At 40.9% G+C, this 288,358-nt stretch overlaps 3 protein-coding genes and 2 non-coding genes across 10 annotated transcripts; 1 reads left to right on the top strand and 4 right to left on the bottom strand.

Annotated features, from left to right (window-relative positions):
* Positions 1-88,555: 88,555 nt before the first annotated feature.
* On the bottom strand, positions 88,556-132,366 carry RPS15A (ribosomal protein S15a). 2 transcript variants are annotated; one of them, XM_014482503.2, is made up of 5 exons: positions 131,802-132,366; positions 131,213-131,350; positions 130,646-130,725; positions 127,860-127,945; positions 126,606-126,745 (listed from the first exon to the last, which is right to left on the bottom strand). In XM_014482503.2, the coding sequence occupies exons 2-5, from the start codon at positions 131,343-131,345 to the stop codon at positions 126,652-126,654; spliced, it is 393 nt and encodes a 130-aa protein (XP_014337989.1). In that variant the 5' UTR covers positions 131,346-131,350; positions 131,802-132,366; the 3' UTR covers positions 126,606-126,651. The 2 variants fall into 2 exon arrangements, with proteins under 2 accessions (XP_070218867.1, XP_014337989.1); XM_070362766.1 differs by lacking the exons at positions 126,606-126,745; positions 127,860-127,945 and adding an exon at positions 88,556-88,711.
* Positions 132,367-136,513: 4,147 nt separating this feature from the next.
* ARL6IP1 (ARL6 interacting reticulophagy regulator 1) lies at positions 136,514-145,277 on the bottom strand. Its single transcript, XM_005908583.3, has 6 exons — positions 145,126-145,277; positions 142,171-142,304; positions 141,464-141,583; positions 139,122-139,239; positions 138,455-138,539; positions 136,514-138,033 (listed from the first exon to the last, which is right to left on the bottom strand). Exons 1-6 carry the CDS (start codon positions 145,159-145,161, stop codon positions 137,771-137,773), a joined length of 756 nt encoding a protein of 251 aa, XP_005908645.2. The 5' UTR covers positions 145,162-145,277; the 3' UTR covers positions 136,514-137,770.
* LOC138985656 (U6 spliceosomal RNA) lies at positions 141,641-141,747 on the bottom strand. Its single transcript, XR_011462701.1, has one exon. It is a non-coding gene; the product is annotated as a U6 spliceosomal RNA (small nuclear RNA).
* A 2,336-nt stretch (positions 145,278-147,613) lies between the features above and the next one.
* Positions 147,614-246,582, bottom strand: SMG1 (SMG1 nonsense mediated mRNA decay associated PI3K related kinase). Of its 5 annotated transcripts, XM_070362186.1 has the most exons (64): positions 246,443-246,582; positions 223,247-223,305; positions 219,680-219,843; positions 219,014-219,169; positions 216,683-216,819; positions 215,537-215,595; positions 214,109-214,322; positions 211,769-211,894; positions 211,300-211,372; positions 210,134-210,231; positions 208,706-208,879; positions 206,720-206,944; positions 203,368-203,469; positions 202,513-202,782; positions 200,562-200,692; positions 200,217-200,378; positions 199,676-199,794; positions 199,109-199,196; positions 198,915-199,016; positions 198,282-198,422; positions 197,502-197,701; positions 195,720-195,916; positions 195,388-195,549; positions 194,215-194,369; positions 192,661-192,803; positions 192,305-192,506; positions 189,748-189,857; positions 188,879-189,026; positions 188,347-188,506; positions 187,498-187,618; positions 184,444-184,692; positions 183,872-184,156; positions 182,405-182,549; positions 182,148-182,286; positions 181,050-181,280; positions 180,763-180,940; positions 179,939-180,100; positions 179,143-179,360; positions 178,687-178,841; positions 176,956-177,178; positions 173,545-173,791; positions 172,927-173,156; positions 171,828-172,076; positions 171,199-171,337; positions 171,007-171,116; positions 170,665-170,883; positions 169,777-169,967; positions 168,910-169,082; positions 168,495-168,774; positions 167,499-167,771; positions 167,030-167,264; positions 166,641-166,867; positions 164,032-164,182; positions 163,739-163,928; positions 163,090-163,559; positions 160,559-160,696; positions 159,140-159,292; positions 158,246-158,425; positions 157,236-157,463; positions 156,274-156,485; positions 156,008-156,114; positions 154,438-154,617; positions 154,244-154,350; positions 147,614-152,211 (listed from the first exon to the last, which is right to left on the bottom strand). In XM_070362186.1, the coding sequence occupies exons 2-64, from the start codon at positions 223,294-223,296 to the stop codon at positions 152,134-152,136; spliced, it is 10,941 nt and encodes a 3,646-aa protein (XP_070218287.1). In that variant the 5' UTR covers positions 223,297-223,305; positions 246,443-246,582; the 3' UTR covers positions 147,614-152,133. The 5 variants fall into 5 exon arrangements, with proteins under 5 accessions (XP_070218287.1, XP_070218286.1, XP_070218288.1 ...); XM_070362185.1 differs by lacking the exon at positions 223,247-223,305 and having other exon boundaries at positions 246,443-246,576; XM_070362187.1 differs by lacking the exons at positions 219,014-219,169; positions 223,247-223,305 and having other exon boundaries at positions 246,443-246,576.
* Positions 212,247-212,356, top strand: LOC138985670 (U6 spliceosomal RNA). The gene has a single exon (XR_011462712.1). It is a non-coding gene; the product is annotated as a U6 spliceosomal RNA (small nuclear RNA).
* Positions 246,583-288,358: the final 41,776 nt, after the last annotated feature.

Genomic DNA, 288,358 nt, shown 5'->3' with positions numbered 1-288,358 from the left:
ATAAAGAGTTGAAGGTAATGATTGTAAAAATGATCAAAGAATTCAAGAGAAAAAAAAAAAAAGAATTCAGGAGAATGGACAGAGTGAGAAGTTAGAAGTTTTAAACAAAGAGTTTGAAAATATAAAGAACAACCAAACAGAGATAAAAAATACAATACCTGGAGTGAAAAATATACATTTAGCCTGAAGGAACCAACAGACTAAATGATACAGAGGGATAGATCAGCAAGCTGGAAGACAGAGAGGTGGAAATCACCAACAAGTAACAGGGAAAAAAGAATTAAAAGAAATGAGTGCAACTGAAGAGACTTCTAGGATAACAAGCAAACTAATATTCACACAATAGGGGTCCCAGAAGGAGGAGAGAGAGATAAACGGGGCTCAAACATATTTGAAGACATAATAGCCGAAAGTTTTCCTAACCTGGAAGGAAAAAAGACATGCAAGTTCAGCAAGCACAAAGAGTCTCAAATAGGATCAACTCAAAGAGGACTGCACCAAGACACATTGTAATTAAAATGGGAATAATTAAAGCTCAAGAGAGAAATTTTAAAGCAGCAAGGGAAAAGCAACAAGTTACATACAAGGGATTCCCATAGGCCATTAGCTGACTGCAGCAGAAACTCTGCAGGTCAGAGGGAGCGGAACAATATACTTAGAATAACGATAGGGGGAAACCTTCAACCAAGAATACTCTGTCTGACAAGGTTCTCATTCAGATTTGATGGAGACATCAAAACGTTTACAGACAACAAAAGCTAAAAGAGTTTAGCACTAACAAACCAGCTTTAAAAGGAATGTTGAAGGGACTTCTCTAAGTGAAAAACAAAGGGCCACAACTAGAAACATGAAAATTACAAAAGGAAAAAATCTCTTTGGTAAAGGCAGATATATAGTAAAAGTAGTAAATCAACCACATACAAACCTAGTAGGAGGATTAAAGGATAAAAGTAGTAAAATCATGTATATCGACAATAAGCCATTAAGGGGTACATAAAACAAATGTAAAATATGATGCCAAAAACAGTAATCATAAGGGGAAGAGAGTGAAAATGCAGAGCTGTTAAAATATGTTTGAAATTAAGAGATCAGCAAATTGAAATAATCATACATAGAGAGACTGCTGCATATAAACCTTAGAGTAACCACAAACCAAAAATCTATAAAAGATACATACACACAAAAGAATGGAATCCAAACATATTAATAACACTAGAGATAGTCATCAAATCACAAGTGAGGCAAACAAAAGATGAAGAAAGGAACAAAAAATTAACTACAAAAGCAACTACAGAGATTAACAAAATGGCAGTAAGTACATACATATCAATAACTACTTAAAATGTAAATGAACTAAATGCTCCAATCAAAAGACTTAGATAGGCTGAATGGATACAAAAACAAGACCTATAAATATGCTGCCTACAAGAGACACACTTCAGATCAAAGACACGCAGAGACTGACAGTGACAGCATGGAAAACATATTTCATGCAAATGTAAATCAAAAGAAACTGGAGTACCAATACTTATATCAGATAGAATAGGCTTTAAAACAAAGACTATTATAAGGGACAAATTAGAATATTACATAATGATCAAGGGATCAATTCAAGAAGAAGATATATATATATACACACACCCAGCGTAGGATCATCTAAATACATAAAGAAAACACTAGCAGACAAAAAGGAAGAAACTGACAGTAAAACAATATTAGTAGGGGGCTTTAACAACCCACTCACATCAGTGGACAGATCATACAGACAGAAAATCAAAAAAGGAAACACTGGCCTTAAATAACAAGTTAAATAAAATGGCATAATAGATATATTAATATTATTATAATATATATAATATATAACTATATAATTATCATTTGTATATAGTTATAATATATTATTATATTATATATTAATATATGTAGAACATTCCATCCAAAAGCTGAAGAATACATATATTTTTCAAGTGCATATGGAATATTCTCCAGGACGGGTGACGTGAAAGTGAAGTCACTCAGTTGTGTCCGACTCTTTGCAACCCCATGGATTGCAGCCTAAGAGGCTCCTCTGTCCATGAGCTTTTCCAGGTGAGAATACTGGAGTGGGTTGCCATTTCCTTCTCCAGGAGATCTTCCTGACCGGGGGATCAAACCCGGGTATCCCACATTGTAGGCAGACGCTTTACCATCTAAGCCACCAGGGAAGTCACCCTAGGCCACAAAATAAGCCTTGGTAAATTAAGAAAACTGAAATCATATCGAGCATCTTTTTTGACCACAATGTTATGAGACCAGAAATCAACTACAAGGAAAAAACTGCAAAAAAACTAACACATGGAGACTAAACAATATACTATTGAACAGCAAGTGGATCACTGAAGAAATCAAAGAAGAAATCAAAATATACCTAGAGACAAATGAAAATGAAACAAAGTGATCCAAAATCTATGGAACATAGCAAGAGCACTTCTAAGAGGGAAGTTTATAGTGATACAAGCTGACTTCAGGAAACAAGAGAAACTCAAACAACCTAAACTTATACTTAAAGGAACTAGAAAAAGAAGAAAAACAAAACCCAAAATTAGCAGAAGGAAATAATCATAAAGATAAGAATAGAAATAATGAAATAGAGACTAAAAAGTAGAAAGGATGAATGAAACTAAGAGCTAATTCTTTGAAATGATAAAGAAAATTGATAAACTATTAGCCAGAATGATCAATAAAAAAGAGGAAGGACTCAAATCAGTAAAATCAGAAATGAAAAAGAAATTACAACAAACTCCACAGACATACAAAGGATCATAAGCGATTACCATGAACAACTATATGCCAATAAAACAAACAACCCAGAAAAAATGGACAGATTCTTAGAAATGTACAACCTCCTAATGCTGAACCAGGGAGAAATACAAAACTTGAACAGACCAATTACCGGTACTGAAATTGAATCAGTAAAAAAATAATTTATAAAAGCTCCCAACAAAAAAAAAGTCCAGGATCAGACGACTTCACAGGTAAAGCAAATGTTTAGAGAAGGATTAATGTCTATGTTTCTCAAACTATTCCAAAAAATTATAGAGGAAACAACACTTCTGAACTCATTCTATGAGGCCAGCATTATCCTGACATCAAAACCAAAGATATCACTATAAAAGAAAATTACAATATCACTGATTAACATAGACACAAAATCCTCAACAAAATATTAGCAAACTGAATCCAACAATATATTAAAAGAATCATATATCACAGTCAAGTGGCATTTATCCCAGGGATGCAAGGATGATGGCTCAATAACTGCAAATCAGTGAATGTGATAAACCACATTAAAAACATGAAGAATAAAAACCATATGACCACCTCAAAGATGCAAAAAAAAAAAAAAAAAAGCTTTTGACAAAATTCAACATCTATTTATGATTAAAAAATCTCTCCAGAAAGTGGGCAAAGAGGGAACATACCTCAAAATAATAAAGGCTATATATGACAAGTTTATAGTTAATATACTCAATAGTGAAAAGCTGAATGTATTTCTTCTAAGATCAAGGAGAAAACAAGGATGCCCACTCTCACCACTTTTATTTAACATAGTATTGGAAGTCCTAGCCACAGCAATCAGATAAAAAAAGAAATAAAAGGAATCCAATTTGGAAAAGAAGTAAAACTGTCACTGTTTGCAGATGACATGATACTGAAAATGCCATTAAGAAAGTCCTAGAGCTCATTGACAAATTCAGTAAAGATGCAGAATACAAAATTAATATATAGAAATCTGTTGCATTTCTATATACTAAAAACAATCAGAAAGAGGAAATAAGGAAACTTTTACCATCACATCAAAAAGAATAAAATATCTAGGAATCAACCTGCTTAAGGAGGTAAAATACCTATACTCAGAAAACTTATAAGACACTGATGAAAGAAATTGAAAATGAATCAAAGATGACACATGGCAAGATATATGATGATCATGGATTGCAAAAATTAATATTAATAAAGTAACCATACTACCCAAGGCAATCTACAGATTCAATGCAATCCCTATCAAAATACCAATAACATTTGTCAGATAACTAGAACAAATAATTTTGAAATATTTTATGGAAAATTTGTATGGAAACACAAATAGCCAAAACAATGTTGAGAAAGAATGAATCTGGAGGTATCTTGATCCCTACCTTAAGATTACACTACAAAACTACAATACTCAATGCAGCAGGGTGCTGGCACCAATACAGACACATAGATTAATGAAACAGAATAGAGAGCCCAGGAATAAACCCACACACTTATGGTCTCACAAAGGAGTTAAGAATGTACAATGGAGAAAAGACAATCTCTTTTTTAAGTGGTACTGGGAAAGCTGAACAGCTCCATGTAAATGAATGAAATTAGAACATTTTCCCACACCATGTACAAAAATAGGTTCAAAAGAGATGAAAGACCTAAATATAAACCTAGAAAGCAAAAAGCTCTCAGAAGAACATGTAGGCAGAGCATTCTTGACATAAACTGCAGCAATATTTTTGATCTGTCTTCTAAGGCAAAGGAAACAAAAGCAAAAATTGGACCTAATTAACTTAAAAGCTTTTGCACAGCAAAGCAAGCCATCGACAAAATGTAAAGAAAAACCTACAGAATGGAAGAAAATATTTGCAATAACAGGACCAATAGGGGTTAATACCCAACATACATAAGAAGTTCCTAAACTCAATATCAAAAAAACAAACAACTTCATTAAAAATTGGGTAAAGGATTTGAATAGATATTTTTCCAAGAAGACATGCAGACAGCCAAGAGGCTACATGAAAATAGGCTCCACTCTGCTAAACGTCAAAGAAATGCAAATCAAAACCACGAGACACCACTTAACACCTATCAGAATGGCTATCAGTTTAAAAAAAAGCAAATGTTCATTAAGATAGAGAAAAAGGAATCCCTTGTACATCGTTGGTGGGAATGTAAATTGGTGCAGCTACAGTGGAAAACAGCATGGAGGTTTCTCAAAAAAAATGAAAATAGAACTACCACATGATCCAGCAATTCCACACCTGGGTGTAGATCCAAAGAAAATAGAAACTAATTCAAAAATATACATGCACCCCAATGTTCATAACAGCATGTTTACAATAGTCAAGATATGCAAAGCAACTTAACTGTCCATCAACAGGTGACTGGATAGGGACTTACCTGGTGGTGCAGTGGCTAAGATTCTGGGATCCCAATGCAGGGGACCAGGTTAGAACCCTGGACATGGAACTGGATCCCACATGCTGCAACTAAAGATCGTGTATGCCGCAACAAAGACAGACAATCCCATGTGCCACAACTAAGACCGGGCACAGTCAAATAAGTAAATATTTTTTTAATTTTTTAAACCGATAAATGTTTTTAAAAGATGTGATATATATATAAATAAATAGTCCAACTCTCACATGCATACATGACTACTGGAATAACCATAGCTTTCACTATACAAACCTTTGCTGGCAAAGCGATGTCTCTGCTTTTAAATACACAGTCTAAGTTTGTCATAGCTTCCCTTCCAAGGAGCAAGCGACTTTCAATTTCATGGCAATTGAACAATGAGGAAGGCTGAGTGCCAAAGAACTGATGCTTTTGAATTGTGGTGCTGGAGAAGACTCTTGAGAATCCCTTGGATTGCAAGGAGATCAAAGCAGACTGATGCTGAAGCTCCAATACTTTGGCCTATATATACACATATATGCGTACCAAGTCTCTTCAGTCATGTCTGACTCTGTGTGACCCCACGGACTAATACATAGTCATAAAAAAGAATGAGATTTGCCATTTCAACAACACGGGTGGACCTGGATGGTATTATGCTTAGAGAAATAAGACAGTTCAGTTCAGTTCAATCACTTAGTCGTGTCCAACTCTTTGCAACCCCATGGGCTGCAGCACACCAGGCTTCCCTGTCCATTACCAACTCCCGGAGCTTGCTCAAACTCATGTCCATCAAGTTGGTGATGCCATCCAACCATCTCATCCTCTGTCGTCCCCTTCTCCTCCTGCCTTCAATCTTTCCCATAATCTGATCTTTTCAAGTGAGTCAACTCTTTGCATCAGGTGGCCAAAGTATTGGAGTTTCAGCTTCAGCATCGGTCCTTCCAATGAATATTCAGGACTGATTTCCTTTAGGATGAACTGGTTAGATCTCCTTTCAGTCCAATGGACTCTCAAGAGTCTTATCCAACACCACAGTTCAAAAGCATCAATTATTCAGTGCTCAGCTTTCTTTATAGTCCAACTCTCACGTCCATGCATGACTACTGGAAAAACCACAGCTTTGACTAGACAGACCTTTGTCAACAAAATAATGTCTCTGCTTTTTAATATGCTGTCTAGGTTGACCATAGCTTTTCTGCCAAAGAGCAAGTGTCTTTTAATTTCATGGTTGCAGTCACCATCTGCAGTGATTTTGGAGCCCAAAAAATAAAGTCTCTCACTGTTTCCATTGTTTCCCCATCTATTTGCCATGAAGTGATGGGACCAGATGCCATGATCTTTGTTTTTTGAATGTTGAGTTTTAAGTCAACTTTTTCCCTCTCCTCTTTCATCAAGAGGCTCTTTAGTTCCTCTTCACTTTCTGTCATAAGAGTGGTGTCATCTGTGTATCTGAAGTTATTGATATTTCTCCCGGCAATCTTGATCCCAGCTTGTGCTTCATCCAGCCTGGCATTTTGCATGATGTACTCTGCATATAAGTTACATAAGCAGGGTGACAATATACAGCCTTGACGTACTCCTTTCCCAATTTGGAACCAGTCTGCTGTTCCATGTCTGGTTCTAACTGCTGCTTCTTGACCTGCATACAGATTTCTCAGGAGACAGGTAAGGTGGTCTGGTATTCCTATCTCTTGGAGAATCTTCCACAGTTTGTTGTGATCTATACAGTCAAAGGCTTTGGCATAATCAATAAAGCAGAAGTAGATGTTTTTCTGGAATTCTCTTGCTTTTTCTATGATCCAACAGACGTTAGATCAACTATACTTCAATAAAAATAATCCAAAAAATTTTTTAATTACTTGAATCATATTGACAGATAAAATTTGCCCTTTTATTTAGAGCTTCTGGCAAATTGTACCAGTAATGCCATGGTAACCAACACCATTTTACAGAATTTCTCCCTTAATCTCATTTGTTAATGTAGAAAAACTGCCATCTCAATTTTCTCTCTTTAAAAAAAATTATAAATAAAAAGAAACTGAGGTGGGTGAGTTGGAAAAGTAAAACTGGTTTTTGCCTACTTATCCTACGACTTCACACACCCACTGCGCTTTCCTCTTCCCATTTCCTCAAGTTTAGCATTTGATTGACAGCTTCTGTTTCACATAGAGAAGCTTGTATTGCCCTGCTATTCCTGTCTAACATTCCAAATGGGGATGCCACAGAGCCAGAATCTACAAATCTGGGCCACAGGTCAAATCTGGGCCATCAGCTTTTGTTATACACAAAGTTTTGCTGAAGCACAGCCACATCCATTCATTTGCACACTGTCTGTGGCTGCTTTCACTCTGCAAAGCAGTTGAGTAGTTGTGACAGAGACATATGTGGTTTCCCAGGTGGCGCTAGTGGTAAAGAACCCGTCTGTCAATGTAGGAGACCTAAGAGACAGAGATTCAATCCCTAGGTTGGAAAGATACCCTGAAGGACGGCACAGCAACCCACTCCAGTATTCTTGCCTGGAGAGTCCTATGGACAGAGCCTGGTGGGCTACAGCCCAAGGGGTCACAAAGAGTCAAACAAGACTGGAGCAGCTTAGCACACACACAGCGACAACAAAGACATATGGCTCACAAAGCAGAAAACATCTACCATCAGGCTCTTCACACACAAAAATATTCCATGACCACTACCATTGAAGAAATTAGAGAAGCTTCCAAAAATGGCTGTATTTCTTCCCTTGGTTGCAGGGCAATACAGGGAGCATGAAACAGGGATCAGGAAACACGGGTTCCAGTTCCAGCCCCATGGCTGTGGACCATGCATTAATCAGTTCCTTTTTCTGAGCCTCAGTTTATTCATTATAATTTTCGTGCATGGACTAGATTAGATTTCTACCAGTTTTGAGTAACACATCAACTCAAACAACTCTGGGTATAACATTTATGCTATTTTATTTTGATGTGAAATGTAATACTTTTTTTTTCCCTTTGTTTATTGCACTAGACAATAAAAAAGTCTAAGCTTGCCTTGTTTTAGAGGGAAAGAACTAATTTCCATTTAGTTAAGGCTTGGGGCCATTAACTTTTAGTACTAAAAACCAGAATGGAAGAGGTGGTTTGTGTCATTTTGATCACCATCACTGTCAGCAGCAGCAGTATCACATACATTGTACTGACAATGTGCCAGACACTGTCCTATCCTAATGCTTTAATTACTTAAAATCTTCTTGTAAAATCCTATGAAATGAGTATTGTTACTAATCCTATTTTACCAGTGGGAAAATTGAAGTATGGAGACTAAAGGCGTCCCCAAAGTCATAAAGCTGGTAAGAAGCATAACCAGGATGTGAACCTCTACCAGTCTGGCTCCAGAATCCTTGCTATTAACTTCCATGCTATGAAAGAAAGCAGATTCCTGTCCTTGGCAAAGTAGCTTGAGCAAAAGCAAGAGGAATAGGAGAGAGTCTCCATCTCCCTCATCCCCTGTTTCGACTAGAACAATATTCCCCAGGTACATGGGTAGGAGTGACGATGGGAAGGAAGAGTTAGGAAGTATGGCCAGACCATAAGCAGACTCCCTAAGATTCATGTTTCCCGAGTGTGGTCCCCATCTGGAAGGGGCAGGTTTCAAGTACCGCAGAGCTGTGTGGCCTGTGGATGGCCCCAGTTAAGGGAGCCTACCAACTGTCCACCCAGCAATTGCACATCTATGCACAAAGCTTTGCTCAGTCTACTAATGTGAATGTGGACGTGCACTCTGGACATCTAAGGGTAGGGGTAGAGGAAGAAACCTCTGCACTGTATTTCTGGGGGGTTGAATGAAAACAATTTGGGGACATGCTCTCCCAAGATGGAACTCTGGTCCTTGCATCCCCAGGAACCTCAGCAAAAATGAAAATTTACTGAAAGGACCCTGAGGAACGTCATGAACTTGAACACCCAGAGTTGCACTACCAGGCCTGGGGACTTTAGCAACAGGAATGCCTTCTTACAACAAATACTTAGTAAGCAAGTACTGTGCACCACACTCTATGCAAATATTGGGTGGAGATAACTAAGATTCCTGCACAACTCTCTCCAGTTGGAATTTCTCTCCAGTGCTCCTTCCCCTGGCCAGATCCTTCTCAGGGTCACCATTTTGCTGGGCATTGCTTCCTCAAGGGCGTCTCCTGACCCTCTCCTGACACCAACCTGCAGTCACTTGCAGTTAACTATATTCTTTGGCAACTTCTATTTCTTTTCTGGCTCATGCTTTTCAACAGTAAACTAAGAACAATAACAGATGTCTCTCGGGTCACTTAGTGGATGGAATGAAGGAATTACGTCATGTTAAGCTCAGTACCTGGCTTTCCTGACTCGCTTCCACACTGTGTTGTGATCTTCCCTCAAGACCTGTCACAGGGCCTGACACTTAATACATATTTGACAAACTTGGAGTGAAGAAAGGGAAGGAGGGACACAATCTTTGACAAAGGTTACCAGGTGTAAAGGAAGAGAGAGATGCACAGACAAAGAACTAGAGCACAATATATAAGATGCTATAAAGGAAACACTGTCAGTGTCCCATGGAATCAAAGAAGAAAGGGCCATTGATGGCTGGTGATATTGAACATTTCACAAAGAATGTGATGGTTGGTTGAAGAGTAACAGCTTGCAAAGCAGAGCAGACAGATTATTCCAGGCAAGGAGAATAGCACAGTTGATGAATCCCAAGCACAAGGACTAAGTTCTTACAAAGAGTGGTGGGCTAAAAAAAATAAATAGAAGCAGTTGAAGTATTTAAGGAACATATGTCCTAACATGAAAATGAGATGAAGGGAGAAAGATAATGTATGGAAAAGTATGACTATTCTACCTTTAGTAAGTAACACAAAAAAAGCAGAGAACGCTGAAGAGATTATCAGTAATTTTCACATGTCTTAAATTAGCAGCAATCAGTACCATACAACTCATTTTCCATTTGCTGTCTCAAGACTGCAGGAAATTTTTCCAGGATCTTCCTCCCCTGCATCTGCAATAAGATGCTTACAAATTCGCTTTGCTTTGTTACAGATAACATGCGTGCTAAGAGGTATTTTTTTCACTCTAACTGTACATCCATCCAAATGGCCCTTTTCCAATTTTATGAGTTGAATTTGTTCATCTGCAACCTCTCAGGGTCTCTCTTCTGCCACAGAGACACAGAGCTTGTAAAACCCTATTCATTTAATGTTCTTAATAGTTGCTGATATTTATACATGCCAGGCATGATGACCCTTGCCCTAGAACTATTACATCATGTAATCCTCACAGCCTCCCTGTGGACATATAAGGAAGCCCGGAAATGCCTCTACTGTGGCTTTTATCCTCAGATGATAGCTGAAGAGAGTGAAGACCAGAAATGGGAATGCACCTGAGGTCACCCCACTAGCAAGTGGTAGAAGCAAGATTTGAACCCAGAACTGGCTGACTGCCGAGAAAGAGATTTTGACCATAAAGCTATACTGCCAACTCTCTCTGGCCCAGCAGAGTAGCTCCTTCTCCAAACCCTTTGGTACTCAGGATTCTACAACTGTGGCTATCCTCCAGGCTAGACAGTGCCCTGGGACACTTGGCACCTGTTACACACAGTTCAGAACCTCCTCGTGGAGACAGGATTTGGTGCCAGAGCACCTGAAGCACAGATTTGCTTTCCATCTGCAAGGCTCACTGAAGAATCTCTGCTCCTGCTCCAGTGCCTTATTGCCTCTCACTTCCACTCACCAGCTCCAGTTCCTTCATCTCCAATGAAATACAACAGAGGGGCTCATGTTTGCTTACCTAGAACCAAGATTTCTCTTCCTCAAAGAAGATGTTCAATATCTTTGTAGCATTAGGACATAGACATTACCACATCATCTCTTAACCAGAGATGGGACGATCTCTAAGTGGAATTACTTCTTTGACCCACATAATAACTGAGGCATTTTTAAGCACCTACTATGTCAGAACTATGCTCAGTGCTTTGTGTGTATTAGTTCACAGGACTTTCCCAGCTACCAGAGGCTAGCTTACAGCCCCATTGTACAGACGAGAAAACTAAGGTTCAACTGCTATTCTCTCCTAAAAGTTGGTGCTGAGTGAGATAGCTTCCACTTGAACTGTTCTTCCTGGGGTAGCAGACACTCGCATCCATAGCTATGGAGAACACAAAAGACCATCATCACCACGGAGGGATAATTTAGCAATATCTGTCAGAATCACAAATGCACATATAATTTGACCCAGCAATTTTACTCTGGGAAATTTACCCTAAATATATGCAACATCATGCAAGTATAAGGTAATTCACTGCAGTAGGTCTAGCCTAAGAAATAGTTGGAAACAACCCAGTGTCCATGTAGAGTAGACTGGTTAAATAAAGTATAATGCAGGAACGGGAGGAAGAAGTTTCACTGTACTTTTTAACTTTTTTAGTTTTTTTTGTTGTTGTTGTTAATGTATTTTTGGCTGTGCTGAGTTTTTGTGGCTGCACATGGGCTTTCTCTAGTTGCGGGGAGCGAGGGCTACTCTCTATTTGCACAGGCTTCTTGCGGTGGTGGCTTCTCTTGCTGCAGAGCATGGGCTCTGGGGCTTGAGGACTTCCGTAGTTTCAGCTCACAAGCTCTAGAGCAAAGGTTCCGTAGTTGTGGCACACTCGCTTAGTTGCCCCGTGGTATATGGAATCTTGCTAGACCAGGGATGGAACCCAGGTTGCCTGCATTGGCAGGCAGATTCTTAACCACTAGGGAAGTCCTACTTTTTAGTTTTTTAACCATGCAAATGTATTACTTACGTTCCAAAAAATAAGTGAAAGAAAATGTATTCACAAAAAGAAGTTGTCCTGAGTTGGGCCAATAAAGTATCTAGAGCCTATATTAAAGGTAAATTTTGGCTCTGCAAGAGCCCTAAGGCTTCAAAATATTGCTTGTGCTGACATCTTGATCTATATAGAAATATAGATATTTAGAAATATATATCTAGAATAAATATCTATATAGAAATATAGTTATTTCTATATCAGACTGGACTTTACACCTCTCTTTCCCAGTCAAAATACCCACTCCTAAATGGAAAATTTAGAGCTAAATCCTCCCAAATTTTTTTCAAAGGCACCATGGTTATATTCTTATTTTGTACATCAGATGTTTTTAACCAGCTTTACATCCCTCCCTCCAAATGCTGGAGTTACTGAAATGTAAAGGATTACATTAATAGCAGCTGCATTTTAATAATTGATTATCTGTTTGCTTAACATTCAGTTATTACTTGATATGTCTCTAGTGCAAAATAGTCCCTACTAATAGTACAAGTAAAATTGATCAAGTGAGGTAGGGTGGTTTGTTGCTGACTTTTTTATCCAAATACCATAGCATTTGCTTAGTGGGTAAGAATATTTGAGAATAGGTATTTGTAGCAATGCTTTTTGTCCACAAAACCAAAACCAACCATTACTAGGAAAATAATACTTGCATCCTTAAGTAAAATGGAAAAGCCTACTGCTCTTTGACCCATACGAGTTTCAGCTCTTAGGATTGTTCAGAAAACAATCAAATCAGAAGTGAGAAAAACACCACCCAGGTAAGAAATATGGAGAGAAATTCCCATGGACATCAAAAGAAGATGGTTGATGCTGTCCAGGTGTTAAAGCCCTGAAGCTCTTCCTCAAACCCCTCTTCCCCCATACACACCTACAGGACCACCCTCAGACCTGAGGCAATGGGGAGTGGAAGGGGAGGGTGGCAGCTTTGTCACCTGGAATCTGCACTTAACACTGTCAAAGAATGACCTATTACCCAAAACATGCACTCTGATGAGCAGCACCATTCAAGCCCTAGAGAAACATTTCTCCTAGATGTTGACCTCTGTCCTCAAAACTATTGTGTCAAACAGCCTGAAGGTTTGGATGAGGTGCCTATGCCAAAGCAGAGATGGGCACTGCTGAGGGTGCTGGGGTAGTCTGAGTGGCAGGAGCATTTGTGTGATGAGAGGACACGATACTCCCTCTCTGATAGAGTCATCAAATAGATTCTTGCACAACGTAGCACCATTTCCCCATGGTGCTGACTGCTTATTTCTTGCTTGTGTTTGTGTTCCATTTTGTGGGTCTGGAGCTTTGCAGGATTGTATGGCATTTGCAATCGCTGCATAAGGTGGCTGAGAAAAATGCTGGAATACTAAAAATTTCATATTACTCTCAATTTTGTACATGTAGAAGTCTGGGCATAACTTAGGACCCATAATATTTATCCTTGGCATTGACAAGTGAATGGACCTAGAGAATTAGAATTATAAATAGTTCTAAAATAAAAACATGCAATAAGATTTAATTAAAATGTTTAAATTTCAAATGATACAAGCGAACCTATTTACAGAACAGGAACAAACTCACAGACTTAGAGAACGAACTTATGGTTACCAGAGGGCTTGGGAGTTTGGGATGGACATGTATGCTATATTTAAAATAGATAGCCAACAAAGACCTACTGTACACTATGTTTAAAATAGATAACCAACACAGGGAACTCCACTCAACACTCTATAGTAACTTAAATGGGAAAAGAATTTGAAAAAAAAAATTCTTTTTCAAGTTGGACATGACTGAGCGACTAAGCACAGTTCCTCAAAAGATTAAACATAGAGATACCATATGATCCAGCAATTCCAGTCCTAGGTGTATATCCAACAGAAGTGAAAACACATATCCACACAAAGCCTTGTAACAAATGTTCATGATAGCCCCAAACTGGAAACAATCTAAACGTCTATCAACAGATGAATGGACGAATAAAATGTGGTATGTCCGTACATTGGACTATCATTCAGCAATAAAGAGGAACGAAACACTGATGCATGACCCAACACAGATGAACCTTGAAAATATTATGCTAAGTGAAATAAACCAGTCATGAAAGACCACATATTGTATTATTTCAATTTGATGTAATGTCCAGACTAGGCGAATCTATAGAAACAGAAAGTAGATAAAGTGGTTGCCCGGGGCTGGGAGGTTGATGAGAAATGAGGAGTGACTGCTAATGGGTATGAGGATTCTTTTTAGACATGAAACTGTTCTAAAATTGATTGTTGTGATGGTTGCACAACCCTGTGAATATACTAAAAACTATTGGATTGTACACCTTAAATGGGTAATGAATTACATCATAAAACTGTATTGAAAAAATCAGCAGGAGAAACAGGGCAATCAGATCACTTTGTCTTTGCTACAGCCTAGTTTCCTGCAGTTTTGTCCTTGGCCTGCCTCCTGGGCTGACACCCTGCCCCTGTGTCAGCAGCCCACCATCCTTTGAAAGGTGGTGGGATTCTGCTCTAACCCTTACCACAGTTGAACACAGAATTAATTAACCTGAAACACGTGTGTGAGCATTAAACTTAGCCCGGCACACCATCTCCCACAGACTAGAAAGAGCCGGTGGAAATGAAATATTGTTCTCTAAGCTAATATGTAATCTTCACAGACACCATCTTATTAAAGTCTGAGAAGCCGTGCCTCAGGACAGGGCCACCTGCCGACTGAGGGGCCTGGCTGCAGTTCCGTGTATTAGTGCTCTCATATTTGCTTCGCTTCAGGTCTCCACCCCAGCACCAGTCTGCCCCTCCTCCCCACACCCAGAGCTGGTCCTCTCTAATTCCCTAGACTTTCCTTGCCGAGATGCAGGTGGGGGTTGCCTTGCTTGCCAATTCTAGGCCTGTGTGTATTAAGGGGGGCCACGTGCTTGGATTTGATGGAAGTGGCGGCTTAAACACATAAGCTCCTCACATACGGATGAATAATCACAGATAAAAACTACTTTCAAATATGATTAGGCTCTAACAGAAACAGAGGCCAGAGGGAGCACAGCTTGCAAAGAGCGAGGAGCTAGGCTTCGGCCGCCTAGAATAGGCGATTAAGGCCTCCGCAAGGACCCCTGGGACTCACCTAGGGAAAATACTACAGTGATTCAGGCATCACAGGCACCTCCCTTTCCAGCTCCCCACCCCCCCCCCCCACCTCAGCCTTGTGCTGTTTCCTTCTGCGGTTGTCATTTTCTTCTGGGAACAAAGTGGCTCTTCCTACTGTGACTTCTCAGATCTTTAATCCAGGCTGTCTGTCACTAACAGGCGTGTGCAAATCCAGTAGGGTTTCTATTTGCCATTCTTTCTTCTGGCTGATAGTTACTTGTGTTTCCTTACTGAGGAATACATTTCTAGACTTTGTCTCCACCATATGTAAGCCCACAATAATAGCTAAAACCCAAGTGAGACTATGTACCAGCCACTTTAAACACTTCACATGTATTAGTTTATGGAAGCTTCATAATAATAATCATACGAGCTAGGAACTATTTCCCTGTTTACAGATGTGGAAACTAAGCCCCTAGCCTCCAACTCAGTCAACCATCTGGCCCAGCTTTCCAGAAAAAATGTTTGCCAAACCTTAGTCTAGAAACTTCCCAGCACCAAGTAGGACCAGGATCCTTCAGGAAATCCTTAACATAGGGTCTCACTCAAGCCATTCAGCTAGGGATCTTTCATTCATCCATTCAGCGAGTATTTCTCAAGTACCTACTATGTGCAAGGCACTGTGCGAGGTGTTTGAAGTTTATAAGGATGAACAAAACTAGACAGGTGCCCTGCCCCCGTGGAGCTTAGCTTCTGAGGGAAAGACAGAAATTAGTACAATAATCACATGAATAAAAGTGTTGCAGAAAGGGGATCCTCTTCCAGGGCCCAAGAGTGGGCTCTTGTCTAACACTCAGAAATGAACTGTCCGAGAAGACACATGTGCTGACAAAGCAAGAGACTTTATTGGGAAGGGGCGCCTGAGTGGAGGGCAGTGGGGTCAGGGAACCCAGGAGAATTGCTCTGCCACGTAGCTCGCTCTCAGGTTTTATGGTGATGAGATTCGTCTCTGGATTGTCTTCAGACAATCATTCTGACTAAGGGTCCTTCCTGGTGGCGCACGCATTGCTCAGCCAAGATGGATGCCAGGGAGAATGATTCTGGGAGGTGGTAGGACATGTGGCATCTCCTTTTGGCCTTCCCTTAACTCCTCCAGTTGGTGGTGACTTATTGCTCTGTGTTCCTTACCAGGACCTCCTGTGATAAAAAATAACTCATGCAAATGGTTATGACGGTGCCCAGCCAGGGTGGGTGGTTTCAGTCCGTGTGCTTCCTCTAACAAAAGGAATATTCCAGGTTTGATGAACACCACGCAGGAGCCTTATGCGGTACCTTAAGAACATCCAAGAGTGGCATTGTATCCAGACTGGGGTGGAGTACACAGTCCAGGAAGACATCCCTCAGGAAAGGACCCTAGTTCACCCCAGAAGGATGAGAAGGGGGTGACTGAGAGAAGGAGACCCTTGTGTTCCAGGCAAGGCTTTGGCAGAAGGGAGCATTCCAGGCACTGAACAGTGCCTGGTGTGGCTGGACTGCAACAGCGAAGGGAGGTTTGTTCACGACGAGTCCAGGAGCCAGCCAAGGCCAGAACACACAGGCCTTGCAGGCCACCTGAGAGCAGGTGCCTAATTCTCAATTAGAGAAGGTGACACTTGAGTAGAGGTCAGAATGATGAGAACAGGTCAAGCATGGGGAGGCCATGGGAGGGGTAGTGCAGATAAAGTGTGCTTAGTCACTCAGATATGTCTGACTCTTTGTGACCCCCAGGCTCTTCTTTTCATGGGGATTCTCCAGGCAAGAATACTGGAGTGGGTTGCCATGCCCTCCTCCAGGGAATCTTCCCAACCCAGGGATCGAACCCAGGTCTCCCACATTGCAGGTGGATTCTTTACTGACTGAGCCACCATGGGAACCCAAGAATACTGGAGTGGGTAGCCTATCCCTTCTCCAGGGGATCTTCCTGACCCAGGAATCAAACTGAGGTCTCCTGCATTGCTGGTGGATTCTTTACCAGCTGAGCTACAAGGGAAGCCCATAAAAGGAGCAGCCCATGTACTGTGTACCAATTCCAAAGGGTAAAATGTACCTTTGCAATGGAGAAGTCTGGGGTTACCTCTTTAACCCATGACTCAAGATTGGCCTCACCAAGAGGGGAACAAAGAGACATTTACGTGTTTCCTAGCATGATGCATGTGAAATATATGAAATCACCTTGAAGGATTCTGGCAAAATGTTTCACTTCTATCTAATCAAGTCTCTAAAGGAAATGTCCAGTTTACAGGAAATGTAGGAGAGAGAGGAACAAGTTAAACAACACCAAGAGGAAATGTGAGACAAATATTGGTGTGGGATGGTTTTTCAAAGAGTTGATGCCTTACACTTCAATTTAAGAAGAATTTTAAGCCAATGTCATTTAAAAAGGGCATCTCTGTGAGACTTTCTATATAAAGGCATCCACGGATCAGAAAAATAAAAAACACTGTCAGACCACATTCCTCCAATTTTCTTTCAGGAAATATGATCTCTGCAGGCATAGATGACCAGTCCTTGCCCTTTGCTCATCAGGCAGCCAGGATTCCAATGGGAACTAGAGGTATGATGCTGACTTCCAGATCAGGCTCTTCCCAGGAAAGTGGACATGGCTGGGAATGGGGCCATGGCTGGTGGATTCTGCTTCCCTCTGGCCTTCATCCTTGGGGCTGGGAGACTGAGATTGCTACCAACGCAGTCCTTTTAATTGGTTACTCCTTCTATATTCTTAACTAACAAAAACTTTTGAAGAAGAGATTGCTTTGGGGAAGTTTATAACAGCTGTAAAGATCTCTATTAACCATCCTTTATCCGTGAGATAAAGACCAGCTGTTTCACTAATTGCCCTTAACTGCTTGGACTTGATTATTAATGAGTGCCCTTGCCTTGAGTTCAAGCAGCTTAATTAGCTAAAGTTAAGTGTTCCCAATAAATTTACTAACCTATGATAAGCTTTTCTTTAATAGAAGGGAGCAGTTCTTAATTAAATAGGATAATTTACAACTCCACGTCTATTATAAGTAATGGTTGCCCAGCTACCATGTTACCTAATTAGATGATATTGAAACTCTTCCAGAGGGGAACTGAGGGTACAGTTGAGCATGCCCTTGGACAAACCAATTTGTTAGCAGCTCACCAGCAGTGTGCATATGGAGTCATGGACTGAATCTCCATTCTGCCACTCACAAGGCTAACCACCTGCAGAGCCTGGGGCAGGAGGGTGTAGAACAGATAGCATTTGCAATCACTTACAGTAAGAATGAAAAAACAAGTTAATGCTCTCTTTAAACTCCTAAGGGGGTCATATCTTTATAGGCAAAACTATTCCCACTGGAGATTTGTCTGGATAACATACACAAAAAACAAATCCCTCCAGTGTAATCAAGAAAAAAGCAACCAGCAAACTCAGACTGAGAAACTTTCTAGAGGAAACCTGGCCTGTAGATTCAAGACTGTCAGGTTATAAAAATAAAGAAAGAGTGAAAAAGTGTCACAGAATCTAGGTGACTGGGAATTCATGACAATTAAATGCAATATGGTACCAGGATCGGATCCTGGACCAAAAGAGGGCATTAATGGAAAATTAATAATGTACTATTATTCATGGTAGATTAATAGTAAATTAATAACGGAAACTGTGGACAGTGACTGCAGCCATGAAATTTAAAAATGCTTGCTCCTTGGAAGGAAAGCTACAACAAACCTAGACAGCTGTTAAAAAGCACAGACATCACTTTGCTAACAAACATCTGTTGGGGGAGTTTGGAATTTCCTCAGTTCTGTCTTGCCACAGCAAAAATTTGAAGCGATGAAAGGACCAGTGTTATAGCTCAGTTTTGTTGGCAAGCAAAGGAAAATACATCCTTGAGACATGAGGGCAGGCCAACTCAAAAGATGCAAAGAGAAGGGAAGCCTCAATCCTTCTAGGATTCCTCCTTTTATACATTTGTATCCTTGCCTCTGAGCCTGCCCTATGTAAATTGGGCTAGCCAGGAGGGCTGTTTGTTTTACCTGAGGTCCTCACTCCAGTCCTTGGACCTTCCTTTGTTCTATTTTCACGGGCTTTTCCCTTATTTGTCTTTTAGCTACCACCACTGTGGACTCCTTTTTCCTATTATAACTACCTAACATTTCCCCTCAAGAGATGGAAGGCCCAGTTCTTTCGGAATAAGGGCATTGAGATCTCTCTGGCTACTTCCTGCTGAACTGGGACAGTGAGGAGTATTGGGCCTCCCCCTCTTGCTAATCTCAGTCCTCAAAGTCCTTATAGCAGTGTCCACCTAAAGGTGAGTCATTTTCCATGGTTGGCTGTAGTTTTATGTATCCTTGTTGAACCGGCACTGCATATTATAGCTTGTTGACCTGGGCAGAAACAAAATGGGTTAGACAATTGGTAATACATGCAGCAATCATACACAGCATCAATATGATGATAACAGGGATTATTAGGGGCATTGCTGCTGCTGCTGCTAAGTCGCTTCAGTCGTGTCCAACTCTGTGTGACCCCAGAGACGGCAGCCCACCAGGCTCCGCCGTCCCTGGGATTCTCTGGGCAAGAACACTGGAGTGGGTTGCCATTTCCTTCTCCAATGCATGAAAGTGAAAAGTGAAAGTGAAGTCGCTCAGTTCTGTCCAACTCTAAGTGACCCCATGGACTTCAGGCTACCGGGCTCCACTGTCCATGGGATTTTCTAGGCAGAAGTACTGGAGTTCCCCCTTGCCAGGAGAAGGATCCCAAAGAGAGATTGTAGCCACCCCAAGAGCTCTCCAGTTCATTCTTTAAGGTCCTGTAGGATCTGGAATGTTTTTCTCAAGGACCATGAGACTTTCTTTAACTTAGCTGGAGGTATTTACCCAGAAACAACACGTCTCATTCAAGATGGCTCAAGTCCCTCCTTGTTCAGGGATCAGAAGATCTATCTCCTGTCTGTTTTGGAGTACAACCCCTGCCAAGCTGTGTTGGCTCTTCAGAGCTGTCCTGAGAAATCTTATCCCCAGAAATTAAATTTTGGCAGTATTCATTAGAATGGCACTCATTTGTAGTCCTGTGTAGGTATCTGAGATGTCCCAGGGGCTCATAGGTGTATTGAGTGTCCTCTTCTGTTTTCTCCCATGGCTTGACTCATGAGTAGTGAATCCAGGAGTCATGTCCTGGTACCTTGACTGCTGTGGGGGTAGAAAGTATTATAGGGTAGGGGCCCTTGCATGTGGGCTTGAGTTGAGCCTTTGGGGACCCATCTTTCCAGATTTTAATTAGGCCTTGAGTCCCTGGAGCATATAGTGGTGACTCTTTGGAATCTTTTGGATTCTAGTTGACACCCCACAAGTGTATATCCTGTTGGAATTGCCCAATGGCCATGGTATAAGACTGGAGGGTCTGAGTCTCTGGATCTAGGAAGAGGTCATTGACATAAACAAAAGGTCGGTCTCCCATATAACATCTCATAAGAGAGGGGAATACCAGACCACCTGACCGGCCTCTTGAGAAACCTATATGCAGGTCAGAAAGCAACAGTTAGAACTGGACATGGAACAGCAGACTGGTTCCAAATAGGAAAAGGAGTACTGAACTGAACTGAAGGACTAGCTGTTCCTTACGGGCAATATGGATGCAGAGGAGTTCGGTTCAGTTCAGTCACTCAGTCATGTCCGACTCTCTGCAACCCCATGAATTGCAGCACACCAGGCCTCCCTGTCCATCACCAACTCCCAGAGTTCACTGAGACTCACGTCCATTGAGTCAGTGATGCCATCCAGCCATCTCATCCTCTGTTGTCCCCTTCTCCTCCTGCCCCCAATCCCTCCCATCATCAGAGTCTTTTCCAATGAGTCAGCTCTTCGCATGAGGTGGCCAAAGTACTGGAGTTTCAGCTTTAGCATCATTCCTTCCAAAGAAATCCCAGGGCTGATCTCCTTCAGAATGGACTGGTTGGATCTCCTTGCAGTCCAAGGGACTCTCAAGAGTCTTCTCCAACACCACAGTTCAAAAGCATCAATTCTTCTTCATAGTCCAACTCTCACATCCATACGTGACCACTGGAAAAACCATAGCCTTGACTAGACGGACCTTTGTTGGCAAAGTAATGTCTCTGGATGCAGAGGAGAGCTATTGGTAAAGCCTCCTCCTATCCAGGGAGGTCTCGTGGGTTATCATTTTTATCGCTGATTTTAAGAATTAGTTGACTCTACTTTTCCTGAAGACTGAGGCCTCCAGGCACAATGGAGATAATAAGTAATGCCCAATGCTTTAGAGACCCCTTGGGTGACCTTAAAAGTAAATGATGTTCCATACTCACTTTGTAACGACCTGGGCAGACCAAATCTCAGAATGATTTCATGGAGCAGTTTTTTTTTTACCACTTCCTCAGCCTTCTCAGTCTGGGTGGGAAAGTCTTCAATCCATCCTGTGAATGTATCTATCATGAGTAATAGGTATCTAGACTCTTGAGAAACTGACATCTGGGTGAAGTCCATTCTGCCAGTTCTCTTCTGGGTAGGTCACACATCATTGGACTGGCTGGGCCAGCTGAGGTCTTAGAGTTCCTTGCGGGTTGTTTAATTGGCAAGTGAGACAAGAGACCATTTGCCTTATGTCGTTTGGAGGCCTGTTCCTCTGAAGGACCTTTCTTGTAATCTTTGGAGGGCCTTTTCCCCTAAATGAGTGGTGGCATATAAGGAGTTAACCAACTTCCATTGGAGGTTCCCAGGCAGAAAAAAGAGTCCCTCCTTTTGGAACCACCCCCATATGATCTTCTTGAAAGCCCTCACTCTTAGCTTTAAGAGTCTCACCTCCAGTATATGAAGTAGTTTCTGGCAAATTAGTCTGTGAAACTAAGGTGGCAACCCCTGTTAGGTCATTTTTCTGTAATGCTGCTCTCTTAGCTGCCTGATCAGCTGCTTGGTTCCCTGGTGCCGCTTCCGTGCTCCCTTTTTGGTGTCCTTTACAGTGGGAGACTGAAACCTCAGCGGGCAGATGGACTGCCTCTAAGAGTCTAAGGATTTGATCACCATATTTGATTGGGGACCCTCAGGTGGTCAAGTGGCCTCTTTCTTTACAAATAGCAGCATGTGCATGTAGCACCAGAAAGGTATACTTGGAGTCAGTGTAAATGACTACTCTTTTTCCTTTTCCCAGCTCTAAAGCTTGACTCAGGGCTATGATTTCAGCTAATTGGGCTGAAGTACATGGTGGTAAAGGTTTAGGCTCTATGGTCTCAAAATTGGAGACTACTGCACATCCGTCTCTTCTTTTTCCATCCAAGACAAAGCTGCTTCTACCAGTGTATCAGATTTCCTCAGGACTTGTCAGAGGATCTTCTGAGGGGGTATTGTTTCCAGTTTGGAAACCAAGTGGGATCTCAGAGGACAATGATGACTGGTTCAGTTTGGTGGGCTTGTCCAGGAGTCCCCTGTTCCCACATTTGAATGGTCCTCCCAAGGACCAGATCCCTAGGCAGGTTGACCTCCTGGGATCCCCAGAATGGAGTTGGGCACCCACAAGGTCTCTAGCGTGAGAATCCTACCAGTGCTGGGTAGGATTAAGGGGTTGTAACTCATGTCTTGTTTGTCTACCGAAGATAGGAATAGATAATCATAATGTAAAGCAATCCAAGTCTGTGCCCTGAAACTGGGAACTGGTGAAACATCCATAAGCTTTATCCTCTTATTGCTTTGAGGTAATGTAAGTCACTGATTTCCTCCCCTAGTCCTCCATAAGAGCAGTTTAAGGTGTTTCCAATGGTAAACATCCCATTGTCATAGACCCACTTTAGGTAATAGCAGAAGTAATGACAAAGGGATGGGTTATCTGGTCCTGTTAGGGGCATTAGTTAGTTAGTTAAGTTGCTCAGTCGTGTCCGACTCTTTGTGACCCCGTGGACTGTAGCCCACCAGGCTCCTCCATCCATGGGATTCTCCAGGCAAGAATACTGGAGTGGGTTGCCATTTCCTTCTCCAGGGGATCTTCCTGAGTCGGGATCAAACCCAGGTCTCCCACAATGCAGGCAGACGCTTTAACCTCTGAGCCACCAGGGAAGCCCCGTTAGGGGCATTAGGAGTATTTGAGTAGTAAACAGGGTGGAGTGATGTTGCCTACAAGTCGGCAGGGTCCTAGTCGTAGGTGTTAGTTATTGACTTAAAAACAAATTGATAAAAGGCAACAGATCAGATGCTCTATAAAAATGGAGTGGAGATTTGATCCAGGGGTACGTTTGTAACTTTAGGAAAAGGGGGTAGGGTTTGGGCCCAAACGGCCTTCCGGACTAACTCCCAATCAATCAATCAATTCAGTCACTCAGTCGTGTCCGATTCTTTGCAATCCCATGAACCACAGCACACCAGGCCTCCCTGTCCATCACCAACTCCCGGAGTCCACCTGGGAATTGAGTCCATTGAGTCAGTGATGCCATCCAACCATCTTATCCTCCGTCATCCCCTTCTCCTCCTGCCCTCAATCCTTCCCAGCATCAGGGTCTTTTCAAATGAGTCAGCTTTTAGCATCAGGTGGCCAAAGTATTGGAGTTTCAGCTTCAACATCAGTCCTTCCAATGAAAAACCAGGACTGATCTCCTTTAGAATGGACTGGTTGGATCTCCTTGCAGTCCAAGGGACTCTCAAGAGTCTTCCCAACACCACAGTTCAAAAACATCAATTCTTTGGCACTCAGCTTTCTTAATAGTCCAACTCTCACATCCATACATGACCACTGGAAAAACCATAGCCTTGACTAGATGGACCTTTGTTGACAAAGTAATGTCTCTGCTTTTTAATGTTCTGTCTAAGTTGGTCACAACTTTCCTTCCAAGGAGCAAGCGTCTTTTAATTTTATGGCTGCAATCACCATCTGCAGTGATTTTGGAGCCCCCCAAAATAAAATCAGCCACGATTTCCACTGTTTCCCCATCTATTTCCCATGAAGTGATAGCACCGGATGCCATGATCTTAGTTTTCTGAATGTTGAGCTTTAAGCCAACTTTTTCACTCTCCTCTTTCACTTTCATCAAGAGGCTCTTTGGTTCTCTTCACTTTCTGCCATAAGGGTGGTGTCATCTGCATATCTGAGTAATTGATATTTCTCCCTGCAATCTTGATTCCAGCTTGTGCTTCCTCCAGCCCAGCGTTTCTCATGATGTACTCTGCATAGAAGTTAAATAAGCAGGGTGACAATATACAGCCTTGACATACTCCTTTTCCTATTTGGAACCAGTCTGTTGTCCCATGTCCAGTTCTAACTGTTGCTTCCCAAAGTGGCAAACATTATCTCTGTAAGCCCAATTGCCCTTGAAGGGATCCCACCAACAGATGAACTTCTAGCAGGCATTGTGTGTCTGTCACCCACCCTAGCAGGTTCACTGTTGTGAAACATGTTGTAGGAAACATGGAAGATGAAGGCCTGAATATCTAGAGAGATTGGTTATTGTACAGTATTTCCCTCTCAAAGGCCAGCTATTTTCTGGTTGTCCCTCAATGAGATTTTAAAGGCAACCTTGTGGGCCCGGACAGGGCTCAGGAGAAGAGCATGAAACAGGAGGGAAGGGGGCAGGGCACAACCTTTGAAAAAATGACATAGCCCAGGGGCATAGCATAAACCAATTAAAATCAAATGGATCCAAGATGACAAGTCAAATTCAACTAAACCTTGATCCTCAACCTGCAAGCTAAAAGACACACCCAGAGGTGCCAGGGCAGTTCCAAGGCACTGTCAAAAAACCAAGGAGTGGGTGGTTCCCCAATTGTTGGAATGATCTTCCCACTCATTAGCATATGAAATCACTCAGCTCAGGGAAACTAACCACACCACATTCCATGGCCACTGCACTCACCCTCTGCAATGGCCCACACCCTGTGGAGTGTGCTTCTCTCTGAATCTGAACAAGTCCACCTCTTACCTATCGCTGTGTCTCTCACTGAATTTTTTCAATGAGACATCAAGAGCCTGAGCTTCACTAGGTCCTGAAGCCAGGCACCATGGGTTTTGGCCAGGCTCAAGTCTCAGCCAGATTCGACTGAGTGACTAAGCATAGCACAGAGTCCCCGCCACATGGGTTTGAGCCCCAATCTTAGGTAAACGGTTTCAAGCACAACTTTCAGAAATGGAAAGATGATGACATGTCCAATACCAATATGGTACTGCTTACAATATGGTATTGTAAGCAGTACCATAGATGGAGAGAGGAGCTGAAGGATGGGAGGAAAAAGCAGTGGGTAAAATCTGCCGAGGAATCCCCTACATAACCTGTGGGAAATCTGCTACATACCTGACCTGTGCTCACAGTTTTCATTGGCCTGATCCTTGGCACAAAGAAGATTAAGGACAGAAGAACCCCCACCTGCTTGGGCAACAGCTACTAAGGCACAGAGGATAGTAGAGCCTTTGGGACACCCTGGGGCACTCACTGTTGCTTGACTGTTCACAGAGGGTTTGAGGAAATAAGAAATGAGAGATTGTAAAGGAATTAAGATTTTGTTAGCCATGTGTTCCTCCAGCCACAGGACCAAGGACCTCCTACCTTAACCAGAGGTCTTCTGGAATCTGAGACTGAGCCACATAAGATTTCTGCTGAGTTTGTTTTTGCTCTCCCGGTTTCCAGCATGCTGGGCCTCTTGTCACTTCCCCTGTGCTGGATTTTCTTCGCATTCAGCTTCCACCTTGGGGGCTTTTGCCCAAGCTGGGCTTCTGTTGTGCTTGGCCTCCGCCTTGCGGGGGCCGAGCCAAGGTTGTTTCAGCCAGGTTAAATCCAAGTCATGGCACCATATATGTCGGGGGAGTGTGTAATTTCCTCAGTTCTGTCTCGCCACAGCAAAAATTTGAAGCAACGAATGGACCAGTGTTATAGCTCAGTTTTATTGGCAAGCAAAGGAAAATACTTCCTCGAGACATGAGGGTGGGCCAACCCAAAAGACTCGAAGAGAAGCCCCAATCCTTCTAGGCTTCCTCCTTTTATACATTTGTCTCCTCTCCTCTGAGCCTGCCCTATGCAAATTGGGGTAACCAGGAGGGCGGTTTGTTTTCCCTGAGGTCCTCACTCTGGTCCTTGGATCTTTCTTTGTTCTATTTTTACAGGCTTTTCCCTTCTTTGTCTTTTAGCCACTACCATTTTGGACTCCTTTTTCTATTCTAACTACCCAGCAGATCCATGCAGTCAAAGCTACAGTTTTTCCAGTAGTCATATGTGGATGTGAGAGTTAGACCATAAAGAAGGCTGAGCACTGAAGAATTAATGCTTTTGAATTGTGGTGCTGGAGAAGACTCTTGAGAGTCCCTTGGTCAGCAAAGAGATTAAACCAGTCAATCCTAAAGGAAATCAACCCTGAATATTCATTAGAAAGACTAATGCTGAAGCTGAAGCTCCAATACTTTGGCCACATGATGCAAAGAGCTGACTCATTGGAAAAGACCCTGATGCTGGGAAAGATTGAAGGCAAAAGGAGAAGTGGGCAGCAGAAGATGAGATGGTTAGACAGCATCATCAACTTAGTGGATATGAATTTGAGCAAACTCTAGGAGATAGTGAAGGACAAAGAAGCCTGGCATGCTGCACTCCATGGGGTTGCAAAGAGCTGGTCACAACTTAGCGACTGAACAACAACAATGGAAAATTGCTGAAACTGAAATAAGTTTGGAGTTTAATTAATAGCAAAATGCCAGTGTCTGTTTCTGAGTTTTAACAAATGTACTCTTGGTGATGTCAGATGTTAACAGTGGAGGAAACTGGAGGCAGGGGAGGGGATGTGCTATAATATGAGAACTGTCTGTACTGTCTATAAATTTCTGTAAATCTAAAGTTATTCCCAAATAAAAATTTATTAATAACTGTTTGGTGGTGGTGGTTTAGTCGCTAAGCCATCTGACTCTTGCAACTCCATGGAGTAGCCCACCAGGCTCCTCTGCCCATGGGATTTTCCAGGCAAGAATACAGGAGTGGGCAGCCATTTCCTCCTCCAGGGGATCATCCCAACCCACATCTTCTACATTGCAGCCAGATTCTTTATTGTTGGGCCACTGGGGATTCAAGAGAAACTTAAAAATAGGCTTTTCCACTAGAGATCATCACACTGAGTGAAGTAAGCAGAGGAGAAATATCATATTATATCCCTTATATGTGGACTTCAGTCCTCCAGGCTCTTCTGTCCATGGTATTTCCCAGGCAAGAATCCTGGAGTGGAGCTTTGCTTGTGGCTCAGTGGTGAAGAATCCACCTGCCAATGCAGGGGACATGAGTCAGATTCCTGGTCTGGAAAGATCCCACATGCCATGGAGCAATTAAACCAGTTTGCCACACCAATAGGAGAAGGCGTTGGCACCCCCACTCCAGTACTCTTGCCTGGAAAATCCCATGGACAGAGGAGCCTGGTAGGCTGCAGTCCATGGGGTCGCAAAGAGTCGGACATGACTGAGCGACTTCCCTTTCACTTTGCACTTTCATGCATTGGAGAAGGAAATGGCAACCCACTCCAGTGTTCTTGCCTGGAGAATCCCAGGGACAGGGGAGCCTGGTGGGCTGCCATCTCTGGGGTCGCACAGAGTCGGACATGACTGAAGTGACTTAGCAGCAGCAGCAGCAGCCACAACCAATGAGCCCACGTGCCACAGCTGCTGAGCTTGCACCCTAGAGCCTGTGCTCCACAACAATAGAAGCCACTGCAGTGAGAAGCCCATGCACCGCAACTATTAATAGAGAGTAGCCCCCCATTCACCCAGAACTAGAGAAAAGCCCTTGAACAACAAAGGCCCAGTGAAGCCAAAAATAAACAAATAAATAAATAAAATTGTTTAAAAAAAAAAAAAAAAAGAATACTGGAGTGTGTTGCTATTTCCTCCTCCAGGGAGGAGGGCTTCCCAACCCAGGTATCGAACCAGTGTCTCTTGTGTTGGCAGATGGATTCTTTACTGCTGAGCCACCAGGGAAGCCCGGGTAGTTTGTTACAGCAACCCTAACAAATCCACTGTGTATATCCTACATAGTCTGGCAACTTTCATTCCATTGTGATCAAAAGAACCCAAGATGGTATGGCCCTGTGAGATAACACATCTCCCATTTTGTCAGACCCGGCAGTGTTGTTTTGAACATGGTTTGGCTGAAACACGGAAAGAAGGGAATCATTCAGCAATCAGGCTAAATGGGTCATACTTTGAACCTTAACATGGTTGAGCACAGGAGTATCCAGACCTACAGGCATCCAGGCAGCGTGAGTTTACCCAGCCATTAGTTGGGTTAGTTATCACTATCCTTGCCTAAAAAATTAAACCATATTAGGCCTAGAATAATTAAGTATTGTCTCAATACCACATCATTGGGCTTCCTTAGTGGCTCCATGGTAAAGAACCTGTCTACAAATCAGGAACTGCATGAGATGTGCATTCAATCCCTGGGTCAGGAAGATGCCCTAGGGAGGACACAGCAACCCACTCCAGTATTCTTGCCTGGAGAACCCCATGGACAGAGGAGCCTGGTGGGCTACAGCCCATAGGGTCACAAAGAGTCAGACATGACTGAAGCGGCTTCCCATGGCACTGTACCACATCAATATCATAAGTATCAATTGCATGTTATAATAAATCCTACCATCACATTCGCCAGAGTCTTAAATATTTTCAGGAGAGCTTTTGCATCATTTGTGAAATCTTCACATAAGCCCTGCAATAACAACCAAAAAAAGAAGAATTTTTATCCCTGCTTCTCTGATGAAGCAACTGAGGCCCACATAAGTTTTTTTTTCCTTCTTCTTTGGCCCATCTATTCAATCTTTCTCCCCTCCCCTTCACACCAACGTGTCCCTCTCTGATAATCCTTTTGGCCAACCTAGAGTATATTCTTCCAAATTTGTCTCCATAGTCATATTCAATTCAGTTCCATTCAGCCACTCAGTCATGTCCGACTCTTTGCAACCCCATGAATCACAGCATGCCAGGCCTCCTGGTCCATCACCAACTCCTGGAGTTCACTCAAACTCACATCCATCGAGTCGGTGATGCTATCCAGCCATCTCATCCTCTGTTGTCCCCTTCTTCTGCTGTCCCCAATCCCTCCCAGCATCAGGGTCTTTTCCAATGAGTCAACTCTTCGCATGAGGTGGCCAAAGTATTGGAGTTTCAGCTTTAACATCACTCCTTCCAATGAACACCCAGGACTGATCTCCTTTAGAATGGACTGGTTGGATCTCCTTGCAGTCCAAGGGACTCTCAAGAGTCTTCTCCAACACCACAGTTCAAAAGCATCAATTCTTCGGCACTCAGCATTCTTCACAGTCCAACCCTCACATCCATATATGACCACTGGGAAAACCATAGCCTTGACTAGACGGACCTTTGTTGGCAAAGTAATGTCTCTGCTTTTGAATATGCTATCTAGGTGTAAGCATCTTTTAATTTCAGGGCTGCAGTCACCATCTGCAGTGATTTTGGAGCCCAGAAAAGTTAAGTCTGACACTCTTTCCACTGTTTCCCCATCTATTTCCCATGAAGTGATGGACCAGATGCCATGATCTTCGTTTTCTGAATGTTGAGCTTTAAGCCAACTTTTTCACTCTCCTCTTTCACTTTCATCAAGAGGCTTTTGAGTTCCTCTTCACTTTCTGCCATAAGGGTGATGTCATCTGCATAGCTGAGGTTATTGATATTTCTCCCGGCAATCTTGATTCCAGCTTGTGCTTCTTCCAGCCCAGCATTTCTCATGATGTACTCTGCATAGAAGTTAAATAAGCAGGGTGACAATATACAGCCTTGACGAACTCCTTTTCCTATTTGGAACCAGTCTGTTGTTCCATGTCTATTCTAACTGTTGTTTCCTGACCTGCATATAGGTTTCTCAAGAGGCAGGTCAGGTGGTCTGGTATTCCCATCTCTTTCAGAATTTTCCATAGTTGATTGTGATCCACACAGTCAAAGGCTTTGGCATAGTTAATACAGCAGAAATAGATGTTTTTCTGGAACTCTCTTGCTTTTTAGATGATCCAGCAGATATTGGCAATTTGATCTCTGGTTCCTCTGCCTTTTCTAAAACCGGCTTGAACATCTGGAAGTTCATACATAGCTCACATACTTCTGAAGCCTGGCTTGGAGAATTTTGAACATTACTTTACTAGCATGTGAGATGAGTACAATTGTGCGATAGTTTGAGCATTTTTTGGCATTGTCTTTCTTTGGGATTGGAATGAAAACTGACCTTTTCCGGTCCTGTGGCCACTGCTGAGTTTTCCAAATTTGCTGGCATATTGAGTGCAGCACTTTCACAGCATCATCTTTCAGGATTTGAAATAGCTCAACTGGAATTCCATCACCTCCACTAGCTTTGTTTGTAGTGATGCTTTCTAAGGCCCACTGGACTTCACATTCCAGGATGTCTGGCTCTAGGTCAGTGATCACACCACCGTGATTATCTGGGTTGTGAAGCTTTTTTTGTACAGTTCTTCTGTGTATTCTTGCCACCTCTTCTTAATATCTTCTGCTTCTGTTAGGTCCATACCATTTCTGTCCTTTATCAAGCCCATCTTTGCATGAAATGGTCCCTTGGTATCTCTAATTTTCTTGAAGTTATCTCTAGTCTTTCCCATTCTGTTGTTTTCCTCTATTTCTTTGCATTGATTGCTGAGGAAGGCTTTCTTATCTCTCCTTGCTATTCTTTGGAACTTTGCATTCAGATGCTTATATCTTTCCTTTTCTCCTTTGCTTTTCACTTCTCTTCTTTTTACAGCTATTTGTAAGGCCTTCTCAGACAGCCATTTTGCTTTTTTGCATTTCTTTTCCATGGGGATGGTCTTGATCCCTGTCTCCTATACAATATCACGAACTTTCATCCATAGTTCATCAGACACTCTGTCTATCAGTTCTAGTCCCTTAAATCTATTTCTCACTTCCACTGTATAATCATAAGGGATTTGATTTAAGTCATACCTGAATGGTCTCGTGGTTTTCCCCCACTTTCTTCAATTTAAGTCTGAATTTGGCAATGAGTTCATGATCTGAGCCACAGTCAGCTCCCGATCTTGTTTTTGCTGACTGTATAGAATATCTCCATCTTTGGCTGCAAAGAATATAATCAATCTGATTTTGGTGTTGACCATCTGGTGATGTCCATGTGTAGAATCTTCTCTTGTGTTGTTGGAAGAGAGTGTTTGTTATGACCAGTGCATTCTCTTGGCAAAACTCTATTAGCCTTTGCCCTGCTTCATTCCGTACTCAAAGGACAAATTTGCCTGTTACTCCAGGTGTTTCTTGACTTCCTAATTTTGCATTCCATAGTCATATAGTCACACACAATTAGATGTTTTTACACACCCTACACCTGGCTTTCCAGGTGGCACTAGTGGTAAAGAACACTCCTGCCAATGCAGGAGGCATAAGAGATGAGGGTTCAGTCCCTGAGTTGGGAAGATCGCCTGGAGGAGGGCATGGCAACCCACTCCAGTATTCTTGCCTGGAAAATCCTGTTGACAGAGGAGACTGGTGGACTACAGTCCAGAGGGTTGCACAGAGTTGGACACGACTGAAGCCACTTAGCAGGCAGCATGCACACTCTACACAATACATGGGCATTTGTCATTTTGCTCACATTCCTGATTCCTGTTTTCTCATTCCACAACATGCCATGGAAAGCCCTCCAAGGCATCTGGTATTACTCTAATTCATCGTTTTTTAATGGCTGCACAAAATTCCATGGTGTGGACGTCCTATAATTTATTCAATCATTAACAAGCATGCTGTTGTGTCCCCTGTCTTCCAACTAACAACAATGCTGCAATAAATTCTTTCTACAAATGTCCGTATGCAGTATGGCTTTCTATTTTCTTTGAGATAGAGTCCCAGGAGAGATTGCAGGATCAAAGAGTATATGTATTTTTTTTTTTAAGTGTTTTTAATAGAACAAAGCAAAAAAATAGGATTGTGGTTATCTGGAGAGTAGCTTGCCAGGGGATTCAACAGTAATGGTGATGATCCAATTCAGGCTCATGAATGCTTATTTTATCATTGTTCTTTATAATTTGCAAATATTTTATTTCCTTCATTATTTGATGCGTATCAAATATTGTATAACAATTCTAAGTAATCTGCATGTTTTAATTTGAATAAATGTGGCCAAAACAGCTGAAGGAACTCTTATCTTCACCAATATGAAAGAGTAACCCTTTTCCTGCTACCCCACTGGTAGGAGATGTAATTAGTCTTTTCCATTGTTTTTTCAGCCTGAGAGATGTATCTCATTGTTACCTTAATTTACAGTTCTCTGACTTGTGAGTCTGGGCATCTTTTCAGATGTTTGTCATCTATTTGAATGGACATCGGTTTGAATGGATAAAATGGCATTTTAAATGTTCTATAAACCCTTTCTAATTAAGTAAAAAGGGGAAGGCTGATACTCAGCCCTTTTAATCTCACCCCTCTGACACATAAAGCTCAGAATTTTCAAACACCACAAACAAAAATAAATTAATCAACATGAATGGCTGCTCTCTCATCTAAATTCTAGATGCCATGGTGACATGAGCAACCTACAGGGAATCCCAAACAACACCCAAGACCTCTGAAATACTAAACATGAATGTAATCTTCATATAGGAGTTGGTGGGATTAACAGATCATGGTCATCATCAAGGTACAATGCATCAAATGATTATGTTCCCCCTTCACTCCCCCAATTCATATGTTGAAATTATAACTCTCAAGCTGATGGTATTTTAAGTGTGGCCTTTGGATGATATTTTACGTATGGTCTTTGGCTTCCCTGATAGCTCAGTTGGTAAAGAATCTGCCTGCAATGCAGGAGACCCCCATTCTATTCCTGGGTCAGGAAGATCTGCTGAAGAAGGGATAGGGTACCCACTCCGGTATTGTTGGGCTTCCCTTGTGGCTCAGCTGGTAAAGAATCCACCTGCAATGCAGGAGACCTGGGTTCAATCCCTGGGTTGGGAAGATCCCCTGGAGAAGGGAAAGGGCTACCCACTCCAGTATTCTGGCCTGGAGAATTCCATGAGCTGTATAGTCCATGGGGTTGCAAAGAGTCAGACTCGACTGAGTGACTTTCACTTCACTTTAGAAGGTGATGAGGTCATGAAGGTGGAGCCCTCATGAATGGGATTAGTGCCCTTATAAAAGAGACCCCAGAGAGTTCCTCCCTGTTCTACCATATGAGGACACAGAAAGCAGACGACTATCTGTGAACCAGAAAGACAGAATCTATTGGACAGACACCAGAATCTGCTGGTGCCTTGATCCTAGATGTCCCAGCCTCCAGAACTGCAAACAATAAATTTCTGTTGTTTATAAGCTACCCAGCCTATGGTCATCTCCTACAGCAGCCTGAATGGATTAGGATAGAAAATAAGTGTGTCCTTTACTGAATGAAAAGCTACCTGGTCACCCTGTATGAGAGTTATAACCGCCCCTCCCAGATCCCCACCCATCTGGCTAGTCTCTTCCCACGTGTTTCTCCTTTCCCGTACAGACTTACTGGGGGTGAGTGTTTTTACAAGAGCTCTCTACTCATCAGTCCACTTCTACAGCACATCATGTACATCTCTCCAGGGAACAGCCAGAGATCTCAATTGTTTTATGTATAATTTATTTATTTTTGATTGCACTGGGTTTTCATTGCTGGGCATGGACGTTCTCTAGTTGCAGCAAATGGGAGCTACTCTCCAGTTGTGGTGCACAGGCTTCTCATTGCAGTGACCTCTCTTATTGCAGAGCACTGGCCCTGGAGCATGTGGGCTCAGAAGCTGCAGCTCGGGGGCTCTAGAATACAGGCTCCGTAGTTGTGGTGCATGGGCTTAGTTGCTCCTTGGCATGTGGGATCTTTCCAGATCAGGAATTGAACTCAGGTCATTTGCACTGGCAGGTGGATTCTAAGCCACTGGACCACCAGGAAAGTCTCTCACTTGTTTTTAATAGCTACACAACATCTCATACTTTAGATGTTCCAATCATCTGTTAGCGATAGACATTCAGGTGTCTCCAATTTGCTTTCCTTTACTATTTTTTTTGTTTTGTTTTACTTCACTTTTTTTACCATATATATATCCATTGTTACAAACAACACTGTAATAAATTTTCTCGTGTTTGTGTCTTTTTGTAATTCTAGGTCAGATTCATCTTGGCTTCACACACATATACTTAAATTTGTCACCATACCCACTCCAGCACCAGACGTTATTAAGTATTGTTGCTCTGCTGTTTGTTTGACAAAATCTGAGGGTTTGAGAATGAGAAGGGAAATTCATTGCAGTCTCATTCTTTAGCTCTGGCTTAAAACTCAACATTCAAAAAACAAAGATCATGGCATCCAATCCCATCACTTTATGGCAAATAGATGGGGAAACAATAGAAACAGTGACAGACTTTATTTTCTTGGGCTCCAAAATCACTGTGAACAGTGATTACAGCCATGAAATTAAAAGATGCTTGCTCCTTGGAAGAAAAGCTAGACAAATCTAGACAGTGTATTAAAAACCAGAGACATTAATATGCCAACAAAGGTCCATCTAGTCAAAGCTAAATTTTTTCCAGTAGTCATGTATGGATGTGAGAATTAGACCATAAAGAAGGCTGAGTGCTGAAGAATTGATGCTTTTGAACTGAGGCATTGGAAAAGACTCTTGAGAGTCCCTTGGACCACAAGGAGTTCAAACCAGTCAATCCTAAAGAAAATCAACCCTGAATATTCATTGGAAGAACTGATGCTGAAGCTGAAGCTCCAACACTTTGGCCACCTAACACAAAGAGCCAACTCATTGGAAGAGACCCTGATGCTGGGAAAGATTGAAGGCAGGAGGGGAAGGGGACGACAGAGGACAAGATGGTTGGATGGCATCACCAATTCAACGGACATGAGTTTGAGCAAGCTCCAGGTGTTGGTGATGGCCAGGGGAGCCTGGCATGCTGCAGTCCATGGGGTTGCAAAGAGTTGGACACCACTGAGCAACTGAACAACAACAACATAGAAATCATCTATAGTTTTATCACTAGAATTTAATTTTTATAGTTTCCCAGTCCTTTTGATTGGCTGATTCATTTGCCTTTTTTCCTCCTGGAATTTAACTATTATTACATACTAATGATAGCTAATATAGATTAAAAGTTACACTAATTTTTTTTAATTTCCAATTATTTTTGAACAATCGATTCCTTGTTACTATTTGAAAGCAAAAAGTTGAATCTGATATAGCTCCTGCCTGCAGTTAACTTATAGTCTTACTGGAGCATCAGTGGTGCAGTGGTAAAGAATCTGCCTGCCAAAGCAGGAGATGTAAGAGATGTGGGTTTGATCCCTGGGTTAGGAAGCTCCCCTGGAGTTAGAAATGGCAACCCACGCCAGTATTCTTGCCTGGAGAATCTCATGGACAGAGGAGACTGGTGGGCTACAGAGTTGCAAAGGGTCAGACACGACCGAGCAACTGAGTGTACACACACACACACAGACACATGACATATACAAATAAATACAATTAATAAAATGTAAATGCCACAGTGTAAGTATAAACACAGCACTCACTGGATTCAGAGATGGGACAGGAAGATCAGAAGGCAACACAAAGGAAATGACACTGGAGTCAAGCCTTGAGGTTCTGGTCCAATTTTTGTATTTGGAAATCGGTGGAAGGAAAAGCACTTAAGGAGAACGAGGAACAAAGTGTCTTTCCTTTCCGAGTCCTTGGCCAGGAATACAAACAAGTAACAGTGAATTGCAAATATGCATTGACTACCGGTGACTGCTGGTGAAATGCATGCATGGCAGTACACACATGATGGATGCATTATCCACGTCTGCATTATGTGAGATCTCCATCCCTTCATAATAACAGGAAGCTAAGGCACTGCACTGGAGAAGGAAATGGCAGTACTCCAGTACTCTTGCCTGGAAAATCCCATGGACAGAGGAGCCCAGTAGGCTACAGTCCACGGGGTCACAAAGAGTCAGACACAACTGAGCGACTTCACTTCCTTTCTGGTCACTTAGCTGGTAAAGAATCTGCCTGCAAAGCAGGGGACCCTGGTTCAATTCCTGGGTTGGAAAGATCCCCTGGAGGAGGGCATGGCAACACACTCCAGTATTCTTGCCTGGAGAATCCTCACGGACAGAGAAGCCTGGTGGGCTGCAGTCCATAGGATTACAAAGAGTCGGACACGACTGAGTGACTAAGCAAGCAAGCCAGGCACTGCACACCTTCTTGATCTAGCTATGTGACAGCACTATATGAAAGTAAATTTAGTGGCAATGCTGAAAGAAAAAGGAAAAAGCTAAAATGTGTTCCAATAAACCTCATTCATTCAACAAATAACTAATATTCTAGTTACAGGAGATAAAATGGTGGAAAGACAGCAAGCCGAAGGTGAGGCTTATGTCTAATGGGGAACAGGGGAAAGTTTAAAGAACAATAAAAACAGTTTGTCACCACCTGCCAGGCTTGTTTTCTCAATACCATTCATTCTCCTACAAAAGGAATCAAGGGTCCCAGGAGAAATGGCTGATTCTAGGACTGGAAAATACAAAATAAGCCTGGAGTATCTCATAGAGTAAAAAAGTAAGGAAGTGAAAGTGAAGTTGCTCAGTCGTGTCCAACTCTTTGCAACCCTGTGGACTGTAGCCCACCAGGCTCCTCCGTCCATGGGATTCTCAGTAAGGTAGTGCTCCCCCAAAAAAGGAGAGGGTATGTCAGCGGGACACAGGAGTGAATCTGAAAGAGCTCCCAGTGGTCAAAGCTGGAACAGTTTGAGCAAAGAATAAGTAGCACAGTATTGGATTCTAACACAAAGTATAAAAAAATACATATATGAGTTCATACTTGTGTGACTAAATGGTTGCATAAATAAATGTATTGGAGGAAAAGCAACAAACCCTCTGTATAGGAAAATTCCAAATAATATCTATAGATCCCCATCACCACCAATTCCACTCCCTTTGGGTGTGGGCCACTTAGTAACTTACTTCTAACAAATAGGGAAAACAGCTTGACTATAAAAAGGAAAATAGTAACCTTACTGTAGAGAGGCTTGGCAGACACGACCTTCACTTCATGATCAAAGTCAGCATCACAGTTGATGAATCATGTTGATAGCATGTACCTCTGTGCTGTGCTTCCCCCGCCTGCAAAATTCCCCTGCCTGCAAAATTCCCCGGCAGGCATTGTGAGGGAAAAAAAGCTTCCAACAAACCCAGTTGAGATACATTTGACAAAACTCCTGACCAGTCTTCCTCAAAACCATCAAGGGGGAAGTGGGGTGGGAGGTACTGGGAGGTTGGGATTGACACATATAACAATTCATACTATGTATAAAATAGATAACACAAGCGAATATACTGTATAGCCCAGGAAACTCTACTTGATTCACTATGGTGGCCTGAGTGGGAAGGAAATCCAAAAAAGGGGGGATATATGAATATGTATGGCTGATTCACTTTCCTGTACTGTAGAAACTAACACAACGTTTTAAAGCAACTGTAACCCAATAAAAATTAATTTTTAAAAACATCAAGTTCATAAAAACAAAGGAAAGACCAGCAGAAACTAAGAAGACTTGAGGACTACATACCATGTAGCAGAAATAGCCTGTGTCCATGGACAGATGAATGGATAAAGGAAACACGGCATATTTATACAATGGAAGATTATTTAGCCATAAAAGGAAGAGATCCCACCTGCCATTTTTGACCACGTGGATGGGACTTGAAGGCATTATGTTAAATGAAATGAGTCTGAGAAAGACAAATACTGTATGATTTCACTAATATGCAGATTCTAAAAACATTCAACCCCTAGACCCAGTAGAATTGTGGTCACAAGGGCTCTGGGATGGGGCAGATGAGGAGATGTTGGTCAAAGGGTACAACCAGGCACTTTTAAGAAGAGTACGTTCTAGCGATCTATGTTACCATACTTAACAATTCTGTGTTGTATACTTGAAAGTTGCTATAAGAGTAGAGTTTAGGGACTTCCCTGGTGATCCAGTGGCTAAGAAGCCGCCTGCCAATGCAGGGAACACAGGTTCAAATCCTGGTCCCGAAAGGCTCCACATGCCAAGACGCAACTAAGCCTGTGGGCTGCAACTACTGAGCCCTCAAGCTCTAGAGCCCATGCTCCACAACAAGAGACGTCTTCACCTTGTTTATATTATAGTTTCCTCATTGCTCAAAAGTTTTTAAGTTTAATTAGATGTCATTTGTTTATTTTTGTTTTTATTTCCATTATTCTAGGAGGTGGATCATAGAGGATCTTGCTGTGATTTATATCAAAGAGTGTCCTGCTTATGTTTTCCTCTAAGAGTTTTATAGTTTCTGGTCTTACATTTAGGTCTTTAATTCATTTTGAGTTTATTTTTGTGTTTGGTGTTAGGAAGGGTTCTAATTTCATTCTTTTACACATAGCTGACCAGTTTTCCCAGCACCACTTATTGAAGAGACTGTCTTTTCTCCATTGTATATTTTTGCCTCTTTTGTCAAAGATAAGGTGCCCATAGGAGGGTGGATTTATTTCCAGCCTTTCTAGCTTGTTCCATTGGTCTATATTTATGTTTTTGTGACAGTACCATACTAAGGTGAAAAAAACTACCCTCAGAATGGGAGAAAATAATAGCAAATGAAACAACTGGCAATGAATTAATCTCCAAAATACACAAGCAGTTCATGCAGTTCAATACCAGAAAAGCAAACAACCCAATCAAAAAGTGGGCAGAAGACCTAAACAGACATTTCTCCAAAGAAAACATAGAGATGGCTAACAAACACATGAAAAGATGCTCAACATTGTTCATTCTTAGAGAAATGCAAATCAAAATTACAATGAGGTATTACCTCACACTGGTAAGAATGGCCATCATCAAAAATCTATAAACAATAAATTCTGGAGAGGGTATGGAGAAAAGGGAACACTCTTACACTGTTGGTGAGAATGCAAATTGATACAGCCACAATGGAGAACAGTATAGAGATTCCTTTTTAAAAACTAGGAATAAAACTACCATATGACCCAACAATCCCATTACTTGGCATATACCCTGAAAAAAAAAAACGTAATTGAGAAGGACACATGAACCCCAATGTTCATCACAGCACTATTTACAATAGGTAAGACATGGAAGCAACCTAGATGTCCATCAACAGTTTAATGGACAAAAAGATGTGGTGCATATATAGAATGGAATAATACTCAGCCATAAAAAGGGAACACATTTGAGTCAGTTCTAATGAGGTGGATAAACCTGGAGCCTATATACAAAGTGAAGTAAGTCAGAAATAGAACGAAAAATATCATATATTAACACATATAGAGAGAATCTAGAGAGATAGTACTGACAATCCTGTGGGCAGGGCAGCAAAGGAGACACAGACATAAAGAACAGACTTTTGAACACAGTGGAGGAATGAGAGGGTGGGATGATTTGAGAGAGTAGCATAGAAACACATACACTACCATATGTAAAATAGATAGCCAGCAGGAATTTGCTGCATGATGCAGCGATCCCAAATCCAGTGCTCTGTGAAGAACTAGAGAGTTGGGAAGGGGTGGAAGGTGGGAGGGAGCTTCAAGAGGGAGGGGACATATGTATGCCTATGGTTCATTGGTATATGGCAGAGACCAACACAGGGTTGTGAAGGAATTATCCTCCAATTTAAAAAAGAGAGAGAGAATCCACCAGAACAAGAAGACTATGCACCACAGCTGGAGAGTAGCCCCTGCTCACTACAACTAGAGGAAGCTCCTGTGCAGCAGCAAAGACCCAGAGCAGCCATAAATAATCAACAACAAAAGGGTAACTGTGTGAAGCGACAGAGGGGTTAACTCAGCCAATTGTGGCCAACATTTCACAGTGCATATGTGTATCAAATCATCACATCCTACACTTCAACTTACACAATTGTTACACGGCAATTATATCCCAATGAATCTGAAAAAAATAAAAATAGATGCCACGTGGTATCCTGCATGAGATCCTGGAATAGAAAAAGAACACTGGTGATAAAAACTAGGGCAATCCAGGTAAGATCTGAAGTTTCACTTACAAAACATAAAAATAAAGTTAGTCTCTTACATCTCCTGCATTGGTAGGCAGATTCTTTACCACCAAGCCACCCAGGAAGCACCAAAATTTGGATTAAGTGCTATTGGATATTGCTAAGTTGGATAAGGGTTGAGTCTGTATTATTCACTTCCTTACCCCCAGTATCTAGAACAATGCCTGGTATACAGTAAAACAATGCCTGCCTTGAAAAATATATATCGTGAGTGAATGAATGAGCCACAGAATTAGAAATGCCATAATTTAGTCTACCATTCCCATTAATAGACTTTCAGATGGTCTCCAACTCAGATTGGTTTTCTTGCAATTGCCTTCTAGTGCTGTTATACATGGCATATTTTTAGCTACTGAAGCATATCCTTTGCTACTAATCCCTTTGTTCCCATAGTATGGATTCCTCAAGGTGAAACCTCTGTTACTGCTTAAGTGTGTATGTATGTGATTATTCACTCGGTCATGTCCAACTCTTTGCGACCCTATGGATTGTAGTCTGCCAGGCTCCTCCATCTATGGAATTTTTCCAGGAAAGAATACTGGAGTGGGTTGCCATTTCCTACTCCAGGGGATCTTTAATCAGCAGGCACTTTACCACTGGTGCCACATGGGAAGCCCGTGTCACAGTCACAGCTATGCCCCCTTTCTTAAAAATTTTAACAGGAAATCTTTCTTAAAAGATTGTGATGGTTTACTGTCATATCAGCAGTGCATAAAACTTTTTTATTTCTTTCTGCACTCTAATAATTTCAACTTCAATATATCAATAATTTCAATTTTATTAAATTTCAAATTTTAATATTTTCCAATTTGATGAATGAATTTCATCATCAAATTAAACTTTTAAATATTAAAAATATTAAAACACTGACACAGTTGCACCAGTTTTAGTCATTTTGTTGGTCACTTCCATGTCCTGCATTGTGAATTGCCTGTTGATCTCTTTTGGCCCAGTTTCCTATTGAGTTGCTTTTATTTTGAGTTCATGCTGTTCAGTCACCTTGTAGTGACTATGGGTGTTAGAGAGAGTAACTCTTTGCCATGCGTTTCAAATATGTTATTATTTATAGTTCACTCCATCTTACGTTGCAGACTTTTTATTAAAGTGTGGTCAAATCTGTCAGCTTTTTCTTTTGAGGTTTCTGAAGTTCCCATCTTGCTGACAGAAATTGCCTTTCAATTCTAAGACTAGCCTTCCTTTCTCAGGGAGTTCCCTTTAGCAAGTCCTGGAGGCCATGAGCCTGTATATTCACCATCAGTCATTTGAGAACACATCTTCCCAGTGGGTCTGTTCATTTCTCTCTCCAGATGGACTAGAAGACATATCCTTTGGACACAGTTTGTTCGTTAACCAAGGATGCCAACGCCTTTTACCACAAAAATCTGAAAAAGCGACAGCCACCAGTGCTGCTGTTAGCACAGGAAGAGATGGGTGCCAAGGAAGTCTGAAAGTGAACCCAAAGCCCTCGCTGAGACAGGAATCACACAGGTGCACCTTTCCCTCGACTTTTAATATTTTAAAATAGCGAATGTACGGAAAAGTCGTGAGAATGATACAACAAAAGACCACACATCGATGATTTAGATTTGACTGTTAACATTTTGCCACTTTTAAAAAATTGTTTTGGACTTCGCTGGGGGTACAGTGGATACGAATCTGCCTGATAGAGAGGAGGGAGAGGGGTTCGGGATAGGGAACACGTGTATACCTGTGGCGGATTCACGTTGATGTATGGCAAAACCAATACAATATTGTAAAGTAATTAACCTCCAATTAAAATAAATAAATTTATTAAAAAAAAAAAAAAAAAAAAGAATCTGCCTCACAATGAAGGAGACATGGGTTCAGTCCCTGGTCGGGGAAGATTCCACATAGGGCAAAGCAACTAAGCCGGTATGCCACCACTACTGAAGCCTGACTGTTGTAACTACTGAAGCTCAAGCGCCTACAACCTGTGCTCTGGAACAAAAGCAGCCACCACGATGAGAAGCCCACACAGAGTAGCCCCCAACCTCCACAGCTAGAGAAAGCCCGCACACAGCAATGAAGACCCAGCACAGCCATAAATAAATCAGAAAACAAAAATCACTCTCTTCACACACACATAAATAAATATACATGCATAGATCTATATTGCACTAAACCAATTGAGAGCAAGTTGCAGATACTTCAATCCTAAAAACTTGTCATGTATATCCTAAGAGCAAGAACACTGCTATAAAATTATAGTACAGTTACCACACTCTGGAGAATTACTATCAGTAAAATACAGTTAACTAACAATCAGTTCATATCCACATTTTCCCGTTATCTCTATAATGTTCTTCGAAACTGGATTATTTTCTTTTTGGTGCAGGACCCTATCAAAGGTCACGTATCACATTTCATTGTCTTTTCTTTTCATTCTTCTTTAATCTAGAACAGTTCCCAAACATGTTTGTTTGCTTTTGTGGCATGTATACTTTTTAAAAGTTCAGTTCAGTTGTTTTGCACGATGTCTCTCAATTTGGATTTCTTGGATTTTCTTCTCCTGGATATATTTTTGGCAAGAATTCTGCATAAGCATAGCTGTGACCAGCTCAGTGTCTGTATCCCAGGAGGTGAATGATGTAGGTTTGATTACTCAGCTAAGGTGGTCCCTGCACATTTCTCCATTCTAAAGGTACCTTTATCATAAATTAATAAATGATCTGTAGGTAGATGTTTTGAGGCTTATGCCACACTCTTCCCAACAATATTTCTTCTAATGGTTTCAGCCTAGCCTGTTGATTCTTTCATGAACTGAGTATTTCACTGTGGTTACAAAATGTGAGCTTCTAAGTCTAACCTTCCTTCTATCGTTATTAGTTGACATTCTTCAGCACTTTCTCTTCTCCCTGTCTTTTTTCTATCTTAATATCAGTATGGACTCATGGGCTCTCCTTTAATCCTGTAATAATTGTTTATTTCTTTTGTTTTTGTTATGCTGTGTCTTTGTTGCTGCGTGGGCTTTTCTCTAGTTGCAGCAAGCAGGGGCTGCTCTCTCATTGTGATGTATGGGCTTCTCATTGCCGTGGCAACTCTTGTTGCGGAGCATCGGCTCTAGAGTATGTGGCTTCAGTAGTTGTGGCCCCCAGGCTCTAGAGCGCAGGCTCAGTAGTTGTGGTACATGGGCTTAGTTGCTCCTGGCATGTGGGATCTCCCTGAACCAGGAATCGAACCCATGTCGCCTTCCTTGGCAGGCAGATTCTTTACCACTGAGCCACCAGGTAAGCCTCTATCATTTTTAATTTAGATGTTCAAATTATCCTGAATTTAGCCAGTGGGAGCCCTTTCAGGCTAATTTCTCTTTCATTGAAATATGTTTCCATTCTTCTGAGGCACTCCATATTTTCTGATTAAAAAGAAAAAAGAAAGATGTTTGAGGTACATACTTTGTAATTTTCCTGTCCCAGCCCTGGAATCAGCCATTTCTCCAGGGAGCCCTGGTAACTTTTAGTGGACAATGCTATTTAGAAACCAAGATCTGAGTATTAAGAGTGCTCCTTCCTCCTTGGATGTCATTCTTCAGTAGAGCAAATGCACTTTCAGCAAACATGGCATGGAAAGTCAGACCAAAAGTTATCTGGCAGCTGTGACATCAACAGATGCCAAATTCAGTGCTGGAATCAAGGATCATCCTCCAAGAACAAGAGGTATTTGTTTTCAGCTGACCAGCATCCACTCCTCATTCTTCTGATAAGAGCACCCTTTTTCCTTTTAGGAATTATCACTGCCTTCTGTGAACTGTCACAGTGGGACTGTAAGTCAAGGTGTTCTAAACCTCTCCTCATATTCGAACCCATCCTCATATCCATATTCAATCCCTAAATCAGACAGGAGCCCCTGGACCCAGGAAGTATGTTAAAGAATACTGAGACAGGTGTGAGCATAAGAGGGTTTGCCCACACATCCAGAACTGACAGTCATGTGCTCTAAGAGAGATTAAATGAACACCCCTTTCCATGGTCGGTTGGTTTCTTTCTTTGTGAAAACTTTTATCCTACACAGGTGAAAGCTACCCTGTCTTTGTAGAAAAACTCTGACACGATAGAGCCCATATTGAACTTCTTTCCCTAATTTTAGTTCTTAGGTTCATCCTTTCTACTTCATAGAATTCAGTTGTTTTGACAAATATCTAGATGGATAGTGATACATTTTTATCTCCTTCCAAATCCACACAACAGATAACCCTGCTTGTAAATCAGCGTTTTTTTGTTTTTTTGTTTTTTTCCTGAGAAAAAGCTTCTAAAACTTTGCTCATTTTATGTCCATCCCTTCAGGGTTTCTTTATTTACTTGCTTGTTTTGTGTGGAGTGAAATTAAAGGCTGAAATCTTGATAATCACAACTCCAAAATTACAATATTTGTTTACCTCCCACTTTCCTTTTTTTGAATCCTTTTCCCCTTCCTCCTTCTTGTTATTTTCTAATCTCCAACATATGAGTGTTATGCAAAATGGTAGATGTGAATGAAAAGAATGATGGAAGGGAGGGAGGGAGGGGGAAAGTGGGAGAAGGATCAAAGGAAGGAAGGTTCTTCTATTTCCCAGGGCTTCTTGATGTAAAAGCACCAAATGTTTTCTGTCTTTTGGTGCACGAGTTTTTTAGTGACCTAACACTTGGATACTAAACTCATTCATGTCTATAGGATCTGGTCATCATGAAGCACAATTGCTGTGGGGTGAATGGGGAGAAAGAGATACAAGGGTACCAACCTGATGGGGACCACTCATCATCTCTAAATGAACAACAGATTTGGATTTCAATATGAGCATCGAGACTAAAAGTTATCATCATGGCTATTCCAGGAGACACCAACTGCCAGAGAGACTGAGGCTCCTCTCCCGGCCCTGCCCTTAGAAATCTGACCTTACAGATGGGCGGAGTTTCAGTGTTGGCTGACAAGTTCAGCTATATGTGGAAAGAAAACAGCGAAGGGGAGGAAAAGGAAAAGCTATAATCCATTTTCCGAAGTTTGGAGCAATAGACAGCCTTCCAATGAATGAGGCATGCATGCTGAGTCGCTTACAGTTGTGTACAACTCTTTGAGACCCAATGGACAGTAGCCCACCAGGCTCTTCTGTCCATGGGATTCTCCAGGCAAAAATACTGAAGTGGGTTGCAATTTCCTACTCCAGGGGATCTTCCCAACCCAGGGATTAAATCTGCCTCTCTTATGTCTCCTTCATTGGCAGGTGGGTTCTTTACCACTAGCTGCACCTGGGAAATTTTTCCAGTTGGGGGGAAGGGATTGATTAATTTCCTACTCACTGAAGACACTTTTAGCTCATCAAATGTTTATTGGTGGGGAGGGGGTCAGCGCCATATGAGAAGGCAAAAATGAGCAAGTTCTCACAGTTTTGCTCATGAAGGGGAAATGGCCACCTCTGGCCTGAGCAGTGTGACAGTTTTCACTCTTGTTGTGTCACGTTGACACCAATGGTGTGCTACAAGCCCTTCACAATGCACTGCCAAGTTTTGGTCCTTGTGCAAACTTCATTCCTTTTTTCCTACAGCTGGACTACTTGCTGTTACAGTAAGTTCTGTCTGATTTCTGTTGAGCTGAATGGGCCAGCAAAACTTTAGGAGGTGGAGTTAAACTTGAAACAAGTAGATACAAGTGGAACAAAACATCAAGAAAGCACCAAGAAAAGATACAATATTTACTAGATTCTTGCTACTTAAAATGTGATCATCACACCTGCAGCATGGATATGACCTGGCCATTTAGGAGAAATACAGACTCTCCAGCCCCACCTCAGACCTATTGAATCAGAATCTGCATAGTATCAACATCCCCAGTAATTCATGTGCACATAAATATTTGAGAAGCCATAGCTTAGAGTATGGAGAAGGCAATGGCAACCCACTCCAGTACTCTTGCCTGGAAAATCCCATGGACAGAGGAGCCTGGTAGGCTGCAGTCCACGGGGTAGCTAAGAGTCAGACACGACTGAGCGACTTCACTTTCACTTTTCATTTTCATGCCTTGGAGAAGGAAATGGCAACCCACTCCAGTGTTCTTGCCTGGAGAATCCCAGGGACAGTGGAGCCTGGTGGGCTGCCGTCTATGGGGTCGCACAGAGTCGGACACGACTGAAGCGACTTAGCAGCAGCAGCAGCACTTAGAGTATATTGGGTTGGCAAAAAAGTTCGTTCAGATTTTTCTGTTATATCTTATGGGAAAAGCCAAATGAACTTTATGGCCAACCCAATAGAAGACAATTCTCCTATGAATGTGTAGTATACCTTGGCGGACTTCCCTGGTGGTACAGTAGATGGGAATCTGCCTACCGATGCAGGGAACATGGGTTCAATCCCTGGTCTAGGAAGGTTCCACATGCTGCAGAACAACTAAGCCCATGCATCACAACTATTGAAGCCCGCACAGTCTAGGGCCTGCAAGCCACAACCACAGAGCCTGAGTGCCGTAACCACTGAAGCCCTCGCACCCTAGAGCCAGCAAGGTCCAACTACTGAGCCCATGTGCTACAACTACTGAAGCCCATGCACCTACAGCCTGTGCTCCATAACGGGACAAGCCCCCTCAATGAGAAGCCCTGTGTATCGACACTAGAGCATAGCCCTATCCCGCCACAATTAGAGAAAGACTATGTGCAGTACTGAAGACACTGCAACCAAAAAAAATTTATCAATAAATATAAGACCTTGGTCAGTGCATTAAGCAGGCCAAGGGCCATTGAAGGGTCAACAAAGTGACTGTGTGCATGTTAGTCGTGTGTTAGTCGCTCAGTCATGTCCAACTGTTTGTGACCCCATGGGCTATAGCCCTCCAACCTCCTATTTCCATGGAATTCTCCAGGCAAGAATACTGGATTGGAGAATCATTCCCTTCGATCTTCCCGACCCAGGAATCAAAACCGGGTCTCCTGTATTACAGGCAGATTCTTTACCGCCTGAGCTATGAGGGGGAAAATAACCAAGTGATTAGTAGATAAAATAGAACGGTGGCAGATAAAATATAATACAGCCTGTTCTGTGTGCCACCACGGTTTCTGATGTGTGGAAGAGCAGGCACAGCTCAGGCAGCCTGAGAATTACTGTTTGCCCAGCACTTATGGTATATCATCCTCTTTGATGGTCTCCACAACCCTGCCAGGGATGTAGCACAGGCTCCAGTGCCAGCCCATTATACAGGTAGAGAGACTGAGGTTCTCAGAGGTGAAGTGACTGCCCAAAGGCACATGGCTTCAGGGTTTACCCACTGAATAGCTGGTTCTAGGAAGGGGGTCCTTCTACAGCTGCTTCCAACCAGTGTGATAAGGACCAGGCAAGTTGTGAGACTCAAATGAAATCAGTGTGACAGGCATGTAAAGAAACAGTGTTAATCAGCTATACTCTAATATGAAATTTAAAGTTTTTTTTTTAACTTTAAAAGATTTTTAAAAGAAACAGGGTTTGTCTAGTGGAGAGTTAGGGAAAGTAGGAAAGCTGACACAAGGCTAGAAGCTTCAGATATCAGATCCTGAGCTCTGGTTCCATGAAGACTCCACCTACACTTTCATATCTTTCTTAGGTACACAGGAGTGAGATGATGTCAACAGTCCAACCCACTGAGACCCAGAAACCAGCCAGGACATCATTTATCTCCCAAATCTAGGGCAGGTGCCTTCTTTGGGCAATAATGGCCTATTTTTCTCCTCAGCAGGGTAACCAAACTTTCCTTCTCTCCAAGTGAGGTTGAAAAAACCCAGATTTAGGGCTTCTTGCTGATCTGAACTAACTTGAACAGAAAACCTGTTGTTCAGCCCTATTTCCTCCACCACCTGTCTAACCTGATTATACTCACGTAGAAAGAAGTGCCCCGCAGAGAAACTGAAGAGCTTTGCTTAGAGTAATCAACAGAGACCTGGGGGCTGATGCAGACCCCCAGGAGACGTCTTCCCAACTGTGCCAGACTGCCTTTTGCTCACTCCTCGACATCGTCTATAAAGCTCTTGATCCCAATGAGCTTCAATAAAAGGATCCTTGCAGATTCTGAGAAACAGGTAAGCTGGGGCAAAGCTGGGAGGCTAAGGGCACTGGGTAGGAAGGTCGCCCCCTATACTGTGGGCAGTGTGGGTTCGCACTTGTCTTGCCTTCCTTCTAGATCCACTACCTTCATGTAGAGGGCCAGTGTAGGACAAAAAGAAGCAGAATTCCTGGAAAAAACACTCAATTAGACTTACTCAGCGTGTCATTGGTTCATTTCACATTACCTCCAGGATAAATGAGAAGTCAAAAGTCCCAAGAAGTCTTAGCCTTGATTACCTGACATCCAATCATTGACTAGCTATGTTCAATGCAGCATGATACTAAAAAAAAAAGAAGAAGAAGAAGAAGAATTAATAATATAATTTGGAAGATTTCCTAGGCCTGTAGGATTAGGGTTAGCCAATGTTTTTCTCCCACAGAGAAGTGGACCATTTCTCATCATTCCCTGCCTCCAACCACCCCCACAATCAATGCTTTCCTCTGCTCATGTTTCAGAAAACAATAGTGTCAGCAAAGCAGGCACCACTCCAGGTATTGCAAACAAATAATTGATTATAAGTGTTTTGAGATAGGTGGAAGATCAATTGGAAAAGAGGGTCTGAGAAGCAAAAAGAAGAAGAGGTGATAACCTGATATTAGAAGGTGCTGATGCCCCGAGGTTGAACCCACGAATCTGCACCTATCACTATGCATTGAATCACCTAGGTGATGCCACTGCAGTCACTTCTCTATTTATCAAATAGAGGCCGCCTCCACCAGGGCTAACACCACACAGAAGGGGCTGCCTCCACCTGGAATGCTGGAGTCTGGAATCACTCCACTTGTGCTGTTGCTACAGCGACAGAAATCTCCCTCCTTTCCCACCTTCTGATCTCCATCCAGTGCACCCTAATAGGAAGTCAGGTGGCAGAGGAACATAGGAAATGTAGTTTGCAAATTCCCAGCAGCAGCACTACAGAGCCAGTTACAGAAGGGAAAGTGTTGGCTCAGATGGTAAAGAAGCTGCCTGCAATGCAGGAGACCCAGGTTCAATCCCTGGGCCAGGAACATCCCCTGGAGAAGGGAATAGCTAACCACTCCAGTGTTCTTGCCTGGAGAATTCCATGGACAGAGGAGCCTGGTGGTCTACAGTTCATAGGGTCCGCAAAAAGCCAGACACGACTGAGCGACTAACAGCAACCAAGCTGTCTCAGGTCGACAGTGACACCTGGTGCCAGCAAAGGAAACAGCACGCCTCACCACCTTTATTCTATCTCTTCAGTAGCAGGAGAGGCAGGGGAACTGCACTTAACTCTAAGCTGCGAGTTAGGTTCAGATCCACTCCGCATGTGCTTGTGTGGAGGAGGAGCTGAAGGAGCATCAGCTACCCAGAAAATGCTTTTTTATAACGGACAATAACATTGCAAGGAGGTGAACCAAGCACACAAACACATTTGGGGAATCAGTTTGCATCATATCTGCTAATGTCCCATTGTTTCACCCAATATTTCACCATTCTCTGGGTGGTCAGAACAGGACCAGAACAGGTGTGCCACAGGACAGACTATATAACCTGATGACAGCCAAAGTTAAAAAGCAGAAGAGGGTCACACAAGGAAGAGACCATGCATGATTCAATGTCACTGAAAACAGACCACAAGCATACCAGATTCAAGTGACTCAGCAGTGACTTGGAGCAAGAGAGGAGAGGGAGTGTTCACAAGAGGCAGCCCCATGCAATGTGCCAGCTGGCCAGGATCAGGGGATCCATAGCTGATGAAGCACATACCCTATGTCATGCTGCAGCACAAGGACTCAACTCTTCCTCCTGGGGCCTGAAATACAGGGAGCTGGGGCATGCACGAGGGCCACTGATGCACGCACTTAAGCAGAACAACATTATACACATCAAGCCGGAACAGAGAGACAGTCCTTCCCAAGGCCATAAACTCACTACAGGCTGTGAGAGCTCTTTGTCTCCCAGGTAACGGACTATACCAAGCTCAAACCCATTCTTATATGGCCAAGTAAGGGTCAAAAGACTGTGCCCAGAGACTGCTTTTCCCAACACCCGACATCCTGAGTGGGGAATCCACTCCGATCATCTATTACACTGCAAAGTCATATGGCAGAAGAACTGTGATGAACAATCGAACGGACCACAGCAAGTGGGTAACAAACTATATCTCTTTCATCTCCCTTTTCCTACCATCTGGTGCCAGAACCAGCGCAGACAGACATCAGGCAGTGGTTATTGAAATTAACTGATTAACAGTGAAATGGAGCAATGTGAGACATAATACATAGGAGTGGTCAAGAGTTAGACCCTCAAGGACCTGACGAATGCTCAATGCATTCGAGCTCAATGCAAAACGAAAAAGCCACTTTAAAAACAGTTAGGTAGTTTTTTTTTTTTAATAAAGGTAGATGTAAACTTACCATTAGACCCAGCAATTCCACTTCTAGGAATCTGCCCAAGAGAAATAAAAACCTCCATATAAAGACACATGAATAATGCCCAGGAAACGAAAATAGTCCAAATGCCTATCAATTGGTAAATGAATAAACAAAATGTGATATACCCATACAATGGAATACTCTTCAGTAATAAAAATGAATGAACTACTAATACACACAACAACATAGACATACCTTTGGCTAAATAAAAGAAGCCAGAGAAAAAGACCATATATTTATGATTCCATTTACATGAAAGGACCAGAAAAAAATACATTTATAGAGATATACAGTAAATTAGTGTGTTGCCTGGAGCTAAAGATGGTAGTGGAGATTGAATTCAAATGAGCACAGAGGATTGTGGGAGCGGGTGATGGATTATAGAGATGGTTGCACAGTGTTTTAAATTTACTAAAAATCATTGCAATATAAATTGAAATGAGTGAATTGTGATAAAATGAAAGAGGATCTGGATTCAAACCTTCACTGCACTTACTATCCGTGTGACCTCGAGTGAATTATAGTGACACAACCTCTGTGAGCTTAAACTTCACTATTTGTAAAGTGGGGACCAAAGAGAGGGATGTTGAGGGGTCAGTGAGATAATGCATCTTGTACCCCAGCACAGAGCATGACAGGTGTCTGAGGAGTAGTTATGAATTCTCCAGTACTCCTATGCTTTTACAGGGAAATAACTCCCACACAAGCCCATACCAAGACCAAGGTCCAACTTCTGTTTGTATTTAAGTTGCCAGTTCACAGATACCCTTGGGAATATGTCAGTCTCTGTCTTATCGCCAAATCTCTGGTGCAGGAATTATTCAGAATATTTCTAGGCCAGAAATTACAATATGTTAACTTCACCTGCTTCACAGCTTCAGAAACTAAGGCTTTTCCAGAATGCTGTACTAAGATGCAAGAGCCTCTGAGCAAATACAAGCATTTTGTCTCCACTTTTTATTTTACATTTTTTAATTAAAAAAAAAAGAAAAAAAACTTGACTTAGCAGGTCTGGGCTGCCTGAAGCTGACAGATTCTATAAGCAAGTTGCAGAAAACATCCCAGCCTTTGCAATGAACTTGAGCAAAGGAGCAGCCACCGAGAAGGTGATTCACTTCGATGACAGCTTCCTGATGAGGGCTCAAACCAGCTGGAGGGTTGTTCAATTTACGACTTCACAAAAGACTCAATAAAAGTCATAAATTAAAGGACATGTGAGTGTTAGCGCACCTCACAGAGTCAAAAGGTCTCAGACGACAGAACACAAGGCTGGTAACTTCGATTTGGCTCAAGGTTTATCACTGACTCAGTGAAAGGCACAGCCCCTGTTTGCCAGGAATGCTTGCCATCCAGCACAAACAGATGGCACCAAAGGATTAGGGGAGCCATTTCTCAGATTCCTTGGCCGTGGATTCATAGGCAGTGGCAGTGAAGAAAGGCTGCCTTCCCTAATAAATAAATCTTTGTGCTTTCAAAGTTGACCCTGGATAAGGATTCCTCTGGGAGGTAACTGGCCATCTCCCCTTCCAAACTACCTAACTTTCCACCATTCAATTAACCCTTGGAGCTGAAGGCTTTGTCTTCTAATACAATGCAAAACAGCTTCAGAACAGGCCACATGTACCTTCATTCAATCATTTAATAACTTTTATTACTGTTATTACCAATATTAATAAAATTGATTCTGAGCTCACATTCGCTCCTGAAATAGCACAAATTTCAGGGTATTGCTGTGATGGTAAAGGCAAGGGTTAAGAAGGGCAATACCAAAGAATGTTCAAACTGCTGCACAACTGCACTTATTTCAAATGCTAGCAAAGAAAAGAAAGAAAGTGAAGTCACTCAGTTGTATCCAACTCTTTGCGACCCCATGGACTGTAGCCTACCAGGTTCCCCCATCCATGGGATTTTCCAGGCCAGAATACTGGAGTGGGTTGCCATTTCCTTCTCCAGGAAATGCTAGCAAAGTTATGCTCAAAATCCTTCAAGCTAGGCTTCAACACTTCGTGAACCCAGAACTTCCAGATGTACAAGATGGATATAGAAAAGGCAGAGGAACCAGAGATCAAATTGCCAACATTCGTTGGATCATAGAGAAAGCAAGAGAGTTCCAGAAAAACATCTACTTCTGCTTCATTGACTATGCTAAAGCCTTTGACTGTGTGTATCACAACAAACTATGGAAAATTCTTAAAGAGATGGAAATATCAGACCACCTGACCTGTTTTCTGAGAAAACTGTATGTGGCCCAAGAAACAAACAATTAGAACCAAGCATGGAACAACCGACTGGTTCAAAATTGGAAAAGGAGTATATCAAGGCTATACATTGTCATCCTGTTTATTTAACTTCTGTGCAGAGTACATCATTTGAAATGCCAGGCTGGATGAATCACAAGCTGGAATCAAGATTACTGGGAGAAATATCAACAACCTCAGATACACAGATGATATGACGCTGATGGCAGAAAGTGAAGAGAAACTAAAGAACCTCTTGGTGAGAGTGAAAGAGGACAGTGAAAAAGCTGGTTTGAAAGTTAAAAAAAAAAAAAAAAAACTAAGATCAAGGCATCTGGTCCCATCAATTCATGGCAAATAAAAGGAGAAAAAGTGGGAGAAGTGACATTTTATTTTCTTGGGCTCCAAAATCAATGCAGACAGTGACTGTAGCCATGAAACTGAAAGATGCTTGACATCCATATTCAAAAGCAGACACATCACTTTGCTGACAAAGGTCCACATAGTCAAAGCTGTGGTTTTTCCAGTAGTCATGTACAGGTGTGAGAGTTGGATCATAAAGAAGGCTGAGTGCTGAAGAATTGATGCTTTCAAATTGTGGTGCTGGAGAAGACTCTTGAGAGTCTCTCGGACAGCAAGGAGATCAAACCAGTCAATCCTAAAGGCAATCAACTCTGAATATTCATTGGAAGGACTAATGCTGCAGCTGAAGCTCCAATATTTTGGCCACCTGATGCAAAGAGCCAACTCACTGGAAAAGACCCTGATGCTGGGAAAGACTGAAGGCAAAAGGAGAAGGTAGCGTCAGAGGTTGAGGTGGTTAGATAGCATCACCAACTCAATCGACATGAGTTTGAGCAAACTCCGGGAGATAGTAGAGGACAGAGGAGCCTGACATACTGCAGTCCACGAGGTTACAAAGTCAAACATGACTTAGCAACTGAACAACGAAGGGTTAAGTGAGATGGAATTAAAAATAAATAAATGAACCTCAGTACATGCCTGGTACATAGTAATCCTCCTTAAACTGTAGCTGTATAATTTCCTGCTATCTAAACCCTTTAAAATCTTATGCAGTGGAAATTCCCTGGTGGTCCAGTGGTTAGGACCCTGTACTCTCACTGCTGAGGGCCCGGGTTCAACGTCTCATCAGGGAACTAAGATCCCACCAGGGAACTAAGATCCCACATGCACATGGCCAAAAAAAAGAAAAAGAAGATGTGGTATATATATACAATGGAATGCTACTCAGCCATAGAAAGCATTCACACAGCAGTGTCATAATAAGGAAATTAATAGTAATTAATTATGACCATTATTAATCATGGCTACTAATTACATACTGTTCTAAAAGATCTAGGTCCTTTCTCTCATTTGGAGAAGGTAGGATTCAGATTATATAAGTAGATAATATACATAGATTTTATATGCAGTGTCTTATATGTACACTCACATAGCATGTGGTAAGAGGGCAGGTGTGGTATACTATAGGGAGGTCAATAAAGTCCTGCCTGATAAAGTGACATCTGAGCAGAATCCTGAATGAAGTAAGGGAGAGGACCATGTTTCAGCGGGGAGCATCCCAGGTAATGGGAACAGCAAGAGCTAAGGGCCCAAAGTGGAATCCAGCACAGTATATCTGAGAGCTGAATGGCCCCCAGGGTGTAGGAGCAGAGTGAGCAAAGCAGGTCAGGGGAGGAGAGTAACACCAAAGTCAAATGTCAGGAGCCAGTCCCTACAGGGCCTCCTAGGCCACAGTAAAGAGTTTGGATTTTACCCTAAATGTGATAGAAAAGCCAAAGAAGGGTTTTCAGCAGAGAAGTATTTTATTTACTCCCTGAAAGATCACTCAGGCTACTGGGTGAAGGGTGATGATGAAGAGGCAAGGGAGTGGGGAGAAGGGCTCAGGGGCTACGATAGCCGCCCAGGCAGGCCGTGATGGGGGTGTGAGCGCTGGGTGGGTCTGGGCTGCGCTTTGCAGGATGAAAAGAACCAAAGAGAACCCACGGAACCAAAGGGTTGGATGGCAGGAGGTGGAGCAGGAGGAAGGGGAAGAGGAACAACAGGGATTCCTGGCACCTTTCAAGGGCCCTGGGGACGGATGGCGCTGTTCACGGAGCAGTAAGGACACAGAGAAATATTTCAAGGGAAAATGGCAAAATGTAAAATAAGTCTGGGTCATATTTTAAACCTTATCAGTCATTTACATCTGTGTGAATAACAGCATCTCTTAATAATCATGACTTTTCTATTTATAGAAACTTTCATTTCTACTATACTATTATATGCTAACATATGACATAGGGCATAGTATATATAATGGATACAATATATAACATATATATTATATAATATAAATGAAAGATGGTTATATACACAACATATAATATTGTCACAGTAGCATAGTATGTATACTATTTACATATAATATACAGCACATTATATACTATACTAGCATAATATATTACACTCAATATAGTATACAGCCTCTATTATTGTATAGTATATATGGTATGATATATATATATCATATACATTATATAATATTATATTATATGCAGTACATATTATATGTTATACAATACAAACACTATATATTTGATATATGTGATATTCATGTTATATAGTATATGTGATAAACGGAGCATGTTTCATGTATTACAGTGTTTATATGCTATATAATTAAACATTATATAACATATAATACCTAGTATACTACAATATATTTCTTGTGTTATATGACAAACAATTCAACATACTATAGCATATATTTTATATATTATAGTATTATAATACTTATAAATTATAGTTATATAAATTCCATACTTATATAAATTATAGTTATGTAAATATACTTTGTATATATGGGCTTCCCAGGTGGCACTAATGGTAAAGAGCCACCTGCCGATGCAGGAGATGAAAGAGATGTGGGTCCGATCCCTGTGTGAAGATCTCCTGGAGAATGGCGTAGAAACCCACTCCAGTGTTCTTGCCTGGAGAACCCCAGGGACAAAGGCGCCGGGCGGGCTGCAGTCCCTGGGGTCACAGAGAGTGGCACACGGCTGAGTGGCTGAGCACACACACAGGCACAGTGTGTATATAGTATGCACACACTACACAGTGTGCCACATATAGTGTAGCACAGCTTCCTGTGTATTAGTCTGGTACACAGTGTGTATAAATATATAAAATAGTATATATTATATAGTGCATGGGGGATACCTTGTGGCTCAGACAGCAAAGAATCCGCCTGCAATGCGGGATACCTGGGTTTAATCCCTGGGTAAGGAAGATCCCCTGGAGAAAGGAATGGCCACCCACTCCAGTAATCCTGCCTGGAGAATTCCATGGACAGAGGAGCCTGGTGGGCTATAGTTCATTGGATCACAAAGAGTCAGACACAACTGAGTGACTTTCACTTCACATTCACAATATAGGTTATTATTTACTATGTCTTTGGGCTTTAAAAATTCTTCAACCCCCCTCCCCTAGTTTTCTCTCTCTGCTAAATTCAGAGGTAATGGAGTCTCAGAGAGGGGACTAACTTTCCCAAAGTCTCAGAGATGGCAGGACAAGGAACTGGAGCCAAGTCTAGAAAATTCCACTTGCCCTACACTGCTGTGTGAGCTACAGATCCTTTCACAGAGAGTTTTAATAGTAGGAAAATTTTTTGCTCTTATTTACAGAATGGAAATATGCTCCACATACCATGCTAAGAATTTCTAAATTGTATCTCATTTAATCCTCCCCACTAAAACTACTGCAGAGAATGTATGTATTTTCCATAGTCATCTCTCCATAGCTAAAAAAAAAAAAATGAGGCTCTGATAGATCAGGTACTTTGGCCAGGTCACAAGGTTGATGAGGAACAAAAATGGATGATTTAATCCACCACAGGGGCTCTGGATGGAAAAGTCCAAATGCCAGTTACATCTGTTCAATTATGGAATCCAGGTGTCTATGGAAAGAAACGTACAATGTTTCTGTGACCTTTCCCTTCTGAACTGTCTTGTCTGTCATGAGAGAGATCTCCAATTTGGCTTAAGTGCATTGACACTGTTGCAGAGTTAAAGCCTCTTCCTGGGTGAGGGGGTGGTGGTGGTGGGCGGGGAAGGGAGGAAATCATTAAAACTGAGCCTGAAAAATAAAAAGACCAGCACACAGGTATCGAAGGTGAAGCCAAAGCTGTTAGAGATGGAAATTACATAAATAGCAGCCCAGATTCCTAAAGTGTGGATTTCTCCTAGGCAGGTTCTTCAAAAACTCCAGGTACTTGAAGGAAAATCCCCTACATAGACATCATTTTCTACTTATTTTTCCTGAGCAAACCCATCCTCCTAAAGCCATGCATTTCTCTTATCTTCTGTCTCAATTCTCCATCACACCAGGTGCCTAAAATCCATATTTCTCCATTTTTCTGCTCTGGAAATTTCACAGAGAGTTTTCAAAGTATTTCCCTCTGCCTTTGGTCTGTTGAGATTCATATATAGTCTGAGATACTGGCTAGGATGAGGACAGAGATGGAAGAGCGAGGCGGCAGAAGGGAGTAAGAGCTTGAGTCTTGCCCAGAGATGCAGGAAAATGAGCATTTGCTCAGGCAGGTCAATAGGACATGGATTTTAACGACAGCACAATGCCTTATTCTGGAAAAACACAGTCAGACTCCAACAGTTTCTCCCCTCCATATGTGACTAGAAAACTACCAGCTCTCCAGGGAAAAGGAGATCAGGAAACAACAGTTTGTTGAGCACCTCCTAGGCACCTAATCCCTACAGCATCTCTGAGAAAGGGATGGCATCATCTCATTTGACAGATTAAAATAATATGATACTGTAAGCATCATACTAGCAGGGAGTTTGGTTGTCTTGTGTGCCCACATCGTCAGCACAGTGCCTAACACCCAGTAGATGCTAAGTAAATATTTGGTGAATGAATGAATGAGGAAACTGAGAAGCACAGAAATACAGTGTGTAGAAGCAGAAAAGAACAAGACATTGGAGGTGGAGAGACCTGAGTGTGAGCCCACCTCTGTCATATACTGGCTGTGTAATCTCTAAGCTTTGCCTACAAAATGGATTTGATAGTGGGCCCCATCTCCTAGATCTGGGGGAGGATCAGATGAGCAAGTGCCGACACGAGTACTTGTAATCAGGACTTCCCTGGTGATCCCATAGCTAAGACTACACACTCCCAACGCATGGGGCCCAGGTTCGATCCCTGGTCAGCAAACTAGATCCCACATGCCACAACTAAAAGTTCACATGCCACAGTTACAAAATCCCACAGGCCACAGTGAAGATCAAAGATCCTGCAGGCCCTCAATACATGCTAGCTTTCTTATGGTAGAGTGGCAGTCAAGCCTACACTTGAATTAAATTAATATTTAATGATGATGATGAAAGACCACAAAGAGGAAAAAGAGGACAAGGAGAAGTAAAAGGAGAAGAGGAAAGAGAAGATCAGGGTGGTCTCAGGAGTAACAGCAGATAAAGATCCTGGCTTGAAATCTTGGGCAAATTCTTGGGTAGATGAAAATTTACCAATATATTCTTCCTGAACTGTATCTGTCTCTGTATGGGCCACTGTCTCTCTTGAACGTTCTAGGGACCCAGAATTCAAGCATCTCCTTTCCACATTCCAGCCAAATGGAGTTAGATGTAACTATTTTTTCCTTCCACTGTCCACTTTGGGAATGACTTTTCAAGTTTTGCAGTTGTCCCTTTAATAACATTCTATACAGAACATATCCAAAATGTCTGGATCACGTGTTTCTCAAATATAGTGGTTCTCAAAGTGTGCGTCCCAGGCCAGCAGCATCAGTAACACCTAGGAACTTGTTAGAAATTTAATCTCTTGGACCCACCTTAGATCTCTTGAATGAGAAAATCTGGAGGTGGGGTCCAGTGATCGAGTTTTAACATCTTCCAGATGATTCTGCGACTGAGCGACTTCACTTTCACTTTTCACTTTCATACATTGGAGAAGGAAATGGCAACCCACTCCAGTGTTCTTGCCTGGAGAATCCCAGGGATGGGGGAGCCTGATGGGCTGCGTCTATGGGGTCGCACAGAGTCTGACACGACTGAAGCGACTTAGCAGCAGCAGCAGCAGCAGGTGATTCTGATGCATAAGGAACAAAACTTAAATAGGTAAGTTTTGAGAACTGCTGCTGTAATGAAACCAAATAGGGCAGCCAAAAACTGTCCTCTCCATTAAGCTCCTGAGAGAGTTCTGATTTTCAAATTAGAAGAATGAGGCAGAAGTAAGACTCTCTGGAGAACGGGCATCTTCTCCAGCAACGTGCAAAAGGATTTGACATGAGAGGAACCAGAAAACTGTGTTGCTCAGTCAGTCAAAAAGTACTGAAGATCTACTATGTTCCAGGAGCTGGGCTAAGAGCCAGAGAAACCATGGCAAATGCAACATATGATCCCGACTCTCTAGGAGTTAACATTCCATGTGGAAGACGTGCATTTCATCCAGGTAAAGATGGAAAGTCGAACAAAACCAAATGTTGGAGAAACGGGATCTCTTGTGTACTGCTGGAAGAGTGGGAATTGTTACAACTGCTCTGCAGAGCAATTGGGTGAAATCTAGTAAAGTTGAAGATGTATAGCCCTTATCATTCCATTCCTAGGTTTGTACCCTAAGCCTGAGTACAAAGCTCCATTGGCTTTTCACAGGGAGAAATGTACATTAATGTTTACTGCAGCACTGTTCATAATAGCAGTAAAATAAAAACAACATCAATGTCTGTTTATGGGAGAATGGATAAATAAAGCATGATAGGGTTGTATGGTGAAATGCTATCAGTAACAAATTAACACTAAAGAAACTGAGTGAAACACAACTTTGATAAATTAAAAAATCATAATAATTTTAAAAAGCAAGTCATGGAATGATACGTATTTAATATAGCAGGATTCTATTGAAAATTTTAAAATACACAACCCAATACTGCATATTGATGATAGATAAGAAATATGCAATGAAAGTATTAAAATATACGTGGAATAAAAATACAACTGGAGGCTTGAGGTCACCACTGGAAAGAAGGGCGAGAGGAAGGACAAGATTAAGATGTGTTCCAGTGGGATTAGATTGCACGTGTTATGCTGTTTCTTAAGCTGCTGCTGCTGCTGCTAAGTCACTTCAGTCGTGTCCGACTCTGTGCGACCCCATAGACGGCAGCCCACCAGGCTCCCCCGTCCCTGGGATTCTCCAGGCAAGAACACTGGAGTGAGTTGCCATTTCCTTCTCCAGTGCATGAAAGTGAAAAGTGAAAGCCAAGTCGCTCAGTTGTGTCCGACTCTTCACGACCCCATGGACTGCAGCCTACCAGGCTCCTCCATCCATGGGATTTTCCAGGCAAGAGTACCAGAGTGCGGTGCCATTGCCTTCTGAGTGATGGGTAAGTGGTAGTTCACTATATTAGACTTTACAGAGGATTTTTGTACCTGAAACGTTTCAATATAAAATAAATTTATAGAAGACACTGCAAAGATAATCAATAATTATAAATGTGTACAGCAGTGCAAGAAGGACTATGGGCTGTCATAAGAGGAGATCTAACAAATTTTTTTCATTTCAGTCCTGTCTTTAACTTGCCTCCTTAAAAGTCTTACTGTCAGCTCCATCCAGTGTTAAGTTCTATTTCATTTTGGGGACTTCCCTTATGATCCAGTGGTTAAGAATCTGCTTGCCAATGCAGGGGGCCTGGGTTCCATCCCTGAATCAGGAAACTCAATCCCACATGCAGCGACTAAAAGCCCACATACCATAACTAAAGGTCCTACACAAGGCAATGAAGACTTGGCACAGCCAAATTAAAAAAAATTTTTTTTAATTTCATTTCTGTTTATCTGTACTCTGTAATTTTCCTACCAAGGAAATAGATCACTCACGTTTTGAGATATCAAATTGATTTTTTAAATAATTTTATTTATTATTTATTTTTGGTTGTGCTGAGTCTTTGTTGCTGCGTGGGCTTTTCTCCAGCTGTGGCAAGCAAGGCCTACTCTTCCTTGCAATGAGTGGGCTTCTCACTGCAGTGGCTTCTCTTGTTGCAGAGCATGGATTCTACAGCGCACTGGCTTCGGTAGTTGTGGCCTGTGGGCTCATGAGTTGCGGTTCCCCGGCTCTAGAGCACAGGCTCAACAGTTGTGGTGCATGGGCTTAGTTGCTCTCTGGCAAGTGGGATCTCCCCGGATCGGGAATCAAACCCGTGTCTCCTGTACCGGCAGGCAGATTCTTTACCACTGAGCCATCAGGGAAGCCCTCTAACTGATATCTTTGAACAAAGTAGTCAAAATCAGCTTACATAATCTGTGTAGGATATTCCAATGTTCTATATGTCTAATAAATGCTTATAAATATAGACACATAAGGGAGATAGAGGGGACTTCTGGGAGGAGCCTCACAAAGAAGTACAGAAGTCATTATTTCTGGGAGGGGGGAGTATTGGAAATTGGTGGGAAGATTTGCTTCTTATAGTGACACCCATCATTTTCATCAGTTCATCCTCTTCTCTTTCTTCTGGAACAGAACTCCTCCTTCCTCTGGTAAACTGTTTCTTATATTTCAAGTCATATATGCCTTGATTCCACCTTCCCTAGCCATTGGTTCACTAACCTGACCAATCAGAGCCCATCATTCGTAGCCACAGGGATTGGCTCAAGAACGTACATGTGATACACACCCAACCAATCAAGTTCCTCTCTGAGACTTTTTGACCTGAGCTCTGAGAAAAGTAGTAGATTTCTTTCTAGTAGATTGTTCAATTGACAGGGATTAATGTGGGATTAATAAGGTCCACCTTTCTCACATCTGGGGAAAGCTTATTAGAGAAATGGAGAGAGAGAAAGAGAGAGCACAAGGTGGTATCCCATCAGCTTTTGAGCTTTGGACATGCCTGATTCATGCCTAGAACATCCTGACGTCTGATTCTTACAGCTGAACAAGTCCTGACTGCTATACTTCTATTTTGTTCCCCCACATTTTCTGTTTTCTGTAATGAGCATGTAGAACATGTTTCAGATTCAAGAAAAGGAAGAGAGGAAACACAGATCACATTTGTTTGCAGAAGCTGGCTCCTGGACACTCTTGCTAAGGCATAGATTGAGCCTGCCTGATTTAGGGAAGGTCATGGTTTGCCTCGGGCTCCATGATTCCACTGGTCCCTCTGAGGTCTCCAGGCCTGACTCACTGCTTCCAGACTAAAGACTTTACTCCCCTAAATCAAGGGAAAGGGAAGTCGCTCAGTCGTGTCTGACTCTTAGCGACCCCATGGACTGCAGCCCACCAGGCTCCTCCATCCATGGGATTTTCCAGGCAAGAGTACTGGAGTGGGGTGCCATTGCCTTCTCCGCATATAGTATGTTGCTGCTGCTGCTAAGTCACCTCAGTCGTGTCCGACTGTGTGTGACCCCAGAGATGGCAGCCCACCAGGCTCCCCCGCCCCTAGGATTCTCTAGGCAAGAACACTGGAGTGGGTTGCCATTTCCTTCTCCAATGCATGAAAGTGAAAAGTCAAAGTGAAGTCACTCAGTCGTGTCTGACTCTTAGCGACCCCATGGACTGCAGCCCACCAGGCTCCTCCATCCATGGGATTTTCCAGGCAAGAGTACTGGAGTGGGGTACCATTGCCTTCTCCGCCCCTAAATCAAGAGCACTGCCAAATCCACCTTTCCCAGCAACCCCCATGGGTCCCTGTTTTAAAGTGATAATTAGTATAAAGTTGGGTATCTTTTTCCCCCTGGGAGAGAAAATTCTTTAACAGCATGAAGTGGAGCAGAGTGTGGGTGGATTTAACAAGGAGGTAAGGAAGCTTATGTAAGTGGCATTATTATATATGATTATATCACTGGGGTAAGAGAAACTCGTTCCTACTTGGGTGTTACACCAATCTTTAAGTTTTAGGCTTATGTGAAATAAAGGGATGAATAAAAGCCATGTTTTCTGTCCCTCAACCAACCCCAGAATAACATCAATACTTATCCAGCCTTACCATATTCCTGGCCCTGTTCTAAGCTCTTTCCAGGTATTAAATCCTCACAGAACTACATGAGCGGAGTACCATTATTAGCCCCACTGATAAAGGTACAGAAGAGGAGACTAGGTTACAGAGAGGTCACATAACTTGCCCAAGTTCTCATAGCTGGAAAGTGGAGGGACCACATTCCCAGCTCATATCTTTCAGCTCCCCACATCCACATCCTAAACCTCTCATATGAGCTAATGCAAATCTATGTACAAAACCAAAAATCAACCTATCAGATCTCTCTGTTTGGTCAAACACACCATGAATTAGTCATGAGGGGGGAGAAAATCAATCCAACTATTTTTGGTTCTTTAAATTTTTAATTAAACTTACTTCCCAGCTTTGTGCAAAAGCACAATGTCAGGAATTACTCCAAATAATGTGCACATCAGGGAGAGGTTTCCACCTGGAAGGCCATAGACCAAATTCAGCCCACACATGTGTTTGCTTTGGCTGGATCAGGTTCTTGCTCAAAACGTTTTAAATGAGGCATGGGCTCTGTAGTTTACCATAGTCCCCACTGCTCCCTAAGGTCTTACACCAACTCGGCCCACTCATTTAGAAGGAATCTGAACCAGCAGCCTTTGATGTAAGCAATGTTATCATTGTTGTTGTTTTAGTTACTAAGTCGCATCTGACTCTTGCAACTCCATGGACTGTAGCCCACCAGACTTCTCTGTGGGATTTCCAAGGCAAGAATACTGGAGTGGGCTGCCATTTCCTTCTCCAGGGGATCATTCCTGACCCAGGGATCAAACCTGCGTCTCCAGCATTGACAGGTGGATTCTTTACCACTGAGTCACCAGGCAAGCCCAAGGGACACTTGAGAACAAAAGGAAAAGAAATATCTTTTTGTTGACTTTGAAAAAGTAATTTGAGTAATAATAATAGTAGAGTATATGTTGAGGGCTTACTCTATTCCAGATCTCATGTGCAGTGCTTTATATATCTTATCTCATCTAATCATAGCAACTGTCCTATGAGAGTAAGTGGTGTGTTGACCCTGAGAATGCACCTGCGAATTTGAAATCCATCACACCCCATCAATGTTGGGTTGAACAGGGAAACCAAGACAGGCTCATTCCTAGAAAGCAGGAGCTCCTCTGACAGCCCACTTGGATGTCCCAGCATTCCTCAAACTGCACAGCATGGACACTTCCAGGCAAACTTCTCTCTCTCCTCTCCCTCACAGTCAGACTTGCATCACAGGCTGACTTCACTCATGCAAGCATTTCCCCTAATAAAGTCCTTGTGCATTGCCTGGCAGAGTGATGTTTGCTTCTCACACTAGTAAGTGACAGAGCCAGGATTTGAACCTGTGCTCATTCAACGATGGTCCACTCCACTCCACAAGTCAGGGCTCTGAACCACTACTCAGACCTTTTTTCTTTGGGCCCTTATTTTCTCAAACTTGTGAGTCCAGAGTAACTACATATTGCCCTCTGGACCCAAGAGTGAGCCAGGGGCAGGAGGGAGAGTTTCAGACCCCAAAGCTAGGCAGGATGCCCATACTTGGATACCTAACAGTTGCCATGGTGACCAGGAAAGTATGTTAAGCTCAAGAAAGGAAACGCGTGTGACTGGAGAGAGGAGATATATCTATGATACTCTTTTTGCAAAGCCCTGTGAGAGAACCGGCCCCTCCCCAGGTCTGCAGGGAAACAGTCCACATGATATGACAGTGAGCTCTGAACTGAGAGTCTGGGGTGGGCACCTGGCCTACCCCACAGAGATGCATCAGCAAACAGGATGAGTAATCCAGGGCTCTGTGGCCCATGAAGCATCTTCATGTCCACCGTCATCACAGTTGACCCTTAGATACAATTATTATAAGGACTTTAAACTGAATTAAAGCATTGGCATTAAAGCATTTCCTTGTGAACTGAGGTGAAATTCACTAAACAAATCCTGGCAGCAACTCCTCCAGCACAGGCTGTGTAGAGTTGCCCCATGAGAAGTATAGCTCGAAGCTGCATCTATCTCTTGGAAGTGTTCTTAGGACTTTTGGTGTGGGTCATATTGAGCATCCTTCCTTAACTTCGCTGGCCAGAATAGATCTCTCTATATTAGCACCCACATATCCTGCCCTCACTGTTCAAGTGTCAGCAGGTGGGAAGACCAACAGTCTCTCTCCCCGAGGGCCCCCAGGGTCCTCCAAGTCCCTGCCATTCTGTCTTGGCATCTGTGTCCTCGGTCAGACCTTCCTCAGACACACACTCTGTATTTGGTGAAAACCCATTCACCTTCTCCGTGTTATTTGGTGTCACTTTATCTTAGGAATTCTTACATGTTACAAGAGAAAATACCATCTGGCTTTCTGAACCAATACAGATATTATGCCCCAAAGGCTCACACAACTTGACCAAAGAGATCTCCTAACCACCCACCCAGAATAAATTTTTAAATTTTAATTAATTAATTAAATAAAATCCCCAGCGATGCCCCACACCTTACACCAGCTCCTGACCTTTGTTTTCCCCAATTGGACACACACGACAGGTCACATTCACACAAGCAATATCCTCTTTGGAGACAAGGGGGTGTCATTTCCAGCATTCCAACCCCATCCCTTTCTTTCTCTCTCCCTCAAAGAAGCACATTCATACACAAGCACAAGAGAGGGACACTATTGTAGATCTATGTCTGCATTTACTAAGTTAATTGTTAGGGAGCTTCCTTCCAGGAAACATTATCACTTGTAAAATGTTTCCCAGTGGGATGCTGTGTATGGAGGTTGAGACTTTGGCCCAGAACCTAGTAGGTGCTCAGTAAGCGGAGGTTGAATAAATAAAGGCATGAACAGCAGGTAAAGGGAGAGGAGGAAGTATACTGGGCTACCAGAGATGGGAGGGACTTCGTGGGTTTAAGAAGGGCCCAGTCATTTCAGGTGCTGGCTTTGCAGAACCAAAGGGAATGGAGACTTAGGACAGCACTTCCCAAAGTGCAGTCACTGAGAACCATCATCTCAAGTTTTGTGTGTATGTGTATACACATGCATAGGGGTGTGTGTGTGTGTGTGTGTGTGTGTACATATGTATATTTATACTATTATTTATTTTGTGTATGTATGTGCTCAATCACTCAGTTGTGTCCAACTCTTTGCAATCCCATAGATTGTAGCCCACCAGGTCTTCTGTCCATGGTATTTCCCAGGCAAGAGTACTAGAGTGGGTTGCCATTTCCTTCTCCAGGGGATCTTCCTGACCCAGGGATCGAACCCAGATCTCCTGCTTGGCAGGAAGATTTACCACTGAGCCACCAAGGAAGCCATTATTTACTTCATAGACTTATTTTATAGCAACTGTCACTTCTAAAAAAATAAATACATTTATTGAAAATAAAAGCTTTGTAGCACTCCTGTAAATGAAAAACCAATATCACTTGTCAGAAGTTGCAGGCAATCATAAAAAATAAATACAATGAAGATCTCCCAAAAAATCAAATTTTAACTAGAATTCTCTGCTGACAGCTCTATGCTGTGAGGCCTGCTCTCTCTTTATTAAAAGGGAGGGAAGACAGAAAAGTGTTAGGGCCAGACTGATACCAAATTGAGATATTCTCCTTGGTGTAATCAGGTTAAAGGGGAACCAAAATGGGATTGATAGTTTTACTTCAAAACATATCCCAGACAAGACTCCTTAACTTCAGCGTTGAGACACCTTTGTGCAAGTCACCTTCATCTCTCCCCTAGCTCTTTGCTACTCAAAGTGTCACTGAATTGGTCAACTGGACCCTTGCTGGGGTCCTAACCTTGGCTGGGACCAGGGAGGTTCTTGTCTCACCAGGCAGGTTCTTTTTTCTGCTCAGATTTGCACAGCCAAATGAAATGGATGCTGAGACTGGAACAGCACAAGTTTTATCCATTGGCCAAAGGATGGAGAAGTAGGAATTCAGTTTGCAAATCAACTTCTCAACCCAGTTCAGGTGGACACACTATATATATATAAGAAGGTAGAGGTAAAAGAGAGAGGATTGAAAAGAGGGAGGAGTATTCTTGAATTATCTAACAACAGGAATGTGGTTTGGACCTTGAACTGATGCAACACTCCTTTTTAGTCCATGGCACCCCACTCCAGTACTCTTGCCTGGAAAATCCCATGGATGGAGGAGCCTGGAAGGCTGCAGTCCATGGGGTCGCTGAGGGTCGGACACAACTGAGTGACTTCACTTTCACTTTTCACTTTCATGCTTTGGAGAAGGAAATGGCAACCCATTCCAGTGTTCTTGCCTGGAGAATCCCAGGGACGGGGCAGCCTGGTGGGCTGCCGTCTATGGGGTCGCACAGAGTCGGACATGACTGAAGTGACTCAGCAGCTCAGTAGCATGGGCTTTTCTGGCTTTTGTCATGGCAACTGTCACAAAGCTGGTGGGTGTGTCATTTAGCTAATGTAGTAACGCAATGTCATTACAATGAGCATGTAATGAGGCTCAAGGTCTACTGGAAGTCAGGTGATTCTGATGCAGGCTTGAGTTTAACAAGATTGTTGCCCTAGATTACAACAGCCTTCTATCAGGTCCACCAGATTCCATTCTGCCTCCTAGCCGCAACCACCAATATCCCCTTCTTGAAGCAGCCAAAGTGTTCTTTCCAAATTCATAAATCATATTGAAACAGGAGGTAAGGGTGCTGGGCACAAACTTTAAAAGAATGATATAGCCCAAGGACATGACATAAACTGATTAGAACCAAATGGGTCCAAGATGACAGGTAAGTTGACTTCCACTACACCTTGAGCCTCAGCACATGCCCATCATAAGACATCAGCAAGCTAAATGACACATCCATGGACTCTTCGCACAGTCAGTCTCTCCCACCAGAAAGCTTTCATAAGCCTCTTATCCTTATCCATCAGAGGGCAGACAGAATGAAAACCACAATCACAGAAAACTAATCAAACTGATCACATGGACCACAGCCTTGTCTAACTCAGTGAAACTATAAGCCATGCCATGTAGGGCCACCCAAGATGGATGGGTCATGGTAGAGAGTTCTGAAAAACATGGTCCACTGGAGAAGGGAATGGCAAACCACTTCAGTATTCTTGCCTTGAGAACAAAATGAAAAGGCAAAAAGATATGACATTGAAAGATAAACTTCCCAGGTCCCTAGGTGCCAAATATGCTACTGGAGAAGAGTGGAGAAATAACTCCAGAAAGAATGAATGGATGGAACCAAAGCAAAAACAATGCCCAGTTGTGGATGTAACTGGTGATGGAAGTAAAGTCCAATGTTGTAAAGAACAATATTTTATAGGAACCTGGAATGTTAGGTCCATGAATCAAGGTAAATTGGAGGAGGTCAAACAGAAGATAGTAAGAGTGAACATTGACATTTTAGAAATCAGTGAACTAAAATGGACTGGAATAGGTGAATTTAATTCAGATGACCATTATAGCTACTACCGTTGGCAAGAATTCCTTAGAAGAAATGGAGTAGCCATCATAGTCAACAAAAGAGTCCAAAATGCAGTACTTGGATGCAATCTCAAAAACGACAGAATAATCTGTCCATTTCCAAGGCAAACCATTCAATAACACAGTAATCCAACTCTATGTCCTGACCAGTAATGCTGAAGAAGCTGAAGCTGAATGGTTCTAAGAAGACCTATAAGACCTTCTAGAACTAACACCCAAAAAGATGCCCTTTTCATCATAGGGGACTGGAATGCAAAAGTAGGAAGTCAAGAGATACCTGGAGTAACAGGCAAATTTGTCCCTGGAGTACAAAATGAAGCAGGACAAAGTCTAACAGAGTTTTGCCAAGAGAATGCACTGGTCATAGCAAACACCCTCTTCCATCTACATAAGAGAAGACTCTACACGTGGACATCACCAGATGGTCAATACTGAAATCAGATTGATTGTATTCTTTGCAGCCAAAGATGGAGACGTTCTAAAAAGTCAGCAAGAACAAGATCAGGAACTGGCTGTGGCTCAGATCATGAACTCCTTATTGAAATTTTCAGGCTTAAATTGAAGAAAGTAGGGAAAACCACTAGACCATTCATGTATGACCTAAATCAAATCCCTTATGATTATACAGTAGAAGTGACAAATAGATTCAAGGGATTAGGTCTGATAGACACAGTGCCTGAAGAACTATGGATGGAGGTTTGTGACACTGGACAGGAGGAAGTGATCAAGACCATCCCCAAGAAAAAAAAAATGCAAAAAGGCAAAATGGTTCCCTGAGGAGGCCTTACAAATAGCTGAGAAAAGAAGAGAAGTGAAAGGCAAAACAGAAAAGGAAAGATATACCCATCTGAATGCAGAGTTCCAAAGACAGGCAAAGAGAGATAAGAAAGTCTTCCTCAGTGATCAATGCAAACAAATAGAGGAAAACAATAGAATGGGAAAGACTAGAGATCCTTCAAGAAAATTAGAGATATCAAGGGAACATTTCATGCAAAGATGGGCACAATAAAGGACAGAACTTGTTCGGACCTAACAGAAGCAGAAGATATTAAGAAGAGATAGCAAGAATACACAGAAGGGCTATACAATAAAGATCTCCATGACCCAGATAACCATGATGGTGTGTTCACTCACCTAGAGCCAGACATCCTGGATTGTGAAGTCAAGTGGGCCTTAGGAAGCATCAGTATGAACAAAGCTAATGGAGGTGATGGAATTCCAGTTGAACTATTTCAAACCCTAAAAGATGATGCTGTGAAAGTGCTATACTCAATATGCCAGCAAATCTGAAAAACTCAGCAGTGACCACAGGACTGGAAAAGCTCAGTTTTCATTCTAATCCCAAAGAAAAGCAATGCCAAAGAATGCTCAAACTACCACACAATTGCACTCATCTCACACGCTGTCAAAGTAATCTCAAAATTCTCCAACCCAGGCTCTAACAGTACATGAACTATGAACTTTCATGAAGTGGATTTAGAAAAACCAGAGGAACCAGAGGTCAAATTGCCAACATCCACTGGATCATTGAAAAAGCAAGAGAGTTCCAGAAAAACATCTACTTCTGCTTTATTGACTACGCCAAAGCCTTTGACAGTGTGGATCACAATAAAATGTGGAAAATTCTTCAAGAGATGGGAATACCAGACCACCTAACCTGCCTCCTGAGAAATCTGTATGCAGCTCAATAAACAACAGTTAGAACCAGAAATGGAACAATGGACTGGTTCCAAATTGAGAAAGGAGTACATCACAGCTGTATATTGTCACCCTGCTTATTTAACTTATATGCAGAGTACATCATGCAAAATGCTGGGCTGGATGAAGCACAAGCTGGAATCAAGATTGCAGGGAGAAATATCAATAACCTCAGATATGCAGATGACACCACCCTTATGGCAGAAAGTAAAGAGGAACTAAAGAGCCTCTTGATGAAAGTGAAAAAGTTGGCTTAAAACTCAACATTCAGAAAGTGAAGATCATGGCATCTGGTCCCATCACCTCATGGGAAATAGATGGGAAAACAATGGAAACAGTGATAGACTTTATTTTTTGGGCTCCAAAATCACTGCAGATAGTGACTGCAACCATGAAATTAGAAGATGCTTGCTCCTTGGAAGAAAAGTATGATCAACATAGATAGCATATTAAAAAGCAGAGACATTACTTTGCTGACAAAGGTCCATCTAGTCAAAGCTATGGTTTTTCCAATAGTCATATATGGATGTGAGAGCTGGACTATTAAGAAAGCTGAGCACCAAAGAATTGATGCTTTTGAACTGTGGTGTTGGAGAAGACTCCTGAGAGTCCCTTGGACTGCAAGGATATTCAACCAGTCCATCCTAAAGGAGATCAGTCCTGGGTGTTCATTGGAAGGACTGATGCTGAAGCTGAAGCTCCAGTACTTTGGCCACCTAATGTGAAGAACTGACTCATTGGAAAAGACCCTGATGCTGGGAAAGATTGAAGGCAGGAGGAGAAGGGGATGACCGAGGTGAGATGGGTGGATGATATCACTGACGTGATGGACATGAGTTTGAGCAAGCTCCGGGAGTTGGTGATGGACAGGGAGGCCTGGCGTGCTGCAGTCCATGGGGTCACAAAGAGTCAGACACGACTGAGCAACTGAACTGACTGACACACTGTTCTGAAGCTAATCATCAAAGACCAAAAAATGGGCAGTGGCCCAATTCATGGAAATCTCCACCCCTTTTCTAAAATAGTTGAAATAATCCTCCCACTCATTAGGCTATAAAAGTGAAAGTCCCTCAGTTGAGTCCAACTCTTTGTGACCCCATGGACTATGTAGTCCATAGGATTCTCCAGGCCAGAATACTGGAGTGGGTATCCCACCCCTTCTTCAGCGGATCTTCCCAACCCCAGAATCAAACTGGGGTCTCCTGCATTGCAAGCAGATTCTTTACTGGCTGAGCTACCAGGGAAGCCCATGAAGCCTATGAAATTACCCAGCCCACAAAAACTAACCATACCATTTTTCCAACCAGTCTCACCTTCTAAGAGGGCCAACACTCTCTCTGTGTTTCTCTCTAAATAAATGTACTTCTTACATATCACTCTGTCTCCCACTGAATTCCTTCTGTAATGAGACATGAAGAGCCTGAGCTTCATTAAGTCCTGAAACCAGGTATGTGATCTCAGTTGGAAGACCATAGATTTTGGCCAGGTTTGAGTCCTGAAACATGGGCTCAAGTTTCAATATGAGTTGCACGGTTTCAATATCACTTTGCCTGTTTAAACCTCCAAAGACTTCCACTGGGCTTAGAATAAAATCCATTTTTCTTTTCTGGCAGGGGTCAGAAGCCAGCTCCCACCTCCCATTCTGAAACCTATGCTTCAGACAGCTTGACCTTTGCTAAGTCCTCAAAGGTGCCCAGGAACACTCCTGCCACAGGGCCTTTGCACATTCTGTTCTCTTTGCCTGGGAAGCTACTCTGCCATCATGCCTGTAGTATACACCCTTGCTTCATTCTGCCCTTACTTAAATGCTGCCTCCTCAGAGAAGCCCTGACCACCTCACCAACAGGGCAGCCTCACCAATAGGCTGCCTTTCTTAGGGTGGCCAGCTCATCCCAGTTTGCCCAAGGCTGTCCCAGTTTTAAAACTGAAAATCTCCTGTACTGGGAACTGCCTTCAGTTCTCAGCAAAACTGAACAGTTGTTCAACCTCCAGTCCCCACCACTGCTCACACAGAACCCTGCTTTGTTCTTTATATCACATATTCTTATCTTCTCTTTGTTTTATTTCTCCTTTCTCAGTCAGTCCCATGAGGACATGGAGTTTTTCACAGCTGTATTCCTGGCACCTAGGACAATGCCTGGCACACAACTGGCATTTAACTCAGATTGTTTGGCAAAAATATCAAAGGAACAACCCTCATAGTTTATTTAATCTATTGCTTACAGTTTAGTTGTCTCTTCCATTTGGCTGCAATAAACAAAGCTTTATCCAGATTTAGAATACTGTCCTTGAGCTAGGTTACCAGGAGTGGATTTATTGAACTGAGGGGAATGCCATGTTTAAGTTTTTGATACCTAGCATCAAACTGTTTTCCAAAAGGGTCAGAACCCCTCCCCCCATGCCTACTGTATCAAGGGTTCCCTATATACCTCATTCCATGCTGGACAAAGACAGCATTATCATTGTTAAAATCCTTCATAGGTGCAAATGTAGCTGTTGTTTTAATTTGCATTCCTTGGATTACTAGGTAGGCTGATCCTTTCCCCATATGCTTAGCTAATTGCTTCCCTGATACCTCAGGTGGTAAAGAATCCACCTGCAATGCAGGAGGCCCGGGTTGATTCCTGGGTTGGGAAGTTCCCCTGGAGAAGGGATAGACTACCCACTCCGATATTTCTGGACTTCCTTGGTGGCTCAGTTGGTAAAGAATCTGCCTGTAAAGCCAGAGACCCTGGTTCGATCCCTGGGTTGGGAAGATCCCCTAGAAAAGGGAAAGGCTACTCTCTTCAGTATTCTGGCCTGGAGAATTCCATGGACTGTATGGTCCATGGAGTCACAAAGAGTCAAACGCGACTGAGAGACTTTCACTTCTACTTTACTTTAGCTAATTGCGTTTCATCTTTTTTGAGTTGTCTGTTCATACCTCTTTGCTTATTTTTCTACCCAGTTTCAGGACAGGGATTATTGATATGCTTGAGTTCTTTGAAAAACATATCAGCCCTTTCCCCTCATACATTGAAGTCTTGATTCTTTGGTATTTTCTGACCTCTGACCCCAGCCTTCAATTGTATTACTTCCTTATTTCTATTTTACATGTTCACACCCCATTTTTCATTTCTCTTTCCATTTGCTTTTATATTTTTTTATAGTTAATTATTGCACACTTCAAGAAAGCCTCTAAAAGCTTTCCATCTCATTCAGAGTATAAAATACCTTTTTAAAAATAATCTGTAAGGCCCTCCATGATCTGTCTCCACACCCACCCCTATATTACCTCTGTAACCTTAGTCCCTACTCTTCTGCCCTGGATCTCTCTGCTCCATACTCTCTGGCTTCTCTGCTGATCTTCAAGCACCCCAGCCACACACCTCAGGACCTTTACACAAGCTGTTTCCTCAGCCAGGACCCCTCTTTCCCTGGGTATCTGCATGATTCCCTCTCTCCCTTCCTTCGAGTCTTTACTCAAGTGTCATCTCAGTGAGTCCTTCCCAGGCCACCTTATCTAAAAGTCCAGTCCCTGTGGGAGACATCCCTCTGCAAAGATGTCCACATTGCAGTGCCTGGGACCTTATCTGCCAAAAGGAGGTTCCCAATGTTGCAGGTTTTGTTTTGTTTTTTTAATTTTTAGTTGGAGGATAATGGTTTTACAATGCTGTGTTGGTTTCTGCCGTACAACAACATGAATCAGCCATAAGTATATATATATATATCCCCTCCATTTGAATCTCCCTCCTACCTTTCCCTCCAGAGAATTTTAAGTTATGGATTTTGAGATGAGGAGGTGGGCCCGATTGAATCACAAGGGTCCTTATAAGAAGGAGGCAGAAGAGTCAGAGTCAGAGAAGGAGGTATGACAACAGAGCAGACGTTGAAGCGATGCAGGGTCAGGAACCAAGGAACTCAGGCAGCCTTTAGAAGCTGGACAAGCCAAGGAAATGAATTCTCCTCTTCAGCCTCCAGAAGAAATGCAGATCTACAAACCCACTCAAACTCCTGACATCCAAAACTATGAAATGATAAACATGGACTGTTTTAAGCCACTACAGTCATGTTGCTGATGCTGCTAAGTCGCTTCAGTCGTGTCCGACTCTGTGCGACCCCATGGACTGCAGCCTACCAGGCTTCTCCGTCCATAGGATTCTCCAGGCAAGAACACTGGAGTGGGTTGCCATTTCCTTCTCCAATGCATGAAAGTGGAAAGTAAAAGTGAAGTCGCTCAGTCGTGTCTGACTCTTAGCAACCCCATGGACTGCAGCTTACCAGGCTCCTCCATCCATGGGATTTTCCAGGCAACAGTACTGGAGTGGGGTGCCATTGTGTTCTCCTACTACAGTCATAGTACCTGTTAAAACAGCCATAAGAAACATACACACCCCCAATGCCTTCCATCTACCTCCTGCTTTCTCTGTTTGTTCTTGACATTCATCACTGTCCAAGTTCCTGTAATTCTACAGATTCCTCTTTTTTATTTTTGCCTCCCCTAAAAGAATATAACCTCCATGGGGACAGGTGTCTGTTTGCTCACTGTTGCATCCCCAGCACCTACAACAGTGCCTGGCACACATCAGTAAACTTTTGCTGAATGAATGGAAGCAGGAGTGGGAAGGAAGGAAACTTTGGTTTGCAGGTCAAACAGAAACTCGTGCTCAGCTGAGGTTGCTGGAAGGTCACTACATCTGAAGGGCCACTCTGGGTAGAACAAGGTCTTAAAGAAGCTACCAGGCACTGGAAGAAGATAAGTCTAATATTCTAGAGAGCTCCTGGGGTCCCTCCCTCCTCCATCCACTAACAGGGGTGCACAACACATCTATGCACTCAAGCAGAGAACAAACATGTGCGCTCCAGTCTCAGGTTGGGTTCATAGTCTAGCCCATTAGAACTGCATTTCAAACCTGCTATGTCATTTTAAATTTCCTAGTAGCCACATTTTAAAAGTTTTGTTAAGGGAATTCCCTGGCACTCCCGTGGTTAGGACTCTGTACTGTCACTGCCAACGGTGCAAGAACTAAGATCCTGCAAATCTCAGACACAGTCAAAAATTTTTTTAATTAAAAAAAAGGAAAAGTTTTGTTCAAAGGTGAAGTGAGGGGGAGAGGAGGGATAAATGAGGAGTTTGGGATTAATAGACACACACTTTGCTGTTGTTGCTGTGCTTCTTCAGTCACTAAGTCGTGTGTGACTGCTCGAGACCCCGTGGACTGCAACAAACCAGGCCTTCACTATCTCCCAGAGTTTGCGCAAATACATGTCCACTGAGTCAGTGATACTATCTAACCATCTCATCCTTTTGTCTTCTCCTCTTGCCTTCAGTCTTTCCCAGCATCAGGGTCTTTTCCGATGAATCGGCTCTTCGCATCAAGTGGCCAAAGTATTGAAGCTTCAGCTTCAGCATCAGACATTCCAATGAATATTTAGGCTCAATTTCCTTTAGGACTAACTGGTTTGTTCTCTTTGCAGTACAAGGGACTATATATAAAATAGATCAGCAATAAGGACCTACTGTATAACATAGGGAACTACATATTCAGTCTTTCATAATAACCTATAAGGGAAAGGAATCTGAAATAATATAGATATATATGTATAACTGGATCACTTTACTATATACTTGAAACTAACACAACATTGTAAATCAACTATACTTCTATTTTTTGAAAAGGTGAAATTTTAATGATACATTTTATTTGGCTTAATGTATCCAAGTCAAGGCTATGGTTTTTCCTGTGGTCATGTATGGATGTGAGAGTTGGACTGTGAAGAAGGCTGAGTGCCGAAGAATTGATGCTTTTGAACTGTGGTGTTGGAGAAGACTCTTGAGAGTCCCTTGGACTGCAAGGAGATCCAACCAGTCCATTCTACAGGAGATCAGCCCTGGGATTTCTTTGGAAGGAATGATGCTAAAGCTGAAACTCCGGTACTTTGGCCACCTCATGTGAAGAGTTGACTCATTGGAAAAGACCCTGATGCTGGGAGGGATTGGGGGCAAGAGGAGAAGGGGACGACAGAGGATGAGATGGATGGATGGCATCACTGACTCGATGGACATGAGTCTGAGTGAACTCCAGGAGTTGGTGATAGACAGGGAGGCCTGGCGTGCTGCGCTTCATGGGGTCGCAAAGAGTCAGACACGACTGAGCGACTGATCTGATCTGATCTGATCTGATCTAAGACATTATAATTTTGATATGTAAACAGCTTTTTAAATACTAATGAGACATTTTACATTCTTTTTTCTATATACTAAGTGTTTAAACCCCAGTGTGGTATTTTATAGTAGTTTCAGTGTGGACATTAAATTTTTAACAGTTAAAGTGAAACAGAATCCCACTGAAACAATCAAACTGTTTTCACAGATAGTTTATACCACTTCAGTTTTTAAATTAAATGTCAATTAGTTAAAGTTAAATAAAATTTAGAATATACTCCCTTCTGGGCACTGAGCACATTTGTAGCCACACGCGACCAGTGGCTCTGATTTTGGGCAGCGTGGTCCCAAAGTGCAAACCCTCACAGGTGATGTGACCTTGCCCACATTACTGAAGCTCTCTGAACCTCCTGCCATCATGTACAGAACAGGCGATGATACAGTAGCTATTTTGTGGGTTAAATGAAGTCAACTGGTCCACAGTAAACGCTTTATAAATTGTAGCTGTTGTTACTCTGGGGCAATTTCTTGTCTTTCCATTGGAGGAATCCCTGGTTAGAAAGGAGACTGAATTGACATTTAGGGAACACGTACTGTGTGCCTGCCCTGAGCTGCGGATGGCCCATCTCAAACTTCCCAGGAAACGTTCACAATGGGAGTTGTCACCTCCACGCACCCGGCCCCATGTGCTCTCCCAGGCTGCTGAATGAAGCTGGCCTCCTGCCTTCTGGAGGGGCCGCTGCCAACAGAAACCCTGGGAAATACAGCAGAGCATTTCAGTTACCATCAAAGTCGCCTGCCTGAGAGGCTGTCTGCTGGCCTTCCTGCCACTTTTCCCTCTTCCCCTTCTTCCTTCCGTTCCCCTCTTTCCCTCTCTACCTTCCCCTCTCTCTCTCCCTCCCCCTTTGCCCTAGAGCTGCCTCCTGCATCTGTTGAGACCATCCCTTATCTCAGCGATTTTTTCAGCAGGGTGTTTTTCTCCCCATAGGGAACAAGGGATGGCAGACCGTGACTCAAACCCACTCTTAAAGCTGGGAGGGTGGGGACCTTCCCCAAGCCCCCTCCCTGTCTAGACTCAAGTTTCCTGAGACATGAATAATTAGAGAAACCCGAGCCATGGAACTCCCAGAAAAAATCCAGCTGATTTCTTCAGCCTCCCAGATGTTCTTGCAGGAGGTGGGGACAGAGCTTATCCACAGATCGTGGTGGAAAGAGCTTGGATGTTGGGGTCTGAAAGGCTGGGTTCCCCCCTCTTAACCTCTTAACCTCTTGTGAGCTTGGACAAGTTGTTTAATTGCTCTGAGTCCAGTTTCTTCATCTGTAAAATGAACATACTGATCCCCTCCTGAGAGGTTGAATCATTGGCCCCATGCATGGCATGTAGTCCCAGCATGTAGTGGTGATTGTTATCACTGGGCTGTCAAGGAGTTGACAGCAAGACCTGTGGCTTGCTCCACCTCATTCACAGCTCCATCCCCAATACAAGAGCAGCACAGTATGTGCTGCACAAGTATTGCATGTATAAAAATAACTATTTTCATATAATGACACTAAGTCCCCCCCCCAAGACAAATGAAAACATGCATGTTACTTCCTGACAGCCAGGGCTGGGATGAGGGTAAGGCAAGTGAGATACTCTCCTTTAGTACAAAATTTAAGGGGGCCTCAAGAAACCCAGTCATCATGATAAAAAATATTTTGGTGCAGTATTCTAAGAAATCAAAAGAATGCAAACATATCCATGAAGAATGAAAAAATCAAAGTTTTTTAAAAAGGCAAGATCACAGATAATCAACAAGGACCTACTTATGGCACAAGGAACTCTACTCAATATTCTGTAATAACCTATATGGGAAAAGAATCTGAAAAAGGATGGATATATGTTTATGCATAACTGAATCACTTTGCTGTACACCTGAAATGAACACAACATTGTAAATCAAGTGTGTGCATGCCAAGTCGCTTCAGTCACATCCAAGTCTTTGTGGCCCTATGGACCCACCAGGCTCCTCTGTCCATGGGATTCTCCAGGCAAGAATACTGGAGTGGGTTGCCATGCCCTCCTCCAGGGATCTTCCTGACCCAGGGATCAAATCTTTGTCTCCTGCAGCTCTTGCATTGCATGCAGATTCCCCACTGAGCCATTGGGGTAGCCCAAATCAAATAAACTCCAATATGAAGTAAAAACTAAATTTAAAATCTAAAAGAAAAAAAAATAAGACAAGACCAGTATTACCAATATTTCCTTTGTCTCCAGCTCCACATGGCACTGCCAGCCATGGTCTAAAGGCTTTTCAAATATTAACCCATTCTATCCTCATACTATACCTATGAAGTATACACTTCAAATACTAACCATTCAATGCTTATGATAACCCATGAGGTAACTACTAGTATTCAGATGAGGAAAAGGGGGCCTAGAGAAGTGATGAATTTGCCTCAGATGGTTCAGCTCCTAAGTGGCAGAGCTGGGACTTGAACCCAGCACTCTGACCTGAGAGACCCAGTTCCCACTCCATTCAGGCTGTCTATGATACAGCTCTGCCCACTGGGTAATTTTCTTTTTTACTTTTTATCTGCATCAGGTCTTTGTTGTGGCTCTTGGGATCTTTCATTGCAGCACATGGATTCTCTAGTTGCTCCATGGCAGATGGGATCTTAGTTCCCCAACCAAGGATCAAACCTGTGTTCCCTGCATTACAAGGTAGATTCGTAACCACTGGACCACAGGGCATTCCACCTCTTCCCGAACTGGGACTTATATCATGAGATCATGTGCTTCAGTGGTTGATCAGGTTGTCCTGTTATTTGAATCAGACATGCACCATGTCTGCAGGCTGGGTTCCGCAGACACAGAAATAACCTCACAAGGGCAGTTCCCTGGCACCAGGAGAGCAGGGCTCCTGTCAGCTGCTCCTCCTGGCCTGGACAGGGCTCCATGAGGCTGGAGAGGGCATGACTAACTCGACTTTAGCTGGGAGGTTACTTGAAATGCAGAGGCGTTTCCTGCCTCCCATCATGTGATAACTGACGCACCTTTGAGAGATGAGTAAGCGCTTGTCGGCTGGAGAATACAAAGCAATCATGTCCCCATTTGACACCCACATAAGACTCAGCTCAAAGTGGTTTTTACCAAAGGCACGAAACTCAAGGAGTAAAAGGCCACTCAGTGTTCACTTCGGGTTCTTCGTGGGTTAGCAGACAGCCCTGAACTCTCCCCTCAGGATCCTTCTGGAGCAGTATGAGATGAGAGGAGTAGAATCAGACAAGACTGTCTGCACTTTCTAAGCTGGATGAGCACGGGCAAGGCACATAGTCCTTAGTCTGTTTCTTTACCAATAAAATAGGGAGTGGAAAATCCCATGGATGGAGGAGCCTGGTGGGCTGCAGTCCCTGGGGTCGCGAAGAGTTGGACACGACTGAGCGGCTTCACTTTCACTTTTCACTTTCATGCATTGGAGAAGGAAATGGCAACCCACTCCAGTGTTCCTGCCTGGAGAATCCCAGGGACTGGGAAGCCTGGTGGGCTGCCATCTCTGGTGTCACACAGAGTTGGACACAACTGAAGCGACTTAGCAGCAGCAGCAGCAGTGATGCCAACCCCACAGTTGTGGGGACTAAATGTACTAAGTGAACATAAAGTATCCAGCACGGAACCAGGCTTGTGGAAAGCCCTCAGTAAATGGTAACTACTACCATTACTTTCAAAACTAGGTTGCAATATCCACTGTTAAATGTAACCTACATTTACAAAATAAGGCAGTACCTCAGTCCTTGATGAGAAACGATCATTAAATGGCCTGTTTGAGGCAATGAAGTAGTAAGTTCATCGAAAAACTAAAGCGCAAAGACATCGTGGGACTTCCCTGGGAGGCCAATAGATAGGACTCCACGCTTCCACTACAGGGGGCATGGGTTCTATCCCTGGATGGGAAACGAAGACCCCACATGCTGGGATGTGGCCAAAAGATAAATAAATAAAGCACAAAGACATCGTTACCTGAAAAATCAGAAAAACTCATTGATTCTACCCCCCAGGGATTCTGCTTATGTTAGTCTGGAGACTCTTGGCATCATTACTTTGTAAAGTCTTCCCAGGAGACTTCACGAGCAACCATAGGTGAGTGAAATCACTCAGTCATGTCCCAGTCTTTGTGACTCCATGGACTGTAGCCTGCCAAGCTCCTCTGTCCATGGAATTCTCCAGGCCAGAATAATTGAGTGGGTAGCCATTCCCTTCTCCAGAGGATCTTTCCAACCTAGGACTGAACCTAGGTCACCCACATCGCAGGCAGATTCTTTACCATCTGAGCCACCCGGGAAGCCCAACCATGGGTGAGGACCACCAAGAAACTGGAGGGGAAGGGTGAATTTGGGGAAGGGGTTTTGGTGGGAGTGGATGTGGCTGACAATGAACTGGTAGTAAATCCAAGGATGTTCACTAGACTCATTATTCACCCACAATACCTTCATGCTTTATGCACTTTCTATATAAATGCTATATTTCATAGAGTCTTACTTTTTATTATGGAGAATTTAAAACATACACTAAGGCTTCCCTGGTGGCTCAGATGGTAAAGAATCTGCCTGCAATGCAGGAGACCTGGTTTGATCCGTGGGCTGGGAGGATTTCCTGGAGGAAGGAATGGCTACCAACTCCAGTATTCTTGCCTGGAGAATCCCCAAGGACAGAGGAACCTGGCAGGCTACAGTCCATGAAGTTGCAAAGAGTCAGACACGACTGAGCAACTAACACTTTCACTAAAGTATACACTAAGCAAACAAATGCATAAATGCATCTCCTATGCCACCACTCAGGCCCCCAAATATCCAGCAAGTGTTCAAGTAAGTGTCATACTTTTTTAAAAAACTTTTTTTTCAGGATTTAAAGAAGGTCTGCACTTTGGTTATGGGCTGATTTGTCTTCCAGGTCTTATATCTCAGCACTTCTCACATTTTTACATGCACATGAATTTTCTGGGGATCTTGTTAAAATACAGATTGTAACCAAGTAGGTTTAGGGCAGGGCCTGAGAGTCTCCATTTCCGACATAGTCCCAGCACATGATACCGATACTGAGGGTCTGAGGACCACACTTTAAGTAGCAAAGTTCTATTTCATAATAAGAGGAAATTTTTTTTTTATTTTGTTTTTAAACTTTACATAATTGTATTAGTTTTGCCAAATATCAAAATGAATCCGCCACAGGTATACATGTGTTCCCCATCCTGAACCCTCCTCCCTCCTCCCTCCCCATACGATCCCTCTGGGTCGTCCCAGTGCACTAGCCCCAAGCATCCAGTATCGTGCATCGAACCTGGACTGGCAACTCGTTTCTTACATGATATTTTACATGTTTCAATGCCATTCTCCCAAATCTTCCCACCCTCTCCCTCTCCCACAGAGTCCATAAGACTGTTCTATACATCAGTGTCTCTTTTGCTGTCTCGTACACCGGGTTATTGTTACCATCTTTCTAAATTCCATATATATGCGTTAGTATACTGTATTTATGTTTTTCCTTCTGGCTTACTACACTCTGTATAATAGGCTCCAGTTTCATCCACCTCATTAGAACTGATTCAAATGTATTCTTTTTAATGGCTGAGTAATACTCCATTGTGTATATGTACCACAGCTTTCTTATCCATTCATCTGCTGATGGACATCTAGGTTGCTTCCATGTCCTGGCTATTATAAACAGTGCTGCGATGAACATTGGGGTACACGTGTCTCTTTCCCTTCTGGTTTCCTCAGTGTGTATGCCCAGCAGTGGGATTGCTGGATCATAAGGCAGTTCTATTTCCAGTTTTTTAAGGAATCTCCACACTGTTCTCCATAGTGGCTGTACTACTTTGCATTCCCACCAACAGTGTAAGAGGTTTCCCTTTTATCCACACCCTCTCCAGCATTTATTATTTGTAGACTTTTGGATCGCAGCCATTCTGACTGGTGTGAAATGGTACCTCATAGTGGTTTTGATTTGCATTTCTCTGATAATGAGTGATGTTGAGCATCTTTTCATGTGTTTGTTAGCCATCTGTATGTCTTCTTTGGAGAAATGTCTATTTAGTTCCTTGGCCCATTTTTTGATTGGGTCGTTTATTTTTCTGGAGTTGAGCTGTAGGAGTTGCTTGTATATTTTTGAGATTAGTTGTTTGTCAGTTGCTTCATTTGCTATAATTTTCTCCCATTCTGAAGGCTGTCTTTTCACCTTGCTAACAGTTTCCTTTGATGTGCAGAAGCTTTTAAGGTTAATTAGGTCCCATTTGTTTATTTTTGCTTTTATTTCCAATATTCTGGGAGGTGGGTCATAGAGGATCCTGCTGTGATGTATGTCGGAGAGGGTTTTGCCTATGTTCTCCTCTAGGAGTTTTATAGTTTCTGGTCTTACGTTTAGATCTTTAATCCATTTTGAGTTTATTTTTGTGTATGGTGTTAGAAAGTGCTCTAGTTTCATTCTTTTACAAGTGGTTGACCAGATTTCCCAGCACCACTTGTTAAAGAGATTGTCTTTAGTCCATTGTATATTCTTGCCTCCTTTGTCAAAGATAAGGTGTCCATATGTGCGTGGATTTATCTCTGGGCTTTCTATTTTATTCCATTGATCAATATTTCTGTCTTTGTGCCAGTACCATACTGTCTTGATAACTGTGGCTTTGTAGTAGAGCCTGAAGTCAGGTAGGTTGATTCCTCCAGTTCCATTCTTCTTTCTCAAGATTGCTTTGGCTATTCGAGGTTTTTGTATTTCCATACAAATTGTGAAATTATTTGTTCTAGCTCTGTGAAGAATACTGTTGGTAGCTTGATAGGGATTGCGTTGAATCTATAAATTGCTTTGGGTAGTATACTCATTTTCACTATATTGATTCTTCCGATCCATGAACATGGTATATTTCTCCATCTATTAGTGTCCTCTTTGATTTCTTTCACCAGTGTTTTATAGTTTTTTTCTATATATAGGTCTTTAGTTTCTTTAGGTAGATATATTCCTAATTATTTTATTCTTTCCGTTGCAATGGTGAATGGAATTGTTTCCTTAATTTCTCTTTCTGTTTTCTCATTATTAGTGTATAGGAATGCCAGGGATTTCTGTGTGTTGATTTTATATCCTGCAACTTTACTATAGTCATTGATTATTTCTAGTAATTTTCTGGTGGAATCTTTAGGGTTTTCTATGTATAGGATCATGTCATCTGCAAATAGTGAGAGTTTTACTTCTTCTTTTCCAATTTGGATTCCTTTTATTTCTTTTTCTGCTCTGATTGCTGTGGCCAAAACTTCCAAAACTATGTTGAATAGTAATGGTGAAAGTGGGCACCCTGAGGAAATGTTTTTTAAAGTCATGCTGATGTCTTTGGGCTGGCCCAGGGATTTGGCAGACAAAGCCCTGCTGGCTGGGAGGGACTGTCACCTTCTCATGAAGTGCAATTGATAATCATGCCTGCTGTGGGTGTTTAAATGCCAAAGGCATCACCTGAGCTCCCAGAATTGGTATCTGAAACCCTGACCATCCAGAGGTTCATCCTGGCAGGGTCTGGTCCTCCTGAATCCAGAGGTCACAATCCTCAGAGCCTCTGAAGAACATTGATTTGTTCAGTTTCTGGCAGGCAGGCAGAAACGCAAGCTGCGGAAATAAAGCAGTTACCTTTTCTTGCAGTTATAGGTTTAATTAAAAAGCCCTGTGCTGCCAGATTCAAAGCACCCTCCACTGATCTGTGAGACCTATTGATTGCTTAGCTCTCCCCGCAAGACATAGTGGAGAGAAGACTTTATCTTCCTTTAATCAGACTTTCTTCCCTCAGATCCAGTCCTGACAGGGCTGCTGCCTTCTCAACCGCTTGCGTCTCCTGGTGCTCAGCCTGCCCCGGGTACAGTGGGCGGCACCAGCATCAGCCACACGAGCTGGGAGGTCTGTGCCCCAGGGAACTGGCGGCATCATCAGCATCACCATGGCAAATGTGTATGGAGCCTGCACCACATGCCAGGCACTGAGCCAAATACTACTTCAAATGCATTCTCTCTTCAGATACATTAATGTAACTCATTGTTCAGCAGGTTATGAGTCCCTGATCGTCTGATCTCATGTCTCCTATGCCAGGCATTTGTTCTCTGTCATACTGCCCGGTCTATTTTCACCACAGCCCTTATTATTATCTGAAACCATATGTATTTCTTTTCCTACCTGATCATTGTCTCTGCCTCTAGATGGTAAATTTCATAAGGGCAGAGATTTTTGCCTCCCTCATTCAGATTAGAATCCCTGGCACCTAAAACAGCCTGAGCATACAGAAAGTTCTCGATAAATGTTGAGAAGGTTCATCCATGTTGTCACATATCACAAATTTTCCTTTTTCTAAGGCTGAATAGTATCCCACTGTATATGTATGATACACCACATTTTCTTTATCCACTTGTCAGTTGATAGGCACAGGTTGTTTCTCTGTCTTGGCTATTGAGGATAATACTACAGTTACCATGGAGTGCAAATATCTCTTCAAAACCTTGACTTTTTAAAATAATTTTTATTTCTTTATTTATTTTTGGCTGGGCTGGGTCTTCATTGCTGCCTGGGCTTTTCTCCAGTTGCAACAAGCAGGGGCTACTCTCTACTTGCGATGCATGGGCTTCTCATTGCAACGTTCCCCCTGTTTCAGAGCATAGCCTGGCGGGCACACAGACTTCAATAGTTGCTGCTTGTGGGTTATGGCTCCCGGACTCCAGAGCACAGTCTCAGTAGTTATGGCACACGGGCTTAGTTGCTCCACAGCACGTGGGATCTCCTGCATTGGCAGGTGGATTCATTACCACTGAGCCACGTAGGGAAGCCCCAAAATCTTGATGTTTGATTCTTTTGGATATATTCACAAAGATAGGATTGCTGGGTCATATAGAATTTCTATTTTGAAATTTTTGAAAAACCTTCACACAGCTGTTTTCCACATCAGTTGTTCTGTTTTGCATTCTCATCAATAGTGCACAAGTTTACAATTTCTCCATATCCTTGTCAAGATTTGTTGTCTTCTTGTCAAAAGGGTAGATTTCATGTTAAGTGTTCTTACCACAATAAAATACAATTTTAAATAAATACATGTGGGCTGAATCTGGTTTATCATATTCACTTTTCCTGCCAGCTTATGAGCTCACTAGTCTTATACCCATTTTACAGATGAAGAAACTGAGGTGCAGGTAGCATAGGCAACTCACACAAATGTTTGACACAGGAAGGTGTAGGGCCCAGGCTGAAACCCAAGCCTCTCTAACTCCAGCAAGGGCTCTTAACCTGGAGTCCATGAGCATGTAACCTGGAGTCAGTGAACTTGGATGGGAAAAGAACATGACCTCTTAATTTTCTGAACACCTAACTGAAATGTCTCATTTCCTTCCATGATGAGTGTCAGCAGCAAATTGTAATAGTGTCTGCAGCCCTGATGACTTTGTCACCAGTTGGAATCAAGGATACTTCCATCTCCTATTATGTTTGTTGCAGATATCTTAGAACATCATTTACACTCATCTTTTGCTTGAAATTGCAATCATAATAATGCAGCTGACCCACCACCTGATCTTACATGGTGTGTTAGTAAAAAAACACAATTTGGCTTTGTAATAGTGTGTTAACTGTAATTCAATATAATTGGTTGCCTGAAATAAGCCAGAGACAAATACTGCCTGGTCCACTTATATCTTATATGTGGAATCTTAAACACGTCAAACTCATAGCATAGAGAGTTAGAAAAGTGGCTTCCAGGGGCTGGGTGCAGGGGAAACAAGGAAGAGATTAGGGAGAAGGTATAAATTTTCAGTTATAGGATGAATAAGTTCTGAGAATCTAATATGTAGCATGGTAACTATAACTGATAATATGGTATTATAAAATTGAAATGTGCTAAAAAGTAGAACTTAAATCTTGCCACCAAAAAAAAAAAAAAGGTAAATATGCAAGGTGACAGGTGTGTTAATTAACTTAATGGTGGGAGTCCTTTCACAATGTACATGTATATCGTATATCAAACCATCACACTGAACATGTAAAATTTTACAGTTTGCTGATTAAACCTTAATAAAGCTAAATATATATTCTAGGAATGTATTTACATGGTTGCCTTTGTAATCCTGTGGATTCTATCTAAAAGCTCTACTCTGAGATGGAGTTCAGGCACAAAAAAGACTAAGAACCCGGCTCTGGAGGCATGCTCTGACCTCCCAGGTGGGCAGCAGGAGGAGCCCTGCCCAGTACCGCAGCTGTCTTCCCTTCAAGAGTGGGGACACCAAGCCCAGCGTGGGGAAGTGACCGGGTGGACACACAGGGAGGTAGAGTCTGGGTCTCAACTAGAATCCAGGTTCTCCCACTCCCAGCCCAGCGCTTTGCTGCTGTACCACACTGCCACCTAGGGACACAAAGCGTTTCAAACCTGCCACAGCCCAGCCGACTGGGCAGCAGCCAAGGGATGGGCAATCCGGGAGCCGCTGACCAGTGGATGGACGAGGACTCCAGTTCACGGGGCTGCAGTGACCTGCGTTCACCGGATCATGCAAAACAGTCATTAATCGCTCACACACTGCCCTGCTGGTGAGGATGCAAATAAGGTCAGACACCTTGAAAAGCAACTGGGAGGATTTCCCTGGTGGTCCAGGGTTAAGAATCTGCCTGCCAATGCAGGAGACATGGGTTCGATCCCTAATCTGGGAACTAAGATCCCACATATTGTAGGACAACTAAGCCCGTGGGCCACAACTACTGAAGCCTGCAGGCCTAGAGCCGGTGCTCTGCAGAAAGAGAAACCACCGCAGTGAGAAGCCTGCACACTGCGTCTAGAGAAAGCCCAGGCACAGCAATGAAGAGCCAGCACAGCCAAAAATAGAATGCTTTTTTAAAACATTTATTAAAAAAAAAAAAAAAGTAAAGCAACTGGGCAGTGCCTAGTAAAAGAAGGGGCTATGCATCTCATTTGACAGTGATTCCACCACCTCCACCCTCAGTGTACAACCCAGAACAGTGGGTCTCAAGCCTGGATGAACACTCAAACCACCTGGAAGCTTCTAAAACTACTGTTGGGACTTCTCTGGTGTCCCAGTTGGGACACCACGCTCCCAATGCACAGGATCTGGGTTCAATCCCTGGTCAGGGACCTAGAACCCCCATGCCACAACTAGGAACTGGCATGGCCAAACAAATAAATAAATATTAAAAAGAAGAAAAAAACCACTGTTGCTTACCTCCGGATCAGTCTATTGAAATCTTTTAAGGTTTCAGAAAATCTTAAAATCTTGAGAAATGAATTAAGGATCTTTGGGGGTGGGGCACCGGTGTGATTGTAAAAACTTCCAGGTGATTTTCTCTGCAGCCAAGCTGAGAACCATTGACGTCAGGAATTTCTGAATGTAGGCATGACAACGTCCATGTGGTAAGCTCACTGGAGTACCCTTTGCAGGGGAAAGGAAATAGGCATAATGCACATGTCCATCAACAGAGGAATAGCTTGACAGACAAAATGATGAAACACTATGCAGAAGTTAAGAGAAATTAACTCAATCCACTTATATCAGCAAGGATTGGACTTAGAAACACAGTCAAGTGAAAAAAATAAAGCTACAAAATATTACAGCATGATGTATCTTTGGGTCTTAAAATAATCAATCCTAAAGGAAATCAGTCCTGAATATTCTTTGGGAGGACTGATGTTGAAGATGAAGCTCCAATACTTTAGCCACCTGATGCGAAGAACTGATTCACTGGAAAAGACCCCGATGCTAGGAAAGATTGAAGGCAGGAGAAGGGGACGACAGAGGATGAGATGGTTGGATGGCATCATGGACTCAATGGACATGAGCTCTGAGAGTTGATGATGGACAGGGAAGCCTGGCGTGCTGCACTCCATGGCGTTGCAAAGAGTCAGACGTGACTGAGTGACTGAACTGAACTGATAAGATGCACACAGATTATCTGAATGCATTTTAAGGTCCTTAAGAAGACATACCATGTTCATATCAGTGAGGGGTTGGAATTAGGGATGGAAACTAAAGAGACTTTAATTTTGTATTCTTTTTTAAGGAGAAGAAGATACTCATTCTTTACACAAGCTATTTTAATTGATTCTAAAAATTAATATATTTTAAAATATTCCAGTACCTTCTATGTATTGTACTAGAGGTGGGAGAAATGAATCTGAATAGGAAACTTCACAGCAGATAGTCCAGAGAAGAAAGACAAAGCAGCTAGAAAGACAGGGCTTTCATCCTACAATAGGAGAAGCGCTGTGGAGGATGAGAGGAGACACTCCTAACTGTCCTGCGAAGTACTTGCTGTGTAACAAATCATGCCAACAGTCAGTAGCATAAAATAGCCCTTTTATTATGCTCATGGGCTTTTTGGATCAGGAATTCAGACAGGATAACAGTGGGAATGTTCCATGATGTCTGGAAATCTAAAGGGTTGGGGGTGACTAGGTGGCCACTGAATCACCCGGAGGCAGCCTCACTCACATCTGGTGGTTGATGCTGGCTGTCTGCCAGGAACTCCGCTGGGTTATTGTCCAGAACACCTCCAGGGGCCTCTCCATGAGGTCTCTCCATGTGGACTAATTTGGGCTTCCTCGAAGGCTGGGATTGGGCCCCAAGAAAAGATAAAAGAGTATGATGATTTCATGCTCTAGCATCAGGAATCCCGTAGCATCACATAACATCATTTCTGCTACACTCTTTAGAAGGAAGCAGTCACAAAGGTATGTCCAAATTCAAAGGGACAGGACATAAGTCCCAGCCCTCAATGGGAGGAGTGCCTAGGAGTGTCAAGGTCACCCTGTAAGAAGAGCATGTGGGATGACACACAATGTTGCCACCATCTTTGGAAGATGCAATCTGTCACACTAACCTACCCCGTGGGGTAGAAGGGATGGTGGGGTCAAACTGGATTTCCTGGACAGAATGAAATCCAAGCTGAGGCTTAAAGGACAACTACGAGTTGACCTGGAAAGGGACAAGATCATTCTGTGCCAAGGAAACAACAAGGGCCAAAGTCTAGTGTAAAATGAGGGCCTGTGCACAGAGCATACTTAGGAAGCCCATCACGAGTGGGCCTGGAGGAAGTGCTGCAAGTTGAGACTAAGAAGTGGACAGGGGCCAGATGGTGTGACATCTCTGAGGCCGCCTTAAGGATTTGGGTCTTTTTTAAAAATTAATTACTTATTTTTGGCTGCACTGAGTCTTCGTGGCCATGCAAGGGCTTTCTCTCATTGTAGTGGCTTCTCTTGTTGAGGAGCACAGGCTCTAGGGCACTCAGGCTTCAGGAGTTCCAGCACTCAAGCTCGTGTGCTCAGTTGCCCCATGGCATGGGGGATCTTAGTTCGCAGACTAGGGATTGATCCCGTGTCCCCTGCATTGACAGATGGATCCTTATATTGAACACTGGGCCACCAGGGAAGTCCCAAGGATTTTGGTCTTGATGCTCAAGGCAAGGGGAGCCACTGAAGTGTGTCGAGCATCCCACTGTATCCTCTTGGGTGGGTAATGAAGGAAGGGAATAAGAGCGGAGGCAGAGAGGCCAGCGAGGCAGCCACAGGGTGACAGGTGACAGTGGCAGTGGAGGTAGAGAGCAGTAGACAGAGCCAACAGATGCTTTGGAGGCAAAATTGATAAATTGCTAATGGTTTCTGTGAGGAGTAAAGAATTCAAGAATATGTCCCTTCAATGAGGCAACTTCTAGCTCTGTGGGGTCCTGGCTTGGTGGACTAATCCCAGGTCTGCACCCCTTCACATTTTCCCTGGTCCAGCACATTTTGGGTCAAGAAAAATGCTGGCTAAAGGAGCCTTCCAGGAAGAAGACCCCGAGGTTCAGTATGTCTCAGATCAAAGACCAAAATGATCTTGGGGGAATTCTCTGGTGGTCCAATCATAAGGACTCTGCATTTTCACTGCTGTGGCCCCGGGTTCAATCCCTGGTCAGAGAACTATGATGCAAGTGGTGAGGCCCAAAGCAAACAAATAAAACGATCCTCCTGGCTCACCACATCTGAGTCCCTCGTGCCCCAAAACTCATTATCCTACCATGGCACCCGCTGACAATTAGTGGGAAATTGTATAGACAGCTCCTGATTGGATCTAATTTCCTTGACCTGGAGCATCGTGAATCAATTACTCTGAGTAACTCAACTTTAATGCCTTGATACCCGGCCCTCGGTGAAGGCGCCCACCCCCCTTTCCACACATCCTTCTTTCTTCCCCATTAAATAAATTGCGAGCTGTTTGTCTACTGGGACATGGATATTTTCATTAGTGATTAAAGAAGCAGGTCTGCTCATCTCCTTAGTGGTGAGTCACGGATGACTGTGGTCCCAATCCCTGCCCCAGGTATGGGTTCCAGACTTTGCCCAAGGAGTGGAGTGTCCTGCTCTGTGTCCTGGTGACCTAAAGCCAGACATCCTCAGAACAGAGCTCCCAAGGGTCAGCCGCACTGGACACATTGCTCCAGGCCACAGCTCCAGGCATGAACCCTCAGCCACGAAGCTCTCATTCAAGAACAATGCCGGAGGCCTGCTCCATGCTCCAGGCACTGGTCCAGAAACCCCCACCCTCAAAGAGCTGAATTCATACAGAGAGAGATACAAAAGAAACAAAAACACATAATATGAGGGAATCCCTGGTGGTCCAGGAGTTAGGATTCAGCACTTTCACTGCCCGGACCTGGGTTCAATACCTGGTCAGGGAGCTAAAGTCCTGCCAGCTGCACAGCATGCAAAAATAAACAAATACATATATGTTATGAAAATGGCAAGATGTCCTGTGGGAAAATTTTTTGATGAAGAAGTGGACAGGAATTCCCAGGAGGTGGGGAAAGAGAATGAGCATTGCAACTTTAAATTGTCTTTAGGGGCTGTCTTGTTGAGAAGGTGACTTTTGAGAAAAACTGAGGGAGGAAGGGTGGAAGCCATGGGCGTGTGGAGGAGAGAAATCCAGGGAGAGGAGAGAGCACAGCACGTGTAAGTGTTCTGGGGCAGGAGGTGGGCAGTGCTGGAGGAACAGGGGGGGTGTCCTGGGACAGGAGATGGGTGGTTCTGGAGGAACATGGGGTGTCCTGGGACAGGAGGCGGGGGCTGCTGGAGCAACACTGGGGCCAGTGAAGCTGGGGAAGAGGGAGGGAGGGGACAGTAATAAGTGGTGACAGCAGAGAGGTGATGGGGAGCTGGAGGACAGGGAGACTTTCAGGCCAGTGGGAAGGTATGAATTTGACTCTGAAGGAGATGGAAAGTCACTGGCAGTTTAAAAGATCACTCTAGTTGCTGATGCTGATGATGATACTAATGGTGATGATCATGGTGATGACGATAATGACGATGGTTGTGATGGACCTTCTTGTTGTCACGTTAAAGTTCTGGTTTTCTTATGTTTTGTCCAGCATCTAATCTGTTCCTCTTGTACCCTGGCGCTCCCATGGGAGGGCCCCGTTTTGAATAGCTTTTGGCTCTGACCTGCTTCAACCAAATTTCAAGACCTTTTTCTGGAGAATATCACACTTACCTCATGACTTCCAGCCCCATTCTGTAGATCGCTGCTTCCTTTGCAAATTCTGCATCCACCTCTATTTTTAAAAGACAAATCTTATTGCCTCTGGTTTTCTGTTGAAATAGGAATTTGCTGGTACTTTCCAACCTCTAACCAAAATCTGAAACTTCCTGTGGTCCCAGCTGAGCACCACTTCCCTTCTACCACCTACCCCTTCTGCCCCATAGCCAATGGGTGTCCTGACCTGGGCCTTCTTGTTGTCAGCTTCTCTCTCCTCCAGTTGTATGCCTGCATGCCAATTAAGGGGTGTCCCCTGCCACTTCCTGACCCCTAAACCCCATGAGATCCAGCACCAGAGGCAGCCCCACCCAACAAACTCCTCTTCCTTTGCCCACATCCACCCCCATCTTCTTCCAGAATAGGTGTGTGGGGCTGGATGAATCATGTACTGAAAAAAACCTAGCACCAGGTCAGACACACCCAGGTTCCAATCTCAGCTCTGATCCAATTGGCTGTGTGGCCTCAGGCTAGTCACTTCTCGTCTCTGACCCTGCTTTTTCAAATCACTGCTGTGCATTCACAGCTGGGCCCCCTATTTGAAATCCCACTAAGCCATGAAAGACCTCCTCAGTGTCCCAAGTCAGACCACAAAATTTCTGGATCTCCTAGATTTCAGGTGGGGAGAAATGGACTTTACCTGTTTGCCCTGCCTTGCTAAAAGAGGGTTCCTAACAGGTTCTAGCACTTGCAGGCAGGATCCCTTAACACAAGACCTCCTCAATTAATTCAGAAGAGAAGCAACTGTCAACAGGATGCTTTATCCACAAGCCAGCCTACTTCAGAGGCTTCTCAGAGAAGGAAGTACATTTGCCTAAGGCCTTAGACCCACAAAGGCACCTAACCCAGCCCTGGGAGGGATAGGAAGCCTTCCACAGGCAGCCCAGAGTTATCCAAGCAGAGGGGGGAGGGGCAGGCAAGCTGGTGCAAGGGCCTGGGAGATCAAACAGCTCTCACCTCCTAAGAGACAGACCCAATCCCAAGGCTGCAGATGCCCACTGGTCAGGATGCGGGCTTCTGAATCTGTACCCCTCCCCGGGCTCTCCCCCAGATATCAGGCCCAGGCCCAGGGATGTTTAACTTGGCAACCCAAACTCAAAGCAGTAAAGCCAACTCTTGCTTTTCTCCCCCATGCTGCTTTTTCTCCCCTGTTTTCCCACTTTCTCAGTCTGGCTTTCATCAGAGTTTAGAGTCCGTGCAAGGTGCTTGCTGCCAGCTGGCACCCCAGCTTCAAATGAATCCCTAGTCCTCCAGGGATGGGGCTTGGATAGTGGACAGAGAAGGGTGTAGTACCCCTGGGGTCAGCCAGCCAACAGGAGGAGGAGGGAGCTGGTGGGCAAGCGTGAGCAACAGGAGCTCTACAGGAACCAGGCATGAGATGCAATCCCTCCCAGGACATCCCCCAGAAGCTGCCTCTGCTAAACTCATAGAGACCTAGTGTGCATCATGTCAATGAATTTTTGTGATTGTTAGTGTTTTTTTAAACAGAGGATGTGCCATGCTACAGGTCAGAGGCATCCAAGAAACAGAGGCCTCAGGGCAGGAAAGCCAGGGGTCAGCAGCAACCCTAGAGAGGCCTTGGAGCTCCTCAGCAGTGGGGTAGAGGTGTGGCAGAAGAAGGGGCATTCGGGGACATTTTACCATGTCACGAGGTCTCAGATAACATCTAGTGTACATTAAGAAGTGAAGGGGCAGAATATAATCATAATAGAAAAAGGGTAATAATATTAGAAATGCTAGTAATAGGGGCACGACAGGCAGGCCAAGTGCTTTCCAAACAGCAAAAAGAGAAAAGCAACTTAGACACTCAATAAAAGGTACTACCAGTTATTCTCATTGTGTATATATGATGTATATTCGTGTGTATATACATGTAAATACACGAATATTCATTGGAGGGACTGACACTGAAGCTGATGCTCCAATACTCTGGTCCCCTTATGTGAAGAGCTGACTTGCTGAAAAAGACCCCAAAGCTGGGAAAGATTGAGAGCAGGAGGAGAAAGGGGCAACAGAGGATGAGATGGTTGGATGGCATCATTGACTCAATGGATATGAGTTTGAGCAAACTCCAGGAGCTAGTGAAGGACAGGGAACCTGGTGTGCTGCAGTCCATGGGGTTGCCAAGAGTCAGACACAACTGAGCGACTGAATAATGAACAACAACGTGTATATGCATATATGTATATGAATATCAATATATACGTACTTCAGCATGTATGATATGCATCAGTATATATGCATGTATATATGATATATATCACTGTCTATATATTAGTATATATATATATGTCAGCATATGTGATATACATTAGTAGAGTAACATCTCTAACTTGTTTCCTTAGGAACTTATTTTTTTGGCCACACTGTGTGGCTTACTGGATCATAGTTCTCCAACCAGAGACTGAACACAGACCCTGGAAGTGGGAAAAGCTGAGTCCTGATTCACCAGACCACCAGGAAATTCCCAGAAACTTTTTTTTATTGAAGTATAGTTGATTTACAAAGTTGTGTTAATTTCTGCTGGAGCAGCACAGTGATTCAGATATATATATATATAGATAGATAGATAGATAGATATTCCTTTTTCTATTCTTTTCCATTATGGTTCCCTGTGTTGTTCTAGGACTTTGTGGTTTACCCACTCTATATGTAATAGTTTACAACTGCTAACCCCACTGGAAAAGGAAATGGCACCCCACTCCAGTACTCTTGCCTGGAAAATCCTATGGACAGAGGAGCCTGGTAGGTTACAGTCCATGGGGTCACAAAGAGTCAGACACAACTGAGCGACTTCACTTTCACTTTTCACTTTCATGCATTGGAGAAGGAAATGGCAACCCACTCCAGTGTTCTTGCCTAGAGAATCCCAGGGACAGAGGAGCCTGGCGGGCTGATGTCTATGGGGTCGCACAGGGTCGGACACGACTGAAGCGACTTAGCAGGAGCAGCAGCTAACCCCAATTCCCACCCCATCCCTCTCCTTCCGCCTCGCCTTGGCATCCACAGGTTTGTTCCCTGCCTCTGTGACTCTACCCTTAGAAACATTTCTTCACTGAAACCTAGAATAGATACAAATCATCCAATTCAAACTTCTGAGGTTAATGAGGTTTCTCACGGGCCTGGGGGATGCCTTCAAGTTCAAGGCTTAATCAGACTTTGCAGAAGGGGTGGACTGGCCAGCGCTCCCCTCTGATACAGGGAGGACATTGATTCCCCAGTTGGATGGCCTCAGGGCTTAGCAATGTTTTCAGTTCCCATGAGCGCGGGTGGGGCAGAGGGAAAGAGAAGCAGCTCGGACTGGATGCCAGGACCTCAGCCTGACCAGTTTATTGCTCTGTTTTGCAGATGAGGAAACAAGCCCAGAAGGGTATGCTACATAATGGGGGGAAAGGATGGCTCCAAGTTGGGTGCAAGGCCAGTGAGGACGGGAACACCCTGTGTTTTTCTTGTTCATCTCCGGAGCCTATCACGGGTGCTCAAAACCATCTGTTGGATGGAAGGATGGAGTGAACCTGTCTTCCAAACCTCGAACCAACTCTAAGCTGTCTCAAAGACGGTGGGTGCCCACTTCCCTTCCTCCCTTCTCCTGCCTCCTCCTCTCCCCCTTGGCTAGTAAATGCTCTACCCCAGCGTCTCAGCCACTCTTCAGGCTGGTCGTGGGATAGTTCAGGACATTTGCGGTCCTGTGCTGCCACCTACAAGGAGTCTTGGGTACTGCAGAGAGAGGAGCCCTGTTTGACTCGAGTCTCACATTATGCAGAAAAAGAAACAAGCATGAAAAGGCATTTGGCAAGGATTTGGTAAAGGCCACGGTAAATAGAGGGATGGTCTAGGTGTATAATCTGCTTTTAAAAAAGAGGAAAAAATTGGGCTAATTTAGGTACACTGGGCCCAGGGAGGTTAGGTCAGGTAGAGCAGGAAACGGCAGGAGGGAACAACCAAGGACAGAATGGAGCTTCTATCTAGGAGTCGCTTATTTCACTTCAAAACAACCATGCAACACGTGTGTCCAGGTAGCATTATTACTTTAAAAAAAGAAGAGAGGATCTGTAAAGGCAATTTGTAAAGTCTAAAACAAAAGAGCTCAATAAAACAGGAACCAACACAGGCTTAGTTGCTTCCTTGGCATGTGGAATCCTCCCAGACCAGGGACTGAACCCGTGTCCCCTGCGTTGGCAGGTGGATTCCGATCCACCCTATCACCAGTAGTCATATACGGATGTGACAGTTGGACCTTAAAAATATTGAATGCCGAAGAAGTGATGCCTTGAAATTGTGATGCTGGAGAAGACTCTTGAGGGTCCCTCAAGAGTCAGACCAGTCAATCCTAAAAGAAATGAACCCTAAATAATGTTCATTGGAAGGACTGATGCTGAAGGTCCAATACTTTGGCCACCTGATGTGAAGAGCCAACTCATTGGAAAAGGCCCTGATGCTGGGAAAGATTGAAGGCAAAAGGAGAAGAGGGCAGCAGAGGATGGGATGGTGAGATAGCATCACTGACTCAATGGATGTGAATTTGAGCAGACTCCAGGAGATAATGAAGGACAGAGAAACCTGGTGTGTTGCAGACCATAGGGCGACAGAGTTGGACACAACTTAGCAGCCAAACAACAAAGGACGATACATGGAAGATGAAGTTGAAAAGAATGTGGCTGAGCCAATGAGACAGATGGTGCAGATCGTAAGTCTACTGGGGTTGAATACATCAGAACTGGGGGTAATCAGTACTACAGATTCTCACGCAAGATAAGAAACAGAATCATAGATCCTGGATGATTTGTCCAAGTAAACTCAACTGGGATCAGAACTAGGACCAGAACCACTACCTCCTAAGGTGGATAATGACCAGCACAGGACTCAGCAATAGAGAAGAGTCTGGCAAAGTCAGACCTTGAAAGATGGAGAGCCTGTCATGTGCCCACCCTGGGTCAGGTGCTGGAGTTGCAAAGATGAACAGGGAGCTCCCAGTCTGATGGTATAGCTTGATACAGAAGCAGTCATGGTGCCCTGAGATAAAGTACTACAAGACAAAGGTTATGTGAATAAAGAAGTCTACTCTACCCTTCCAAAAAAAAAAAAAAACAAGAACCAAGACAGCTCAGAAGGTCCCAGCTAGAGGAACCCAGGAGCTCGCACAAGGGTTCCAACCCTTCCCACAGAGGTGTCTCTACATGAGACAAATTCTCACAATGGAGCCTGATTATGTGGCCATCTCAGAAGTGGGGTCCAGGATTGGCAGGCCCAGCACTGCAAAGCATCAGATAAAAGTCATTGCCCCCAAGAAAGAGATGCTGAACCCAAAAGCAACATGTGTCCCTATTTCACAGGTAAGGAAACGAAGTCTCAGTTTTGATGTATCTGGTGTTGGTCGGGTCTTTGTGTAGGTTTCAAAAAAGAGAAACATTCTCAGGTGTCATTACATGATCGAGAAAACCAAAGTCTCAGCCACCCAAGTCTCAGCCGGCCTCTCAGAGGCTGGAACGGCTTTGGGTTACAGCCATAGCTCGAGCCACAGCTCTGTAACACAGCGGCACCCAGCTCAGTACTCCACGCTCCACAATCACAGTGACTCAGCACCTCCGGGTCTTGGCCTGTCCCTCTGCTGTCCCCACTCCTCTCTGTCTCGTTACTCACAGTTCTTGTTCATTTGTGGCTCCTACTCATCCATCACTTTTGTTGACTCAAGGCTTCAACTTAGAACTTTCCTTCTGCGTGTCTCTGCTTCTGCCCCTGATGCTGACCCTCATCCTTTCTCCATGTCTCAGATTCAAATTCTGCAGAAGAAAGGATCTAAATTGTTCCGTTGGTCCCCAGGACCCTTATGGGTTGGATTTTCCCACAATCCTCTGACCGGCCTGGATGTTGCCTGCTCTTAGTGGGGTTCCATTCCTTTCCAAACAGCTGTATCCTGAGTCCTAAGTGCAAAGCGGATAACTCAGAGCAAAGAAACCCTCTGAAGGGGCTGTGGATGTGCAGGATAGGCAGGTGTGACAGGCTCTTCTACAAGCTGGCTTGTACATGACAGGACCAGGATCCGAGCCCAGATTTTCTGCTCCCAAGTCTTTCCCACCTGAGTACACAGGCTGTCCTTCCCCAGGGGATCAAGAAATAATAAGAACTAATACTGACTGAGCACCATATGGCAAGCACCATTCTAGCTTTCCACTGAGTATCTCAGTCCTGACTGCAATCCCTCTTTAATTGTGCTCATTTCACAGAAAAGAAAACTCATCTATAAAGACTAAATTACAGGCTCAAAGTTATACTCCTAGTAAGTGGCAAAAGGTGATCTGAACCCAAGCCTATTTGAGTTTATAAAGGAAAATAAAAAGGAATACAGAGAGAGCCCTTTGCTGGTAGGAAGCTAAAACTGCCTAGATTTGAACCTTCCAATATGGAACCACTAACCAAATGTGCTACTGAGCGCCTGGTAAATGTCTGGTCCAAAGTGATGCACTGTGACTGTAAAATACACAGCGGATTTCAAGGATCTGTTACCAGAACAGACCTGAGATATCTCATTTATGATGTTTAACACTGAATGAGAATAATGTTTACCTTTTAGGAGAGTGAATGACTTCTGTGGGCATCAGCTCCATTAGCAATAATACCAGCTTAAAGGGTGGTAGTAATTTCTATATAGTAACATTGTATATTATATACTGATCAAACTCTATACTTAATTTATTTCAATAAAAACTCCCATAAAAATAATGGTTTACATTGATTGCAGCTTTAAATGATACTATTTAGGATATTTTGAGTCCAATAAAATATATTAGTAAAATTAACTTTACCTATGTCTTTTAGCTTTTTATTTTATATTGGAGTGTAGTTGATTAACAATGTTGTGTTCATTTCAGGTGTACAGCAAAGTGATTCAGTTATACATTGTGTGTGTGTGTGTGTGTGTGTGTGTGCACGCACGTGCATGCTTAGTCACTCAAGTCTTATCTGACTCTTTGTGACCCTATGGACTATAGCCTGCTAGGCTCCTCTGTCCATGGGACTCTCCAGGCAAGAAACTGAAGTGGGTTGCTGTGCCCTCCTCCAGGGAATCTTCCCAACCCAGGGACTGAACCCATGTCTCCTGCGTCTCCTGCCTTGTAGGCAGATTCTTTACCCACTGAGCCACCTGGGAAGCCCATACATACACATGTATCCTCTTTCAAATTCTTTTCCCATTGAGGATGTTACATAATATTCAGCAGGGTTCCCCGTGCTGTAGTGTAGGCCTTTGTTGGTTAGTTGGTTATCCACTGTAAATATAGCAGTGTATACCTGTCAATCAAACTCCCTCCCTATACCTTCCCCACCCTCCCCACTGTAACCTTAAGGTTATGGTCTTTTTACTTTTTAAAACATGTAATTCACATGCCATACAACTCACTCATGTAAAATACGCAACTCATTGGTTTTTAATCTATTCACAAAGCTCTGCCCCCGTCACTATGATCAATTTTAGAACATTTTCACCACTCCAAAAAGAAATCCTGGACCAATTAGCAGTCACGCCTCTCCCCATTTCCATTTTCCCTCAGCCCTTGACAATCACTAGTCTACTTTCGGTCTCTATAAATTTGCCTATTCTGGACATTCCATAGAAGTGAAATCATACAGTGCAAGGTCTTTTAGATCCGGCTCCCTTCACTCAGCACATTTTGAAGGTTTATCCATTTTATACTATGTGTCAATACTTCATTTAATTTTATTGTCAAATAATATTCCCTTCTATGGATATGCCACATTTTGTTTATCTATTCATCAGTTAGTGAACACTTGAATTGTTTCCACATTTTGGCAATTATGAGTAAAACTGCTATGAACATTCACGTGCAAGATTTTGTGCAGACATGCATTTTCATTTCTCTGGATCTTTTAACTTTTCTAAATAAGGTTATCAGATAATTATAAACCACACACATTGCTGGCATTATATTTCTGTTGGAGAGCACAGGCCTAGATCTTTCACCCTGGTTCAAATCAATTGTTAAAATACTTGTGAACACAGCAGGGGAAGGAAAGGGTAGGACAAAATCAGAAAGTAGCATTGGCATATCTACAGTATCATGTGTGAAACAGGTAGCTAGTGGGAAGCTGTTATAGAACACAGGGAGGCCAGCCTGGCACTCTGTGATGACCTAGAGGAGTAGGATGGGAGGGAGGAGGCTCAAGAGCGAAGGGACATATTATAATGATGACTGATACGCATTATTATCCAGCAGAAATCAACAGAACATTGTAAAGCAATTATCCTCCAATTAAAAAAAAAAAAAAAAAATACACAGACACCACGGGAGACTATTGGCTAACTCTGACATCACCTCTCGCCCCCTCAGAGCTAAGTGGTTCCCAGCTTGACAATGGACCAGCAAACTAGGAGATAATTTTCATCAGTCTGAAGCCTGCCAAGCAACTCCAACAATTCCAGAGATCCAACAATCACTCCATCAAGTTTGCAAGCTCAACATGAGCAGCTAGGCACTTGAAGTGGGCATCTTTCCATTACAGAAAGCTGGATGTCTAACAAATAGGATACACCCTGAGGGACTTCACCTACGAAAATTGATCTGGCTCTCCGTTTCATCTGCACCGTTTCCCCATGAAACACCAAGAGTGTGTGGCCTGAGTTTCTGGGTGGCCTGGATTCTTTGGTGCCCAGTTAAAAATAACTACAGCTACAACAATGTGTTAATGACACAAAATATAAAAAGAGGTAAACTGTGATATCAAAAACATCAAAGGGAAAGAGTAAAAGGGTAGAGCTTATGTTTTCCATCAAAGGTAAGTTATTACTAGCTTTAGGGACTTCCCTGGAGGTCCAATGGTTAAGACTCCATGACCACCTGCAATCCATGCAGGTTCAGCCCCTGGTCTGGGAACTATTAGATTGGTGCAAAAGTAACTGTGGTTTTGCACTGCTGAATTTGCCATTTGATATTGGAATACATTCTTAAATGTGGTTATCTTATGCATCATCTTAATGCACATTTCTTTATTTTTTTTTTTGCTAATGACTTATTACTTGCTATGTATTTTACATTTATTTCAGACTATGGAAATAATGTTAGACAAAAAGTAAATTAGAGCTATTTTCTGAATCGAGTTCAAAATGGGTCATAAACCAGCAGAGACAACTCACAATATCAACAACACATTTGGCCCAGGAACTGCTAACAAACATACAGTGCAGCGGAGGTTCAAGAAATTTTGTAAAGGAGACAAGAGCCTTGAAGATGAGAAGCACAATGGCCAGCCATCGGAAGTTGACAACAACCAACTGAGAGCAATCATAGAAGCTGATCCTCTTACAACTACCAAAGAACTCAACGTCAACCATCATATGGTCATTCGGCATTTGAAGCAAATTGGAAAGGTGAAAAACCTCGACAAGTGGGTGCTTCATGAGCTGCCTGAAAATCAAAAAATAACCATCCTTTTGAAGTGTCCTCTTCTCTTATTCTACACAACAACAATGAAACATTTCTCAATTGGACTGTGCAATAAAAAGTGGATTTTATATGACAACCAGTGATAACCAGCTCAGTGGTTGGACCAAGAAGAAGCTCCAAAGCACTCGCCAAAGTTAAATCCTTGGACTGCAAGGAGATCCAACCAGTCCATTCTGAAGGAGATCAGCCCTGGGATTTCTCTGGAAGGAATGATGCTGAAGCTGAAACTCCAGTACTTTGGCCACCTCATGCGAAGAGTTGACTCATTGGAAAATACTCTGATGCTGGGAGGGATTGGGGGCAGGAGGAGAAGGGGACGACAGAGGATGAGGTGGCTGGATGGCATCACTGACTCAATGGACGTTGAGTCTGAATGAACTCCGGGAGTTGGTGATGGACAGGGAGGCCTGGCGTGCTGAGATTCATGGGGTCGCAAAGAGTCGAACACAACTGAGTGACTGAACTGAACTGAAAAAAAGGTCACGGTCACTGCTTGCTGCTCTGCTGCCTGTCTGATCCACTAGTTTTCTGAATCCCAGGAAAACCATTACACCTGAGAAGTAGGCTAAGCAAATTAATGAGATACACTGAAAACTGCAACACCTGTAGCTGGCACTGGTCAGCAGAAAGGGCCAAATTCTTCTCCATAACAACACCCAACCACACATCCCACGAGCAAGGCTTCAAAAGTTGAACAAATTGTGCTACAAAGTTTTGCCTCATCTGCCATATCCACCTGGCCTCCTGCCAACCAACTACCACTTCTTCAGACACCTTGACAACTTCTTACAAGGAAAATGCTTCCACAATCAGCAGGAGGCAGAAAATGCTTTCCAAGAATTCATCGAATCCTGAGGCATGGATTTTTGTGATACAAGAATAAACAAACTTATTTCTCAATGGCAAAAAATGTGTTGATTGTAATGGTTTCCATTTTGATTAATAAAGATGTGTTGCTGCTGCTGCTGCTGCTCAGTCGCTTCAGTCGTGTCCAACTCTGCGACCCCAGAAATGGGAGCTTACTAGGTTCCTCTGTCCCTGGGATTCTCCAGGCAAGAATACTGGAGTGGGTTGCCATTTCCTTTTCCAATGCATGAAAGTGAAAAGTGAAAGTGACGTCGCTCAGTCATGCCCGACTCTTAGCAACCCCGTGGACTGGAGCCTACCAGGCTCCTCTATCCATGGGATTTTCCAGGCAAGAGTACTGGAGTGGGGTGCCATTGCCTTCTCCGAAAGATGTGTTAGAGCCTAGTTAAAATGATTTAAAATTCATGGCCCAAAACCACAATTATGTTTGCATCAAACTAATAGGATCCCACATGCCACAGAGCACAACAAAATAAAAAGTTATTATCGGCTTTAAATAGACAGCTAAAAGTATAAGATGGTTATGTAAGCCTTATGGAAACACAAAGAAAAAAACCTATAGTAGATACACAAAAGAAAAGGACAAGGGAATCAAAACATACAACTATACTAAAATCATCAATTCACAAAGGAAGACAGTAGGAAAGGAAGAAACAACAGAACTACAAAACAACCAGAAAACAACAAGATGGCAACAATAAACCAGTTCAGTTCAGTTCAGTCGCTCAGTAGTGTCCGACTCCTTGCGACCCCATGAATCTCAGCATGCCAGGCCTCCCTGTCCATCACCAACTCCCGGAGTTCACTCAGACTCACATCCATCGAGTCAGTGATGCCATCCAGCCATCTCATCCTCTGTCGTCCCCTTCTCCTCCTGCCCCCAATCCCTCCCAGCATCAGAGTCTTTTCCAATGTGTCAACTCTTCGCATGAGGTGGCCAAAGTACTGGAGTTTCGGCTTTAGCATCATTCCTTCCAAAGAAATCTCAGGGCTGATCTCCTTCAGAATGGACTGGTTGGATCTCCAACACCACAGTTCAAAAGCATCAATTCTTCAGCGTTCAGCCTTCTTCACAGTCCAACCTTCACATCCATACATGACCACAGGAAAAACCATAGCCTTGACTAGACGAACCTTTGTTGGCAAAGTAATGTCTCTGCTTTTGAATATGCTATCTAGGTTGGTCATAACTTTCCTTCCAAGGAGTAAGCATCTTTTAATTTCATGGCTGCAGTCACCATCTGCAGTGATTTTGGAGTCCAAGAAAATAAAGTCTGACACTGTTTCCACTGTTTCCCCATCTATTTCCCATGAAGTGGTGGGACCGGATGCCATGATCTTCGTTTTCTGAATGTTGAGCTTTAAGCCAACTTTTTCACTCTCCACTTTCACTTTCATCAAGAGGCTTTTGAGTTCCTCTTCACTTTCTGCCATAAGGGTGGTGTCATCTGCATATCTGAGGTTATTGATATTTCTCCTGGCAATCTTGATTCCAGCTTGTGCTTCTTCCAGCCCAGCATTTCTCATGATGTACTCTGCATATAAGTTAAATAAGCAGGGTGACAATATACAGCCTTGATGTACTCCTTACCTATCAATAATCACTTTAAATGTAAATTGATTAGATTGTCCAATCAAAAGGAATAGAGTAGCTAATGGATAATTAAAAAAAAAAAAAAACCAAGATCCAATATAAGTAGCCTACAAGAGTTTTACTTCAACCTTAAGGACATACATAAGTTGAACGTAAAGAAATGGGAAAAGATATTCTATATAAATAGAAACTAAAGGAGAGCAGGGGTACTTATACTTATATCAGACAAAATAGATTTGTCTGTAACACGAGACAAAGAAAGTCCTTGTGTAATGATAACGAGATCAATCCATCAAGAGGGAATAACACTGTAAATACATAAACACCAACAGTGAATCACCTAAATATGTTAAACAAATATTAATACATCTGAAGGCAGAATAACAATGCAACAATAGTAGGGACTCCAATACTCCACTTCAGCAACAGATAGATCATTCAGACACAAAATTAAAAGGAAATATTGGACTTGAACTACAATTCATACACCAAATGGACATAACAGATATCTATATAACACTCCATGCAGACTTTCCTGTTGGTACAGTGGATAAGAATCCACCTGGCAATGCAGGGGACATGGGTTTGACCCCTGGTCCAGGAAGATTCCACATGCCACAGAGCAACTAAGCCCATGTAGCCCAATACTGAGCCCGCATTCTAAAGCCCATGAATCACAACTACTGAGCCCATGAGCCTAGAGCCTGTGCTCTGTAACAAAAGAAGCCACCACAGTGAGAAGCCTGTGTACCCAGTGAAGAGTAGCCCCCACTGACTGCAACTAGAGAAAGCCCACATGCAGCAGCAAAGACCCAGCACAGCCAGAAGTGAAAATAAATTAAATAAATTAAAAAAGAAAAAAACAGTCCATCTAACAGCAGCAGAATACACATTATTCTCAGTGCACATAAAACATTCTCCAGGATAGATCAAATGTTAGGTCACAAAACAAGTCTTCACAAAGTTAAGCTGCTGAAATCAAATCAAGTATCATTTCTAATTACAAATGGAATGAAAATGGAAATCAATAATTTTGAAAACTGGAAATTTCACAAATATGTGGAAATTAAAAAACACTCCTAAAAGATCTTTGGGCCAGATAAACCAAATAGAAAAAAAAAAAAAAAAAAAAAAACCTTAAAATAAATGAAAATGAAAATACAATATATCAAAATTTATTGATTCAGCAAAAGCAATTCTAACTAAATGCCTCCATTAAGAAAAAAAGAATAATGTTAAATAAACAATCTAACCTCATACCTCAAAAAACTAGGAAAAGAACAAATTAAGCCCACAGTTAGCAAAAGGAAGGAAAGGACAAAGAGAATAACAGAGATAAATGATATAATAAAAACAACAGAAAAGATTGATGAAACTAAAAGTTTTTTTAAAAAAAGATAAACAAATTTAACAAAAATTTACCTAGACTAAAAGAGGAGTGGGAGAGAAAAGACTCAAATCATAAAATCAGAAATGAAAGAGAAGACATTACAACTGATATAACAGAAATTTAAAGGATCTAAGTAGTCTTATGAATATGTATGTGCAAAAAAAAAAGCACAACCAAGAAGAAATGGATAAATTCCAAGAAACATACAACCTACCAAGACTGAATCCTGAATAAATAGAAAATCTGATCATATCTACAACTACTAAGGAGACTGATCAGTAATCAAAAGTATACCAAGAAGGAAAAGACGAGGAACAACCTGTAAGCAGTGGATTTTTACACTATGATCCAGCAATCCCACTCCTGGGCATATATCCAGACAAAACTATAACTCAAAAAGATTGCATGCACCCCTGTGTTTATAGCAGCACTATTCACAATAGCCAAGACAGAAATAATCTAAATGTCCATCTACAGAAGAATGGATAAAGATGCCGTGGTTCATATATACAATGGAATACTACTTTGCCATAAAAAAGAACAAAATAATGCCATATGCAGCAATATGGATGCAACTAGAGAGTATCATACTAAGTTAGGAAAGAGAAAGACAAATACCATATGATGTCATTTACATGTGGAATCTAAAATAACACACAAACGAACCAGAAACAGAATGATAGACATAGAGAACTGGTGGTTACCATGTGTCAGAGGGTTAGGGGAGGGATGCTATGGAGGTTGGGATTAGCTGATGTAAACTTATAATAGATAAACAATGAGGTCCTCCCGTACAGCACAGAGAACTATATTCAACATCCTATGATACAAAAAAAACCATAGTGGAAAAGAATATATTTTTAAATGAATGTACATATATATATATATGAATATATATGTACATTCATTTAAAAATATTCTTTTTTAATATATTCATTTAAATATATTAAATGAATATATTAAAATATTTTAAATGAATATTAAAAAATATTCATTTAAAAAATACATTATGCACACACACATACATATATATATTATTTATACATAAAACTGAATTGCTTAGCTGTACAGCAGTAATTAACACAACACTTTAAATCAACTCTTCAATTTAAAAAAATAGTGGATTCTACCAAACATTTAAAGAATAATTAACACCAGTCCTCCTCAAGGTTTTCTCTGATAGCTCAGTTGGTAAAGAATCCACCTGCAATGCAGGAGACTCCAGTTCAATTCCTGGGTCAGGAAGATCCACTGGAGAAGGGATAGGCTGCCCACTCCAGTATTCTTAGGCTTCCCTGGTGGCTCAGCTGGTAAAGAATCTGCCTGCAATGTGGGAGACCTGGGTTCAATCTTTGGGTTGGAAAGATCCCCTGGAGAAGGGAAAGGCTACCCACTCCAGTATTCTGGCCTGGAGAATCCCATGGACTGTATATCCATGGGGTCACAACAAGTTGGACACAACTGAGTGACTTTCACTTTCTTTCACTTTAATCCTCCTCAAACTTCTCCAGAAAATTGAAAAGGAGGGAACACTTCCAAACTCATTTCACAAGGCCAGCATTACCTTGAAAAAAAAAGCCAGAAAAAGGACACTACAAGAAAAGAAAATCACACAGCAATATCCCTGATGAGCATAGATTCAAAAATCCTCAGTGAAATACAAGCAAACCAAATTTAATAGCACATTATAAGGACCACATGCCGTGATCAAGTGGGATTTATCCCTAGTTTGTAAGTATGGTTCAGCATACACAAGCCATTCAATGAGACACGTCACATTAATAGAATGAAGGATTGTGTGATCATCTCAACAGATGGGGGAAAAGCATATGACATTCAACATCCTTTCATGATTCAAAACTCTGAAAAGATTGGTGTTGAACAAATATATGTCAACATAATAAAGGCCATATATGACAAGTGCACAACTAACATTGTTCTCAATGGTGGAAACCTAACAGCTTTCCCTCTGAGATGATGAATAAGAAAAGGATGTCTATTCTCACCACCCGTATTCCACATAGTACTGGAAGTTGCAGTCAGAGTAATTAGATAGGGAAAAAGTCATCCAAATCAGAAGGAAGAAGTTAAATTGTCTCTGTTTGCAGATAACATAATATTACATACAGAAAATCTTAAGACTCCACCAAAAAATCATTAGAACTAATAAATGCAGTTAAGTTGCAGGATACATCAATATTCAAAAATTAGTTACATTCTATACACTAAAAACAAACTATCTGAAAGAGAACTTAAGAAAGTAATTCCACTGACAAGAGCCATCAAAAACAATAAAATACCTAGGAATAAACTTAACCAAGGAGGTAAAAGACTGGGTTTTTTGTTTGATTTTGTTTTGGTTTGGTTTTTTGGGGTTTGGGGAGGGAGGTAGTTGGTCTTTTTGTTTTTTTGGCCATGCCACAGGGCTTGTAGGATCTTAGTTTCCAGACCAGGAATTGAGCCTGGGCACTCGGCAGTGAAAGCATTGAATCCTAACCACTGGACCACCAGGGAATTCCTTTGAAAGTTTGGTTTGCTGAAAACTAGAAAACATTGATGAAAGAAATTGAATAAGATACACATAAATGAAAAGGTATACCATGTTCATGGAATGGAAAAATTAACATTGTCAAAATCTCCATACTACCCAAAGTAATCTACAGATTCAACATAATCTGTATCAAAATTCCATTTTTGGAATTTGGAAGACATTTTTCACAGAAATAGTAAAAAAAGAATCACAAAATTTGTGTCAAAACACAAAAGATCCTGAGGATCCAAAGCAATCTTGAGACAGAAGATCTAAGTTGCAGGTATCACACTTCTCGATTTCAAACTCTATTACAAAGCTATAGTATTCAAAACAGTATGGCGCTGGCATAAAAACAAACGTATAGACTAATGCAACGGAATAGAGAGTCCACATACATAATCAACTAATCTTTGACCAGCACCAAGAAAGTACAATAGGAAAAGACAGTCTCCTCAGTAAATGGTTTTGGGAAAACTGGATACCCATGTGCTAAAGAATAAAATTGGGTCCCTATTTTACAATACTCACAAAAATTAACTTGAAATAAATTCAAGATGTAAATGTAAGATCTGATGGAATATCATATATTTGTGTGTACAGATTCATTAACATATACACATTCTTAATAAATTTTGAGCTTTTAGAAGTGGGATATATTTATACATACACTTGTGTCACCCAATTTTCACCTCTCCTATTCCCTCTTTTTACTGTTTTTAATAGCATTTTTATATCATTAAATCTTCTGTATCATTTTATTTCTTGCATACTATTTCTTGCTCTGAATTAATGGTAATGAATTTTTTTAAATAAATAAATAAATGTAAGACCTGAAACGGTAGAATTCCTAGGAGAAAACATATGTGGAAAACTCCTTCACATTAGTCTTGGCAATGATTTCTTTTTTTTGATATGACAACAAAAAACAGGCAACAAAAGCAAGAAGAAACACCTGGGCCTACATCAAACTAAAAATCTTCTGCACAGAAAAGGAAACAATTAACAAAATGAAAAGGACATCTACAGAATAGGAGGAAATCTTTGAAAACCATCCATATGATATATTCCTAAAATATATATGGAATTCATACAACTCAATAGCAAAAAAAACAAAAATCAGATTAAAAATTGGCAAAGAACTATGAAGAACAGTACAGAGATTCCTTTAAAAACTAGGGATAAAACTACCACATGATCCAGCAGTCCCACTATTGGGCATAGACCCTGAGAAAACCATAACTGAAAAAGACACATGTAACACAATGTTCATTGCAGTACTATTTACAATAGGTAGGACATGGAAGCAACTTAGATGTCCACCGACAGACGAAATGGATAAAGAAGCTGCAGTACACGTATACAGGGGGATATTTGTTGTTGTTGTTTTTGTTCACTGAGTCATGTCTGACTCTTTGTGACCCCGTGGACTGCAGCATGTCAGACTTCCCTGTCCTTCACTATCTCCTGGAGTTTGCTTAAATTGATGTCCACTGAGTAAGTGATACTGTCCAACCATCTCAACCATAGCTTTGACTGTATGGATATGGACCTTTGTTGGCAAACTGATGTCTCTGTTTTTTTAACATATTCTCTAGGTTTCTCATAGCTTCCCTCCAAGGAGCAACATCTTTAAATTTCATGGCTACAGTCACTGTCCGCAGCGATACCGGAACCCAAGAAAATAAGATCCGCCACTGCTTCTACTTTTTTCCCTTATTTCCCATGAAGTAGACCAGATGCCATGATTTTAGTTTTCTGAATGTTGAGTTTCAAGCCAGCTTTTTTTCACTCTCCTCTTTCACCCTGATCAAGAGGTTCTTTAGCTCCTCTTCACTTTCTGCCATTAGAGTGGTATTATCTGCATATCTGAGGTTGTCGATATTTCTCTCAGCAGTCTTAATTCCAACTCGTGATTCATCCAGCCTGGCATTTTGCATGATGTACTCTGCATTTAAATTAAATAAACAAGGTGACAATACACAGCCTTGTCTTACTCCTTTCCCAATTTTGAACCAGTCAGTTGTTCTATGTATGGTTCTAATTGTTGCTTCTCGGCCCACATACAGATTTCTCAGGAGATAGGTAAGGTGGTGTGTTAATCCCATCTCTTTTAGAATTCTCCACAGTTTGTTGTGATCCACACATCAAAGGCTTTAGCATAATCAATGAGGCAGAAGGCCTACTTATCTCTCCTTGCTATTCTCTGGAACTCTGCATTCTTTTGGATATATCTTACCCTTCTCTTCTTTCCTCGGCTATTTGTAAAGCCTCCTCAATTTTTTTTCCTTTGGGATGGTTTTGGTCACCGCCTCCTGTGCAGTGTTACCAAGTTCCATCCATAGTTCTTCAGGCACTCTATCAGATCTAATCCCTTGAATCCATATGTCACTTCCACCATATAATCTATAATAATATAACGATTTGATTTAGGTCGTACTTGAATGGCCTACTGGTTTTCCATACTTCCTTCAACTTAAGTCTGAATTTTGCAATAAGGATCTCATGATCTGAGCCACAGTCAGCTCCAGGTCTTGTTGTTGTTGACTGTACAGAGCTTCTCCATCTTGGATTGCAAAGAATATAATCAATTTGATTTCGGTATTGACCATCTGGTCTTGTCCATGTGTAGAGTCTTCTCTTGTGTTGTTGGAAAAGGGTGTTTGCTATGACCAGTGCGTTCTCTTGACAAAACCCGGTTAGCCTTTGCCCTGCTTCATTCTGTACTCCAAGGCCAAACTTGCCTGTTACTTCATGTATCTCTTGACTTCCTGCTTTCACATTCCAGTCCCCAAGATGAAAAGGACATCTTTCTTTGGTGTTAGTTCTAAGAGGTCTTGTAGGTCTTCATAGAACGACTTCATCATCAGTCACTGGAGCATAGACTTGGATTACTGTGATGTTGAATGGTATTCCCTGGAAATGAACTGAGATCATCCTGTCATTTTTGAGATCACACCCAAGTACTTCATTTCAGACTCTTTTGTTAACTATGAAGGCTATTCCATTTCTTCTAAGGAGTTTTTGCTCACAGTAGTAGATATAATGGTCGTCTGAATTAAATTCACCCATTCCCATCCATTTTCACTGATTCCTAGAATATTGATGTTCACTCTTACCATCTCCTCTTTAATCATTTTCAATTTACCATGATTCATGGACCTAACATTCCAGGTTCCCATGCAACATTGTTCTTTACAGCATTGGACTCTACTTTCACCACAAGACACACCCACAGCTGGGCATCATTGCTCCTTTGGCCCAGCTGCTTCGTTCTTTTTGGAGCTATTAGTTAATTGCCCTCCACTCTTCCCCAGTAGCATAATGGACACTTTCCAACCTGGTGGCTCATTGTCCAGTGTCACATCTTTTTGCCTTTTCATACTGTTCATGGTGTTCTCATGGCAAGGGTACTGGAGTGGTTTGCCGTTCTCTCCTCCAGTGGACTACATCTTGCCAGAACTCTTTACTGTGACCTATCCATCTTGCGTAGCCCTGCATGGCATGGCTCACAGCTTCACTGAGTTATACAAACCCCTTCGCCACAACAAAGCTGTGATCCATAAAGGGAAATGGAATTATTATTCAGCCCTAAAAAGGAATGCATTTGAGTCTGTTCTAATGAGATGGATGAACCTAGAGCCTATTATACAGAGTGAAGTAAGTCAGAAACACAAACATCATATATTAATGCATACACGTGGGATCTAGACAGATGGTACTGAGGAACCTATTTTCAGGGGCAGCAATGGAGATGCAGACATAGAGCACAGACTTGTGGACAGGGAGGGAAGAGGGTGGGGCAAACTCAGAGAGTAGCATGGAAACGTGTACATTACCATGTAAAACAGATAGCCAGTGGGAATTTTCTGTATGATGCAAGGAGCTCAAACCATCTAACTAGAGGGGTGGGATGAGGTGGGATGTGGGGCAGGGGGGAGGTTCAAGAGGGAAGGGACATATGTGTACCTATGGCTGATTCGTGCTGTATGGCAGACACCAGTACAATATTGTAAAGTAATTATTCTCCAATTAAAAATAAATAAATTTTTAAATGGACAAAGGATCTAAAATACACATTTTCCCAAAGAAGATATACAAACGGCCAACAGGTACATGAAAGCGTGCTTAACAATATCAATCATCAGGGAATTTAAATATATATATATATATATAGGACTTCCCTGATGACTCAGTGCATTAAAGAATCTGCCTACAATGCAGGAGATACAGAAGATGCGGGTTCGATCCCTGGGTTGGGAAGATCCTCTGGAGAAGGAAATGGCAACCCACTCCAGTATTCTTCCTTGAAAAACCCCATGGATAGACATACACACACACACACATACAATGGAACGTTACTCAGCCATTAAAACAGAAATAATGCCATTTGCAGCAACATGGATGGACCTCAAGATTATCAAACTAAGCTAAGTCAGTCATAAAGAGAAAGGCAAATACTATGTGCATACACATATGTACACAGTACAGATACTGTGATATCACTTACATGTGGAATCTAAAGTACGACACAAATGAACATGTCTATGAAACAAAAACAGACTCACAGATATAACAGACAGCAGGTCAGCAGCGGGACGGCGGGTTGGGGCGAAATGGATTGTCACAGATGTAGAGAACAGACTGCAGGCCAGCAGTGGGACGGCGGGTTGGGGCGTAATGGATTGGGAGTTTGCAATTAGCAGATACAAATTATGATACATACCCTGGATAAACAGCAAGCTCCGACTGTATAGCACAGGGAGCCATATTCAATATCCTGTGATAATCCATAATGGAAAAGGATATATACATGTACAACTGAGTCACTTTGCTGTACAGCAGAAATTAAACACAACATTGTAAATCAACTACACTTCAGTACATTTTTTAAACAGTTATTGTATTGCACACACGATGACACTGGAGGAGAAAGGAAGGGAGAGAGGAATAACGACACTGAAGGAATGGACAGAGGAATAGCAACTGAGTTGCCCTCCAGAAGTCTACAGTGTGACGGCACAAATGGGACCAGCTGAGAAGAAGCTAATCTGTGGGCATCCCAGACATGGCCACACAGCAAGCCTTGCTTAAGGTCCTCCTGAAGGGCAGCAGAGTCTTTTGGGTTTTTTTCCCAGGTAAGCTGGGGCAGAGCACCCTGGACCCTACGTAGTTCCGCTCCTTTTGTATTTTTTCTCCACTGACCCTGGGCCCAAGCCCTGCTCAAGCCTGTGTGACGGCATGTGAAGCTGATGGACTGATGAACAAGGAGGAGGCACTAACTCTCACCCCACAGCTGATGAACATTAAGACGTCACTTCCTGGACTTCCCTGGTGGTTCAGCAGTTAAGAATCCACCAATCAATGCAGGAGACATGGGTTAGATCCCTGGGCCAGGAAGATGCCGCACGACACAGAGCAACTAAGGCCGTGAACCACAACTACTGAGCCTGTGCTCTAGAGCCCATGCTTGGCAATAAGAGAAGCCACAGCAATGAGAAACCCGTTAACCACAGCTAGAAAGGAGCCCCTGCCCCCCGCAGCTAGAGAAGAAGCCTGCACAGCAACGAAGACCAGCAACGCCAAAATAAATACTTTTTTCAAATGTGCTAAAAGAATTCACTCCCAGCTGGCAAAGTCAAAGTCTTCCAAACTGCCTCTTCAGTTCGGTTCAGTTCAGTCGCTCAGTTGTGTCCGACTCTTTGTGACCCCATGAATCGCAGGACGCCAGGCCTCCCTGTCCATCACCACCTCCCGGAGTTCACTCAAACTCATGTCCATCGAGTCGGTGATGCCATCCAGCCATCTCATCCTCTGTCGTCCCCTTCTCCTCCTGCCCCCAATCCCTCCCAGTATCAGAGTCTTTTCCAATGAGTCAACTCTTCGCATGAGGTGGTCAAAGTATTGGAGTTTCAGCTTTAGCATCATTCCTTCCAAAGAACACCCAGGACCGATCTCCTTTAGAATGGACTGGTCGGATCTCCTTGCAGTCCAAGGGACTCTCAGGAGTCTTCTCCAACACCACAGTTCAAAAGCATCAATTCTTTGGTGCTCAGCTTTCTTCATAGTCCAACTCTCACATCCATACCCATTAGGAAAACCATAGCCTGGACTAGATGGACCTTTGTTGGCAAAGTAATGTCTCTGCTTTTAAATATGCTATCTAGGTTGGTCATAACTTTCCTTCCAAGGAGTAAGCGTCTTTTAATTTCATGGCTGCAGTCACCATCTGCAGTGATTTTGGAGCCCCAAAAAATAAAGTCTGACACTATTTCCACTGTTTTCCCATCTATTTCCCATGAAGTGATGGGACCAGATGCCATGATCTTAGTTTTCTGAATGTGAAGTTAAGTGGGCCTTAGAAAGCATCACTACAAACAAAGCTAGTGGAGATGATGGAATTCCAGTGGAGCTATTTCAAATCCTGAAAGATGATGCTGTGAAAGTGCTGCACTCAATATGCCAGCAAATTTGGAAAACTCAGCAGTGGCCACAGGACTGGAAAAGGTCAGTTTTCATTCCAATCCCAAAGAAAGGCAATGCCAAAGAATGCTCAAACTACCACACAATTGCATTCATCTCACACTCTAGTAAAGTAATGTTCAAAATTCTCCAAGCCAGGCTTCAGCAATACGTGAACTGTGAACTTCCAGATGTCCAAGCTGGTTTTAGAAAAGGCAGAGGAACCAGAGATCAAATTGCCAACATCCGCTGGATCATGGAAAAAGCAAGAGAGTTCCAGAAAAACATCTATTTCTGCTTTATTGACTATGTCAAAGCCTTTGACTGTTTGGATCACAATAAACTGTGGAAAATTCTTCAAGAGATGAGGACACCAGACCACCTGACCTGCCTCTTGAGAAACCTATATGCAGGTCATGAAGCAACAGTTAGAACTGGACATGGAACAACAGACTGGTTCCATATAGGAAAAGGAGTCTGTTAAGGCTGTATATTGTCACCCTGCTTATTTAACTTCTATGCAGAGTACATCATGAGAAACGCTGGGCTGGAAGAAGCACAAGCTGGAATCAAGATTGCTGGGAGAAATACCAATAACCTCAGATATGACGATGATACCACCCTTATGGCAGAAAGTCAAGGAAAACTAAAAAGCCTCTTGATGAAAGTGAAAGAGGAGAGTGAAAAAGTTGGCTTAAAGCTCAATATTCAGAAACTGCCTCTTAGAAACTCCTAATCCTTGAATGAGGGACTTGAACTTCCTGCCCAGATGGAAACAAAGGACATGAGAGGGATTGACCACTCAGAGAGCCCAGACATTCTCCACCAAGGAGGAGTAAAAAAATAAGAGGATTATTTGGCTGTAAAATTCATTTAATAATTGAATAGGAAACTTCTTTTGATTTCCCAAGAAAAAGTCACACATTAAGTAATGCAAATTCCCATTCAGCCGGGAGCCAAATAAGCAGAAAATATGAATCACTAGATTCTTCCCCACGCACCAGACCACATTCTATTTCATGGGAAGAAACAAAGAAAATCAAATTCTCTGACATCTGGATTTTGTGCTAACAAGCAGACCGACAGAATGAACTGGGGAGGGGGAAATGCCCACATTTTCCCAGGCCCTATACCAGGAGCCCCCGGAACCAGCCACATCCTGAGTGTTCTCCTGCAGACCTCTCGGATCCTTTGAGGGCTAATAGGAGAGACTGGCTCATGACCAGGAAGTAAGACAAACGTGAGTGCCTGGTGGGGGAGAAGCCCAGGGGCTGAAGGACAGATGGTGGGCTCAGCTCACCCAGCCGCATGGGCCCAAGCTGGAGTAAAATGAGGAAAAACTTGAGCAAATTTTACCTTCCCTAAAGCATAAAGGTGTTTATAATTCGTTCTAAGTAAAGATCCACCAGTTCAACAGATACTTGCAAAACAATGTTCCCCACGCCCCTTTAAAAGTGGCTGTTTACACAAGCACATCTGACATGAGAGAGCTGGAGAAAGCCCCTGATTGTATGTTTGGATCTGATCTGATGACAACAGCTGTTATGATTTTCTGAACACTTATCCTGTACCAGACACTAGACTAAGCTCTTAATGTGTTCACCCATTTAATCTCATGATAAGCCCATGAAGCCAGGCCAGTGCTTAAGGTCTGAATCTGTCTTCTCCAAATACTAGCGGTACAACCAAGTGACTTAATTTCCCTATACTTCAGCTTCCTCATCTGTAAAATGCATATAGTGAGTATGTGCACGCGTGCTTAGTCGCTTCAGTCGTGTCCGACTCTTTGCAACCCTATGGACTACAGCCTGCCAGCCTCTTCTGCCTATGGGATCTTCCAGGCAAGAATACTGGAGTGAGTTGCCATTGCCTTCTCCAGCGGATCTTCCCAAACCAGGGGTCGAACCAGCGTCTCCTGCATTGCAGGTGGATTCTTTACCACTAAGCCACTGGGGAAGCCCTATAATAAGTGTACCACCTTGTAATATCGATATGAAAATTAGATGAGTTCTTACATGAAGTGTCTGGAACACAGTATGCACAGTACAAGCAGTGCTGTCATTATCATCTGTTTTCACAAATGAGATAACTGGAGCTCAAAAGGTAAGAAGACTAAGCTACATCCTCACAGTCCATTCTACTATCAAATTCATTGTCAAGGCCCCACCCTCCCCTACATTCCCATTCACAAAGCATCTGGGTTACACTCTACAAAGCGCCTGCCCTTTGGTTGCCTCAGGAAGCAGGTTTGGGAGCAATGGTGCTGGAAACACAGCTGGACATGGACCACCTCTCTACGGACACATACCCACCTGCCCACAAGACCACCTCCTGGGGAGCTCTGCCCCGTTCTCCCTTGCCACACTGCACACTTTTCTAAAAGGACAGAGGCACGCAACTCCATCCAAACAGCAAGAGAGAACACAGCAAGCAGGGCTCCTCAACAGGACCACACAGGTACACATTTATTCTAAACACGTCCCATCCTCACAGCCCCCAAAGAGGACTTAATGTTTAGTGAGTACAGTTTCTATTAAATAATTTTTCTGGTGAATGGCCGTAATCTCGTTACTCTCATGGCTTGTTATTTTATTGTTGTTGAATACTGAGTATTTTGAATATGTGGCAACTCTGGAAGTCAGATTTTCCTTTCTCTGCCTGTTATAGGTTGCTGTTGTTTGCTTGTTTAGTGACTTTTCTAAACAATTTTTGTAAGGTTTGTAGTCAGTCTTTGCCACTAAATTCTGTGTTCCTTTATCTTACTGGACAGCTACTATTTTGGCAGAGTTACCTTAAATATTTGAAGCCAATAAAAGAAATGAAGAAGAACTTTTTTAGACAACAGAGGATGAGATGGCTGGATGGCATCACTGACTCTATGGATGTGAGTCTCAGTGAACTCCGGGAGTTGGTGATGGACAGGGAGGCCTGGCGTGCTGTGATTCATGGGGTCACAAAGAGTCTGACACGACTGAGCGACTGATCTGATCTGATCTGATCAGGGCACTCCTTGAACACCTAGTAGGCTGCTTACAACTCTGCCTTCACTTCACTTCCTGCTTGCACAGGGCCTGAAGGCCAGCATGACATGAAAGCCCAGATTCTTCTCAGGCCTTTTCTGAATATGTGTCTCACGTTAAGCCTGCACATGGCTTTCTCAAGTCCCAGGCACACACAGATGCTTTGAAAAGCTCTATGCCCACCCATGTCTCTTCCCCAGCCTCTCCCTTCCCAGGCTTCTTGTTCTATTACTTGTCCCAAGTATTGTCCCTTGCTCCAGGCTGCTGAGGCCAGTAGCTGCCTGTGCTTTTAAACACTTTTAGCAAAAGCCACAGAGAGGTCACCCCAGCCCTAGGAATGCCCTGAGTAAAGAAATAGAAAGCCTTTCCACCTGTCCTGCAGGCTGACACCACAATCACAGTTTTTTGAGAATAAGTTCCTCTTCTGGCACTTGCAGTCAGCACGAGAAATCTAGGCCCCCTTCCTCAGGGCCATGGAGCACGGGGGATGGTAGGCGGGCAAACTGAAATGCCACTGCACTCTCTTACCATAAAGCAGCAGTTTCTCTCTTCACCAAGCTTCCCCTTGGTTGTTTTAAGTTTTTGACTAGATTTCAGAGTCCCCCAAGAGCCGACTCTGAGGCTTCCCTGGTAGTCTAGTGGTTAACAATCCACCAGCCAAAGCAGGGGGGACACAGATTCCTGGTCCAGGAAGATCCCACATGCCATAGAGCAGCTAAAGCTGGTGAACCACAACTTCTGAGCCAGTGGTCTACAGCCCTCGAGCCACAACTACTGAAGCCCTCGAGCCTAGACCCCATGCTGCCCAACAAGAGAGTGGCTCCCGCTCTCTGCAGCTAGAGAAAGTCCACTCAGCAACCAAGACCAAGTGCTGACAAAAACTTTTTTTAAAAAAAAAAAAAAAAAAAAAAGCTGATTCTGACAGTCTTCATCATTAATTGTTTAGGGGATAGGATGATCCCCTTGGGGCTTCCCTAGTGGCTCAGATGATAAAGAATCTGTCTGCAATGCAGAAGACCCAGTTTCCATCCCTGGGGTTGAGAAGATCCCCTGAATAGAATGCTTACCCACTCCAGTATTCTTGCCTGGAGAATCCCATGGACAGAAGAGCCTGGTGGCTACAGTCCATGGGGTCACAAAGAGTCAGACATAACTGAGTAACTAACACTTTCTGTGTTGCCCTGGATTTCCCTATTCCAACAATTTTGGTTGCCCAGCACCTTTTAAGCACTCTTTATGTGTTTGGGGAAATTCCTATATTGTGACTCTACAGATCCCCAAGGTTAGGATCTTGTTTTTCCCCATCTCCCTCGCAGTCAGTAATGCACTTCGATCCTAGCAAGATTGGCCCTGTATCTCAGAAGTACATCAAAAAAATAAATGTATTAAGGAACACAAGGGTGCTCTTGTCACTCAGGATTATATGCTTAGCACTGGCTCAGCATGAACTGTAATCCTAAATATCCTATTTCATAATACTGTTCAGACCCCAAGAATGTTCTCCTCACTTCTTGCCCTAAAATCTCTAAACAAAAGGCAACAGTATCTGAATCTCACAAAGGTTTGCGGGGAGTGGCCTCTGCCGGTATTGCAGACAGACACCTCTTCAGAGGATTCAAAGAACTTGAGCACTGGAAACACTTATGTGAGAGAAAAACAAATTAATTAACTTCTTAATTAACTTCTCCCTTCTCAAGTAGCATGTGTTCCTGTGCAATAGAGTCTGCATAACAAGCACCACTTTCCCGCAGTGCTGAACATCCATTTTTCTTTTGCTCTTCATGTTCCTGCTTGTTTCTGAGGAACATTTTGCAGTTTAAGTAGATCACGTTGATCAGTTATGTTCGACTTTTTGCAGCCTCATGGACTGTAGCCCGCCAGGCTCCTCTGTCCATGGGAATTTTCAGGCAAGAATACTGGAGTGAGTTGCCATTTCCTACTCCAGGGGATCTTCCTGACCCAGGGATCAAACCTGGGTCTCCTGCGTCTCCTTCACTGGCAGGTGAATTCTTTACCACTGAGCCTAAGTAGATCGTATCACTTTCTAATTTGTATATATGAGATCCATAATTTCTGTTTGGATAGAAATTTCTATTCTTCTTCACATAAGAAGTATAAAGCGATACCAATTCCTTATATTAGCAACTAGATTGACAGTAAATACCAGGTAAAAAGTCATGTAATAGAAATACTACTTAATAATGAAATATTACATAATAAAACTTTTGTGTTTGGTTTTGCTTTTGGGCCGCAATGAGTCTTAGTTGCAGCATGTGTTTTTTTTTTGTTTTGTTTTGTTTTGTTTGAGTTGGGGCTTTCAAACTCTCAATTGCAGCTTGTGGAATCTAGTTTCCTGACCAGGGATCGAACCCAGGCCTCCTACATTGGGAGCATGGCGTCTCAGCCACTGGACCATCTGGGAAGTCCCCAGTAAAACTGTTTATAAAATTGTTTTCGAAACAGTAAACTAAAATTTCTCAGATTTAAACAACTTTGATTTAAAACTTTGATATTCAATACTTATATAATTTGTATTTTGCCCTGTAACTTGAATACTTTTGAATACTTTAGAAAAGCAACTTCATTGAGGCTTTACAGCTTTAACACTTTTTTATTTGTATATTTATTTACTTTATATTTTCTATGAAAACATACTCAAATTCTTATATTTTGAAACTAATTACACTTTTTTGTCTTTTGGATCATTACAGCCTGTAGAATATAAATTATACAAAAACTTTACTATATTTCGTGATTTTATGGAAAATGAAGGGTAATAAATTTTATGGAACATACAATAATTTATAAATTATGAATGTCTTTCTCACCCAAATATTGCTGTCCCATCATCTTGCTAAGGATATATGCAACAGTTCAGTTTTTGACATTCAGCCAACTTCATCATATAAAACCAAATTTATTTAGGGTTTTGCTGTTATGAAGCTGTCAAGATACAAGAGAATATACTTTACTAAACATCTTGTTAGCTTGATTTATTACTTTTAAATATACAGACATATGACACACAGGCCTTTTTTGGAACTCTGGCCCTGGCACAGGCTGCTTGCAGCAAGAGTGTGAAGCCCTGATCCCATAGAACAGAGCTTCTCAACCTGGAGTGATGTTGCCCTGTAGGAGAATTTAGTAAAGTCTGGAGACATTTTTGCTTGTCTCAGTTGGCATGTAATGAGTTTTAAGACATTCCTTTCTTTCATTAACAGACTGCTAGTTTCATTAACATCCAGCTGAAGACTAGCAGGGGGGTAACTCTTTCTGCCCCCTTCTGATGCTTATGTCAGAAGCTTTCTCTATCTCCTTTATGCTTTAATAAAACTTTATTACACAAAAGCTCTGAGCGATCAAGCCTCGTCTCTGGCCCCGGATTGAATTCTTCTCCTCCGGAAGCCAAGAATCCCAGCGTCTTTTCGTGGGTCAACAACAACCTTGCAGAATGATAATCCCTTTTATTCTGCCTACCACCAATTTCCTTTTTGTAACTTAAAAAGCCCTTACTAAATTTCAGAGACTGCTCTAATGCTTGTTGTATACAATTCACTTCTATCAGTGGGCTAGTAATGAACCAAAATCAACGGGTGATTTCTCGCTCTTCTACACTGCCATTGCTGAATAGCTGGATCTCTGCGTTGTCACCCACACTCCCAGGACTGGGCTAACAGAGCCCAGCACCCAGCACCATGGCAGAAAGAAATGGGGCACACGGGAGTTCTCCCGCCAGCCTGGCAGTAACACACATCACTCCTGCTCACAGCTCATGCGTTGCCAGAACTAATCACATAGAAAGTATATGTACCTGGCAGGGGGAGAACCTGGACATTTTGCCAACAGCTCTAATCACCATCCCAGTACTTAACAAGCGTTGTATTTGATCTTTGTGACCACCACAGGGGGCAGTACTATCATTCTTACGGTAAAGATAAAGAAACTGATACAGCAAGGAATGGCAATTGGCCCAAGATCACAGGGCATGTGAGTGACTGAGACTAACATTTCATTTCAAAATGCATTCTATTAACCATCTTTCTTTACTGCCACCTTTAGCTTATTTTCTGTGTGGTCTTCAGTGTGCTGCTGTCCATGGGGTCGCAAAGAGTCACAACTGAGTGACTGAATGACAACAACAAAGCATTTAAATCTTGACTTTGCCACTCACTCCCTAGCATCTTGAATAAAATGGCACGGCTCTGTGCTTTACTTTTTTTCAACCTGAAAAACTGGACCCAACAATAGTAGCTGTAATGCCGAACAGTTAAGATGAAATTAGATGATAGCTGTAAAGCTTTTAGTTCCATGCCTGGCATATAGTAGTAACTAACAAACTGAGAAACCTATATGCAGGTCAGGAATCAACAGTTAGAACTGGACATGGAAAAACAGACTGGTTCCAAATAGGAAAAGGAGTACGTCAAGGCTGTATATTGTCATCCTGCTTATTTAACTTCTATGCAGAGTACATCATGAGAAACGCTGGGCTGGAGGAAGCACAAGCTAGACTCACGATTGCCAGGAGAAATATCAATAAGCTCAGATATGCAGATGACACCACCCTTATAGCAGAGAATGAAGAGGAACTAAAGAGCCTCTTGATGAAAGTGAAAGAGGAGAGTGAAAAAGTTGGCTTAAAGCTCAAACTTCAGAAAACTAAGATCATGGCATCTGGTCCCATCACTTCATGGGAAATAGATGGGGAAACAGTGGCTGACTTTATTTTTTGGGGCTCCAAAATCACTGCAGATGATGATTGCAGCCATGAAATTAAAAGATGCTTACTCCTTGAAAGTTATGACCAACCTAGATAGTATATTGAAAAGCAGAGATATTACTTTGCAAAGGTCTGTCTAGTCGAGGCTATGGTTTTTCCAGTGGTCATGTCTGGATGTGAGAGTTGGACTGTGAAGAAAGCTGAGTGCCGAAGAATTGATGCTTTTGAACTGTAGTGTTGAAGAAGACTCCTGAGAGTCCCTTGGACTGCAAGGAGATCCAACCAGTCCATCCTAAAGGCGATCAGTACTGGGTGTTCATTGGAAGGACTGATCCTGAAGCTGAAACTCCAATACTTTGGCCACCTCATGCAAAGAGTTGACTCATTGGAAAAGACCCTGATGCTGGGAGGGACTGGGGGCAGGAGAAGGGGATGACAGAGGATGAGATGGCTGGATGGCATCACCCACTCGATGGACATGAGTTTGAGTGAACTCCAGGAGTTGGTGATGGACAGGGAGGCCTGGCATGCTGCAATTCATGGGGTCGCAAAGAGTCGGACATGACTGAGCAACTGAATTGAACTGAAAAAACACTAAAAACTACTCTTAGCCTTACTAATTCCCAGGTGATGCAAAGCTGAAGAATCCACCTGCCAATGCAGGAGATGCAAGAGATGCAGATTCAGTCCCTGTGTTGGGAAGATGCCCTGGAGTAGGAAATGGCAACCCACTCCAGGATTCTTGCCGGGAGAATCCCATGGATAGAGAAGCCTTTCGTGCTGCAGTCCGTGGGGTTGCAGAGTTAGACACAACTTAGCAACTGAACAACAAATCTTCAGAAAAAGTGTAACACATTTCTTTGGAAGAAAGTTTTATGATGTGACATTTAAGCTGGATTCTGGGAACACCTCTGGGGAAAAGGTATTCCAGATGGGGTGAGCCATAACCAAGGGCTCAGAGGCGGCACACATTTGAGGGAGATTTAGAGCTCAGGATTAGATTGTCCCTATATTAAAACTGAAACAATGGGTATTAGCTATTTTGTAAGTAGTGAATCAGAATGGAAAGCCAAGAATCAGATTTTGGGTTTCCCAGAGCTTGCTTTCTTCTGGGTCAGAAGTGGAAAGCAAACTTCCTAGTCTGGGGTAAAGGAAAAGTCATCTCAGGTGTTGACCTGACCAAGTTAAACTGTTAATAATTCTGACTCGCCCAGAGAACTGAGCACTCTTCTATCTTCCCAAGTTACCCCAAAGCAAGGCAAAACAGCCTCCAAATGAGGACTCAGCATGCACTAGCATGGACACAGACGTGCTGCTAAATTGTGGAGGGTCTCCTTGGCAATGGTTTTGACCTTTTGAATTACAAATTTCTTTCAGACTGTGACCAAAGGCTCTGTGCTGTATGGAATGTGTTTCAAAAAAAAAAAAAGGTATCAAAGTTTGTCTGCCTGACATCTATAGATTCCAGGTTAACCAGGACCTGCGAAGGTGTGGGGCCCCCTCATAAGACTGACTCAAAGTGCATCTAGAGGGTTCAAATAATCCAGGCGCTGTGCCACTCCAAGCCTCTGGTCTCTGCTTTCTGGCAGCAGTAGCACATTAGGAATGAAGGCTGGGTTCACATCACCGGGAAGTCATCCTGCCAGCAGCAACCTAAACAGTCTCCAGAACCTCAACTCCAGTACATAGTCCCAGGTCATGATACAACTCTTACTGGGAGGGTATCAGAAACAGACTAAGGCCATCTGCTTCCTTACCGGCATACAGAACATGTGCTGTTAATTTCATTAACAGGTCTCCCAATTGTTCCCACCCTTGTTCATTTTAAAGGACACAGGATCCCTATTAATAGCAAATGGGGCCATTTTCTTGTCCTCATTTTAGTATTTGAAGTCAACACCCGGTATGATATTCAATCAACACGTACTTCCTGAGGGGCTTCTCTGGTGGCCCTGCTGCTGCTGGTAAGTCACTTCAGTCATGTCCGACTGTGTGACCAGAGACAGCAGCCCACGCTAGTGATACAGAATCCTCCTGCCAATGCAGGAGACGTTAAGAGACTTAGGTTTGATCTCTTGGTCAGGAAGATCCCCTGAAGGAAATAGCAACCCACTCCAGTATTCTTGCCTGGGACAGAGTATCCCAGGGACAGAGGTGCCTGGCGGGCTACAGTCCATAGGGTCACAAGGAGACACAGCTGAAGTGACTTAGCACACAGGTACTTACTAAGGTATCCCCCATGTGCCATTATCAGGCAGGCCAGAGACAACAGTAAACAATACATGGCCTCCATCTACTTAAGAGCTTACAACCTTGGCGTTTAAGACAAATCACATGTGTCTAAACAGCTGTAAAAACATCAAGTGCTTAGTACTGTTTTATGTAACCTCACCTTTCCTTCGGACTTCCCTGGTGGCTCAGATGGTAAAGCATCTGTCTACAATGTATGAGACCCGGGTTCAATCCCTGGGTTGGGAAGATCCCCTGGAGAAGGAAATGGCAATCCACTCCAGTCTGGAAAATCCCATGGACAGAGGAGCCAGGTAGGCTACAGTCCATGGGGTCGCAAGGAGTCAGACACGACTGCCTTCACTTTCACCTTTCCCTCAATTAAGGTAGATTTTTTCCATTTTCCCCAATGTACAGACAAGGAAATCAAGGTTATTAGGTAGAAAAGCAGACCTCAATCCTGATCTGTTGAGCCCCCCAAACTCATGTTAATTACTCACAACCTTTCAAATATCAGAAGCCCCAAACCTAGACATGCCTCTCAACTTGCTTTTTAGTGAGGCCTACCACATGTGGTTGGGCTTCCCAAGGGTACTAGCGGTAAAGAACACGCCTGCTAATGCAAGAGACCCGGGTTCAACCAGTGTGTCGGGAGGATCCTCTTGAGGGCATGGCAGCCCACTCCAATATTCTTGCCTTGAAAATCCCACGGACAGGAGCCTGGTGGGCTATAGTCCAGAGTTTAGACAGGACTGAAGCAACTTAGCACACACACCATATGTGGTTACCAGGCCTGTTTCCCACATCTTACAGTAGGCCCTTTCAGGAAGTTACTAAATGAGTCCCCTCTTTACCCAAGAAGGAAGCTCAGAGTTGTTACTTGTAAGAGTTCACCTTACTTCAAGTCAGCAATGATTCTGCATTCCTACCCTGCAATACCAGTCCCAATTAAGATGTGCTTTAAGTGTGAATAAATGTACTATGTTGATCATTTCAGGCTTCCAAGACAGCGCTGAAACAAATATCAACCTCAAATATGCAGATTACACCACCCTTATGGCAGAAGAGGAACTAAAGAGCCTCTTAATCAAAGTGAAAAAGAACATTCAACATTCAAAATACAAAGATAATGGCATCCAGCCTCATCACTTCACGGCAAATAGATGGGGAAACAATGGAAGCAGAGACAGACTATTTCCTTGGGCTCCGAACTCACTGCAGATGATGACTGCAGCCATAAGACACTTGTTTCTTGGAAGGAAGAAAAGCTATGACAAATCTAGACAGCATATTAAAAAGCAGACATTACTTTACCAACAAAGGTCCATATAGTCAAAGCTATGGTTTTTCCAGTAGTTATGTACAGATTGAGTTGGACCATAAAGAAAGCTGAGCACCAAAGAATTGATGCTTTTCAACTGTGGTGTTGGAGAAGACTCTTCAAGAAGAGTCCCTTGGATAGCAAGCTGAAACCAGTCAATCCTAAAGGAAATCAATCCTGACTATTCATCAAAAGGACTGATGCTGAAGCTCCAACACTTTGGCATCTGATGAGAAGAGCCAACTCATTGGAAAAGATCCTGATGCTGGGAAAGACTGAGGACAGAAGGGGGTGACAGAGGATGAGATGGTTGGATGGAAGGCATCATCAACCTAATGGACATGTTTTAACAAGCTTCAGGAGATGGTGAAGGACAGGGAAGCCTGGCATCTTGCAGTCCATGGGGTAGCAGTCAGACATGACTGAGCGACTGAACAAGATGGCGCTAGTGGTAAAGAACTTGCCAGCCAATGCAGGACACTGTTAAGAGACAGTGAGTTCTATCTCTGGGTTGGGAAAAAGCACTAGAGGGCATGGCACCCACTCCAGTATACTTGCCTGGAAAATCCTTAAACACAGAGGAGCCTGTGGCAAGATACGTAGGATCCATAGGGTCAAAAAAGTCAGACAAGACTGAAGTCACTAGCACAAACACACACATCATTTCAAAGACACTGCAAAGAGCAAAACCTCATTCATTTTTCACATCATCTGTATGGTGAAATTTTAACTTTTGAACACAAATGTTATTTTAAGAGAAAAAAAAGTTTCTCTTTACTTGTTTTAATGTGGCTTCCTGAAGTTTTGAATACACATGTGGCTCTTGTTAGATGTATACTGGACAGCACTGCTCTTACTAATTCTGCCCAATTCCTGAATACATTTGATGATAGGTTTACAGTACTGGTTTTTTAAAAAGAATGACTTTATAAGAACATACTGCTGGCATGTCCCTGATATGCCATCCAAATTTACTTTGAGTCTTAAGTGAGCTGTAGGGCTCTAATTTTCTGCTTCCTTATGAGTACTTACATAATCAACTGTAACTTATCATATTTTTAGGGTATGAAATGCATATTCTATTAAGCTAAAAATAGGAAAGGCACCACTCATTCAAGGGTTAATTTAAGACTCCAGAAGAGGCAGCTTCACCATCTGGACCCAAACCAGAGTCAACCATGCAGGGCCAGACACACCTTCCTCTGGTGAGCCACAAGGGTGATGGTGAAAGTTACACCAAAATTTTCTTGTACTTCAAGGAAACAGCATTCACCAATTAACACAAAGGCTGTATACTTCCAAAGACACTCTTGTTACTCTGCTGTACAAAATTCAAAACGACTTAAGGAAGCATCAGAGTCCTCTGAGGCATTTTATTTGTATGTATTACATCCCTAGAAAAAGAATCCAAGGATTTTCCCTCCTGTATGTTTTCGTCTTGCTTCTTCATGGTCCATGATGCCAGCTGAGGTTGTCAGTACAATGAAACTATGGAAAGTTAAAAAAAAAAAGTTGGTAAGTTTTCCCTACGAACTATTCAACATCGAACTACTTCTGGTACAAAAAAATTCCAACATTCATCAGTGTTTAACATACGGTCCCAGACATAATGCAGCCTCCACAGGCTGGCAGTGCACAGGCATGACGCCTAGAGCCAAAGACTCCAGCGATACACACAGTCCTGGTCTCAGCTAACATGAGGCAATGCTACCTAAAAACAAAAACTGGACCTCCTCTAACTTCAGAATGTCACTTTCTGCTCTTAAGCAGACACACAGTTTAAAGCATTAAAGCACTGATATAACTTGACAGAATTGTTTCTGCCACTTACTGTGTGTATGATCACAGGCAAGCTATCATACAGTTACTTGGACAAAGGGCATCCCACCTGGCCTATCTCATGGGTTACTATGGGGGTCAAGGTAAGACACAGAAAATGTATCAACTGAGAGGCATTAAAATTAGCATCCTAATTACAATCACAAAGGACTTGCCCATAACACTATACCTGTTATACAGTAACCATGAAGTGGGAGTAAATTCAACACCACCAAACGTAACTGGGTGTTTAAGTTCTTAACCACAAACAGACCAAATGCTTGGTGTGTCAGATCAGGTTTTAAACTGCTTTACCAGAAGTAAATCAGCTGATAATGTAACTTATAAGAGAACTACCATCTTTAAGAAATCAAGGCCATGAATCACCCAAAGCCTCACAGCTTTAAAGAAAATCCAGAATTTGAACTCAGTCTCTTAACCACAGATGAAGATTTTCAAACTGAGTTTGCCCAGAGGGCAATGGTTCAGAAGTCATTCTGGCCACAGGAGGGTATTCATAGAGAACATGTATGAACTATTTGCACTAAGCCAAAAGAGCAGACACTAAAGGGAACGCAATTCTGCTCTCAGCCAGCTTCAGCTCTCACACACCTCTCAGAAACTAAAACCTAACACATGAAGTGTGGCCACATAGGCGCTAACCCACGAGTCAAGCTGTTTGGGAATGGAGACTATTACTACTACTGTTATGTAAAAAATAAATAAGAAGCTCTGCATCACAGGCATCCACAGCATCAATTTTAAATGAAGAAAATCAACTCACCCAAACTGACGGGATGGGAGCAGGTTATTCTGCCATTTTTCTAGATCTTTGAGTTGCACATCAAATCTAGGGCTGATCACTCCACACTGTAAACAGAAACAGAAAACAGTGTTCACACTTCACTAATAACAAATAACACTAAAAAGCTTTTATAACGGAGCATGGAAGCCAACCAACTCAACATTACATGGGTAACTATTCTGTTCAATACTCTATGTAAGTTCAATTTGAAGAACAAGACTATGGCTACTTAGGAGGAAAAAGCGAACTACTGGAAATATCAACAGAAGAGGCAGAACATAAGACAACACACGGTAGCCAGCAGTGCGCATCCCTACGGCCTGTGGCGCTGTCCTGGCACAAATGGCCAGATTTTAAAGAGCCGAGAGAGCAAGTCTCAGAGCTAAATAAGACAACCCTGCTCACATCTCTGTTCTACAAATCACTAGCACACTCACCAAGATGCCTTGCATGCTCAGTCGCTTCAGTCATATTCCACTCTTTTCGACCCTAATAGACCATTCTCCAGGCAAGAATACTGAAGTGGGCTGTCATGCCCTCCTCCAGGGGATCTTCCCCACCCAAGGACTGAATCTGCATCTCTCACCTCTCCTGCATTGGCAGGCAGGTTCTTTACCACTAGTGTAGCCTGGGAAGACTCCAAAATGTTTAACAGTCAACTGAATGAGACTACAAGATTAGAACTTGGTGAAGTCTCTGAGTAGTTACCCTTCCCACTTCCCTAGGCAGATCGAAACTGAAAATGGACCCATCAGGTCCAAGCGCCCCCAGGCAGGAAGCTCACTCAGCTTCTTTTTATCACATCATCCTGGGAGCTACTACTGTCACTTGACTATCAAGGGCAATCCCACATTGGATAGAAGCAACACAGGGATACCACGAGGGAAAACCCAAGCAAGCTAAAGTAAAGACAAAGCTTTCTGAGGCCTCTACACTACCACACCCGAGCTTTATGTATTCCAGTAGCAAAAAAATCCCTCCTATTCAGCTAGTGTAAGTCCAGCATATCTGCTCTCCGCCGCCAAGTCGCTTCAGTCGTGTCCGACTCTGCGACCCCACTGACTGCAGCCTACCAGGCTCCCCCGTCCCTGGGATTCTCCAGGCAAGAACACTGGAGTGGGTTGCCATTTCCTTCTCCAATGCATGAAAGTGGAAAGTCAAAGTGAAGTCACTCAGTCGTGTCTGACTCTTAGGGACCCCATGGACTGCAGCCTACCAGGCTCCTCCATCCATGGGATTTGCCAGGCAAGAGTACTGGAGTGGGGTGCCATTGCCTTCTCCTGTATCTGCTCTCAAACCACATCAATCTAAGATATGATTAAGGCAAGAATTTTCTTAACCTAATCTTTAAACACTACCTGATTTCCCAGCCCCATTACATTTCCACAATAAGGTATATCCATCTCTTGCATGAAGGAAACTGAGGCAAGAATGTCTTACAAAGCAAGAAAACTGAAGTTAAGAGAAACCAAAAAATAATTCTGGCATTTGGCAGGGCCTGGATTTCAACTATCTATTAGCCAGGATTTTCCAAATAATTTAGTGTATCACAGAGTAAGGATGCCACAAGTGAGTTCCATTTGGTAAATACTCTGTTCAAACTTATTTCTTAAGCTATTATGTACAGTGAGTGTTCAAGAGAAACCTGGTACAGGGCACTTCTCAAACTGGTTTTTTTTTAATATCAAATCTTCTGCGGGACAGCTTTAAAATGTGCTATAAGCTATACACCAGAATTAGTCTTTCACTGTCCCTCAGCAGGACTCAGATTTCCTAATTCTCAGTTTCCTAATTCTTAAAAATAGAGGGGAAAATAAACACACCCTCTTCTACTTCAACACACTGTGAGGATCAGAGTGAGAAAAGTGAATTCAAATCCTTCCTTGGGATTGGAATCTAATGGTTACAATAAAATAAAACAAGACAGACCCAAAATGTCCTTCAAAAACTCTTTAAAGGCTTCATATCCAGTAATTTTCATCTGACATTAAGAATCTATCCACACCAGAAGCAAATTCACTACGTAAGAAAGCAGCTTTGTAACTAAACAACTGCGGGACTAGGGAATGACCTTATTAGTCAGTCTGGCCCCTGCCACTAACCACTTTCTTGGCCCACTTGCCCTAGTGCTGGATTACAGGAACCTGCCTGCAATATAGGAGACCCAGGCTCAATCCCTGGGTTGGGAAGATACCCTGGAGAATCCCACTGACAGAGGAGCCTGGCGGGCTGTCATCTTTGGGGTTGCAAAGAGTTGGACACCACTGAGCGACTCACACTTTGGATTACAGGATCTCAGATCCCTTGCAAATCTGAAAGCTACAAATCTGACACAGAAAGCAAACCAGCAACGATGAGACCCCCAACTGACTTACAGACTAATACCTAGCCCCCAAATTCATGCAATCCAAAGTCAAAAACATCAAACACATTCAGTAGATTATGCCTACAAACTGACAGGAAAAACAGACCTCACAAGTTATTTACACCAACAGGACTACTGGCCTTGAACCATCCAGGATTCAAAACCAGTACCACCAGTCTCAAGCCTCCACATCTCCCTTCAGATAACCTTATACTCCAAACACTAGGTCAACTTACAATTCTATCAGGAAGAAGTTACATAAAATTTAATGATTTTAATCAATTCTCATTCTTAACCTAACTAGGTAAAGCAAGCACGACATTATCTGATTTTACAAAGGCAATATACCACCTTAGACCATTCTCAAGATTCTAAAATGTGAAAGATAGTCAATTCTTACCTTATTTAGCCTGCCTGTGAGGTTCACAACAATTTTCCCAGCCCTGTGATCATCAATGATTTCAAATTCGCCAATGTAACCTGTAGAACACAACTGACTGTATTAAAAAATAATTTTAAAATGAAGACAGTAATCCACCCTGCAATTTTAAAAGGGGGATACTTTCCTCCTTGCCTTTTCATACCTTCCCACTCCCAAAAGCTACCTAGTGTCCAGGACGTTCAACAATCCTTTACATCCCATGCAGCTCTGAGAAGAGCTCAGGGTCCTTTCAATGACATGTTGTGGGGTGATGTTATTATCAAGAAAGGCCATTTTAGCTGCCAAACACCTAAACAGTCACAAACCTCCTCCTTTCAACAGTCCTATCCCACTCAGCATTTCTTAAACAGCATCACTTCTCCAGGACTACCCTGTCCACAGCCCAAGTCAACTGCATTAGTTACCATGTCTGACTGCCACTTTGTTCCCCATTTTCCCTTTCCAGGCCTCTCTCCACAGTTAAATTTCTACAGGACCCATTCCATAGCATGTTTATCCCAAAACATAAAACAGCAAGACACTTACCATGCTTCATCATCACTGTTAGAAACCTGACGATGACTTTGGAGCACGGCCTAATAAGGACCTGGCGTTTGCCTCTCTTTTCGGCATTGTTGATACTCTTGAGAGCATCGGCCAGGACATTCATGCGCACCATTCTGGCTGTTCAGGGAAGACAAAACAGGCGTTTTACCGGCACTGCCATTACCAGGCACCCTATCATTTCCCTACAAACACATCCTTTCCTTTCTGCCTCAATCATGTGGAAGCTTCCCCATTTCTAAGCAGACTGGTTCCCCGGTAACCCCAGAAGGATGTCAACTACTAAAATAAAAACACCAGCCATGGTAGGTGTTATTCGAAATGGCAGTTAGTACTCAAACTTGTGGAATTCGGCAGCATCTGTACTATTAACACGGTCCTTTAAACCTACTAACTCAGTGTCAGACTTTTCCCAATAACCCAAAGATACTACTCAACTTTCACCTAACACTCATAACTGCTGCATTAACATAACATGTCCGTCCCTGTGCCATCTAAAACTATGCCCAACGGCAAGTACCGAAGTAATAAACTGAAACATTTCACATGTATCACCAGACGGGTCTCTTACCTCAAAGGGCACAAACTTCATCTAATAAAGTTTTGAAAGTTAGGAACAGAGGCATGTCTCAAACCACGACAGCAGGACGCCAACCTACTTCCTCCAGCTCAAGTGTCTTGAGAGGAAACCAGACTCGTTCCCAGCAAACGGCCACCACAGGCAGGATGCAGTTTCCCCTCCCGACGGTCCTCATCTCCCAAGCTCCCGGCGCACCCAAAGTAATGGGAAGCTGCACGGCCCACCAATTCCATGGCCCCCCGGTGCTTCTCAGAGCCAACGAGCTGCTTCAACCACTAACGGGAGGTCCTGGCGCCGCCGAAAGATTCGGAGCTGCCGCCCCCCCGGAACGGTCCAAAGCTCCCTGTTCCCAAGGGCGGCGGCCTGCGTCCCAGAGGCCGGGCTCTCCGGGGTTCAAAGCATGGGATAGCCCGGCATGACTCTCCCCTCTGCCTGCCCAGACCCTCGAAAGACTAGCTTCTCCGGCCTAAGAGGCCTCCAACATCCTCGCAGGACACGGAGCGCGAATCCCACACCACAGGATGGCACCGATAACCGACGGATGATATTGGATAGCTCAGAGAGAGATACTCACCGGCACGGAAAGATGGCGGAAAGAGGACGGGAGGGGCGAGCGCACGGAATTATGGGTTACGGGTCGGGCTATCGCGAGACTTTTAAAGCCCCGCCAAAAACAAAGAAAAAAGGATTGCCTACTGGAAGGAGGCGGGTGAAGGGGCGGAGCCTCCCGCGGGGTAGGTAGCAGAGAGTCGATGGAATCGAACATCCCCGGCGCGGCATAGGGCAGTCAGCTGGCAAGAAGTGGGGCATTTGCGTAGTTTTGAACTCCTTTCTAGCAGCTAATCGGTAAAAACGAAAAGCTGACGAGGGCCTAGATATTTACTGATTTTTATTGCAGTAACTGTTGACTATTTAGAAAGAATTTTGATACGTGCGTATTTACAGTATCTCTGGAAGGACCCACAAGAAATCGGCAATTGCCTCTGAGAAGGGCGTTAGAAACTGGGATGGGAGTCATGCTTTTCTCCCTATTTTTGTTGCTTAGTCGCTAAGTCGTATCGGACTCTTTGTGACTCTATGGATTGTAGCCGGCAAGGCTCCTTTGTTCATGGGATTTCCCAGGCAAAGATGGGTGAGTTGCCATTTCCTTCTCCAGGGGATCTTTCCCATCCGGGAATCGAACATGGGTTTCCTGCGTTGGCGACTTCTTTACCACTAGCTTTCTCCCTGTACAATTTCTGTTTTTTGAAATTTGTTTATACTTTTTCAAAACAGTAAAAAATATTTTTCTTAATCGATGCTTCTTTTTTGACGCTTTTTTTGGGCTTCAAAATCATTGCAGATGGTGATTGCAGCCATGAAATTAAAAGATGCTTACTCCTTGGAAGGAAAGTTATGACCAACCTAGATAGCATATTCAAAAGCAGAGACATTACTTTACCAACAAAGGTTCGTCTAGTCAAGGCTATGGTTTTTCCAGTGGTCATGTATGGATGTGAGAGTTGGACTGTGAAGAAGGCTGAGCGCCGAAGAATTGATGCTTTTGAACTGTGGTGTTGGAGAAGACTCTTGAGAGTCCCTTGGACTGCAAGGAGATCCAACCAGTCCATCCTAAACATCAGTCCTGAGTGTTCATTGGAAGGACTGATGCTAAAGCTGAAACTCCAATACTTTGGCCACCTCATGCGAAAAAGACTCTGATGCTGGGAGGGATTGGGGGCAGGAGGAGAAGGGGATGACAGAGGATGAGATGGCTGGATGGCATCACCGACTCGATGGACGTGAGTTTGAGTGAACTCCGAGAGTTGGTGATGGACAGGGAGGCCTGGCGGGTGCTGCAATTCATGGGTTCGCAAAGAGTCGGACAGGACTGAGCGACTGAACTGAAGTATTAGAAATTATTTACTGGAGTTCCAGACTTTTCTTTTAAGTTCTGAAATACAGACACAGTTGCAAAGAAAGCCACAAATCTTTAGAAATAAACGCTCGGCCTCTTAAAGTTTGTTGCAAGGGTCAGATGACATAATGGTGACAAAGGGCTCGCAAAATCTCTGGCACGCGTTAAATAAATGCTCAGCAGTTACTGCTCGAGGTCCGGCTGCCTGGGAGACAGGGAATTCTGGCTCCGCCCTCTCTGGAGCTGAGTGACCTTAGGCTAAGCTTCTGCTCAGGACTTAACTTCCTCACCGCTTTCACCCTTACCCTCCCTTCTTACCCTTCCCTGTATTTTCCACCCCCTTCCCTGTGTTTCCCACAAGGCTGCCAGAATGATCATTTTAAAACTTGACAGACCTCGGACTCTCCAAGGATTCCTGTCAGTAAAATCCAGATTCCTTACAAAAACTTAAAAAGTCCTTCTTGTAATATCTGCCTCCTTACATAGGAACACCATCTCCCAGCCATCTCCCTTGCTGACTTTTCTTCAGATACTCCAAGCACACTCTGCCTCAGGGCCTTTGCATTTGCTTTTCCCTTTAACTTGACTTTTCCTCCCCCAGTTTGTCAGGTCTCTGTTCAATCACACAGCGTCCTCCTCATCCTCCCTGCCCCCCAATCTCATTGCCCTGTTTAACTCTTCTCCATAGGGTTTACCGCTTGAGATTTTGGAAGTGTATTTACTGTCTCCGTTAAGCAGGCAGGGATATGGTTGGCTTTGTTCACCACTGTACCCACAGCTTCTAGATAAGTTAACTCCACATGGTAGGTCCCTGATACATGTGTAATGAATAAATGAATGGGCAAATCAGTTTCCCCGTCTGTAAAAGGGAATGATATACTAACTACTCGAAGTTGCTGTTAAGATAAATGAAATAATCCAGATAAAAGACCAGCATTTGTTATTAGCATCACAGCCCACCTCACCCACCGTCACCACTTCTCAAATCCTAAGTGAACCTTGAGGAGTGCCAAGCTCCCAACATAGGCATTGGCTTTTCTAAGAAATATTTCCTTTAAAAACTGGTTGCCTGAATGCAAGATGTTGACTAAAACTGTGGTACTCAACTTGAGGGACTTAGCAACAGTGGGGAGTTAATAAACCCACTTTCCTTCAAGAGCCTCCATCAATAGAAAACTAGCACCACTCAACCTGTTTATACACTTCATTCATTCTTTCATCCCTTCATTCAGCAAACATCTAATGAGTGCCTATCATATGCCAGTTGTAGCACGACAAACATCAGTTCCAGGCCTTAAGAGGTGCAGATCCCAGCAGAGACAAATCTCTAAATAACAGTACCAGGCAGTGTGCTGTTTCCATGCCAATATGAAGCACGTGGGAACGGAGAGGTGGCCTGCGAAGTTGCTAAAGCTTTGCCAGGAGGAAGTGCCATTTAATCTGTCTGAAGGCTTCTAACAGCTAATTCCTAACTGCCACTAAGCGCTTCCTGTAGATTAACTCTGAATCCTCAAAACACATGGAGTTACATAATGCCCCTTTGAGATCTGTATTATCTCCACCTCACAAATGAGGAAGCAAACTAAATTCAGGCTTAACTCAGTCTTAAAATTTTGCTGTAAGTTAAAAAGTCAAAGACAGTGGTCATATATAAATTACTTGTGGGGTTTTATTCCCAAACATTAGGAAGGGTGTGTGGCCTATGGGTTTTTGAGTGGCTCTAAGAGCTAGGGGCTTCCCTCATAGCTCAGTTGGTAAAGAATCTGTCTGCAATGCAGAAGACCTGGGTTTGATCCCTGGGTTGGGAAGATCCTTTGGAGAAGGGAACAGCTACCCACTCCAGTATTCTGGCCTGTATAGTCCATGGGATCACAAACAGTCGGACACAGCTGAGCGACTTTCACTTTCACTTTGAAGAGCTAGGAGGGCATATAAGGCATATAAAGATATCCAGAAATCTTGGAATGGTTGGGACTGGGGGAAGGGGAGAGGAGTGGAAATGGAGCAGAAGACTGTGTACAGATCGCCTCTTGACATCCTGTTAATTCTGGAATAACTCTGCTAGAGGTGGTGCAAAGAACTCGAAAGTCAACTTGTGCTGTGGCCAGAGCTGGCACAGTAGTATCCAAGCTGGCCTGGAGACTCATCACAGCTGCGCGTGGCTGCATTCCAGAGCACTGAGTGACCAAGAGACCTATGGTGACTAGGTAGAAACTTCCCTTTTCTGGACATCAAGCCTCCAGGAGGCTTCAAGGAAGGATCCATACATTTGGCAGGTAGGGAAAGCAAGAGGTTTGACACTGAATCTGTTCCCAGTACCCACAAAGGATAGTGAGACCCAGTGATAAAATACCCAATTTGGGCTCTATTTTAAAAAAACTCTAAGTACAAACAAATGTTACTAGGCACGTCAGGTACAAAATTCTGAGCTAGGTCCTAGGGTAGAGGTGTGTGGCCCTCTCTCCTGCATCCTTCTGCTGCCTGACCTCCCAGCCACACCCTCACATACCACCTTTGGCCATCATTTATTCATTTTACCTCCTTTTCCATCTAGGGTGGTGCCTAGATGTTTACTGAAAGAATTTAAACCTTTTAGTTCATTCTGTTCTTAAGGGACCTTCCCAACGCAGGGATGGCTTCTCCAGCATCTCCTGCATTTGCAGGTTCTTTACCACTGCGCCTCCTGGGAAATCCAAAGAGCCCGCTACAGCAGTGGAATGATCACCCAGGGTAGTTCATTAACTGGGTATGTAAATCCAATCATGGAAACACTTATTGGTTAAGCTATAAAGAAAGGACACAAGGAGGGATTCCAGCTTTTTTATTTATTCCCCTTTTAACAAAGTAGAAGAAATAATACAGGATTAAAACTGCAAAAGTAGTTAATTGGTAGAACACACATTCACACAAAAAATCTGGATAGGAAGACAAGCTTATATACAATGAGGAAACACACGTAAATTATGGTAGTTTGTAGGTTGTATACGAAACATTTAAAAAGTCAAACATGCTACACGGTGCCACTGTTTACAGCAATATTGAAGGGGAGAAAATAACACTAATTTAGGGACTGATATACCACAAGGTCCAGGTTTCACAGCATCAGTGCAATAAATTCACAAAACTATATTACAACTAGTTAATCAGTTTAAGAATTGTTCCCAAGTATATCACATTTCCAGCCCTCAGAGGTCCATTCCTACAGATTTCAACTACTCCATCTATGGGGACCAAAAGCAGCCAGTGTTACCATAAAAGGAAACTCTTGAGACTTATCTTTAAAGGCTTATTCTGGTCTTGAAAAATTGGTAGGATAAGGCTATTTTCTACTGAAATGAATCTTGACTCAACACAGGAAGACTTTTGTCCTTTATTGGCTGGTCTTGGAGTGAAGATCATGGACGTGACTCTTAACCTATTATGGACTTTAGTTCCAATTAACTGAAAGTCTGAAATTAAAAGTCCTAACTACCAACTTGTGTAAGCCTGCTACTAAAAAGCGTTTAAGGACGTACTAACTTCAAGTTTAAGTGCAAGGGAACAAGAGTTCTAAAAGTTCCTGCCAGATTCCCCATTTGGGAGGAAGGAAACATTTAGGAAACACTGAGTTTCCTACAAACTGCTAAATTCTGCACAAGGGAGAAAACACACGCTAAGGCATGAAATTAGCTTCATCTTATTCCATGAGGCTTCTGCTCCCACACTATCGAAACAGAATGAGGAATGAATCTCAATTGGTCTGTTCATCAGAAGTGGTAAACTTGGTCTATACTCATGAAGCCAGTTTTTTAAGCAGACCATGGAAGCAGACGATAGAATAAGCTTCCTGAAGTCACAGACCACTATCCTGTATCCAGCTAAAAAAAAGATCAACTTGAACAGTTACCCCGAGTCACTGTTAACTGTACTAAAGGGTGAAGTTCACCACTATTTTATTTTAAAATTAAGAGTTCAGTTAACCCTGGGTGACAAAAAACCAAGATGAGGAACTGAAGAAACAGTTGTCCATATAAGGCCAGCTGCTAAGAACACACCCATGAAGACACTGGGCATAAAGCCTTGCTTAGCAAGTCAGAATGTGTACTAAGGGCAGAGTGAGGGACAGCAGAGAGCTACTTCTGTAACATTTTAGTATCCAAACAGCATAACAGACACTGTTCCCAAGGACAATGTATACTCCATTAATCACACTGAATAAAGCAAATGCTTTATTCATTTTTCTTTTCTTTTGTTTGAGAAGCTTGTTTATCTCTCTTTTGGCCATTCCAATGTACTTCGAAATGATCCCATGTTGGTTCAGTCCAGGAAGCAAAAGTAAGAAAGTCACTTAAAGGAAAAAAAAAAAGTTACAGAGGCAACAATTAACTTTCTAAAGACTACAACATTTTACAGAAGCTAGTTCCTCAGACTAAGACACACTCTAATGAGAAGAAGCAACATGATACCCATTATTCCCGATGACAATTATCCCTAGAAGCGTCTGCTCTCACACCTCCCAACCTCAGGTAACACACACTACCTATTTTTACCTTGTGCACAATACTTTCTACCTTGGTTATCGATTCTTTGTCTTACTTCTGATAAGACCACAAACTCATTGAAAACAAGGACCCAGCTTTTAGTCATCTTTCTATGTTCACACAGTTCCTTAATCACTGCCTCAAACTCAGTGAGCAGGAACATACTGTTTACCAAATTCCAGTTAAACTGGCTAGGACATGCCTGCAGTCCTTCCCCAGAGACTTACCTATCAGGTAGGTGAGAAGGAGGTTGTGGACTTGCTGTCCCACCCAAGCAACCGCAGCAAGAGAAATGATCATGGTCATGAAGTACTAATAATGAAAATAACAAGAACTTATCAACTCCTCGGAACAGACTAAGAACTGAAACTTTAGGAGGTTGTTTCAAAGGTTGGAAAATAACTCAGTTTTTACTCTCATTTTTCTTTTAAAATATTTAGCATCTATGTATTATATAAAACCTACAGAAAACTCCCTAGGTCTACTTTATAGAATTTAGATACATTCTCTCCTAGAATAACTATTTCTATATGTAAATTAAGTAGTTTATAATATAAATTACACTACTTTCGCAATTCATAACTTCACATAGTAACCTCAAGTGAAACTAAGAGAAAAGAGATGGATCTTTTATATTTATTTCAGTAAGTAAAAAGAACCAGAAAAAATTCATTCTACAATGAAAAATTAAATGCAAAATGTAAATCTAACTTTCAGTATAACTGATACAGATAAATATTTATGCATGTACTCAGAGGAGTTAAACCAACACACAATGATAAACATCCAACCACAACTAGAGTAAAAAAGAAAGGCTTTAGACTATGATGAAGTAAAATCTGACACAATCTTAAAATGCTGCTCTACTTAAATAAGTCAAAACCAAAAAAGTACCATTTTAGGCTTTTCTTCCTTTAGTGTAAAGAGGCGTTTCCACCAGCCCACAGCTCTGCGTCGAGTTTTTACTAGATTGCTGCAAATTTCATGGAATCTTTGCTGTTGCTCGGTGGTCCTAGAAAAAGAATTTTCCTCTTTACTATAGACAAATCTAAATATTAAACAGAAGTATACCATCCTCTCAAATTTCAAAAGCTACTTTCCAAAGAAAATCTAAAGAAAACAATGCACATTATCTCATTTAAAAAAAAAGAGCTCTTGAACCATTAAGACTCTTTTGGGAATTCCTTTTTGGTCCAGTGGTTTAGGACTCCAAGCTCTAACTTCTGAGGGCCCAGGTGCAATCCCTGGTCAGGGAACTAAAATCCCACAGCTGTGCAGCATGGCCAAAAAGCAGACAAAAGACAGAAACAAAAAAAAAAACCCCAAACTTCCTATATCATTTGGCAGATCCCAGTGAATCCTGAGTTGTGGCCACCAGAGTCCCACGATTTTGAGGAGGATGTGACATTTCTACCAAACAGTAACTACTGGCATTCAAAGTACCTCAACTGGGCTTCATACATTTGATGCCAAGGCAGCCACGAACAGTTCAGATCCAATCACAAATCACAAACAAAACAGCAATAAGAATAAATACAAAAAGATACTCCAAAAAAGTCTGTTTTCATTTATAATGTATTTTAGGTTCTGATTTTTTTTTTTTTAATAATTTTGTCTTTGTACTGTCTTTGCCACACAGACATAATGGCTGATATAAAAAGCAAGCCCTCTGCTGGGGTGTGTTGCTTTCTCTCCGCTAGTCCTTGTCCTTGTAAATCTGCAGTGACAGATACAGTGGAAGGCCTTCTGCGGAGCCCTGGAACTTCTTGTAAGCAGACATTCATATACTGCCCACAGTCAAGGCTGCCCTGTGGCTATGCGACAGTGTTCTTCCTTCCTCATAAAGGTCAAAAAACAAAACTGCGCCAGTGATAACGTACCAACTACCAAGAAACTTCGTGTGTTTACTTCTGAAATTTTTTCTCCAGGATTTAAGGATTAGCAGATTAGAATGTTATCTGGCTAATAAAATCAGGGTATGATGTTGAGTCTGTTAAATTGTTACACTGCATAGTCACAAACTTGCCCCCAGGGACTTCCTCGGTGGTCCAGTGGTTAAGACTCTGAGCTCCCAAATGCAGGGGGCCCAGGTTTGATCCCTGGTCAGCAAACTAGATCCCACATGCCACAACAAAGAGTGGGCACAGCCAAATAAATTAAAAATAAAGTTTAAACATTAAAAAAAAAAAAAGAATTTGGCTCCCAAACAGCAGCATAATTTATTACTGCACATGAAAAACAATTCAGAGGGCATTTCCTAACACTAACCGTTCTGATATGATAGAAACATGTTTATACAAACAAACATGCTTACTTATCCCATAATTCAAGCAATTCCTACATTTAAAATTATTTTTACAGAATTATTTTTATCATTTGTTATTATCAGGAGAACAAAAAACTATAGGCACAAGTAGACTACTAATCAAATTAAAATAAACAACCAAGGAAGAAAAACATCCAGGAGAAAAACAATCCCATTCCTCTATCTAGTTTTGTTCACTATTTGGATCAAAAGTGAGAAATCCAACATTCCAGAGGAAAATTAAGCAATTACTTTAATAGGATCCGAAGCCACTTAACCTTATCTTGGGAACCCATAAGTAACTCGTACAAAGAATGGTATAAATGAAATAAACAACCCACTTCTGTATAAGCTTGAATCTATTCTTAAGCACTTTTGCTAACCATACTGCACTCCCTCAATGTTTCAGCCTGAAACACAAGATCAATCTTAAAAATCAAAATACTTCACAGCACCCAGAAGAGTGCACCTAACATAAAAGTAGACATTCAATAAACAGTTGCTAAATGAACAGGCAAAAAAAAAAAAAAAAAACAACTATGTTTACTGTTTTCAATTATTCATGTTATTTATGAAATTAGTATTATCTTAAATATCGATGGTAAAAAATGTAAAGCAGACATACTACTTTTATGGAAAGCTCATTATGAGTTCAATCGCTGAGAAATCATTACCGAAAAAAGCCTCACTTCAATACAAAGGTCTAGAAAGAAAAAAGTCAAAATAAATGCTAGAGTCTAAAAGAACTATGGAGATATAAGTACTGGAAATTCATGATTTATATGTGAATCAGCTAAGAAATTCTTTACATCAAACAATAAGTCTAATCCCTAGCAATCTGTTAATTAAGGCAGTTCTCTGTAATTACAGCACCCTAGTCACAGTTATCAGGTTCTCAGAAATTTGAATGCCACATCATTATGCCACCTACCATTTATTGGAGCCAAAAATTCTAGGTGCTAGAATGGGAACAAGGTAGTCAGCCAAGCACAAAAACATAACAAAACAGGAAACACCAGATAGAACAGATGGATCTAGATAGTAGATAGTCCTGTTTAAAAAAAAAAAAGTAACAAAGGTTAGAAAAATATGGTTTTTTTTTTTTTTTTTAAATATGGAACGCTTCACGAATTTGCGTGTCATCCTTGCGCAGGGGCCATGCAAATCTTCTCTGTATCGTTCCAATTTTAGTATATGTGCTGCCGAAGCGAGCACGAAAAATATGGTCTTTATTAGTGCTAGCTGAAGATGTTTATTCAGTCAGTCCTCTGGTTCTTAAAAGATGTTATCTGCCCTTCCTATTCTCATTTTCTCACAAGTGGTTTTCCGGAAGTTTTGTGACATGATGACATCCCAGGCGTAACGGTTAATGTAAACATCAAGAGGCAAAAGCCCTTTGGGGTCCTCGGCACCTTCTTGGAGTATAAACAGTCCTAAGTTTGAGCCACAGATTTATTTCACTGCACCGGTTACTGAGTTTACATAGTACTATGGATTCTGAAAACCAGGCAGACGGCTCTAAGGAAAGGCATTTTTTACAGATTTTAAAATTACAAGACTTCAGGCACTTCCATAAATGAAACCTGAACCATTATTAGTAACAAGCATAAATCTATTGTAATTTAATAGCTCACTTACAGAAACACCAAAGAAACCACACCCATGATGGCAGGTGGAAACCAGGCTCTTTCCCATCGGAGGACTTTATCTGCCATCAGCATCACTTCTCCCCATCCTTGCAGCTGCTCTTCCAGACTTGCAGTCTCTGCAGCCTACATATGAGCAACATTTAAAGCAATCATTTTACTAATCTCAACATTTCTGTGACTCCTAGAGATACCAAAGTCAGAAATCAATGGGGGGAAAATTATCATGTAACGGTCACTTTCCAAGCCCAAGCACTGGGGTTATGTAACACAATCCTTATAAAACTCCTTAAGATAGGGATAATCAGACCCATTTACAATTAAAGTGAGTTCAGAATGGTTATTTTCCCAAAGCCATGCACTGCTAGCTGCAGGCTTCCCTGGTGGCTCAGACAGTAAATCATCTGTCTACAATGCGGGAGACCTGGGTTCGATCCCTGGGTCGGGAACATTCCCTGGAGAAGGAAATGGCAACCCACTCCAGTACTCTTGCCTAGAAAATCCCATGGATGGAGTAGCCTGGTGCAGGCTACTCCGTCCATGGGGTCGCAAAGAGTTGGACACGACTGAGCGACTTCCCTTCACTAGGCACTGCTAAGTGGCACTGCCCCAAGTATAAAATAAGATCACCTGAGGTTTGCTCATTTCAGGTTGTTACAATCGATCTCTTCTTTTATCATTTCATTGATTTAACCCCCTACTCCTGAATACATGAGGAAAGCCTCTCCCTGAACAGCATTCAATTCCCAAAATAGCTCTTTGTGTACTGGAATAATCTATATATTGGCATCACTTGCACAACTAAGGAAAACTACTGTGCTTTCACCGAATTATAAATGACTTATTAATATTAACCCCAATATATCTCAATAAAACGCTCCTTACACTTATCAGGATGCTTTGGTTAGATGTCAAATTTCTCTGCAAATCTGACAATCAGCTGCAAGTAGACTTCTCAGATGAGCTAAGTAGACTTCTCAGATGAGCTACTGTGGCAAAAAACCTTTAAGTTGATTTTGTTGTTGTTTGGTTGGTTTTTTCCTTGCATGTAAGCTAAGTTTCAGAGAAGGCAATGGCACCCCACTCCAGTAGTACTCTTGCCTGGAAACTCCCATGGACGGAAGAGCCTGGTAGGCTGCAGTCCATGAGGTTTCAAAGAGTCGGACATGACTGAGCGACTTCACTTTCACTTTTCACTCTCATGCATTGGAGAAGGAAATGGCAACCCACTCCAGTGTTCTTGCCTGGAGAATCCCAGGGATGGGGAGCCTGGTAGGCTGCAGTCCGTGGGGTCGCACAGAGTCGGGCATGACTCAAGTGACTCAGCAACAAGCTAAGTTTTGCAAGAGTCGAGAAAGAAAAAAAACTAGAAAAATCCATATTTCCTTAAAAGAGTACCATGTGACAGAAACTCTGTTAAATATTTTATATACTTATACTTTAAGGTGTAAGTATATATATTTTATATACTTATATACATAAATATTTTCTATACTTACACCTCCCAACAAGCTGAAAGGAAGGTATCCTTACTATTCTCATTCTACATATAAGGAAACTGAGACACACAGAGGTTTACAGATCTGAATGCAGCAAAGCCAAGGCCAAAGGTCTTGTTCTCATTAAATTAAATCACACTGCGAAGAGTCGGACACGATTCAGCGACTTCACTTTCACTTTTCACTTTCATGCATTGGAGAAGGAAATGGCAACCCACTCCAGCGTTCTTGCCTGGAGAATCCCAGGGACGGGGGAGCCTGGTGGGCTGCTGTCTATAGGGTCGCACACAGTCGGACACGACTAAAGCGACTCATGGCCAAGATCAGTTGTTTCAATAGCTGTTCGATCTTGGGTGGGTGTGTGTGTGTGTGTGCGTGTGTGTCTGTGCAAAAAGCAGACCAGCTCGAGGCCAAGACCAGTTATTTCAATAGCTATTCGATCTTGGGTGGGTGGGTGGGGGTGGGGGGGTTTGTGTGTTGGGGCTAACTAGGCTAACCATAGAAAAGGGGCAAAGGTCATGCATATTTAAAAGTCAACACAAAATGAAAATCACCACAATCAAAACTGCCCAATAAAATAATTTGATTCGTTAGAACCTGGGCTCTTGGAAAATCAAACGCCAAAATTAAATTATTCTGTTTCTCTATTCACTGTGGTGATGGTGTGTGGCTTGTCTTTTCCTGGGAAAAGGCCATGGAGAAGATGGACAGATTTCTCTCGCTTTTTGTCTAGATCCTGCGGTGAGATTCGGGCTGAGGTTATAATTGTCTGCCTTTGATACAAGCTCACTGCAGTTCCCTTCGACCCCTGCTTACTCTAAAATCGTCCTGTGACACCCCCTCCCAGACTTAAAAGTTCCAGACAAACGCCAGGAACCTCCCATTGTCCTTCCAGCTGGATCCCACCTCCATTTTCCAGCCATGAGCTTGAAGCCTCCTTGCCGTTTTAAGCCGTGCCAGGCTCTAACAGAAACGCTCGGGAAGAGCCCTTTGACCCTCCACTCCTGCCCAATCATTAGGGTAAAGGGCGAAGGGACATTCTGATTAAGATCAAGAAGGGGGAGACACAGATACGGCTGGAGTCTGGGCCCCAAAAGCGCTCGACAGGCCCCTCGAGGCCCTCTGCCACTGACTGCAACCCAGACTGGTCACAGCCCCCTTCTCCAGCTTCCTACTCAACCTCTATTCGCAGTGAACGATCAAGCGCCCTCTTCGCTCCATCGCGTACCTTCCCCAAGGGGGTGTTAGGAGTCGCCACAACTAGTCACTACCAAGCAGAGGCTAACCAAGAAGCCAAAAGGTCAAGCGTCATCGCCTACACCCGGAAAGGGAGAGGAGGGCCGGGCCCGCCGCGGGTGATAAGAACAAGGCCGCAGCTCAGTCCCACGGAGCACACCGAAGTCCGGAGGCTCCGCTCTGTCCTCTGGCGACTAGGCGCTGGGACTCACCAGCAGATTGGTGCTGCGATTATCTCCTTCCGCCATAGTTCTCGACGTGCCGTATCAGCGAGCACAGGACACCACCAAATCAAATCCTCCGCAGACTCCCTCGCCGCACCCCTAGCGCGAGGATACGCCCCGCAGCCCGCTTATATAGGCCGGCGGCCTTTCCCGACAAACCCTGCGAAGCTCGTTCCTCATTGGGCAAATCGAGATCAAGCTTGAGCAGACCGGACCAACCGCTGTCCAGCGCATGACTTGAAACCGAGGTCAAAGGAAAGTGAGACCTCGCCGGGGCTCCGGGGGCGGGGCCATGGGGTGGCCAATCAGCGCCCAGTAGGTGGGAGACGCCCCGCCCAGGCCCCTCCTAAGCGGTTCAACGGCCGCTGCCGGGGGCCAGGCCTGGCTTCAGTATTCCCGAGGCGGGCCGCCAGGTGGCTCTCGGACGATCTTCCAGCAGACTTCAAAGCAGCTAAGCACAGCTCTCTGGAATTGAGTCCTTAAGGAAATATGCCATGCAGTAATCAGGCGGAGGGCAGAGATGGGCATGTGACAGTAACCTCCTTAAGGGGGCGGGCTGGGATCTTCTACCAGATCCAGCGGGTGGCCCTGGGCCCGGCTGTGCCCCGAGTTGGACCCGCATTTCTTCTAATCCCTGCTTTGGCAGCCCTCGTCAGGCTACTGAGCAGTTTAGCCTAGATATGTGACTTGGAGACTCGTGCCCATCTCATGAGCTTTGTGGACAAGGGAAAAGGGCATAAATTGTAGGTTTTCCTCAATTTTTCCTCCCCTACTCATTAGGAATAAGGCCTTACATGGAGGGGGCGGGGGGAGGCAGAGAGGGTGTGGACATCTGGGCATAGTTTGAGAGCTTGTGGAAAATGCACCACTTTATAAAACTGGTTTATTTTCATGTTCTTTGGGGAAGTTATTGATAGAACACCTCACTTGAAACCGCATGGTTCCCCTCCAAAAAGGAGCTGGTTTTGACAGATCCTTTCATGTAAGGAAAGATGTAAACCATCCTGAGTGGAATTCACTGCAATTTAAGAACTAGATGATCAATGTGAGACACACTGTCTCTCCAGGATTTCAAAATGCATTAACGTTTTCATTACTTAACACAAAATAATGCCAAATGTTGACCTGGTCAGATGTCTCTTTCAGAAAAACATGCCATAGCTTTCAACTTCCAGTCTTTTATCCTTTTGCATTCATCTATATTATGCCATCAAGTTTATTTTAAAACGTTCCTTAAATAACTACCAGGTTCATAAAAAGTTCAGGGAAGGCATAAAGAAATGTGAGCCAACACAGCTACAGACCACATGCTGCCCCTAAGAAAACTAGGGGGGCAGAAGCATTGTATCATAAAAAGGTATGAAATTTGCCATTGAACTTTGAAAAAAATTAAGCATCTGATCAGGTATAAACCCTGTGGGGCGGGGCAGGGTGGGGGGCTTCGTAAGGGAAGGAGACTTTTCAATCAAGTGCCCCTTTGGGAAATGCTGGGGAAACAAGTTTATGTAGGGAAAATGCAGCCAAGATATACCCCATTTGGGGAGACTTTATATAAGTTATGAACTGTGAGGAGCAGCCCCTCCTCTACCTATTCAAAAGAAAAAAGGTCCCAATCAATCAGCAGCCACATAATTAGTGAATATATAGAGCGCTGCGTGCAAAATCTTGCTACTGGCACAGTAATATCCTCTTCCGACGGAGAAGTGTGGGGTTATTAGACTTTAAAACCTGCCCTTTGTACTTTAGGAAATCAGTTTTTATTACAGAATGTGCCTGGTTTTCACCCAAGTTCTAAGTACAACTTCAGAAGAAAGACTTCAACATCAGCTTGTGAAATTGAAGTGGGTGAAAAAAACTAAAGAAACTGATTTAAAATAGCACAGTTCTCCACAGTCCCTTGTTACTCAAGGAACATGTTCCCAGACTTATTTACAACTTAACAGCCTAAGGCACTGAAATAAGGTCCTTAACTAAATTTCCAATTGCCCTAATTATTAAAAATCCCAGCCCGCCCTTGGTGTAGCTTCCTTTGGAGTTTTGGGTTGGTTGTGTGGTTTTTTTTTTTTTTTTTTTGGTACTACAAAGGCAGGATGTGAACTTTTGAAATATATCAGATGACTGAACAGATCCTCCTACAGAATCTGGCAGCAACAAATGCAATCTGATTTCCAGATATTCAAACAAGCTGGATATTGTTTTCCCTCAGAGCTTTTGCACACCACACACCAGGAAATATGTCAATAATAATCTACAGAAGTTTTTAAAGATATACAAAACGAAGCTTAATAAATTGTGCCTTAATACTAAGAACTCTGAAGTAAAATTTCCACTTCTATTCAAAAATATTAGAACATGTAAAATAAATTTTTTTAGAATCAACTTTTTAAACTTTTGGAGGTATTAATGCTTTAAAAAAGCTATCCATACTCCAAAACTAAGTTTTCCGGAAACTACTTCAACAAATTCAGAGCTTAAATGCTACGTCTTTTAAGACTTTATTTTCTGAAAAACAGGTATTTCATACAATCTTTGCCATGTTAATGCAGATATGCACAAAGTAGGCCATGTACTTTTGTTTTCCAAAAGATGCATTATGAGCATTTTCAGGAAGCTGGTGTGATTTATTCAACTTTTAATCTTAAATACAATCACAAAATTATATCCATCAGGAGGCATTGCAACCTTTTGTACAGAGAAGCCACTTTTATTTATACAGTATTACTAAGAACAAGGAAGATTCAGTTCAACTCAATTTGCTCTTATATAATAAGGGTAAAGTAAATTAACAAGTGAAGTATGGTGTTGCCATTGACATTACAGGTGGAAATACAAGGAAAATTTAAACCAGAAAATAAAAGAACTTTAAACAGGAGCTGAAACTTGGACTGTCAAGGAAAAAAAAAAGCCTGTTTTGAAAGACATACATTCTGCAAGTCTGCATTTCAGAACATTCAGTTAAATTTATCATCTTCCAAAGTCAAGCTAATTTTATGACATTTTTACAATAGCACAACAAACAGCTTTTTCCCTAGTAAGCCCAAATTCCCATGGAAAGCAAGAGGCTAAATGGTTCATGTTGTACAACTAACCACTGAACCTATAAAGCTTCTCTCAATTGCAGTTCATTTGCCCTTTTGTAAAAAAGAGATGGTGATATTGTTACCCAGGCCTTAAAAAAAAGCAGGAAAAGTGCAACAAACCCTTCTGGGTTCATAATACAGTGGATTTTCTTCCTCAGTGTTTGGAAAATTTATAATGCTAGTTTTTCCCCATAGGAGGAATCTTTCTAATACAACCCAAATAGTGAAAAAAATCTGCCTTCTTTAAGCGATCCTTTAATTAACATAGTCTACCTCCTAGAGTTAAGAGGGGAAAAGTCCTAGCTCTAAATTACTGGCATTTACAAGCTCAAGATACAGAATGGAAGGGCACTGGTTTTCATATATATCTGGTTTTATGTAAAACAAAGGTACCTTCAATGTGCTAACAGAAAAACATTCATTGATTTTTTTATGTATATGAACAAAAGCTAACAAGCTAATTGTAGATGCCTTCTTTAATAGGAAAAGAACTGGGAGAAAAGAAGAACCAGCTCCTTTGATTTTAGTACTGCCAAAACAAGTAAGCCCCCAGAGTAATTACAAATATGTAGAGGAAAATAGGCCAGGAAGACTTTTCAATTCAAAGTACTGCCTATATCACAACAGATTTAAAAGGACCTAAGATTGCACATCAACTCTAATATTTGGCTGTACTTGCATTGCCCTGCTTGGAATTTTTTAATGGCTCTTTCCTTAAATTTCACACATCAGAACAACCACAATTAAAAACAAAAACAATGCAGATAACACCAAACATTGGACATTAAGAACACTACATACGACAGAATAGAGGCAAGTGTTAAGGGCAGAAGTGATGGAAGTTTTTCTTTGTATTACAAACCCTCAACCCTGAACCTGGGGTTTGGGCTCTAAAGGAGCAATTTAGGGGAGCAGATCAAGAGCTTGATTATCAGTTCTCACACAGAAACGTCACATATCTCAAACAACTCACAAGTGTCAGGCACAGAAGAATAATCATCTAACAAACTATGTGAAGAACTCATGACCAGAAATAAAGAGATACTGCAAGACACATCAAAGAAACAGAGTAAAAGAGAAATACAGACAGCTCCATAGACTACTAAGCCTCCACAGCTTTATAGAGAAATCAACTAAAATTCAGGCAATTCTAGAAAATTATAGACAGCAAAACACTTACGATAAACTTCCGTTTCCAAGGGTACTTCAAATTGTAGAAGTTTTAAGTTATTCTGTACCCCTGAATCTTAAGAAGGGTGGGGGGAGCACGAGAGTGTGAGAGTACAGAAGTCGGATGGGGAGGAAGAGGGAGAAGGAAGGTGGGAGAGGGGATGGGGGACAGGAGGAGGGAGGGTGGAGCAGACCCCTGGTTTGCCACAGGTATTTCTGTATTATCAAAAATGCATGACTTCATAACCATAGCACTCTGAACTTCACATTTTAAAAGATAATCACCAAAATACAGACCTGTCTTCTGAATCTGCTGTATGACCAAAGCTTTTTACTCCTGATTAAATCTCTTAACTGTTGAGTTCTCTTGTAAACAGTCCAAAATGACAAGGCTACTTGTCAAATGACTTCCCCAGAAGCAGCCAGAGTACAGACTGAGGTCTTATTGTCCAGAATGCAGCAAAGAGCAAGCTTTGAAGTCATCAATCATATCTGCCCTACAACCAAATATGTATATGTCACACTATTCTCTGAGGGATCATTTTAAAATAAAAGTGATGGATAATTTAGCAGAGGCACATGTTTTTTTATGTAAAGCTGTTTTTTTTTTGCTAGGATAAGGTGCCAGGTACCTCTGAAGCCTGAAATTCACAGGCAATAAAATTCACCTATTTCATTTTTCTTCTTTACCAACAAAAAGGCAATTTCTGATTACTGTCTATAAGGATAAACTAGTGTGAACTGGTTTTATCATTGTAATAAAAGTTTTTCCTTGTGACAAAGAATGTTGTTGAAAGACTAATCTTGAAACAGCAGAGGTAATCAAGTGATGAGTGCAACAGCCTCTAGGAAATAAAGCAGTGTGCAAAACACAGTATGGCATTATTATTCAGTTAGGTTGTTTTGATTGTGAAAATAAGGTTCAAAATGAATGAAGAAAGTAAAATTTGATGCACTAGTTTCCTTAACTTGCCATTAGACACATGGGTACTCAAAAATATCACCTTTCTTATAATACCTGTCAAAGTATTAAAAGAGCACTGATACTGAAATGCATTCTCCCATGAGTATTTAAGGATTACAGATTAATGTGGCAATCAGAATACAGCAAAGGCCAGAACTATGTGAAATTTTTCCTTAATTTCTTTCAAGTTTGTCTGTGAAGACTGGCAACTAGAAAGTGATCATAGCCCTAATCTCTAAATTGCAGGGAAAATGTACTCGATCAAGATTTTAATCCTCTTCTACTCTGTGCTGATACGTGATTTTAGGAATCCTATTCTAGTCTGGATTTTTATTTTGGATCAACAGTTGAGCTTACACAGTACTGAAATGCAATGCTAAATTTAAGGAAACCTTGATCATGAATTCACTACTGAACTATTAAAACTGTGCAAAAATTAAAGTACTTCACACACTAATAATGGAACTTAATAAAAGATGTTGGTTCTTACTTTTTGCTGATGTTTCATGTATATGTCCTAAAAGGCCAGGTAAACTAAAGCACTTTTAATTTACACCTTGTAAACTGTAAATTAAAAGTATCAAATGAGAAAACTGAATTAAAAAAACATTTCACTCTACCTCCACCAGAACATCACTTTATTGTTAATCTGCCATCAACAATGTAAAACTCTTAATAGGTACTCTATCCTGGTTTTTAAAAAGGTAAAAGATTACATTGGATTAGCTACTTTCTATGAAGATACTACAGCAATCACAGAAGAGGGAAATTTGAATGACCTCCCAAAAATGTACACTATAAGCAAAGGGGAGTGTACATTAAATCAAATGTCTGTTAGATTCATTACTTTTGAATGCACAGTGACAATTCTGGAAACTGTACATGATAGAATCACAGAAATGACTTAAATAACCAGAATTACATTTTGTATGTGATCATCAGACCTTTAAACAATCCTTGCATTTTCCGTGTTATCAGTGGTTTTGGAAAATTTTCTGTTTATCACTCCAAATATAAGTTAACAGCATCGAGATGAAGTATATGAAATATAAGGATTGAAATAAAAGTGAATGCGAAAGATGGCTAATCTACTAGATCAGGTAAAGGGGGAAATGGGCAGATGGAGGGGGATGGGGAGGACGACGATGGGGTGGGTTTTTTTCCCTTCATTTCAGAAGTAAGTTCTTCCAATGTAGTGTATCTGTTACATAGCTCTCCTTCTTCAGTCCATTTCTGAAATTCATATCTCATAGCCTTTTTTTGTACTTATTGGTCAACCCGACCAGTACTGTTGCTAAGCAACAAGTGTTATGCAAGAATCTGAATGCATCAAATCTTCCTTGGCTGTGATTTCTTCGCGGCCCCAGTTTCCTCTTGTTTCTGAGCTGGGTTTTTTTCCTGGATTGTACACACGGGGTCAGGTGGAATGGAGTTCCAAATCACTGTGCTCCGCGGCATCCCGATCTCTTTCTGCAGCTAACCTCCTGACACGTCTGCAGCTGTTCTGTGGCAGAAAGACAATCTCCGTGTTCAGGCGGTGAGCTTGCTTGCTTTCTTTCACCCTTGACCCTGGGGTTGCAGGCCATGGTGTTGGGCGTATCCCTGAGTGCAGCTGTCCTGCAGGATTCACTTCCCTAGCGCACCGAGATTTCCTAGGTTTCCTCAGAGTAAGCCCCCAGTTGCATCACCACCGACTGTGGTGTGGCTTTGGATGCCTGAGGCTGAGTTGATTCTGGTGGATGTCTGACCTCGCTTAACCAGACTCATCTACTGTCTTGCCATTCATACCCAGGCTGTCCAACCTTCATACAGCTGAGCCAAGTTATCTAGATTAGTTGCTTCCTTAATGACATAGTCAACCTGTAAAAATGGGCAGGACAGAATTTAAAGCCATTTAAAACTTGAAACAGCATGATTCATACCTGAGTTACATGAACTGTTTAAGTTTCTAATCACCCAAATTAATTACCCAAAGATGTGCAGTTGTCATGGTGGGAAGAAGTTAAATAATCTGAGCTTCCCTCCTAATTCTGTAACTTACAAATGTGTGCCTTGGGAAAGTCACAATCCCCTTTGAGCCTTACAAATCCTTAGATGGAGAGAGAGTGCCACTGACCTCACAGGTGTTCTTGGGATTAAACATGTGAATTCACTGGACAAATGCTTAGGTGAATTGAAAAGTGCCCAGAAGATTCTGGAACAGTTTCATACTCAGCAAACATCTGCTGATTCTGACGCAGTTAAATATTCTTTTACAGTAAGAGATATGATCATTTCTCTATCCAGAGCATCCATCAGGGTCCAATTATATAGTAAATGCTCACTCTATGGCTGCTGAATTATAACTTACAACAGTTCTTTGTGTGCAAAGAACTCTATACTTTCCCTACTCCTGTGAGCCACTTAACATTTTTTTATATAAAACTTAACTATCAGAATAAAAAGCACAATAGCTAAGCATCCTTCAAAAAAAAATGGACAGAGACCTAAGATGTAGTCATGAAAACACACAACCCATTAACCTACCAGAAAATTTCTGAAGCAAAGATACCCCTAGACCCAGAACACTGTCCAGGATTTTTGACAAATTTGACACACCCTCTCTAAAGAATGACTCTTAACCAAGAAGAGCTTAAGCTCAGATCCAATATAGAGATCTAACAGTGTTTACAACTTTAAAAAAAATTGCTGATGTGAATTGTGGATGCCAAGCCATTAGAAAATAGGGTATTCACAAGTCTCAGATTTTTACCCTACCCCACAGAAGAAAAAGCAAATGTGTAATGGAGAATTCAGGAGAACATTACCCTTGACTAAGTGCTCTAACTTAATAACAAAGATGGCACAAACAGACACACATTCAATGATGTAAAATTCTAAGAACACATCACTGGCAAAGTAGTCTTGCCAAAAATGCTATGATATAAGGAAAATATCAGACAAATATAAACTGAGGCACATTCTGCAAACCAAGTGGTCTGGACACATAAAAAATTTAAATGTCATAAAAGAAAAGGCTCAGGAACTGTTCTAGACATTAAAAGGAAATTAAAACTGGAACAAGTATATAAACTTCAGGATAAGCTTTGACTAAATTCTGTATGGGTGAGGGTGGCTAAGTAAAAAAGGATATCTGAAGATAACTGGAGAAACCTAAATATGGACTCAATGGTGGATAGCAGTCAACGTTAACACCAGTGTTAAGTTTTCTGAAGCTGATAATTTTATAATTGTATCGTAGCTATATATCATGGCTATATATTATTACAATGTTTTGTTTGGGAGACAAAGTACTTAGGGCAAGAAGTGTTACACAGAAAGATTAGGCAAATATAAGAATATTAATAACTGACTTGCCAATTCTAGGCAAGGAATATGTAATACATGAGCATTCCTATAACATTTCTGAAGTTTGAAACTTTTCAAAATAAACAGCTGTGGGCGAAAGAATTCATTCCTGAATTTATATATACAATTTTAATAATAATGATAAAATTTCAGAGTAATAACTTCAGACCAACTGACACCCAGGAACACTTTACAGATTATTTATAGATACTACTGACACCGAAAGTGTCACCCTCATATCATTAGAAGCCTTCACATAGCTCTCTCTAACACGCAAACTAATAGTCTTCTGTTGGAAGAGAAAGGGTCAAGCAACACCTCAAATTTTGGTTAAAAGAGGACTGGGTTGAAAGGAAAGTGTTAACAGGCTAGAGTTAGAGTTGACAATCTAGGAGCTGTGTTATTCAAAATCTTCTGAGGCCTGAAAATAGATTTAAATTCCTTATTTCTCGATATGCCACCGAAGATGGGGATGATGGAATCTTTAAACCTATACTGCTTCAGCAGCATTAAAATATGTAGCTCAAGTTTAAAAGATGGTCACCTGTTCAGCAACTGACATCCTCCTATTCGGATCAACATCTCGGCCCTCTAGCTTGGCTTTCACTCTCTTCCACACACTCACCGCATACGAGTTTCTCTCCTGCACAGCTGTGAAGCAATGAAGACATGTATAAGTCAAGCCACCACTGAGTATTAATATTTAATATTTAAGGTGTCCTTATTTTAACTAATTACCTTTTCCAGTCTTAGGGTCTCTGACGGCCTTTTTAGGACTACAAGCAACACTCTTGCCAGTTCCCGGAACGGTGCTCGGTGGGGTATCTGCTGATGTAGCTAGGTTTTTCTGAATCAGCTTTCTAGCGTTCTGTGACATGACATCAGGCTGAGTCTTCTGGCCAGTGTTGCTTCGGACTGCTACAGAGAGCAAGTTGGTAGCTCAATGTACAGGTAAACAGCAAACGGGCAAACAGGGCAGTTCTGTTTCAATCATCAACTGCAAATGGACAAGCCCTGATACTAGATGTGACATTACAACCTTAAAGTCCTTATCCCTTAAAATGAAAGCTCTTCACCTAAAAAGACAGTTTAAACAGCTGCTAAGTCGCTTCAGTTGTGTCCGACTCTGTGTGACCCCACAGACGGCAGCCCACCAGGCTCCTCTGTCCCTGGGATTCTCCAGGCAAGAACACTGGAGTGGGTTGCCATTTCCTTCTCCAATGCGTGAAAGTGAAGTCGCTTAGTCGTGTCTGACTCTTAGCAACCCCATGGATTGCAGCCCACCAGGCTCCTCCATCCATGGGATTTTCCAGGCAAGAGTACTGGAGTGGGGTGCCATTGCCTTCTCCCATTTAAACAGCTAGATGTGGCAAAAGGCGAGGAAAGTTACATTCACAGAATGATACATTTGCATACATGTGTGCATGCACACAGAGAAGTCAACAAATACACAGTGGTTTTGTCTCTAGTTGGAAAGCAACTACAGATTTTTCTATTAATTAATTTTCCGTATTTCCCTAACAGACATGTATTTTGTAATCATAGACAGTATTTAAACACACAGTATTTTTTTCCTCTAATCTCTAACATAAATACTTTTAAAATTAAGGCAAAATCTGTTCAGTTTGAAATATGACAAGAAATTAGGGAAACCCTTTATTTACTTAGATAATTAATGTTTTATGGGAGTATAGTTGATTTACAATGTTGTGTTAGTTTCTGCTGTACAGCAAAGTGAATCAGTTATACCACTCTTCTTTAGGTTCTGTTCCCATATAGGTCATTACACAGTGCTGAATAGAGGTCCCTGTGCTATACAGTAGGTTCTTGTTATCTATTTTATGTACAGTAGTGTGTATATGTCAACCCCAATCTCCCAATTTACCCCCTCCTTGGTAACTATAAGTTTGTTTTACATCTGTGACATAATTTGTTTTTCTAAATAGGTTTATTAGGGAAAACCTTTAAAAAGATGATGACTATAAACATGTTTGTTGTTGTTTATTTTCTAAGTCCTGTCTGACTCTTTTGCGACCCCACAGTCTAAAGCCTGTCAGAGGCCTCTGTCCATGGGATTTCCCAGGCAAGAATATTGGAGTGCACTGCCATTCCCTTCTCCAAGGGATCTTCCTGACCCAGGGATAGAACCCATGTCTCCTGCTTCTCCTGCATTGGCAGGTGGATTCTTTACCGCCTGAGCCACCAGGGAAGCCCAATAAACATATTAGATGCTCTTTAACATCTTAGCATGTATGTGTAGATTATCAACAGGTCAAGATACAGGTTTTTCTGAATACAGGAGTCTTACCTGCAGCAAAGGATGGTTGATAAGTAGCAGACGATGTTGGACTCGAACATTCATTTGTTGCATCGGTGACTAAGGGTGATGCAAAACTCACTAAATTATTATACACACTGAAATACAAAATAAAATGACTCATTTATGAAATGCTTCAGCAAATAGCTATTTATAAGTACGAACAAAACTGAAAAAAATATTAAATTAAATATACAAAACTTACTTTACCACATGTTTTGCTTACATTTTAAATTCAGGCCTGAAAGCATTCTTACCTCTGACTTTGCGTTTTCAGTTCTTTCAAGGTGGGAGTTATTTCCTGGAGCATTTCAACATGTTCTTGACTTCGAACCTGACCCATGGCTTGGACTAATGTAAACAGCACTGTCTGAATGTTGTCTTGCCATGATTTATATTCACCCAAGAACTGCCTAACACTGTTCTCATAGGGAACATCTTCACCATCTGCCAGAGCGGCTTCTTCATCCTAGAATCAACATGTTAATGATTAAGAAAAATGGTATTTGTTTTAGTATTACTCTTCAGACTAATAAGTGGCTTTTTAGTATCAATGTATTTAATCTGCTTATTACAATTTATTAATAACTTCTTTTCAATAGGAATCTTGTTTCCAGCACAAATAAAAACTCCAACTAAAAAGAAATCCAGGGACTTCCCTGGCAGTCCAGTGGTTAGGACTCCATGCTTCCACTGCAGGGGGGAACATGGGTTTGATCCCTGGTTGAGGTCCCACAAGCCATATGATACAACCAAAAACAAAAAAACTCAAAAAGTAAATGATCTACTGTTTTGTGATAATAAAGCCTTTTCTGAGGACTGTTTCCTTACTATCTAGATTCTATACAATACTGGAAAGAAGAGGCAATATTTCATTTATTTTGGAAGCAAACTATATGATTTGAGTTGGGAGCCAGAAGAGAAGTTAGAAATCTAAATACTCTGTGAGACTAAGTTCAAGTTTCAGCTCTTCTATAAGTTATGTGACTTTGTATAAATTAGTTTCTCTAAGCACCAGTTTCTCTGTGTACAGAATCAGAATACTATTTACTACCTGCTTAAAAAAAAACAGTTGACAGCTGATGAAAACACAAATAAACTCAGTGACAAACCAGAAATATGACCCTGGAGAAATTAGGTTTTTTTCTCATGAATAAAACTCTTTTGTAATTTTATAAAAGGGGGGAGAGTAATTATGTGTCAATGGTATTAATCTTACCTTGGCCATTGCTTTCAGGAGATGTTTGACATCTCCAAGCTGCCGGTTATGGCCAGTGAGCACAGTCTTTATATTATCAACCAGATTCTGAATTGTTTCACAGACTGTTTCTATTTGTTGCTCTTTCTCTGTCTGAATTGCTCTCTGAGTAGACATATCCTGGGTCAGTTGTTTGTGTGCTGACAAAAGCCACTCAGAGCTGCCAATAGGATGTTCAAGAGTCGTGTCCTAAAGAGAATAAGGGTTTGTTTGATTTTAAGAATCAGCCAGAAAAATATAAGATTCTTTTCCTCAACATCATATCAAAAGATAATCGTAACTCAAGTTGATACAAAGAACCTTAGTTGCTGAGTCATGAATTAATTCACTAGAAAAGTGTTTTCTTAAAAATTTAAATAAATTTTTAGAAATACTTGATAATTTAAACAATCTACAAAATACAAACTAAGATTTTTACTTTTCTGCCTAATTATACAGGGAACAAACGCTTAAAGTTTAAAACCTAAGAAAATATATTTGGAGTAACAAACATGACACACAGCTAGGACCCCAGGCACTGTAAGTAACTCTTTAAAATAAAACCAGGGCGTCCTAATACATAGTCTAAAGCCTTCCCACAAAGTAGAAATGCTGAATTTATTAACTTGATATTCCAGCATTCGTCCTCCACTAGCCCTCTGTCTGCTATCCTACTTTCCAAAGTGCATCTGAGTCATTTGCTACACATTATCTCTCTCCTTCCCTAGGAACCCCTACAGTGATTCTACTTATAGCTCTACTTATAGCTCTGAGAGTTCTTTTCACTTTTTCATTTCATTCACTGTATTATTTGTATAAATAAGTTCCTTTGGGGATAAAAGAAAGATTTAGTCATCCTTGAATTCTTCACAATATCTCATATACAGTACATGCTCAATAAATGTAGACTAGTGAATATATTGATTTTGAGAGCATATAGTTGGTCTTATTTAAATTACCAAATCTATTCACTCCCAAGAATCAAGACTTACCACCCTCTGTAATAAACGAAGCTCTAACTCAGAGACTGAACTGTTAAACTGTGATGCAAATGAACACATTTGCTGACACCGTTTGATTAGTTCAAATAATGCAGCATCCAGGTTTAAGGCTTCTGCAGTTCTAGTTCGTAAACTTTCAAAATGAATGATATTGCTGCAGAGGAAAGTGACCTGTGAAGAGGAAAAAGAGTGGAACCATCACAATGAGGAAAAAAAATTGCAATTAATGAAAGAAAAATAATACTACCTATTCATTTCCAGAATTTAGGACCAGGTCCTGAAAATGTATGAATGTATGACTCTCAGACCCACTTCTTATAAAAGCTGTAAATAAATTAACACTTTTAGGTTGATGCTGTCAAGTCTGAGAAGGCCAAAAAGCACCTAAGTAAAGTTAGGTAAACACATCTTCTGCATGATTCTTTTTTAACACAAATTTTACTCCATAGAAAAACTGTTATCATATTTAGCTTAAATTTGTTTGTGCTATATCTAAATTCCAATCTGAAATGCTCCCCCCTTCTGCTTCTACTCCTACATAATTTTACCATTTAGATCAGAAAACACTAACGGCTTATTTGACAATATTAAGGACATCTTTCAAGGTACAGTAATAGTATTGTGATTATGTTACTAACTAGTTCTCATCTTATATATACATACTGAAATATTTACAGATAAAATGATATAATATTTGAGATTACCATTAAATTTAGGGTAGGGAGTATACAGAAAATAAAGTAGGACTTAAGTTGACAATTATTAAATTCTGGTAATGGATATATGGGATATGGGAATCATATTAGTTCAATGTTGTGCCTGATTATATAATGAGTTATATTATCCTGTAACTGAAAATAAGATGGCACACACAGGTGCCCATACCTGACTTGCTCTTTGGCTCTCCTTAAGGACAAGATTTCTTCTTTCAGCTATTGTTGCTTCAAAATCCTGTAGTACAGGTGCCAGTGCAGGGTTGGCACCACCTGCCCATTTGAGTCGCTGTTCAATACTTGCTTCAAGTGCTGCCAGTTTCTCCTATAAAAGCCAGCAGAATCTCAGTGAATAGGACTCCACTTCCTATCTGTTGAGCATTTTATATGAATAAGAGAGATTCAAAAGAAATAGGATGGCATAAGTAACTTAGAAAACATCTTTAACAAACTGTCACCTTTTGGAATTAATCTTGACTTCATATAGAGTATTTAAGACTAAACATATCTGAGAAGGCAAGGACTGGCTTTCAGTTTATTTTGCAGAAAGAAGTTTCATTTTCATTTCTAAATAGTCTTTAAAAAAAAAACAAAACCCTGTCATACCAAATTCCCACTGCACTATATATGCTATCTATGAGAAAGTCCATTTATATCTTTGATTGTAAAAGATGAAAATCAGATTCCCACAAATGGAAACATTCATGAATAATGGTAAAAAATCCAGCCAGATTATCATAATACAAAGGTTTTACATAACAAAGTTGCTTCATTATGTACTCAACATTTCAAGTGGCGGAGTTCCCATTCATACTTTTCGCCCCCCACCCGCTCACACACAGACACCTCTAGAATCAGAAAGGGCATGAGTTCAATCTCTAAAGTGAAAACTAGGACTAATATGCTGTAGAGAAAAGGTATTTCAATCTTCAAAGAAGTGAGCTCAAGAAAAGTTCTATTAAAAATTTAAAAAATATTATTACAGTGATTGTAATTATACTAATATTAAACTATAAAAACAGAAAAATGTCAGTTACTACTGAATATATAAGAATACCAGAGATGTATATAAAACCATCATCAAGACCAGTTTCTCTTGTTGAAAAAAAGGTGAGATTAAATATTTTGCTGATGTGACCCAAAAATAGTCAAAAATGATGGTTTAGAAAAATGTTCTGCTGCTTTTGATATCACAAAATTCCATTAACTACACAATAGAAGGAAGATAGAACTAAACTTCATGGATATTAATAATATGCCAAACTTTCAGAAAACAAATTTGGTATTCAAGTTTTTACCATTACCAACGTTAATGTATAATGGCACAGTAATAGCCATTAAAAATTCTTAAATAGTTCATTAAAAATTTGAAATATTTAGTATGTCTGTATTCTTGGTTCAAAATATACTGCTAAGATTCAGTTACTTTGGAAGATAAGAAAAAAAAGACACAAATTAAAAATAAAAGTGAAAAAGGTATTAAAGTTCCTGTGACTTAAAAGCCAAGGACAGACTGAACAGAGCACTTCACCACAGCAGAGACCATTTCTAAAAGTAAGATGTGCCAGGAGGAGGAAATGACAAAACGTACCTGAACTGTTGCAATTGAAGTTTCAATCTGGCTCAGAGTATGGAGTTTCTTTTTCATGCTGGTTAATATGGCAGAACGAGGGGGAGGTGTGACAGACATGGCTTGTGGTCTATTGATAAGGAGATCTTCATGCTGCCACTGTTCAAAGAAAAAGAAATGTAATAAAGTAAGCAGGGGAAAAAACCAAGAGAGGGGAAGTGACATTAGGGGAAGGACTGGGGGAGGTGGTAAAAAGTCCAGGTGCAGCAGGGCAGGGTGGGCAGGGAAGAGTAACAGAAACTCAGTAAAAGAATTAACCAGATGGAAAATTTCCTGAGGTAGAGAATGGCTGATAAATTTCTTGGATCACGGATATGCAGTATTTAAACAGCAATTCTGAAGGCATTTCCTAGTAAAAGTAAAAGTTTCCTACACAATCCCCCGAAAATAATCTCCAGTTCAGAGGCTGGAACAAGCACAGTAGGTAGAAGAGTTGCCCAGCATGGGAGCTAAGCAAGTAACTGAGAGAGACAATGGCAGCAGTCAGAGGAGGAGGAATTCTCCAGTGAACCTACAAGTGGCAGAATAACAGAAAGGTGCAGGCAAGTGCTGACAGGGGATCAAGCCATCTTACGCGTGCATTCTGTACACTGTATGGTGGCCCCAGAAGGCCAAGGGACATCTGAGCTGAAATTTTAAAGTTATATATTGTGCTAGCTTACAATATGTTCAGATGAACAAAACTGGAAGGACTTTTATAATATTTTCCATGTAGTTGTCAACTTTTTCAATGAATAAACTCTAAAATGTATTAAATAAACCTTTCAACATTATTTTTTTGAAGTAAAATAAATGCCAAGAAAAGCCCAACATGGGGCTTTCCCTGGTGGTCTAGTGGTTAAGAATCCACTTTGCAATGCAAGGGACACTGGTCTGGGAAGATCCCACATGCTGTGGAGCAACTAAGCCTGTGCGCCACAAGTACTGAGCCTGTGCACCATAGTTACTGAAGCCTGTGTGCCTAGAGCCTGTACTCTGCAACAAGGGAAGCCACCGCAATGAGAAGCCTGTGCACCACAAATGGAGAGCAGTCCCTACTCTTCACAACTAGCGTACAGCCAACAAAGACCCAAAACAGCCAGTAAATAAAAGATTTTTTTAAATAGATGTTATTAAAAAAAAAATTCCCAATGTGCTAGATGGACTGCTAACCTATAATAAATGTAACTTCAGAATCTGAATAAATTACTTTTCTTAACTTATGACCTAAGAAACCAGCAAACTGATAAAACTGCAAAGAGAAAAATACACTGGTTCCATGTCCCACCAACTCACTCTTGGGAAGCGGCTTCAATATAAATGATACAAAGTAAACAACGTTTGGGCCAAACCAGAACCCCTGATACTACAGCCCCAGTGCTACTCCATGAGTCCACCTGTCTGAAGCTACTGACAATATACTGAAGTAAAGAAATAAGAAAAAAATCTATAATTTATACTGTGCTTATTATCTTACACAGATCACCATTTTTTTTTTCTTTTTTTAAAAAAGTGTTTTTGGCAGTGCTGGGTCTTTGCTGCTGTGCGGGCTTTTTCTAGCTGCTCAGAGTGGGGCTACTCTTGTTGCAGTGCGTGGGCTTCTCGCTGCAGTGGCTTCCCTTGTTGCAGAGCACAGGTTCCAGTGCACGCAAGCTTCAGAAGTTGCAGCACATGGGCTCAGTAGTTGTGGCGCACAGTAGGTAGTTGCTCAGTAGTTAGTTACTCCAAGGCATGTGGGATCTTCCCAGACCAGGGATCAAATCTGTGTTCCCTGCATTAGCAGGCGGATACTTATCCGCTGTGTCACCAGGGAAGTCCCAGATCATCATTTTTAATCCACACAGTCATCAACCTTTAAGAGAGTACTGTCCCCATTCTATAGGTAAGGAAATCAGATCTTAAGGGAGGTTAAAGGTAAGTTCATATACCCAAATCCAAATCTATCTCACTCCCAAAGCCTGTACTGCCCCGAAACAAAGGACAAAAACAGGCTTCTTAAAAACAGTTCCCAAATGATGACAGGATGTATGTAGAGAGCTTAGAGATTCAGGGAAACAGATGTCACTTTGGAAGTAATTGAGTTAGGCAGTACACAAGGAATATATACACCTAACAAATAAATTTAATTGTTAGAAATTACATATACAGGGTGGGGGACAGGGAGGCTCAGTAGGGAGGGGATATATGTATATGCACAGTTAATTCACTCTGTTGTACAGCAGAAATGAACACACGTTGTAAAGCAATTATACTCCAATTAAAAGAACAAGAAATTACATTTACAAATAATATTTAATGATAACACTAACCATAAAACACTGATGGAAACTAATTAAAAGGACACAAACTATAAACATAAAATGATCACAACTCTGTAACCGAGAAATGTTACAGCAATGTTAAAGCTGTGTTTGTTCCAGGTTGGCACAATTTGGCAAGTTTAAAATGTTCTCCTCTTTATATTGTTCTACAATAATCTCCCGGCTTACCCCTTTATGAAGGGAAATACTTACCTGAAACATGGCGATGTGCAGCTGGACACGCTGCAGGCTTGTCTTGCAGGAGGCGATGCTGGTCTCCAGCCTGCGTACCAAGTCGTGCTTCTTCCAGGCAGTGTCGTAGGAGCTCGCCAGCACAGTCGCCCTGTTCATGACCAGCTGAGAGAACTTCCCGATCTGGATGTTGTGCTCCACCGCCTTCTTACACAGATCGTCAACAGAAACTTTGCTTTCAGCACCAAAATCCTTCGCCTCCACCTGCGCAATGATGTCTACCCCTAGAGCACTGATGAAGCTGCACAGTGTGAGGCCCAGGGCTTGGTTCGGGAGTCCAATCAGGAGCTGCCGCACAAAGTCAGCTGTGAATGCCTTTATTGGTTTGGCCATCTGGTCTTCACTGAAACAAGAGTTTCTAAAAAGGGTTTTCACATTGACAATCTGTACAGGCCCATTTACAGTATTCTGATCTTCAAGTGAACTTGATCCTAAAAAAGGAAATATTTCTTTAAGTATTTCATACAATACTAAAATAAGGTGATAATGCTAACTTAAGAATTTGAAGACTTCCATGAACTTAAGATTTTAATTTACAGTTAAATTAAGCCTACTCTATCCCATTTCCCTCCAAAGTACAACTAAATCTGGCTTAAGTGTGAAATATTACCTGACAAAGTTTTAGAAAAGGTACCACAGAGCCGAAAGAACTCCTTAATTGTCTGTAGTCGTTTTAGAAAGAAGATCTCTTCCAGCACCTGTCGGTGATTATCATCATCAAAAAAATTGACCTGAGTGCTCCTGGCTTCCCGTATTATGTCAATCTTTCGCCAAGCTATAGGAATTTCCATCTTATTTAGCTATGTAAATGAAAGAAAAGAAAGTTCACTTCTCCACTCTTCAAACACGCAGCAACTACTTTACTACACTTGCATTATTCATCAAACCAGGTCAATTATTTACCTTTTCAACCAATAAGCCAAAAGCAGTCTCAACTTGGGCAAACATGCCATCAAATGCTACCAAAAGCATCTGGCCAGCTGACATTTTTGGTGTTTCATCAACTGAACCATTTCTTGGTTGGATTAATTCACCATACTGAGCATGAAGCATTCTAGAGGAAAAGAAAAAGGAGTTAAAACCATTCCTAAACAGTAATATATTTGGGGGGAAACGTTAAGATCAACAAGTCTTACAGCTAGTATGCAGAGTCTAGGAAAAAGTCTTTTTATGAAGGAAGGAGTGTTATTAGCCATTGTTCATGTGATTAAATTTTATGCAAACTGAAGTTATGACAATTTAAAAAGAACTATACAAAATATTATAGTATCTCTTTATATACAGAACGTAAGATAATTTACACTTCCAATATTAAAAAAAAAAATCAAGAGGCACACAATTCTAAAGCTGGTGGACCCAGCAAAAGTTGTCAAGTATCTTCACACTACTGTCACATGACAGAGTCAGCTACAGACAATGAATGGAAATAGCTATCCTTTTTCGCATGCTGAGTTTTGAATAATGCATAGTTTGAAGGTAGGTCTTGAGAAATTTGCTCTCACATTATAATTAACTGAAGACTTGCATTGTGTTTATGTATCCAAGTACCATGTTAAACATTTTATGTAAGTTTAGGCTATCAGAGAAATTTATAATGGAAAAAGAGCTATATGATGGTATAAAATTTTCATTTAAATTACCAAAAAGTTTCTCTAACACAAGATACAAACAGGCTGTAGCAGAATCAAACATGAAGTCTGTCACCCAGTGCATACATGAAGTAAACATTCCTCCATTTGAGAGTAAAGGGAATCTAGATTAGACATCAAGGGAAAGTAAGGGCTGAACTTTTGTGACAAAGAAAAGTGTACAGGCTTAGCATCTAACTTTTAAAATAATGCTAGGAACTTTATGATAAAGCTCCTGCACAAATAATCTCATTATTTAGCTGGCAAATGTTTATGCTATACTAATTACAGTTGTTTTTTTAAATTTTATGATAAAACTAAAAGAAACATGAGAAAATAGGAAAAATTTGAATGCAGGATAAAAGAAAACATCAAGGAGTTATTACCCTTTCTTATGAAATAAGGGCCTCTTAAGAAAGTAAGTCTACATTTTAGATATACATTTCTCCTGCAGTTTAAGAATGAAAAGGTATTTGATTCAAAGTAACCAGAGAAGTACAATTTAAACAAGATTAACCAGAAGCAAAAAAAAAAGGGGGGGGGATGAGGGGGGCAGGATTAATCACAGTGTAGATAATTACTGAAGGTGGTAAAATGGGAGTTCATTATACTGTTCTCTCTGCTTTCTTATATCTTGTAATTTTCCCATGGGAGGAAGTATTGGGTCAATTCATTGCTACTCTCTCAATTACATTTTCTGACAGTAACTGGACAGAATGCCAAAGAAAGGGGTCCTGAATCACAAGGCACAAAGGGGCTTAGGGTTTAGCTTTAGGTACACTGCATGGCTGAAGAAACTGTTCAAGCTCTACATGTTTCAAAGTCAAACTGTTTTCCTAGATTTAAGAGTTGAGAAATACAAAGTTCAATACCTAAAACAAACTTATAAAACTTAAGCTAACAAGTGTTCACTTGAAGTGACATGTATACTCAAATTAGCAAACTAAACTGGCTCAGATGCTCCCATTGAATTCCAAGTGCTGGCTTAAAAATACCACATTCCACTTTGTGTGTGAGCACAAGTATGGTAAAAACTACAGCCCTTAAAGAATATGTATGTGTATGTAATAAAACCACACACACACACACACACGCGCGCGCGCACACATGTAACTGGTAAAACCTGAGTAAGCTCTGTGGACTGTACCAAAGTCAACTTCATGGTGTTGCTACTGTACCACAGGTATGCAAGATGCTACAATGAAGGAGGGATGAAGGCTACATAAGACATCCCTGAGCAATGTTTTTTTTTTAAAAATACAACTTCCTATGAATCTGTAATTATTTCCAAATAAAAGGGTTTTTTTTGCTTTGGGGGGGGGTGGGGACGGGAAATGTTGTTTTGATTTTGTTTGTTTCAGCCATGCCATACGGCTTGCAGAATCTACCAGGGACTGAAACTGCACCCTTTCCAAGTGCAGAATCCTAACCACTGCATCACCAAGGAATTCCCCCAAATGAAAGTTTTTTTAAAAAGATACACTGAGGCTTCCCTAGTGGCTCAGTGATAAGGAATCCACCTGCTAATAAAGGAGATACGGGTTGCACGCCTGATCTGCGAAGATTCCACACGCCTTGGAGCAACTACGCCCGTGTACCACAACTATTGAGCCTGTGCTCCAGAGCCCAGGAACTGCAACTGCTGAGCCTACAAGCCACGACTACGGAAGCCCATGTGCCCTAGAGCCCAGGAGCCACAGCAAGGGAAGCCACCGCAATGAAAAGCTGGAGCCACTGCAGCTGCACAACAGCCCCTGCTCCCACAACTAGAGAAAGCCTGAGCAGCAATGAAGACCCAGCATGGCCCAAGATAGATAAAACTTAAAATGTATCTGGCTTCCCAACTCTTTCACAAGAAAACAGCACAGCTTAGCATTCACTTGCCTGGCAACATCGATGTAATGAGCATGTGTTTCTTCCTCAAGTCCCATAGCTGCATTTCTTAAATAGGCTTGAAGAGATTCAACTAGAGTCTGCAGAGGAACACCATCAGTTGTCTGCTCAATAAGACTGTCCAGCTCATGAAGCATATTTTCTAACGTGTATTCTCCTTTCATTAAACATCTCAGTGCTTCTGGAAATATGATTTGCCGGAAATTTGAATTTAATTCCTGTAAATATGTAAGAAACCTATTTTAATGCTTCCTGAGTTTAGATAAAGCAACATTAAAGGTTGAGGAAGTCAAACTGCTTTTCAGAACCAGAGATGAAAAATACAACGCTCAACATTTAAAACAAACTTACAAAATTTAAGCTAATTTAGAAGTGCTCACCTGAAGTGAGGTGTATACACCATTAGCCAAATGAACGGCCTCAGATGCTTCCATGGGGTTAGGAATGTCTAAGTCTTGTGGCACTAAATGACACTGCTTCAGTAACTGAACCAGACATGTGACATTTCCGCTCATACTGCAGAGTTCCTCCAAGAACCAGGCTCCATCCCGAGAAGTCAGATCAACCAGCTGCTCTCCAGCACTCGACGCTGCACCTTCCATCATTAGGTTACGCCTGAATGAGATAAATATTTGTACAGTGAAACTGACTTAGTGGAACCCACACAAATAGGATACCTCAAAATCTGGGAGAAAAAAAAAATAAAGCAGTCTTACACTGGGAAAGACTAACAGAAAGTACAAGGATACCTTAATTTTGGGATTAAACAAAAAACACATGAACTCTCTCAATAAGCACTAATGTTTGCAGGACAACGAAACAGTCTCAATGATATGTCAGCTGACTCACCTTGTGAGAGTACAAAGGGCAGAAATAATAACACTTGCTAGACTCAAAGATCCTTCCTCTCCATTCTCGTGAAGGAAAACTTTGATACAACGTTCAATTTCTTTCAACTGATCTTCACAAACCGGTACAGTGACAGCTTCCTGTTTCAAGCGTTCCACCTGTCTGATAAGTCGGCTGTTGATGTCGGCTGCGTACCGCTGCAGGGTCATCTCAGTGGCCGTGATGAACTGACACACTGTTGGGGGTGGCTGGGGCGCATACTGCATTTCATATCTTTAAAAAAGAGAAAGAGGTGCTTGAAAAGAAAGTTCACACCTTACAAAATACTAAAAAAGACAAGATGGACTACTGTATTTGATACAGAGCAGAAATCATTATTTCCATTTACAGAGAAGGTTTCAAGAGCAAAAGTAACTTCTAAAAATGATTTAAGTAACAGAAACAGTGTGAATTCAGCTCTCTTTACCTGATCACATCACTCTTAGATACATTTTATCTAAGAGTGAGATACATTTTAACTAATTACAGAAAACACTGTCTTATAAAGGAAAACAAGAGTTTGCTGCTGCTGCTAAGTCTCTTCAGTCATGTCCAACTCTGTGCGACCCCACAGACAGCAGCCCACCAGGCTCCCCCGTCCCTGGGATTCTCCAGGCAAGAACACTAGAGTGGGTTGCCATTTCCTTCTCCAATGCATGAAAGTGAAAAGTGAAAGTGAAGTCGCTCAGTCTGTCTCTTAGCGACTCCATGGACTGCAGCCTACCAGGCTCCTCCGTCCATGGGATTTTCCAGGCAAGAGTACTGGAGTGGGGTGCCATTGCCTTCTCCAAAACAGGAGTTTAAACCCTCTTAAAACCACAAGAAAGTGACTCCATTCAAATTCCATCTATCAATCATTTCTTTCAGAAAATGAAATACTATGCAATTGAAAATATGAACACAACTTTGCTTCCAGTCCCAATGAGAAGTAAAGAAAATCGAGAGTGATCAACTTACTTCCTGTAAAGTTCCTGACAGCGTTCTACTGTGGTATTACAGATGAGCTCTTCCATCCAGGTCTTCCACTGCTCAATTCGATGTTTCTGAAATATGGCCTTTGGATACTGCAGAGCAACAGTTGCGTAGTGATGCAGCTGCTCCAGACAGCCTCGCAGCACCGAGCGCCTCTGCTGCAGGAGGGCACCAACCTCCCCTTCTAGCTGCTCACACTGGCTAATCAAGTGGGCCTGGCCAGCATTCTGCAGAAAGGCTGTTGCCGGCACGTAGCTGGGAGGACCTTTTGGTAAAAGATAATTATCCATTACAGTGAAGCTGTTTCAAATCAGCAGTCATTGAAAGGAGTACAAACCAGAACTCCACACAAAAACACATAACAACAAAACTCACATGCTCACATGTACATCTAACATACCAAGGTCCATCTGTGTGCTTATCTCCTGAAGCAAACTGGCCAGCTGTGTCGCTTCCAAATTACTGAACGCGGCCTGATAGTGTGTTATCCACTGTTCAAATTCATTCAGCTTCACCTGGATTGCTTCCTGAACAGCTCTCTGCTGAGTCTGTAGTTGAGTGTGTTCAGAATACCTAATGGAAGGAAAAAATTTTAATTGACTGCTGGGAATTTTCATCACTCTAAAAGTACATTTTGCTCATACTTGGACTGCCTGGTAAGCTCCTTTTTAATCTTGAGGACACCACTCAAATGTCCTTTTCTCCTCTGGTTTTTTTCCTGAGGCTATAGTCCCCTAACTATACTCGCAACATTTTAAACAAAATTCTACCACATTTACCAGAGTTATTTGAAGTGTGGAAGACTGAGATCAGAAGATCTCTGTAATCTCAGCATCTCCTGCAGTGTCTGGCACTTGCACATTTAACCACCCTTCACTGAGCCAGGCACCCACTCTATGTGAGGTTCACTCACTTAGATCAAAGCTCAGAAAAACTTGGCCATGTGGACAAAACCCACCATACAAATGAATAAGGATTCAGACATAAACTGCAGAGGAAAAAACCAAAATCCCAGGTTTTCTGAATCCAAGTTCACGGTTCTAACCACTATGTCCATCTCCCACAGTAACTCAAATGTCTAAATACAATGAAGCTGAAAATTTAAGTGAATTCTATTAATACTTCAAAACTGCAGTTCTTGCGAGAGCTTTGATTATTCATGTGAGTTGCTGCAACAATTCTAATTCAAGTTGATAATGTTCACACAAATAAAAAGTTCTCCTTAATGGAATAAAGATAAATTAAGAGTTCAACACTTGTTTTAAACCTGTGTTGCAGAGTATGAGAAGGATGATCCACTCCTTCAGCTCCTTCTAGAAACTCAATTTCTTCCAGCAGTTTGCCCTGCAGTTTCTCCACATCTGTTAGTTGCTCTTGCAAGCTCAGGTATTCATCTAAGCTGCTGTCCAGCTTGGGAAGTACAACCAGCATCTCATCTCTGTTTTTAAACCAGTTCACCTGTAAAAAGACATAATTAGGAAGATTCTTATAAGGCCGACTGTGAGGTATGAGGATGTATGCCAAAAGGATCATGTTAGAAGGATGTTCTGCACATGCTATCATACTTAAATCTCAACAAAGCCAGTGTGGATCACCCTCATTTTTATAAAGATAACTAATGCAATCAATTCACATGGCCATAAATGAAGACTCAATTCCACAATACACAATAACATGCAGTTACCACCATGCCACACAAAGCAAGATCAGCACCACTGGCTACCATGGAGGAGAAGACTATCCAATCAAAACCAAGGAGACAATCCAGTTAAAGAACACTTAAAATAGTCACTGGCAAACACATTCAGTCTACTAAAAAAGGTATATTTTTCAAATCATTAACCCACCTCCCACGTGGGAGTGTGACTGTGTCTTTTCATGTGAGCATTTCTTAGCAAACGATCACAGCAAACTGCCATACTTTGTGACCATTTCAATATTATACATGACAGTCTTTTTTTTTATGGACCTGTTAACCTTTTTCTTTTTTTGGTGGCATTACACAGCTTGCAGGATCTTAGCTCCCTGAGGAGGGCTGGAACCCAGGCCCTGGCAGTGAAAGCACCAGGTCCTAACCACTGGACCACCAAGGAATTCCCTGGTCTTGTTAACTATTAACAAAAAAGGGACAATGACTTATTATTACTGGCCTCACCTTAATTTCAGCTACTCTCGAAGAAAAAAGGCTGCGAGTGATCTCTCGTTCCATCTCTCTCTTGCTCTGCTTGCTCTCAGCCTGCTGGCCCCCTCCACCATAGACCGCACCAGCAAACCCAGCCTCGCCCCCAGCTGTCCAGTCCACCAGGGGGTCATATACAAAGGCCTCCAGCAGCGTCAGCAGAGTCTCTCTGCCACGCCGCATAATGTGTAGAACCTGTTTTCAGAAAACTTTTAATTAAGTTTTGCCACAAGCTTCCTCATTAAAATGTAGTTTTTCATTCCAAAGGACTTGTTAATGTAACAGGTACACTAAGAGGTATAAGAGAAAACCACATACCTGCTCACATGAAAGCCTAAAAACACCTTCTACTCCAGTTACACCCAGTGCTGTTTCAATGTTCTGTGTCATTCGAAAAGGTACTTTCTCAGGAACTCTAAGGCTTTTACCTTGAAAAGACAAATCATTATATTTTTGTCCTTTCACCAAAATATACTCGACCCTTATATAAAAAGTCCACTTTAATTTTACCTTTTTCAAAGCAAACATTGTAATCTATGTGAACAACCTCTCCAGTCGTCATATCTATGAGAACATTATCCAGATGTCTATCTCCAAGGCCAATTATGTATCCGACCATAGACATGACTGCAGTAGATCTGGCATAAGACTAAAGAAGAGGGGGTGGGGGGAGCAAGTTAGGCATTATTAGCAAATTTCCTTCCAACACGGTCTTTATCCTCTAAAATTTACAAGCCTCCACAGTCCTACTCCCTTATTTCTGAATAAATAGCTGGCACTCTTCAGGGATGCTGCATGTGATCACAGACTACAGTGAGCAGCAGCATACAACACTGAGGTCCTTGTTGTTCTACTTAATCATCAACAGAATGCAGGACTTAAAAAAACAACTATTCTTCAGTCTCTCTAGTTTTTCCCTTTCTAAAGTTTTTATTCCACTTTTCATTTCATCCATAATCCCCTTCATTCTGCCTTCATACAGTCATGGCCATGCCTCATAAAAATAAATGTAATATAAGATTCAAATGCAGGTCTCAAACTACCAATTCTAGAGGGGCAGCAGGAAGAGGGTGAACAAGACAAGACAGGACGCAAGCAAAGAATAATACTGATGACCAAGCCCAAAACAAAACACATACCTGTGTGACTCTCCACCACTCATCAGGGGTGGTACATGATGACCAAAGCTCTTTAGCAAGGAGATTTGGGGGCGTGGCCTCCATTAACTCTTCTAACACTGCCTTCATCACATGAAGAGGCCAATCCCGGCGGGACACATCCAGACTAAGCCCAACTGCTTTCAAAGCAGGACCAATTTTACTATAATAAAGTTCACTAGGACGGGGTACGATTCCAGGATTCTGAGGAGTTTGGTAGGAATCTTGGGCCTTGGAAAAAATTTTAAGACAAGATTAACTTTGCTTAAATAAGGATAAACATTACCTTGACTATAAAGTAGTATTTTAAAAACTGGTTTTTCAGCAGCATTCTCCACCTAGCTAGGTAAATCTCACACATCAAATAGCCAATTCTTCTGGACTGCAATCTACGTTATCTTTTTCTTAATTAGGTATTATCACTTTATTGAAAACTTGGTTTACTGTTATATTTTCTTGAGGTTCAATTCAAGCTCAACATCCAAGTTCCACTTTTCTTTATAACATATAATTCTGTTTAAAAAATTTATCATTCATTTATGCACATATTTCATTCTTCACCAATATGATTTAATCATAATACAAAATTAACAACACATATTCAGGAACATGTTAGACAAAAATTTAGATGTCCCTTTCCTAATTCCAGAGATCTACCCTTCAGTAATTGTTCTACGGTCTCCTTTGTTCAAACTCTTGCTCCTTCCCATACCTATCCTACTTAGAATCATTTTATTTGTCTAGATGTTGGAACTTAAAGTTGTGACTGTTTAAAAATTTACCATTTTATATGAAGTACTTAGAACTATTTCTTTCACATACTAAGCACTCAGATACTCAGCCAAAATGAATTCTAAAAAACTGTTCTAAATCAAAGTATAAATTTCACAGGTACAAAACAGGATGCCATAGTGATTAACTCTAAATTTAAAATTACGTTTATTCCTTCTTTAACTCTCATAAAGTTGAAAAAATGCTCAAGGGCAGTAAGCCTAGACATATTTCACACATAACAGAGAACAAACTAATACATATACTTGTTTATCAACAAATAAAAGTACGTATTTTAATTGGAATCAACCTTTTGTGCTTGCAAGGCGGCTTCCCGTTGTTGCCATCGTTTGTAAAGACCAAATAAGGGCGTGGCTCCATCCACCCACTGGATTAGGCCTGAGCGAGTTCCCAGTGGTGTTACAGAATAGTGGCGAGCATGGAAACGAGGTGTTTCCTGGCGATTGATTGTTGCAAACATGGTATTTACAATAGACAGAAATTGCATTATTCTCTCATCCAGATGTAAATCCTCCAATCCTGTGGAAACAAAATTAGTTAGGACAGATAACCAAATAGGGTGAAGTACAATGGAATGGGACTGGAAATACACCATTTTTTCGTGTCCCTCTCAATTAGCAATAGCAGTCAAGAACTGACAGTCAAAAGGGCATAATGACAGTATTAAAGAACATTCTATTCAGTCACAAGGTATTAGATACAGCATTATTAGCTGTATCTCAGTTGCCCAGCTTGCATAAATAAGCAAGAACAGAGGAAACAACAGAAAATCACACTACACAGCTTCCAACAACTTCCATCAAAATACATGATACTCCAGGCTATTCATGACATACAGAAATTCACCTAAACAACACACACAGCATTAAAACATTAATAATCAGATTAATGCTCTTTTAAATCCCACCTTTGAAAAGATAAGGATAGCTCTTCCCATCTGATCCTAGAAAGAGAAGTTTCTTTGGCTTGGTTTTAGTAGGTAAGATTGTGATGGTTCCACCAACACTGTGGATTGTGACGGTATCTCTGGCTGAGACTTCTCCGGGAAGAGCAATTTCAGTGTTAGTCATGGCAGCCAGCCATGGGCTGATTTCTTCAAGACGCAAGATGTAACTTGCACGTTTCTGTGCTCTCTGTTGCAAACTCAGCATTATCTATATTTAAGGTAGGAAAAGTTTACATAATCATTACCACACTTACTTTCCTCTACATTTAATCTGGCTTAAAGATAAATTTAAAATACAAACACCTCTTGTCTAGTTCATTTAATTTGCTGTTACATATTTGGGCCTTCCTGGGAAGGGAAACACTGATGTGCTGATATGCTCTCGGTGATTTCTACTTTGTTCAGACCTCTCCCAAATAAGCAATGAAATCATAGCAGATGGAAAAACAATAACTGCTGTGATCACAAAATTCAAGGCTTGTAGCGAACTAATTCCCCAGTGTTAAGCTATGTCCAATCAACACTCAAACAGATCAATTCAGTCCTAGCAAAAGAACAAAAGATATAGCAAGTTACTGGCAGGTAACTTAAAGGTGGCACACACCTTTAAGAAAGCCATCTGGGCTAACAAACACATGAAAAGATGCTCAACATCACTCATTATCACAGAAATGCAAATCAAAACCACTATGAGGTACCATTTCATGCCAGTCAGAATGGCTGCGATCCAAAAGTCTACAAGCAATAAATGCTGGAGAGGGTGTGGAGAAAAGGGAACCCTCTTATACTGTTGGTGGGAATGCAAACTAGTACAGCCACTATGGAGAACAGTGTGGAGATTCCTTAAAAAGCTGGAAATAGAACTGCCTTATGACCCAGCAATCCCACTGCTGGGCATACACACTGAGGAAACTAGAATTGAAAGAGACACGTGTACCCCAATGTTCATTGCAGCACTGTTTATAATAGCCAGGACATGGAAGCAACCTAGATGTCCATCAGCAGATGAATGGATAAGAAAGCTGTGGTACATATACACAATGGAGTATTACTCAGCCATTAAAAAGAATACCTTTGAATCAGTTCTAATGAGGTGGATGAAACTGGAGCCTATTATACAGAGTGAAGTAAGCCAGAAAGAAAAACACCAATACAGTATACTAAGTCATATATATGGAATTTAGAAAGATGGTAACATTTTACCCTGTATACGAGACAGCAAAAGAGACACTGATGTATAGAACAGTCTTGTGGACTCTGTGGGAGAGGGAGAGGGTGGGATGATTTGGGAGAATGGCACTGAAACATGCCAGTCCAGGTTCGATGAACGATACTGGATGCTTGGGGCTGGTGCACTGGGACAACTCAGAGGGATGGTACAGGGAAGGAGGAGGGAGGGTTCAGGATGGCGAACACATGTATACCTGTGGCAGATTCATGTTGATATATGGCAAAACCAATACAATATTGTAAAGTTAAAAAATTTTAAAAAAAAATCACACACACAAAAAAAGCCATCTGAAAATTTAGTAATAATTTAGAGCTCAGACTATTTGAAGTATGCAGAAAACACACAATCTTTCTAATAACTCACAGAGAGAGAATCATGTATAGCTGTATCCCTACTTAGCTAACTCAATAATCTACACCAGAATTAATGAACTCTGGGCTCTGCTTTCACGTGAAACATTTTAATCAATCCTTAGCAACATTTGTCCATAAAAGGAAAAAGGTAACTGGAAACACCTCAAGTATTCACTGACGGGACAAAAGATAAACTGTGGTACTGTTCAATAATCTATTCATGTTCAGCTGTATACAAAATATGGATGAATTATTTTAAAAAAACAAAAGCAAAAACCTAATGCTGACGAATCATTTATGGAAGTGGTAAAACACATACAATACACATAAAATATAATCTCATTTATATGAAATTCAAAAACAGGAGAGGCTAAACTATACCATTTAGAAATGTACCAATAAAAACTATTTTCTTTAATAAGGATTAATTCAAAATTCAGAGCAGTGGTTGTGGAGAGGAAGATATAATTATGGAGGGACACAGTACTTCAAAAATTTTTCTTTATGACTTATCTCACACACACACAGAGGGTTTTTTAAAAAAATATTCCCTATGGGAGGAGTGCAGGAGAGGGAAAGATCAGTATTAGCAGATGCAAACTAGCATATACAGGATGGATAAACAAGGAACTACTGTATAGCACAGGGAATTATACTCAATAACCTATGATAAACCACAGTAGAAAAGAATATGAAAAATAAATATATATTAAAAAAGTCACTTTGCTATACAGTTGAAGTTAATACAACATTGTAAATCAACTATATATCAATTTTTTAAAAGTGGGACTTCCTGGGAGGTCCAAAGGTTAAGACTCCACTGCAGGGGGCACACACAGGACCCCTGATTGGGGAACTGAGATCCCACAAGCCAAGCACTGTGGCCAAATAAAAAAAAGTATCCTTCCTATCTCCTCTGGGTTTCCTGGTTGATTTACTGAGAAGAACGCAAAGCAAGAAATTACTGCTGGAACATGAGAAAAATAAGTTTTGGCTAAGTCACACAAATAAACTTCATCCTTCATGTTAGTGCTCTTGTCTTGAGCTCCTAAGGCATTTCCTCTGAATGTAGCATTTCCTCTTGTTCACATTTTCTCCTTAAAGTCAGGTGTACTTTGTCTCTACACTGTCTAGCTTTTAACAGTTTTTTCATTACTAAAGTAAGGAAATCAGTTAAGATCAATTATAGGAATGGGACAGAGAAAGAAGGGATAAGAAAAAGATATAAAGTAATAAATAGGATCCCCCAACTAATGGTGCTATTGCTAAAACAGAGGCAAACCAAATACAGAATTAAGTGGATCAAATCATGAAAGATAAGGATTCTCAAATATTTAAACATACTAAGCATTCTTCAGCCTATGCAGAACTGCTGTCAAAAAAATTACTTATAAAAATTGATGCTGTTATATGTGAATATTTTGTCTGTTAGAAATACTGAATACCCCTCCACTAAGAAAAACTACATAGGTACAAGATTAAATTTGTTAATCTTTTATGAGAAGAATACAGCAGGCAGTCAAGCCCCTTCCCTAACACCTTACAGAATATTCTTCCTTGGTGGGAACCCTCAGTAGATGCAGTTTGCCACCCTAGGACCACTTAACCTCAAATTCTCAAAAATGAAGAAAATACCTTTCTCTATATTCTTTATAGCAACTGAACACTGGCTGTATTCCATGGGTTTAGAAAGTCTTCTCTCTGTGTTCTAAGTAAAAAGAGACCCCTTACTTAAGTTTATCTCACGGAATTTCCCATTTCAGTAGCATTCTTGAGATTTTTCTATACCTCTTTAAATGGAATCCAGCTGCTTCCGGGCTTTGCAGGGTTTGACGGTGTTTTCAGCTTTTCTAGAGCATTTTCAATGGCATCACCATAGTTATCCTGAAACCACTTTTCATGAGGTGTTTCTGCAGGGGCCGCTGTGATGCTCCTAACGTGCTCCAAAGCAAATACGATGGGCTTCATCAAAGCTGTGTGCTTCTCCCGCATGATTGCGATTTTCTCTTCTCTGACCAGAAAGACACAGAGTTCAATACAAACAAGGAAGAATATAAATTGTCAAGTGTAAGTAAACAGCATAAAAGAATAATCAAAATAAATTACTAAAATGTTTGCAAAGTAACTGACCACAACAGCACTGTAAAAAATCCAGCATATAAAAGATGCAGCTTCTCCTTTTAACAAATGGTGCTAGGAAAGCTGGATACCTGCTTACAAAAGAATGAAGCTGGAGTGTTACCTGATACTAACATGCAAAAAAAAAAAGTCAAATGGATCAAAGACCTAAACATAAAAGCTAAGACTTCATTTAAAACTCTTAAAAGAAAACAAAAGAAAAAACAGATAAACTGGGCTACATAAAACTAAAAACTTTTGTGCATCAAAAGAGATCTTCATTCAAGAGTGAAAAATACACAAAATAGGAAAAAATATTTGCAAATCAATGTATCTGATAAAGGGATTAAAATCCAGAATATTTAGAGAGCTCCTAAATTTCCAACAACAATAAAACAACCCAATTCAAAAATGAGCAAAAGATTCAAACAGACAAAGGAGATATACAAATGGTCAATAAGCACATGAAAAGATACCATTCCACACCCATTAGGATGTCACTATCAGTAAGACAGAAAACAATACATGTTAGCGAGGATATGGAGAAACTGAAATCCTAAAGCACAGTTTACCAGTTCCTCTACAAGTTAAACATAGAATTAACATAAGACACAGCAAATTCACTGGCTCACACACAAAATAATTAAAAGCAGGGACACAGATACTTGTAAATCAATGCTGATAGAAGCACTGGTTACAAGAGCTAAAAGATAGGAGCAACTCAAGTGTCCACTGACAGAAGAGTGCATGAATAAAATGTGATAAAGAAGCCCCCTGCCAACGCAGAAGATATAAGAGACGCAGATTTGATCCTTGGGTCATTAAGATCCCCTGGAAGAGAGCATGGCAACCCATTCCAGTATTTTTGCCTGAAGAATCCCATGGACAGAAGAGCCTGATGGGCTACAGTCCACAGGGTCGCAAAGAGTTGATCAGGACTGAAACGACTTAGCACACGCGCACACACATGCACATCCATACAATGAAATGTGATTCAGCAATAAAAAGGAAGGAAATTCTGACACATGCTACAACATGGAATGAACCTTCAAAACATGGTAAGTCAAAGAAACCAGATACAAAATGACAAATACTGTATGTTTCTAGTCACACAAGGTACTCAGAATAGTCAAATTCATACAGGCAGAAAGTAGACAAGTGGTGAGCAGGGGCTGAGGTGGAGGATGGGGAAGTACTATTAAATGGGTACAGAGCTGCTATGGGTACAGAGCTGCTGTTCGGGAGGATGGTAAGTTCTGGAGCTGGACACAACACTGTAAATGTACTTGCTGCAACTGAATTGTACACTTAAAACTGGTTAAAATGGCAAACTTTATATGTATTTTACATTAATAAAAAGGGGCAGCTATGTTTTTGACGTTTAAATTAATAAAAACATACTTGCGTAAGGTGTTGTTGTTCTGGACTCTCTTCACCTCGTCTTCCAACTGCTGAATTCGTCTCAGGACATACATGTGCTGCTGTAACAGAACTCCCAACCAGAGCTCATCCCAGAGAACAGTGACCCTGCGCAGCTCAGCCACAAGCATCTGAACCTGCACACAGGGCACATCCAACATGCTCATCTCTAAGTCTACACACAGCTCAGTTCTGCTAACACTGCAAACTTCAAGCAAAATGGGCACATCTTTTGTTCATTATCCAATTACAGAACCTCAATCAGTGATTCTATCAGTACAGATTTATAAAACCAATTTGATTATTTTAAAGGCTTTGCTCCTTAACTATCACTTCCATAACAACTTTAGGGGTTTTGTTTTTAGGTGGCTTTTTTTGGGAGGAGAGGGGAGTGGTTATAATACAAATTTATTTTAAAACATGTGAACTGTTCTATACCTGTAACACCATAGTTGGGTTTGCCGAGGACAGTTTATCTACAATTTTGCTGTAGCAGTCCTGCATCATGGCTTGGTCTTCATTCAGTCCACTTTTAGGTTCATCCTTATTGCTATCTTGAGAAGCAGGAGGGCTTCCTCCCTCACATTCAGAAACCAGCAGTTCTTCTCCTTGAATATTGCCAAGTAAAGTTGGAATTGCAGAGGAAAATTTATTTCCTATAATGAAATGGGAAAAAAGTATACATTGGTTGTTTCTCTCATGTGCATACGTTGAGTTAGGGAAAACATCTATAATGTATTTGATTCCAGAGCACTCATTTAACTCATCTTGCACATGTGCACTAAGTTGACCAAGGATCATGGATATTATGCCTTTTTACAAGTTGAGCTTCCATACTTATTAATATTATAAGCTAATAAAAGATAAGTGGGGGAAATGATAATAGGTGAGTCTCAACAAATAAAGTAAAGTTTGCCTAGCCAGAGTTCAGAACTTGGTTTCAATCCTTATCTGCCAGATAATTCAGCTCAGTGAACTGAGGGTGACTCAGTTTCTCCAAGCCCTGGCGAGTTATTTTGAGACTGAAGATACAATGTAAAGCATACATCCTACTGCCAGACATGGCAGCTACTCACTCAGTAAGTGGTATTACTATTGATACTATTATTATTATTGTTGGGGGAAAAAAAGTCACAAACTCTTATCAACTATGGAACATAAAGCTCAAAAAATTTTACCTAATAAACAGTGTTTGCAAACTAATTTAAAGTAGCAGTATTTTAACCTTCCTTACCTGAAGCCTGTGACTCACTACTAAGCGATATGGTGCCCACTATTGCAGGATACAGTATGAGATGCGGGGAATCCTGAGCCACGCGGCAGAGGAGGTTACAAATACTCTGGCGCACATACACTTCAGGGTGGTTTAAGCGTGAGAAAAGCTGTGGAATAATTCCTTTAGGATAAGAAGAAAAATACTTTAAAGTTATTAAAGAAAAACAGTTAACATGGTGGAGGCAAAAGGATAAAACTTGATATATGTCAGCCATTAGTTCTAGGAGCCTCAAATTTCTCCCTGGGATAACAAAGAACTATATACATAATAGCTCTTGATTTGCAGGTTTAGTAAGGGTACACAGCTGTAATCAAAATCTTGATTCAAACGTTACACAGAAATATATTGTCTGTGAATGCCTGTAAAAGAAGGCAGATATAGACAATTTTTTCAAAGGGATATGAAATTTTTTGAAACATTCTTATCACTCTCTCCAAAATTCCTTTTCTATATTAAAAGCTTTTTGCCTCTCAGCCTTCCATTTCTCTGAAAGGTGGGAGGGAAGTGGTATAACAAGCAGTCCACAGTGTCGTTTGAACTAATTTAGCTATTTCATAACACATTCAAACAGTAAACATATAGGAACTTTTTTTTTGGCCACACCATGAAGCACGTAGGATCTCAGTTCCCCAACCAGGAATCGAACCCACACCCCTTGCAGTGAAAGTATAGTTTCAACCACTGGCCTGCCAGGGAAATCCAAGGAACTATTATGTTTCAACTGTCTTACTACATTCTACCCAGAAGTACTTTTCCCTGAAACATTTTATTTAGACCACCACCTCTCCAAGGCGCAGTAGGTGTTGTTTCCAAGCCATGTTCCAGATACTGCCGAAGCTCCCCAGCGTGCTTCACGAGCAACCTGAGCAACCGCAGCGTGGCCATCACAATCATGTCATCCGTGCTCTGCTCCACTCTGTGGCTTAAATGGAGCCGAGGGTCATCTTCATCTAAAGGAATCTAAGGATGAGAGACAAGAGGATACAATTAAACAATTCCAAATGCTGTTTTCATCTGCTAGAAAAGAAATTTCAAATAAACTTTCATAAAAGAATACTGTGCTACCTACCTGCCCAGCATTGAGTTTAAGGAAAGTAAAATATGCGCTGCAGGACAGTTTATACAGGCTGAAGATTCTGTCCACAACTTTCCTCCACACTTTAATGACTCCTTCTGTTGCACTTTCATCAAGTTCTGAAAGCCATGGGCAACTTGATATTAACTGACGCCAGATAACATCAACCATGTCATCTTCCTCATTATCTTCACTTTCTGTGATCTGAAGCGTTATATCTTCATCCTAAAGAAAAACAGGGCAAAAAAATGCTATTTGGGGACACAAATTTTAAAAAGGAGAAAGGTACATGATTTTCCTAATATATGCAAGCATTTTCTCATTTATGAAAGATCAAAATATTCCACATTTAGTGCTATGCATGCTAAATAAATGTTACCATGCTTCTCTTACCAATGTAGCTAATGAAGAAGGATATAGGCATTTAGCAAAGACTAAAGATTTTGATTTGGGGAATTTAAATGCTTCAGTTACAATATAATATTCTTCCTGCAGAGAATTACCTGACCCTCTACAGTACTGCACATGTACCTAAGACCAGCTTTGGCAGACACTGATATATGCCAAAGTCTAGAACAAGAAGTCAACAGTTTTAGCTCAGCAAATAAAATTCACATGTCTAAAGTCTACAACCAAATTAGACTTATAACATTCTAGAACTAATAGAATTTTGAGACAGAAGGGAATAAATCATACAGACTATCTAGTCGGCTGGTTTTCAGCTATGGCTGTATAAATATCACCTAGTAAACTTACACAAACCCTCCTATGCCCAACACATACACAAACATTCCATTCAGAATACGTGGGGTAGTGCTTAGACATGAGCATATTTTAAAAAGCTTCTAAGCTAGTGATAAGAAGCTAATATCTGATAAGAGCAGTGAAAAGAGAAATCTATTTTACATAAAAAGAACTTCACCTTTTTTAACAGAACCCTAAGGAAATGACTTGATTTCTCAAATCACATTCTTCTTAGAAAAATATTTTAATTCACTTTCATCTTATCGAAGTTTCATCTGAAATATTTAATCAGGTATATGCTATTTAGAACACTATTTCCCCCAAAATACTGTATCAGGTTTTTCTTGCCTGAATCCCCGCTGGGCGACACACAGCCTGACCAAGAATACCATATATTCTCTCTTTTTCTTCTTCGGTTATGGTGTCTGGGAGCAGATTCTGAACTTCAGATTTTTCTCTAGGCAACAGACGAACACCTTCTCCCTGACTATAAAAATAAAACAAATCATCAGTATTTCAGCTACCAAAGCTTTGCCATGTCAGTAGACATTTTAAATCTCTATTTTGCAATGCATTAAATAAATTACACATTTTAACATACATACCTGGCATTGTCAACCACCTTTCTGCCCCACCTGTAAGCCCAACTAGCCAATGCGGCCCAAGATTTGGCTACTTCAGGTGCCTGTACTGAAGACAGATGATACAGCTGTCCCAAGATGAAGTCAGGTTCCCCAACTCCAATATGTACTGCCATGATGGGAAAAAAAAAAATAACAATGTCACATTCATAAATTTCTAACAGCATTTTCATTTACATTTTAGGAATTTGCTATCGGTCAGTAAGTCCTATAACATTATAATGGTACATAATTTGATAAAGCACACATTTGTATTATGCTTTTCTGAAAGGCTAACATGTTGAAATCAATCACTCAGCTTCTCAAGTAAGCCTGTAAAACACATCAATGTTTTTCATGACACCGAACTTTACAAACAGTTCAGGTGTCAGACGTGTAGTAGAGTGTCTTGTATTTTGGATATGATTGGCCATTTCCTCACAATTAGATTCAGCTTAAAAATTCTGGCAAAAATAATATGTGATAAGTAGACAATTTCATTCAATGAGAGATTCATGAAGTAATATCTTTATCCCCAATTTAGAAATGAAGAAATCTCCTGCTATAGTGCCACTTGCCAATATGAAGATTTATAATGGTAACAAGCCATATGCCTTACAAATAAAGACACCTATAGTACATAGATTAGAATTACTTAGACTAATCTAAGTAACTGCAGTTCTAGGATTCACAACATCAAAATGAACAACATAAACAAAATTCTAATGTTTTAGCAAAACGTCTAGTTATCTCTCAATCTGTAAAACCTGGACAATGGTGCCTACCACAACAGGCACCCAAACACTGAATGAATTAACTAGTCCATCTGTCGAGTACCTTTCTGTAAGGAACATACATTAGTGTCAGGACGTGAAACTTGAACCTTTCTGTAGTTTTTGTGCTTCACCAGTCAATAGGATCAGAGGCCACTATTCTATATCTATGTTAAGTTCTTCCCAGTATGAGGAAGAATTTTAAATATCACAGGTAGGACCCTTCTGCCAGCAAAACATCTAAGTCCATAAAAGCACCATGAACTGGGGAGTTGGGAAGTATGGCCTGGGAGGCTTGAGTTCAGTGACTTCCACATGGTTGGTGTCAGATACTAAAGAAATGTGCTTGAGTCACTTCTGGGCAATATAATATACTAAATTTCCACAGACAGTTTTTGTGGCAAATTATAGTCAGCCTATAACCCATTTGCCAATGCAGGACATACAAGAGACGCAGGTTCAATCCCTAGTTTGGGAAGATCCCCTGGAGTAAGAAATGGCAACCCACTCCAGTATTCATGCGTGAGAAATCCCATGGACAGAGACGCCAGGGGGGTTACAGTTCATGGGGTCACAAAGAGTCAAGACGCAACTGAGCATGCACACAACATTGTAAACTTTAAAACAGGGGAAATAACCTCTAAAATTAACATTTTAAAGCTATTAAAACAAATTCTACCTGTAGATTCACTCTCTATCCGAGGATACTCTTCCTCCATCGTATTAACAGATGGTAGTTCAATTAGAGTGAGTATGTTTTTAGACAAAGTAGAAAGACCCGTGAAGTTCTGCTGCTGCTGAGCTCTGTAAACCTGTTTCAGCTGTCCTGAGATTTCTTTCCATTCTGCCTGGATCCATTTAGCCAATGTCAAAATTGACTTGGCAACAGCATGCTCAGCTTTGGCAGACTTGCAGAAAGAGATGGCACAGGAACTCAACATCTCCATTGCATGTGTTGACTGGCCTATAAAAAGATCAAAACACCATCTCTTAGCAGTAAACAAATGATATTCTTTCAGGGTAAAGTAATATTGTAAATTCAGTGATAATCAATGATTTCTGGAAACATTTCTTACTATAATAATAACAAAATCAAAAGCACCAAACTATATAGATAACTCAATTACACAAAACTTATTCAGGACGCAAATGTTCTGCAAAAGTTGAAAAAAAATCAACTTTTCTATTACCATACACAGTAACATTCATACACATGATTTTTAGTATATAGTCACGTATTATTTTACTAACCTGCTGTATATAGCAGTTTCGTTTTTTCAATGTCAAGTTCAGGCCCCCATTTTTCATCCACTTGACCTTGAGTTGACAGTTTTTTAAAGTGCTGGACTAAATCCTGTGCAGTGGTAGTCTTTCCCAGCTGAACCTCGCTACACTGTGCCAGCAATCTTGTTGCAAGTGACACATTCCCCCGTTTTCTAGCAAATTTTGCTGCTGTTAGACCTAATTCCATGAGATGGCTTCTAATTGGAACTGTTTGTTCTGCAGAGAAGAAAATGTTTTATTAGTCCCAGATTGGTCTAATCCCAGAGAGCACAAAAACATGGCCAAAAATTCCTTCCCCAATTATTCTCTTTACCACTGCCTCCCTAAATAAAGATAATTCATTTTTCATCATCTTCAAATCCCTAGAAGTTAGCATAGTGCCTGGCACACAATGAACAATAAATGTTTGTTAAAATGAATGTATACAATGGAGTAGATGAAAGTAAAAATTGTCCAGTCTAAGAAATTAACTTTTTAAGTTTCTGCACCTAGTGAAGAGCCTAGGCCAATGGGCAGGGGATGAGGATAAGGCTAGACCATCCCCACTTCTTGAATAAGTACCCTCTGCCCTTCTACCATGCCATTTCCTTCTGGTTTACTCCTACCTTTCTGAAGAATCAGCTTCTCAGTCTCCTTCTCGTCCACTACCCATCCGCTATAACTGGGGCTCCTGGGGTCAAGCCTAGGCTCTCTACTCTTCTCACTCTGCATACTCTGCCTGGACAATATCATCTGCTCCTGGGGCTTCAATTACCATACAAATGCTGATGATGCTTGAATCTTATCTCTAGAGCAGACCTGACATCTGAGTCCCACCTGCCTACCAGTCTAGTCACCTATACTCGGGTATTTCAAAGGCACTTTAACCTGTGTCACATGGAATCCATTTCCCACCACCCTCCAACAGATCTCTTACTTCCTTCTCTGTTTTCGTTCTTGGGTAAAGGCACATGATCAACCTGGCTACCTGAGAAGGAATCTGGCAGTCATCTTAAATCTTAAGACTTTACTGTCAATCCTCACGTCACATCAGCTTTTTTCTGTCCCTACTGTCACTATTTTGGTTACCTTTCACAGGGATTTCTGCTGCTCTGCCTTAGGCTCTAATTTATTCTTCAACCTGCAACTGAACTGATCTTATACAAAGGTAAATCTGAATACTTAATTTCCCTTTCATCCCTTCCCTAACTCCTAAATTTGGCTTGTAAGGCACTGATGCTTGCATTCCACTCTAATCTCAATCTCATCCAGCTTCATCTCTTCCCATTCTCCCTTAGATGAGAACTGAGTCCTCTAAGAATCTTTTATTACTGCTGGTGGCCTTCACACATGGTGTTTTCTCTAAATCAGTCTGCCTTCTTTCTCAGCTTAAATGTTACTTCCTCCCCAAGTCCTTTTCTGATTCCTAGGATTAAATTAGTGGCCCTGTTGCATTATTTTAAGCACCATGTACATGCATCTCCAGTCAGCACACCATGTTGCTGTTCCTAGCTTGATGACAATTTTCCCTGCTAGACTTCAGAATCCCTTTGGTCCTAGGAATGCAGAAAACAGGCTTCTCTTGTTCACCATTACATCCCAACTTACAGCACAGTACCTGGCACAAAGCACATTATTTTGATAAGGGTTTGCTAAATAAAAAAAGAAATGTGAGGAAGAGTGAAGTTCCGTGTTAGGTTACTGACATTTCCTTCTCAATTTTAAAACTTATTCAGTATAGGAAGGATGAGAAAGGAGATGATACTTGTAGCCCTACTATATGTCACGCTCTGTGCTAAGGCTTTTATATACCTTGTCAATCCTTTCAAGAATCTGAGCAGGGCAATCCCCATAACTGATAAGCAAAGTGATTCAGCAGTTTATGACTTGCCATGAGGTTCCTCGATTTGCAAGTGTTGGGCAAATGATCCAAAACTAGGTCTATCTGGCACTGAGGTCCTGGTGAATCAGAGTTGCCAGTCATCACCTTGCAGCACAAGTCCCTATCCCAGCATTAGCTGACTTAAGATTTAGTAGCAAACTTACTCAGTAACTCTGACGACCACATTTTTGACAAATTTTACAGAATTCTGGCAACTTTTCTGTTTTACAGCAAAAGGAAATTTCTAATATCTATTCAACATGACATTTCTTTCTTAAAAATGAGAAATATTTATACAAATGCTAATTCTGTATTCATTTGAATTATTTAAAGCATTCACAGTATAGTACAGCTGACAAAGAATTTGAATATCCAGAACATATAAGTCTTCATTAAAAATAGGCAAGAGTTGAATACTTATACATGGCCACTATACAAATGAAAAGATGCTCAATATCATTAATCATCTGGAAAATGCAAATAAAACCACAATGAGATACTATTGTAGATTCACTCCAGTGACTAAAACTAAAGACCCACTATTGCAAGTACATAGATGTCAGAAGTAATGTAAAATATACAACCACTTTATAAGAAACTGGTGAACTATTTCAAAAGTTAAACCATATGACCCAACAACTCTAATCCTAGGTATTTATTTAAGATAAAGGCAAATGTATACCCAACCAAAGACCTGTACATGAATATCAAAGCAACTTTATACATAATAGCCTGAATTTGAAAACAACTCAAGTATCTGTTAAAGGATCAACAGATAAACTATGGTGAATTCATACAATGGATATACTCAACTGTTGGAAGGATGGCAATACTGACACATGCAACACAGGGAACCTTAAAAAATAAAATGCGAGCAAGAGAAGCCAGACACAGAACACACTGTACAATTCATAAAAAAATTTAGTAAAGACAAGTCTAATCTACAGTGATGGGAAACAAATAAGCAGTTGCCCAAGACAGGACAGACAGGAGAAATACCTGGGAAGAAGCATAAGGAAACCTTTGAGGGTGACATAAATGTTCTGCATCTTGACTGTATTGGTGGCTACACACATGAAGAAATGTCAAAACTGATGAACTACACATTCAAAATGTATAACTATACCTCAAAAAAGCTATTAAAAACAACAACTAGTTACCTTTTATTTTCTCCAACAACTGACTCTGGTACATCGTGTATCTTAATGCTTGCATCCATGGCCTGACATCATGCTGTTTACATGAACGCAAAGCTTCACTAAAGAGTGGAATAAGACAGTCCTGCCAGAGAAAAGTCAAAACCACTTAATGTAAAAAGAATCCTTATATGACCCCACAGGGCAGCTACTTCAGATCTATTCTAGATTTATCTATTAAACTTTCCTCTACCTTCACTGTATCTTCTAATCACAAGGGAAAAAGACAAAAACCTTTGTTTTTCCAAAAGCAAAAATATTTTTTTCAGAATATTAAGTCCAATTTATCAATGCATTTACAATAAAGTGGTCATATTTTAATTAAAAAAGGGTTATTTTCTATAAAGCAAAAGCTAAGTTACAGAAAAACATAAAACAACCGCTTCATAAAAAGATTCTCAAGGATTATTTCCCTTGGGAAGGGTTCACTTTTGGTTAAACTTTATCCTGTTTGAAGGAGGAGGCACTGTGTGTTCTTTTCAGTCAAATCTGAAATTTATACAATCTGGTATATATTTTCATAATCAACTCCTTGTGCAAAAAAAGGAAGGAGGAAAGGAGGAAAGGAAGGAAGAAGAAAAATTAAGCAACTAGCCATTCTTATGTTCCATCTTCCTCACATAGTTCTCCAGTGAAAATCTGCCTGAAAAATGGCATTTTAGATTTCTGGATTTAATATTAATAGCTTGTCCAAAAATGCTACAAATGTTATTTTTAAAACTTTTTAAAAAAACTTGAGAAACAGCTCTTGTCCACACTAATGCCTATTAATGGTCAAAAGAATATCCTGGTTAAAAATGTATACATACGCACCTCTGTGGAAAGTCTGTTGGAAACTGTGTTCTCCAAAGCAGAAGAGCAATACAGCTGTAAAGTACTTAGGACTGGCAGAGACTGGGAAACCGTTAGAGTAGAAAGTCTCAGGGGTCCAACAGCTATGCGGGAGGTTTGCTTCAGGTACTTCACCACATTTCTGAAACAAAATATTTGCTGCTAATTAACAAAAAACATTTTCCAACTTGTAACCACTAAAGGGATAAAGCAGTGTGATAAGATGCTACCACACTGGCATCCAAAGTGGGGGAAGAAAAAGGAACCGCCTGCTTTTAAGTAAAATGACATAATCAAGTCAAGCTATTTGTGTTTGGGGATATGGAATTTTTGACGTTCTTTAGTTTCAACCTCTGTATATTTGCAAGCGGCATTTACACAACCTACAACTCCTACAACTAAAATGAAGCTATGATGACTACCATTGCAGTGATCCGGTGACTGCCTCACCCCCACCAAACTACACACATATGGCACACGTAATACATATTTACCTCCTTAGGATTAAACTTACTCGGTAATAGACTGCCACTTCTGATCTTGTTCTATGTGGTTTAAAGCAGTTGCCAAACAAACAGAACTTCTTAACAACTGAACTTCAATGGATTTCTGAAGTTCTCTTGGATCTGGACTTAACATGTTAGGAAGCAGTTTTTTCATATCTACAGAAATCAAACAGGTTCCACTCAGTTAATTCATTTTTAATGTGTAAGAATGACAAGATATCTTGATAGTATTAAAAAAACAATCACCAATGAATACCTCCTTTCATGTTTAAGTTCATATTTAAGTTCAGACACTATGATCAAGCATTTCTGATAGCATTTTGGGAGGTCTGAGGTATTACTCTATGTGAAGCATAAAAACAGCATAAAAAAAAGTATTTTAAAAAGTATAAAAATACTTCACATAATACCTCAGACCTCCCAAAATGAGTTCATTTTCAAAGACTCAAAAATCAGTAAGTCAACCTACTATTTAATGGGGCAAACAATGAATTCAGCAGATCAATGTTAACACATAAAATATTCACAATATTTAATTTCAGTACTACACTCTTTAAAATGTTCTAGTTATAATAAAGAGTTTAATTAATCGACCATATTAAGATGTGAAGCAAGAAAAATATTTAAACACTTGCACTTTTTCAAAGAAAATGGCTAGATAGATCTCTAAGTATTACAATAATCTTTTTTAGTTTGCTTAATTTGAATTAAACTGTTTTATATTTGCCAGATGTAAAGAGAACAGACCTAATTTATTGCTTCACACTCTGCCCCAATAAATGTACAAAAACTGTCAGATTTTCCACTAAAGTATACTAAGCCAAACATTTTAAACAATTTGTTCATTAAAATACTTAATTTTAAAATTATCTAATACCTATTTTTTCTTTTGATCCTCCAGCAAGTAGACTGATATTTTCTCCTGGTAACAATTCTAATTGTTCAGTGCATTCAATAAATTCTCCAGATTCAAAACTGCTTAGTGATCTGTAATTAAAATACTGGGTTAGCTTGTATTATACTCTCTCCAGGCTGTGGAGCCATTCAAAAAAATAGAACAAATTATAGGAAAAGGGAGCAGTTACACAGAATTCCTGTGATGAAGTTCCTTCCACATAGGCCACCATTGAAGATGCAACTACCATCTTAATTAGAGTGCAAACCACAAACTCACAGCTACAGATACTCAGTTTAGCATACCCAACACTCCACATTTCCTTCCTCTTTTTGCAGCATGTTATCTTTGAGGGCCCGACCAAAACACTAACAGCAGAGCTCTGCGGGGGCAACTTCAACGTCCAGTTCTTCCCGAGCTACCACTAAATCCCCTGCCTCACCTCACTGCTCATCTAAAGCATAAGCCCCAGTAGGCCTCCTGTCTTACTGCCTCAATCTGATATCCTAGTTCTACCTTCTTTGCTGGCCTCCCTCCTTTGCTCACTTTTCCACTGTTTTACAGAACCTGTTCCTCTTCTTTCAAAGAATTTTTCCTTCCCTTCTCCTCACCTGACCTGAACATGGTATACCCGAGCTCTTTCCAATAGTCTATCTGTAGCTTCAAGGCCAGGATGAGGGCCTTACATCCCAGCAATCCACTGCCACTTTCAGATCTATTTTCACTCCATTCCCATTCCTATTACAGCTGCTATCGAACCAACAAGAGGACTTCAGTTCAGTTCAGTTCAGTCGCTCAGTCGTGTCCAACTCTTTGCGACCCCATGAATCGCAGCACGCCAGGCCTCCCTGTCCGTCACCAACTCCCGGAGTTCACCCAGACTCACGTCCATCGAGTCGCTGATGCCATCCAGCCATCTCATCCTCTGTCGTCCCCTTCTCCTCCTGCCCCCAAATCCCTCCCAGCTTCAGGGTTACAGTTTCTCAATTTCCTCTTCTCCACTTCTCTCTTCTTTTCCTATCCCTCTCACCGTGTCACTTCCGTCACAACCCAGCCAGAATACAGCACTGGAAATGATTGTGCCTGCTTCTACCTTAACAAATCCCAGCTTCTTGGGTGAGCTGCGATCACCTGGCATTAATGAACTGTCTTGATGTGCTGACCAACACACTTATTATTTCTGCCACCACAGAGTCCGAGTCCTCTCCAAAGGTAGGTTTGCTGTGTCCCCACTATGCCTTGTACTTTCAGCTAATAACTGACATCTCAGAAAAAATTTCATTGTCTTCTGTGTGTTCTTATTTCAATTAATAGCATCTTTTTTCTCTCTGTACCTTCACCCCACAGTTCAATGGCCAAACGTTCCCACCCTAGCCCCTCACCTCCAGCCTGCTGACAACCTAGCAAAGAAAGCCAGTAGGTCAGATACTTCTTCAAATCCCACCTAAGATTTTCTATCTTACTGGGACTCAAAATCTTACTTCTCTACCCTTATGGCCTATTATTCACTCAGCTCCAACCATAGTGGCCTCCCAGGCATTTCCAGAACACTCCAAGTCTATCATCTTTGCAAGAGATCTGCTTCCTCAAGCCTGTGCTCAAGTGACATGCTGATGGTTTTTCCCAAGCTAGTCTGCCTGTGTCTACTCCTCACTAGAAGGTCAGCTCTTCAAGGGTGAGAATGTGTGTCTGTTGTACACAGTGTTGCACCCCACTGGCCGGCACTCAGTACATGTTCAATGGAGAAATTACCCACTAACTCATTTACTCACTAGAGAGCTCCCTGATGGCAAGACTAACAACCCTTATCATCTCAGCCAAGGGTCTGGGACACAGCTTGTACTCAAATTTCAAATTAAGATATTAATAAATGCTCAAAGGAATAAAAGGAAGAAGAGAAAATAAGAAAGGGAGTTTGATTTACAAATGTCATAAACTCTGTCCTCTTTAAAAAAATGTTTTTGATATAGTCACACCTAATTTAGAAATGGGGCTTCCCTGGTGGCTCAGACGGTAAAGCATCTGCCTGCAATGAGGGAGACCCAGGTTCGATTCCTGGGTCTGGAAGATCCCCTGGAGAAGGAAATGGCAATCCACTCCAGCACTCTTGCCTGGAAAATCCCATCGATGGAGGAGCCTGACAGGCTACAGTCCATGGGGTCGCAAAGAGTCAGACACGACTGAGCGACTTCACTTTCACTTTTAATTTAGAAATAATGCCATCAAGTATTATCCTTTCTAAAGCAGTGACCAATTTCTTTATTTCATTAAGATTTTAGAACAGGTTCTGAGACTCAATCCCAAATGACTATTTCAACATACAAATATGTTTTCCCTCTACATGAATATCCTCCTCACCTCTAATGTTGGTTTCTCATTGTAGTCATTTTAAGAATGGCAGTATTATTAGAACTACAAGCATCTTGTCATAATAAATGATTTTAATATTTTTCTGCCATAAAATAAGACTTTAAATAAAGTTACTGAAAAAAATTTTAATGGGGTTAAGTATAATTCATAACTGAAAAGAAATCCTTACTTTATGTAGTTGAAATCAGCCTTTAGGTTGAGAGAAGTACTACTGGTGCTCTTTTTCAAGTCATGGATAGCATTCTGCCACTCCTGTACAGCAGCCCAATCAGCTATTGAAATGTAGCACTCACATGCTTTATTTCCCAAATAATTTATAACCTCAGGAGAAGAATCAGTTGGTTTGGAAAGCACAGTTTTTCTGGATTCACCTAAGTGAAAACATTTCATAAAATAAAGAGACAGCAAGAGAGATCCAAAGCAGTTATAAATATTTCAAAGAGCAGAGATATCTAAAAATGTATAGTAAGATCACGAGTACAAATTATTTGACTACAACTGTTTGTTTAAACTTGGAATGCTCACCATTCAAAGAATGCTTGGGGCTCGCACTATTACGCCCAGTATTAGCCAATGTGAGAACGGATTTGTCGAAGCTAGAGATGCAGCAATCGACACCTGTCATGGCACACAGGTGCTCCTGGTACTCCACAGAGGCCTTTTCAAACCTTCAACACAAGTTCAAACAGTCTTATTTTTTAATTATCCACATATTTCATTTCTAAAAACACTGGAAAGAATGAGTTATTCAATAAATTGAGTGGAGACAATAAGTTGATTATTTTGTGTGGGCCTGAGCAGGCACAAAATTAGACTTCTTACTCACAAAAAAATGAAAATAAATCCAAAGATCATTAAATGTTTAAGAAAAGAGAAGGTATAAACTAACAGAAAATATCAGTAAGTATCTGATCTCAATGTATGCAGAGACTCAACAGAAAAATAAACACTAAAACACATGAAAGTTAACAGATCTAATGACACCATAATTTGAAACTTTGGGCATCAAAAAAAGAAAAACAAGAACAAAACCCCCCCAAAATGAATATTAAAAACAAATTACCAAACAAGAAGATAGATAGCATCAATAATCCTGGTGTATAATAAAATCTCACAGATCAGTAACCAAAAAACCAAGAGGCCATAAAGACATCATCTATGTTTTCAATAATCACAGATGGTCAGTAACATATGGGGAAACCTCTACTATTAATTAGTAATAAAGAAATTTATATTAAAACAAGCATTTTCATTAAATGATGGCAGAGTTCTTGGTTCGCAGTGGCCCTCTATATACACAAAGGAGAAGGGAAAAGGTTATTTTTGTTGTTAGGAATACAGGTGGGAACCATCTTTTACATAGGGTAAATTAGCAACAGTATGTATCATAAGCCTGATGGTCTGTAGCCTTTCTTCTATTAACAGTAAATCAACCTTCAGGAATGCATTCAAAGAAAACAATCACAAACATGAGCAAAGAATTAAATGCCGTGGTGCATTAAGATTAGTAAAAAGAAAATCCCAAATAATTCTGCTGTCCAACAATAAGGAATGTTAAATTATGGTGCACTCAAAAAAAAAAATATGTATTGTTAAAAATCACACTGTAGAAAATTTAACAGGGCAAAATATTTTTTTTTAAATCCTGCTGAGTAGAAAAAGCAAAATCATGTAACCAGCAGAAACACTGCTATTTCTGTGAAAAGAGGATAGAAAACTGGATATAAAAGAAAAAGAAATAGAAAAGCATGTACAACAAAACAAGTTACCAATAAGAGATGGAATTATGACCCTTCTTTTATTTTCCCTACATTTTCCATATATGATAAAACTCACTTGAACATATACAGAGGAGTCCAAGGTATGCAAAGAGTTTGCCTACAGGAATCGAGTAAGTTTAGAGCTAATAAGTGAGAACTCTGGCTATCAAGGGGAATTTGTATCAGATTCTGACACGAAAAGTTATCAATTAAGAATCAACATTAAATGTAATTAACATTTAATTACAGAGTCAGTGAGTAACACAAAAAAACTTAACATAAAGAACTCCTATCACCCATTTCCTTCCTTCTAACTTACCTCCCTTCAGCCTGTTGGGCCACTGAATTAATCCAGAGAAGATTTTTTCCAACAACCGAAGACGACCAGACAGCAATTCCCTGTATAGCTTCAGGACAATGAAGTTCACACAATGCTTCTACCACCATCATGATAGTTACTTCCAATTCATTTCCCTGAAAGCGGCCATTCAAAAAAAAAATCAAAGACGTCAATACCCTCAAAATTCAAATCTCTACTAAATTTACAACTACTGATCACAATCTAAAGCCTATTTAAAGTCAAATTTATTTAACAATTGCTTTTACAATGATGAAATTACATTATTAGAATTTCCTAAAACGTCATGTATACTGTAGATACGAGGGGGAGGGGGTGCTGATGGACTGTAATAAATAGCACTTGGGTGTTAATCTTTACAAAATAAAAAAAAAAACTTTACCATTTCAGCTGTGGCATCTTTAGGAGTAATACATGAAGTAAATACAAAGCAAAAATTTAAATAACCATGAATCAAAGAATGCCTAATTTTATGTTTTTGCATATTGCCTATTGATATTAACTAGTAGACATTTGCAATTTTTGGATTCTATTTATTTAGTAACCCCACCTACAAGTCAGCACTTTCCCCACATATTATAATGTTATCAATATTATATTTTTACACATATTATAAATTGTACTTTCCTATATACTATATAATCATTACAAGTGATTATAAAAGTTTTCTTATATACATGAATTTCTTAGAAGTTCCAATCTTTAAGCCTAAGTAATGAATATTTTCACATACTCTAAGTAAAAAATATAAATAGGCAACTTTGGAAGTTATTGCTTGTATAAAAATATTGGATGAAAAGTTTTAAATATCAATAGAACCTTTATTTTATCCACAGACTGTGTGCTCAGTTGCATCTGACTCTTTGCAGACCCATGGACTGGAGCCCCAAAATCCTCTGTCCATGGGATTTCCCACTCAAGAATACTGGAGTGGGTTGCCATTTCCTACTCCAGGGGATCTTCCCAACCCAGGGATCGAACCCTAGTCTCTTGCATCTCCTGCACTGGCAGGCAGATTCTTTACCACCAGTACCACCTGGGAAGCCCCTATCCATAGATTAGATCATAGCAAAGGAATTACCCCCAAGTTTTTCTAATTAACAGATTTAACTAACTCCACACACACCACTTTACCTGAGACGGATTTGTCTTCATTTCTGTAAGCAAATCGAAGCCGTGTCTCACTGTCACAGCAGGCTGGCCTGCCAACAATCCAACCCTCATGATGGAGAGTCGGATCCGAGTCAGCCAGTCTTGACAAGTTTGGCGATTGGTATAGAAAAAAGTCCTAATGACCTTTAGAAGAGAAAGAAGAGCTCAGGACTGGTTCTGACAAATTACAGGCAGAAACGTCTGAAATACACATAAAGCATATATACAAGTCTACTGTGATTTCAGCTCTGCTCACGCTGCCAGGTTTGACCACAAAACTGCTGTAAATCAACATCCAGCCCACTGAAACCAACCTTGGGAGGCGATGTTAATGCATTGGCACATCCTTCATATGCATTATACATTAACTTCTCCAGGTTTTCCAGATACTGCAGAAGCAGCACAAGTCTAAGCTGGTTGCTACTGTGGCCTTCATCATTGTCTGCAGTTGTCCACTGACTAACATCTTGATCGGGGTTTAATGTGTGAGCTGCAAGACTTCTAATGATACCTACAACCAAAGACAACATTCCACATTTAAAAGGAGTCTTCAAAGATTCTAGAAGTTCTTGGACATAATTTCACAAATTCACATTTAGCAAGTATCCTCTGCATATCCGTCACTTAAAAACAAAATGATCTTTCCATTTTTAGAAGGAAAAAATGTCTTCTCCACACAAATTCCCTAAGTTCGTGAACAAACACATACGACACAATTATTTCAGTTCAGTTCAGTCGCTCAGTTGTGTCCAACTCTTTGTGAACCCATGGACTGCAGCACACCAGGCCTCCCTGTCCATACCAACTCTCAGAGTTTAATCAAACTCATATCCATTGAGGCAGTGATGCCATCCAACCATCTCATCCTCTGTCACCCCCTTCTCCCACCTTCAATTTTCCCAGCATCAGGGTCTTTTCAAATAAGTCGTTTCTTTGCATCAGTTAACCAACGTATTAGAGTTTCAGCTTCAACATCAGTCTCCAATGAATACTCAGGACTGATTTCCTTTAGGATAAACTGGTTGGATCTCCTTGCTGTCCAAGAGCAAGCGTCTTTTAATTTCATGGCTGCAGTCACCATCTGCAGTGATTCTGGAGCCCCAAAAATAAAGTCTGTCACTGCTTCCACTGTTTCCTGATCTATTTGCCACAAAGTGATGGGACCAGATGCCATGATCTTCGTTTTCTGAATGCTGAGCTTTAAGCCAACTTTTTCACTCTCCTCTTTCACTTTCATCAAGAGGCTCTTTAGTTCTTCACTTTCTGCCATTACAGTGGTGTCATCTGCGCATCTGAGGTTACTGATATTTTTCCTGGCAATCTTGATTCCAGCTTGTGCTTCATCCAGTCCAGCATTTCTCAGGATGTACTCTGCATATAAGTTAAATAAGCAGGGTGACAACATACAGCCTTGTACTCCTTTCCCGATTTGGAACCAGTCTGTTGTTCCATGTCCAGCTCTAACTGTTGCTTCTTGACCTGCATACAGATTTCTCAGGAGGCAGGGCAGGTGGTCTGGCACTTCCATCTCTAAGAATTTTCCACAGTTTGTTGTGATCCACACAGTCAAAGGCTTTGGCATAGTCAATGAAGCAAAAGTATATGTTTTTCTGAAACTCTCTTGCTTTTTCAATGATCCAACGGACATTGGCAATTTGATCTCTGGTTCCTCTGCCTTTTCTAAATCCAGTTTGGACATCTGGAAGTTCACAGTTCACATACTGTTGAAGCCTGGCTTGCCGAATTTTGAGTATCACTTTGCTAGCATGTGACACAAGTGCAATTGTGCGGTAGTCTGAGCATTCTCTGGTATTGCCTTTCTTTGGAATTGGAATAAAAACTGACCTTTTCCAGTCCTGTGGCCACTGCTGAGTTTTCCAAATTTGCTAGCAACTTTGTGAATGAACACACATGACACAATTATTTAATAAAAGCTTATTCTAACGAACATATCTAGATTAACTGATAAAGTATTAAATGAAAAAACTGTGTACTCTCAAAGTTCTGTTTTAATGAAGATAAAAAATCCATTATTTCTTAACGCAAGCTTGAAAGTATTTACATTGCAAAGTCTGAAACAGTGCAGAGTCAATTACCTTCAATTGTTTGGAAGGTATCCTGAGCTCTGCCGAGTGGGGTCCTCAGCTTAGAAAGGACAGTGAACTGTGCTGCTTCCCAAATAGCCCACTGCCAGAGGACAGCATCTGTCTTTAGCAGATTGCGGGGAATCGTTGATTGGTCACGTTTATCCAGTCTCTGGCAGCTATAGAACAATCTTTCTAACCAATTGTCCTTCCTGGAAAAAGAAGTTTCATATTTAATGACAATTTCATTTGAAGAAAAAACAGACAATAACAAAAAAACAAATTGCAAGGGAAATGGGAATATAGGACTTTTCCCCTACTTCAAAAAGGCAAACCTATAAAACTGGGAAGCATTAATTATATCCGCACCTCTCATTTTAAAGTCTTTTACGGCTGAAATAGAGTAGGGTATAGTGTGGACAGATTATTAGGGTAAAAGGCTCATGACAGTTTGGCCATCAGGATAAAATAGTCACTGCAAGTAAAAGTCTCCAGAATGTCTACACCCTCAGGCCCCTCCCCAAAGCACTGATGACTAGGACACATCAGTTACATGTGAACCACACTTCACCTTTACTATCAAGTGTAAAGCTCATTTTTATCTCTTCAGGTGCCATCTTCAAAGCAATTCCTCCTACTATTGAAAACTTAAAACAACTCATTTGAAAAGAACATTACTTTCTATTCTGCCACCCCTGATGTATTTTCTCCTCTAAATTGGGCACAGGGTTAAGATATTCAAATATATTTAAAGTACTTTTCCCAGATGAAAGAGTCAAAGAAAGGTCTTACCCTATTCTATGAGAGTTTCCATACAAAATAAAACTAATAACATCAGAGAAATCTTGTGGGTGGAATGTGTTACTTGGTGCTTTACTCATGTGACTTCTTAATGCTAAAGAAATTTCTTGAATTTCTGTGTGATTGTTATTGCTGTAGACAGAAAATAAAGTCACTGTTACACAAAATCCTTTAGTTAAAAGGTTACCTCCTGCTGTAAATGAAATACTTCCTTGTTAACTAAATCTGACAGTAAAAACAGATAAAATTAAGACATTAAAAATAAAGGTTACTACAACTTTGAAATTTAAAGTTCTTTTTTTTTTTTTGAAATTTAAAGTTCTTAAATCACCAAAATTAACCCAATTAAAAACTATAAAAGAATGCAATTTAGTTTTACAAATAATAACTACTGAGAAACACATTTTGGCACTTTAAGTATTATTCTGTAGCAATCATCATAAGCTTTATAAAAATTACAAATTTTTGTTATTTTCTTCTAGACCTGCATGATTTGATCCTTTGCCATCTCTTCAATCATTAAGAAGTACCACAAAAGATGTGATATTAATTCACTAAGAGACAATTTGTCTTTTCCTAAATTAAACATTGTGGGATGTCTTTGTATTGATACAATTGTTATACCTCAAGACAACATCTAAAGGGATTGACTTCAATAGCTTTCCAAATGCTTGTCGAATACGAGTTCCACTATGGACTAGCTGAACACGGCAAACATCAACACACCTACAAAAAAATGAAATAAATAATACAAGTGTGGCAATATTTCTAAGTTATTAGGTCCAGGGTCAAAAGAGTGGATCTAATTTAATCCATACCTCTGTAAAAGATCATCTGGTAAGGAAGAGGACAGTGCATGTAGACTGCTGCATGCTTGCAGACAGATATTCACATCTTCAACCAGAGCTGTTAAAAATTTAAAGACACTTTCAGCTTGCCAGAAGAAATTCTATGCCAGTACATCATAAATTTCTGAACACATTCACTTCAATAAACAGTGAGTGACTACTATGAATGAGGGGTTGTTCCTGCCTGGAACCCTCTCTCACTGGCAGTAGTAACATTTGGGAAAACGCTAACACTCAACAAAAATCTACTTAGGGTGACTAGTCTTCACCCAAACCTTTTCTCTGAAGGAAATTTTAAAAGTACATGGAATGTATCAACAATCACATAAGCTTAAAAATGTTAACAATTACTTTAAAACAACCTTTTTTCACATATTAAGACTGGCAAAAAAATTAAGACAGATTACACCTTTGTCATTAAAATGGGGATGAGACATTTCCACTCATGAAAGGCACTCAAGTGACTATCTTTCTCTCATTATCAAAGATCTCTTTTAAGCACTGATTAACAAAAATTAAATAATCACAGAATCTTACTGTTGGCTAAAAGGCCTTTGCAAAATTTATGGAAAGATGGAAGAGAGAATAAAGGTGCATATGTTTCAGACTTCTTCATTAAAACAGCCACTTCCAAAGCCCAGGTCATTAACAGTTTCCTGAAACATAAAATACACAGCTGATTTCAACATTAATAAAAACTAAAAATAGAAAAACAACTTGAAAAATCTATTCTTTTAACATTAATTTTCTTTTGGTTTTTTTAATACTTCAAGAAATAAGAAATATTAAAACTATAGAAATTCCTCTGACAAAACTGTCTTTTAAGAAAATCTCCCCAAACTAGCATAAATTGTAGCAAAAAAAATTCTAAAATCTCTACAAATACATTCATCTATAAAATATTGCAGGAAGGAAAGGTTTCATGTAATTCTTTCAGGAAACAAGAAATGCTAGACTAAATAATGAAACAAAATTTAAAGTGTTTCATAATGAAGAAGCTGCCCTATCCCTAATGATAGTCTTCATTTCTTTTTCTCAAATTAACCAAAAGTTAGAAACATTATAAAATATTAGTTACCTTGTGTCCTGGTTAAGATTATCTTTCTTAAGCAATATTCCCAGGAGATTTAAGATAATTGAGAAATGTTTTTTTGTAGCTGTAGTTACAGTACTAATAACGGCACCATCAAACAAGGACGGGGATGATGAACTAAGACTACTAGATATAAAGTGGTCATGCCTAGAAGACAAAATTTGGATCATCTTGTCATATCTCATTAAAAAAAAAGCAAATCCAAAGTTAAATCAACACATTTTTATTTTACACTGTATACTCTAAAGGGTCCATCTTCCCTTTAAAAACTAACTTTTTTTTTCTTTTTTTTAACAGACAATTCTTAAGAAGTATGTGTAAATACATTACCTGGTACAATGAGAATACAATGTGTAGAGCACTGCATACTGAATGGCAGGGAAATGAACAGCCAGGTCGCCATGCACAATCATCAGATTCTTACTCAGAAGTGCAAACACAGTTGGAGACAGGGCCCACATCTGATGATGTACCAAAGAAAGTAAATGTTTGGCTCCTCCAGGACATACATGACCATACAAAATGTTTATCTTTCAGAATATGTCTGCACATTTTTAAAAATTAAAATGACAGATTTAAATTTGGAAATAAGCTAGTACACTAAACCTGGGATCAGCAAATACTTCTTGAGAAGATAAGAGAGTAAATACCTCAGCCTCTGCAGGTTATGTGACACCTCTGTTACAATGTCCAACTCCTCAACTTTGCCACTGCAGTGAGAAAAGTTACAGACAAAAAATAGGAATCAAAGTGGCTATGTTCCAATAAAAAGTCTTTACAAAAAGAGGTGATGTTTGGTGATGGTTGCACAATTCTGTGAACATATTAAAAATCACTGAATTGTACACTTTAAATGGGTACTGTACACTATGTGAATTATATCTCAATAATTAAAAGAAAAAAAAAGGAAAGAAAAAAAAAGCAGTGGGCAGCTAGATTTGGTCCATGAACTGTAATTTGCTGATCCCTGGTCTAAACAAAAGCCCCTGCACTCTTCAGTGTAGTAGATTACCTCAGTTTTCCATATACCATAAATGGCAAGTTGCCCTCTCCAGTATGAAAAAAGGGCAAATCCTGCCACTCTAAGCCTTTACCATTCTTCCCTTTCTTTCCATTGCTAAGATACTCCTTTCACCTGACCACTCTGTCCCCACTTCCTCTCACTTTCAGAGTGTAGAATATAAAACTCAAATCTGAACACAATGTGAATTTCTCAACAATCAAATTTTAGAATGCGAAAGAGGAATCAGCTGCAGCCCAGCAGTGAGGGAAAGAAGAGTCACTGCAGGGGACACAGGGCACCTGATCTAATATGGACAGCATGCAAATACAAGCACCAAATCTTGAGTTTTCCCTCTCTTCTCTCTTAGAAACACTAACCCCTTAATTATATTCCATTACTTTTCATTGTAAACAATGCTTTTCAATTTTGCTAAGTACCACAGGAGGGAGAAATATACCCTGATAGCTCAGTTGGTAAAGAATCCACCTGCAATGCAGGAGACCCCGGTTCGATTCCTGGGTCGGGAATAGCCGCTGGAGAAGGGATAGGCTACCCACTCCAGTATTCTTGGTCTTCCCTTGTGGCTCAGCTGGTAAAGAATCCGCCTGCAATGCGGGAGATCTGGATTCGATTCCTGGGTTGGGAAGATCTCCTGGAGAAGGGAAAGGCTACCCACCCCAGTATTCTGGCCTGGAGAACTCTATGGACTGTATAGTCCATGGGCTTGCAAAGAGTCGGACACCACTGAGTGACTTTCACTTCAATGACGCACAGCAATTATTATAAATCAAAAGCAGTCACTTCAGATTTCTTAAAAGGAATGAAATCTTTCTTCTTCTTCCAAAATAATATGTGAATGTTCCCAAAGTAAAGTGGGTAGTCAAAAACTAAGGGACATATGGAAGCACTAACTCTAGTGGGAAAAGGAAAAGAGTACCAGGGGAAGAAAGGGTTGCATTTTAGAACTACACAAACTTGTCCTGCGGAAAATGTTGACAAGTTTACTAAAAGCATGCTAGAGTAAATGGGAGAGAGCATTAAAATACAAGTTCAAAAAATAAAAAGGATATAAAAAACTTATCAAGGAAGGCAAGAGCTAAACATAACAGCATGAAAATATTCCTGTCAATTTTAATTATCCAAGCATATCCAAAATATGGCCGTTTGTTCTGTGTGATGCTGCAGACACACCGCCTTGTAGTTAATGAAACATGTTAACATGCAATGAGGAGAGGCTCAAATGTGGATAAAACAAAGCCATTACAAGTAAATACTCACCCCAATTAGTGAGTTTTTAGCATTTCCAATTGTAGTCAGAGCACTAAGGTCAAATATAACTACAAATTTTGCATTGTCTACATTGAAAACATGATTCTTAAAAGCCTCATGTTTTATTTCAGAACAGGCATCAGGAAGTTGTAGACTATGTAGCAGATTGTTTAGGGCACAAGTCATTTCTCCCAAAATTAATTTATAGGCAGTCTCTAAAACAGGAATATTCTTCAGACTGAGCACTGCTTGATAAACAGCATGGGCTACAGCAACAACCTTAAAAAGAGAATTCAGGAAAGTAATAATTAAATGGAAAGCATATTACTATCTGCAAAATGATGATACAAATCACACTGTCTAAAACACCAAAGACTTTAATTTTTCAAAAAAAAATTTAGGAAACCTACACAGTATCAGTAAGCTATTTAAAAATCTATAAAGCTTTATTATCAAAAAAGTATTCTCTAAAAATGACAATGTGGAATTTCTTAAAAGGCCTTCTGTTTTTTAAGCCAGTATCAGAAAAAATACAAGCAGCAATTTATAGAGACAGGTTTTCCTACATCTACTTAGAAAGTCTATATTGGCTTTGACTTGGGAGTCAGTTAGGAAGCTAACAATAAACATTTGACATATATATATAAATTTTAATAAATTTAATGGAAACCTGAGAAAACTATCATTCATCAAGGTATACAGTATGAAACTCAACAAATATTAAGTGAATTATTATAATTTCTAATATTCTAAATCAAATATTTATCATTTTAATATTTCATTTATGTACCTACTAAGTAATGAACATGAGTCAAACTTTTTAATGACCTAAGTTAGCAAAAGCCTGATCAGTCAATCACTTACCTCTTTTTCTTTATGATAACGCAAAAATAGTAGTTTAGATGATGGTATAAACAGTTTTTCTACAAATGATGATGGCAGTTTTGTATTTATCTGTTCAACAATCTAAAAGAATAAAGTAAGAAATGAGTTATCAATTCACAAAAGAACATAGAGGAACCTTAAATACATATTCCTAAGGGAGAAAAACCAATATGAAAAGGCTACATATGATATAATTCTGACACTCTGGAAAAGGCAAAACTACCTAAATCAAATCCCTTATGATTATACAGTGGAAGTGAGAAATAGATTTAAGGGCCTAGATCTGATAGAGTGCCTGATGAACTATGGAATGAGGTTTGTGACATTGTACAGGAGACATGGATCAAGACCATCCCCATGGAAAAGAAATGCAAAAAAGCAAAATGGCTGTCTGGGGAGGCCTTACGAATAGCTGTGAAAAGAAGAGAAGCAAAAAGCAAAGGAGAAAAGGAAAGATATAAACATCTGAATGCAGAGTTCCAAAGAATAGTAAGGAGAGATAAGAAAGCCTTCTTCACCAATCAATGCAAAGAAATAGAGGAAAACAACAAAATGGGAAAGACTAGGGATCTCTTCAAGAAAATCAGAGATACCAAAAGAACATTTCATGCAAAGATGGGCTCGATAAAGGACAGAAATGGTATGGACCTAACAGAAGCAGAAGATATTAAGAAGAGGTGGCAAGAATACACAGAAGAACTGTACAAAAAAAGATCTTCACGACCCAGATAATCACGATGGTGTGATCACTGACCTAGAGCCAGACATCCTGGAATGTGAAGTCAAGTGGGCCTTAGAAAGCATCACTACGAACAAAGCGAGTGGAGGTGATGGAATTCCAGTTGAGCTGTTCCAAATCCTGAAAGATGATGCTGTGAAAGTGCTGCACTCAATATGCCAGCATATTTGGAAAACTCAGCAGTGGCCACAGGACTGGAAAAGGTCAGTTTTCATTCCAATCCCAAAGAAAGGCACTGCCAAAGAATGCTCAAACTACTGTACAATTGCACTCATCTCACACGCTAGTAAAGTAATGCTCAAAATTCTCCAAGCCAGGCTTCAGCAATATGTGAACCGTGAACTTCCTGATGCTCAAGCTGGTTTTAGAAAAGGCAGAGGAACCAGAGATCAAATTGCCAACATCCACTGGATCATAGAAAAAGCAAGAGAGTTCCAGAAAAGCATCTATTTCTGCTTTATTGACGATGCCAAAGCCTTTGACTGTGTGGATCACAATCAACTGTGGAAAATTCTGAAAGAGATGGGAATACCACACCACCTGATCTGCCTCTTGAGAAATTTGTATGCAGGTCAGGAAGCAACAGTTAGAACTGGACATGGAACAACAGACTGGTTCCATATAGGAAAAGGAGTCTGTCAAGGCTGTATATTGTCACCCTGTTTATTTAACTTATATGCAGAATACATCATGAGAAACGCTGGACTGGAAGAAACACAAGCTAGAATCAAGATTGCCGGGAGAAATATCAATAACCTCAGATATGCAGATGACACCACCCTTATGGCAGAAAGTGAAGAGGAACTCAAAAGCCTCTTGATGAAAGTGAAAGTGGAGAGTGAAAAAGTTGGCTTAAAGCTCAACATTCAGAAAACGAAGATCATGGCATCCGGTCCCATCACTTCATGGGAAATACATGGGGAAACAGTGGAAACAGTGTCAGACTTTATTTTTCTGGGCTCCAAAATCACTGCAGATGGTAACTGCAGCCATGAAATTAAAAGACGCTTACTCCTTGGAAGGAAAGTTATGACCAACCTAGATAGCATATTCAAAAGCACAGACATTACTTTGCCAACAAAGGTCCGTCTAGTCAAGGCTATGGTTTTTCCTGTGGTCACGTATGGATGTGAGAGTTGGACTGTGAAGAAGGCTGAGCGCCGAAGAATTGATGCTTTTGAACTGTGGTGTTGGAGAAGACACCTGAGAGTCCCTTGGACTGCAAGGAGATCCAACCAGTCCATTCTGAAGGAGATCAGCCCTGGGATTTCTTTGGAAGGAATGATGCTAAAGCTGAAACTCCAGTACTTTGGCCACCTCATGCGAAGAGTTGACTCATTGGAAAAGACTCTGATGCTGGGAGGGACTGGGGGCAAGAAGAGAAGGGGACGAAAGAGGATGAGATAGCTGGATGGCATCACTGACTCAATGGACGTGAGTCTCAGTGAACTCTGGGAGTTGGTGATGGACAGGGAGGCCTGGCGTGTTGCGATTCATGGGGTCGCAAAGAGTCGGACACGACTGAGTGACTGATCTGATCTGATGGGAGACAGAAAAAGGATCAGTGGTTGCCAGGTAGAAGAGGGGAGAAAATAGGTGGAACAGGAGGGATTTTCAGGGCAGTAAAACCCTTCCGTATGATACTACAATGGTGAACACATGGCATTACACATTTGTCAAAAACCACAGAATGGACAATACAGAGACTGAACTCTATGGACTTTAGTTAATCATAATGTGTCGGTCTGGCTCATCAGTAACAAGAGGGAACTACTGGGGAAAGAGGCTGTAGGGGAACTCTGTACATTCTGCTTTTCTGTTAACCTAAAAACTGCTCTGAAAAGTAATCTATGAAAGAAAAAGGTAATATATCTAAGCTGTATTTTTAGGCCTTAACACTGTGACATTAAATGTTTAGCTATCTAAATAGGATACATGTATTTACACTTAAGGGTAAATTTTTACATTGGCAAAGGAAAGTACAACTATGGCAGCAATGTTCAGCAGAATGTCATCTAGAATTTGTTCTGAAATAATCCAGTTGGGGATGGAGGGATGGCAAGGAGGAGGCAGAGAGTAGGAGGCCTAGATGAAACCAGATGGGCCATGTGTTTCTAATTACAGAAACCAAGTATTAAGTATGCAGAGATTCATTATACTACTCTACTTTTTAAAAAATATGCTTCAAAATTCCATAATAAAAGGTGAAGAAAGAGGGAATATTTATGATTAAGAAAAGAAAATCTATCAAAGAAGCTTTCACATGTTTCAGAAGCAAAACATAACAGGGTCTTTCAAAATAAGTATCAAGTACCTCCTCTACACAAAATTTATCAGGAGTGCTAGATAAGTCTCATATGAAGCATGCTATTTCATCAAAAACAAGAAAAAAGAGTGAAGCTACACTAAGATAAGATCTCAAACACTAAAAGTAAACAGATACAAGAGCAAAAGCAAACTAGATTTTAAAAGACTAATACAAAAAAATTTTTAAGCCCCACAGGCAAACAAGGACTTAATTTCTTCCACATCAATTTACACTTAACAACCTGAATAAACATATTAAAAAGCAACAAAAAAGAATTCACATACCAATGTGAGTAAATTCAAGACTGAGATGATATAATCTGTACCACAAGTCTGGCAATTCTCCAGTTGATCTAATCCATATGTAATAACCATGTCACAATGTATAGTCATGCTAGGATCCAAGCTGCCGAGCAAAACACCAACACACTCATTAGCAGCTGTCAACACAGCCTCAGAAAAAAACACTTGGTTTGCAGCCGTCACACATCTCATTACTCTGTACAGAACCTGCAAATGGGGAAAACAAGCAGCTTTTTAAAAAAATTCATATTCTTCCACAGAGCAAGAAAATATTTTCTTTCTAATGCAGTTTCAATGGAAAATTAACTGCCTGCCTTGTCAGTAGTCTCAATATTCCAGTTCTCAATGGTTGAATAATAATAAGAGTATCTCTGGTACAATACACAGAAAGGATCTTGCCTAAGTATCTAAAGTACTACTGTGACAGGAAATGGAATTTGCCATCCTCTATTTCCCTTATACCCAATTCCTACCCCCCAACCAAAGTCACTAAATAGCTGAAGTTCAAAATCTTTTTAATAATCATAAAACACACTAGAACTTAATAACAGTATTAACAACATGGAAATAACCTACCATGAGAATAACTTTCCATAATCTAGCACTTGGACTTTTTTATAAAACTAAATATCCAAGATAGTTTAGCTTATGAAAGTTCATGTATTGGCGGCCTCTTTGTAAAGATATTCTCATTCATAACATATAATACCTATTTAAGTATTATGAAAATCATATCATTTCCAAACAAAAAACTCCACTAAACTATAGTAGTCAATATTAACATACTAAATTTTTAATTAAAATAACTTAGGAAAAAACAGATACAGAGGAAATTGATACAGAATAATACTTCTCAAATTTTTATGTAATATTCAACAACTACTACATACAGGGTTTTTTTTTAAACCAACAATAGGTTTAAAAGGCCTAAAATACCATTTTTGGCAAAGACCTAAAAGACTCTCATTAAAGACTACATTAATATAGAACTATCCTGGAAAATGATATGTGCTTGTCCTTTGTTTTATATCTGAGTTAACTGCTTTTATTTCAACACTGACAGTCATCAACCACCCTTTTAGACAATTAAAAAAAATTAAACTACTTTGCTCAGTTTTAAAATATTAACATACTGGTTGTAATTATCTTCAGGAGCTGACATGTCTGCTCAAATACACAATTAACTTACTAAGAATTAAATATGTAATTAATGTCCTATTTTATCTAGCAATGTGTTCAACAAAAGTAAATGCTAATGAAAGCCAGAAATTCATACTAACAGTAAAGTTTTAATCATTTAGGTTAGGTCTTTTAAGACTTTATCACACAAGTTTCTCCCTTCTTGTTCAAGCAGAATATAATGATAGGGATTCACTTCTCACATCCATTACACTGAACCACTCACTGGACTGTAACACAACACAGCTGATGTCTGGGGCTAAAATGTAGAAATCTAGCTACCTTTTTTAATTGGTCTCAGGCTATTACATATTTTAGATTCTATGTCTTTATATCCTTTGATGTCAAGCTATCAAATTGTTTCATCCTGTCATGCTTAGCAAAAATTACTTTTCAAAGCCTTATTTATAAATGAGAAGTATGTTGAAAAACTTCTTAGTATGTTGAAAAACTAAAAGGAGACACAATAATTTTAAATCAAAACTTTAAATTATTAAAAAACTACAGAATGTTTTTAAAGTTATATATGAAAAACAAGACTAAATGGACCTACAGAGAATCTCCTAAAAGTTCACAGCATTTAAAAATACACAGTGGACCTTTTATCATGGGGTGAGGGGGAATGGAATATAGAATTCCCTACCTTTCTGGCTATTTAAGAAAGTAGTCAGACACATAGATACATGCTAAACAAATGAGAGATTAATAACATATTTCACTAGGTAAAGAGAACCATTTAAAATAAAAAGCAATTATTATTGAATGATACCTAAGACTACTAAAACTTACATCTGTTACATATGCCTCAGTAATTGGAGGACCTCGAATTGGGCTGAAACGTTCCCCAATGCTTCTCACCACAGTACTGAATACCCGGAGAAGTGCTGCCAGCTTTGGTAAGGACACTGATGGAGGAGGAACGTCTTCATCCACTGACTCCCCAGAGGCTACATGGCTGAGGTCCTGGATGTGAATTCACAGCATTCTTATTTAAGAAGGACATTGTTTTTAAAAACAAACAAAAAGCAACTCCCAATTTTTAAATCCCAATTTTTAAACTTTATAACAGATCTGTATAAATGAAGAGGAATTTTGGCCTATGACAGAAAAGGAAACACGAATCTTAAATATAAAAGTAGACTTTACTTCTCCAATTATTTAAAAAGCAAATATTAACCTCAATAGATTCTTTGAGCAACTCCAACAGTAAGATAAGCCAATATCATGCACATGAAGAGGAAGGGGGATGGGGGAGTTTAGAGGAGGCTGGTTCAAAAAATTATAAGAACTTGTAATACCTAATCTACAGATTTAAAGTCAGTTGAGGAAATTAGATATACTCAAAGGAAAAGATTAGCAAAAAATGGAATATGAAAACCATTATACCCACATATAATTAAGCACCAAAATAACTGAAGAAAACTAGATCTCTAGGGATAGCAAAAGGCAAGTCTCTACAAAAAAGAATGGGTGGCTTATGAGAAGCAGATCAGCTTTAAAGCTGTGCTAGGAAGCAAGACATCCTAGCTGTGGGGGTAAAGAAACATAGGGAAGCAAAATATTCTCTCATTTTTCTCTGAAAGGGAGAAAACATATTGGTACAGTTACAAGTAGTGAATTAACCGTTTGCCAGAAAGAGCAAAGGTATAAAGAAAAAATGAAATTACATCTTTATGGAAGCCTTGACCACCAAATAAGAATCATGGTAATTACCAACTAAGCAGGAAAGAAACAATAAGAGACAAATTCAAAGACGGCAGGTTTAAATCATGACAGTGGCCAGGAAATCCGAGAACCAGTAATGGACACTTGACTTAAAAGTGTCATACTCAAAAGGTAACTGAAACCAAGCCTTGTCCTCTGAAGCACAAGCCAAGATTGCCGATACAAGTAAGAGGAAAGCCTTTTTCATCATCAATTCACAACATCAATTCAGCTTTTTCATAACAAAAAAAAGAGTAAACTACAACTGAAGAAAATGTTTTTGGAAAATTACCAGCCACGAAAATTATTTCAAGCTTTGGGAAATTAGGTCTGCAATCTTTCCAGTAATTCTGCTGGCAACCTAAAAGCATCTGAAGCAATGGTCTCATAATTTTTGCTTAAATGTCAGGTGATCAGAATTATTTTAAAATAAATCTAGCATTGCTTTAGATTTTTTTTTTTTTTTTTCTTAACTGAAATTTTAGGAAATAACTTAGTTTTTTATATACTCACCTCAGCATATGCCTCCATGTCCTCTAAAAACTGACCAAGAAGAGTGGTAGAAAATGCAAGGTCAGCTACCCAGAATGGCTCCAAACTCTGCAACCACCCTAGGAAGCACGTAAAAAATTTTGAAAGAGTAGGAAAAAAATCTAGGTCCAAATAAAAGAGACTTTTAAAAGACTTTCAAGTTGCTCACTCTTGAAACAAGCCCTATATCATAAAATTAGCACTATAAACTGTTTTTTGTTTGTTTTTTTGCTGTGCCACATGACTTATGGGATCTTAGTTCCCACACCAAGGATCAAACCACTCTCCCATCCCTCTTTGCCCCGTGGAAGTGCAGAGTTCTAACCATTGGACACCAGGGAAATTCCCATGAACTATTAAATATACTAATGATTAACAGCTACCTCTTTTAATGCTACAGAAATAAAAATGCTACAGAAATTAAAATCTAATCTGTCCTTTTTTTTTTTTTTAAGTAGATTTAATATCCATAGTATCACTACACACATGGCTGAGACTATACTGCCCCAATCTAAGACCACACTGGTTTTCTCCTCCAGGGCCACACCTGGCCACTGAAAGTGTACCTTCATCTCCGGGGGAGAAATGGGACCACTCGCCAGTGGAACTGAGAGAACTATTCTTACCTGTGTATCTTAACTTCAGAACTTTATTGTACCAAACAAGCTATGAAAAACTACAGCACCTGGAACAAGTTCAAGTGAGTCCTACTAGTCATTCATTTAACTGGAAAAAAAAGGTGGCTTTTTCCCACAATTTATGACAATCATCCAAATTAATCCATTTGTTTGACTGTTTAATCACTAGAAAAACAAAAAAAATCATAAATATCCAGGATGTTCCTTCCATTCTACCCTTCAGAGTACTGCCACTATGGTTATCTTCCAACCAACACATGCAACAAATGACTTGAGACAAGTCATAGGTGCAACACTACAATCTGCATTTACTCTCCCTACTTACTACAAAAGTACACACTTTTCCTTTGAAAAGATAAAGGTAGCTAACAAGTAATCTTCACCAAAATATTCTCTGAAGTAATTGTGTTTCTTCTATTATCAAAAGAACTAGTATTAACAGCTGGTCTTTGAGGAACCAACACTCCTTCCCACAATATTTAAATAACTGGTATTTCCTGAATGACTCACCAGACACCTGTTGTGTAAGTGAAGGCTTCTGAGTATGATCTATATGCCATCCAACTAATATATCAACTGTATCCTGGATGGAGACAAAGAAAAGGGGACTAATCATTTTAAGGTCTTATTGCTATTCCACCTGTGGACCATATAAGAGTAGGAGATTCTAGAACATCTTATGTCCTACCTACTTGAGATCATACTAACTTAAGAGGGGGGTGAGAGGGACAGGGCAGGAGAATAACGGACCTTTGTTTGTGACATTGATGAAATATTTAAGTATCTTAAGGCACTAGTGTTGGCAAGTACAGATGGTATTTTTTATAAAACTGCATTACTGTATCATTCAATCCTGGCCCTTAAAACTGACTATACTCAAAGGAGCAGAAACTCTGTTTTCTATCTAATTTCTCAATTCCTCATGTACGCAGCCAATCCCTCACCCCATCATATGAAAAGAGGGAGTCAGGGAACTCACCCTAAAATTTGTGCTGAAAATATGAGGGTAACATCGAGCTACCAAAAGAATGCACTTAACACACTTGCAAAGTAATTCTGGTGTATCCACATTTTCAAGAATGGACTGCAGGCTGGTCATTACAAGCTGAAAAATAAAAATTACAAACCATGAACATTTAATAAAATAGGGAGAAAACAAGCAAATTAGCTTCATTATTTAATAGTGACATAGCCAAAACTGACTATGACATCAGAGAAAATAAACTCTGTAGTTTTAGTTTCCAAAAAATTTGAAAACATTTCAATCCACTAAGATATTAAAGGCTGAAAACAAATACTGTTTTTCCCTTCTTTAACGTCTGTTAACATATTTCTAAGTAACATGTTTACTCTGTTCCTAAGTGCTTTCTTCAATATTATGGGTGTGATTAAAATTTCAAGAACAAAAACTAAGATGTATGATTTTAAAATTCAGAAGATAGAGCAAATGTTGTACAGTTTATACTTAAAGATATAAACACTTGCTTCAAACTGGAATGATTTAGAGAAGATTAGCATGGCTCCAACACAAGAATGACATATTATGTTACCACTATTACATGTGCATATATATATTAAATAAACATATGGCATACTATTTATAGAATATTTTGCAGCTGAATTTTTTGTTAAAACCCATTCTTTCCCCTAAACGAAGGCTCTTCTCTATAAAAGAATTAAGTTATAAATATAGAAAAAATGCTAGAATGAGAAAAACCACCATTTTGCAACAGCTAGTACTATAACCTATACAATGCACAGCATATGAATGAATGCTAAAATCAAGTGAAATATTATGAAAAACAGGATATTCAGAAGGTCTCATGGTATTATGTACAGATTACTGACTAATTACAAAGGGAGAAAAACAAGCCTTCACAAAGGAAAAATCTGGTTGGTCTTCACCTTAACTAAGCAATGAAACTCTTCATCTAAGAGGTATGTGAATCTCAAGTTATGTACCTGCTAGCGTGACACAAAGCTAAGTGTGAACCCATGAGGTATTCATGACCAAACTGTTTGAACTGAATCTAACCAGCAAGGAATAATCAGACAAGCCCAAGATGTAGAACATTCTACAAAAGAAGGGGGACAGAAACAGTGCAGCAAATTGTTACGCTTAAGAAAGATTAAAGAGGCACACCACCATCTTCAAGAGATTAAAGATTCATCAAAAACATGAATCTTGATGGAATCCTGAGTAAGACAAAAGACATCTCAGTGGCAACAGCACGATTTGAACATGGATTTTATTATGCAACAGAACTAATTTTCTTAACTATGATTATAATATTGTTGTTATATAGAAGATTAGCCTTAATCTCTGGAGATGTATATGTATGCTCAAGTATCACAGGGTAAACCATCATGATGTAATTTATTTTCAAATGCTTTAATAAAAAATCATGTGTGTGTGTGCATGTGTGTAAAAACAAAACTGGAGCAAAATATTAATAAGTGACAAATCTAGGTAAAAGATACATGGGTGTTTACTGTACTAGCCAATGTGTTTACCTGTGGATTGAAAATTTTTCAAAATAAATAACCGGGGAAGCATCCACTATATAAACTATATGCAGAATAAGTCAAATTTGGTGTTACGCTAGTTAGTTACAAATAATTTTCTAAATCTTTTCCCAAATTCTTTTCATAACCTCTACAATTAAGGGAAAATAAAAATTTTAAGACAGAATAGATTTCTCACTTTTTTTTTTTTTTTTTTTACTAATTGGCCAAAATAAAACACAAAATCAACTTTTTAGAAAAAGTAAAAATAAAGATATCAAATATTCCAAAACCATCAAATTCTAAATTTTTAAACAACAAAAATTGAATTATTTATAATTTGGCTCTAAATTAAATTGGGAATTATCTTTTAATAATTCAGATATACTATTATTTTATATAACTTGGAATAATAATTTTTAACATATTATCAAACCTAAAAAAAACCCAAAGTAAGTTGTGATGTTTAATTTTTATCTCCCTCAAAAAATGTGAAGCCCCCTTTGACCTGGCTTTCCTCATGCAGCTCCAATGTCTAAATCTGTAAATGATTCTAGTACTAGGCAAATTCAAAAGAAAGCTTCTAAAAAGTGAAGACATAAAATTTTAAGTAACTTATTTTAAATCTACCTATAAAGTGTGTTCTTTATATTCTTTACTCACATTCAGAAAGAGGCATTTTATTTACATTACATGTACTATCAGTAGATAACCCCTACCCTAAGATTCCTTTCTTCAAGCACTCCACCAAAGATGTGTTACAGACACCGTTCTTCCCAAGCGCATCATCACTCCCCATCCTCCATATTCTTACCTGCATTACAGATGAAAAGGCTTTCTTTTCTCCTACAGTCTCTAGTGCTTTGTAGGTGGCACATAAGTAGAGGAGTTTAACTTCATCTTTTGCAGATGAGCTAAATTTGCTAAAAATCCATTTGAAGATCTTCTCAGCCTCATAGCTCAGAGATGCACAAAGAAGGCCAAGACAACAAGCTCCCTCCTGTCTCAACTCCTGAAGCAATTTGCTACTGTTTATTTTAATGCAAACAAAACAAAACAAACAAAATACACAAGAGGCTTAAGCTTTCAAAGATGACAAGAATAACATATCTTACAACAGAATGTGTTAAATGATTTAATTTTTATTCAGACTACACAAAAGGTTTAAGTTTTATCCATTCTAAGTATTCTATCTTCTCTCTCCTATGGTACCTTTGTTAAAACTTTAAATTTTCTTTTATTTTAGAATCGATTATTTACAAATAGTAAAGAAAGGTTTAAATATACTAAAATTCAGACTTTGAATTCGATCTCAAACTATACTAACTGATCCATAGAAAAAGGCAGCAACAAATGATCAGACAAAGTGAAGTCGCTCAGTAGTGTCCGACTCTTTGCGACCCCATGGACGGTAGCCTACCAGGCTCCTCCGTCCATGGGATTTTCCAGGCAAGAATACTGGAGTGGGTTGCCATTTCCTTCTCCAGGGGATCTTCCCAATCCAGGGATTGAACCCAGGTCTACCACATTGCAGGCAGAGGCTTTAACCTCTGAGCCACCAGGGAAGCCCTAATATTCAGTATCTGAGGACTATAAAATAGGGAACAGTAATAGTTAAATATAATAAACTTAGAAGATTAACACTGATTTAAGTATTATATTAATCAGTAACTATACAAAATAAAACCATCCAAAAGCAATAAGATTCATGACATACTGAGATGAGTTTTGGATGCTTTCTAACACTGCAAGTCTTTGGGAATCACCATATGAAGAAATGACTGCACACCTCTGGGGAACCCCAGCAGCCCTGGAGACTAGATGGCTTTAATTCACTGTTGCCCAAAGGACACACCCTTTCACCTCTACTCTCGAAGCAGTTTCAAAATGCTCTAGTTTACAAAAGTTAACTGGATGCATTCATGCTTGCATTCAGAGTTTATGTCATTCTACAAGTCAGTGCTCAATTATTTAGTCATGTTGACAAATTAAAAAAAAAGAATGGCTCTCCCTTTCAAGTGGGTTCCATTTGTGTGTGTGTGTGCTCATTTGCTAAGTCCTGTCTGACTCTTTGCACCCCCACAGACTGTAACCTACCTGGATTCTATTTCAGTGGTAATTAAGGTTTAAATACTTTAACACAAAAAAAGATGGCAAGAGAACCCAGTGAAACATTAAAAATGTTATAAATGAAGTCAATAAGTTTATCTTCCTGAATACTTTTAAAATTTCTCTTACTTACCTTTCATTAAGCACATCATGTACAGCAGCCAAGATATTATCCAACTGCTTAACTAGCACCTTAAAAAAAATTTAATACAAACTTCAGATTTCTATACTTTTAAGAATAACATTATGTACTTTTTCTTACTTCTGGTTCCCTCCAAATTGTAACTGGACCACACCTTACTTTTCTTATTATTCCCAGGTCCCAATTATATCAGGAGGGTCATAAGTTTCCTTTCAGATTCTGAAAGAAATTTATCCATAGGAAATATACAGCCATGATCATCAATGGGGGAAAAAACCAACAACTCTTTTATTTACTCTGAAATGCATTTTTAGAACAAAAGGTGAACTGATGGATAGAAGAAGAGGTAGAGACATATATGATAAAGTCATAAAGTGTTACAGTGTTAATGACAGAATTTAGATGCTATGATATTCACTGTAAAATTCTTTCAATTTACTATTTGAAATTTTTCATAATAAAATCAGGCAGGGGGGCCTGGAGGAAACCTGCTTTGAACCAAATGTCATTTGACTCACTACACCATTTTCATTAACTGCCTCCTGTTCTGTATCATGTTTTTAACAGTAGGAGACTTAGTTGTAGGGCAAAGAAATTTGCAACTGCTCCTGTACTTTATTCTTTTTTTCTGGCCAGGCCAAGTAGCTTGCAGAATCTCAGTTCCCTAACCAGGGACTAAACTCAGGTCAAGGCAATGAAAGCCCAGAATCCTAACCATTAGGCCACCAGGGAACTCCCTCCTGTACTTTAAAGAGTTTTTCCATTTATTTAGCCCTGGCCAAACTTACCCATGAGCAAATTATGTACCTCCTACTCCAGTTTCACTTATGAAAACAGAGAGATATTCTGTCCCAGAACACAGGATAAAAAAGTTCCAAGGACAACAGAATAAATATGTAAAAGGTCAAAAATACTTTATCACAGAAGGAACCAACACGGATCCAACATTTGTGGCTAAGTTACACATTAGGGGCATTAAGTTCAAGATGATCATAATATAGGCCAAATAATCTGGAATTCCCTATTATTTTTCCTTAGAAGCAAACCTTTTCCCTTCTTAAACTACTTCAGATAACGTTATCTAGTGTACTAAGGATATGTAAAACTGATCAATATTTCCAAACACACTATACTGACCAACTTATTTTCTGGTTGCTGAATAAATTCTTTCAACTGCTTAACAGTAGCCAGTCTTCGGTCTCTGTCATCTTCCCGGGTGATCCTCCGAAGAAGATTCGACAGTCGAGACTCATCAGAATAAGACATCGATCGCTCTGTGAACATCAACATTGAGGATGAATCAGCACAGAAACTTAATAGCCCAAATATTTTAAAGTATATTAATAATCACAGTACACCAGACAATTAAAACAAAGCTCAATGAATGTTAAGTCGTATAACATTTTTTTTAATAACTATTTATTTTTGGCTGTGCTGGGTCTTTGCTGCCACAGGGGCTTTTTCTCTAGTTTCAGAGAGCAGAGGCGACTCTCGAGCTGTGGTGTGTGGGCTTCTCGTTACAGTGGCCTCTCGGTGTAGAGCTTGGGCTAGGGGCACAAGTTTCAGTCGCTGTGGCATGTGGGCTCCACATGGGCTCAGTACTTGCGGCTCCCAGGCTCTAGAGCACAGGCTCAGCAGTTGTGGCACAAGGGCTTAGTTGCTCCGCAGCACATGCAATCTTCCCAGACCAAGGATCAAACCCATGTCTCCTGCACTGGCAGGTGGATTCTTTACCACTAGGCCCAGCCGTAACATTTCTGTTCATCACTGTAAACCCAGCCCCAGCAGACTGCCAGGCACACAGCAGACCCCCCAAAAAGATAAACCTACACAGAAACCTCATTCCAGAGAACCAACTGACAGAGAAAAAAGAAAGGCTTAGAAATTATTCTCTTTAGATCTGTTCCAAACTGTTTTCAACATCCAGGTAAAGAGCACAGGTAAGAAACTTCAACAGGTTTAGAGATAAAGTCACTATCAGCCAGAAAGAGATTACATGCTTCTCTTTCTCACCTAAGTCTCCCATTGGAAGGGAGCCTCTTGTTACATCATCAGTTGCCTAGGACAAAGGTTTGGTGAACTTCAATCACACATTCAGTTCAACAAAAATTACCACCTATCATGTGCAAGGCATGCCGCCACAAGGAAAGTGGCAAATCAAAACTTTTCTTCCCTTTTTTAATGACAAGAACAAGCAGGAATGCTCAAACAATGTTGAACACTACTAATCAAGATGGCTTTAAATAAAGTGTTAAATTTTTCTTTTTAAATTTTCAACTGTGCAATTCATCACAATTAATGAATGTACATTAACACAAACCACATTAAACAGTCTGACAGTTCCATTTCTAAGGAATGAAAGGAAAAATGGTAATAAAGAAATTGTAACATCTGAGAGAAGGAAGAAGATTTTTTAAAAAGCCTTAGCCTATAGAGTCAGCAAGGATGACTGCTAAAATGTCTTTAGGTTACTAGTCAAGAAATCTAGGCTGTATTTACAATGCTGCCACTAGCAAACTGTACAACTCTGAGCCTGCGAGGGGGAGCTAGACTAAATTAACTTTAGAGCCACTTCTTAACTCTACCATACCTAATTCTTAAGACTTTAAATACCATTGTAATTAGCCTCCAATTAAAATAAATAAATTTAAATTAAAAAAATTTGAACAATGAAAAAAAAAAAAAGACTTCAAATACTTTTAAGAGATAATTTCAGCCTATGACTTAGTCATTCCACTTTAGAAAAATTTATCTAAAAGAAATCACTTTTTTTTAAAGCTGCATGCAAAATAAAAAAGCTCTATACAAAAATGTTCACCAAGATACACAACATACACACACACTCCCCTCACTGGGAAAAAATGGTTATAAAGTAAAGGTCCAAACAGTAATTATATCCAACAAAGAGTATAAATCAGAAATCTTGACTTCTTAATCAGCTTTACCAAGAAAATAAATTTCTCTTTCAGAAAAAAGACCATTACCTCTAATCCTATGAATGTTCAAGACACTTTACCCATTCAATGAGGCTTGTGTTTTAAAGCATGAAGCAGTAACTGTGTGCTTAACTTTAGAAAAGGGCCCAGTCCCTTTACTAGAGTCAAACAGAACTCTAGAACTCTAGGGGCCTACCCTCACCCTAGAGTTGAAGGACTTGCTGCAGAAAAGTCTATCATACACTATATGTTCAATATCTACTGTAACCAGGAAAATCCTTTCTTAAAAATCTTATCCAGTCTCCTAATTTTAAGAGAATTATTTTTAAAAGTATTAAAAACCTTTCTGGTAGGAATTTATGTTAGGGAACAGTTGAGAGGAAAAAGAATGCAAACAATTATCACCAACACATGTTTCTCAACTCAGTAAGCTGACCAAGTCACAGATGCACAAGGCACTGGCAGGAAACGAGGCATTTAGGAGATGTCTCAGGGGAGGCATGTGCGATGGTCCCAGGTCACCCAGTCTTACCCTGTGATTTCCTCATGTCTTTGATGGCTAACGCACGACTGCCATGCTGAATACTGGTAAACTCAGGGCTGGTCACATTGTTAACCCTCAGCTCTTGCCCCAACGACTTCCGACCATAAGTATTTTCCCCAGATCCTCCATTGACACTGTAGCCACCTAAAAATAGCAACATTTACATTATTTCAATGGGCTCTTTGTTTCACTCCATCAATTCCTGATAGTTCAGGTCCTTCTGACTCAATCTGCAGCTCAACCAGCCTTTGCTTCTACTCTTTCTCTGTGATGCATGCCTTGATTTCATTTTGTTATCTTCAGTGGAAGATCAGATTTTGCACTTGAAAACTTTTTAGAAGTCCAGAGGAGAGACAGTAGTCAGGAAAGACTTTAGCCTCAGTGATAATACTGTATTTTGGGGGCAAGAAAATTGCACTTATGTATTTTACTGCATGTGTAAAAAGTATATTTAAATTTATAATTAAGGGGTAAACTTTCAAAAAAATGTTTCAAGAACAGCACTGTATTTAGTAATTATAAACATATTAGAAGAAAAGAAGGGGAGAGAGGGAAAGAAAGGGAAGGAGGAGGAAAAGGAGAAATAGGTACGTTAAAACACACACACACACACAAAAGCATGCCTCTGGCAATAAGGAAACATATAATATATACCCTTTTCGTCATTCTGTATGTCAGCATGGATTCTGGTATCATCATGCCTTTGCCGAGACACCACAGCTGAATTTGAAGGCTGCAGTCCATAAGAGGAAGACCCACCCCTATCTCTGGATGAAGAGTATTTTAAATTATCTGGGTCGGCTGATGCACTATCAGTTCTGCAAAGAGAGAAGGGTATAAAGTTACAACTTTAAAAAAACATTTTGATAACGCAAATCGACAATCTTTCTTCTATACAAGCCTCTATCTTCTCATTGCTATTATACAAAAGCACTCCAATATCTAATAAGAAGCCTTTCAACCAGGAAGAGATGGAAAAATGGGTGAAACACCAGCTTTTCAGTCCCTTCTACTATCTAAAGATTCATTCAGAAATATGAATAACTTCCAGGAATAGGGTGGCCAACTCAACACCTAAACTGGTTTTAGCACTGAGAGTTCCATGTCCTGTGAACCCCCTTAGTCCCAGGAAAACTGAGGTAGCTGGTCACCATGGTGGTCCAGCGTTCTTTTCATGTAACTTGATAAAAGGAATAGTTGTTTCTAAATCGCCTTCTCTCATAAGAAGGTTAACCAGTGGAAAGTTAGTCTTCTCAGTCATAAAAATAAAAAACACTAGCAACATATCAGGCAGGAGCAAAGTGTTACCAAATTATTTTTAAACTACTGCCTAATGGCAATGTGGCACTCTGTCTCTCTCACCTAAATTAGTAACTTGATTATTTGGTGGCAAAATAGATTACAGCACGAAATCTGAAAGCATGCTCAGTAGGGTATTAGGAAAGAACACAGCTGAAAAATAAGATTATTTTAATGTATGGTAATACTGAGGACTTCATTATTAATAGATATTCTTTATATAAGCAATATCTATTAATAATAAAGACTGATTTTATCTATTATTTTATCTATTTTATCTAATTTTATATAATATATATAATATCTATTTTATCTAATATTTTATCTATTAAAATTATAAAAAGTGAGGAAAATAAAAGCAAGGTATCCAAGGAATCCAATAAAGTTGAAGGTTGCAGTCCATAATCTATTTAAAATTCAAATGCTACCTAGAATAATCCCAGGTATCTGGGTATTAATAAACAAGTGGCACAGTTCCAAGGTAAAATCAGTATGCTTATCTAAGGATCATCTCTATGCCACAATGGCCCTATCAGTAAAATAGGAAGCTAAACTCTGTAATTTCTCATGAACCTTATTCTTTCTTCAATCAACTATCAAGAAATAAGGTATCATGGCAACATATGAAAAATATGAAGAAAAATGCTCCTCTAATACTGATATTTGTTCGGACAGGAACGACCTTCTTGGGGAAAAAATAAATTATTCTTATGGTACTTACTAAAACACTTCTGCACTATAATTTTTTGGTGACATTATCTGAGGACATTAAGGACACTGGCAAGAGCAGAAACTTAGCTGTTTCTCAACCCCATTCCCCTCCCCATGTATAAAAAAGGACCCAGTGTCTGTGTATTTTATCTAGAGTTTATCATCCTTTCCTTGTCCCCACCCACAAGAATACTAAATATGAAAAAGTTGCATAGGCTCATACATCCTGATCTGAACCTACTGCAACCACTGTCACTATAGACTGTAGACAAATAGGTTCAATTAAAATTGGACACCTCCATGGCACACAAGTCTAAATCATTCCTGCTGCTGCTGCTAAGTCGCATCAGTCGTGTCCGACTCTGTGCGACCCCATATGACGGCAGCCCACCAGGCTCTTCCGTCCCTGGGATTCTCCAGGCAAGAACACTGGAGGCTCTGAATCTGAAACTTGATAAAAATTTATAACACTAGCATACTAACTAAACATATAACTAAGGTTCCATAATGCAGTATATTCTTCAAACATTCAGAGTTCACTCAACAAAGCTTAGAACTTCCAACATATGAAAAAATCAAATCTATGGAATTTTTTTAAAATGTATGAGAATATTTTGTAAGTGTAGTAAGTCTACAAGCATTTAAATGCCTTTACCACTAAATGAAGCATAAGAACTCCTTAAAACTTACATAATGACCTGCCCCATGTATCTAAAAGTAGCATACTCAATGAGCACCTATAATAAACTATAACATACCACTTCTAAAAGGGAATTGAAAAATAAGAGAATCAATAAGCTTTAATGATTTGGGCAGACTTTAAACTTGTCTGTATGTATGGCACCTAACACAACCTAGAAAAGGAAACTCGCAAATGAATAAAACAATTCTGAAACATCAAGATAATTAAAGCCTTATCAATATTTAAATAAATATTAAAATACTCTGGATTTCTAGTGTCCATTATGCTTAATATAGATTACATATACTACTCTTACTATGAAGAGTTAAATATTTGTATCTCTTTCTGGTGACACAGCAGTAAACACAAAGCAATAGAGAATATGGGTTAAAAAAAGATCGAGGCTCAAATCTCAGCTCCAGCACTGGAAAGGTACATGTGACTTTGCACAAGGAAGTTAACTGCCAAGCCTCTGATGTCTGCTGCATAAAATGGGGATAATACCTACAGATTATGTGATGTTTTTATAAGACTTATGAAAGATAACAAGTTCTTAAAGCTAAGTAGCTTACAAGGTACACTCAAAGTCAATAGGTCCATAATACTAAATATATTCAAGGTTTCCAGTCTAACAGATAAATATAAATCATTAATGAACATATGAATACAATCAAAACAAGTTTTTATACTCAGTATACAATAAACTGATTTTAACTTCTTCATTGAAAAAATTAAGCAATCTACTGCTACCAAGAAAAGAAATCCATTTCTACTTAGGAATCATACAAACAAACAAAAAAACAGACCAAATCTCCCAATTTGTTAGAAACAAAATCTCATTAGTATATACACAGAGTATATACACAAATAAACACAGAGACTTTTCTCCCCAGAATTTGAGTTTTCAGAAATATAATGAAAAATTCACTAGAGTAGAACTACTGTCTCAGAAATGTCTAAAAACTCCCTGGTTTCCAGGTTCTTTAAATATAAACCGATCAAACTACTTCTAACCAGAATGCAAGTTATAGATATTCTGAACCCAAAGACAAAAAATGGTTCAGCATTTATATGAAATGTTTCTTTTTGTAAGATCTAGACAGCTTAGTTCTCAAAAAGTCAATATCAGACAGTTAGCATCAACAGGATCATCCCAGTCCAATAAATAGAAAACTGTTAAGGATGGAAATAAGCACTTAAAATGAGGCAATCAAAGGCAGCTAAAAAGAAAATGCAGATTGATCTCAAAGAGGCAGGCATAAATGTTAAGCTAGTTGTAAGGGCTGAAAAAACTATCATCTGCCAGAATTAGTATCTCAATTTAGTGATAAAAGAAAATGTATTTGTTAAGACTAAGTAACCTAGCTAGGACCCAAAAATACCTCCACAGCCCCTTTAATACTCTAAAAATATTATGGAGAGAGAGGGAAAAAAAAAAAAAAGAAATGCATAAATTCCCCAAAATGATTAAACTGAAGTTAAAGCCTGATGTACATGCCACATGAGAGGTAAGTTTCTAAAGCTCATACCTCAAAAATCGCATACTGTATAATATGGAGCCTTTGTGATGTTTTTGCATCAAGTCAATCTGTAAGACAGTAGTTACAATATTAGTGAGGACACTGGGTTAAAACATTTGTTTTCCAAACATGAAGCAAAGATCATTCATGGGTTAGGTGCTTTTAGTTGCACTGCGGCCTTCTAGGGTTCATATGCTGAAGCAAAAACTGAGATGGAATGCCACTCTCTGCCTTAGAGGACAGAGGCTTGAGGTGGCAGCGAAAAAATTTTTAGAACCAAAGAGAATTTAAATGTTAACTATAACATACAAATCACATGCAAATACAGTTACCACTCATTTTAGTTACCTATTATCAATATACAGAAAATGTAATAAATCAGAGATTATTCATTTTCACTGACCCCAGCCCTGAGATCTCACATCAACAAACTACCGAGTGTTAGGGATAGTGTCACCCCTAAATGTGGTTTTATAGTCCAGTTCTTGTAAGCATTATGAAAAGCAACTAAGGTGGGGGGGAATCAGCCTGGAAAGGTGAAGTCAAGGAATTCTCTATCAGAAAATGTCTCCATAAAGCACCCCAAAATGACTTGATGCAAACACCACACCTAGCGGTGCCCCCAGGAAGAGCATGATACTGCTTCAGGTAGTTTTTAACCAGGCTTATTAAGGGATTTCACTCGAATGGTGAGATCTAATTTGTAGTGAGGATCAAGTAGGAAATGAGATCTGCACTAAAGCCAATGAGGTGGGAATGCATTAATTCTCTGAAGCAGTGGCACTCAAAGACAGAGAGCATCACTATCACAAAGAAGTTGCAGAATATGCTGTTTTTCATACTAACAGTTCACACCACTAAAAATTTACCTTTTGAAAATAAATTCAAGGTTATCCCTGTGATGTCTCTTACTCACCTGGATTCAGACATACTTTTAAGAGAAAATATGAAACTATGCATAACTCTGAGACTTGAGTACATCACACTTTCACATGAGAGACAATGCTCTGAAATATGAATCTGTGGCTAAAAAATTAAGTTGACAGGCTCAGGGACTTCATTATATGAAATGCCACAGGAGAAAATAGTTAAGTTCAAATTTAATAAAACAGAATTGAACCACCATGCCAAAATTAAAAATTATAAATGAGTTTACCTCAGTTTTACTATAATGAAATATTAACAGTTAATATTTCTTGATGAAACTTCCTTAGGTACTTAATAAGAATTAAGTATTAAATACCAAATTTTAATTACCTATTTATGGGTTCTTTAGTAATCAACTTTTAATATCAATCAAACCTTAGTTTTTGCAGTCTCAAAATACAAAAATATATTTACTGTCGTAAAAGTGTAAAGAATTTCACCTTGCCCAAAGAGAGGCCTGAGCTTACCCCTCAACTGCTGGAAGAAGTCTAAACACTTGGAATATAATGCCTAATAAGAGTGTCCCTGTCCACCTGGAAACTGGGTCACACCAGAAAGTAAAACTATGGGATTTATGGTAAGGCCTTTGAATCACATGGATCAACTCAACCTTTAGTAGGGCTGAAAACCTAAGTTCATGCATGTGAGCAACTGATCATGGACCCCATGAGAACTCTGGACACCAAGGTTGGGCTGGGCTTCCATGTTTGGTAACATTCCATACGTATTATCACAAATCAATACCAGGAAACAGGGAGAAGCTGTGAGTTTGGAAGTAACTGAGACTCTGCCCTATGTACCTTTACCCTTGTTGATTTTAATCTGTATCCTTTAGCCACAATAAACTGCAACCATGAGTACAACAGCTTTCAATGAGACTTTAAGCCCTTCTAGTGAACCATCCAACCCAAGAGTGGTCTAGAGGACCCCCAAACTTGCAACTGCTATCAGAAGTAAGGGTGGTCTTATGGACATGTTCCTTCTAACTCTGCACCTATACTTAAAATCACTGAATATACTCTAATGCAAAATTTAAAAGGTTGTAAATTTTGTTTTTATGTAATATCTTTAGCAAAACATAGTTTTCAACTTCAATATAGTTTATATCCCTTCCAAGGAATCTCAAACACCATCTATGTGACAGACCTCTAAACCATATTAACCAAAAACGACAAAGTAAGTAACTACGTAGGTACTCCATCAGAGTTCAGCCTTTGCTTCATGTGCATCTACACTCTGTCTTCAGTGTAAACGTTGCTGAATACGCCATTCCTATGTAGCCTTCTGCCTGCAACTGAGTCTTCAATGCAGCCCATGACTCCCTGGCTGGGGTTCTGCTTTTCCAAAACAGCTGTCAAACTTTCTGCACCTTTCTCTTTCCCCCAGTACTATCACTGATAAAGATTCCATGAGTGATCTAAAGCAGCACAGCTAATTAGCTAATTAAAGGCAGAGTAAGAATGCAAACTCAGTCCAAGTTCTTCAACACTCCACCACTGCCTGCCAACCTCCTTCCAACAATCCACAAGTTTACCTGGGTCTCACACAGAGCCCTTCTTCCCATCACACTCACACAATGGAACAAGTAAACCTCCTATCTACAGAACCGTCTGGATCCATACATTCCCCTATCTTCTGAGGTATGCCTTGCATCTCCAACTTTCCTACTGCTCATCACATCATCAACAAACACAATCAGGTCTTTCCTCTTCAAAAAAAAAAAAAAAACCCTCAGCTCTCTTTCTCCTTCTAAAGCTAATTGTATAGATAGACTTTTCACAGCCAAACCTCTGGGAAAAAATTATCATCCTTGCCTTCACTTACTTTTCAACTTGCTGAAACCAGAATCACACCCTGAATGCTCCAAAGGGCTCCACAGAAATGGTTCCTGCCAAAGTAGCAACTGCCACTGGTGGTTACTTGTCCTTCAAATCCCCTAAGTTTTTCAGTTCATCTTGCTCAATACCCCCGAAGACTTGCGTTGCTTTTGACAACTTTCTATTCACATTTTCTCTGTACCACTATAAAAGTTTTTAGTAACTTTAATTCCTGTGACTTACTCTACTTTTCCCAATCCAAGTACCTTCTTTTGAACTTCCTTCTTTAATCAGTTTAGATTTCATGGTCTTTCATTTCAGTAACTCTTCCTTTAACTTCCCTTAATATTTCCCTTACACCAACCTGGCAAAGGAGAAGGCAATGGCACCCCAACCCCAGTACTCTTGCCTGGAAAATCCCATGGACGGAGGAGCCTGGAAGGCTGCAGTCCATGGGGTCGCTAGGAGTCGGACACGACTGAGCGACTTCACTTTCACTTTTCACTTTCATGCATTGGAGAAGGGAATGGCAACCCACTCCAGTGTTCTTGCCTGGAGAATCCCAGGGACCGGGGGGCGGGGCGGGGCGGGGGGGGGGCAGTGCCTAGTGGGCTGCCGTCCGTGGGGTCACACAGAGTCGGACATGACTGAAGTGACTTAGCAGCAACCTGGCAAAATCCTAATCCTGCATAAATCCAATTATCAATTACCCATCATCCATCAGGAAGTACCACATTCCCAGGTTCTTTCAAAGTTCATCTTCCACACGCACTATCTGTTCCCCATTCTCTTCAGATTCCAAACACTCTCCCAAATTCCCTACTCCCTTCGCTCCTTCCTTCTCTAACATTCTCTTTACTTGACCAAGAGGAAAAATAAAGATACGATAACACACACACACCCAACTCTAGAACTTTATGGGATCCCATCTATTTCTACCTTCTCGTAACTTTTCAAATAATCTTTCTCCTGTGGACTCAACCTTTTCCACCAAACTGAATCTTCTTAAACATGTAAAATTTTCCAATATCTCCCACTTAAAAATATAAAAACAAATTAAACACACACACACACACACAAACTCCATCAATCCCACATCCCTCCAACCAACCAACCTACCTTTGCTCTTTGCAGTCAAACAGAACTCTCTCTCTCCCCATATTGTGTCTTTACCTCTATCAGCTCCTCTGTCTGCACCAATCCAACTTCTGTTCTATCACTTTTGGCAAAACCAACTAAGACCTCCAGGTTGCTAAAAGCAAGATATATTTCAGGTTGCTCTTTACTCATCCTCTCAAAGCAGGCTTTCACAAGGCTGCTGAGCAGGGCTGATCGGGCTATGGCCTGCACAAAGGTGCCTTACAGAGAATGAAGTGGGCTGAATGAAAACTTCTTTTTAAAATCCTTACAATAACCTGGGCTCAGATCCTGATAATTCAAAGTAACTAGATTCTTTCCTTCCTTTGGCTTATAGAATGGTATACTCTGTAGTTCTTCCTATCTCTCCACTTCTGCTTTTTCAGGCACCTCTGAAGGCTTACTCAGCCTCTTCTACCAAACCACTAAGCCTTGGAGTTTCTCAAAGCTTGACCACAGGCCTTCTATTCATCTCTTCTGCAAACTATGCTGATGGCAATACTTATCACCTGCATGACATCGATTCCCAAATCTAGGCCTCCATCAAAGACGTGCACTCTGAGATCCAGATCTATATACCCAAGTGTTTAACAAAACAAAACAAAAAAGCACTTTTAATGTTCTAATGCCGCAAACACAATAACTGGCTCGTTTCTTCCCAGAACTCCCACTTTAATAAATGTGGGCATTTTCCAATAAATGGCACTATTTGGTCAGACAGACATATTACGTTGGTACAAAAGAAACTGCAGTCTCACATTGTTGAAATTGGCCATTTGATATTGGAACACATTCTTAAATGTGATTATGTTATACATCATTTTAAAGCACATTTCTCGCTTTATGATTTTTTGCTAATTACTTATTATTAGCTGTTTCAGCTCAGTTCAGTTGTTCAGTCGTTTCTGAGTCTTTGCTACCCCATGGACTGCAGCACACCAGGCTTCCCAATCCATCAACAACTCCCGGAGCTTGCTCAAACTCATGTCCATCTAGTCCGTGATGCCATCCAATCATCTCATCCTCTGTCGTCCCCTTCTCCTCCTGCCTTCAATCCTTCCCAGCATCAGGGTCTTTTCCAATGAGTCAGTACTTCACATCAGGTGGCCAAAGTTTATACTTTCATCAGGTGGCCAAAGTAGACACAAACTAGCTGTTTATATTTATTTTAGACTAGGGAAATTATGTTAGACAAAAAGCAAATCCAAGTGACTTTCTTATTCGAGTTCAAAATGTGCCACAGAGCAGCGGAGGCATCCCAACATCAACAACACATCTGGCTCAGGAACTGCTAACGAACATACAGTGCAGCAGTGGTTCAAAAAGTTTTGCAAAGGAGACCAGAGCCTTGAAGATGAGGAGTGCCACCAGAAGGTGACAAAGACCCACTGAGAAGATCATCAAAACTGATCCTCTTAGAACTACACAAGAAGTTGCCAAAGAACTCAACATCAACCATTCTACGGTCATTTAGCATTGGAAGCAAATTGGAAAGGTGAAAAAGCTCAATAAGTGGGTGTCGCATGAGCTGACCAAAAATTTTAAAAAACTGTCATTTTGAAGTGTCATCTTTTATTCTACGCAACAATGAACCATTTCTCAATTGGACTGGGACGTGTGATGCAAAGTGAATTTTATATGACAACCAGCAATGACCAGCTTAGTGGCTGAACCTAGAGACAGCTCCAAAGCACTTTCCAAAGTCAAACATGCACCAAAAAATGTCATGGTCACTGCTTGGTGGTCTGCTGCCAGGATGATCCACTACAGTTTTCTGAATCCCAGCGAAACGATTATATCTGAGAGTATGCTCAGCAAATTGATGAGATGCACCAAATACTGCGATGCCTGCAGCCAGCATCGGTGAAGAGAAAGGATCCACTTCTTCTCCACAACAACATCTGACCGCATGTTGCACAACCAATGCTTCAAAAGTTGAATGAATTAAGCTACGAAGTTTTGCCTCATCCGCCATCTTCACCTAACCTCTCACCAACCAACTACCACTTTCTTCAAGCATCTCAACAACTTTTTGCAGGGAAAATGTTTCCACAACCAGCAGGAAGCAGAAAATGCTTTCCAAGAGTTCATCAAATCCCAAATTTTTACACTACAGGAATAAACAAACTTATGTCTCATTGGCAAAAATGTGTTGATTGCAATGGTTCCTATTTTGGTAAGTAAAGATGTGTTTGAGCCTAGTTATAATGACTTAAAATTCACAGTCTGTAACTGTAATTACATTTACACCTACCTAATAGTATGTTTTCCACCACTAGTTCTCACCTCTATTCCATTTCTCTCCACACTACAACAAAAACAATTCTAATAAAACACAAATGTTTTGTCCTCCCACTGCCATTTTCATCTTATGGACCTTACTTCCCTTTTCAGCTAACTCTCCACACTCTTGTAATCCTTTTACATTCTGTGCCCCATTCATCCCATTCTTTCAGTGCCCCAGTCACCTTGCTAAAGCCTGTCTGCATGGAACAGCCTTCTCCTTGGCCCTCATTAATCTCTCAATGTCCTTTAAGCTTTAGCTTTCCTTTGCAAAGTTTCTGATTCCCCTGAGACTGACTAGGAATCCCTGTTACGTAAGTACTACCCGAAACCTAACAGTTCCTTAACTCTTACCCCACTGGAGAAGCTTATTTAATTGTGTTCTGCCAGGAGACTGTAAAGTCTAGAAGAGCAGGAGCCTGTCAGTGTTGCTTATCACTGTATTCCCATTGCCTAGAGAGCAAAAAATTATTTCCTATGACTGCCTCTTCTCACAATCAAGGTCTTTCTCTTTACTCTAGAGTGCAGTCCCCTAACTTAACCCAACACTAATTTTTCTTCCAGATTCAACCCAGAACCCATACTCCCTCTCCCATATGTTCTATTAAAAATCAACAATGTTTTCTTGGTTATTTTCTACAAGAGCACTAATTAAGAGTAATAACTCCAAAAGATGAACTAATTTACAATCTAGAAAGAAAAGAACGGTTAGTTATCAATTCCAATTAGGAATATAAAATATTCTGTGATTTGAGGAAAAAAAATCCTATGATTCAGTACCTTCTTTAAACTCTTACAGCACTCAGAGTACCACACTAGCTTGCACTTTAGTAGTTCTATACTAGCTTCAATTTGTTCACTAGTTTGAGATGTCAGCATTGAAGGCAGATGTACTGTATTATCTAACACCACATACCTTTCATAGGGAAAGGAGAACAGCATGATGCTGCAAGGAGAGTGGAGGGAAACTAGATGACGACCTTGGGTCAAAATCCATTATGATTATTTAAGTAAAAACTTTGTCTTGTAATACAAAAAAGAATCCAGTAATAGAAAGGGATGGATTCAGTAATACATTTAAATGAATTCTGAATTTTTAAAATCTACTTAAATGCATATTACAAGTCTCATTTTTGTGCAAAGCATACTATCAAGTGAAAAGACCACTCACAAAACCAGAGAAAATACTTGCAAATCATGTATCTCTTAAGAATCTAGTATATAAAGAACTCCTATAACTAAGCAAGAAAACAATCAAATTTAAAAATGGGCAAAAGACCTGAATAGATACATGTCTCCAAAGATATACATACGGCCAATTAGCACATGAAAAGTTGCTCAACTTCACTGGCAAATGCATGCTAAATCGCTTCAATTCTGTCCGACTGTCCGACTCTGCGACCCTACGGACGGCAGACCACCAGGTTTCTCTGTCCTTGAGATTTCCCAGGCAAGAACACTGGAGTGGGTTGCCATTTCCTTCTCCAGGGGATCTTCCTGATGCAGGGCTGAAACCAAGCCTCTTATGTCTCCTGCATTAGCAAGTGGGTTCTTTTAACACTAGCGCCACCTGGAGGATAATGCAAATCAAAACCACAGAGAGAAAGCACCCATCAGAAGAGTCAAAAAATTTGTTAATGGTAAATAACTCATGATGTGAGAGGTGGAAAATTTGGAGCCCTCATACATTACTTATGAGAATGTAAAATGCTAGAAACCACTTCAGAAACAGTTTGGCATTTCCTCAAAAAGTTAAACAGAAATACCACATGATTCAGCAAATCGACTCCAATTGACTCCCAAGTATATGCCCCAAAGAACTGAAAAATGTTCAAACAAAAACTTACACATCAATGTCCACCACAACACTATTTACAGTAGAAAAAGGCAGAAACTCAAATGCATATCAAACAATGAATGGATAAACAAAATGTGTAAATCTATACAATGGAAGATTACTCAGCCATACCTACTACAACATGGATGACCCTTGAAAATGTTACAGAAGTCAAAAAGGTCTGACATAAAAGGCTACATATTACATGATTCCATTTATATGACATATCCAGAATAGACAAATCCAAAAAGAAAGTAGATTTGTGCTTGCAAGGGGCTGGGAAGAGGGGAAAATTGGGAGTGATTGCTTAATTGGTACTGGGTTTCAATCTGGGATGACAAGAAGCTCTGGAACTAGATGTTGGTCACGGCTGCACACACTGTGAATGTATTTAATACCACTGAATTGTAAAATGGCAAATTTTATGTGTATTTTACCATAATTTTTTCAAAACTTATTTATAACATTCTTGAAAAGACAAAATTATAGGGGAAAAAACCAGTCGTTATCAAGGACTAGGAGAACTTGACTACAAAAGGGAACAAGGAAACTTGGGGGTGTGGGGTGGAGGGGATGATGGAACTATTGATAGCTTGACTGAGGTGGTCATTTTTTTTTTCTTCACAGTATTTTCTTTACATATTTCTTTACAGTAAAGATATAAAAATAAGTAAAAGACCATCAGGCTCCCCAGGTGGCACAGTGGTAAAGAATCTACCTGCCAGTGCAGGAGATGAAAGAGATATGGGTTTCATCCCTGGGTTAGGAAGATCCCCTGGAGGAGGAAATGGTAACCCACTCTAGTATCCTTGACTGGAAAATTCCATGGACAGAGGAGCCTGGTAGGCTCCAGTCCATGGGATCACACAAAGTCGGACGCAACTGAGCACACAAAAGGCCACTGATTTTTAATAATTTGATATTTCATGTTTTACATTGCCTACCAAATTTAGCAGTCATTTTCAATGCAAAAGCAAAAATGTAACACTGGATACTCTCCAGTGAAATCAAAGACTGTTAGTGTCTAAATTTACCAAACAGTAAAGAATTTACCAGATTCTTTACCACTGTGTCACCTGGAAAGCCCGATGGTCTTTTACTTATTTTTATACCTTTACTGTAAAGAAATACACTATTTCCTTTATGTTTGACTTACTGAGATATAATTTACATGCCCTAGAGTTCTTTTGAGTTTTGAGGAATGCAGATAGTACTTAGCACTAACTAAACTTCTCTTAGTGTCTAAATTTTAAGCTTGGGAAGGATTAACCTAGGCAGGGTACAGAAAGAAACCTACTCATATTGCCTACTCATTTTCAAAAAATTTTAAAGAGTCAAAGCACTCAGTTCAGTCGCTCAGTCGTGTCCAACTCTTTGTGACCCCATGGACTGCAGCGTGCCAGGCTTCCCTGTCCATCACCAACTCTCAGAGCTTGCTCAAATTTATCTCCATCAAGTCGGTGATGCCATCCAACCATCTCATCCTCTGACGTTCCCTTCTCCTCCTCCCTTCAATCTTTCCCAGCACCAGGGTCTTTTCCAATGAGTCAGTTCTCATCAGGTGGCCAAAGTACTGGAGTTTCAGCTTCACCATCAGTCCTTCCAATGAATACTCAGGACTGATTTCCTTTAGGATTGACTGGTTTGATCTCCTTGCAGTCCAAGAGACTCTCAAGAGTCTTCTCCAACACCACAGTTCAAAAGCATCAATTTTTGACACAAGCATCAAAGCACTATGGCGAGCAAAATCAGAAAAAGCACTGCTTGAGAGAGAGGCAGGCAATCCACTTCTGATACATTTTATGTATGTTAAGTATTATGTACTTCATCTGGCATAAATTCATATCTTACTAGGCATTAAGAATACTGATAGCTATAAAATCTGGTATGCTTTTAATCTTCTATACAAATATGAAATCAATTCTCAGTATTTAACAAAAAAATTTTGTTAATGCTAAATAATTGTTCACCTGAAGGCTCCCAAATCTAAAGCACATGAATTTGACTTACTCTCAAGTTTATTTTTAACACAAGTTGGTTTACAGCCTTAAATAAAACCCTGCCTCAGCTACCATTTTTGCATTGCTTATCTTCCTCTTTTGTCAGCAAGTCCTGGAAGTACTTTAGAAACATCCCATTCAGCCTGGGAAATTGCCAAGATTGAAAGGAAATCTCTTACTCTATGACCTCCCTAGTAGAATAGGACAAAAAGACTGAAAGTCTACAAAGAAACATGTCCCACCCCCTCATCCCCACCCAAACTCTTCAACTAAATGCCAAACATAGAGATCAGAGATCAGTCACTCAGTCGTGTCCGACTCTTTGCAACCCCATGAATCGCAGCACGCCAGGCCTCCCTGTCCATCACCAACTCCTGGAGTTCACTCAGACTCATGTCCATCGAGTCAGTGATGCCATCCAGCCATCTCATCCTCTACCCCTGAGGATAGAGAAGATTAAGGAGAAGGAAATGGCAGCCCACTCCAGCATTCTTGCCTGGAGAATTCCTATGGACAGAGGAGCCTGGCAGGCTACAGTCCATGGGGTCGCAAGAGTCGGACATGACTAAGCGACTACACCACCACCAAGAGATAAACACTAAAGGAATCCTAAAAGGAAAAGTCTTGAAACCAGATTGGGACTCTAATCCATGAAAAGGCAGAGTGTTTTATAAGAAATGTGTGAAACCATCTTAAAAAGTCCTGAGAACTGATGTTGGGGGAGGGGTGAGCAAAGTATAAACAAATCATCACTTTTTTTTTTTTTACAGGTCAAGAAAAATGATGTGGTTGTCAAAAATCACTCATAACACATTAAGAAAACATAGTTCAGTTCAGTCGCTCAGTTGTATCCAACTATTTGCAACCCCATGGACTGCAGCACACCAGGCTTCCCTGTCCATCACCAACTTCCAGAGTTTACTCAAACTCCTGTCCATTGAGTCAGTGATGCCATCCAACCACCTCATCCTCTGTTGTCCCCTTCTCCTCCTGCCTTTAATCTTTCCCAGCACCAGGGTCTTTTCCAATGAGTCAGTACTTCACATGAGGTGGCCAAAGTATTGGAGTTTCAGCTTCAACATCAGTCCCTCCAATGAATATTCAGGACTGATCTCCTTTAGGATGGACTAGGTGGATCTCCTGGCAGTCCAAGGGACTCTCAAGAGTCTTCTCCAACACCACAGTTCAAAAGCATCAATTCTTCGGCACTCAGCTTTCTTCACAGTCCAACTCTCACATCCATATATGACTACTGAAAAAACCATAGCCTTGACTAGACAGACTTTTGTTGGCAAAGTAATGTCTCTGCTTATAAGAAAACATAAATATTATGCAATTCGACAAAGGTATTTTTAAAGAAAACAATGATCGAGTTAGGCTCTATTGCCGTAATGGTATGGTATACCCTACAAGTCCTGGACACAGTCAAGGATTTGGGCAACAAGAGAGCAATATTCTAACATGCACCTCTTAACATGCATCACATATCTCAAATATAGTGGCAAGCATGGAAAAGACACTGAGTTTCATATTCCACACATGATTTTCAACAGAGATATTACCAGAAATATCTTTAGCGTACTCTCAAATTAAACACGTGACCCCCCACTCCAACCCTCTTAAAAAATAAATACACCTAAGAGAAACCTAAACTTCTTGGTTTTACTTTTAACTTTACCAACACAACTATACTAAGACAGCAACTGGATTTTTAAATGGACCCTGATTCCTTTCAACATCTCCAGTAACTCCTCCAGGACCTATAGTCTTAGGCATCCTGGGGTAGGAAATACACTAGTAACACCAAACTGGTGAAGAAACATACTACCTGTAATCAGTGATAAAATATGTATGGTAAACCCTCCTACCTAAACACTGGAACTTCTTTTTCAGAGTGTTCCTGAAACAGCCACATCCTCTCCTTTGTTGTTCAGTCGCTCAGTCGTGTCCGACTCTTTGTGACCCCATGGACTGCAGCATGCCAGGCTTCCCTGTCCTTTACCATCCCCCAGAGCTTACTCAAACTCATGTCCATTGAGTCAGTGATGCCATCCAACCATCTCGTCCTCTGTCATCCCTTTCTCCTGCCTTCAGTCTTTCCAGCATCAGGGTCTTTTCCAATGAGTCAGCTCTTCCAATCAGGTGGCCAAAGTATTAGAGCTTCAGTATCAGTCCTTCCAACGAATATTCAGGACTGATTTCCTTTAGGATTGATTGGTTTGATCTCCTTGCAGTCCAGGGGACTCTCAAGAATCTTCTCCAACACCACAGTTTAAAAGCATCAATTCTTCAGCGCTCAGCCTTCTTTATGGTCCAACTCTCACACCCACACGTGACTACTGAAAAACCATAGCTCTGACTAGATGGACCTTTGTCGGTAAAGTCTCTGCTTTGTAATATGCTATCTAGGTTTGTCTTCCAAGCTGTCTAGCTTTTCTTCCAAGGAGTTGCTACTGCTGCTGCTAAGTCGCTTCAGTCGTGTCCGACTCTGTGACCCCACAGACAGCAGCCCACCAGGCTCCCCCATCCCTGGGATGCTCCAGGCAAGAACACTGGAGTTGGTTGCCATTGCCTTCTCCGTCCAAGGAGCTAGTGTCTTTTAATTTCATGGCTGCAATCACCATCTGCAGTGATTCTGGAGCCCAGGAAAATTAAGTCTGCCACTGTTTCCACTGTTTCCCCATTTATTTGCCATGAAGTGATGGGACTGGATGCCATAATCTTAAGTGTTTTGAATGCTGAGTTTTAAGTTTATGTGTAAGTATCCTCCCTACATAGTTTTTTGAATGCTGGAGTGTTAAGTTTATGTTTAAGTATCCTCCCCTACTTAAACATAAACAAATAAGGTCTCATAGATATATCTCAAAAAACATGGACTCCTAAATCAAATAATTGGAAAATGAAGATACTTTTCACAAAAACCACATTATTCTTTCAACTGTAAAAATATTTATTAAATGAAGTCAGTTTGGGGTAGTTACTGAAACATACTAGTAAGCAGTAATCAAGAGCCAGGAAACACTGCTCCCACTGTGCTCAGCAGGAGCCAGAAATACACTGAGGTATCTAAAGTAGCCATAAGTTTGAGAAAGCTATGAAACAGTTCAAAATCATCACTTAAGCCACTTTAAACTCAAAAGGCCCATACAAACTCAAAAAGCCTATACAAACCCTATCTTTTTCTTCTAGTACATTTTACACTAAACACACAGGTATCAGATTGATTTAAGTGGTATAAAATAAAAACCTTACAACGATAGAAAAAAATCAGTTTTTAGATATGAAGTTCCTTAGGAGAGAGCATTGACCCATTCTGAGAAATTTATAGTGCCATAATTTAAAACAGTACCAAAATTTCATGATAGCTTAATACAGTATATACATTATATAATGATACAAAATTTCATTAATTCATATCTGTTTAGATGATATATATGGTCCTTTTTTTTTTTTACATACTTCAAACTATTACACTGGCAGAGTCAACCCTTTTCAGGATTCCCCCAATCCCTTTAAATCAAAGATACATGCATACTACAATAGGGGAGAAACACAATGCAGCATTCAACTGATGTTCTTGTAAGAATTAGTTCTTAAATTCCAACTGTATAATCAAAGTTAAGCAAGGTACAAACTACCTTTTAACCCACCCCGTCTGTATTTAATTCCACTGCACCTTCTCTACAATAAATGCGGTCATCAAGATTAGATTATTTTTGCTGGCCCACAATTTCAACTGGTATCAAATTCTAAGAGTGTGACTTATAAGATATAGAGAAAAACAACAAATTTAACAATTATATGAGCTTCCAGTCATATATCCTCTGTGAGACTTGACATAAATGTCCTTTATGAAATTTTTATAAGTAACTACACACATATATACACATTGTGGTACTTAGAGTATTAGAAGAGAAAAATGAAATTTGAACTTGAGTCTAGGTACATGTGCGTAGTCAATTCTAAAACTCTTTGAGGAAGAGATAAAAGAGGGACTTTCTTTAAAATTCCTAATTTGATTCAGATGTGGCAACATAAGTATCATTTGTACAGCACTTGATAGTTTTGAAAGTAATTTCCCAAACTTTATCTTTAACCCACACAACCCCATTATGTTAGGAAAAGCAAGAATTACCTCCTGAGGGACAGCTGGTAACGTCAGTACAAAAGACCTCTATCTTCTCATGCTTAGTACACTGCTGTTTTCATGACACCAGCCTCTCAAGACAAATATTTGTAAAGAAAAAAAACTAAAAATGCACACATTCTTAAAAGCAAATATATCTTAGAGAAGAATCTAAAACACTCTCGTTCTATTTTTAACTCCTCCAGTGTAACTGTACTAACAAGTGGATTTTTAAATAGACTAAAAGATGGGGGAGAAGAACACTGTAGTATAAGTTTTATATCTTCAATAACATTACAATAAAAACACAGGGAATACTAGCATTATAGAAGCTATGCAAGATAGGCCACTTTAACTAAATAAAAAGATACAATCTTTATTAAACACAAATTTATCTTTAATTCCAGTATTTTCAAAAAAAGAAACAAGATACCATATATTAAAATGATCTCAATATTTCAAATAAGGACAATTAATCATTTCTAACAGTCAAAAGTCTAACTCAAGTCCTACAAAAACAACACAAACAGTGCCTCAAGGTAGATTTCTCTATAAACCAGGCACTAAATCCCAAGTTTCATTACCTTACTTTTGGGAAACCATTTTCATTTTTCTTTACATTTACCAAAAGAATAGAAGGACAGCAAGAAAATCAATCTTTTTAGAAAAGAAAATCCAGGATGTGCTTTCCGATTAAATATGTATTAATTAATCTTTACCATACTGTGTGATACTGGTAATCATCTTTGAATCTTTTTAGTCATCTAATCAGAAGAGAGTCCCATTATACAGAGGACAGAAAAAAGTCTGACATCTTTCCTCAAATTAATAGATTTTTCTGCTTAATTTCTGACAAATCCCAAGAAGTCAACATACACTCTGTCATTAGGGCAATGAGTCTGAATTTTCAGCATTAGAATCAAAGCAAAGAGACTAGAAATAAAGTGATATAATTTAGACAAGGATTCCAGGTCTCATGTTATCAGGAATATAAACTACGAAGACCTTCAAGAAACAGAAATAGCAAGAGTCATGAGATGTTCCAAAGAACTAAATATTACAAGTTGAAAATTAAAATTCCAATCACACACACATAATATACACACATCTTTTAAAATCAGATTAAAATACTAAAAAGAAAATTTTTCAATTAAATTTAAATAAGAGGGAAGTTTTTTAATTCAAAGAACTTCAGCAGTAAAAAAAAATAAAATAGTTGTCACTGCTGTCAAATATGGAGGAAAAACTAAAATATATCACTATATAGACCAAGACACGCTTACTATTGAAGCCTCTTGACTACTCTGCAGGAAGGTATTAATATAGATAGTACCCAAAAATAAATATATACTAAATACTAAGCTTAACATTTTTTTTAATCTTTGTAAATATACATATAATTCAGCCACTGCAGAGCCTACAATAACTTTCTCGTGGACCTATAAGAGCACTGTCAAGGTTCTTTATTGATTAAAAAAGGTAAAGGAAAAAAAAGTAATGCCTTTCCTAATTTTTAAAGATACAGCATAATTTAGGAAACTCCATACCAAAAAGCAAATTACAATTCTGATATCAGAAACTTTTTTTTTTGGGGGGGGCCTCCAGGCTTGTGGGATCTTAGTTCCCCTACCAGTGATCGAATCCAAGCCCCAACTGTGAAAGAGCTGAGCCATAACTGCTGAACCGCCAGGAAATTTCCTGGAAACTCCTCTTTTGAAAAAGATTTTAATAAACACAGAAAGTCTGTAAAAGGTTTTTACATAATAAACAGGAGATTTCAGACATACTATCAATAGCAACATTAACTTCCAAAGGAATGATTTCTAATAGGGATACAATCTCCTTTTTTCAAAAGGTGTGAAGATTACTATGAAAGAAACTTGTTGATCTTGGAATTTGGGGTTTCAGTCATTCCCCAATCAGTAGGCATACAACTGGCAAGAGGTTTGTTTTCTCAGGCCTTCTAATGGAAGGCCAAAAGAGGCTCAATCCAGTGCTTAACTTTTTCGTGATTAGACTACTTAAATAATGTATAAACAGATATGGGATAAACTGTCAGTGTGTAAACTAACTGTCAGTGTGTAAACTAACTTGAAATACGTGAGAAGAGACTTCCCTGGCGGTCCAGTGGCTATGGCTATACACTCCCAATGCAGAAGCCCCGTGTTCAACCCCTGATTGGGGTACTAGATTCCACATGCAACAACTAAGATCCAGGACAACCGACTGAATAAACATATTTTTTTAATAAATAAATATGTGAGCAAAGTATTTCTTCAAGATGGATAAAACTCCATGGCCCTAGTCTGATCTGGCCACCTGAGCCCACTAGAACACTGTCCCTTTGAACTTGTTCAATCAACTTAATGAAGTTGCTGCCTCAGGCTAACCAGGCCACTGTATAAGGAACAGTTTCCCTCAAAATGTCTCCTACAGTAACAGTGTTCTAAGCCCTGAAGTAAAACTCTGAACACAAAAATAAACTTGCAGAATTCCATTTTCACATATTTAGATGAGAAAGAACACTCAGATTTAGAGCCTTTACTATTTATTGATGCATTAGTAGGGAAGGAGGGATACAGAGGGAAAACCATTATGGACAAGATACACAAAAAACTCATACAGTGAGTATTATTAGAGAAGTTATTAGAGAAGGCTGCTGCTTCTCACTGAGGGGGTGGCAATTAGGCTGAAACAGCATGAAAACACCCAGGTCAGGCACTCTGAGAAGAGCAATCTATGCGGTAGCTACACGCAAGAACAGGATATTCAAAGGCCCTAAATAAGGCAGAAATTAGTCTGGGGAGTGCTTTGGGGCAAGTACACAGAAGCAGCAGAGAAAATAACTCACACTCAGCCCTCGGGGATTTAACTAGTTGGGGGAACAACAAAAAAAAGATTGAAGTGCCTAGCACAGTTAGCTTTCACTGTAGATCTGTAGCAAGATTTGGAAAGAAGGAGTACAGAGGGCAGAGGCAGGGTAAGGATCTTAAAGGAAGCACAATGCTTACATTAGAGACAGCACGAGAAACAGTAGGTGCAATTTGCCACAGAGAGGTCTGTGAACCTGTACCTCACAGGAATTATGTTTAGCCAACAAACTCAGAAGAGCTCCTGTGTGTCCAGGACTCAAATGCCTGAAAAGGTTAACAGTAGATCCATCTGAAACTACTTTCACAAAGCTCTTCAGAGATCCCAAGTTTGTTTATAGCAAAAGAGGAATAACAGAAATATATTGAAGATGATAAGGTTATCAATCTGAAGAAACCATAAGTTGGTAATAAATTACAAGATAATATTCAAAGATTTCCTTTCTATAATAACTTTAAGGCAAGATCCACGTGTACAGTCTGCCAAGGTTCTGTTCTGGTTTGGTCTGGTGGTGAGGGTGGGACAAGGTGCAGTGGGAAGGGAAGTTATCCAGCTGCAAAGTCATTGTGTATCTGTATCTTGATCAGGGTCATGGTTACACAGGTGTATGCATTTGTGAAATTCACCAAATCTACACACGGATAAATTTTTTCTCAAAAAAGTAAGAAGCTCAGAAAAGAATTCAACTAAGAGAGGAAAAGTACAATCAACTAATACAAGATGGAGCAGAAATAACATAATAAAAACATACATGGGACTTCCCATAATAAAAACATACATGGTCCAGTGGTTAAGACTCTGCCTTACAATACAGGTGACTAAGACCCCAGGTGCCACAGAGTAACCAAGCCAACACGCCACAACTAGAGACCCCATACCCTGCAAATACTGAGCCCATGAGCTACAAGTAGACAATCCACATGCCACAATGAAAGATTACACATGATGCAAGGAAGATCCTGCATGCCACAACTAAGACCCAAGGCAGCCAAATAAATAAATGTATTTTTTAAATGTACACACACCTGAAACTAATATGCTGTACGTCAATCATACCTCAATTTTTTAAAAACCAAGAAAAACACAAATATCTCCATAAAAATTTAAGAGGTTATACTCTACATTAAAAAAATTAACAAGCTGGAGTATTTCATACAGGAGTTAAATCACAAAATGTCTGCAGTCTTCACTGTTAGACCTCTATACAAGAGAGAGTATGTTTTACTTTGTAGTCCCCAACATAAAATGGATTTTAAGAAAACTTTAAGACAACCAAAGACAGGTAACCAAAAAAACAATATGAAAAGATACCAAACAAATGATAGCTTGTGTGAATCCATAAAGAGAGGTCCACTGAAAACTGTCTCAGGGATTTATTTTAGGTTTCATTATTAGGATTGGCAAAGAAATGCAAATAAGCGAGTACCAAGCAATGAAGGCAGGAAAGCCTAAATTTTAAAGTTGTGAGAACTCAATGTTCACAAAAACATCAACACTCCATTTTATATATATGATCATTCCATATAATGTAACTGCCCTAACCTGAACTGAATTGTGAACAGGTTTAAGGATCACTCTAGTGATCACCCTCAATCAACACCAAATAACAAATGAGGGGCTTTTGCTTTTGAAATTTCCATATACTGAGCTGAATACCTTTGTCTGAATTTAAACCATGAATTATAAACAGAGTATTCAGGTCCTTAACAGTCTCTGTCTAGTGTTCAACTGCCTCCTACTGGGGTTACACTTACATACACACAATCACACACACACACACACCAACAATCCTCAATTATGCCACTTCCATGCTGGTAAAACTTCAATGGCTCCCTAAAGTCTTTCCAAACACATTTCCAATATGATTCAAGAGCCACAATACAGCCCCACTCCAGCTCTTAAGCTTCACTTCTTATTTGTATCACATTTCACAAATACCCCATCCTTCTAACCAATCTGGGAATCTTTTTTTTTTTTTCCTACCAAAGACAGCCTGTATTTTGCCATTATCTACCTCCTTCTATTTTTGAGATCCCCTCCAAATTTACTGTCAAAATAGAACAGATGAATTTCATGGCCCCGCCATCCCCCACTCAACTGTATGTATAGCTTTCCCTCCTCTGACTCTCCAGGTTTTAAACTGTAAATCACATGTAAAAAGAATTATATCAAGAATTGTATCACAATTAATATCCATATAATGCTCTACCTTTTACAAAGCCCTTTCTTATCTCCCATACCAACCAACAACCTCCTTAACGACAGTGGCTCTATTAGTTATAAAAATCCCTACAGCATCTCTATTTTCTGAAGCAGAATATTTTCATGGAATTAGAATATTTCAGTCTCTGTCTCTTAATATTTAAAAAAAACCCTTCAATTATACTCCCATCTTAAAAAAGGACCAAAAAAGAAGAGGGAGAAGGGTTCAGTTTAAAGACACAATTATTTCATAAGGAATATATTTTATTCTATAATTAAAAAATAAACTTTTCCCCTAAATTAAACACCCATACATAATCTCTGAAGCTCCTTAATGTCCTTGAAAAAAATGTGGTACTGAACTGGCAATCTTTAAATTCTGTCCAACTAAAGCTCTATTTATAGTTGTAAAATGTACTTCAGTCTATCGTGCATCTATGGATATCCAACAGTACAGGTTCATAAAAGGCTGAAACAGACAACTCTAGTTTCAAAAATCCAGCTTCTCACAATGCCAGACATACTAGTTTCTGGCTTTTCCATTTTCACAGGCCTCTTCCCTATCTTCTGGTCTGTGACAATAGAGAATGAAGGGATTTGTACTGTGAGAACTTCAATCTGTCTACATTTTACCAAAAGTGGAAGCTGTTTTTAATATACAGTTTCATCTTTTTAGAATTGTAGAAAGATCTTAAGTTTGAGCACAGTAAGACACCAATATATGTCTGTTAAATAAAGTCTTAAGACTCCCGAGTGTGGAAGTAAAATTATATGTTTTGGGTTGACCTGAACGCTTCCTCTTGTTTGTTGAACTACTCTGTATTTCACTCCAATGTCAAATTAATCTTGTCATCTGGAGTATTAAAATGAACAATGTAATTATACACTGAATTTTTTTTTTTCTTGGCTGTACCGCAAGATATACAGGATCTTAGTTCCCTGACCAGAGATGGAATCCATGCTCCCTGCAGTGGAAGCCCAGAGTCTTAACCACTGAACCGCAAGAAAAGTCCTATATACACTTAATTTTTAAACAAATCATTCTGATCTCTATCTTGACTGGTGTACTTAGAAGATTACTTTCCAAAATAAAGTCAAGAAAAGGAGAGACTGGTCAGTGGCAATAAGACCACCCATTTGCCTAATCATTCTTAACTGTTAAAGAACAGTACAGTAAATGAACCCTATAAGACACAGCTATAAAAATGCTTTCTGCTAAGATGTATGCTTTTAGCAAAGGTGGGCTTGCTCTGTTGCCACATGACACAAGTCTACTCAGCCACCTGGAACACTTCCTGTCAACATGTATGAAGTATCATGTGTGGCCATCACTAACTGAACAGTTTCCAGACTGACGAACACTGAAAAGAAACCAACCAAAAGTCACCTTTTTAAAATCCTGCTTTTTAAAAAGTCTAAATTAAGGGAAAGAGAACCAAAATAATAAGAGGACTGGCACAGAAAGGCAAATAATTTTTTAAAACCAAAATGATTCTGATGAACCATAAGGAATCTGCTTGCATTTGAAGGTGCTGAGAGAAACGAACCCCCATTTAAACAAGGGGGAAAATTGACCTCCATTCTCTCGGTTAACTGGAGTCTTTCACCTTCTAAAGTGAAGAGGGAACAGAATAACAGCAACCTCAAATTTAACTCATGAAAATTTATGACTTGGCAAACACCTGAGTTTTTTTTATTGGCTATTTAACAAAACAACTAGGTAACCGTGCAAAGAAATCAAGTTTTGCTAAGGTACATTGTCAGTACTTTTCTGTTCTCTCCTCTGAAAAAGTATTTCCAACATCCTAATCAACTCATGGGCTGTCAAGGTGTCTCAGTGGTAAAAAAAAAAAAAAAAAAAAAAAAATCCACCCACCAATACAGGAGACAGGGGTTTGTTCCCTGGATCAGGAAGATCCCTTGGAGAAGGAAATGACATCCCACCCTAGTATTCTTGCCTGGGAAATCCAACAGACAGAATAGCCTGGCATGGACACAGTCCCTGGGGTCGCAAAGGAGTGGGGACTAAATAAGAATCAACTGTAACCTAGGCAGTAAGTTCTGAGACTTTGTAACAGAGCACAGCTTCAAAGAATACACAGCCTACCTGACATACAGCCAAGAAATAAAGTATTTAAAAGAAGAAAATAGGAATAAAATTAATAACCCATGTATATATTTCAGAACTATATAAGCCACCCTGCTTCATATCAGTTGAATGAAGCCAGGTGATCTCAACCCATAGCTGCAACTATGCTACTGCATTTATTCAGAGCCACAATCTACAATTTATTCTTTTCCAGAAACTCTAGGAGTATTTGTGAAGGGCACTTTGGTCCTCTAAGGGGATACCATGCACATTCTTTTACATATGCTGACCACAGTACTGGAAAATAATGGAAGATCCGTCAAAGACCTCTCAAATGTCAAATCATACTCACTTATCACGTAGTCAATAGGTGAAAAAAAATAAATCTACACATTACAACAAGCATATAAAACAACTAAGAATGTCAATTACAGATTTTTTTTTTTTAAATACCAAACTAGTTAACTGATTTTATGTGAAGCATGCACAAACCCTAAAGAGTAAAACTATGCTTTCCAAACTTTAACTACTTAACATCTCAATTCTAGGCTCAAGTATTAACTTTTAAAGTCACCTGTTCTCAACAGACACTGGATTTGGAAAGGCATATTAAACAGAATAAGATGCGTACCACTCATTAGCCAAAAGATTATTTTTATTTTTCTATCAAGTCTTAAGTGTTACATTCTAACATCTTACTAATTTCCAAACACTGCTGGAATTACACATACCATTAAGAAGCAAAAGTCATCCCAACAACGTGTGTGTCTAACATTTATCTGCCGAGTTCCTGGGTAATCATAATACATGTGTGCGTCAAAGTATGAGAGCACAATGAATCAACTAACCCTAAAATATTACATACGTTTAGGGAGTTCTTCTAGGCACTGGGCGAACTTCCAAAAGTCTATTACAAGCACTTATTCAGTAAGAGAGGTAAGAATAAATCAGTCCTAAATAAGGTACAACTGCTCCATGATTAATCAGAAAGACATGAAAATTAATTTTTTTAAAGTCAATGCTCCTTAAGGAGTTCCGTGGTAAGGATTCCCGGCTTTCACTACCCAGGCCCAGGTTCGATGCCTAGTAGGGCAGCTGAGATCCTGCAACCAGCGTGGGGAGGCCAAAAAGAAACAGGGAAAAAACAAAACACAGTCGATTTTCCAAATATCCACTTCCAGCTAGGCCCCAAACCTTTCTAAAATCAAAACAAATTCTCTACTCCTCCAAACGAGTGTCCGCTCAAGTGTCCAGGTAGAAACTGCTCTCCGCCCAAGTAACTGCCCCTGCACTTCACTCTTCAGCACCAGGGTCGGTCGGTCCCCATTAACACAGTCACAATCTCGTCTCACAACTAACCCTGTTGTCAGAGTAAAGACTCGGGAGTGGTGGGTGTTTTTTTTTTTTTATTTTAAGATTAACACGTGGGGGGGGGGGGTGGGTCACAATAGAGATCGCTGTTAAGGAAAAATCTTTCACGTGGGGGCTGAGAGGGTGAGGGATCAGGGAAGTTAATGGATAAACAGGGTCCAATGCTCTCAAGATCCCTCAAACTCAACGCCCAACTTGAGGGAAAGGTGGTAAGTCAACCCACCCGCACAACCTGGTCCCCCTTCCTTCACCCTCCTGAACCCAATTCCTAGGCCAGTGCCTTCTCCCAGAGCACCGGGTTCTCGACTCCTGCCCCCGAACTCAAGCGCAGGGAAAGGGGAGGCATTTAGGCCTCGCCTCCCAGCGGCCTTCCTCCCCCGGCCGGGGCGGGAGGGGACCCAGGAAGCCGCGCCCGGTTTTCAGTGGGGGGGCGGGGGGGGTGTGGAGAGCCTAGGCCGCGCCTCCCACCCCAGCGGTCCTAGGCCTCGGCCCGCCCGAGGCGGGGCCCGGGGTCGCGGCGGCGGGCTGGGCGCCGGCTCACCTACCTGGGTTGCCAGTCATTCCAGCTCCGCGGGTACTTGGTGCCGCCGCCGCCGCTGCTCAGCCGAGACCCCGGGGCTCTGCGGCTCATTACCTTCCCCGACACGACATGGCCAAGCGCCGCCGCCCGAAGAAGCGCGAGTCGCCGCCCGAACCGGCCGCCGCCGACACTCCGCTCCGGCCCGGGGCTGAGGAGGAAGCCGAGCACCAGCAGGAGGAGGAGGCGGCGGAGGGCGGGGGAGGCGGACGGCCGTTCCGGGTTCCGCCTGAGCCCGCAGCGCAGGACGAGGAGGCGGGAGTGCCGCTGCGCGAGGGAGGCGGAGGAAGGGGAGGCGACTTCTCTTCCAGGGCCGTCTGCGGCCCGCGACGCCCGGGCCCAGGAGGAGGAGGAGGACAGCGAGCAGGAGGCGGTGGCGACGGCGCCCCACGTTCACACAGCCACTGCTTCCCCGCCTCCCGGCTCCGCCCGCCGCGCCGCCGCTGCCGCAAGGCATGCTGGGAGAGAGGGGCGGTGCCGGCGCCCGCCAAGCCAGGGCAGAGGGGCGGGGTCAGATCAGAAGGGCGGGGCCTGGGGCGGGGCCGGCGGGGCGAGCCGACTGTCCTCCGGCTTCCTGCGCTAGTTGCAGCTCTCCGCGGACCGCGCCGAAGTCCAGCCCCGCCGCGGGGGATCACGGGAGAGGGGATCTCCGCCACCACCCCCACACACACACCCTCCCACTTACGCCCGGGAAAGCACCTGACACCCCTGAGGACCAGGCAGTCAGGTGTAAACCGGCCACCAGTCAAGAACCTGCGGTGCCCTTGAGGGGGTGGGGGGAGCTAGGGGGCGCGCGTGCACGCACACGCACACACACACGTGCCTTGAGGGTTCACGTGTGTCCACGTTCCTCACCTTCTACGGTAAAAAGTGCAAATTTTTTTAAAACGGGTTGATCTCCACCTACCCTGCCTCTACCTGAAATGTGCCCATAGAGTCATAACACCCTGACCATTTCTTCTCATTGCAAGAAAAAAAAAAGTAGGAAAAGCTAATTACTAACGAGCACCAACCCCGATCCCCTGAAACGTGAAATATTCCCTATCTTCTCACGGTAACACTTGCCCACTTTCCCCACCAAAAAGAGACTGGAGAGTGGTGGGGGTGGTGGACAGCCTAAGCACTCTCTCCCCCATTGCGACAGTCCTCCGAAAGCCTTCAGTAAATCATTTGATACGTAATGCGAATGCCATGTACAATAAAATTTCAGCAAGGTGCACATCAGACAGGTAACAGGAGTTACATTTGGGGAGGTTATTCAAATGGATCTTACCCCTCTCTGCACAGAGGGTCTTAACCTAGTCTATGTTACAAGACGAAAGTCTATATATCGCTTGTGTGATTAAAAATGGCTACCAAACAAAGTTGAGATTATGAGATGTTACTCATCCTCTTTCCGCTCCTTCCTTATGCCCACCAATCCCTCATAAAGGTACGATCCTGCCAGTTGTAGAGGATGGAAAGTTAGATTTTCAAATGCACTTTCTCACCCCCGCCCCCACTCCACCCATCCAGGAAAAAAGAAACTCCTCTGAACTGGGGCTGTTTGACTCAACCCAGAAATTCCCACTAGGTCAGACCTAAGTATGGTCACCCACATGCGTAAAAAAAATGTTCTTGTTGTTGTTGTTGTTTTCTAAATAAAATACCTGTGTGAAAAGAAATACATCTGGAAATTTGCCCTGGGTTCCCCCATACTTACTTGAGGAACGATCCCACTGTTGTAAAAGCGGGCCCTACTCAACCCCCGTCCAAGAAATTCTGGAAGTAGGGGTCAGAGAGATAATCTATTCAATATTATTAGAAATAGCTAAAATTGCTATCGGAGAAGGCAATGGCACCCCACTCCAGTACTCTTGCCTGGAAAATCCCATGGACGGAGGAGCCTGGTAGGCTGCAGTCCATGGGGTCGCTAAGAGTCGGACACCACTGAGCGACTTCCCTTTCACTTTTCACTTTCATGCATTGGAGAAGGAAATAGCAACCCATTCCAGTGTTCTTGCCTGGAGAATCCCAGGGACGGGGGAGCCTGGTGGGCTGCCGTCTATAGGGTCGCACAGAGTCGGACACGACTGAAGCGACTTAGCAGCAGCAGTAGCAGCAGCAGCAAAATTGCTATGTTTGCTCAGTCTTCCCTCTCTCCAACATCCTGCAAGCCTGTCTCACAATCTGACTAAAAAAGCCCCCTCGCCCAAAGCCTTTTCTTAATTCTAAATTTTGAGGCTTCCTTGTACGTGTTTTCCTCAGATTGTTTTCTTTTTGTGCTCCAGGTGAGTTCCTGCCCTCCTCCTCTATGGGACTCTCAGACCCGTGAGCAAATGGCTAATGTAGCCAATTAATCATGTTGATTTCCTTCAACAGTTGATTGCAACAGTGGTTCAGTGACCATATTATGTCAGTTGTTCAAATTCCAAAAGGATTTCCAAAAGACTAATCAGTACCTTAGAACCCTGAGAAAAATTTCGGGAGTCCTCTAACCTTTTCAAATTACAGAACACCAGCAGAGTAATTCAAGGAAGGGCTCTGGGATCAAATTCCAACTCTGTAAAAGCTTGGGCTGGGGTGGGGGGGGGGGCGGGGGAGGAGGGGAGGCTGAGTGCCCCAGGTTCTCATCTGTAAAATATAGATGATAATATTAGGACTGACCTCTTCAGGATGTTGAGAGGGCTAATAGCAATCTTGCATGTAAAGTGCTTTTCACAGTGCCTGCCACTTGGTAAGCAATCAAAAAATGTTAGCTAAAAATCATATCCTCCACTTCACTGAAGCACATGGCTATTTGGATAATATATGACCAGTGAAGAATGAGAAAAAAAAAAAAGTAGCTGGCAGGGGTTGTTCCCAATTGCTCAAACAATTGCTTTTTATTTATCGTTTTTTCCCCTACTGTTTACATAGAAATGATTAACCCTCAAAAACAGTGTTGATACAGAGGAGGTTTAAGGACGCAGAAGGTGAGTGAGTGTCATTTAGCAGCAACTTCCTGGAAAGCAATTTAAGAGTGTGTATCCAAAGACTTAAAATGAATTCCCTTTCCTCCTAGGAGATTCCTCTCCTAGGAGTCTATCCTAAGAAGATATGCGACACTGCAAAGTTATTTTCTTCAAATAAAGATCAGATCATGTGACCATCCTGGTTGAAACACATCAATGGCTTCCCATTCTCTAGATAAAATCTAGACTCATCATTACTAAGAGCCTGTAAAAACTGGCTTATCCTGCATTGTAAATATCCCAGGGCTGCTCATACCCGTGAACAGGATCCTAATAATGGTTCTAAATTTCTTCATAGTAAAATCCTCTCACCTAGGCTGTACCCCAGTTTAAAAAATCAGAATCTCTAAATGTAGACTCAGGCATTAATATTTTTTAGACTTCCCCAGAGGATTCTAATATGCACACATGACTGAGAAACACCATTTTTGAGCACCTAAGAACTGAAAACGCTATTTGGGACTCCACCCTCCACCTTACCTCCCAATATACGTTGGTTATAAAAATTCTAAACCACTGGGAAAGAAAGACTTAAAAGCTCAGTTTTCCCATGATGACTACATGGATACTTAAAAATACATATACATCAAATATGATCAATGCTCAAAACTTTAAATTTTTTCTCACTTCTTTTGGTGGTTCAGCTTCTCTGGTTCCATTAGCACTTTTTAATTCCACTCCGAACACAGAGACCATTTCTGTTCCTGAAACACACTGAGCCTCTCCAGTCCCAGAGTTGGTTTTTTGTTTTTTTGGTTTTTTTGGGTTTTTTTTTGCTTATTTGTTTTTGTACTTGATGTTGCCTCTCCCTGGAATGCCTTTCGTAACTTTGCTCCCATTAGAGTTGGGACTAAGGTAAAGAGTGGAGTGCCTCTGGTGCTGAATTTAAGGAGGTACTCACTCTTGAGACTGTCCAAATGCAACCCTGCACTTGGCACAGGCCTGCAAGTAAGTGCCTCCTTAAATCAGGGCAGCTAGGCACCTCTTTTGTCTCACCCTAGTCCTGTTTTCCTTGGGCCATCTCAATTCTTTTGAGAGGTTTTCCCTGACCTCCCTCCTCGAAAAAGCAGGCCAGTATCAGAGAAGGCAATGGCACCCCACTCCAGTACTCTTGCCTGGAAAATCCCATGGACTGAGGAGCCTGGTAGGCTGCAGTCCATGGGGTCGCTAAGAGTCGGACACGACTGAGTGACTTCACTTTCACTTTTCCCTTTCATGCATTGGAGAAGGAAATGGCAACCCACTCCAGAGTTCTTGCCTGGAGAATCCCAGGGACGGGGGAGCCTGGTGGGCTGCCGTCTACGGGTCGCACAGAGTTGGACACGACTGAAGTGACTTAGCAGCACCCTATCCAGGTGTGCTCTATCACACACCCCATTTCTTTCCTTGGCAACACCCATCGCCATCTGCAAGTATTGGGTTTCTTTGCATATTTATTATCTGTCTCACCCTTAGGGTACAAACTGGGTGAGATTCAAGCTCATACCTGTCTCACCTCTACCTCCCCCATCCCCAGCCAACAGCACAGCAGTTGACTTAGAGTAAATAAATGCTCAAAAAATAGTTGTTAGTGGAGAATGGCATTGAAACATGTGTAATATCATGTATGAGACGAGTCGCCAGTCCAGGTTCGATGCACGATGCTGGATGCTTGGGGCTGGTGCACTGGGACGGCCCAGAGGGAGGGTATGGGGAGAGAGGAGGGAGGAGGGTTCAGGATGGGGAGCACGGGAATACTTGTGGTGGATTCATTTCGATGTTGGGCAAAACTAATACAATATTGTAAAGTTTAAAAATAAAATAAAATTAATTTAAAAAAATAGTTGTTAGTGGAAGGAATGAAATGAACATCAGCTAAGATATGGACCAAATTCAGTTCAGCCTCACAGTCATGTCTGACTCTGCATGTCTTCAGTCATGCAACCTACGGACTGCAGCACACCAGACTTCCCTGTCCATCACCAATTCCTGGAGTTTCCTCAAACTCATGTGCATAGAGTTAGTGATGCCATCCAACCATCTCATCCTCTGTCATCCACTTCTCCTCCTACTTAAAGGTTGACCTTTCACAGCATCAGGGTCTTTTCTCATGAGTCAGTTCTTCACATCAGGTGACCAAGGTATTGGAGTTTCAGCTTCAGCATCAGTCCTTCCAATGAATACTCAGGGTTGATTTACTTTAAGATTGACTGGTTAGATCTCCTTGCAATCCAAGGAACTCTCAAGAGTTTTCTCCAACACCACAGTTCAGAAGCATCAATTCTTCAGTGCTCAGCTTTCTTTATGGTCCAATTCTCATGTCCATACATGACTACTGGAAAAAAACATAGCTTTGACTAGATGGGCCTTTGTGGGCAAAGAAACATCTCTGCTTTTTAATATGCTGTCTAGATTTGTTATAGCTTTTCTTCCAAGGAGCAAGTGTCTTTTAATTTCATGGATGCAGTCACCATCTGCAGTGATTTTGGAGCCCCAAAAAATAAAGTCTCTCACTGTTTCCATTGTTCCCCCATCTATTTGCCATGATGCTTTGGGACTGATGCTATGATCTTAGTTTTTTGAATGTTGAGTTTTAAGCCAACTTTTTCACTCTCCTCTTTACTTTCATCAAGAGGCTCTTTAGTTCCTCTTCGCTTTCTGCCATAAGGGTGGTGTCATTTCCATATCTGAAGTTATTGATATTTCTCCTGGCAATCTTGATTCCAGCTTGTGCTTCATCCAGCCCGGCATTTCCCATGATGTACTCTGCATATAAGTTAAGTAAGCAGGGTGACAATATACAGCCCTGACGTACTCCTTACCAATTTGGAACCAGTCCATTGTGAACTGCATACAGATTTCTCAGGAGGCAGGTAAAGTGGTCTAGTATTCCCATCTCTTTAAGAATTTTACACAGTTTCTTGTGATCCACACAGTCAAAGGCTTTGGCATAGTCAGTAAAGCAGAAGTAGATGTTTTTCTGGAACTCTCTTGCTCTTTCAGTGATCCAATGGATGATGGCAATTTGATCTCTGATTCCTTTGCCTTTTCTAAATCCAGCTTGAACATCTGAAAGTTTTCAGTTCATATACTATTGAAGCCTAGCTTGGAGAATTTTGAGCATTACCTTGCTAGTGTGTGAGATGAGTACAATTGTGCAGTAGTTTGAACATTCTTTGGCATTGCCTTTCTCTGGGATTGAAATGAAAACTGACCTTTTCCAGTCCTGTGGCCACTGCTGAGTTTTCCGTATTTGCTGGCATACTGAGTGCAGCACTTTCACAGCATCATCTTTTAGGATTTGAATAGCTCAGCTGAAATTCCATCACTTTCTCTAGTTTGTTTGTAGTGATGCTTCCTAAGGCCCACTTGACTTCACATTCCAGGATGTCTGTGTGAGTGGTGTGAGTGATCACACCATTGTGGTTAATTATTTAATTATGGGTAGCATAGATGCTTTTTTTTTTTCCTATGCAGCTAGTGGAGAAATACAAATTCTTGCCAACTTTTCAAATGGAAGGTTTATTAAATATATTTCACTACGCAGATTAAAAAAAATCAAGACGTGACATAGTATCTGTGCTTTTACTGTAGTAATATCAGATTAATTTTTCCCCCAACATTTTTATTTGGATATTTAATCTTAAAATTCAGTTATAAGTTGCAGTTCTCCTTTTCAGTCCTGAGATAACTTCCCCTTGATATATGGGGAAAAGACTCATTTTGCCTCCTCTTTTTTTTTTTTTTTTTAATTTTATTTTATTTTTAAACTTTACATAATTGTATTAGTTTTGCCAAATATCAAAATGAATCCGCCACAGGTATACATGTGTTCCCCATCCTGAACCCTCCTCCCTCCCCATACCATCCCTCTGGGTCGTCCCAGTGCACTAGCCCCAAGCATCCAATATCGTGCATCGAACCTGGACTGGCATCTCGTTTCATACATGATATTTTACATGTTTCAATGCCATTCTCCCAAATCTTCCCACCCTCTCCCTCTCCCATAGAGTCCATAAGACTGTTCTATACATCACTCCTCTTTTCTTCTCTCAGTCTCTCATTTAGTATCAGTCAGACTCTCAGGGACTTTCATAGATTAGCAAACATATTGACTAAGGGGTATTTAAATAGTTTTTGTTTGGTGGCTGGTGACCATGTTGATACTTTATCAGGAAGTTAAAATAACCAAGTAGATCAGTGTCAGTGAGGAGAGATCCCCCAAATTACCATCTATCATGCTGACTGGTAATGGTTTGTATATATGTTGCTAATTTGTGTACAGTAACTTTTGTACATGAGTAAAAGTACATGTGCGGCCAGCCAGTCTTTAGTATATATCATTTCTTTTTTTATCCTTTTTTTTTTTTAAGTTTAAGTAAGAATGATCATTCTTACCCTTATCTGTCAGAGGGCAGACAGAATGAAAACCGCAGTCACAGAAAACTAACCAAACCGATCACATGGACCACAGCTTTGTCTAACTCAATGAAACTATGAGCCATGCCATGTAGGGCCACCCAGGATGGACAGGTCATGGTGGAGAGTTCAGACAAAATATGATCCAGCAAAGAAGGGAATGACAAACCCTTTCAGTATTCTTGCCTTGAGAACCCCATGAACAGTATGAAAAGGCAAAAAGATAGGACTCTGAAAGGTGAACTCCCCAGGTCTGTAGGTGCCCAATATGCTACTGGAGAAGAGTGGAGAAATAGCTACAGAAAGAATGAAGAAATGGAGCCAAAGCAAAAATAATGCCCAGTTGTGGATATGACTGGTAATAGAAGTAAAGATATGGACCAAAATTAATTTTTTAAAGTATTGGTCTCAGTTTTACTTATAAAAAGCAAAAAAAAAGAAAAAATTGAGACATTATCTCAATGTTCAACAACAGGGAGCATTAGGAGATAGCCCATTCGTACTTGTAGTTTTCTGCAGATCATTAGAAGTTATAATTATGAAACATTTTAATGGAATTGGGAAAATATTATGTTTACATGTTTTAAAAAGAACATGAATTAGAGAAATGGAAATCAAATGAGGTATCATCTCATACCTGTCAGAATGGCCATCATCAAAAAGCCAACAAACATGGGCTTCCCTGATGGTCCAGTGATTAAGAACCTATGCTTCTACTGCAACAGGCACTAAATCAATCCATGGTAGGGAAACTGTGGTCCCACATGTCCCATGGCACAGCCAAAAAAAGCCTATAAACAATATGTGCTGGAAAGGGTGTGGAGAAAAGGGAAACCACCTACACTTGCTTGCCCACCTGTGAGCTGGTATAACCATTATGGAGAATAGTGTGGAATTTCCTTAAAAAACTAAAACTAGTGATCCAGCAGTCCTAGTGCTGGGCGTGTATCTGGAGAAAACCATAATTCAAAAAGATACTCACACCCCAGTGTTCACTGCAGCACTGTTTACAATAAGACATGAAAGCGACCTCAATCAACAGAGGAGTGGATGAAGAAAATGTGGTACATGTAGAATATTACTCAGCCATTAAAAATTTAACTAATGCCATTTGCAGCAACATGGATGGATCTGGAGATTTTCATACTGAGGGTAGTAAGTCAGACCAGAGATAGACAAGTGACATGCTACCACTTATATGTGGAATCTAAAAAAAAGAGGGATACAAAGGAACTTATCTACAAAACAGAAACAAATTCACAGACTTAAAGAACAAATTTATGGTTACCCAAGGAGAAAGGATAAATTAGGAATTTGGGGTTGACATGTACACACTGCTATAGTTAAAATTGATAACCAACAAGGACCTACTGTATAGCACAGGGAACTCTCCTCAAAACTATGTAACAACCTAAATGGGAAAAGAATTGGAAAAATAATAGATAAATGTGTAAATAAAATAAATAAAGTGGCAGAACTGAAAAGAAGAAGAGGAAGAAAGAGAAGTGGTACATATATATGATGCAATACTGCTGCTGCTGCTGCTAAGTCGCTTCAGTCGTGTCTGACTCTGTGTGACCCCATAGATGGCAGCTCACCAGGCTCCCCCGTCCCTGGGATTCTCCAGGCAAGAACACTGGAGTGGGTTGCCATTTCCTTCTCCAATGCATGAAAGTGAAAAGTGAAAGTGAAGTCACTCAGTCGTGTCCGACTCCTAGTGACCCCATGGACTGCAGCCCACCAGGCTCCTCCATCCATGGGATTTTCCAGGCAAGAGTACCGGAGTGGGGTGCCGTTGCAATACTACTCAGTCATAAAAACAAATGAAATAATACCATTTGCAGAAACATGAATGGATGTAGAGATTATCATGATAAGTGAAGTCAGTCAGACAGAGAAAGAAAATATCATATGATATTGTTTATATTTGGAATCTTTTAAAAAGTAATACAAATGAACTTATTTACAAAAGAGAAACAGACTTGTAGACTTTGAAGACAAATTTATGGTCACCAGAAGTGAAAGGCGAGGAGGAAGAATAAATTAGGAGTTTGGGATTAACATACCCACACTACTATATATAAAATGGGCTTCCCTGGTAGCTCAGCTGGTAAAGAATCCACCTGCAATACAGGAGATCCTGGTTTGATTCCCAGGTTGGGACAATCCCCTGGAGAAGGGATAGGCTACCCACTCCAGTATTCTTGGGCTTCCCTAGTGTCTCAGACAGTAAAGAATCCACTTGCAATGCAGGAGACCTGGATTCGATCCCTGGATTGGGAAGATCCCCTGGAGAAGGGCATGGCAACCCACTCCAGTATTCTTGCCTGGAGAACCCCATGGACAGGGGAACCTGGTGGGCTACATACAGTCCATGGTGTCACAAAGAGTCAGACATGACTGAGCAACTAAGCACAGCACATATGTAAAATAGATAATCAACAAGGACCTACTGTGTAGCACAGAGAACTCTATTCAATATTCTGTAATAATCCATATGAGAAAATAATCTGGAAAAAACATTGAATATATGTATAGCTGAACCACTTTGCTGTACAGCTGAAACTAACACAACATTGTAAATCAACTACAATGTAAAATAAAGATCAAATTAAAAATAAATTTAAAAGAGCATGAGATACAAATATGAACATGTGCTATGACCTCAAGTCTGTTTAAAAACAGTTTTATAGAAAAAACAATTAGAAGAAAATGCATTAAATTTACTTAATATTGATGTTCTGGGATAAGTGGAATCATAGGTGATTTTCCCCCTGCTAAATGCTACTTTCTAATTAAAATACAGAAGTAGCATTTGAAAGCACAATTTAAAAAAACTAAAGCATTTGATAAATATGTGTTAAGTGAATGAACAAAGAAAGAATACTCTACTGTGGCAGTGACCCACATAGACTAATTAAATACCCTTTGGCCAAAGCATAGAGTCTTAGCTCTAATAACGGTGACCAACTCTAGCTAATGTTTATTGAGCATTTATTAATGTCTAATTTACTAATTTACTTCACAGAATTCTCCAAAACCATGCTCTGCAGTAATTATCTCTGATGCCAAGAGTAACTGAGCAGCGTGCCCAAAATCACCCAGCTGGTAACACTCAGGGGACTGTCGTAAGAGGGACAGAAGGGACATTTGGTCCCGACTTTACATTCGTCAAGCCCTCAAATTTAGACCCTTGACGCTATTGCCTAGTGAGGTTATACGCAGAGTCCCAGAAACACAGTGATGAGAAAGAAGCCTGGATTTTAAAAATTGTGTCCCTTTACCAGCCACAGACCTGGAGGTAACCCTTTATAATTGCATTACATTATTCACTGGCAAATAGGTGAATTCTGTTGCCTTGTAGTTTCTTCCTCTAGTATTAAAAACAGTCATATGGAAAAAGAAAGCTCTTAAAATGTACCACAAATTTTGTGTCCTGTTTGCTATTTCTTTTTTTTTTTTAACACACCCAGAAACTCCAAAGCTGTAAGTTGACCTGAACCTTTAATTTCTGAAATACAGGGTATGAGAATTTGAACAGAGGCACTAGGATTTTCCTAGACAGATCTTCAAGATTTCCTAGACAGATACTAAAATTTATATCCTGAGTAAACAAAAGATAAAGCCCTCTCTTTTGTTTCCTATAATCCCCAGACCTGGTGCAGGACTGACTCTGATTTGTCTTCAAAAATCGAGGGACCTCATATTCAAATAGAAGACAGGAGTACAAGAGTGATTTTTAAAACACAGCCTTAAAAGCAAATCCACATCATAAAGACATTAAAGCAGATTTTTTAAAAAGAAAAGCAGCAACCTTCTTATTCCTGCTTCCAGCTAGGAAAGCTTTGTCACAGGTCAGGCTCCCTCAGTAAGGTCTATTTTTGTAGCCAGTTTTCAAGTTGGTGCTGAAGGAATTTGGCTGGAAAACCTCTTGACACATTTGAAATCTCCACTCAAGCTGCCTCAGCTTGAGGCAAAGCCAAGCTTCTATGAATCAGGGCACAAGACGTGCTGCCCAGTGACTCGCACACACTCCAAACAATAAAATAGGAGGGCAGTGATGCCCATCTAAAGCTGTTTGTGACTTGTAAAGTGCGGAAAACATGAGGATGAGGTTCCCACATGCTTGGCTCTGAGGTGCCCAGGAATTTATGTGATGATTCTAAAGGAGCCAACTCCTTTGCTTATTAGAATTTAAACAATAATGGGCACATATGTGGGCTTCCCAGGTCACTCAGCGGTAAAGAATCCGCCTGCAATGCAGGAGTTGCAGGAGAGGCAGGTTCCATCCTTGGGTTGGAAAGATCCCCTGGAGGAGGACATGGCAACCCACTCCAGTATTCTTGCCTGGGAAATTCCATGGACAAAAGAGCCTGGTGGGCTACAGTCCCTGCTGCTGCTGCTGCTGCTAAGTCGCTTCAGTCGTGTCCGACTCTGTGCAACCCCATAGATGGTGGCCCACCAGGCTCCCCTGTCCCTGGGATTCTCCGGGAAAGAACACTGGAGTGGGTTGCCATTTCCTTCTCCAATGCATGAAAGGGAAAAGTGAAAGTGAAGTCGCTCAGTCGTGTCTGACTCTTCATGACCCCATGGTCTGCAGCCTACCAGGCTCCTCCATCCATGGGATCTTTCAGACAAGAGTACTGGAGTGGGGTGCCATTGCCTTCTGTCCATAGGGTCACAAAGAGTTGGACATGACTAAAGCAAGTTAGCATGCACACACGCACACAGGCACAAATGTAAATAAAATGCAGATATGCAAATAAAATATCCCCAGAAAGCCATTTCCATTCATTTTTTGGACAGTTATCTTTTTTTTTTCTTTGACTCTGCTGGGTCTTTGTAGCTGTGCGGGCTTTTCTCTAGCTGCAGTGTGCAGGCTTCGCATTGCGGTGCCTTTTCCTGTTGCAGCACACAGGCTCTAGAGTGAGTGGGCTTCAGCAGTTGCAGCATGTGGGCTCAGTAGTTGCAGTTTCTGGGCTCTAGAACACACTGGGCTCAATAGATGTGGTGCATGGGCTTAGCTGCTCTGCGACATGTGAGATTTTCCCAGCCCAAGGATGGAATCTGTATCTCCTGCACTGGCAGGCAGATTCTTTACCACTGAGCCACCTGGGAAGCCCTTGACAGTTACCTTTTAACATTTTAAATATATCCTGTGTTCTTTTTAATGGCTGAGTAATACTCCATTGTGTATATGTACCACAGCTTTCTTATCCATTCATCTGCTGATGGACATCTAGGTTGCTTCCATGTCCTGGCTATTATAAACAGTGCTGCGATGAACATTGGGGTACACGTGTCTCTTTCCCTTCTGGTTTCCTCAGTGTGTATGCCCAGCAGTGGGATTGCTGGATCATAAGGCAGTTCTATTTCCAGTTTTTTAAGGAATCTCCACACTGTTCTCCATAGTGGCTGTACTAGTTTGCATTCCCACCAACAATGTAAGAGGGTTCCCTTTTCTCCACACCCTCTCCAGCATTTATTGCTTGTAGACTTTTGGATCACAGCCATTCTGACTGGTGTGAAATGGTACCTCATAGTGGTTTTGATTTGCATTTCTGTGATAATGAGTGATGTTGAGCATCTTTTCATGTGTTTGTTAGCCATCTGTATGTCTTCTTTGGAGAAATGTCTATTTAGTTCTTTGGCCCATTTTTTGATTGGGTCATTTATTTTTCTGGAGTTGAGCTGTAGGAGTTGCTTGTATATTTTTGAGATTAGTTGTTTGTCAGTTGCTTCATTTGCTATTATTTTCTCCCATTCTGAAGGTTGTCTTTTCACCTTGCTTATAGTTTCCTTTGTTGTGCAGAAGCTTTTAAATGGTAACAATAACCCTGTATACGAGACAGCAAAAGAGACACTGATGTATAGAACAGTCTTTTGGACTCTGTGGGAGAGGGAGAGGGTGGGATGATTTGGGAGAATGGCATTGAAATATGCATAATATCATATATGAAACGAGTCTCCAGTCCAGGTTCGATGCATGATACTGGATGCTTGGGGCTGGTGCACTGGGATGACCCAGAGGGATGGTATGGGGAGGGAGGAGGGAGGAGGGTTCAGGATGGGGAACACATGTATACCTGTGGTGGATTCATTTCGATATATGGCAAAACCAATACAATATTGTAAAGTTAAAAAATAAAATTAAATTAAAAAATATATATATATCCTATGTAAATTTCCTTCCTGTACCTCATTCCTCATTGCATGCATGCTCAATCATGTCTGACTCTTTGCGACCACATAGACTATATATAGTCCACCAGGCTGCTTTGTCCATCCCATTTCCCAGGCAAGAATAGTGGAGAGGGTTGTCATTTCCTCCTCCAGGGCATCTTCCTAACCCAGGGATCAAACCTGAGTTTCCTGCAACTCCTGCATTGCAGGCGGATTCTTTACCACTGCACCACCTGGGAAGGCCCTCCTGTATCTAATGTATGCCTTTTGGAGGAACTGGACTGTAAGGGAACAAAACTTGTCACTTCTAATGCTAATTGACAAGTAATGTCTGGCTAGAGATAGTTTATCCTCCTTTGTCTCAGGCCTTTAGTGGGAGCTCCTACCAGTATAGACTTTGGTTTTCCCTCATTTTTAAATCCATGGCTTCGCCTGTCATTTCCTGGTCTCTTACCAACGTTCAGCCTTCCAAACATTTTGCCTAAGGTCAGGGCCCACCAGGATTGGGTTGAAGAGAAAGGATATTAATGTGTGGTGGAGGGTTGGAAGAGGAAGTATACAGATGGAAGCTAACTTGGGACAAAGCAGAGTGGCACCTTTAGTATCTGTTATCACTGCCTGGAAGTCATCCAAGTCTGATGATGGTGGTGGTGATGAAGATGATACAATTGGTAATAACAATAGCTGACATTTACTGATCTCTCACTTCTCTCCAAGCCACTGCTAAGGCTGTACAATAACTAATTCATTGTCCATGGAATTCTCAAGATGAGGTTGGTTGCTCTTCTTATTCCCATTTTACAGATGAAGAAGCAGAGGCTTTCAGTGGACAATACTTGCCCAAAGCGACACAGGTAGTATATAGTAGAGCTGAAGCTTAAATTCACATTCCTGTCCCCATGCTCCCCCTATAATTTCCTTTAGCCAACAATCAAATCAATGTATCAATTTGTATGAGTACCCATCTTTCAAAAAGCAAACAGATATTGCACATTTAATTTACTATAGTTAAAGAGTTGAGCCTACCAAGTAAGGGAGGGATAAATATTTCCCTGCAGAGCTCTTGCTGAAATAGAACTGTTTGACCTCTTTAGTGGACTGCTGTATGTGTCGTAAGTGAAACTGAAACGATCCCTTCATCCCATGCCAAGGAGCAAATGAAGGCTTTTTCTGGAAGGTCTTTTGTGTTACAATGATTTGAAGGTCACTCAACTTGGCCTGGGTGTTTGGACCATCCCCCAGGCATACCACCTCTCAGGGTACCCTCCTGCTGGGGCCCGGAAGAAGCTTCTCAGTAAAAGCATGACTTGAGGTGGTTTTTGGATGCAGGGGAAGCAGATGGCCGAATATGACATCACCTCTGGTAAGGGAAACAGAAACATGAAAATAATGGGATTGTAGGAAAATAATAGCCTAATCTTAAATTATCAGCTAGTGTTTTGGAAGTGTTTATTCCTAGCAAATATCAGGGATGGAAGAGAGTTAATAAAAGACCAAGTCTGGCCCTGAGCTCCCCAACTGAAACTCAGAAACCACCTTTTCCACTATTTTGTTAAAATAATAATGATTACTTACAGAGAATTTTAATTATATTTATTTCAAACTGCCACCATTCCTCAAACACTGGGAGATAAATATTATCAAATCCTGGTTTTTACATAGGAGGAAACTGTACTCAGAAAGCTTAGTGAGTAACTTGCCCCCTGCCACTCAGCTGGTAAATAGCAGAACCTGGTTTTGAATCCTGGGCTATCTGATGTCAAAGATACCCCGTACCTGAAAACCACTTGAGGGGTGTATAATGGGGGAATGTTTTTCTGACCATTCCATAAAGTACCAAAATAATGTGCCTCAAAGGACACTATCAACATAGTGAAAGGGAGGAAATATTTGTGAATCATGTATCTGAAATGGAGTTAAAATCCAGAATATATAAAGATCTCCTACAGCTCAACAACAACACAAACTAGTCAATTAAAAAATGGGTAAAGGGGGCTTCCCTGGTGGCTCAGTGGTAAAGAATCTGCCTGCCAATGCAGGAGACATGGGTTTGATCCCTGGTCCAGGAAGATCCCACATACCATGGTGCAACTAAGCCCATGTGCCACAACTATTGAGCCTGTGCTCTAGAGCCCGAGAACCGCAACTACTGCAGCCTCTGTACCCAAGAGCCCATGCTCTGCAACAAGAGAAGCCACCACAATGAGAAGCCCATGCACCGCAACTAGAGAGTAGCCCCTGCTCACTGCAACGAGAGAAAAGTTCGTGCAGCAATGAAGACCCAGCACGGCCAAAAATAGATAAGTAAATATATTTTTTTAATGGGCAAAGGACTTGAATAGACATTTCTCCAAAGAAGATGTACAAATGGCCAATAAACACATGAAAAGGTGCTCAACATCACTAATCGTCGGGAAAGTTCAAAACAAAACCACAGTAAGATACCACTTTATACCCTTTAAGACAGTCATTATAAATGAACAAGCAGAAACCAGTAAGTGTTGGTGAGGATGTGGAGAAAATAGAAGCTTTGTGTGTTGCTGGTGGGCATGTAAAATAGTGCTGTCACTGTGAAAAACAGCATGGAAATTCCGTAGAAAATTTAAAAATAAAATTACCATACGATTCATCCATTCTACTTCTGGGTACATGCCCCAAAGAATTGAAAGCAGGCACTCAAACAGGTTTTTCCACACCCATGCTCATAGCAACATTACTCACACAGCCAAAGATAGAAGCAATCCAACTTTCCATTGATGGATGAATGGATAAATAAAATGTGGTATATCCATACAATGGAATATTATTCACCCTTAAAAAGAAAGTCTGACATATGCTACAATATAGATGCTTGCAGACATTATACTAGATGAAACAAACTAACACAAAAAAATAAATCCCGAAGAAAGGCAATGCCAAAGAATGCTCAAACTACCGCACAATTGCGCTCATCTCACACGCTAGTAAAGTAATGCTCAAAATTCTCCAAGCCAGGCTTCAGCAATATGTGAACCGTGAACTTCCTGATGCTCAAGCTGGTTTTAGAAAAGGCAGAGGAACCAGAGATCAAATTGCCAATATCCACTGGATCATAGAAAAAGCAAGAGAGTTCCAGAAAAACATCTATTTCTGCTTTATTGACGATGCCAAAGCCTTTGACTGTGTGGATCACAATAAATTGTGGAAAATTCTGAGAGATGGGAATACCAGACCACCTGATCTGTCTCTTGAGAAATTTATATGCAGGTCAGGAAGCAACAGTTAGAACTGGACATGGAACAACAGACTGGTTCCAAATAGGAAAAGGAGTTCGTCAAGGCTGTATATTGTCACCCTGTTTATTTAACTTATATGCAGAGTACATCATGAGAAACGCTGGACTGGAAGAAACACAAACTGAAATCAAGATTGCCGGGAGAAATATCAATAACCTCAGATATGCAGATGGCACCACCCTTATGGCCGAAAGTGAAGAGGAACTCAAAAGCCTCTTGATGAAAGTAAAAGTGGAGAGTGAAAAAGTTGGCTTAAAGCTCAACATTCAGAAAACGAAGATCATGGCATCCAGTCCCACCACTTCATGGGAAATAGATGGGGAAACAGTGGAAACAGTGTCAGACTTTATTTTTCTGGGCTCCAAAATCACTGCAGATGGTGATTGCAGCCATGAAACTAAAAGACACTTACTCCTTGGAAGGAAAGTTATGACCAACCTAGATAGCATATTCAAAAGCAGAGACATTACTTTGCCAACAAAGATTCGTCTAGTCAAGGCTATGGTTTTTCCAGTGGTCATGTATGGATGTGAGAGTTGGACTGTGAAGAAGGGTGAGCGTCGAAGAATTGATGCTTTTGAACTGTGGTGTTGGAGAAGACTCTTGAGAGTCCCTTGGACTGCAAGGAGATCCAACCAGTCCATTCTGAAGGAGATCAGCCCTGGGATTTCTTTGGAAGGCATGATGCTAAAGTTGAAACTCCAGTACTTTGGCCACCTCATGCAAAGAGTTGACTCATTGGAAAAGACTCTGATGCTGGGAGGGATTGGGGGCAGGAGGAGAAGGGGACGATAGAGGATGAGATGGCTGGATGGCATCACTGACTCGATGGACATGAGTCTGGGTGAACTCTGGGAGTTGGTGATGGACAGGGAGGCCTGGCGTGCTGCAGTTCATGGGGTCGCAAAGAGTCGGACACGACTGAGCGACTGATCTGATTTGATCTGATCTGATGATTCTACTTATATGAGGAACTTAGAGTAATCAATTTCGTATGGACAGAAAGTAGAAGGGTGGTTTCCAGGGCCTGAGAGGAGGGGAGAACAGGGAGTTACTCTCTAAAGGGTGCAAAGTTTCAGTTTGGGAGGATGACAAGTTTCTGGAAATTGATGGTGGTAATGGTAGAACAACAGTGTGAATATAGTTCATGCCACAGAACTCTGCACATAAATGGTGGATTTTATGTTATGTGTATTTTATCTCAAGCTAAAAATGGTAAAAAAAAAAAATAGAAAAAGAACAAGACATAGGAAATATTACTGTTCTGTACTTAATAATTCTGTCTTCCTAACATTAACAGGAAGCAAAAGTAACAATCTCTCACTTTAAAAAAAATTAAATTATTCTTAAAGTAATGGATTAAGGAATTTTTCTTATGTGCCACTTATGGAAATAATTTTTACATTAAAAAATATTGTTAGCACCAGTTGTATCAGAATAGAATTTCAGAGATTTTGGAAGACAGAATACGTGAATAAGAGTGGTAGTTTGTACTGATATTATGGTAGCCGTTAGCCACTCTGGGCTATAGAGCACTTGAAATGTGTCTGATTCCCCTTGATATATGATGTAAATAAAATATACACCAGTTTTCAAAGGCTTATTACAAAAAGAGAGTGTAAACTATCTCATTTATAATTTTTACATTGAGTATAAGAAGTGATTGTAGTTTGGATATATTGGGTTAAATAAACTTTATTTTTTTAATTAATTTCACTTATGTCTCTTTACACATTTTTGGGGGTTTGTTTTGGTTTTCTGTTTGTTTGTTTTGGATGTGCTGTGCAGCTTGTGGGATCTTAGTTCCTTGTGTGTGTACATGCTCAGTTGCCTCTGACTCTTTGTGACCCCATGGACTGTCGCCCACCAGGCTCCTCTGTCCATGAGATTTTCCAGGCAAGAATACTGGAGTGGGTTGCCATTTCTTTCTCCAGGGAGTCTTTCCAACGCAAAGATAGAACCTATATCTCTTGTTCACACGAATTCTTTATCGCCTGTGGAGCAGGGATCAAACCTGGGCCCTGAGCAGTGAAGTTGTGGAATCCTAACCATTAGAATTCTTTCTCTACTTTTTAAATGTGGCTACTAGAAAATTTGAAATTATATATGTGGCTCAAATTATATTTCTATTGGACAGAACTGTGCTAGACAAAGGATAAGAATGTATTTTTATTGAGCATTGTCTAAGGGATGCTGACACTATATCTGGGCACCTCTAGATGTACAGGCCACCCCTGGGGCCTTGGCAGCTCATCTGCAGTCTCTGCTGAGAATTACCTCCCAAGGTCTCCTCACTGGACCTAACCTTTCTAACCTCCATGGTCCAAATCACCTCTTGCATGCAACTTATCTTTACCTCAAGACCTGAAGGAACTCTTTTTCTGACCCTCTAGAATGATCTTAACCACTCTTGTTGTCACTTAAGTGTATTAAGTCTTAACTCCCCAACCAAGCCAATGTGGGTTGTTTATGGTGAGGAAATACCCAACAAGCATCCTGTGCCTTCTTCTAGGATGTAGACATCCTAGTAAACATCACAACAGACATCAGCAATCAATCACGGCACTATAGTTAAACATTAAGAATCAATCATAGCATATATTCTCTCCAAGCCCATTCAAGGACTTCTTCTTATTTTTTAATACAGAACTCTAGGCAGCTACCACCCACCGATCAAAGCTGTCATGAGAGAAAAAAACCTATTTGCCATCCCTGTAATAGTCACCTAGTGAACTGAATTGTCAGAGTAAATTCAGCAGAGAACCATATGTTTAATACTTTTCTATCTTTGCACCATAAGCTGTATAACAACAAACTGAAGCCAATAAGAGGATTTTATTTATAGTGTGTCCAAGCATGTTGTTGTTGCCTGATACCAGGTGTTTGGGTAATTCCTATATGTCTACTGAAGCCCAGGGAAGTTGTAAAGCACATTGTCTATTTTCTTTGAGATAGTTTTTAGCAGGTTCCATCATTCCCTCTCCAAGTACATACAGAGCAAAAGGTATTGGCATTATATAACAAGTCAGGTTCTCCAAAAGTGAGTTTCATGGAACACTAGTTCTGTAATTCTGTAGGATGCTAATAAATATTCAATGAAGAATTAATTCTCTAGTCAAGTAGGTGAGACACATTGGGTTTAGAAAATGTTAAAATGATTTATTGTGACTCTCCAAAAGGGGAATCTAGTACGCTCCCCAATTTTTTTGATGTAGAGTCCCATTTTCATATCTTGAGAACTATGTTCTAAGACACATTTTTTTTTTAAGACACATATTTTTAGGAAATACTATCCCAAAGGTTAGTGCTGATGCTGTGTTTTTGAAAATGGTAGGGGCGGGTGGGAGGCAAGAATACTGATGGTAAGAATCACTGTAATCTCTCTTTTATTTTCAAATTTATTTCTTCAAACACAAGCATTTGTTGCCATCATTTATCTGGTTAACAGGTGATAGATAAATCATGTTTATTTAGCGTGGAAGATCAGTAAGCCTGATTCAACCCCTTGAGTTTGCCGATGAGAAAACTAAGGCTCAGAGAGATTATGTGCCAATAGCCAAAGTCACCAAGCACATCAGTGTCTAACAAATTAGGAAGCTTTAAAAAAAAAAAGGCAAAATATGAAGCGGCCCAGAACTATCATCTCCATAATTTCCTGTACCTTAGACTACCCTCATCCTTCATTTGTTTACCTGCAAGAGAAAATTACATTTTGGGGGAGGGTCATGAAGGTAGATATACTCCATTCACCCAACAGAAATAGAGGAGAGATTTATTACAGCAAAGAGCAGGAGAGCTTCTTGAGCCCTTAGCCTTCCTGAGGAAACCCAGCAAAGTGAGCTTAGAGTTCTTAACACTAATGATGATACCTGTCAAAGAACTTCTCTGACTTGATTTCTAGAGTTCTGGACATAAGTTTACTGTTCTAAATGCATAGTGTCCTCAAAAGTGGGCCCTGTGACAAGTGAAGGTTAATGGCTGAAGTTGGCCTCTCAATGGGGACCTTTACAGACTCTGAAAACTCAGTAGACCTCTACTTGGGGCTTAATTTCAAGACTCTCACTAATAAGATCAAAGAGACCACATGGCATGTGTCCCCCACACTCAATGGCTTCTACTCTTGTACAGCCCAAACATCTTTGCCTCTGGCTAATGTCGTTGGCACTGACCTTGGCTTGGTCAGGTTTTCTCAACGTTAGCACTGCTAGCATTTGGGGCTAGATAATTACCTGTTGTGGGTGCTGTCCTGGGCACTGTAGGATGCTTAGCAACTTTCCTGGCCTCTACTCACTAGATCCCAGTGGTATCCCCTAACTTGTAACAATCAAAAATATGTCCAACAAAAGCCCCTTGGGGAGCAAAATTGCTCCTGGCTGAGAACTATGGTTAGATGAACTCAGTGAGGATGATGAGCACTTTCAACAGAGTCAGTTTCCACTAGATAATGAGCTTTTCAGGCAAGGATGCAGGAAACATATGTTAATAATTTTTTATCTCTCTCCTTGGCACCTAGTAGGTATTTACTCACCAATTCACTGCACAAATATTTATTAAGCACCTATTATGTGCTAGGCATTCTTGCAGGAGATAAGGATATAGCACTGAATATTAAATAATCCATGGCCTCAAAGAATTTATATTTCAGAGGAGGTAAGATAGATAATAAAAATACAAATCAAAGTATAAATAAATATATGAAATAATTTTAGTCACTAAGAGCTTTGAAGAAAAAAAGCAGATAAACATGAAAGAGGGCTGCTTAAACCAGAGTAGTCTATCAGTTGGAATTATATTGGTAACATGATCCAAAATAACCATGCCTTCAACAAAATAAAAGTTTATTTCTCTCTCAAGTAGAAGTTCAGAAGCAAGTAATCCAGAACTCTTATGCCAGTTCTGCTCCATGAAGTCCTCAGTGATCCAGGCTCTGTCTATTCTATCCCTCTGCTGTGCTTGGCCTCCATTTCCAAGGTTACCTCCTGGTCTGAGGTGGCTGCTCCAGCTCCAGCCATCACGTCATGTTCCAGTCAGGAGAATGAATAAATGAGAAGAAAAAGAAGCTAAAAGTATGTACCAATTATTTTTTAAGGATGGTTCTTGGATATTGCCACATAATATTTCTGCCTATACTGCATTGGACAGAAGTTGGTCATGTAGCTAGAGCCAGTTTTTTTTTCTTTTTTGGCTCTGTTGCCTGTGGGATCTTAGTTCCCCAACCAGGGATCGAACCTGTGCCCCCTGCTTTGGAAGAATAGAGTCTTAACCACTGGACCACCAAAGAAGTCCCCCGTATTTTTCATAACTACACACAAACACATGTATACAGAGATGAGTGTACAGCCACACCTCCCTTTTGAGATGAGGAAAAAGGCTAAATAAGTGGATTGGATTAATAAAAAAAGATCTTATATGTTACAAACATTGCAAGGCATAAAAGTTCTATTGCCTTTGGTCACAAAATCAGCCTATTTTAATCTGGGCCTCTTTCACTTTAAGAAAATAGTAAATCCAGGTTCATATTTATTCCAATTCTGAGTCATTCTTGGTTTCACTTTCTAAATCATTCAGTAGTGGGTCTGGTGAGATCTTGAAAAGAAACTGGAGGGTGGGGTGGAGAGGGAGAAAGAAACAGCTAGTTTATAGTGAGGCCTCCTGGGAGTAGCTGTTAGACAAGGTGGTAACTAATAACGCGATGAACAGAATTTGTCCAGAATACATCCAAATGGTAATTAAAATGTTTCTTCCTCCCTTACTCACTCTGTAGGGCCCCCTTGAGGTGCTCTTTGAATTTATTTATTTTCCTCCGGTCACTAGCCTTTCCCTAATTGAAATGGGCGGGGCTTGGGGGAGGGGAGTGTCACCGGAGAACCAGAAAACAAAATCACCTCTGGACCCGGTTCAGTAAATCATTGATCCAGAAGTCAGAAAGTTTCAGACACACGCTTCAGATTGTGTTTTTTGTACCCCAGGCCAGTGCTTGTCACATTTTAATATGCTTATGAGTCACTTGGGATCTTGCTAAAGCACAGACTGATTCAGCAGGTCTGGACTGGGGCCTGAGACCTTGCATTTCTAACAAGCCTCCCCCCCGTAGCTCCCCACCCTGTGATGGCTAGTCTGGAGACCTCACTCTTGAGCAGCGAGGTCCCAGATAGAGCAGTGGTTTTCAAACTCGCCTGCCCGTTTGAATTACCTGGAGGATCTTTAAGAACTCCTGATGCCTAAGCCTTATGGTCAGCTTCTGACTGAATTAGTGTGGGTGAAGCCTGGGCATGATTGGGATTTTCAAAGCTTCCCAAGAGGTACTAGTATGAAGCACATTTGGGGACTCACTGCCCTAGACTAGAGCCGTTAGTTCTCACACTTTAAAGCGCATCAGGGTCATCTGGAGGGTTTGTTAAGTCATACAGATTGCTGGACCCCACCCTGCATGGTTTCAGTGGGTCTGGGTGGGGCCGGACAGAGAATCTGCTTTTCTAATGAAGTGCTTTTTAATTTTTTTTAACTTTTTATTTTGTATTGGGGTATAGCAGATTGACAACCAATGTTGTCATAGTTTTAGGTGAACAGAGAAGGAACTCAGTCATACATATACATGTATCCATTCTCCCCAAAATTCCCCTCCCATACAGGCTGCCACGTAACTTTGAACAGAGTTCCATATGCTGTACAGTAGGTCCTTGTTGGTTACTCATTTTAAATACAGCAGTGTGTACATATCCCAAACTCCCTAACTTTCCCTTCCCCCCAGCAACTATAAGCTTGTTTTCAAAGTCTATGAGTCTGTTTTGCAAGTTCATTTGTATCATTTATTTTTAGATTCCACATATAAGGGATGTCATACAACATTTCTCCTCCTTTCTCTGACTTACTTCTTTCAGTATGATGGTCAGTAGGTCCATTCATGTTTCTGCAAATGGCCTTATTTCACTCTTTTTAATGGCTGAGTAATACTCCATTTAACAAAGTGCTTTTGATGCTGTTGGTCTGCAGATTTCACTTTGAGAGGCACCATCTGTGGGCTAGGGAAGAGGAGAAGGAACACACAGCAATGTCACTAAGGGGAGGCATTAATTTTCACTTAAGCAAGCACCTAGGGAAGCATAAATTACCGGTGCTTGGAAGTTGCCTTGACTGTCCTCTCACCACCTGGAGAGGACTGACCACCAATTACAGCCAGCCTATGGCCCCTACTTTATGGCACAAGACTTGCCAGCTCTCCCACTCCATGCTGATGACCCCTTTGCCACGGTTCAGACCAGTAGTAGCCCCTCTAGAATAGAGTGTGGTGGCCTTGTCCTCAGAGAGGATGGTGGCCCCAGCCTCTTGGGAAGGATGAATGCTGCACTTGGACAAGCTGCAGATCACCCACCCAGTCTGGACGGAGGTAGAACATCCGCCCTTGCCTCAGGAAAAGCCCATGATTCCATTTCACAGAGATGCTTTAGTGACCCTGGTTCTTATCCAAACAGTGAAAGACCTCAGTTATAACCACAGGAATGCTGAGATGTGGTGGAACAAAAGAGAATTCTCTTATGGGTAGCAGATAAGAACGTTCAATGACCAGGACTGTCTCCCCAAAACACTGAGCTCCTAAATCCAAAGAGTTATTTTCCATATTTAATGTTTTCTCCAGCTTTTTAAATTAAAAAAGAAGGAAGAAAGAAGCATGCTATAGTTTATAACAAACTTCAAGATAGAGCAGAGGTAAGACTGAGCCGCTCTTTTAAAATATTCACTTTTATCTTTCCCAAAGAAAATTCCTTTACTTACCTATGTATTTTCTTTCAAGGATGTTTTCATAGTCAGCAGTCTGAGTTAAGTCTGTGTGTGTTGAGTTGCTAAGTTGTGTACGACTCTTTGTAACCCCATGGACTTAGGAGCCTGGGATCACACCCCATGTGATCCCAGGCTCCTCTGTCCATGGGATTTCCCAGGCAAGAATACCGGAGTGGGTTGCCATTTCCTTCTCTAGGGGATCTTTTCAGCTTAGGAATTGAATTCACACTCCTTCATTGGCAGGCAGATTCTTAGCAGTTTAAAAAAAAAAACCAAATATATATGATATATAACTTTGTGTACGTTGTACATTGTACAACATGTTGATAAGATTGCTACTGTAGTACCTCTTTCACATCACATAATTATCATTTCCTTTTAAGATCTAGTCTTTCAGCTAGTCTGGTGACTATAATACAATGCTTTATAGTATATATTTACTATAGTATGTATTAGCTCTCTTGGCTTTATTTACTACTTAATTGCAAGTTTGTTTAATCCTTAGAAGAAAATAGCCCTGGAGATGTGGGAAGGAAAGTATCATTTATCAAGCATCTACTATGTTTTAGGGATTCCACAAACCTTTTTGTGTTCATTAACTCATGTATTGTAGTAGAAAGCTCTGCTATCACTGGAATTATAATTGTCTGGAATTTTTTGGAAAAAAATTTTTAAGCAAACTAAAGATAAAGCATTCTTTATCATAGAGAAAATAACATAGACATTAAAGAAGCATGTAGAACTCTGAATCTATGTGGGCCATTAAGCCACAAAAACTTTCTGGACCTTGTATGGTGACCATTCAAATTCCTGCTGAGAGCTTGTTTTTGTTTGTTTGTTTGTTTTCCTGCGAAATCTTAGTTCCCCCATCAGGGATGGAACCTGTGCCCCCTGCAGTGGAAACATGGAGTCTTAACCACTGGACTAGGGAAGTCCTGAGAGCTACTTGTTTAATGATATCACAAACAAAGTTTTAGCAGTTGCTTCTAATGGGTTTTCAAGGCTTTGGGGTCCCCCAGAATTAGGGGGTGGTATGGCTTGTTTTTGGATGTGAGAGTTGGACTGTGAAGCAGGCTGAGTGCCGAAGAATTGATGCTTTTGAACTGTGGTGTTGGAGAAGACTCTTGAGAGTCCCTTGGACTGCAAGGAGATCCAACCAGTCCATTCTGAAGGAGATCAGCCCTGGGATTTCTTTGGAAGGAATGATGCTAAAGCTGAAACTCCAGTACTTTGGCCACCTCATGCGAAGAGTTGACTCATTGGAAAAGACTGATGCTGGGAGGGATTGGGGGCAGGAGGACAAGGGGACGACAGAGGATGAGATGGCTGGATGGCATCACTGACTCGATGGACGTGAGTCTGAGTGAACTCCAGGAGTTGGTGATGGACAGGGAGGCCTGGCGTGCTGTGATTCATGGGGTCACAAAGAGTCGGACACGACTGAGCGACTGAACTGAACTGATGGCTTATTTTGCCTGCTGGCAGAAACTTTAAATACAGCAAGTTCCCTACATATGAACCTTCGAGTTGTAAGCTTTCAAAGGTGTGAATGTGAGTCACTGCTTTTTTTTTCCAAGGGGGTAGATAGAATTGAATCCAGCAAGGAACCAGAACCTGCACCATGGTGTGAGTGAACCTGCAGCTTGCCCTCCGCCTCTTCTTGCTGAAAATTCTTCAGTTCTGCCATCTCCCACCTCCTCTCCCTCCTCCAGTCAGTAACTCTTCCTGCCTGTTCTCTTGATGCCAGCCCCTGGATGTCAGCTGTTGTGCTGTACTACTTACTTTTCAATGTACTGTAGGATTAAAAACGTTTTATTTTTTGTGTTTGGTTTTTTATGTATTACTTGCATGAAAAGTATTATAAACCTATTATAAGCACCAAAGTACAGTACTATGCAGTCGATAGTGTTAGTTGGGTACCTAGGCTAACTTTGTTGGACTTAACAAACAAACTGGACTTACGAATGTGCTCTTGGAATGAAACCTGTTTGTGTGCGCGGGCCTTACTGTAATGTATATATATTTTTGTTATTCTGCTATATGTTGACCATAAATTATATAGCAAAATGAAGCCATGTATTAGGCAAAGGATTTTTCCCCCCTCCAAAATACTGTATTAAACATTGACCTTGAATGTGCAAGTGTGGCAGTCGCCATTGCTGAAAGTACTGTGGTCAGAGGCAGTGGACGATGAGATGCAGAGACGTCGGATGTTCCACTTGACCTTGCTCGCCTCTGTTCTGCCCCAGCCCTGTACCACCAGATGCTCGGTAGGGGCACCGCACAGAGGCGCAGCTTGCCAGAGGGCCTTCCCTCGGCTGTCCTATTTTGGTGCTTGGCTGCCCAAATGGACTGGCTGGTGCCTTCTCTGATCCTGTGGCTTCCCTCCTGGACTGTCCTTTCCCCATTCCTTCTAGCACTCTGTAAGAGTTATTTCCTGGGATAAACCTCTCATCCCATCACCCATACGGTTGTGTGTTGAACCTTGGACCAGACCACAAAGGCCAAGGTGAAGAATGAAGGAAGCTACTGAAGGCCCCTGAGCCAAAGGGTGGCCTATGTCTGTGAGTGGGGCTCTTTTGACTGCAGCTAGGGTTCAAGGCAATGGCACCCCACTCCAGCACTTTTGCCTGGAAAATCCCATGGACGGAGGAGCCTGGTGGGCTACAGTCCATGGGGTCGCTAACAGTCGGACACGACTGAGCGACTTCACTTTCACTTTCACTTTTTACTTTAATGCATTGGAGAAGGAAATGGCGACCCACTCCAGTGTTCTTGCCTGGAGAATCCCAGGGATGGGGGAGCCTGGTGGGCTGCCGTCTATGGGGTCACACAGAGTTGGCCACGACTGAAGCGACTTAGCAGCAGCAGCAGCAGGGTTCAAGGCCCTTGGGCTTCTCCATGGAGCAGGGTGCTGTGCAGAAAAAATTGCCTTCTGACTACTTCCCAAATCTGCCCCACAGCAGGTGCTCTGTGCCCTCCTGCTTCACTGACCAGGGGTCACTATGACTTTGCCCCTCAGTCTTGACAAGAAGGCTTTCTTTGTGGCTTAGCTGGTGAAGAATTCACCTGCAATGCAGGAGACCTGGGTTCAATCCCTGGGTTGGGAAGATCCCGTGGAGAAGGGAAAGGCTACCCACTCCAGTATTCTGGCCTGGAGAATTCCATGGACTGTGTATAGTCCACGGGGTTGCAAAGAGTTGGACATGACTGAGCAACTTTCACTTGTTTAAATATATAAATATTCTCACTTCGGGGCTTCCCTGGTGGCTCAGAAGGTAAAGAATCTGCCTGCAATGCGGGAGACCCAAGTTCGATTCCTGGGTTGGGAAGATCCCCTGGAGAGGGAAATGGCAACCCACTCTAGTACTCTTGCCTGGAAAATCCCATGGACAGAGGAGCCTGGTAGGCTACAGTCCATGGGGTCAAAAAGAGTCAGACACGACTGAGCAACTTCACTTTCTTTATTCTCACTTCACTTGACAAGAAGAGTTGGTGTTTGCATTCAACAAATAGAAGGACTGATGTGCAAGAAGATTCTAGTTCTTTATGGCAGTGGTGTTTATATGCAGCTGCTTTGTGGCAATCACAGGAATAGGTTAAATGAGGTGGCTTTTAAAATAAGAATAGCAGGAAATCTGCCTTCCAGCAGGATATATATACAGCACTCTGGGAAGGAGCACGTGTAATTGGCCAAAAGAGGTATTAGTGGTTACATTTCAGAATCCACTGGGGGGCTTTAAAAATATCCAGGCTCTCCACTGCAGACCATTTAAATTCAGTTTCTGGGGGTGAGGCTCAGACATCTTGGTGGAGGTATTTTTTTCTTTTTTAGTCTAAAGTGATTCCCAAGAGTAGCCAGGATTGAGAATCCATTCAACCACAGTGAAGAGGTTGCAAAAGGGGACCTATGGGCCATATCTGATCGAGGATAGTATTATCTTTCAGAAATTTGGATTTGCTGCTAATATTGAAACAGGGAAATTGCAAATACAAACCTAAATTTCCAGCTTCTTTCCTTTGAGATCCCAGAAGTGGGGCCATAGTCCCCACTAACCCTTAGTGTCTTGCCCAGTCTGTTTCACTCATTCTATTATCTCCCTGTCCACTGTAGACACTGAATTTGGGGACCTCACAGGGATTAAGAGAAGGTGTCAGTAAACTATAGCCCTTGAGCTAAATCTGGCTTGCTGCCTCTTTTTGTATGGCCTGTAAGCTAAGAATGGTTTCTATGTTTTGAAATTGCTGAGGGAAAAAGTGAAAGGGGAATATTTCATGATGCATGAAAAATTACATAAAATTCAAATGTCAGTGCCATATTAGAACATGGATCATGGCCATGCTTATTTGCTAATGTGTTGTATGTGGTCACTTTTGTGCTGCAATAGCAGACTGTAGGGTCACAAATCCTGTGACCTTTATCTACTACCTGTCACTTGTTACAGAACCAGTTTGCTGATTAAGAGAGTAAGATTTAGTATCAAACAAAGCTAGATTTGGACTCTGTTTCTGTTATCAGTTATCGGAGAGAAATTGGGCAAATTCCATCACCTCTTGGTAAAAGGCAGAGAAGAAATCTTACCCTGCGAGCCACCGTGATGATGTTGTTCAGATGACTATGTTCAGCTCCCAGCCTAGTGCTGAGAAAGTGCACAATACATCGTATCCAACAGAAGAGGAAGACTGAAAATCATCCGCTTTGAGAGTGATAGTGTTTTTCATTGACTAACAGAAAAAGATCCAGGGTCCTTAACTATTTTAAAAGAAAGCTCATTGCTCTTCTAAAGAGATTACATTACTATGTCATTAAAGTCACTTTGCAGCAATTCAATGGAGTTATTATTCTACGTTAGATATCTTTTAAGTGTAAAAGCTGCAATGTTTATCAAATGCAAAATCACCTTTTTACTTGATACTATTGATTATTGGCTTTGTTACCATATGAAAACCTTGGAAATAATTACCATTTAGCATGAATAATAATTCAGTTTGTTCAGAAACTGAACTGTCCATGCTGCTGCTGCTAAGTCACTTCCGTCGTGTCCGACTCTGTGCAACCCCAAAGATGGCGGCCCACCAGGCTCCCCCTGTCCCTGGGATTCTCCAGGCAAGAACACTGGAGTGGGTTGCCATTTCCTTCTCCAATGCATGAAAGTGAAAAGTGAAAGTGAAGTCACTCAGTCGTGTCCAACTCTTAGTGGCCTCATGGACTGCAGCCTACCAGGCTCCTCCATCCATGGGATTTTCCAGGCAATAGTACTGGAGTGGGTTGCCATTTTACTGAGTGAAAATTGTCTTTTCTGTGATATCACTTTATGTGTTACATTGGAAGTTTATTAATTATCCAGAAGCTGATATTGTTGATTTCCAAAAAGAAAAAAGCAGCAGAATCTTCTTCTGTTTGATGAAAGTTGACCAAATCAAAGACTTGGTTATAAATATTTATCATTTAATTAAATCATCAGAACTGATCATGCATTTAAAATACTCATAACTTAACATTTACCATTTTAAAATATACAATCTTACAGCATTAAGTACCATTCGCAATGTTGCACAGCTGTAACCACTATCGAGTTCCAGAACTTTTTCATCACCCCCGCAAAGAAACCTCATACCCACTAAGCAGTCACTCCCAGTTCTCCGCCTCACCCCAATTCCTAGCAACCACTAACCTGCTCTCTCTCTCAATGAATTTGCCTGTTCTGGATATTTCATTTATATGCCCTGGGGTGCCTGGCTTCTTTCACTTAGCATAGCGTTTTCAAGGTTTATCTGTGCTGCACTATAGCATGTCCCAGGACTTCCCTGATAGCTCAGTTGGTAAAGAATTCACCTGCAATGCAGGAGATCCTGGTACGAGTCCTGGGTTGTGAAGATCCGCTGGAGAAGGGATAGGCTACCCACTCTAGTATTCTTGGGCTTCCCTTGTGGCTCAGCTGGTAAAGAATCCATCTGCAATGCAGGAGACCTGGGTTCAGTTCCTGGGTTGGGAAGATCCCTGGAGAAGGGAAAGGCTAGCCACTCCACTATTCTGGCTCAGAGAATTCCATGTATAGCCGACGGGGTGCAAAGAGTCAGACACCGCTGAGTGACTTTTTAACTTTTCATAGCATGTACCAGTTCTATGTTTCTTTTTGTGGCTGAATAAAATTCTATAGCATGGGACTTCCCTGGTGGTCCAGTGGTTAAGAATTCCCCTGCCAATCCAGGAGACACAGATTCGATCCCTGGTCCTGGAAGAACCCCATGCTGTGGGACAACTAGGTCCACACGCTGCAGCTACTGAGCCCACCTGCCCTAGAACCCAAGCTCTGCAGCAAGAGAAGCCACTGCAGTGAGAAGCCTGCACACCTCAGCTAGAGAGTAGCCTCTTCTCCCTGCAACTAGAAAAGCCTGTGCATAGCAAGGAAGACCCAGCACAGCCAAAAATAAAAAAAAATAAATAAAACTTAAAAAAATTAAATTTAAAAATTGTACAGGAGGCAGTGACCTAAAACATCCCAAAGAAAAAGAAATGCAAGAATGCAAAGTGATTGTCTGAGGAGGCTTTACAAATGGCTGAGGAAAGAAGAAAAGTGAAAGGCAAGGGAGAAAGGGAAAGATATACCCAACTGAAAGCAGAATTCCAGAGAACAGCAAGGAGAGATAAGAAGTCCTTCTTAAAAGGACAATGCAAAGAAATAGAGAAAAACAATAGAATGGGAAATACTCGTGATCTCTTCAAGAAAATTACAGATATAAAGGGAACATTTCATGCAAGGATGGGCACGATAAAGGACAGAAACAGTAAGGATCTAACAGAAGCAGAAGAGATTAAGAAGAGGTGGCAAAAATACAGAGAAGAACTATACAAAAAAGGTCTTAATGACTTGCATAACCATGATGCTGTGGTCACTTACCTTAAGCCAAACATTGTGGAGTGTGATGTCAAAGGGACCTTAGGAAGCATCAGTACAAACGAAGCTAGTGGAGGTGATGAATTCCAGCCGAGCTATTTCAAATCCTAAAAGATTATGCTGTTAAAGTGCTGCACTCAATATGCCAGCAAATTTGAAAAACTCAGCAGTGGCCGCAGGACTGGAAAAGGTCAGTTTTCATTCAAATTCCAAAGTAGGGTAATGTCAAAGTATGGTACTACATTGTATGTACTACTACACATGCTAGTAAGGTTATGTTGAAAATCCTTCAAGCTAGGCTTACACTAGTATATGAATTGAGAACTTCCAGTTGTACAACCTGAGTTTAGAAAAGGCAGAGGAACCAGAGTTCAGATTGCTAGCATTCACTGGATTATGGAGAAACCAAGGGAGTTCCAGAAACATATCTACTTCTGCTTCATTGACTACACTAAAGCCTTTGACTGGGTCACTACAAGCTGAAGCCTTTGACTATGGATCACAACAAGCTGTGGAAAACTCTTAAAGAGATGGGAATACCAGACAAACCTTACCTATCTCCTGAGAAATCTATGTGGGCCGGGAAGCAACAGTTAGAATTGGACATGCTACAACTGACTAGTTTCAAATTGGGAAAGGAATATAACAAGCTGTGTATTGTCACCCTGCTTATTTAACTTCTGTGCAGAGTATGCCATGCTAAATGCTGGGTTGGATGAATCACAAGCTGGAATCAAGACTGCCAGAAGAAATATCAGTAACTTCAGATATGCAGATGACACAACCCTTATGGCAGAAAGCAAAGAGGAACTAAAGAGCCTCTTGAAAGTGAGAGAAGAAAATGAAAAAGCTTGCTTAAAACTCAACATTCAAAAAACTAAGATCATGGCATCCGGTCCCATTCAGTTCAGTTCAGTTCAGTTCAGTCAGTCAGTCATGTCTGACTTTTTGCAACTCCATGGATCGCAGCATGCCAGGCCTCCCTGTCCATCACCAACTCCCAGAGTTCACTGAGACTCATGTCCATCGAGTCAGTGATGCCATCCAGCCATCTCATCCTCTGTCGTCCCCTTCTCTTCCTGCCTTCAATCTTTCCCAACATCAGGGTCTTTTCCAATGAGTCAACTCTTCGCATGAGGTGGTCAAAGTATTGGAGTTTCAGCTTCAGCGTCAGTCCTTCCATTGAACACCCAGGACTGATCTCCTTTAGTATGGACTGGTTGGATCTCCTTGCAGTCCAAGGGACTCTCAAGAGTCTTCTCCAACACCACAGTTCAAAAGCATCAATTCTTCGGTGCTCAGCTTTCTTCACAGTCCAACTCTCACATCCATACATGACCACTGAAAAAACCATCTAGGTTGGTCATAACTTTCCTTCTAAGGAGTAAGCGTCTTTTAATTTCATGGCTGCAATCACCATCTGCAGTGATTTTGGAGCCCAAAAAAACAAAGTCTGATACTGTTTCCACTGTTTCCCCATCTATTTCCCATGAAGTGATGGGACCAGATGCCATAATCTTAGTTTTCTGAATGTTGAGCTTTAAGCCAACTTTTTCACTCTCCTCTTTCACTTTCATCAAGAGGCTTTTTAGTTCCTCTTCACTTTCTGCCATAAGGGTGGTGTCATCTGCATATCTGAGGTTTTTGGTATTTTCCTCGGCAATCTTGATTCCAGCTTGTGCTTCTTCCAGCCCAGCATTTCTCATGATGTACTCTGCATATAAGTTAAATAAGCAAGGTGACAATATACAGCCTTGACGTACTCCTTTTCCGGTCCCATTACTTCACAACAAATAGATGGGGTAACAATGGAAACAGTAAGAGACTTCATTTTCTTGGGCTCCAAAATCACTGCAGATGGTAGCTGCAGCCATGAAATTAAAAGACACCTGCTCCTTGGAAGAAAAGCTATGACCAACCTAGACAGCATATTAAAAAGCAGAGACATTACTTTGCCAAGAAAGATCTGTCTAGTCAAAGCTATGCTTTTTCCAGTAGTCATGTACAGATGTGTGAGCTGGGCCATAAAGAAGGCTGAGCACCAAAGAACTGATGCTTTCAAACTGTGGTGCTGGAGAAGACACTTGAGAGTCCCTTGGACCACAAGGAGATCCAACCAGTCCATCCTAAAGGAAATCAATCCTGTATATTCATTGGAAGGATTGATGCTGAAGCTGAAGGTCCAATACTTTGGCTACCTGATGTGAAGAACTGACTCATTGGAAAAGACCCTGATATTGGGAAAGATTGAAGGCAGCAGGAGAAGGGGATGTCAGAGGATGAGCTGGTTGGATGGCATCACTGACTCAATGGACATGAGTTTGAGCAAGGTCCAGGAGCTGGTGATGGACAGGGAAGTTTGGCATGCTCGCAAAGAGTCAGACATGACTCAATGACTGAACTGAACTGAACTGAACTGAAGATCATAGCATCCAGTCCCATCACTTCATGGTAAATATAAGGGGGAAAAGTGGAAGCAGTGACAGATTTTATTTTCTTGGGCTCCATAATCACTGCAGATGATGACTGCAGCCATGAAATTAAAAGACGGTTGCTCCTTGGAAGGAAAGCTATGACAAACCTAGACAGTGCATTAAATAGCAGAAACATCACTTTACTGACTAAGGTCCATATAGTTAAAGTTAAGGTTTTCCAGCCGTCATGTACAAATGTGAGAGTTGGACTATAAAGAAGGCTGAGTGCCTAAGAATTGATGCTTTTGAATTGTGTTGCTAGAGAAGACTCTTGAGAGTCCCTTGGACTGCAAGGAGATCAAGCTAGTCAATCCTAAAGGAAATCAACCTTGAATATTCATTGGAAGGACTGTTGCTGAAGTTGAGATACCAATATTTTGATCACCTGATGGGAAGAGCTGACTCACTGGGGAAAAAAACCCCTGATGCTGAGAAAGATTGAAGGCAAAAGGAGAAGCAGGCAGCAGAGGATGAGATTGTTAGATAGCTTCACTGATTCAATGGACATGAATCTGAGCAAACTCCGGGAGATAGCAGAGGACAGAGGAGCCTGGCATGCTACAATTCATGAGGCTGCAAAGAGTCGGACACGACTTAGCAACTGAACAACAACAATATCATTTAAAAAAATATTTCAGTATTTGGATATTCCATGTTTTGTTTATTCATTCATCCACTGATAGATATTTGGGTTGTTTCCACTTAGGGCTAGTGTGAATAGTGCTGTGATGAACATTCATGTACATATTTTTTGTTGGAAAACCTGTCAGAGTTCTACTATCAAGACCCTTTCAGACAATGCTAAGTATCTGAAAGAAAATGAGCTAGATGAACAGTAAAAGGACTGAGACCTGGATTAAAAAGGGTCTTGATAATGCATTTGTTCGCTTGCATAATGCTGTCTCACCCCCTTGAATGCAAAGGCCATGAGGGCCGGGACTGTAGGTGTGTTCACTGCTACACCTTGAGAGAGTGAACACACAGACTGTGCCCGGACCACATATATACATAGAACTCAGACTCACAGTCTGCAGCAACCAGCCAAGAAGCCAACCCATGACTGCCAGTAACCAGTCCAGGAAACCATTCTGCCGTCTCTAAATCAGACTTGGAGGAAGTCAGACCACTGTCTTCAGCAACCAGCCCAGAAGCCAAATAACAACCCCTGCAACCATCAGCCCCCATAACCAGGACTTGATTCATAACTGACAGCTTCTCTAATTTTTGTTCCCACTTCTAACTAGAGGGACCAACTAGAGAAAGTTAACCATGCAAGCCTAACCAGTTACACAAGGACGTGCTTCTAGTTAGCCCGCCCCACCTTTCCTATGCCAACAGCCTCTTATGGGACACACCTGGTCCTTCTCGCATCCCCTCCTCTTCTTTTTTCAACTATAAAGCTTTCCCACTCCTCTGTCTACCCTTGAGTCTCTGCCAAAAGGCAAATGATAGGGGCTGAGTCCCTTGCTCTAGCAGGCTCTGAATATATGGCTTCTTCATGGTTCCTTCTGATGGTCTTTATCTGTTTCCACAGCCTCCTTCCCCAGGACAGGGCCTGGCATACAGAGGGGCCTGGTCAGTGACTGGGGATGGTGTGAACACACGTTGCTGAGGACAGGCCTGTCCCTTCACAGTCCCTGCCAGGGCCCTCAAGCCCACAGCACACTCTGAGGTCTCATCCCAGCCCCCCTCTCTCTTTAGAACTCCAGACCTGCTTGTGCAGCAGCTGACAGGCTGTGTCTGCCGAGACATCCACAGGTCCTGGGATGCAGTGTGTCCCGCATCTGCTGGTCCCTCCTCTCTTCCTTCTATACCTCTTCACCTGGTGTCATCACCCAGGTCCCCCCGAGTGCCCCGCCTGGAACCTGGGAGTCAGCCTACCCGCTCCTTCTCATTCTCCCCAACCTATTCAGTTCAGTTCAGTCACTCAGTCTTGTCTGACTCTTTGCAACCCCATGGACTGCAGCACGCCAGGCTGCCCTGTCCATCACCAACTCCTGGAACTTGTTCAGACTCATATCCAATGAGTTGGTGATGCCATCCAACCGTCTCATCCTCTGTCATCCCCTTCACTTTTTGGATTCAATCTTCCCCAGCATCAGGGTCTTTTCTAAGGAGTCAGTTCTTCACATCAAGGGGCCAAAGTATTGGAGCTTCAGCTTCAGCATCAGTCCTTCCAGTGAACACTCAGGGTTGATTTCCTTTAGGGTTGACTGGTTATAACCTGTCAGTAAGTCCTGTTGGTTCTACTCCAGAATGCCTGGTGAAACCACACGTTCTTCTAGCTCTGCTACTGGTCAGGTCCTCATTGCGGCAACAGCCCCAAACTGGTCTAGCTGCCCTCATCCTGGTCTCCTCCAAAAGAGCCAGGGGACACTCCCCTGAACAACCTATTTCTGATCAGGAGACGCCCCCACTGAGTCACCCTCAGGCTAGAGTCTAAACCTAAAAGAAGGGAATTCCCTGGCTGTCCAATAGTTAAGACTCTGCGGTCTCAATGCAGGTGGCACAGATTTGACCCCCAGTCATGGAACCAAGATCCTGCATGCCCTGTGGCATGGCATAGCCAAAATAAAATAAAAATAAACCTAAGAGAAGAGTTTTTCTGGAGCCTCCCAGACCTGGTCCCTGCCCACCTTCCCAGTTTTAACTCTGGTCTAGCCTATATTCTAACCATGGGCATGGCAGATGATGGCACTCTCTGCCCTCCCTGTCCCCCTCTCTCCCCTCACTTACTTGGCAGGTGGCTTCTCTTCTTCAAGCCTCGGGGAGCCACTGCCTCAATGGTGAAGCTTCATCCTGACTGCCCTGATACCCTCCTGTTATCTGATAGATTATTCTGGGCTCATTACCCTAGGACGAGATTTTCTGGTCAGTCCCCTTCCCCACCTCCATGTGTAAATTCCTTGAGGGCACAAAATGTAGTTTTAACCTTTGTCATCTCAGAACCAAATACAATGCCTGGCACTTGGCAGGTATCAGAATGTCAATATTTGTTGAGCAAATAAATGTTTGCATAAGAACTGTATCAAAGCTGGATTACCCAACTGACTTTAGGGCTAGTTAGTGAAAGAGGGGGAACTCCCCAAATTATTTGGAAAGATTTTGATATGTGATAGTTGAATAAAAACAATGAGTCATTATTCTCAGAAAATAGAGGAAATGAGAATTTGGTTGGACTTCCTTACATGCCTCTTGCTGTCTCGGTTTTTCTTATTTTTCAACTTCATTTTATTTCATTTTCTTCCAGTTTTGTTGAGATATAATTGACATGCAGCACTGCACAAGTTTAAGGTATACAGCATCATGAAATGATTATCACGAAAGCTTAATGAACATCCATCATTCCATATAGAGACAAAATGAAAGGAATAGGAAAAAAAAGTATCTTTTCCTTGTGATGAGAACTCAGGGTTTACTCTCTTAACTTTCATATATAACATAGCAGCATTAATTATATTTACTATGTTGTCCATTATTCCCCTAATACTCACTTATCTTAGAACTGCCAAGGTTTTTTATTTATTTATTTAGATTCCTATTATTATTAGGCTTACCTGGTGGCTCAGATGGTAAAAAATTTACCTGCAAAGCAGGAGACCTGGTTTCAATCCCTGGGTTGGGAAGATCCCCTAGAGAAGCAAATGGCAATCCACTCCAGTATTCTTGCCTGGAGAATTCCATGTGTCCATGGCTTGTTTTTTTATTATTATGTTCTCAAGTGTATTTGTAATACTTGACATATGAAACTTGCTTTTGAATATGTTTTAGGAATATTGAGAATGTGAACCATTATATAATTCGTTATTACCTTTTTAAAAATTAGGATCCACAGGAAAGATTTCTTTCATAGTTCTCCCTTTCCTTCCAAATACAATCTTAATCCCTACTGTGCAGATATATATATTTTTAATTATTTAATTTTTGGTGGCACTGAGTCTTCGCTGTCGCTCAGGGGCTTTCTCTTTGTTGCAGTGTGTGGGCTTCTCATTGTGGTGGCTTCTCTTGTTGCAGAGCACAGGCTCCAGGGCGTGGAGGCTCAGTAGCTGTGGTGCACGGGCTAAGTTGCTCCGAGGCATGTGGAATCTTCCCAGAGCAGAGACGGAAACTGTGTCCCCTGCATTGGCATGCAGAGTGCTATCCACTGTACCCCCAAGGAAGACTCAGCTATGTGTTTTCAATCTCATGTCTCCTTTTTTGTCTAGCTTCCATGAAGTGCCACACTGTATCTTTGGGCCATATTTTATAATTACTCAATACTTTCTAACTACTAACTTCTTTGACTATTATTTAACCTTTCTTCTTCTTTTTTTGTCTTTACTTTTAATTTTTTTCTTTTGGCTGCACTGGGTCTTCGCTGCAGCTCTTGAGCTTTCTCTAGTTGCAGACTATGAGTGGGTTCTAGAGGACGCAGGCTCAGTAGATGCCATGTGCTGGCTTAGCTGCCCCTCACCATGTGGGATCTTAGTTCCTAATCAGGGATCAAACTTGATCTGCCTGCATTGGAAGGTGGATTCTCCACCACTGGACCACCACGGAAGGCTGTACCGTTACTTTTCAAGCTTACCTATTACCGTAGTTGTTCCTGGTTTTTTAGTCAACACACTAATTTTTTAAATCGCAGTTTTAGAAGAATTGAGCAGAGAGAGCACAGAGTTCCTATATATTGTCTCTCTCCTTAAGTTTCACTTATTATTAACAGCTGGCATTGGTATAATACATTTGTTTCGATTGATGACCCCATTGTTGTGTTATGGAACTCTTCTCGACCTCATGGACTGCAGTACACCAGGCTTCCCTGTCCTTCACTGTCTCCTGGAGTTTGCTCAAACTCATGTCCATTGAGTCAGTGATACCATCCAACCATCTCATCCTCTGTCATCCCCTTCTCCTCCTGCCTTCAATCTTTCCCAGCATCAGGGTCTTCTCCAGTGGGTCAGCTCTTTGCAAAAGGTGACCCAAGTATTGGACCTTCAGCTTCATCATCAGTCCATCCAATGAATACTCAGGGTTAATTTCCTTTAGGATTGACTGGTTTGAGGTCCTTGCAGTCCAAGGGACTCTCAACAGTCTTCTCCAGCCCCACAGTTCCAAAACATTGATTCTTAGGTGCTCAGCCTTCTTTATGGTCCAACTCTCACATCTGTACATGACTACTGGAAAAACCATGGCTTTCATTATACAGACCTTTGTTGGCAAAGTGATGTCTCTGCTGTTTTTTAATATACTATCTAGGTTTGTCATAGCTTTTCCTCCAAGCAACAAGTGTCTTTTAATTTCATGGCTGTAATCACCTTCTGCAATAATTTTGGAGCCCCCAAAAATAAAGTTTATTACCCTTTCCATTTTCTTATCATCTATTTGTCATGAAGTGATGGGACCAAATGTCATGATCTTAGTTTTCTGCATTTTGAGTTTTAAGGCAGCTTTTTTACTTTCCTCTTTCACTTTTATTAAGAGGCTCTTTAGTTCCTCTTTGCTTTCTGCCATAAGGGAGGTGTCATCTGCGTATCTGAGGTTATTATATTTCTCCCGGCAATCTTGATTCCAACTTGTACTTCATCCAGCCTGGCATTTCACATGATGTACTCAGTATCATGTGAATAAGCAGAGTGACAATATACAGCCTTGACATACTTCTTTCCCGGTTTTGAACCAGTCCATTGTTCCATGTCCGGTTCTAACTGCTGCTTCTTGACCTGCATACAGGTTTCTCAGGAAGTAGATAAAGTGGTCTGGTACTTCCATCTCTTTCAGAATTTTCCACAGTTTGTTGTGATCCACATAGTCAAATGTTTTAGCATAGTCAATGAAGCAGAAGTAGATGTTTTTCTGGAATTCCCTTGTTTTTTCTATGATCCAACGGATGTTGGCAATTTGATCTCTGGTTCCTCTGCCTTTTCTAAATCTAGCTTGTACAACTGGAAGTTCTTGGTTCATGTACTGTTGAAGCCTAGCTTGAACGATTTTTAGCATTATGTTGCTAGCCTGTGAAATGAGTGCAATTGCATAGTAGTTTGAACATTCTTTGGCATTGCCCTTCTTTGGGATTGGAATGAAAACTAACCTTTTCCAGTCCTGTGGCCACTGCTGAGTTTTCCAGATTTGCTGGCATATTGAGTGCAGCACTTTCACAGCATCATTTTTTAGGATTTGAAATAGCTCAGCTGAAATTCCATCACCTCCACTAGCTTTTCTCATAGTGATGTTTCCTAAAGCCCACTTGACTTCACTTTCCAGGATGACCCCTTATTGATACGTTATTTTAAACTTATCAACCAAGCTCATAGCATGTTTCTTGTTGCTTTAGTCGCTAAGTTGTATCTGACTCTTTTGTGACCCCATGGACTGTAGTCCGCCAGGCTTCTCTGTCCATGGGATTTCCCAGGCAAGAATACTGGAGTGGGTTGCCATTTCCTTCTCCAGGAGATCTTCCCAACCCAGGGATCGAATCTGCTTATCTTGCATTGGCAGGCAGATTTTTTACCTATGAGCCACCAGAGAAGCCCTCATGACTTATATTAGAGTTCACTCTTTGAAGTATACAGTTCTATCCATTTTGACAAATGTATAACATCATGGATCCATCATTTCAGAATCACAGAGAAAAGTTTCACTGCTCTAAAAATCCCTGGTGCTTCCTGCTGCCCCTTACCCCCACCTCTGCTCTTACTTTTGCTTCTCTTTTGAATTATGTAAGAGAGAGGACAGAGGGGAGTCATAATCACTTTATCCCATCTTCTCATTATAGAAATTTTCAAACAGCCCTAAATGTGGAATAAATGAACATCAGTATACCTTCTACCTGGATTTAACAATCATTAACATTTTGTCAGTTTTATTCTCTATTATTTATTTATTATATTTCACACATTTTTTCTGAACTATTTGCAAGTAAGTTGCAGCCAGTGTGGACTGTTGAACTCTAAATACTTCAGCATGCTTCTACAATAATAAAGACATTCTCCTATACAACCTTAATGCCATTATCATAGCCAAGGAAATTAACTATATTCTATATTGTCATCTAATAGTCACTTCACATTCAAATTCCCCCAGGTGTCTTCAAAATGCCTTTTATGACTGCTTTGTTTTCTCAAACCAGGATGCCATTAAATTTCACGTTTGCCCTCTAATGTTGTATCCTTAGTCATTTTTTATTCAGAACTATCAATTCATCTCCTTCCATCTTTTTTTTTTTGGACATTCACTATGGAAAAATTTATGTAGAATATACATAGCATAAAATTTTCCATCTTAATCATTATTTTATTTTATTTTATTTGGCCGTGTCTTGCAGCATTGCAGGATCTTAGTTCCTTGACCTGGGATCCAACATGTGCCCCCTGCAGTGGAAGCATGGAGTCTTAACCACTGGACTGCCAGGGAGCTGCCTTAACCATTTCTAACTGTACTATTCTTGATCCTATATGAAGAAAACCCTAACGACTTCACACACACACACAAAAAAACTATTAGAAGTAATAGACAAATTCAGTGAAGTTTCAGGATAGAACATGAAAAAATCAGTAGCGTTTCTTCACACTAACAATGAACTTTCTGAAACAGATAACATTGACTTTTAAAAGCCTCAAGCCAGTTGTCTTCAAATATATCCCCCACCTTCTGAATTTGCTTGTTTCTTCCTAATGGTAATTTCCTCCATCTGACAAACTGGAAGTTAGTTCTAGAGGCTTGATCGAATTCAGGCTAATTGTTTTGGGACAAGAACACTTCAGAGATGGTATGTCCATCAGAGTGCATCACCTCAGGAGGACACGCAGCTTTACACGCTGTGTGTGTGTTAGTTGCTCAGTCATGTCCAACTCTTTGCGATCCCATGCCAGGTTCCTCTGTCCGTGGGATTTTCCAGGCAAGAAATA

The sequence above is a fragment of the Bos mutus genome, chromosome 25 (assembly GCF_027580195.1).
Source record: "Bos mutus isolate GX-2022 chromosome 25, NWIPB_WYAK_1.1, whole genome shotgun sequence".
Taxonomy (NCBI): Eukaryota; Metazoa; Chordata; class Mammalia; order Artiodactyla; family Bovidae; genus Bos; species Bos mutus.
The sequence above is the reverse complement of the archived record's forward strand: the minus strand, read 5'-3'. Positions and strand labels throughout refer to the sequence as shown.

Bases quoted from the DNA above. Each gene is read 5' to 3' on its own strand.
- RPS15A (XM_014482503.2), bottom strand. From the start codon at position 131,345: ATGGTGCGCATGAATGTCCTGGCCGATGCTCTCAAGAGTATCAACAAT. The intron at 130,726-131,212 runs GTAAGTGTCTTG...TGTGTTCTACAG, and splicing joins AACAGTGATGATGAAGCATG to GTTACATTGGCGAATTTGAA. The intron at 127,946-130,645 runs GTAAGAATTGAC...TTCTGTTTACAG, and splicing joins TCACAGGCAGGCTAAATAAG to TGTGGAGTGATCAGCCCTAG.
- ARL6IP1 (XM_005908583.3), bottom strand. From the start codon at position 145,161: ATGGCGGAAGGAGATAATCGCAGCACCAATCTGCTG. The intron at 141,584-142,170 runs GTAAGTGAGCTA...TTTTTTAAACAG, and splicing joins GTGGTTTCTTTGGTGTTTCT to GACTATCTACTATCTAGATC. The intron at 138,034-138,454 runs GTAAGTCTCTGG...TTTTCCTTTAAG, and splicing joins CCTTCTCACCTACCTGATAG to TGACTTTCTTACTTTTGCTT.
- SMG1 (XM_070362185.1), bottom strand. From the start codon at position 246,528: ATGAGCCGCAGAGCCCCGGGGTCTCGGCTGAGCAGCGGCGGCGGCGGC. The intron at 184,157-184,443 runs GTTAGTAAAATA...ATCTTTTTATAG, and splicing joins GAAACTGCTATATACAGCAG to GCCAGTCAACACATGCAATG. The intron at 170,884-171,006 runs GTATGTGGTTTT...TTCTGAAAACAG, and splicing joins TTAGGCTTTCATGTGAGCAG to GTTCTACACATTATGCGGCG.